Here is a 288,358-nt window from a genome sequence, read left to right on the forward strand (position 1 = left end):
GTTGAAAGGCGATCTATTAATGTTGTTAGAAACCAATCAAAAGCCAAGATCGCATAAAATATATCTTTACCCAAGATGACCGGTTTCAACTATCACTGGTGCCATCTTCAAGTCTTTAACATCTGTCTGCTGTAAAATATGCTCATTTTACGCTCTGCGTAAGGTTTAGCGTAAAATGAACATGTTTTAACACAAAGATGTTAAAGACCTGAAGATGACAGAAATTTTTTATGCGACATTGACTTTCGAATAGATTTTTACGAACAGATTCGATACGAGTTTCAAACCAAAATACGTGGGGCCCGCAACTTACACCCAAAAATGGCCTCGAAAATCATCCATTGGAATGTTGGATCGCTCAGGGCTAACAAAGACAGCCTTCGACATTTTCTGCTCGAAGCTAATGTAGACATTTCTATCTTTACCGAAACATGGTTAAAACCAAACGAGCTGTTCACAACCCCAGGCTACTCTGTCGTTATAGAAAATAGAGATGGTTGCTACGGCAGTGCAGCGTTGTTGGTTAAAACAAGATATCCACTTTTTGTTTTCAGTACTGGCACTTAACGTTAAGCGTTACAAGGATCTCCGTCTGAATTTGTTCTCGGCGTACAAAGCACCTAATGACAGATTTTCTGAGAAACAGGTATTAACAATCATTGTCTCCCTGGGGTAACACCTTCTGCTACTAGGTGACATTAAAGGCCACCTTCACTGCGGCTCTGCAGAAGCGCCAGCACAATGAGGGAAATACTGTTGGCTGTATTAGATCGCAAAACCTCACAATACTAAGTGACGGCTCACCCACACGAATTGGCCAACCAAATAAAGTCCCCACGGCAGTGGACTTGAGCGTAGCTTCCCCTGCACTGTCTAGCGGAACAGCAAGGGAAGCGATATCCGATACTATAGGGTCGCATCACTTGCCAATCCAAATCGTAAAAAACTCACAACCTAGGGAGACTGTCGAAGACGTCGTTAGCCAGGAAACGAACCAAAACAAAGCCAACTGGAACTTATATGATACACTGCTGAAAGAGAAACTGAATCTTATCATCGAACTGTGAATCCAGGAGTCCATGGGGTCTCGGTATTGCTTATCAGTGAAGCGAAAGAAGTCTCAGTACCTCATAACGACATCAGCGAATTACTCATCGGTTGGGATTCAGAATACCATGCAGTCCTCAAGGAAAGAGGAACTGAGAAAACACAAAATTCTCTCTAACGATGCGATCATTCTTCCTCTTAAGAAAGAACAAGATAAAATCAAGAAAATAACAATGTAGAAAAACTGGAAATCAAGGCAAAATTTTTGCTTTGGAGGTTGCAAATAAACACAAATAACTGGGACATGGAATGTGGCAAGGAACATAAAAAACAGTGTATCATCCGACGAACTTTTAGAATCGTTCTTGTGTATAGCCTCACCTGACCTAATGGATAAACAAGACGAGTCGGAATATGAACAGGACAACAGCGACATTAAAAAAACCTTTTCGCTGAAAAATCAGAGACCCACCATATTCCAGTCTTCGCTCTGATGCGATTTCAGACTCTTTCACATCTGGTAATAAGTGAATACACACAGACATTACGCTCCAAAGACTCGGCAAAGAATATTTCTCTGCAAGGAATTCCTCTTGCGCCTCTACTTCGACAAATACGACGAAAAAAGATCGGTAATTAACACCGTACTGTGTGCACGGAAGATACTGGATAAATAAGCAACTTCTACCCGTGTAGGTCATACGAGGCGTCGACTATGTAGACTGATAACAGGACAAGTGTAATGTTTCAAAACCAGTACCTAACTAAAGCAATGGGACTGAAATTTCTGTCTCACTGTCACGATGCGTGATTGACTTACACAGATGTGTCTAGTGGAGGCGCTGGTAGTACTTAGTTGGTACCCCGAAGCAGACAACAAGGCCAATACAAGCTGAATCCAGTCTCCACTATTGTGACAGCCCAGCTATTCGCATGGACGACCACTTTAGATTCAATAATCATTATTCCTGATAGTATGTCCGCGCTGCAAATGATTAGTAACCATCATGGCTCTGAGCACTATGGGACTCAACTGCTGTGGTCATAAGTCCCCTAGAACTTAGAACTACTTAAACCTAACTAACCTAAGGACATCACACACATCCATGCCCGAGGCAGGATTCGAACCTGCGACCGTAGCGGTCGTGCGGTTCCAGACTGTAGCGCCTTTAACCGCTTGGCCACTCCGGCCGGCAGTAACCATCATGACTGTTGTACCAATCCCGTAGCTGAAGCAGTTGTCGACTGCTTGTTCAATTTGAGTTCGGGTTCTGTCTGTCATAACACCGTCGTCGGCGGTGGCGTAAATCCTAATCATCTCTCTATCATTACTTTGTACGTTGTTCGAGAGATTATTGATAAATTCGAGCTGGAAATATTGCTACAGAAGAATGCTGAAGATTAGATGGGTAGATCACATAACTAATGAGAAGGTATTGAATAGAATTGGGGAGAAGAGGAGCTTGTGGCACAACTTGACAAGAAGAAGGGACCGGTTGGTAGGACATGTTCTGAGACATCAAGGGATCACAAATTTAGTATTGGAGGGCAGCGTGGAGGGTAAAAATCGAAAAGGGAGACCAAGAGATGAATACAGCTAGCAGATTCAGAAGGATATAGGCTCCAGTAGGTACTGGGAGATGAAGAAGCTTGCACAGGATAGAGTAGCATGGAGAGCTGCATCAAACCAGTCTCAGGACTGAAGACCACAACAAGAACAACAAGATGTTAATTATGCTACCTATTTATTCTTAACTCTCACCTGATGCACTGACGGAAAAAATCGCAACACCAGAAAGTAATTAATATAGGGTAATGAAATTTCGGTAATAAATTTGTCTGTGTAACATATTCAAGTTTGATTAACATTGTAAGTTCACAGGTTAATGTAAGCGCGAGATAAGGTGCTGCGATTGTGAGTTGCTGGTACAAAAACAACCGATGATACCACCAGAATGTTGAATGCAAGCATGCGAAGGTTCATGAACTGCCGAATGTCAGTCTGTGGGATGGAGTTCCATGCCTGTTGCACTTGGTCGGTCGGTACAGGGACGCTTAATGCTTTTCGTGGATGACGCTGGAGTTATCGACTGATGGTGTCCCATATGTGCTCGACTGGAGACGGATCTGGTGATTGAGCAGGCCAGAGTAACATTACGACGCTCTGTGGTGCATGTTGGACTACAACTGTGGTATATGAGCGAGCGTTATCCTGTTGGAAACCACCCCCTGTAACGCCGCGTATGAATGGCAGCACAACAGGTAGCATCACCAGATTGACGTACAGACTTGCCGCCATGTTGCGTGGGATAACCACGAGAGTGCTCCTGCTGTCATATTAAACAGCACCCAAGTTGTGGGTCCAGCGTGTCTAACACGCAGACGGTTGGTTGCAGGGGCATGACTGGCCTCATTCGAACCAACATCATTGACACCGAAGAAGAACCAGATTTTATCAGTAAATACAACAGACCTCCAACCTGACCTCCAATGAGCTCTCGCTCGACACCACTGGAGTCGGAAATGGCGGTGGATTGGGGTCACTGGAATGCAGGCAACCGGGCATCTGCCTCCGAGTTGTTCTTGGCACTGTGGTGCCAGCTGCTGCTCAAATTTCTGCTGCAGATGCAGTACAATTATAAGTAGGGTGCTTAGGTTTTTATGTTGGTAACGCCACGTAGCGGTCTGTATGAAAATCACTGACTGTGCTGTGTGCAGTCTGTGGCTGGTTTGCATTCTTGGAATATTTGCTATTGTAGTGTTGGGCAGTTGGATGTGAACAGCGCGTAGCGTTGCGCAGTTGGAGGTGAGCCGCCAGCAGTGGTGGATGTCGGAAGAGAGATGGCAGAATTTTGAGAGCGGACGATCTGGACGTGTCTCCATCAGATAGAGTAAATTTGTAATACCGGATATCATGAACTGATATATATGTATGATCAGTTTTGAACATTATTAAGGTAAATACATTGTTTGTTCTCTATCAAAATCTTTCATTTGCTAAGTATGCCTATCAGTAGTTAGTGCCTTCAGTAGTTGGAATCCTTTATTTAGCTGACAGTATTGGCGCTCGCTGTATTGCAGTAGTTCGAGTAACGAAGATTTTTGTGAGGTAAGTGATTCATGAAAGGTATAGATTATTGTTAGTCAGGGCCATTCTTTTGTAGGGGTTATTGAAAGTCAGATTGCGTTGCGTTAAAAAATATTGTGTGTCAGTTTAGTGATGATCACAATAAGTAAAGAGAGAAATGTCTGAGTGCGTTCAGTTTTGGAAAACTGTTTGAAAATCAAATAACGGAAGAGGTTTTCCAGGACTGTCATTTTTAAATTTTTCTATGGGGACATTTCACAATGTGACAGAACCATATGCCAAACACGATAGTCTTCCCTGTCGGCAGTGCCACGTGGCTGTCGGGATCTCGATCCTTTTGGGATTGTACGTTCTCGTGGCCACCGCTGCCAGAAATCATGTGGTGGCTACTTTCATGCCACGTCTTTCTGCAGTATTGCAGAAGGAACATCCAGCTTCTTGCAGTCCTATTACACGACTTTGTTCAAACTCAGTGAGGTGCTGATAATTTTGTCTTTGTCACCTTAAAGGCATTCTTGACTAACATCAATTCACCACATCCAATAGCTCTGAGCACTATGGGACTTAACATTTGTGGTCATTAGTCTCCTAGAACTTAGTACTACTTAAACGTAACTAACCTAAGGACATCACATACATCCATGCCCGAGGCAGGATTCGAACCTGCGACCGGAGCGGTCACGCGGTTCCAGACTGAAGCGCCGAGACCGCACGGCCACACCGGCCGGCACCACATCCAATCCTAAAGGTAACTATCACTCACGACCGTTACAGCGTGTGTTTAAAGCAAGCATGGTTTGCATCCTCATAGTGGGGTTACTTGCGCCGTGTTAACGCGACTGGCGAGAAACTTCTTAGACATCATTTTTCAGAGGTAGATACAAGCCTACAAACTTTCGAGTACGTCGCACAACTCCTTCTTGGTGTTCCAATTTTTTTTCCATCGGTCTATTTGCGTTAGGGCCTGATACCTTTGCGCAGTTTGAAATATTCTTCAGTACCGCTGGCGCTTATTTGAATATCGCTCTAAAGCGAGTTTGTGTGGGAGTCAAACGTTCGCACAGGAGTAGTTGTTTATAGTTTTGAGACAGTTTTAAAGCAAAAATAAGTATCTCGACTTTCTGGTTGTTGTCATCTGTTTGACGCCAGACTGACCAATGGGAGATTAAACTGAATATCAGATTCTTACATAGGCTCTCCATTGGATCCAAGCAACCAAGAGTTTTTGTAACCTTTTTCTCCAAGTCTTATTGTAAAAACTAATGTTGGCCTGTGTAATGGAACAAGGCGTATATTAACATGTCAGAAAAGTACTTCTTAACATGTAGTAAATTTTCCATCATATTTTCTTTACAGTATCGTATAGGATTGTTTTATTCCAGTGACTTACAGCACTGCTTTATTAAAGTGTCCTGCAACACTGTTTTCCATGCAGGTTTATTATATTATATATTTTAATTATACGATAACTGTTTTTGTCACAAGTAATATTGATTGACAATTCTGTACCATCGTAGACTGAAGATTGTTTCTCGTTAAGCAACGCATGGAAGAAAACATTTCCAATGACAGTAGATGTTACGTCCATGTCACTTAGTAAATGGCTAGCTGGCTATTGTTATCCTCGGCAAACTACAGAAAAAACTATGTACATTCTTGTGGAATTTTTGGATTGGTGACCAGTTTTGAACTGTGTCGGAAGTGATATAATGAATCTATAGTGTTCTGTACTCTTCTGTATAAGAGAAGTTTGATTCATACTGCTATACATACTATAACATATTTATCTTCCTGAACAGGCGTCTTTTTCAGGGGATACACAAAAAGGAACTAACTTCATTTCACATTAATTATAGTGTAAAAGTAACTGTGTATACACCTGATGATGGCAGCACCCTGCCGTGATGCGTCGTGCTAATAAAAGTAACATGTGACTGTTGCAGTACACATTACTTCATAAGAATTTCACAAAATTCGCAAAGAAGTCCATACGGCAGGGTGCACGTGAATTAGGTGTAAACAAATCTAGTGTTCACCGCATTTTGAAGCAAGTAATACGAAACCCTGCATTTCCAGGTTGCTTGACGCAATGACTAAGGACGGCAAGGGTTGGCGTCTCGAATTTTCTGAATGGATTTGCGTTGGTGGACAGTTAAATGATGTCATTGTTTCGTCTTATGAGGCGACGTTTAAACTGAATGGAACAATCAATAGTCATAACTGTATGTACAGGCAAGAGATAATCCGCCTGTTACGGAAGAATGTACTGTTAATCTTCTTCGGCTATCAGCGTGGTGTGGTCTATCCGCCAGAGGACTTATTGCGGTATTCGTTTTTGAAGGAAAAGTAACATTCGCAAAGTACCTTATGTTGAAGGAACGAATTGCACCAGCTGTTCACCAAGTTAATCTTCCTGGGTTATCAGTGGTATGGTCTGTCTGTCAGGAGACTTGAAGGGCCATACGTTTCTGAAGGAACAATAATAGGTGTAAAGTACCTTATGATACAGGAACGAGTTGTACCAGTTTTCCAACAACTATATCGAAAGAACATTTTCTTTTCTTCCCAACAAGACGGTCGCTTTTATTCAGCACCTACAACACTCAGCAAAAAGGCTCCGGATGTTTACGAGTTCTTGATAGCTAAAAAATTCGGTAAGAAGAGATTTCACGCGTTGTGCAAGGTTATTTTTCCCTCGCAATAAAGTGACATACCCAAACACATGCTCATAATGAATTAGGTTATCAATCAATTCTGTATTTTGGAGTGAACGGTACATTCTTTTCTTTAAATTCGAATAAGCGAACTGTAGAAGTTAAAAGAGCCATCCTCCCTCATCTCCTGTTCTGGCATTAAAATTAGGTGACGGTATCCCATTACTGCAACACAATGTATCCCTTGTGTCTACCCCTAGGTAGGAATAAAAATGTAGCCCTCTTGTATATGTACAGGGAAATTCATTATTTTAAGGAGTACAAGGATAACCACCTGTTCCGAATGAAAGTAGTGGACAGCTACTTTTATCAAGGATTCGCATCTGGAACGAACTTGTTTCACGATAAATGGGCACATTTTCGAAAATTTTAACGTCTTCGGTATTTCCTACTATTTCGGCCTTTTGGGAGTGTTAAACAGACACCTCATTAGTTACCCAATTAACGTTTAAGTGACACTTGAGAACCTACTCGCTATGTGTTTGTTACAGCTCTTGAGAATGGCGTTGAACTGTATTTCACCCGCAAAACATAAAATTTTAGTGCTCTCAAAATAGCCAATTATCCACAGTTCACTACGTCACCCTCTGTACTACACTGCTGTTCTCAGAACCCTGTTGAGTTTGCTAATACTGCCCAGATTATCTATATACCTTTGCGAAATTTACGGCTCAGAGAACAACAAGAACATTATGAATGTTGTGTTTGGAATGTACTGTTTGCGAATTTCCACAGAAAGTCATCAAGAGAACAATACTCACGTTCAGCAGTGTTGTTAAAATGGTTTATTTTTGCTGACAATCATAATCGTGCAACAAGAGGTTACCGCTTTCGGCCATCACTGGCCATCTAATAATGGGAATAGTTAAAACTGAAGCTGCGCCAATTATGTCAAAAGTTAAACGTGTAGAATACACCGATGTCACATCATAAGATGAAAGCAAGAGTTCGTTCCCATTAAAACCACATTTTAAACGTATATAAGTCAAGAGTGTCATGCGTGTAGAGGCCCTGGTGGGCATGTAAATCTATGCACATGGTCTTCCATATATATTGAGATATGTCAACAAATTTAAAAGCGCATATAAATTGCATTAAAATGTCTGAATTTTTCGTGTTTCATGTCGCAAATGCTCAGTATGTGTGAAAAAAAAAATATTTTACGTAATAATGTTACGATTGTGCGTCTATAAGTTTACAAATTTAAATTAAAGTAGTAGCGGCAATACCATAGCGTATAAGTGGATAATTGTATATGGCATTTAATTTTTGTTGTATTATATCAATAAATATTGCTACAGTAGTATGGAAAAGGAAATGGGACAAAACGATTAACCTGTAACTGTGCACATTCATTACTATGTGTATAATACGGTTAGTAGCTTACTGATTATTAATAACTAATTTGTCCTTTTGTTTCAGAGAGCTTCTGAGTACGTTATAACATAGATTAGACCAGGTTATAGAGTCAACGTTTCGTAATTCGTCATCATGAAACCTCACTTTTACCACGTTACTAACATGCATTCCTCTATTGAACAACGTATTTTACCAACACGAATTTTTACAATAGTCCACAAATTCTCGTTGGGATTTAAGTCTGGTGGATTACTAGGCCAATGAAGCATATTAATGTTGCTTCCTCCTACGAAAGTCTTGACTGCTTGAAGTGTTACACGGGACCAGATCAAGATCATCTGCAAATGTCTGTAAGAGTGGCACAATTCTGCGCCTAAGGATATCCACGTATTTCGTTGAATTCATCACGTCGTCAACTTAAACCAGTGCCCCAGGGCCACTTGGAATGAAGAAACCCCAAAACATCTTTTGGGGAGAGCATTTTACAGTCGGTTCAAGATACTCATGTCTCACTGCCTCACGAGTCCTTCACCTGACAGCACTTGCTCTGCATCCTTGAACACTAAAGTGTAACTCATCACTAAAAATCACACATTTCCAGTCCTTGGAAATTCAAGATTTATTTATCTTGATTCATGCCAACCGTTTTTTCTTCATTGTAGATGTAAATAACGACTAGTGGTGGGTTTTAGTTTCCGTCCTCATCGGCCCCTTCTCTTTGCAGACAATAAATTAGTATCACTATATGCCCTAATAAGTCTTGAAACACAAGATTTTCCTGTACCAACAATGGAGGCAATGTCCCTTATTGAGTAACTATTTTTGCCTACTTCTTATTTCAAATGTACATTTTCACACAAACACAAAGTTTTCCTGTAGAGAAAATGTACGCTGTTCCTACACATTCAAGCACTTAACTGAACTGGATGGAATATACAATTGTTGTTCACAGTCAAGACGACTATAGTCCACAAAAGGTGCAACAACTGGCTACAGTATATAAAATTGGTAATAGCTAACCAATTTAAATTACTTGTAAAATATGAGCTTGTCCCAATTAATTTGCACGCTACTGCATATTTATTGATTTTATGGTAGATTTTGCTTCTACTGATGTCGTGAAGTTCATAGTCACATTACTCAACTAATTTGTAATGGCTGGTCTCAAATACTTCATGACAGGATATATCGAACCTCACAGCCCCATCTTTTCAGTAACACCTATGAAATGATTGTCGAAAGATCTGTAAGACTGCTCACATCTCTTACCAATGTACCGTTGTTGTTGTTGTTGCTGTCTTCAGTCCTGAGACTGGTTTGGTGCAGCTCTCCATGCTACTCTATCCTGTGCAAGCTTCTTCATCTCCCAGTACTTACTGCAACCTAAATCCTTCTGAATCTGCTTAGTGTATTCATCTCTTGGTCTCCCTCTACGATTTTTACCCTCCACGCTGCCCTCCAATACTAAATTTGTGATCCCTTGATGCCTCAGAACATGTCCTACCAACCGGTCCAGTCTTCTTGTCAAGTTGTGCCACAAACTCCTCTTCTCCCCAATTCTATTTAATACCTCCTCATTAGTTGTGTGATCCACCCATCTAATCTTCAGCATTCTTCTGTAGCACCACATTTCGAAAGCTTCTATTCTCTTCTTGTCCAAACTATTTATCGTCCATGTTTCACTTCCATACATGGCTACACTCTATACAAATACTTTCAGAAACGACTTCCTGACACTTATATCTTACTCGATGTTAACAAATTTCTCTTCTTCAGAAACGCTTTCCTTTCTACTTCGATCATCTTCAGTTATTTTGCTCCCCAAATAGCAAAACTCCTTTACTACTTTAAGTGTCTCATTTCCTAATCTAATTCCCTCAGCATCACCCGACTTAATTTGACTACATTCCATTATCCTCTTTTTGCTTTTGTTGATGTTCATCTTATATCCTCCTTTCAAGGCACTGTCCATTCCGTTCAACTGCTCTTCCAAGTCCTTTACTGTCTCTGACAGAATTACAATGTCACCGGCGAACCTCAACGTTTTTATTTCTTCTCCATGGACTTTAATACCTACTCCGAATTTTTCTTTTGTTTCCTTTACTGCTTGCTCAATATACAGATTGAATAACATCGGGGAGAGGCTACAACCCTGTCTCACTCCCTTCCCAACCGCTGCTTCCCTTTCATGCCCCTCGACTCTTATAACTGCCATCTGGTTTCTGTACAAATTGTAAATAGCCTTTCACTCCCTGTATTTTACGCCTGCCACCTTTAGAATTTGAAAGATAGTGTTCCAGTCAACATTGTCAAAAGCTTTCTCTAAGTCTACAAATGCTAGAAACGTATGTTTGCCTTTCCTTAATCTATTTTCTACGATAAGTCGTAGGGTCAGTATTGCCTCACGTGTTCCAGCATTTCTTCGGAATCCAAACTGATCTTCGCTGAGGTCGGCTTCAACCAGTTTTTCCATTCGTCTCTAAAGAATTCGCGTTAGTATTTTGCAGCCGTGGCTTATTAAACTGATAGTTCGGTAATTTTTACATCTGTCAACACCTGCTTTCTTTGGGATTGGAATTATTATATTCTTCTTGAAGTCTGAGGGTATTTCGCCTGTCTAATACATCTTGCTCACCAGATGGTAGAGTTTTGTCACGACTGGCTCTCCCAAGGCCGTCAGTAGTTCCAATGGAATGCTGACTACTCTCGGGGCCTTGTTTCGACTCAATTCTTTCAGTGTTCTGTCAAACTCTTCACGCAGTATCGAATCTCCCATTTCATCTTCCTCTACATCGTCTTCCATTTCCATAATATTGTCATCAAGTACACCGCCCTTGTATAGACCCTCTATATACTCCTTCCACCTTTCTGCTTTCCCTTGTTTGCTTAGAACTGGCTTTCCATCTGAGCTCTTGATATTCATGCAAGTGGCTCTCTTTTCTACAAACGTCTCTTTAATTTTCCTGAAGGCAGTTTCTATCTTACCCCTAGTGAGATAAGCCTCTATATCCTTACATTTGTCCTCTAGCCATCCCTGCTTAGCCATTTTTCACTTCCTGTCGATCTCATTTTTGAGACGTTTGTATTCCTTTTTGCCTGCTTCAGTTAGTACATTTTTGTATTTTCTCCTTTCATCAATTAAATTCAATATTTCTTCTGTTACCCAAGGATTTCTACTAGCCCTCGTCTTTTTACCTACTTGATCCTCTGCTGCCTTCACTACGTCATCCCTCAGAGCTACCCATTCTTCTTATACTGTATTTCTTCCCCCCATTCCTGTCAATTGTTCCCTTATGGTCTCCCTGAAACTCTGTACAACTCCTGGTTCTTTCAGTTTATCCAGGTCCCATCTCCTTAAATTTCCACCTTTTTGCAGTTTCTTTAGTTTTAATCTACAGTTCATAACCAATAGATTGTGGTCAGAGTCCACATCTGCCCCTGGAAATGTCTTACAATTTAAGACCTGGTTCCTAAATCTCTGTCTTACCATTATATAATCTATCTGATATCTTCTAGTATCTCCAGGATTCTTCCACGTATACAACCTTCTTTTATGATTCTTGAACCAAGTGTTAGCTATGATTAAGTTATGCTCTGTGCAAAATTCAATGTACCAATGTACCACTTACTCTTAAAGCTTGAAACGTCCCCTTTCAAACATTTTGCAAGACTGTGCTTAACCTAACACACAATATTTATAGCGCAACGCAATCTGACTTTCAACACACAATATTTTTGTTAGCGCAACGCAATCTGACTTTCAAAATTCTCTACAAGAGAATGGCCCTGACTAACATTAAACTATACCTTTCACAAATCACTTACCTCACAAAAATCTTCGCTGCTCAAGCTACTGCAATACAGCGAGCGCCACTACTGCCAGCTAAATAAAAGATTCAAACTACTGAAGGCACTAACTACTGATAGGGATAGTTAGCAAATGAAAGATATTAATAGAGAACAAAGAATGTATTTACCTTGATATCATCACATATATATATATATATATATATATATATATATATAGAGCAGTTCATGACAAATTTAAAAACTCCGCCATCTCTCTCCCCACATCCACCACTGCTGGCGGCTCACCTCGAACTGCCCAGCGCTACGCGCTGTTCACAGCCAGCTGCCTAACACTACAATGGTTGAGTATTACAACAATGCAAAGCAGCCACAGACTGCACACGGCACAGCCGGTGATTTTCATACTGAGGTGGCGTTATCAATAAAAAAACCTAAACAGCCTACTTACATAGCCCCCATGCTCCCCACAAAAAATTTGACAAATTTTGTTGGGCACTGGCCAATACATATTTGTTAAAATTTTTCATAATCGTAATTACAATAACAAAGAAATCAAATGCACACACTTATTGATACAATGTTGGTCAAAAGCTAAAATTCTCTCACAGTCCATAAAGACAGTCCTGATCATTCATCACATTGCAGTGTTTTTCTCAAAGTCTGAGCAGTAAAAGAAAATGCACACGGAAGTAATGGATTTCCATGCAGTCTTGAAGTATCGTTGTCCTTCCAACGGAAAGACAGTGCTGACTCTTGACATGCAGACAGGTATTGGTTCACAACAGAGCAAACCCACAGCGGAGTCAGTCGAAGTTTTGAAGAGTATTGGTGGGTAGGTCATCACAGAGCAGACCCACTGTAGTCCTGGTAGAGATTACGGTATTGGTGGGCCACCAGAGGCGCAGACCCACTGCAGTCCTTGTGGAAATAATGGTATTTATGGATCATCAAAGATGCAGACCCACTGTACTTGTAGAGATGGCCAGCAGCCATCCGTTGTGACTGTGCAGGTGCACAATCACCATTGAAGAGTCTTGCGGAGAATATAGCAAGTCCATAAACCACCACTTGTCCATTCACAAAAAATTTGTTTGAAATGTCCTTAGAACCAGCAATGCTGTTATCCAGTCCCTTGCTGAATTATTAACACACGTGCAAACACTATCAGTCCCTACTTCTCACATATTGTCCATATACTATGACCAACAGAAACGTGTGCAGTGAAATGTAACTTACAAGTTAATAATATGATGAACTGGTGATAATTACAATTTTATAACATGAGAATACAATTACAAAGGTACAAAATACACCATTAAAGAACATAATAACACAGATAACATTTGCAGTAATAGGGGCTTTACAAAAGAATAGATATAAACATATACATCAGTGTGACAGGAATTATGACATAAGTAAACACATAAAAGATCAGAATAATTATTGAAACATCAACTTCACACATGAGCATTAAAACAAAACAGAATAAATATCTAAACATCTTTACAAAGCAAATAACATATTATCAATGCAAATTATATTTGAGGATAACAGTATTCCTCATCATAGTGGATGTAGCTGAGTATTAGAAGAAGAAAAAATTCTATGAAACTACACAAAGACAGGAAGAAAAGAAATACACAAGGGTACACAAACACATAGTGGGATAACACAATGGAAAGGACAGGGTTCGTTTTCAGTGTAACTTTTGGTACTGCAGTATTTTGTGAACAAAACCTTTTTTTGTTCTTGGAGATCTCCCTTCGTTCATCATTATTCCCAAATGGTCCTATCTGTACCTCTTTTCTGTATTCCAACCATAATTCTTTCAAAATAAATATGGCTCATTGTACAATACTCATTTAGGCTGTAAGTAGGCTGTTTAGGTTTTTTTATTGATAACGCCACCTCAGTATGAAAATCACCGGCTGTGCCGTGTGCAGTCTGTGGCTGCTTTGCATTGTTGTAATACTCAACCATTGTAGTGTTAGGCAGCTGGCTGTGAACAGCACGTAGCGCTGGGCAGTTCGAGGTGAGCCGCCAGCAGTGGTGGATGTGGGGAGAGAGATGGCGGAGTTTTTAAATTTGTCATGAACTGCTCTATATATATATATATATATATATATATATATATATATATATATATATATATAGAGCAGTTCATGACAAATTTAAAAACTCCGCCATCTCTCTCCCCACATCCACCACTGCTGGCGGCTCACCTCGAACTGCCCAGCGCTACGCGCTGTTCACAGCCAGCTGCCTAACACTACAATGGTTGAGTATTACAACAATGCAAAGCAGCCACAGACTGCACACGGCACAGCCGGTGATTTTCATACTGAGGTGGCGTTATCAATAAAAAAACCTAAACAGCCTACTTACAAGCTATCTGCTTCTCGTCTCAGGTTCCAGTAGCCTGCTCCTTCATTACATTCCATATTCTATGTCTTTTGCAATCTCACAACTCGTCTGCTTTGATGTGTGTGTTATTATTGTCAATACTACAAGCTGTAGTATTAAGAGCAGTGCTGTTACTGACTCGCAGATATAGTTTCCTTTCTGCCATACGAGATTCTATAGTTTCTGAGTATTCTGTGGCGTTAATGTAGACACTGCTGGCCTATGGTTACTTTTGGATAAACAGATTTAATATAAAGTTAGAAATTTATTAATATATGTTTACTAATATATATTTGTATTCTTACTGACCAACTAGGATCACGTAACAGTCTCACTTCCTCTTCTTTCCTTGTTGTTTTCTATTTTTCCATAACTCCTTCATCCTCTCCCCACGTTGTCTTTTTCTTTATTCTGTCCAAGTTGTTCCTAATTTCCTATTTTTTCTGCATTGAAAACCTTCTGAATTTAATATTTTATTCTTGAAAATGTTCCTGTGGGGTGTTTCCGATTCTTTGATATTTTTTCTTTCCGGATATTTCCTTACTTCTGTAATCCATGCTATTGTTAATTTCTTCTTCCACGAATACACAATTATTTGTTTCGTGAGCCTGTTCTCATTCATTCAGCACAGGTGTCCAAAGAAGATTAATCTTCTTTTAGCAATTACTTCTGGTATTTTCTCTGTATTTTTGTAGATCTCATCATTATGTCCCTTTTTCAGCCATTTGTAGTTTGTATTGAACCCACTACTTTTCTAACTATCCGCCTTTCAGGTAGTTCTATTCTGTCCAGCTTATAGTTCATTGTTAGGCATTCACATTCATATAAACATTCTGATCGTATGCCTGTGGTATAGGGTTTTACTTTTGTTTTCCTAGTTTTCTTTGTCAAGCCATATACTCCCTCCATTTTTTTAACTCTTACAACTAAAGCAAATTTTTTACTCCATTCTGTTGTATAGTTTCTCCAATATTTGATATTGCTTACTAGCTCTATTTTACCTTTTTCTGTTCTTATAGATTTTGGTGCATTCTATTTTGTTTGTCATGAATTTTGATTTTTCAGCTGAAATTTTGAGAACTGCTCTATTTGCTATTTCTTCCAGAAGATTTGTTTGAATAACTGCGTCTGTCAGATCTTCTGAAAGTGTTGCAAAATCAGTTGCATCTCCTTGGGGGTCGGCGGGCTGTGCGCCAACGTCAGAATAAAATTAAGAAATTACATCATTCTTAATCAGTATAAAGTACATTATGTTCGTGATTTTGTTTGGTAATGCTTCATCTCAACTGTCTACAGCCTGCCTGACTCCTAGCACCATGCGATGCTCTAAGTATGACACAAGGCGCTGGCACAGCTTCGCCGCGGACTCCCTGGCTGTACGAGTGTCACTTTGCATGCTCCTTCCACTCCTCGGGCAGACCACAGCCAGGACGATGTTGCTTCTACCAACGATTTGGCGCGTTGCTGACTGGCTGACTGCTTTGTTTTGCTTACGTCTTGTGTTTCTTGCGGACGTGAAGATTGCGGAAGTTTTGAATTGGGAAATGAAAGCATTGAGTGAAAACTATTACACAGTCCTTTTCCTCTACTGTTTTACACGGGGATGAAACAAGTTATTGGCTATAGCAGACCATGTACTAAAACAAAAGTTTAAACACGTGTCAAGGCAAAATGCGGTTCTGCTGGAAACGGTTTTTAAGAGGCATTTTTGTAATACGTTGTACGAATTATCAGACTGGCTTTACAGTTATGATGTGATGAACAGATTTTATTGTTAGGGCTGTCATTTATTTGCTATGAAGAAAACAGTTTGGAATTAGGAAGGGTATTGTCATTTAAACCATTTTAATACTGCAGTGAAGAAACGCGGTGAGTCTGATATCCATATTTCTACTTTTTTAAATGCCTTGCTATAGTTAACGTTCTTTAGAGTTCAACTAAGGGTAGAAAAAGAATTGCACAATGATAAACTAAGAAAGAACAGAGATATATTGTCTATTTAGCGAATCAGGAACTATCCTTTCGGGCCCACGAGGAAAATTCAGAACGTATGAACAAAGATTACATGGAGTTTCTCTTGCAAGCGCCAAGTTTGATCCTTCGTTGAAAGACCATGCATTAACGTCTGCAGTGTCCTGCGGCAAATCGGCAAGCATTCAAAATGGTGTGATAAATGCAGTAGCTGATATTTGCAGACACGTAATCTGTAATTAATTGAAGAATACGTATTTTATGTTTGATGAAACATCATATATAAGCAATAGATCATAGTTATCTATCGTATTCCGTTACTTTTGAGTTACACAGGAAAATAATAGTGGAGTGACTTCTTGGGTTGCGCAGTGTGAGTGCTGATAGAACTGCAACAGCTCTTTTTAATCATGTCGATGAAATAATGGAGCAATTCAATCTTCTCACGAAATGTCAATCACCAACTTTCTCCTCCGAATGCGAAAATATTTTGTTGATGTCGACCTACATAGGGAGGAACGATCACCACGAGAAATTAATGGAAATCAGAGCTCGTAGGGAAAGATATAGGTGTTCGTTCTTTCCGCGCGCTATAGGAGATTGGAATAATAGAAAACCCTCTGCCAGGCACTTAAATGTGATTTTCAAAGTATCAGTGTAGATGTAGCTGTAGATGGCTTCATGAATTTCTTGTGTCAGTGGGAAATCTTCCTCCAGATTTTTCTGTTTTGCTAAAAATCCTAATTTAATTGTTGCAAGTGGACAGTTTAAGAGCCTGTCAAAAAATGTTGCAGGTATTTCACAATTTTCTCTGCTATTTAATCCTAATTTGCCATTTTCACTTTTGAAACAAATAATTGGTATTCATAGCCTTTAATAGATGTTTAAAAGCTTGGTAAACATTTCTAGTACTATTTTTGGTAAATTTTTGTTGCATTTTTGGAACGGATTATTTTTTATGTTTCTTTTATTTTTTGTCTAAATTTCCGAAATGTTGTTCTTTTTCTGAATGTCTCCATTTCCTCCATTTTTGAGCTACTTGTTCTAGTGCTTCTTCACACTCTTAATTCCATCATTTTATTTATTTTATTTATTTATGCATTTATTTTACCTGGCAAGATTAGGGCCTTCAGGCCCTCTCTTACACCTAACCAGGCATACTCAGATTCAACAAATTTCAGTTTCTACAGAACATTAAGGACATATAACATGTTATACAGTATTAATGTTAAAGAAAAAATAGAGATTATAAAAGTAGTACAATGATAATTATAACAATCAAAAAATAATTATAACAATCAAGAATAATAATAATAATAATAATAATAATAATAATAATAATAATAATGACTATGTATATGAAAGTAAACAGATTTTTCTTTTATGAATGTCAGTCCTATTGCTAGTTGGGAATTTTCTCGTTATATTCTTGCAGCTTGTGAGTTATTCTCATCAAGCAGAGACATAAGACGATGGAATGGGGTGAAAGAGATATAGAAGAGGTAGATAGGTTAGAGGAAGAGAAATAGAATGGTAAAATTCGAAGCTATGATGGAGAGGAGAAAGAAAAAGATGAGAGGGGCACAACAATGGTGGCTATACCGTCCCTAATATGTAAGTCTTGAGTTCCCTCTTGAATGCTGAGTGGTTTTGGATAAGACACAGATCACAGGGGAGCGCGTTCCATAGTCGTATGGCTGAGATGGAGAATGACACGGAGAAAGATTTTGTGTTATGTAAAGGTACAGCCAAGATGCTAGACGTATCCGATCTGGTATTGCGGTTGTGGAATGATGAGAGGTGTTTAATGTGAGAAGATAAGTATTGGGGGCACCAGTGGCTAAGAAATCGATGAAGAAAGCACATCGTGTGGAGATCGCGTGCCTTATGAGGGCGTATCCAACCTAGCTGGGAGTATGAAGGACTGATATGATCATACAACCGTATATTGCATACGTATCTAACGCATGCATTCATCACTAGCTCGAGGCATCTCGAATTTTCACTACTTGTGCCGTGTTGAACTACATCACAGTAGTAAAGATTAGGCAAGACTATGTTTGGACTAACTTTTGTTTAACATGGGTTGGAAATATTTTTCTAAATTTTTGAATTGCGTGTAGGGAGGAGAGCGATTTCCGGCAAGCTGTGACTGTTTGTTCTTCCCAGTTTAGGTGTTCATCCAAGATTATTCCAAGGTCTTTTACTGTTTTTTGGTATGGAAGTTGGGTACCATTGAGGAGTATTTGAGGGACTGTTTCGCGAAAGTACCGACTGATTAACTTTGGATGAGATATAAGTATGACCTGGGATTTCTTGGGGTTTAGTTTCAGACCTAGGTTCTGTGCCCATCGAGAAACAGAGCAAAGATCTGCGTTCATACTCGCTACTGCGTCAGCAATGTTCTTGGGGCTTGCACTTATGTACAGTTGGATGTCGTCGGCATATAGATGGTAGTTGCAGGAGTGAATCACTGAAGAAATATCATTAATGTACAGTGAGAAGAGTAATGGACCAAGGACGGAGCCTTGGGGAACTCCAGAGCGCACGTTTTTCCATGATGACTTTTCCGACCCACAAATGACTTGTTGACTTCTGTTTCTGAGGTAGCTGTCGAACCAGTGTATTGCGCTGTTTGAGAAATTCAGCTGCTTCATTTTAATTAGTAATATATCGAAGTCAACTGTATCAAAAGCCTTGCTAAAGTCAAGCAGTGTTAGGATGGTAGCTTCACGTCTGTCCATAGCATGTTTAATGTCATCAGTTACTTTGATTAATGCAGTTGCTGTACTATGGTGCTTTCGAAAGCCTGACTGATATTTGTCGTGGATGTTATGAGTTTTGAGGTAATCAGTCAGCTGTTCATGGACGATGTATTCTAGGGCTTTAGATATTGCAGGAAGTATGCTGATCGGCCTGTAGTCACCTGGCGACTTAGGGTTGTCAGTCTTGGGTATAGGTTGAATTAAACTTTGCTTCCACTCAGTAGGATATGTACTACTGACAAGAGACAGGTTGAAGATGTCTGTGATAACTGGAGTAATAGTGTTTACGACGTTCTTAATCATGCCAATGCTCACTCCATCATTTCCTACTGCCTCGGAAGAGATTCTCATAATTGCCTTGTGTACTGTGCCGGTAGTGACATGTTTTAGGAAAAACTTGTCTCTCGAGAGATTGATATCTTGGGGCTGGTAATTTGTCGCTGCGTGGCAGTTTACAGTTGTTGAGAAGAAATCGTTTAATTCTTCTGCAGACGCTTGATAAACAGCGTCAGATCTTCGCTTCCCTATACCGAAACCGCGCAGCTTTTTCCACAGTGCAGCAGGTTTTGATATGCCGCATACGACAGAGCGGGCATGTCTGATTTTGGCATTCCTCACGCTTTGCTTGGTTCTATTTCGGAGTTTCCTATAAGCTTCGTACGCCTCGGGAGTTGGGTTACGCTTGAAGGTCCTATGTGCAGCATCACGTTTATTCATTAACTGGCGTAATGCAGTGGTGAGCCACGGAGCGGGAGCTCTCTTTACCTTGACAGTGCGTTGAGGAGCATGTTTATCATGCAGTGCAATAATTTTGCGACATAATTCCCGAATTTTTCCGTCTAAAGTCTCTTCATTGCTTATATCATGCCAAGGGATGTCTGAGCAATCCTTTTGAAGAGCGTCATGGTTAACATTTTTTAGGTTTCTGTAGGTTACCAGGTGAGATTTTTCTTTGGTAGTATGTACTGAGTAATTTAAGAATATCACGTCATGAGCAGAGTGTCCTGGAGCGGATGTCTGATTGGCGCGAATTATTTTATCTGGTCGCTTTGTTGCTATTATATCTATGAGTGTATGGCTGTGTGGCGTGTGATGAGTTGGGTCCAGCGGTGTTAAACTCATATCATTGGAGTGGAACAGTCTCTTTAGTTTTTCTGCAGAGGGAGATTTTAACTGTAAGTCGATGTTTGTGTCGCCCATAATGATTATGTGTTCATACAGTGTCACGAGCGAGGACAGGGCAGACTGAAAGAAGGACATAGCACCGACGTTTGGAGGTTTATAGATTACTCCAATTAGCAGTTTCTAATTTGATGTATTTATTTCGAAAAACAAGAACTCTGCTTCCCCTTCGCCCTTTGCGTCCGATGTGCATAGTATAGTAGGTCTCAGATCAGAGCGAACATAGGCACCCACACCACCCCCGCGTCGTGTTTCACGATCTGCCCTTAGGAGAGAGTAACCAGTGATTCGGATAGCGTCGGAAGAAATGTTTGGTTTCAACCAAGTTTCAGAGACGAGGATAATATGGAACAGCGATTGGCAGAACAGGTCACAGAACTCGTCGAAGTGAGCCGTTAGCGACTGCGCGTTCGCGTGGGCCACAAAGAGCCCGCCGCCGGAACCGGTCCGTCCCATTGTGGCCGCCTGTAGGACCGAGCGCGCTCCGTCTACCTGCTGGCCGGAAGAGGGACAAAAGCTGGATTTCGCGGGGGAAGACATATTTACAGGTGTGTCCAAGGTCGTGACTGACTCAAGCGTCTGTGGGCTAAAGGTGAAAGACAAGCTGGAGGTATCGGAGAAGGGAGCGAAAAGAAAGATGGAAAGTGGCAGTAGTGGTTTCGAAAAAGATAATAGTAGTAGTAGTGGTAGTGACGAGGATGAAAATAACAGATATAGAAAGGCGGTTTTAAGGAGATTCCTGTTAATGGAGAATGTTAATTCCCGTTTGACTGACAATATGAATATACATGAGCACTTATGATAGACAAATAAATAAGCAATATTTATGTGAAACAATTGACTGATTTTAAATAGAGTACTTATGGTACATATAGAAATAACGAAGCAATATTTACGTAAAAAAATGAAAAGAAAGAATAAAAATTAACTTATATTAGACAGAGTACAATATGAGACTGTGTCTCGCGAGATTTCGCTCAGTCTTTCAGTTCGGACATGTTCGTCACCGTTTTCCTCCCTCCTTCCGTCTTGACTACGATCCTGCCATCCTGGGTCCAAACATTTTGAAGGCCGAACTGTGTGATCGCAGTGTTCAAAACTTTTAGTCTTTCGCGCGTCAGATCTTCCCTCAGGGTAACCCCACTCTTGGCGAGTTTTCTTTTCTGAGCAAACACTTCAGCTCTTTTCCGGTATGACACAAATTTAATTATTATGGGCCTGGGTTTCATCGCACCTGGTATCCTGCGCCCAACACGGTGGCTTCTGTCAATATCGGCCACGTCGATCTGCACGCCAAGTTTCTCACGCACGAGGCTAATGGCCAGGTCGTCGGTGTTTTCACGGTCGTTTTCAGCTACCCCGAACAAGCGCAAGCTGTTCCTTCGCTGATACTGCTCAATTTCATCCTTTCTTCTTGGTCAGTCCTAAATAGTTTTCTCTGTTGCTTGTACCTTGGATTCTAGTGCTTCTTCACACTCTTAATTCCATCATATCTTCCTTTCTTCTTGGTCAGGCCTAAATAGGTTTCTCTGTTGCTTGTGCCTTGAGTTCATGCTAGTAACCTTGTTGTATCAATTTATTCTCTAATTTTTTCTGTATTTTCTATATTAAAATTAGCTGTAGTGGAGTTGTATCTGATTACTTTCTTGGTTATATTTTTTATGTGGGAAAAATCGTACTTTAATCTTAGATAGATAATCATCTGAATCAAATTCCCCTTCTGATTAATTTAACCTTCATAATTTCCGTGGTATTCCTTTTAGATATAGACATATGATCCAGCTGAAATTCTCCTAGGTTTCGATTTGGAGATATACAAGTTTTAGCTTTTCTTGGTAGTTTACGAAAATGTTTGCACATCAGTTTTAACTAGAACATTTTACGCATATTGATCAGTCTTTAGCCATTTCTGTTTGCTCTTAAGTGTTCTAGAACTCGCCTACAATATTCTTAAATTCCTTTTCCTTCCCAAATTCCGCATTGAAGTCGCCAAAAAGTAGTTTAACGTTGGTTTTAAGTGTATTGGAGATTATTTCAGATACTAAAAAATCCCAACACTGATTTACTTTCTGCAGATTTCTTCTGTTTTCGTATAATACATATGTTATATTTTTCATTATTGCTACGAGAACTGTATACATCAGTTCAGTTCATGTTTTTGAGGATTTTCCTAATGTAAACTATTTTTTCTTCCTGATCATAAATTTTGCAGATTTTGTAAGAGTCTTTATCTGTATAGCAGGACTAGTGTGTGCACTGTGTGCAGTGACTGAAAGAGAGGAAATACTATATTTAATATTTTATGTTACATTTAATATTTTATTTATTATTGAGTATTTATATTATTTATTATTTATATTACATTTAACATTTTATATTAATAAATAATTTCTTTGTTAGAGTACACAAAAAATAAACCGAATGAGGTGGTACTTCCTAAACAGGCTGGCCTTGCATTAGGGAGGGAGATTTTCCGTGGTTTCCCTCAGTTACTTCTGGTAAATGCCAGCATAGTCCCTAATATACGGTCATTGCTGACTACCTGTCCCACACTTGCCAACCTAGACCGGTAATTTTGTAAATACTTGTAGGTACGACTAATATAATTTTAACTTTTTTCAATTGTAGTACAATGCCATGTCCAACAGCTTGTAAAAATTATCTTCTTATTAATAATGGCACTTTCTACTACTACTTCTACCTCTACTTCTTCTGATTAGTTTTAAAATTTGCATGTCATGATCTGAGAGACTAGTGACCATGTGTTTTGTAATACGATTTTGTCCATTAGACCTGTATGGGTAGATATTATGAATATCTCTTTCTGAGCAGTTAAATACCCAAAAATTTATAGAAGGAATGAAGTTAAATGCCAGTGTTACACACTGCAATAAATTATTACTGGAAGATATTTTTACGGAAATCTGAATTAAAATCAATAGCTAACACTATTTTTCTACCATTAAATAGGCCAATAAGCCTTCAAGGCGATCATGTAACTGCTCAAAACTACCTGCAGGTTCTCGGTATAAACCGATTATAAAAAAAAAAAAAAACGGTTTATTACGAAGTTCTAATTCAGTCGCACCTGATTCCAGATGCTACTGAAAGCTAAATTTATTAATGTCTACGTTCTTAAAGATATGAAATTTCTTGATGAATTTCTACTTACTCCATTTCCGCTGTCCATAGATCATGGAGATTCAAACGCAGAAAACGTTAAAGCGTTGTACTACACATGTAAACGAACCTCTCGACCTAAACTCGCAGGGTTTCAGATCTACATTCGCAATAGCGTTTCATACCACAGCTCACAAAAGCACACAGTCGACCAGAAATCGTCATAATAAACAACAAGAAGAAAATTTCCTTCCTCATTGATGTATCTGTTCCGTTTACGAGAAAAATTGACAGGTACATGTTGTGAAAAAAAATAGAAAATAAGCAAACTTGTCTTAGAAAACACACGATCAGTGGAATCTAGCTCTAATTCCTCGTGTTGGGCACAGGGATACAGTGAACACCGTCTTTCGAGGTTGAAGCTGAGGCAGAATGTGAAACCTTTGCAAGCGAAACAGATGGTCAGGTCTGTATGTCGAAACAGGTATTCCTATGCCTGTACTTTTCCCCATAGTTGGCAGAGACCTTATCTTTGTAGAGACGGAAGCTCACTAAAGTGCAGTGACTACAGAGGCCATACAGAGCAGGGCACTCAGCCGCCATTGGCCACAGTCCGTATGCTTGCATGTGGAAGAACGACAGCCCTGGGACGATACGGATGCGAATGCTCTTTGCTCTCTGCATGAGCCGCTTTGTAGCCAGTTGTGGTTACTGAGTGCAATACGTCATTAAGTTACTCACTTTCAGGCAACGCCAGTTGTACCTGACATGAGCAACTACGTCACTCCCTGGCCCATAACCGACGACGCCAGCCATGGGGTGAGAAACCACTGATCCAACTCCCTCTCTCACGTCGTTCGTGACCTCATGGGTTCAGCAGGTGATAGTATCTAGTCATGCAGTCTTCCCTAAGCATAGTAGTAGTGGCGGTTTGGTTTAAACAATCCACTTTACTAAAACTGTAAAACCGCCACAATTCGTATGTAACTTTGTATTTTATATGATTCACCCGAACAAAGCGAGCATCTTCAGAAAGTACGTGGCCGAGGACCACTCGCTACGAGTCTCGGGTTGTGCATAGCGCCGCCGCCATGTGTGTGTGGACGAACTCTTCGAATTCGAAACTCCATTACAGTAGGTTGTTCCTCCCACACCGATATAGTGACGTCACCCACCTTCATGTTAGAGACTACATTTCGGAGCCTTGTAGATATGAAGAATAAGGTTGTAGAATGTTAATAACGTCTATTTTGTTTAAAAAGCATTAAAAGTTTTTACATAAAGACTCGGAGGCAATAATTTTCAGCACGCTTTTATAGATGTGCTAGGGCGCACCGTTATCAGGTATTGTCATCCTGTTAGGGTGTTGCTCTGTAACTAATCTCAGTCCTTGAGATATCCCTCGTATGTGTTCTGAACTAATTCGTTATTGTTCATTATTGTGAGGGGAAATTCAAAATATTTTACAACCTGGTACTGTAACATAGTTTATAAGTGCTAAAGAAGAACAGTTCCTTTTAATAACGCTACTGAAATTTCTCAGTGGTAAAGTCGTAAGAAATGTGGTAAGTGCGTCTATCCACTCTGTACAATGTTCGCACACACATAAACATTGTGGGAAGAATCCTGCCATAAATACCGTTTATCTTATTCAGAAATGTATGTAATTGTTTCTTATTGAATATTGTTTGTATGTATTTATGCACGTATCAACTCAAATGTAAAGAAAATATAACACACATGATTCTGCCCACGTTTTGTATCATGTCTATAGAAAAGAGACTGTATTGGTCTGATAGGAGAAATGTAATCCTTATAAATATTGACTAAGAGGGAACTGACAAATGATATGTTAAGCCGGACGGAACGGATGTGCCATTTTATCAGTGAAAAAAAGAGATAATTTTGGAGAAAGAGGCAGTTTCCCTTTTGGTAATAACTGGAATGTGTAATACGGAGAAGCGAATTACAGACTACATCTAGATCTACATTTATACTCCACAAGCCACCCGACGGTGTGTGGCGGGGAGCACTTTACGTCCCACTGTCATTACCTTCCTTTCCTGTTCCACTCTCGTATGGTTTGCGGGAAGAACGACTGCCGGAAAGCCTCCGTGCGAGCTCGAATCTCTCTAATTTTACATTCGTGATCTCCTCGGGAGGTATAAGTAGGGGGGAGCAATATATTCGATACCTCATCCAGAAACGCACCCTCTCGTAACCTGGACAGCAAGCTACACCGCGATGCAGAGTCTGCCACTTGAGTTTGCTAAACATCTCCGTAACGCTATCACGCTTACCAAATAACCCAGTGACGGAACTCGCCGCTCTTCTTTGGATCTTCTCTATCTCCTCCAGCAATCCGACCTGGTACGGATCCCACACTGATGAACAATACTCAAGTATAGGCTGAACGAGTGTTTTGTAAGCCACATCCTTTGTTGACGGACTACACTTTCTAAGGACTCTCCCAATGAATCTCAACCTGCCACCCGCCTTACCAACAATTAATTTTATATGATCATTCCACTTCAAATCGTTCCGTACGCATACTCCCAGATATTTTACAGAACTAACTGCTACCAGTGTTTGTTCCACTATCATATAATCATACAACAAAGGATCCTTCTTTCTATGTATTCGCAATACATTACATTTGTCTATGTTAAGGGTTAGTTGCCACTCCCTGCACCAAGTGCCTATCCACTGCAGATGTTCCTGCATTTCGCTGCAATTTTCTAATGCTGCAACTTCTCTGTATACTACTCCATCATCCGCGAAAAGCCGCATGGACTTCCGACACTATCTACTATGTCATTTATATATATAGTGAAAAGCAATGGTCCCATAACAATCCCCTGTGGTACGCCAGAGGTTACTTTAACGTCTGTAGACGTCTCTCCATTGAGAACAACATGCTGTGTTCTGTTTTCTAAAAACTCTTCAATCCAGCCACACAGCTGGTCTGATATTCCGTAGGCTCTTACTTTGTTTATCAGGCGACAGTGCGGAACTGTATCGAACGCCTTCCGGAAGTCAAGGAAAATGACATCTACGTGGGAGCCTGTATCTAATATTTTCTGGGTCTCATGAACAAATAAAGCGAGTTGGGTCTCACACAATCGCTGTTTCCGGAAACCATTCTGATTCCTAGAGAGTAGATTCTGGGTTTCCAGAAACGACATGATACGCGAGCAGAAAACATGTTCTAAAATTCTACAACAGATCGATGTCAGAGATATAGGCCTATAGTTTTGCGCATCTGCTCGACGACCCTTCTTGAAAACTCGAACCACCTGTGCTCTTTTCAAATCATATGGAACCTTCCGTTGCTCTGGAGACTTGCGGTACACGGCTGTTAGAAGGGGGGCAAGTTCTTTCGCGTACTCTGTGTTGAATCAAACTGGTATTCCGTCAGTTCCAGTGGACTTTCCTCTGTTGAGTGATTTCAGTTGCTTTTCTATTCCTTGGACACTTATTTCATGTCAGCCATTTTTTCGTTCATGCGAGGATTTAGAGAAGGAACTGTAGTGCGGTCTTCCTCTGTGAAACAGCTTAGGAAAAAGGTGTTTAGTATATCAGCTTTACGCGTGTCATCCTCTGTTTCAATGCCATCATCATCTCAGAGTGTCTGGATATGCTGTTTCGACCCACTTACTGATTTAACGTAAGACCACAACTTCCTAGGATTTTCTGTCAAGTCGATACATAGAATTTTACTTTCGAATTCACTGAATGCTTCACGCATAGCCCTCCTTACGCTAACTTTGACATGGTTTAGCTTCTGTTTGTATGAGAGGTTTTGGCTGCGTTTAAACTTGCAGTGAAGCTCTCTTTGCTTTCGCAGTAGTTTCCTAACTTTGTTGTTGAACCACGGTGGTTTTTTCCCGTCCCTTACAGTTTTATTCAGCAAGTACCTATCTAAAATGCATTTTACGAGTCCCTTGAACTTTTTCCATAAACACTCAACATTGTCAGTGTCGGAACAGAAATTTTCGATTGATCTGTTAGGTAGTCGCGCGACTGCTACGGTCGCAGGTTCGAATCCTGCCTCGGGCATGGATGTGTGTGATGTCCTTAGGTTTGTTAGGTTTCAGTAGTTCTAAGTTCTAGGGGACTGATGACCTAAGATGTTAAGTCCCATAGTGCTCAGAGCCATTTGAACCATTTTTTAGGTAGTCTGAAATCTGCCTTGTGTTGCTCTTGCTAAACAGATAAACCTTCCTCCCTTTTTTTATTTTCCTATTTACTTCCATATCCAGGGATGCTGCAACGGCCTTATGATCACTGATTCCCTGTTCTGCGCTTACAGAGTCGAAAAGTTCGGGTCTGTTCGTTATCAGCAGGTCCAAGATGTTATCTCCACGAGTCGGTTCTCTGTTTAGTTGCTCAAGGTAATTTTTAGATAGTGCACTCAGTATAATGTCACTCGATGCTCTGTCCCTACCACCCGTCCTAAACATCTGACTGTCCCAGTCTATATCTGGTAAATTGAAATCTCCACCTAAGACTATAACATGCTGAGGAAATTTATGTGAAATTTTTTCAAGATTTTCTCTCAGTTGTTCTGCCACTAATGCTGCTGAGTCGGTAGGTCGGAAAAAGGAGCCAATTATTAACTTAGCTCAGTTGTTGAGTATAACCTCAACCCATAATAATTCACAGGAAGTATCCACTTCTATTTCACTACAGGATAAACTACTACTAACAGCGACAAACACGCCACCACCGGTTGCATGCAGTCTATCCTTTCTAAACACCGTTTGTGCCTTTGTAAAAATTTCAGCAGAATTTATCTCTCGCTTTAGCCAGTTTTCCATACCTATACCGATTTCAGCTTCGATGTTTTCTATCAGCGCTTGAAGTTCCGGTACTTTACCAACGCAGCGTCGACAGTTTACAATTACAATACCGATTGCTGCTTGGTCCCTGCACGTCCTGACTTTTCCCCGCACCCTTCGAGGCTGTTGCCCTTTCTGTACTTTCCCGAGGCCATCTAACCTAAAAAAAAACGGCCCAGTCCACGCCACACAGCCTCTGCTACCCGTATAGCCGCCTGCTGTGTGTAGTGGATTCCTGACCTATCCAGCGGAACCTGAAACCGCACCACACTATGGCGCAAGTCGAGGAATCTGCAGCCCACACGGTCGCAGAACCGTCTCAGCCTCTGATTCAGACACTCCACTCGGCTCTGTACCAAAGGTCCGCAGTCAGTCCTGTTGGCGATGCTGCAGATGGTGAGCTCTGCTTTCATCCCGCTAGCGAAACTGGCAGTCTTCACCAAATCAGATAGCCGCCGGAAGCCAGAGAGGATTTCCTCCGATCCATAGCGACACACATCATTGGTGCCGACATGAGCGACCACCTGCAGATGGGTGCATCCCGTACCCTTCATGGCATCCGGAAGGACAATTTCCACATCTGGAATGACTCCCCCCCCCCCCCCCCCCCCCGTATGCACACGGAGTGCACATTGGTTTTCTTCCCCTGCCTTGCAGCCCAGGGACAGTGGAAGCATTTTGAATGTGTAGAGATCAGCAGAATGAAGAAATTGGAGGCAGATTTTCATAGAAGCATTGTTTCAATTAATTACTAAATTTTAAGAAGAATCGCTAATTGTGAAATGATCAATAATGGGGCGGATACGACGAGAGATGATTGCGAGAGTCAAGATTCAAGACTGGAAGAGCAGGAGATTACTTTTCTACAGTGATTGCTTTATAGCACAACGAAGCACTTAAAAACAGTCACGCTTTGAATTAATACACTGAAGCACCTAAGAAACTGGTATAGGCATTCGTATTGAAATACAGAGATCTGTAAACTAGCTTCACTGCGATCGGCAACGCCTATACAAGACAAGAAGTGTCTGGCGCAGTTGTTTGATCTGTTACTGCTACTACAATGACGGCATATCATGATTTAAGAGAGTTTGAACGTGGTGTTATAGTCGGCGCACGAGCAATGGGACGCAGCGTCTCTGAGGTAGTGATGAAGTGGGGATTTTCCGTACGACAATTTCACGAGTGCACCGTGAATATCAGGAATCCGATAAAACATAAAATCTCGTACACTGTTGGGGCCGCAAAAAGATTCTGCAAAAATGGGACCAACTTCGACTGAAGAGAATCGTTCAATGTGACAAAAGTGCAACCGCTCCGTAAATTGCTGCAGATTTCAGTGATGGGCCATCAACAAGTGTCAGCGTGCGAACCATTCAACGAAATATCATCGATATGGGCTTTCGGAGCCGGAGGCCCACTCGTGTACCCTTGATGACTGCACGACACAAAGCTTTACGCTTCGCCTGGACACGCCCGTCCTCACGGTAGCGTTCTAGCTTCCCCAAGCACGGGGTCCCGGGTTCGATTCCCGGCAGGGTCAGGGATTTCCACCTGCCCCCCAAGATGACGGGGTGTTGTTGTGTCGTCTTCATCATCACTCATTCCCATTACGGTCGGAGGAAGACAGTGGCAAACTACCTCCACTAGGACCTTGCCTATTACTGTGGTGCGGGTCTCCTGCATCATTCCCCTACGCTCTGTCAAGAAGCATGGGACTTCATTTCCATTTCCACTATTTGATATACAGCTTTATGACAAACAACGCTATTTGCTATTGGCATTGACATTGGACTGTCGATGACTGTAAACATGTTGTCTGGTCGAACATGTCTGGTTTCAAGTTGTATCTAGCGGCTGGACGTGTACGGGTATGGAGACAACCTCATGAATCTATGGACCCTGCATGTCAGCAGGGGATTGTTCAACCTGGTAGAGGCTCTGCAATGATGTGGGGCGTATGCAGTTGGAGTGACAGGGGACCCGTGATTTGTCTAGATAGGGCTCTGACAGGTGACACGTACGTGAGCATCCGGTCTGATCACCTGCATCCATTTGTTGTGCATTCCGACGGACTTGGGCAATTCCAGCAGAACAATGTGACACCCCACACGTCCGGAATTGCTCCAGAAACACTCTTCTGAATTTAAACACGTCCTGTGGCGATTATTGAGCACATCTGGGATGCCTTGCAATATGCTATTCAGAAGAGATCTCCAGCCCGTCGTACTCTTACGGATTTATGGATAGCCCTGCAGGAATCATGGTGTCAGTTCCCTCCAGTACTTCATCAGATATTAGTCGAGTCCATGCCACGTCGTGTTGCGGCACTTCTGCGTGCCCGCGGGGACCCTACACGATATTGGGCAGGTGTACCAGTTTCTTTTACTCTTCAGCGTATAACAACGCCGGTGGCGACACCTACAACGTGCTGACATGAGGAAAGTTTCCAACCGATTTCTCATTCACAAACAGCAGTTGACCGGCGTTGCCTGGTGAAACGTTGTTGTGATGTCTCGTGTAAGGAGGAGAAATGCGTACCATCACGTATCCGACTTTCATAAAGGTCGGATTGTAGCCTATCGCGATTGAGGTTTATCGCATCGCGACATTGCTGCTCGCGTTGGTCGAGGTCCAATGACTGTCAGCAGAATATGGAATCGGTGGGTTCAGGAGGGTAATACGGAACGCCGTGCTGGATCCCAACGGCCTCGAATCACTAGCAGTCGAGATGACAGGCATCTTATCCGCATGTCTGTAACGGATTTTGCAGCCACGTCTCGATCCCCGAGTTAACAGATGGGGACGTTTTCAAGACGACAATCATCTCCACCAACAGTTCGACGACGTTTGCAGCAGCATGGACTATCAGCTCGGAGACCATGGCTACGGTTACGCTTGACGCTGCATCAAAGATAGGAGCGCCTGCGATGGTGTACTCAGCGATGCACCTGGGTGGACGAATGGCAAAACATTTTTTCGGATGAATCCAGGTTCTGTTTAGAGCATCATGATGGTAGCATTCGTGTTTGGCGACATCGCGGTGAATGCACACTGGAAGCGTGTATTCGTCATCGCCATACTGGCGTATCACCCGGCGTGATGGTACGGGGTGCCATTGGTTACACGTCTTGGTCACCTCTTGTTCGCATTGACGGCACTTTGAACAGTGGACGTTACGTTTCACATGTGTTACGACACGTGGCACTACCCTGCATTCGATCGCTGCGAAGCGCTACATTTCAGCAGGATTATGCACGACTACATGTTGCAGGTCCTGTACGTGCCTTTCTGGACACAGAAAATGTTCGACTGCCGCCCAGGCCAGCACATTCTCCAGATCTCTCACCAACTGAAAACGTCTGGTCAATGGTGGCCGAGCAACTGGCTCGTCACAATACGCCAGTCACTACTCCTGATGAACTGTGGTATCGTGTTCAAGCTGCATGGCCAGCTGTACCTGTACACGCCATCCAAGCTTTGTTTGACTCAATGCCCAGGCATATCAAGGGCATTATTACGGCCAGAGGTGGTTGTTCTGGGTAATGATTTCTCAGGATCTATGCACCCAAATAGCGTGAAAATGTAATCACATGTCAGTTCTAGTATAATACATTTGTCCAATGAATACCCGTTTATCATCTGCATTTCTTCCTGGTGTAGCAATTTTAATGGCCAGTAGTGTATTAAACATGAATTAGTATTTATGAAACTTCTCCTCTGCTTTCAGTATCCACCCCGATAGAGAAACATAAGGAGAGAAAATAAAAAAAAACGTTTACAAAAACAATATTATGAGACAGTCATAAAATATTACAACACCATTCAACGAAATTTGATGCTGCTCCGTTGTAGTTATGCTTTGTCAGTCCTGTTTCACCCCCTTCTTAGGAATGACTACAGGTAATTGCAACACTGAAACTTGCGTGATTAACGGATCCCTCTAAGACCTCCCCCTCCGCCATCCCCGTGTTCGGCAACAGCCACGATGCCACCTGCACACTTTTGTTGAGCATTTAAAAAATGTAGCTCTACAAAGACATACATTCATTGATTACTAGGCGTCAGAATGACAGGTTGTTGTTTCGGCTCCTCTGAGCTAAAAGGCACTACGTCACTGAACCAGCGCCTAGTGGCTGCATGTGCAATCTACGGTGTGTCGAAAGGAATGCCTGTCACAATAGCGCCAGTAATCACTGACTGAATGTCTCTAACCTGGTGCATTCTTAAAACGCTCAGCAGAGGTGCTTGGGTGGCGCCGAGAATGCTGCTGAATGACAGTTCTCAGAGGGATCCCTTGTCCTTTTATTCACACATGAGTCAATGCCGCCACCCCCTCCTCACCCTGGACGCGTGATCACACCGCACCAGGGTCATAAAAAGGAGGGTTGATAAAACATGAACAACTTTTCCTCCTTCGGATTACGTTCAAATTTCGGCTAAGGGTTTGAACGGTGCGTAGTGGATCGTCATGGATACCAGAGCAAAAATTGTGGTTACGCTTCTGTCCAAAGGGGTGCGATCAGTTGTATGGTGTTGTAGACACACGATGTTTTTACGGAAAGGTTGAATCGTCCAGTGGTGTCATCAGGGCCAAACACTCTCAAGAACGTCGTCCTGTTTCCAATCGCATTGTGAACTGTCGTGTTCGACCGCGGAATTTGTGGGAATCAACGCCCCAAGGGAAGCGGTGTTCTCTTCGATTCCCTTATATGCCAAATCCAGATGCCGTTTCATTTCGATAAAAAAAAAAAAAAAAGGAAACCTGTCGTGATTTCAATTCTGGGCTTAGCGTTCCTGACTCTGACTTACATCACAGAGGCGTCAAGAAAGGGTTGAAATGCGCTTAAGAGGGTGAGTGAGGACCTTACGACGGTGTGCGACGCCCACTACGGCGTAAGACAAAATTATGATGCTATTTGGTGTCAATGTGACATTGGAATCTCACATTAACTTCTAAGCTCTGGCTTCTTTTCCGCTTTTATCGACACCGTATGGTCTGAAGCGTCACCGAGCCCCAGGGTGACGTCGCAGCACCCATGGTCTAGGGGTAGCGTCTTTGATTAGTAACCAAAATGTCCTCAGTCATAACATAGTGTTATCAAACTGTCGATCGAGAGGAAAATATGTTTTCTTATGACTGACAATTTTACATTTGACAGATTAATGTGCTCTGTGATAAAATTAGCGCAACTATATTCTGATTATTTTTCAAAACTGTCACCAACAGGTGCACACACGTGTGCTTTACAATATGAACAAAACTGATTCAGTGACTTTACTCATACCCACTGCTTCCTCAGTGAATAGGATTTGACATAAACACATTCTATGTGTAGATCTCATAATCAAATTTCCCTCGAGAAATAATCTAATCCTTTATCTACAATAATGATGGAAGCTGAAAAAGAGTGTGTGTTCTGGAAAGGAAGACATGATAGCATATAGATATTTTGTTGCCACTGGTTATAATACATGACATTGTACCCAATATGACACTGAAAATTACTAACGAGGATAAGGAGGAAAAGATAATTGTAACAGCGATATGTTTTCCTTTTGTGATGGGAATAATTTTTATATATTTAAATATATGTCTGGAACTTTTACTAAGCTTTATTAACATGATGTTACAACCTTGAGGAAAGACTTCGATAGTATTACAAAGTGAATCACCATTCATTATTGGAAAACGTTGTTTTACATATTTATGTGTAGCAAAGTAACTGACTGCAAGAAAATGTATCAACATTATTCGATCCGGAGATAAGGGATATTACCTTTAATGTACATAACTGGACTTAATACTGAAGCTTCTTTTTAATTTTATTGTCATATAATTTCATTATCTGCTTTCTACCTATTAAAAAAAAAGTGTTGCTCTATGGAAGTGTTGCGATTTTCAGAAAATGTTATCCGATTTGTGTGCAATTTTTCCAAAACTAAATGGCATATGATATGTTATGTGACACAATTACTTGTTTCAGTGAAAGAGGAGAAACTGAGGAATTTCATTCTGAGAGGATAACTTCTTGATCATTTAAAATACGTCTTTCTTTGCAGGATTCCCGTAATACTAAGATGTCATTCCTAAGTAAATGTAAAATACTTCGTATATCATGTCTTTTGCATACACTTTTCTTGACAAATTTTGCTATCTAAAATTTGTGCTTATTACTATCTCTCTCTTATGTGGATTTCCTGGAAATGTCTTGAAAATGTCAGTGTTATGCAATACTCATTGAGGAGTGCTGAAACGTAACAGACCAGTTTGGAAAGCATAATGAACAGATCAGTACTACGCCTCTTAGTTGACTGAGGGCAAGTCATCACCCCTGTGAATTATGTTTTCTTGTTATTATTTTATGTCCATTTGCAACACATTCCACTACATTATTTGTAATACTACATACATGTATTTTGCGTGTTTGTGTGTGTTTGTGTAATTAATATATAATGAGTATATAATGAAATCATGGTACACCAAATAGCTCATTTTGCATTTGTTGGTCAAAATACTTGAAGATGTTTCCAGAATGAGATTTTCACTCTGCAGCGGAGTGTGCGCTGATATGAAATTTCCTGGCAGATTAAAACTGTGTGCCCGACCGAGACTCGAACTCAGGACCTTTGCCTTTCGCGGGCAAGTGCTCTACCATCTGAGCTACCGAAGCACGACTCACGCCCGGTACGCACAGCTTTACTCCTGCCAGTATCTCGTCTCCTACCTTCCAAACTTTACAGAAGCTCTCCTGCGAAACTTGCAGAACTAGCACTCCTGAAAGAAAGGATGTTACGGAGACATGGCATAGCCACAGCCTGGGGGATGTTTCCAGAATGAGATTTTCACTCTGCAGCGGAGTGTGCGCTGATATGAAACTTCCTGGCAGATTAAAACTGTGTGCCCGACCGAGACTCGAACTCAGGACCTTTGCCTTTCGCGGGCAAGTGCTCTACCATCTGAGCTACCGAAGTACGACTCACGCCCGCTACTCACAGCTTTACTTGCAGATGTATTTGGAATAACATGAGAACTACTATTATCCATCTTTTTAACTAAGAATTTGGTAATTTTAACAGTAATTATAAGCCCTTTGACTATTATGAAACCAAATACAGGTTAACAAATCGTCCAAAGATATTTTCTGTGTAAAAGACAGAATTACTGTTAAATTGGCCAAAAGCGCTAATCAAATTTATATCGAAAACACGGTAGGAACACTTGGCTCAATTTTGTAGTTATTTAATTATTGATACTGTTAATACCATTGTTTATTCCACGTATCTAATGTAAATTCAAGTGATAGTGTCGTTTTTGGCTGATTTGTATATATGAAACGAATAAAGCAATTGTAACATTTCTGGACGTATGTCAAATTAATGTGATGAGATACTTTTTAGTCGTAACATCTAAAAATTGTAATATCAAAAATGAAGTAATTATTTGAATGTGTATATTCAGATGTGAGTTGTGTAGTTAACGGTTCACTGTTGATCCTATATTCGTGACGGATAACGCTGTGTTGCACTGAGTAATAAAATGTCATAAATCGTATGTAAGGATATCTGTTATTACGTTCACCTAGCATGTTGAATGGTATACATCAAACTCCAGTGCTTGTGAATAAACTCCAGGACACTTAATGAGAAGAAATACTTGGAATACAACACCCATGTGAACTGTTGAGCCTTAATTGCAAGACTCTTATATCATTTTAACCATCAGGAAATAAAATTCATCTTAGATGAAGAATATGTTCGACGGAAATCGTGTCTGACAACACATAAATCCCTTCTTCCTCGTGGCAATGTTGCATTCTTTACTTATGCAACCAAATTTCACTCCTAGCTGAAACCTAAGCTGTAAGGTAAGACATTAATAACATAAAAAACATTTCCCACTTCCTTGTGATGATACTGAATTCTTAAAAAATGCAACAATAATATCAAATGTCGCCTCTTGACTTGACTCTCTGCTATGATATTATAACTGTGTTGCATACAATGTATACAATTTGCTACTTCCATTGTCTTGCCTTTCGTTTGTGCGTTTGTAGTCCGGTTCTTGACACCTTTAAGCGTTAGTCATGGCGCGATTTAATTTTATTCTCCGTGAAGCTATAGGCATTGTAGGGAACCGTTCTGTTGACTTGTAGGGTTTTATGTAATATTTTGCTGTTTTAAAGCCTAGCATATTATATTTATAAATTATAAGTGTATATACTCGATAGTAACTGAAATGTGTCGTTTTCAGTATGAAAAGCAGTGTGGTAAAATATGTGAGTAAATCTAGTTCTAGGATTCCAACTACATAAGATGATCCGTGTGGTTGTAAGGAAATTGAAACTGATAACGGCCAGTCAGCGTCATACAAGGTTAGTAACAACGGAACATACGTTGTTGAAGATAAAAGCCAATCATGTGAAGTGATCCGTTGTGATTTGGAATCTCTAAACACATTTAATTACCATGTTTGTTGAAAGGACAGCACGCGGAGAGAATTTATGACAACGCATGGGGCCATGCCGAAAAGTAGTGCGTCAGAATTTTTTATTCTGTTCTCAAACTCGTATGAAGTATTAAATGTCCTGCATATTACATGGTCAACTTTCCCACTTCAACGACACAAGTTGAAATCCTCTGCCGTTTAAAGGGCTCCGAACCGAGCGTGTAACAAGGCTGTGTGTAACTTAACTATGTCGGTACGTGAGAAACAGCGTGCTGTAATTGAGTTTCGGATTTGAAGAGTTTATCCGTACATTTTGCTCACACACGGGTGATGCGATATCCGCAACAATCGGACGTCTTGGGTTCAGTGTGATCGATGATCCTCCATCGAGTCCAATCTTGGCACCATTCAATTTTCATCAGCTTCCAAAATATCAAGAACACCTTGGACTTTACTTTGATAGTGATTAAGCTGTGCAGGCAGAGGTCATGACTCTGTCAACAAGCATACTACAATGGCGGTATTGATGAAATAGCTACTCGTCAGGAGAAATATATTCGTCGCCAGGGAGAATATGTTGAGAAATATATGTGTAGACACGAAGAATAAAAATGTAGAACGTTACCAATGATAGTTTTATTGAAATGCTTGAAGACTTTTCAGATAAAAAATTAGATGGCATTGTTTTCAGCACATCCTCGTTCGAGTGGTAGGTGTGGGGGGGACTCAGTCTGTAAAGATGTGCGAAATATAAGAGTGAGTAAATCACAGAGAGTGTACATTTCTAAACAAAGGACTATTGTTTTGGGGTGTCCAGTTTGTGCAAGTAAAGCTCAGTTGACATCATTGAGAAAAAAAGATTCATAGACACACACATTCTGCAGTTCTTTTAACTGCAGGAGGTTAGGAAAAATAACACAAGAAAGTTTTCCAGATTTTTTTTTACCTGTGTAGCAGAAAAATATTTTTGAGAGAACAAGGTAATTGCTTGCACTGTATATTTTGTAGCAAAAAACAACCCGCCATATTTAGACTTTCGCGAGCTTTTGGATTTGAAAACTCAGAATAGTCTTAACATGGGTGAAATACTGCAATATGAACTCTGTTGTAACAAAATGACAGACTGACATTTGGACACAATGAGGAATAAGCTCTGTTCACCCGTAATATCGAAGAATTGGAGGATCTCTGTATTCATTGATGAGTCTATATCTGGGCGGCACAATCGATTTAATAGCGTATTAGTGATGGCAGTATCTTCTTCTTGTGTACCACTAAACTTCAAGAAACAGATGCAGAAACAAAAGAAGCTGAACTTCCGAAATATGCTAGTGCAATGCTAGGTAGGATTTCAGCTGTGTTAGAAAGACCTAAGATCAAGTATAACAAACTTCACAAATAATATTTTTTGAGCCATCGAACTGAATTAGGGGTTGCTGATGCAGTTGGAGTAGTTCCTGGTGTGAAACAAATAATCTTTTTTGACACGCTTTACACATTTTACACTCAGTCTTCAAATCATCAACATGAACTGTCAGATGTCGCACAAGAGTTGAGTGCGCAACGTAAGAACATATCTAGAGTACTGCAAAAGGCGATAATTGGTAGTGTGTAAGCAGAGTTAGTTCTTAGTCAGGAGGCACTATCTCAGTTCGCTCCTTGCAACTTTTCCGCTCAGCGATGGTAATGATCTGCATTCCCCCTTAGGCGCAGTGAAAGAACTTTCAGAATTAGTTATTTATTTCCATAAAAATGCACGAAGCGGTCTTGACTCGTGGTTGGCATCGTCTGTCAGTGCCCCCTGAGGAGCAGTATTGTAAGTGGCCTTCAGCCGCTTAAGGTAGCTGACACCACACACTTGGTTCCAGCATGCTGCTGCACTGGCGTTTCGCCGTTCCCAGTGGTTCTGGCACCGACTGTACCACGACACCGCGGCAGTGAATGATGGCGGGGCACGTATTGAGTTTACATACGCCGACGTGGGAGGTGCTCTGTCCCCTCCCGCTCGCCATCCTTGTTCGTCATTCGTTGTACCACAATTTCGGTTGCCATGAAGCCGTGAAGTTCGATGATATTCGCCTGTCATCCAGAATGTCGTGAACTCTGAAGTACTGATCCTGATGGCAAGGGAAAACCTCCAGCTCCTGCGATCAGCGAAAAAGGCAGACTATGGTGTTGAACACTGCGACTGGTGAATGTGGCGATGTAACCATCTCTCCCAGTAGTGACTCTTTTTGTCCGTAGCGTGCAGACAATCTACAACAGACTGTGCCAGACGTCCCTTCGCTGCTATCAGCACATAGAGTACGAACGTCATGTATGTCATCGATCGCTCTGTCCGGTTGCCTTGTAAGCTAAACTGCTGTGATATTTGTGGAGCGAAGTGGTCCCTAATTGTTACCTGATGCCATTCGTCATGACCTCATAGGTCTTGCTATTACGGTCAGCGGTTTTCCGTCTGCCGTGCTTGCTTAACGGGTTTGGTATACTATAGAAATGGCTCGTAGAAGCTCATGGTACCATTTCTTGCACTCACTTTACAATCTCATTCGTCACATAACGAAGGTGACGTGACCCTATTTGGCTGCTCTCACCCACTGCATTCTGCTGAAATTTGCTGCCTGGCTCGCCAGAAACGTCGGTGTTGTGTTTTGTCCTGACCCAGTCTCAGTGGCGAAATGTTATCGTTTTGCCCGTTTGATTGTACTATACAAGGCTGACATGCAACGTACCCCTCTTCTCTGAAAAAAAAATAAATAAATAGAAAAAAATCACGTCATCGCGAATTTTTAGGAAAAGCAAACAAAGAGAAAGTTAATCTTTAATATAATAATCTTGGTCCACTTACAAAATTCTTTGTCAACTTAACGTATGTTGCAGTTTCTCTTCTCCTTCCTGGTACAACCCACTGCAGAGGGATGCCGTGTGTGAGCTTTAACCCACTTTCGTTACCTGACTCCTTACGGAAAGATAAACTGCACGAATAACCGCTAGTACGGCAATTATCCTAGTGGTTGCTGCACTGATGGTGACTGTGCTCTCCTTCAGTCAACGGTGACACTCCTGAACATGTCTTAACATTTGATCGGCAGCAATTTGCCCCTCTCTGCATCATCATTTTATTTATGCTCTGTAGTACTGTAGCAACTAATGTGTAATTTCGAAAGGACATATTCCGAATAGATAAAATGCTGAAGGGTTTTTCTGGCCAATAGAATGTCGGTTGTACACTAGTAATTATTGTAGTACCCATGATGGTTGCTGCTGGACGGAAGTCAACTCCCGCTATATCACATCCTGTTCCGTTGATTAATGTACTGCTAAGCTGTAATTCTACTCTTATCATTCCTGTAAAAGTCTTGTTTTATAACAGTTCACTATTACCGTTTGTGGCTTGTATACAGAATAAATACAATGAATGTGTGTCAAGGACTTCATGACAATTTTCTTACATATTTCCCAAGAATAAGTGTACTTCACGCGATCGATTATCCTTTTGAACTACTCCTATACGACAAACAATAAATTATTTCATTAATGTACTTACCAAGACCTTCTCCTGCCAGAACTACGTGCAATTCGCGTTGTTTAGCTACAAATAATACTTCATTAACCGAAAATTTATTCCATCTGTTAATGAGACTCCGTCCAAAGTTAGTTACGGAATTTTTAGGAAAATCAAACAAAGAAAAATCTTAATATGTAGTATTGAAACATGACACACACACACACACACACACACACACACACACAAAGTAGAATGCCTTACTGCTTTCCTTTATGGAAATAACATGCTGCAGACCTGCAGGAAATTCTTTCTCCGCTTGAAATAACCCTTGCAAAATTTTTTTTCGATGTTAGCCTGTAGTCCTTAGTTGTTTACGCATAGCATGGTGGATAGCTTGAATTTTTTCTAATTCTGTTCTAGCAACATTTACACTGTTTATGAATTCCCTCTCTTACCTAGCTGTGCCTGCTTTCCTGTCCAATGTTTCCAGATGATTCTGTATTATACCTAAAACCTTATTTACGGGAATCATTGTATCATTAGTATACTGCTGGAATTCCATTGTTATTTTATGCATTGTTTTAGTTATGTTTAACAGTCCTTACTCCACACTCATAATTTGATCGTATGTCAGTCCACTATTGTTTCTGTATGTCTTGCTACTGCTTGCTTTTGGCCCGTTGTACCATTCAGACTTGACATATAATCGCTACCTGTTGTACTGAACACGGTTTTTAGTAGTTTCCCAGCAGCATTCAGCCATCCCATATTCCTCTGTACAAGAGAATATGGAATTTTACCTGTCACTTGCTGCAAGTTCTCTCTCTGCACCCCATAAGGTTATAAACTGTTCGTGGATGAGTTTTTGAATTATAGGTAGAAATTACAAAATTTAAATATCCTTCCCAGTCTAGATGTTGAGGATTCACATAATTGCATAGCATCGTAGATATAGACCTATGAACTCTTTCTGTGTAACCATTCACCTCTGGGTGGAATGGACTTGTACCTAATTTGCTAACTTTCAGTGGGCGACACAACTGCTAAATGATATCGGACATGAAATTTGTCCCCCAGTCCATAATAATCCTTTGTGACATCCCAAAGTTAAGTATTCAATGATTTACCGTAATGTGAGCTACTGCGCTTGCTTTCTGGTCTGGTATTGGTACCATTACCAGATATCTTGAGAAGCGATCGAGAATTGTTAACACATACTTGTTACCCGATTGACTTCTGTGAAATGGCCCCAAAATATTTGCTCCCATAATTTGGAATGGCTAGTCAAACTCTGGTGGGCTCTGTAATTGTATCTTTTGATGGCATAAATTAGCGCGTTGTGCATGTGAAATACAGTTCTTGATGTACTGTTGAACGTGAGCAGATGTTGTTCTCCACCAGAACCTTTCTGCTACTCTTCTATCTTTTGTTCGCTTACCCCATGACCCGATAACATATGATCATGTGCTTGTCATAGCACTTCTATGCTTGAACTGCACCATGTGGTCCACATTTGGTTGATCTACACAAAACCCCATCCTGTGTGACATGCTGTGGCTATCTGCAATACATCTGACACACTTTACCGTTTGCTTGTGCTTTCCTCAGATCTTTTAGATCTGACCCAGAGATTAGCAATGCCCCATTCTTTCTACTAAGTGTGTCTGCATCTGTGTGTTTAACATCCAGTTTGTGAATGACATCGCATTGAAATACACTAAGTTTCAAACGGCACCTCGTTAGACGAAGGATCTTTTAGCTTTAGGATCCATTTTAAAGCTGCATCACTGTGAAATTACATCCATATAGATAACATCTAAAATAAAGAATCCCATATTTTAACGCTAACATCTCCTTTTCAGTCATACAATAATTTTGTTCAGCTTTATTAAGCTGACGAGAGGCAGATGAAACTGGGCTTTCTTTCCCGTCAATGATTTGCTCTGCAACCGCTCCCAAAGCTGTAGCACTGGCATCACATGACAATATAAATCCTTTTATGAGACCTGGAAAAGTCTAAACTGGATCTGAAGTTAATACATCGTTTAAATTTTGAAGTGCTCTCTCTGACACTCAGGTGTCCAGCTAAACGTAATCCCTTCCATAATAATTTTGTTAGTTGCTGTGGCACTTTAGCAAACCCCTTCACGAATTTTCTATAGTAGTTTGCTAATTCAAGGAAAGATTGTAATGGTTTAACAGGCTGAGGGGCCAGAAAATCTAGTACTGCTGATGTAAATCACAGATCTGACCTTACTTATTCTCGGATAATTATATGCCCTAGATACTTCACCTGTGATTGTGCAAAGCGGCACTTACCTATGTTAAGCATAAGTCGAGCCTTTCCCAATCTGTCACATACCACCTCCAAACGCTCAAACGCTGGACGTGCTCTCCTTGGCTTTTAATGAATATAATTATATCGTCGAGTTGCACCATGCAATTTTTTTTAAACCGCTGAGGTCCACATCTAATAACTGTTGAAATGTAGGTGGTGCGTTTTTTCCCCCAAACGGCATCCTACAATATGGGTACTGACCAAAAGTGGTGCTAATGCTGTTTTATGTCTACCCTTAAAGCATATCTCAATTACATGATGTTCGCTTCTTAAATCTAATGCTGAAAGGAATTTGCACTGATCAAAATTATCTAGTATGTCAGTAATATTAGGGATCAGGTACACATTTGTAACTGTTTTTCATTTATAAATCTGTAGTCGCAACTGATATTTCTTTGTTCCATTTGGTGACTTCTTAACCACAATCACGATATTCGCTGGCCATGGACTATCACTATGTTCAGCCGGCCGCTGTGGCCTAGGGGTTCTAGGCCCTTCAGTCCGGAACCTCGCGACTGTTTCAGTCGCAGGTTCGAATCCTGCCTCGGGCATCGATGTGTGCAATGTCCTAAGGTTGGTTAGGTTTAAGTAGTTCTAAGTTCTAGGGGACTGATGACCTCAGATGTTAAGTCCCATAGTGCTTAGCGCCATTTGAACCATTTGAATCAATATGTTCTATAATCCCATCTGATAACTGCTGACTCACCATTTCTGATACTCTTTTCTAAATGCTGGTGGATGGTCGCCTGTTGTTATTCTACGTTGTGTGACTGTTGTAGCAGGTAACACTCCTTGTGGGTTGATCAAATTCTTATACCGTGTTAACAATATCTTCACTCTGAAGGTGTTTAACTTTTTCTCGCAAAGCATCCATGTCAACGGTTCGCTCTGTTGTACCTTGTACCCTAGAATACTTAATGTATTCCTCTTAGAGGACCTCTCACATGGCTATCAGTAACACTTTTGGAAGACTCACGTCATCTACCCCAAATTATCAAGGTTTATTGGCACGATAACCTGACCGTTATTGTCCCCTTGTACATATTATACAGCTACATACAAAACAATGTTGCGCAGGCAACGTGACATTATTTGCTAGTAGTTCTACCAAACACGCTACACCCTGTGGGATGTTTCTATCTACTGGTAACCAGATTAGTTTTCCTGTATCTTCTGGTACTCTGTTATGCAAAACAACTTTTAATGCACTTATACGTAGTTTATTCGATGCCACTTTTGCCATACGTGATTATTGTCATATAGAAACATTTGCAACTGTTGTACCAACGGAAATAATTTACCATCGAGCTCACTCTTACATTACCAAAGGTTGATTTTAGCTCAATGCCTAATCAGTAACTCTAACCTAAGTATCGCAGCAACACCATCTCCCACAGTTTTCTCATGAAACCTTGTGTTCCTGTTTTAAACACAAGCCAATTGTCCCGATTGTCGCCTACTGCACGCAGCCTATACCTTGATTCTTGTAGTCTGCTCTTATACGCAAGGTCCAGACTGACAACCGATACGTGTGCCCAGGTATCTTCCAAAAACTCATACTGTTTCACTTTCAAATAAGCCGCCAACGAACAATCCGTCTTTGTGTGTGCCTAGAATGAACTGCTATTTAAGCGGAACGCATCTCAAAGGAAGGAAGATACCCGTTGTCATTCAGTAATTTCTTTTGCCCGTTATAGTTACCCTGTTTCTTTGACCTACACTCCAGTGCCTTACGACAATCCGTTGACAGTTAAAACATTGCGGTTTGTGACACTGTGTTTTAAAACGACCCTTTTCTCCGCAGCGATAACATTCTTTGTTAGACACAAACATTTTCTGATCAATTCGAGACTTAGTACCACTACCTATCTCTTGCAAATCATTGGCTAACTGCAGCGCTTCTGCCAAATCTTACGGATCTTCCATTCTCACTCTGCGATAAAGTTCTGGAGAAATCCCCTTTAGTAACACATCCAGCGCTCTATCCAGCCTCTCTCAATAACAGTGCATCAACATCCGGTTTGTTAGTCGACTCATATAAGTTTCGGCGTACAATTTGCGTAACGTGTCAGAAAACGCTTCGGCTATCTCATTTAACAATTGTCCTAAATTACTTAAATTTTCTACAATAAACGAGCACTATATTGTTTCCTGTACCGTTGCTTTAAGCCATTTACCAGCTCTACAACTGTGCTTATTTTACTCAAAAACTCATGGTACGTGATGTACATCTTAGCCTCACCCGACAAGCGCAGTTTGGCAATCTGCAGTGATGTTTGTTAAGATCAGTTGCTCAAGATGGCTGCGGATAAAAATAGTGACATTCTCCGATGATTTGACAGAGAAAAGGAAAATAAGATTAGCAGCTACAGGGTTCGCAGATGTGGAATTTACTGCTAGTATTGCTTTAACTTCATTAGGATCCTACTGTGAGGAATCTCGCGGTTTTCTGCCTGGGGTATATTCAGGTGACACAAGGCGATTCCAGAAACCGATATACTCATGAATGTGATGTTATTGCACTGCTTATCACGATACTGGCATACGAGCTGAAACATTCGGTCAGCGGTAACCCGAAACTTCCGCGAAACTAGAACCTCATAACAAGGGCTGTCTTCAGATTATTATGACTGTTCCAGTGATAGTCATTGGGAAACGGAATGTTGTTCCTGCTATGTGACTGGTAGTATTAATAACATTCCACTGTTTTGTAATTCCAACATCGACATCCCCTTGGGCTGCCCTTGTTCGTAACAGTTCACTATCATCATCTGTGGTGCAAATATGTAATAAACTTGATGCATACTCATCCACTGACAGTATGGGCGTGGCGCCAGAATACCTCTCTAGTGTCCTACCGCTTCCACTTTACCTAGGAATAACCCTTCCTCACACGCACGTGTGCAAGTCTGAATCTTCCTGGTTGGGAACATCGTAATCTTCTCGCTTTGGCGCAAACGCAGCTCATATATTAAGGTCAGTGCGTAGTTACCCCTCTCCTTGAAAAGTAGCAACACCTCCTGAGTTTTCCCCTTTACAAATCTCCCTACAGTTCCCCATTTCACAAGATAGTGGTGGATAATGAAACACTGTAATTCGTGTTCACACTTGCCGCTGGGAAAAGAACCAGTACATAAATGTCTGTGGGTATTAATCTCCGCTCATAGGATAAAACAACGAGAAACAGTATTCCGTTGTTTCTCTAATGCGTCCACTGCTAATCTCCCAAAGAGGAGCAGTATCATCAGTGATACCCTTCAGTTTCCCCTTCTCGCAAGGCACATTGTACATGATTAATTACAACAGAAAGCACGGTGTTACCTTAGCCCGCCCGGCTAGCCGCTCGGTCTAACGCGCTGCTTCCTGAGCAGGAAGGCGTGCCAGCCTGTGGATGGTTTTTAAGGCGATTTTCCATCTGCCTCGGCGAATGCGGGCTGGTTCCCCTTATTCCGCCTCAGTTACACTATGTCGGCGATTGTTGCGCAAACAATGTCTCTACGAACGCGTACACCACAATTACTATACCACGCAAACATTGGGGTCTTGGGTTTACACTCGTCTGGTATGTGCCGTTGCCTGGGGATGGTGTGTGTGTGTGTGTGTGAGGGGGGTGGGGAGTGGGGGGGGGGGGGGGGAGGAAGAGGGTGTCCACTGGGGCCCGAACCGCACAGTAACCCTGGGATCGGTCTGGGGCGGCGGTGAGGTGGGTGGACTACTGTGGCCTATTGTGGGGTTGTGAACCACTGAGGGCTAAGACGGGACGAAGTTTTTCCGTCGTTTCTAGGTCCCCAGTTCAACAATACACATACAATACAGTATTGCCTTAGCATACTCGCATTAACTTAAATACTATTACAATATTTATTAAAAGTGGAACGCAACACTCTAAATTACAACAACCCCACTACAATAAGACAATGACACATTTATCAAGTAACATACCGAGAAACCGTTTATATACTTGCGTATTTCAGTATCTATCCTTGGCCTGACGTTGCACAGTGCTCTGAAAATTCGACCCCTGATGTTCCACCACCCGCCACTCATAGCATGACTGTTGGCGACATTTGTTTCCGAAAGTGGCCCACACACCCACACCAGTAGCAGTTCACTGCTGACCAAGAAACACTCCGTTTATTCTGCACACCAGTTTGTAATTCTACTTCCTCCAGCTGCGTAGCAACCTTAATGGCAGCAGTCTAACCCTTTGGATTCTCCATCCACAGCCTCCTCCACATATCGGCAGGAAGGCTTCTTAAAAACATATTTAGTGCTTTGTACTCATCTTCTTGCAGAATAATTTTGCTCCCTCATCATCCTGTGATGACTCATTTATTTGCATGCTGATTTTCCTAATTACAACTAAATATTCTCCGACTCATTTCGTTTCTGGGACATCCTATTAAGTTGTTCCGTGTAACATCCACGAGATATATTTTATCTACAGTGCGACGAGAGGAAATTATGCCTCTAACAGTTATAAACATTATCTATTCGACATATAAAAATCAGTGAAAACGATGATAAATATTAATTATTTATATAATATTTTATGATGTAATTGGACATACCGATGTGTATCATACAAAGACAATGATAATTGTAAATTCCTTTTATGTGTTGTTGCACTGTCGGCTGCTGCTGGAAGACTGACTCTAACGCGCGAGCAGCGCGGCGTGCCAGTCCTTACCAGCTCTTATCTTGCGCAACCGGAAGTGAATTATAGTGCAACACGAGCTAAGTAAATATATAGGACGTTGTAGCAGAGGCAGCGAAAAATTCTGTCCCAATCAAGTTCACACGCTGCTCGACGCGTAACACATATCTAACACGTAGTTAACGTATGGGGGGGAGGAAGAGGGGTGTCCACTGGGGCCCGAACCGCAGAGTAACCCTGGGATCGGTCTGGGGCGGCGGTGAGGTGGGTGGACTACTTCCTTTGTTTTTACCTTTTGTTGGATGGCTTTTGTAGGTTGCGGACGCATGTCAAACTGAGGTCTGTTAATTATTACTTCAGAAAAGAGTTCATTTTTATTATAAATATGAGTGAATAATTATTTGTAACTTTAATTCCTCACTCAATAAGCATTATCTGTGTTAATTATTTCTTTCCGCCGAAAGGAGCCCAGCCATTGATGATAGCGATTTGTATCGCGTTTTTTTTTGTCTGTGTTTTCCTTAGAAAAAAATCAAATGTTTGCTTGATGAAGTGTAAATAGTGCACAATATGAAAGTAAAGTTTAATAAGCATTTCAAATACTTATCCTATTTGCTCTATCAATTATCTGCCGCCATCTTAACAATTATCTCAGCGGCAAATTCAAATTACGCAACTCTGCAGACATAAATGCCGAAGGTAATAGAAATGTGTAAAAATAAATGTGCACCGGTGGTCCCGAACTCATTTTAATGAAAATAATTCGAATCAGATTGATTCTTTAAAAACAGTGCTCATAGCACGATCGTTATAACAAACTTTTCTAGCTGATGTATGGAGCCGAAATTAATTAAGCACGAGTTGCGAAGAATATTGTTTCAGGTAACATACGTCAGTGTTGTGCGCGGCTGATATTCGGTGGTTTTAATGATCATTTTGCTGAAGATAACTGTTTCCATCATAATCAACAGTTGCATACAATCTATTGTATGAACTGTGATTTAGTGACACACAGCTTACAGACAACACTTTAACACGACGTTAACTTGGAGTTCTTTAGCAACTTGACCAAATCTTTAGCCGGGACAAAAATTATTTAGTAACTACTCAATGTAATAAAATAAGATTATCATTTTCATTTACAAATTAGTTAAATACCAAACCACTGAATAACACAGCGAACGTCACACTGGCGCCCAACGTGGGGCCACCAATGCACATTTATTCATTGTAATAATTGAAATTGTTATCTATTACAGGTACGGGGTACCAAAACAAACTATTAATTATTATTTATTTACTTGTTTCATGAGCATTGACGTCTTCCTACCGAACTGCTGAACGAATCTGTATCTGCGCTGGTGAGAGACACACGAGTAACTTCATATACTCGGTGCAATCCACAACTTACAATCAACTCAGGTAGAAGCAGATGTTCATGATCAATAATGAAACAAAAACACACGGTCATCATTTGAGCCATAAGTAGTAATAATTGAATATTCTGGCTGCGAGAATAATATTTTTAAGTGTGATTTGTGTATATGTGTTAGTTATACGACCATTTTGTGTCAATTGGTGCGTGTCAGTGATTTATATATTTGTTGTGCTATATTGGTGATAGAATGGTTAAACAAAATAAACCGAATGAGCATACTGATGCAGAGACGACATCAGAGTCTCAGGTAGAACAATCTACCAATATTTCTGTCGAATTATTAGAAAATTTAATTATGAATGATAATTTAGTAACTGATGTTCCGAGTGATAGTAAAACGGAGGAGTTGCCAAAACAAACTGACACTCCTGCATTCAACCAGTTAGGAATTAATGACAATATTTCTTCTGGGCAAGGGGCAGAAGTTAGCATTGCTCAAGCTACGTCCATACAGGATATGCTAACAGCATTATTTGTAAAGTTTACTGTTATAGAGCAGGAGCGTGAAAGACAACGTCAGCAGGAAAAGGAAAAACGTAGACAGGAAAAGCTTATAGAAAAACAGCAACAATAGCTCAGGGACCAAGAAAAGGAAAAGAAATTTATGGAAAAAATAAACAATATTTTTCTGGAAAGAGATAAAAAAAATTGTCCGTAGGATAAATCAAGTGTTGGTCGATCGTGATAATGCTATTACTACCCATTTTAAGCAAGAGATCGATGCTTTAAAAAACCACAATTGAACCGTTAACAAACATTCCAGTTCAGGTTAATAGCCTTCAAACTGAAGTAAATAGACTAGATAACCAATTCAAAGCCTTGACTACCGCTGTGGAAACAGTGCAGGAGGACATTCCCTCGGAAATCCGAAAGCAAGTCCGAACAGAAGTAGTCAGGGTGCTGAGCTCTGAAAGTCAAAACTTTGAAAATCTGACAGTATGCAGTAATGACAACACTGGTACTCACAGGAAAAAGATCGCAAATAATCTAACGGCGAATTTTAATGCACCACAAGGAAGACCAAATTTTGGTAATCAACCGTTATTACCAGAGCAATATGTGACACCAAGGAACAATAATAGTGGAATAGAATGTACCTGTAATAAAGTAACCACACCACCTGCGAGTGATTGCAATTCCATGCACTTAACTACTTTGATGCGTGAAGAAAGCCTGATTAAGCATGTACGGTTTAAAATATTTAACGAAGAAAGCAAGGAAAACATACATCCAGTAGTTTTAATTCGAAACTTCAAAAGTGTTCTTCCAAAATCATGGTCGGAAGAACAGAAAATACAGTTTGTGGTTTCACATATTTCTGGTGATGCGTCGCTTTGGGCATTAAATGCAGCAGAAACTTGCAAGAATTTCCACGACTTTGAGAAGGCGTTCCTTGACCAATTCTGGTCAGCATCTACTCAAGAGCGACTCCGTAAAGGTGTTTACAATGCAGAAATGTACAATCCGAAGTCAGGTTCCTTAAGGAAGTACTTTGAAAAATATTAACATGACCCGGTATTGGGATGAGCCAGTAACTACCAGAGACTTAATGCGAGTGTTAAAAGCTGGATTACCTATACATATTAGAGAAAAATTATTTAATGTTACAGTCACCGATCTGAAAGAATTTCTGACTGTAATTGATTCTCTGGATCTAGTGCAAGAAGACGCCAGAAAAAAATTTCGACGTGATCAGCAATAATAATAATCCTAATAGAAAAAGTTCATGGAAATAGGGGCGAAGGTAGTCCAAAGAAAAATAAAAGTAAAGCTTATAGTAACGGAAAATACAACAATAATAATAGTAGCAGGAATCTATACAGCCAAAACTTTGGTTATCCTAATAATAATAACAGTAATTATCAAAAGGCCGAAGAACACCAACAACCGAATGGTAATCAGAGGCAGTACCACAATGAAAACCCAAACAATAACAATAGCAACCGAAAGAAACGAAATGACAACAGGTCAGACAGTCCATATAAAGATAAGCCTAAAAATATGCGGGGTGACAGTGAATATTGGCGACGGCCAGGGCCAAGTCATTGGGAGCCGCAGCAAAATTCTATCAATTCATGTCAGCCAATAAATTATGTACAGGCTATACCTATACCAAGCAATCAATATCCACCTTGGTGGGATCCAAGCAGGCCTCCTCCGACTGAAAAATCACAAAATGTTAGAATAGTGGAGGTACCTTCGGAAGCAAAACAAAAACTCAGAAGCCAACAAATTAATTTCAGTCCCTGTAGGCCTTCGCCAGATGCCCGAGGCCAACAATGAAGGCTATAGGTCGACGGAAAAAAAATAAACATGATACGGTATCAGGATGGCAACAGGATCGAGGATGAGCTGTATCAGTAACCTGCTGTCTCTGATGAGCCACAAAGGGAAAATATCCAAGCAAGTGTCACCGGAGCTGTAAATGGTGTAACAATAAGTATTCTGCTTGACACAGGTGCGAATGTATCAGTTATGAACACGCAGTTTTTCAAGAAGGTATCGGAGATAAGAAGATTGCCGATTTTTCCGGTTGCAAATTGTAAGGTTATAGGGGCATTGGGAAAAAAGGCACAGAGTATAAAAAAACCAGACACAGGTGGAAGTTTCCTTGGGAAATGATCGCTTATTATGCACGTTCCTACTAATGGATAACTTGTCAGTACTGGTGCTTCTGGGTCTTGAGTTCCTTCGTGAAAGGGAAGCTGTAATTGATCTCGCCCATGGGACATGTGCACTTAAGTACCAAAAGCGACCCATAACATTAATGTTGAATCGAGAGTTCGGTGCAAACCTTCCGCTGATGAGAAAAATGAATCTTTCTGTCAGCAAACAGAAATTGTTAGTGTTGTATCATAAGCATCCACAAATGTGTCACAAAAATCGAAATAACGATTCACCCAGCAACGTGAGTGACATCATCACAACAATAGAAGAGAAAGTACAGGAGGCAACTTGCACTGATGCTTCAGAGGCTAGACAATTAACAGAATTATTATCCGGATACCTCGAAGTATTCACTGAACGCCCTGGAATCATAAAAGATTACCAGTATAATATGGAAGTATATCTACACAAGACCTATTGCAGAGCATCTTACTCGGTCCCCTGGACTAAGAAAAACGAAGTGAAGATACAACGGACCAATCAGAAGTGCAAGTGCACTACTCCATAATTGTAAATATAATGTTTATGGTAAAATAATTAGCAGTAATTATGTGATAATATTGTGTATGTGTCAGTTTATAAGCTTTTATGTCAAGTATTACACTGTAATGTTCTTGAATTATTTGAACAAGGAGTAGAGAACCTCCATAATAAATGTGTTTTTACTCTAAAGGGATCAATAACTTGATGAACACTTGAGTGTTATTGCATTAAATGTGAGGAATTTTACCGTTCTATACGTAGCATAGAAATGATTAAAATGCTTAAATAATATATTTGTTCGTGTGTAAGAATGGATATAACAAAAATATTTTCATACACGTAGCGAGTGTTGGTGGTGTGTGAGCTGTGTAACTTAAAAAAAAAAAAAAGAAAAGAAAAGTTAAGCGAAATCTGAATGTGTACTGATTTACGTACACGGTTTCATTACGAAGTTATTTAAAATGCCCTTATGAGCAACATTCCGTTTAGATAAAACGAACATGGACATCTGTCCCAAAAACATGGTAAATAACAATCCCAATAAAAAAAACAAAAATAAAAAATAGAAATATGTAAATATATGTATCTGTAATAAAAATGGAAATGAACTGTTATCTGGACAGTTCAGTAATGATCTCATGGTCAAGATAATGTAGCAGATTCTGAAAGTTTTATATTGTCTCATGTTTATGTGACATGGTAAAATTTTAAATTTTGTTATTCAGTCATGGTAATATGAACTTATGTGCAAGCGTACCAGACCTCTTTACTTGAAAAGTGTCATTTGCATATAGATTGTCTGTTAAGTACTGTGGAAAACTACGGACAGCAATCAGAACGGTGAAACGTGTTTCGCAGGAACTAAGTGGACGCGTGAAGAACTGTGATTTACATTGTGAATAATGATGAACAGTGATAAAAACTGTGATCACGTAACCTTATGAACGATCTTGGAGTGTCAAAGTTAGCAGCTACGCTATGAACGTTGAGTACTGTTGACTGTATTAATAATTAACTTGAACTGATGACCTTTAGTAGTTTGATACGAAGCGCCTTCTTGTGCCAAATTTAATGTGGCAGACTGTACAGCCAGCCGCGCGGCAAAACAATACTGTAACGTTGGCTACGCAGTGCGTCGCGAAAATATTTACATTCCGCTCAAGTAAACGAAGCACACTACGGACACTAGTACGATTAAACGGTGCAGTGTTCAAAATGTGCATATTGTGATAAACTTACGTGTGAATCACTACATTGTGTTGAACAGTGTCAAAATACAGAACATACTCCAAAAACAGTCTAATTCCATCCGTGTGAATGCGAGTGAAATGGACACTAATAGACCTTTCCACAGGATGAGAATAGTAATTATCTTGTCACTGATGCTTATATTTTGACATTTCATGTACCCATCTTAAACTGAGGGACGTGGGAAAGGAGAAGCAAGACATGCTGCAGCGCGACTTGTAGCCAGCAGCAGATCGAAACCACGATGCAGCCGACGCCCCACCGACTCGGCCGGGGGCGGTCCAGCAGCAGCCACTACCTGTCTGCGTTCCAACGGCTAGACACGGGGGCGGTCTTACGACGTCAGCGGCAAATTCTTATGACATTCGATAAATGAGTGACTTTGGAAAATGTTATGATATACCACCATGAAAAAACATTCATTATCTCAGATGCTTACAACAGAGTCATAAATTTGCATTTCCCAGCATATTTTATTACATTCATGTCAAGCCTGACTGTTAAAAGTAGGTGTCTGTATTTTCTAGAAGCCCCTTGGACGGTTTGATTCCCGGTTTTCCGAGACCAGTGAACCCAAATGGGGAGGGGGAGGGGGGATAAGTTAATCCGGGAAGTATCCGCAGCAATTTCCGAGATAATACAGTTACTGAAGTCATTTAAAGTATTTGATTTAACTATAATTTTATCACGTCTAAAACAACTTTGAAACTAAACATTTGCATCTTGAGAGTAGCAAATCTACGTGGATTACGTGGACTGATAAAAAAAATACAATAGATAAACTAATTTTTTTTCTCAGCCCAAGGGGCATTGTAACATCCATGAGATAAATTTTAGCTACAGTGCGACGAGAGGAAATTATGCCTCTAACAGTTATAAACATTATCTATTCGACATATAAAAAACAGTGAAAACGATGATAAATATTAATTATTTACATAATATTTTATGATGTAATTGGACATATCGACGTGTATCATACAAAGACAATGATAATTGTAAATTCCTTTTATGATCTGTGTTTGTCTTCCTTTGTTGTTACCTTTTGTTGGATGGCTTTTGTAGGTTGCGGACGCATATCAAACTGAGGTCGGTTAAGAAATTGTAATTATTTGTTAATTATTACTTGAAAATAGAGTTCATTATTATTATAAATATAAATGAATAATTATTTGTAACTTTAATTCCTCACTCAATAAGCATTATCTGCGTTAATTATTCCTTTCCGCTGCAAGGAGCGCAGCCATTGATGATAGCGATCTGTATCGCGTTTTTTGTCTGTGTTTTTCTTAGAAAAAAATCAAATGTTTGCTTGATGAAGTGTAAATAGTGCAAATTCGAAAGTAAAGTTTAATAAGCATTTCAAATACTTATCCTATTTGCTCTAACAATAGAAGCCGGCCGCGGTGGCCGTGCGGTTCTAGGCGCTGCAGTCCGGAGCCGCGGGACTGCTACGGTCGCAGGTTCGAATCCTGACTCGAGCATGGATGTGTGTGATGTCCTTAGGTTAGTTAGGTTTAAGTAGTTCTAAGTTCTAGGGGACTGATGACCTAAGATGTTAAGTCCCGTAGTGCTCAGAGCCATTTGAACCTAACAATAGAAAGTCTCTACCAATTGTATGCCGCCATCTTAACAATTATCTCAGCGGCAAATTCAAATTACGTAACTCTGCAGACATAAATGCTGAAGGTAATACAAATGTGTAAAAATAAATATGCACCGGTGGTCCCGAACTCATTTTAATGAAAATAATTCGAATCAGATTGGTTCTTTAAAATAATGTCATGTGACTAGGGCCTCCCGTCGGGTAGACCGTTCGCCTGGTGCAAGTCGTTCGATTTGACGCCACTTCGGCGACATGCGCGTCGATGGGGACGAAATGATGATGATTAGGACAATACAACACCCAGTCCCTGAGCGAAGAAAATCTCCGACCCAGCCGGGAATCGAACCCGGACCCTTAGGATTGACATTCTGTCGCGCTGACCACTCAGCTACCGGGGGCGGACAGTTCTTTAAAAACAGTGCTCATAGCACGATCGTTATTAAAACTTTTCTAGCTGATGTATGGAGCCGAAATTAATTAAGCACGAGTTGCGAAGAATATTGTTTGCCGGCCGGAGTGGCCGAGTGGTTAAAGGCGCTACAGTCTGGAACCGCACGACCGCTACGGTCGCAGGTTCGAATCCTGCCTCGGGCATGGATGTGTGTGATGTCCTTAGGTTAGTTAGGTTTAAGTAGTTCTAAGTTCTAGGGGACTGATGACCTAAGATGTTAAGTCCCGTAGTGCTCAGAGCCATTTGAACCTAACAATAGAAAGTCTCTACCAATTGTATGCCGCCATCTTAACAATTATCTCAGCGGCAAATTCAAATTACGTAACTCTGCAGACATAAATGCTGAAGGTAATACAAATGTGTAAAAATAAATATGCACCGGTGGTCCCGAACTCATTTTAATGAAAATAATTCGAATCAGATTGGTTCTTTAAAATAATGTCATGTGACTAGGGCCTCCCGTCGGGTAGACCGTTCGCCTGGTGCAAGTCGTTCGATTTGACGCCACTTCGGCGACATGCGCGTCGATGGGGACGAAATGATGATGATTAGGACAATACAACACCCAGTCCCTGAGCGAAGAAAATCTCCGACCCAGCCGGGAATCGAACCCGGACCCTTAGGATTGACATTCTGTCGCGCTGACCACTCAGCTACCGGGGGCGGACAGTTCTTTAAAAACAGTGCTCATAGCAAGATCGTTATTAAAACTTTTCTAGCTGATGTATGGAGCCGAAATTAATTAAGCACGAGTTGCGAAGAATATTGTTTCAGGTAACATACATTAGTGTTGTACGCGGCTGATATTCAGTGGTTTTAATGATCATTTTGCTGAAGATAACTGTTTCCATCGTAATCAATAGTTGTATACAATCTATTGAATCTATTTAGTGACACTTACACAACTTACAGACAACACTTTAACACGGCGTTAACTTGGAGTTCTTTAGCAACTTGACCAAATCTTTATCCGGGAGAAAAATTATTTAGCAATTACTCAATGTAATAAAATAAATTTATCATTTTCATTTACAAATTATTAAATACCAAACCACCGAATAACGCAGCGAACGTCACATCCGTAAAAAATCTGTCGCCACTCTGTTTGTGGTAGCGCTAATAGTCCTGTCTTGAGTTGTTCAAATGGGTGCCTCTTATTCACCCCCTCGTGATACATGATGTACTTAACATGGTCGTGTATTTCGTCCGACTACCCAGACCAGCAGCAAATTCCAGATTTCCAGTAAGCGCTGGCACGTCCTCAGTCACTAGAATAGCCACACATGTGATCCACAGAAGTAACACGTAGCACACTAAACGAAGCTTTTGCCTCTTCCGTCCCAGTTAGCTCACCCTGGTTACGACCATTACCTGTCGTCCACCTGCCCTTGCAGCTAGACTTACATACTACTAAAACTAACTTAAACTGATGCTAAGAACAATGCACACACCCATGCCCGAGGGAGGACCCGAACCTCCGGCGGGAGGGGCCATGCAATCCGTGACATGGTGCCCTAGACCGCGGCCACTCCGCGCGGCCAGGTGTCAATGACCACTTCTAAAATCACTTATAGGGGCCGGGTTTGCAGGCCTCTGTGATAGGTTGTTGATCTTGGCTCGCAGGAGTCAGGTGGTTAGTAGTTCACCACCACCAGCGGGCTAGCAGTGGAGCCATGAGTGGATGCAAACTTGTAAATTTGTGGTAAGGTGTTATGAGACCAAACTGCTGAGGTCATCGGTCCCAAAGGTTACGCCCGACTTAATCAAACTGAATCTAAGGACAACACACACACACACACACACACACAAACACATACACATACATGCCCGAGGGAGGACTCGAACCTCCGACAGCGGCAGCAGCGCGGACCGTGACAAGACGCCTTAGACCGCGGGTCTACCCCTCGCGGCTCAGTGGATGCCTGGTACTCATTATAGATGCGGTAAACCGACCGGTTTAAACCAATACTGGTATTTTAGTTCTGAATAACCGCTATTTTCGGTATTTGTTTGGTCTCGGTCATAATATGTATTTTAAATTTTTTCTGATAACCAGGTTAAAAGTTAAAAAAAGGCATATAAATTTGTCATAGCAGCAGTGATAAGTTTATTTTTTTAATAATACTTTCTTAAAAAACAAAAAATGTTTATTGTTAAAAATTCCCATTGCTTTCAAATATTTAATTACTGTAGTAATTGGAAAAAGCGGTCAGCACTGTTTTATTAACAACGCATACTGTTATAAACCAGCGACAAACACATGACATAAGATTTGGTACAGCAATGCAGAGAGAGATTAATATGCCTATTGCCGTGTGTCGTGGTCTATTGTACGGTACACGTGGTATATTAGACGGTACGCATGTACCTGGGTTTCTTACTGTCGTCTTTCGACATTGGTTGTGTTGCAGAAGGGTACCATACGTAGTTTCGAAGTCTTTTACGGAATCCAGTAGTAATGAAATACAGTTCCCCACATTCTTGAAAACGTTAAAAACGGGGGGAGGGACAAGAAACGTGCGACGACATACACTCAAGTGCCAGAGAAACTGGTATATGTAAGCATATTCAAATGCAGAGGTATGTAAACGGACAGAACACTAAGCTGCGATCGGCAACCCCTATGTAAGACAAGTGTCTGGCTCACTTGTTAGATCAGTTACTGCTGATACAATGGCAGGTTGTCAAGATTTGAGTGAGTTTGAAAGTGGTGTTCTAGTCGGCGCACGAGCCATGGGACGCAGATTCTCTGAGGTAGGGATGAAGTAGGGACTTCCCCGTACGATCATTTCACGAGTGTACCGTGAATATCAGGAATCCGGTAAAACATCAAATCTCCGACATCACTGCGGCCGGAAAAAGATCCTGCAAGAACGGGACCAACGACGACTTAAGAGAATCGTTCAAAGTGACAGAAGTGCAAGCCTTCCGCAGATTATTGCAGATTTCAATACTGGGCCATAAACAAGTGTGCGAACCATTCAACGAAACATCGTCGATATGGGCTTTCGGAGCCGACGGCCTACTCGTGTACTCTTGATGACTGTCCGACACAACGCTGTACGCCTCGCCTCGGCCCATCAACACCGACATTTAACTGTTGACCAGTGGAAACATGTTGAATGATCGGACGAGTGTCATTACGAATTGTATCGAGCGGATGGACTTGTACGGGTATGGAGACAGCCTCAAAATGGACCCTACACGTCAGCAGGGGACTGTTCGATCTCCTGGAGGCTCTGTAATGGTTTGGGCCGTGTGCAGTTGGACTGGTGTTGGACCCCTGATATGTCTAGATATGACTTTGAAACGTGACACGGACGTAAGCATAATGTCTGATGATCTGCATCCATTCATGTCATTCCGACGGACTTCGACAATTCCAGCAGGACAATGCAATACCCCATACGTCCAAAATTGCCACAGAGTGACTCCAGGAACAGTGTTCTGAGTTTAAACACTTCCGCTGGCCACCAACCTCCCCAGACATGAACATTTTTGGGCATATCTGCGATGCCTTGCAAGTGCTGTTCAGAAGAGATCTCCACCCCCTCGTACTCTTACGGATTTATGGACAGCCTTGCAGTATTCATGATGTAATTTCCCTCCAGCACTACTTCAGACATCAGTCGAGTCCATGCCACGATATGTAGCGGTCCTTCTACTTGGTCGCGGGGGCTCTACACTGGTGTACCAGTTTCTTTGGTTCTTCATCGTATAAGGAGAGAACATCTCTAATGTTCCTAGGAAGAGGAGGTACATTTGATGCATACTTGTGGATGATAATTGAATCTTTAATTTTATGTCTGCCTCTGGGTTAAAAATAGATCTCATTCAAAAGTGATGATGCAGAGAAGTCATCAACTTGCGAAGTTCCATGGTCGCTGTCACCACCCCATCTCTTTCACGTTCGCAATCATTGCTGGAGACAATGCGACCGATTTCGGCCACAGCCTCAGCCCCATATCGTCTATGATTTTATATTCCTCCACCTTTATTAGATGTTTTCGGTGTTTGTTCGACGTCTAAATTTGTGGAAGTAGCAACAGCGAAAAACCGAAAGAGACAGGTTTTTCGAGCTATTTTAACAGTCACGTTTAACTGAAGACGAAAGGAATCTGTGTAACCGAAAACCAGTTACTCCTGTCCGACGTATCGTCTTGATAAGCTTTCACGGCAGTAATTGTCACAATTAATAAAATACGCCGGACTATTATGCCGTGATCGAAGTGATTTCACTTTAAAACCCAACGTTTCGGCCTCATCTGCGGAGGACGTTTTCAAGAGGAATCGTAGGTTAGTTGAACGTCCGATTCACACCTGATTCGCTACTGAGCGACGTTCAACAAAGCTACGATTCCACTTGAAAATATCCTCCACAGATGGGGACGAAACTTCGGGTTTTAAAGTGAAAACTCTTCGACCACGGCATAATATCCCGGAATATTTTATTAATTGTGGTAACATCTTTGTTAAAATATTAATTTATAGTTAATTAACTACGACAACCGTGATGATACACCATGACTCCAACGTTTCATGAAAGTATGTGGTAAGTGGCCTGTGAAGAGATGCGGCCGACAACAGGCGACCCGGCGACATGCAGTGTCGTACGGCTGGTAAAGTGATGACGGAAGCCACTCGGTAAGGCTGGTGACCTCAGCAGTGGGCGATGGCCCACAGTGCAAACAGCCTGTAAGCACAGGAAAGGGCGCACGAAGGTAGTGTGGATGAGGAGAATCGCAGCAGGATCAGTGTGTGTCCACATGAGCTGAGGCAGGCAGCAATAAGTTTCGCCACACGAGCGAAGGCCGCTGAGCGGCAGCACTGCCATAGGTTCTATCTGTGGGCTACGGGAGGCTCACTGGTTGGAGGGCGCTATGCCAACTGCATTAATTTTAGAACAGGTAGGAGGGACGCAGCTACACTATGTGATCAAAAGTATCCGGACACCTGGCTGAAAATGACTTACAAGTCCGTTGCGCCCTCCATCGATAATGGCGGAATTCAATATGGTGTTGATCCACCCTTAGCCTCGATGACAGCTTCCACTCTCGCAGGTATACGTTCAATCAGGTGCTGGAATGTTTCTTTGGGAATGGCAGCCCATTCTTCACGAACTGCTGCACTGAGGAGAGGTATCGATATCGGTCGGTGAGACCTGGCACGAAGTCGGAGTTCCAAAACATCCCAAAGGTGTTCTGTAAGATTCCGGTCAGGACTTTGTGCAGGCCAGTACTTCATAGGGATGTTATGTCGTGTAACCACTCCGCCACCGGCCGTTCATTATGAACAGGTGACCGATCGTATTGAAAGATGCAATAGCCATCCCCGAATTGCTCTTCAACAGTGGGAAGCAAGAAGGCGCTTAAACCATCAATGCTGTGATAGTGCAACGCAAAACAACAGGGGGTGCGTCCTCTCGATGAAAAACACGACTATTCCATAACACCACAGACCCCGCATTTTACTGTTGGCACTGCACGCACTGGCAAATGACGTTCACCGGGCGTTCACCATACGAACACACTGCCATCGGATAGCCACGTTGTGTACTGTGATTCACCACTCCACACAACGTTTTCCCACTGTTGAGTCGTCCAATGTTTACGCTCCTTGTAACAAGCGAGGCGTCGTTAGGCATTCGCCGGCGTGATGTGTGGCTTATGAGCAACCGCTCGACCATGAAATCCAGGTTTCCTCACCTCCCGCCTAGCTGTCATAGTACTTGCAATGGATCTGACTCAGTTTGGAATTTCTGTGTGATTGTCTGGATAGAAGTCTGCCTATTAAACATTACGACCCTCTTCAACTGTCGGCGGTCTCTGTCATTCAACAGCGGAGGTCGGCCTGTACGCTTTTGTGCTGTACGTGTCCCTTCACGTTTCGATTTCACTATCAAATTGGAAAAAGTGGACCTAGGAATGTTTAGGAGTGTGGAAATCTCGCGTACAGACGTGTGACACCAGTGACACCCAACCACTTGACCACGTTCGAGGTCCTTGAGTTCCGCGGAGCGCCCCATTCTGCTCTCTCACGATGTTTAATAACAGAGACAATAGCTGACGTTACACCAACTGATATCGGACGCAACAAACACAAGAGAAAAGTAGAACGTCATTGTACATTTACAAATAACCGCTTTCGTACAAAAAAAGTTATTATCACCAGATATTTTTAAACCATAAATCAGAAAAGCACAATTCACTGTAAATATTTGTAGTAAATGAGAAGTGTAAAGCTCCCTTCCTCGGTGATGGTGTCGTTTTCCCTAAGAGAAAAATACAAAGCACGTATTGGAAAAACCAACAAAAATATACAAACTTGTCATTCCAAATAAAGCTTCAGTAGGATGCACTTAACGTTAAAATGGTTCCACTTAGTATACTGAGCCCAGGAATCATCCAAAAGAGAATCTAGATAACCTTTCAATGTCCATACTTGAGCACGTACAGGATCGTCATACACTATTTGTTACTAATGAATACCTTTGGGCTCATGGTGCCACGTACTTGGATCATATGATCCATATGTAATGTTTCTTAATGTTTCCTTTATAATGTTATTAAAATAGCTCATTACATGATTTTCCCATATGCACTGACGTATCACTTTTTATTGTGTCATTTTATGCAATTTATTATCATAGTTAACACGACACGGCGCCACAATGTTTACCCTACTGAAAACTAGTGGTGATTGAATTTTCCTATCACGGTTTCATGGAAACTCGCTTAACAGTCTGTCTTTCACGTAACGTATGTTACTGATGACGGTCTTGTCCTTGTCCTTCCTTTGCATTTGGACACATAAGAATGGATGGTGTTTGCACTTTAATGTTGTGTAGTTGTTACTGTCTAAAATAGTTATTACCATGAATTATGTATACCAGTTCGTTTGATACATTTTTATTTTATATCTCTGAAGACGAAAAAATTCCGAAACGTGTCACCCGTTCTTTGTGACCAGTAAGTCATTCTTGCGCTGCTGTATCACTTTTTATGTGACCTTGCCCTATTAACAACAGATCTACGTATATTTACTAGAATGGCCTCTAGCCCTCTACGTGATTTTATGCCACACCTTTGTTACTAATTAATTTGTTATTAGTTTTAGTAATCTCTGAGTTTCGTCAGTAATATATTTTTCTGCCATAATGTTGTTTGGTGTCTTCTTTCGATCAATAACTTTATTAATTTTCCTGAATCAACTTTTGTCTTGGTTGTACTGGGCTTGAAATTAAGACTATAATCATTTGAACGTGTTAAACTGTATTTACAGAATAATAATAATAATAATAATAGTAATAACAGTAACAAGGGTAATAATGCACCATGAAAAAAATGAGGTTATTTCATAAATATTATAGTCATGTTTTACTATCTTTAAGCTGGTAGAATCGATTTGTTTGTCTTGTAGGTGTTCGATTTATATATCTGTTTCATTTGTAGATGTAACTGGTCTCCCTCACCACTTTACAATCATACCACTTGAATCATGGTCGTATCATTATTTCAGGAAGGAATTGCTTTCATTTCTGTTAGAATAAAGAACACCGCCTACATATTTTTGTCATCACAGTATTTCGTTTCTCCAGACTTTTGCAGGATCATGTCCACAGCTCCAGTTCTGCTCAGCAATATTTTCTCGATCCCCTTTACTTTCTGGTAGGAAGACTCCAGTACTTCTGATTCTTTCCTAGGAGTGAAATATCGTTTTTAGTCTCCGGGAGCTTCTCGTTAAATGACTCCGGCACAAAAGACATTAAAGCCGACATAATCAGTGTCACAGCTGCAAGCACGCTGAATACGATATGCATTCCAGAAGTCTTCCCCTGTAAACAAAAATATGAATGTCATATACTCACATCTAAATACACTGCCTGACAAAAAGGCAAGTGCGCAGGAGACAGAGAAAAAACTAAATTAAACCTCGCTGGCTCAGAGGGTATGTGATTTTATTTCAGTGATTACACAAGCGCATAAGATCACGAAGAACTTGGCAGTATAAGCCCAATTATCGGTTTGATGTTGCATGTCTTCTGACTTGGACTCGTCCTGCGAAGGCTGCTACAAAGCCGCAGAATCCTCTCCCGGGGCAAGTTGGCCAACAGCCGATGTAACTCGTCCTTCATATCTCGGATATTGACACGGAGTTGAAGTTACGTCCGAGCTGGATCCACAGGTGATCTATTGGGGGCAGATCTTGGGCTCTTCGTAGACACAGGAGTACATCAACACCACGCTGACCGTTTATAGAGACACACTTAATTTGTAGAAGAGCGTTGATATGTAGAAACATGACACCATCATACATTTCCGCGAGAGGTGACACATGACGACTCAGGATATCTGCGGACGTACCGTAGAAATCCCTCAGTCACTACTAGCCTTGACCTGATGTCATCAGGAGTCGGCGACATCTCTGCGCAATTCGCAGAGATAACTCAGCATTTGACGTTTTTACGTCCCTCAGATACTTTGTCAGGCCGGATAACAGCACTAAACACGAACTATACTAATGTGCTCTGGTGGCCATTCTATCTACCACAGAAAATTTTAACTCGGATCTTTCACGTCCCCGCCGATGATGTGCACGTCTACGAAGTAACATAGACATCCAATAATATGATCTGGATGTTTCACGTTGTTTTGTCAGGCAAGTGTACTTGTATTAAATATGTTTTTAAAGAATTTTACTCGGCGATACTACTGGTATAAATGAAAAGGCTCGCAAATGTAGTTCATTAAAATAGAGGTCATAATGATAAATGAAGTCGACGTACGTCAAACGGACCAGTAAATAATATGGTGGCTATCGTTTGTTATCGACAATTACCGAGAGTTTTATCAATGGCATAAAAATACATACAGTTTTTCATTTATAGGATTTTTATAAGCGATAGTCACTCGTCATCATTGTTCACCAGGGATAGTAATTATCTTCAGATAAAGTGGTTTCTTAATATCACTCAGTTTCTAAACAAAGTGCATATAGTATAATGTACAGAAACATTTAGGTCTTCTAGATTGCGTTACAAAGAACGAACAGGACGTAGAATTCCGTATCTCAACAATTTAGCCATCGACTCTAAAAAGTTTTGAAAGAATAAGAATGACTCTCTACTGGTTTGCGGTCCGCTCAAAAATTACCACCATATTCTGCACTGGGTCTAGCACCAATAGATCTACTATTTTTTAATTCAGACACTGTCCGAATCACTTCCTTTATTACCGACTTCCGGTCTGAGTCTGCGCTGCAGATCATCGTCAGGTCTAGTTGGAACAGCAAAAAGGGGCAACGAAAATAAAAATTACAAAAGTGTGACATTACAAATATTAGCATCAGAAGCTGCACAGTTAACAACAAATATTTTGAGAACCCACACATATCTTGAGCAGCAAAATTCAGTTTGTCAGCTAACGTAAGGCACAAAGGTTATGGATGTGGTAAAAAAAAAATTGTATGGTCACATGTGTTCATGTTATAGGCTACAAAATTTAGGTATAGCCATGTGACATGTTCATAAGTCATAAGCTACAACGTAAAACCAGCGTCAAAGAGGTTCTTCCATCATAAAGGGAACTAAAATAAATAATGCAATCAACAGCTAAAAGACATGATTATCAATAGCAGGTTGCGGTATGTACATCACGTCACACAATAAAAAATAAAAACCGATGTAAAAGACAACCTCAAAGCACAGCATGCATAGTACATTTTCGTTCTCAACTCTATAGTTTAAAAAACATTGCAAAATTAACCTACTTATCTGATCAGCATAATTTGAGTCTTCCACCTATTAAAATAAAACTTTTACCTCTTAACGCTGGCGTCGCGAAATCGCGTCATATCATTGTGACCAAGTGTAAGGCTAACTGTATTCTAGCGCTAGGGCCGGTAGATGCAGATTCTACACAGAGCTACCAACGCTTTTGACGTGTGCTGCCATGTCCTGATTGTTTCAGGTACTTCTAGAACGACATAATTGTTTACTCTTTGTTCCAGAAAGAAATTTATTCAGGCATTAAGTGATTAATACTGGACTTCATATTAGTGAATGAGAATTCAGATAAATCGAGGACCATTACCGTACGCTAAAAATTGGAAAAATGGGAAGAGAGTTACAAAAATACTATAGCTTCTTGAAAATACTATAAATTACGAAAACGTTTATCGATAATAGTGTGAGAAATAAGAGTGGCCGCTAGAGTGCAATACCTACCATAGCAGGTTGAATGACGAGCGAGACGGGTACAGTATTAATGGTTACATGCGTATCATCGGCTGCAATCTGTGCCGACTACCTTACACCCCGACCAGACAACAAAATAAACAAATTCATATTTGAGGACTGAAGAGAGACATCAGGCACTAGGAAGTCATAATAAATACTGAACTAAGCTTCATGGGAAAATTCATTCCGCTCATTAAGATTCTTGTCGGGTTGTTTTCTTTTAGCAGTATAAATTTAAAGTTCCACAAGACGTCGTAGATATGTATTGCAGTTTCTGCCCCACCGGCCCCAGATCATAGAATCTATTCAAATCCATATATCGACCATATGAGACCAACTCCACTTAGCTAAAGGAACAAGGGCATGATAATGAATACAAAATAAAATGAAGAAGTAATAGTAATCACAACAGGAAAAGAACTATTTCGTTCAAGAACACCACCAAAGTAGAAGAGTTAAAGGAACAAAGAAGATACAATTCAAACCCATTAAAATCAAAGCACCGCAACTCCAACTGAAACAAAACCAAATCGAAGTAAATAAGTCACTTAAAGAAAAATTAAATCAAATCGCAAGTAAATACTACACACTGTTATGAAGGCAGAAACAGATCTCTCTTTCTAGAACAACTAATCGCACCTCTCTTCAAGCATATAGTCAAAAGGGGGTCAAAATCTGACCTCCCTTACACTACACATCGATGTTAGATATGAAAAAATGAAGAAAATTTTGAAGAAATGAAGAAAATTTTGAAAAAATGAAGAAAATTTTGAAAAAATCTGTGGGGTACCTCCTTTGACCCTCAAAAATGGCCGAAAATGATAAATTTATTTTTGGTGAAGATAAAAATTGAGACAATAAATAAGATTTCTTATATAATAAATACAATGTCAAATACTGTTAATGACGAAAGCAATGAGAGTATGAATGAAAGTGAACTTAGAAATCGTCAAACCAATATGTGTCCTAATTTTAACAACATGTCAGTTCACAGGCTACTACAAATCTGGAGAGCCAACAACATCTGTGGTTATAGTTCTCGAGATAAGAACAAATTAATTTCAAGACTAACTGACTCTATAACACACCACATGATACCAAATACCTACATGATATGACACTCACACAACACAAATCGGTTTGCAAAACGTACAAAAACTGAGGCTATAAAAAAGTTAACAGAGATGCTCTTATTAAACATATAATCAAGTCTGGTATTAAACCATACCCACTTACTCAACTACCTCTTTATAACAAGGACAATGAAAATACTTTAATCAGTCCTGTATCACGAGGCAAGCTTAATGTTGTTAAGAAGGAACAAGCCCTCAAATGTAGGCTCGAAACTTGGTTATTTGAACAACAAGAAATAACACCTTCTGACGATCCTGTTACAGCATTTTTAAAATTAATAAAATTAATAAAAGTGAGAGCGCTCTTCACAGACAAAATGCACTTAAAGTTAATGTTCTACTAACGTGTGATTATAAGAAAGGAAGAGTAATACAAGAGTTTAACTTTAAGACTAAAAATGAAAGAATCTCAGAATCAACAAACCTAACCAGATATATGGCACAAGTTAGAAAACATTTACTTAGAGAGATGAGTGAGTTTCAAAGAAGAGGTTCTGGCTGGTCTCTCCACAAAATTAAAACACTTGAATTAAGACTTAACACATATACGCCTTATGCAGGAAATTCTTACTTTGATCTAATGATAACAAGTATTTCTTATATTGTCTAAAAGCTTATTTACATCCACCACCTCGCAATGATCATAATCCTGATCGAGTTTCTAAGTATATTAATTTAAAGGATGATATTGATGACGCATTTAAAGATATAACATTCCCTTTCACACTTAAAGATATCCCCAAAATTGAAAGACGAACTGGATTACAAATAAATGTGTTTGGCTATGATACAAAAGGAATGATTTATCCTCTCTATCCAAATAAAGCAAGAAAAACTTCTGATAAATCTGTCGATTTTTATTAGCAACTTAAGGACTGCAGAGACACTTCTGCTTGATTTGAAACCTTTCTCATCTAGTTTCTGCTCAATTAAGTAAACACAAAGAAAAGAAGTATATTTGCAGAGGTTATATGCTACACTTTAACAACGAAACAAAATATAACAATCACATCCAAGACTGTTGTGCTAATGATGCTGTGAAAATACTAATACCAGAAGAGGGCTCAAAGATTTGCTTTAAGAACATTCAAAATATAATGTGGCTATCATATGTGATTTATGCTGACTTTGAATGTCTAAACCGTAAAATTTATCCCAACAATCACAATCCTACCAATCAAACAAGAAAGTGTCAAAAACATGAACCATGTAGTTTCGCTTACTGTGTTATTAGGTCCAGAAGCATCAAAGAAGTTTATTCAAGACCTAACAGAAGAGGCCAAGAAGATTCACCAAGTATATAAAAATGTTGTACCTCTAGAAATGACTGAAGAAGATGAAGCCTTATTCGATAGTTCAGAATCATGTTTATACTGTAATTGAGAATATAAACTGAAAATTATAAGACTAGACACCATGATCATCTTACCAGCCAGTTTATAGCACCAGCATGTAATAATTGATACTTTAAACTTAAACTACCTACATTTGTTTGTTTATGCATAATCTTAGTGGCTATAATTCTCATTTGCTTATCAGAGAATTAGTCTGCACAAATGAAGAAATTGATCTTATTCCAAACAACGAAGGAAAATACATATTATTTACTAAGCATGTTAAAGAAGGCATTAACTTAAGGTTTGTTGACTCGTTTTGATTTATGTCCTAATCTCTTGCCTCTTTAGCTAATAGTCTTATAGCAGAGCAAATGCCTCACACAAGAAAATACTTTAACGAAGATTCATTAAAACTTGTAAGTCGAAAGGGAGTATACCCTTACGATTTTATGGATTCATGAGACAAGTTTAAAGAAACACAACTTCCATCTATAGAAGCCTTTTACAACAGCCTTGAACAATCAGATATATCGAGCAAAGATAGTAAAAATGCTAAAAAGATTTGGAAAGATTTTGATATGAATAACATTGGTGACTACCATTATTGTATTTAAAAACATATGTGTTATTACTAGCTGATGTGTTTGAATGCTTTAGAACTACATGCATGAGCACATATGATTTAGATCCCGCATGGTATTACACAAGTCCTGGGTTGGCTTGGGATGCTATGCTAAAAATGAATCGAATAAACTTAGATATGATAACTGATTATGATATGATCCTAATGATTGAAACAGGTGTAAGAGGAGGAATTTCCTAATGCTGTCAAAGATATGCTAAAGCAAACAAAAAATATATGAAAAATTATAATCCAAATAAAGAAAGTAGTTACCTTGCCTATCTTGATGCAAACAACTTACATGGATGGGCTATGAGTCAACATTTACCTTACAAAGACTTTACATGGCTAACTAAACAACAGATAAAAGATCTTGATATTGAAAACATACCAAAGAACAGTAAAACTGGCTACATATTGGAAGTTGATTTAGGATACCCTAAAGAACTCCATCATCAACACAAAGACTTCCCATTAGCTTTAGAAAACATGTGTCCTCCAGATTCTAATCAACCTAAACTCCTAGGAACACTACACAACAAATAAAAGTATGTTATTCACTACAGAAATCTCCGAAATGTCTACAACTAGGATTAAAGCCGAAGAAAGTACATAGAGTAATTCAGTTTAAACAGTCTGCTTGGTTAAAGAAATATATAGATTTAAATACAGAAATGAGAACCAAGGCAACCAACGATTTCGAAAAGGACTTTTATAAATTAATGAACAACAGTGTATTTGGAAAAACTCTGGAAAACATTAGAAAGCGAGTTGACATACGAATTTTGGCTGATGCTAAGAATTGTCTTAAACTCATATTAAAACCTAACTTTTACCATCGAACTATTTTTACTGAATCATTAGTTACAGTTTACATGAATAAGACTAAAGTGCTCTTTAACAGGCCGGTATATGTAGGAATGGGCATTCTAGAACTATCCAAAGAACTTATGTACAATTTCCACTACAACATAATGAAACCCAAATATGGAGAAAACATAAACATTTGCTACAAGGATACTGACAGTTTAGTCTACCACATCAGAACACAAGACTTTTACCAAGATATGAAAGAAATGATTGAACACTTTGTTGCAAGCGATTATCCCCAGAATAACATATACAACTTGCCCCTAGTTAATAAGAAAGTCTTAGGTAAAATGAAAGATAAACTATCTGGTAAAATCATGACAGAGTTTGTTGGATTAAGATCAAAAATGTATGAGATAAAATATTATGACAAAGAAAGGAATTAAAGCAAGAAATGTGAAGAAAGATTTAAACTTTGATGACTATAGGAACCATTTAACACAACAATGCGAGATTTACAAGTCTATGGAACTAATATGAAGCAAACACCATAATGTATCTACAACTGAATTAAACAAACTTGCTCTAAGTTACAAAGATGACAAACGATATATACTGCCAAATGTAATAAACACGTTACCTTGGGGACACTATAAAATTGAACAAGAGTTAAATAAATAATAAATGGCCAGATCTAAGTCTTCCATTTATGTTTATTAGTATTTACGTGTGCTTGTGTGTGTTTTAGTATTAGTGCTTTTATAGGTAGTTCTTATAAAAGAGACCATGTGGTTCCCACTTAGACCCTCAAAAATGGCTGAAAATGATTAATTTATTTTTCATGAAGATAAAAATTGAAAGACTAAAAATAAGTTTTCTTATGTAATAAACGAAATATGATGGAAAATAAATCTATAACTGAGCTTAAACAGTATTGTAGATATAACGGTATTCGTGGTTGCTCTAAGTTAAAGAAAGTAGATCTAATAAGTTTAATTAACTCATATGAAACAAGTTCAACGATAACTAATTCAAAGCCAAGGAAAGCTGATCTTATAATCTAGATTAACTCTTGTCAACAAAAAAACAACCAAAATGAAACAACATAGAATAACCAAGAAGACGAAAAAACGAACGAAGACGAAAAAGCAGAGAACAACCAAGAAGAAATGATATCAATTAAAGTAAACCTTATAAAACAAGTGATCCAACATCTGAACCCTGAACATATTGTATGTTACTTTCAAAACCCTGTGTTTAAAGGTATAGTAATCGATGATCTCCATAACCTATCAAGAAAAAAGTGGGTGCAGATATCCCAACTAAAGAATCTGTCCAAAGATTTTATTTATTTGTTTAGGAAACAATTATGTTGGAGCTACATTACTTCTAATTATGCACAATCACTCTCATTCATCAAACGTTTCAAGAAATACATCGATTGGATCTCCTTATCAAGAATACAAACTTTACCCACTCATGAAGATATTGTTGACAAATATGCTGATAAACTTCATTGGGACATAATGTGTAGAAGAAGAGAATTTTTTAGTAGAGAATATCGTTATCTCAACCAAGATTTCGTTTTAAAACACAAGGAATGTGAAAGACAATATATCAGCTGGTCAACATACACATGAAGACATGTAGGAAAGATGTCTGAAAACTTCCTAAATCAATTTAAAGAAAATATTGATTGGAAAGCCTATAGTTCTGCAAACAATTAAAAAAAGCATTCAATAAAAAGTGCTATTGAATTCTGTCGAAATTTCAGAGAATACTTAGGTTGGAATGTTCTCTCTTGTAAAAGGATTTTACTCATAGAACCTTTTGTAAATAAATTTGAAGATCTTATTAATTGGACAAAAGCCTCACCCTTTTTGAACGGACCATTAGTACGAAAATATCAAGATAGAGTCTGTTGGCGAGATGTACTTTTACATGATAAGAGTGAAAGTTTTATTCTTGAATTTGAAAACAGGGGTTCAAACCTATATGATCTTATATGGAGCTGTGAGGATAGAAAGGTCTCTGAAAAATTCCTAATGGAGATAAGAAACAAAATCGAAATGGTTCTATTCTTAAGACGTAATGAACATGTCAGCCTATCCCTCAAGAACAAACTGTTGTTACTTTAAACTGGTTTATCTGCGATAGAGAACTCAGATGAATATCCAGTATGTAAAGAAACAAAAACTCAAATGCGTAAAACCTCATGCAATCATGTGTTTTGGACTGAGTGTATGCTTACTGCATTAAGAGATAACAACACTTGTCCTTTATGCAGAACTGTTATAAGACAATCCAACAATAACAACAACAATGACATAACTACTGATGACGAATTTGATTTTGACAAGCCAACTATTTCTGATGATCAATATGATACTCAAGAAAAACTGGTTACACCTTGAACATCGCAAAAACAAAAATGAAATTAAAAAATCTTTTCACTCTTATAATAAATAGGATAAAGGAATCCACTATCACTAAATGAAATAGGCAGACCAAATATCCCATTCAAGAGCCTAAATAAACTTCCACTAAACAAAACACTATTAATCAAAAAGACTGAACTACTCAAAACTAAAGTTGGAGCTAAGGTTGTTGTTTACATAGACGACTACTAGGTAATTTCACCTGATCGTTACATTCTAGCATTTGATAAAAAAAACCAGAAACGTAATTAACGATGGTAAATAACAATTATATCAATTTAAATGACAGTAGAAGTTTACACAAGATTGAATTTACAGGAAAATCAAATGAAAAACAATCAGCCCCAGAAATTAGCGATAGTGAGTAACTGCTTTTTAGTTTCAAATCATAGTTTAGTATCTGCTTTTATGGTATTAACCATTAACGCTCAAGCTTAACTGTGTTCATGTAAAACCTAACCTTTCATGACCTTCTTTCAAGTGCAGCCTTGAGCTGTTTTTGTAATAAGATGTTTTTGTGTTTAGCCTTTCAATTTCTGCTTCCGTTTTGAGTTTGCCTATCGCTATGATTTTCAGTTTTGGTTGTGATCTAAGCCAGTCTCGTTCATTCAATAATTTTTGAAGGTCAAAGCCACACTTGACGTTTAATTCTTCATAATATTGTATTGTCTTTTTGAGTTGTTTCTTATTAAGCACAATTAGCTCTTTGAAGTTTCTATAATCAATCATTGCACCTAATGTGTTAAAGTGTTTAGAGATGGAACTTTTTGCGTTTGTTACATACAGTGGATCGGTATAAGAATAACATTCAAGAGTTAATACTGCCTTCTTGATACCGCCATACGTTTTAATATGGTCTTTTGTTCTTTCTTATAAGTCTTTCGTTTTACCATACTTACACACAATGCAGTTATCATCAATGACATCATTAATGTGAAACTCTTTGCGAAGGTCTTTAACAGCACCTAATGAAAACAGAGAATCACAAGAAATAGGAGTAGTTGCTGCCTTTAAAACAGCTGTAATATGCGCTGGGGTAGCATCTTTTGATCTCAGTTATTTGTTCTCTCCTTCTAGTTGTTTAATTCTATTTGTTAGTTGGTAATTACCTGTCTTTCTTATTGGTGGTAAAACTTCCTTGCAAACCCAATCATGAAAATTTTCTGCTTCTTTCATGTTAGACTTCATAACTAAAGAATATAAACCAGGTTCATTGATAAAAACTGTGTGTGGTTGTTCGTTTAAAGGGAGGTCTAATCTTCTCCTCCCTTTTGTTTGTTCATTTAAAGGGGAAGCAAATCGCTCCTCCCTTAGTTGTTTTTTGATATTTAAGTTTGACATAATATCTAATTGCTTCATGTTATTTTTATATTCTAGAATCTCTGCTACATCCTTACCTTTAAACCATATCTTAACATCACTATCTTCAACAGTAGTAATAAAACCAACAGATCTTGTTTTAAATGTAAAAACGTTATTCTGTAAATCAATCAAATTATCCATTTATTATATAATGAATTAAGATAATTTATTTGTGCTTTTATGATATTAGCCACCAAAGCTGTTTAAACAAGAATGCTTGATTTATTAATCCAAGAGTTATGAGAAATATCGAAACCTAACCACTTAACAAACACTTTGTAACCTTTCTTTTTCAACACCTTCTCAACCAAACAAACATCTGGATATTTTATCTTAAGCAATTCAGGATCATAAAACAAACCTTCAACACATTCTCTGCTTAAATCCATTACCCTGTAAGTTGGTGGGTTTAATGGTATGGCTTTGTAAATCTCAGATTACCGCTATTTATCAACGTCCATCTGGTGAAGTTGTTCTCTTTATAAACAACATGGTGTACATGATAACGTTTCCAGACTTATGTCTTGTTAGTGGTTATCCAAAAACCTTGCCTGTTATAGGAATTCAGCCGAATACCAAAATAAGTGGGGTTGTAAATACGTACACAGGGAGAACTTTTGTCTTCTATGATGATGTTTACTATCTTGAACTAATGAATGTAACCATACAGTTAAAAGATACAGTTTTCTTAGAGACTTCCCAGGCATACTCACAAACATTGATTCTGTATTTAGGTATGTTGATAGGCTATTGCATTTCTTTAATAATGGCAAAGTATTCCTTTTTAACGAGTTTACAATCACATTGGTTAAAGTTGAAAATTATAATTTCTCAACATTTGGAATAGAATGCAAAAAACAAACTGAAACAGTCGCACAAGTAGTTAATAATTTTAAAACTGTTCTCTTTCAGCTTGAATCTTTAGTCTAATGCTTCTTTTCTCATTATATGTTAGACCAATTGAAAGATGAGTGCTTTATGGTTATATAACCATCAAGCTTGCAAGAACCTGGTTACACTAATTAATTATGGAACAAGAAACCAGAAGCAGAAGAGTTTCAAGATTGCGTTAAGTTTAAGTTTTTTCGCGTTACGTTTACGTTACGTTTACGTTGTGTTTACGCTTTTTCACGTTGCATTTACGTTACGTTTACGTTGTGTTTACGTTTTATTATTTTGTATAATAAATTGTTTCCAAACTGAAGAATCCTAATGATGTAAATAAAGCACGAGAAGCAATTAAAATGAGAGAATATTTAAGGGATAGGTTTAAAGGATTTACAAACAAAAGAGTTGATGAATATGACAAATACAAAAAACAGGAACAACCTGTGATTGATGCAATTGGTAACCTTGGTGAACGACTTGAAAGCAAACTAGATAAAGCTCTTGAGAATAAAAGTAAAGACCCTATTCCATTTGAATTTAATACAAGTGAAGATCTGGGAAACAATAGAAGATTAAACGAATCGGATGTAGATAATATGCTTTGTGATTATGATGAAGAAACTAAGAAAAGTGAAATGAAATACATAGCAAGTCAAATGGCTTATGATTATCAACAATATGATGAATCAGAAGCACTAGCAACGCCAAAACCGAAACCAAAACCAGCTTTTATAGGATCACATTTACTGGGACACCTGAACAACTGCAATGACAAAATTTTTGGTTTAAAATCAATTGGCACTGAAAAATATGTTGGTGATGAACCTGTAAAATTTGATACATTAACTATGGAGGAAGACACTACGATTATTTAATTGAACAAAGAAAAGAATATCAAGCCACTGATGGATTAATGAATATTCTTACCGAAAAGTATATTACTTTCGATGATCTTGATGATAAATTTGATGAAGATGATTTACAAAATTACGCAGAAATTTTACTTGAATCAAACTCATTTTTGTAATGGGAAGCCTAGATGGAGTAGAGGGGCAAAATACAAATCAATAATTGAGCACATTCTAGGAAAACACTGTAGAAATGATAGTAGCTCAGAATCAAGTTTTGAAACTAGTACTCCAAGATCAAAAAGAGGTAAAGGTTTTGTTAAAGAATGTAATGAGCTGCCAATCGAATACATTTGAATGAACGATGTTAGAGACTTAATTTATCATGCGGCTGTTATTGATGGTGAAGAGAAAGCAGGAAACAATAATTTTCGAAATGAGAAAGTTACAATAATGAAAATGTTAACGTTGACGTTTAACGATTTTGTGATTAATAGCCCTAAAGGTACATCATACATTATAAAATTCTTAAACATGTTACCACCATCACTCTGGGAAAATAAGAAATATGACAAAGGAATAGTTAATTGGGATTTGAATAATCTTAAAATGCCTGAGCTTCACATTCCTGGTTATAACTACTGTGGTCCATTTACAAAGCTGAAAGAACGATTAAACAGTGGAGATGAAGGAATTAATAAGTTAGGTGAAGCTTGTAAAGAACACAATATAGCTTATCACGAAAATAAAGATTTAAGTAAGAGACATGAGGCAGATAAAGTCCTACAAGATAAAGTGTTGGCTAATGGTTTTAGTAAAGATTCTGAATGGAATGAAACGTTAGCATCGGCTGGTATCGCTGGTGTTATGTACACAAAAAGTAAAATGGGCTGGGGATTGTAAATAATTGTTTGTTAAGTTTTGTTTATGATGTTTTTATGAGTGTATCCATAAAAGCCGGTTTTAATTAGAGGCGCTACAACGTTGATGTGTAATCATAGGAGAAAACGATAGCTGTCAGCCTTGGCGTGCTTTTTGCGCTGTGTGTTATGCAACCAGCTAGTGACCTTGTTAGCCTCGCTGTCTCGCACAGAAGCCAGCGCTGATTCATACATTGAAATGGGAAGCTGAGACACATTCTAGCTTCGAGCTTCCGTTAACAGATGGCACTCATGTTTGTTCTGTTTAATTACTAGGGGATCGTGTTTCACTTTAAACACAAATTAGGAATTTTTAAATGCTGTTTTCTTTATTCATACTAACATTTACATGTGCTTTAGATTTAGTCTCTCCAAATGACATACAATAATGTGAAGGAAATAATATATTTACGTCCAGAAGAAGCTGATGAAAGTAGAGCTTTTAGAATGTACTTTATCACTAGAATACCAACTATATATACAAACTGCACAGGACTGCTTGAGTTCCCGGTTGCCCCAGGCTGTGAGATGGGTCCGACCAAGCCAAGCAATGGGGATCATCGTTTATGAAGACACTGCTGTCTGGAGCTCTGCCCCCTGAATTAAAGACGACGGGTGACAGATGCGGAAGGGCAGCTACCATCAAGTCGCTGGAAGACGACCTGGTAATGGAACTTAGACTACGAGAAGACTTTGAAGAAACCCTGGAGGGTAGAGATGAGATAATGAGAAGTTGAAAAAATCCATCTGGGGGTTTTCTTCCGTGGTGCCGAAGGTTTTTGCCGTTTTTGAGAATGATTTTCAGATTTGATTCCTTTTTATTTCATTTTTGCACTGTGAACTTGTTCATTTCTTTTTAACCCCACCGTTTTGGCAAGTTTGAATTGTTTATGGTTGTTCTTTTTAAAGGAGGCCATGTTTCACTGCTCCCTGGTTAGAAAGAGAACCGTGGTTCACCGCATATGGTTTATTTGCTTCTTTCATACTAGCTTTATAACTATAGAATACAAGCTGGGTTCATTGATAAAGATAGTGTGAGGATGTGTTTTTGAAGAGAGTCTACAGTATAGACTCTTTGAGCCAGAAGAGAGTCTACAGTATAGACTCTTTAATTCTTCAAATGTTTTCCGATTTTTTGCCCTTTGTTGTTTGTTTATTTGAAGAGAGTAGCTAATTGCTACCCATTGTTGTTTGTTTACTTGAAGAGAGGAACAATTTGTTCTCCTTTATTTGTGTATATGTTTTTTGGTATTTAGGTTTAACGTGATCTCTAATCTGTACATCGCCGTCTTAAACAACAATAACGAAGCGCGCATTTTTCGATTTTGTTGGTGGGGTTTAATTCGTTCATTAGTTTACAATTAGAGAATATAAACCAACTGGTTAATAAAAATAGTTCTTCTTTCGTTAAAATTATACTTGTCGTTTTTGGCTGGATAGACCCTCAGTTTTGACTGGGCAAACCAGGTGTTTCATTGGGTCTCACTTGTTCGTGTGTTTTATTGTTTTCTATGTCTACATGTTTGCTAATTGCTTGACCCATGTCTGTTTATTCAAGTATATCAGTCACATCTTTACCATGGAGTGTGCTAGTGTCTTCATTTTATTTTGGTTGTATTGTCATTGCTCTGATGTGTGCAGTTATATTGATTCGACTATATTTCAATGTTTCTTTTATTTATTCATCCTGATTGTATTGTATTTATTCAAATTTATTACATTGTTGTGGACTTTAGTAACTGTTAATGTACAAATGTTACTGGTCATGGTTCACTGGGTTCGTTCTTTCTCGTTATAGTTGAGGGTCTTCGTTTTCTGTTTTGTTTGTTAATAAAAACTCATTGAAAGAAGGGTTACGGCCAACTGCTTTGATGTGTTTACTCTTAGTTCCTCATTTTATTTTAGTTTTTGTCTTGATATCGATGTGTTGTATTTACTTGCGATTTGATTTAGATTTTTCTATAAGTGACTTATTTATTTCGATTTGGTTGTGTTTCAATTGGAGTTGCAGTGCTCTAATTTTAATGGGTATGAATTGTATCTTCTTTGTTCCTTTAATCCTTCTACTTTGGTGGTGTTCTTGAACGAAATAGTTCCTCTCCTGTTGTGATTACTATTACTTCTTCATTTTATTTTGTATTCATTAATATGCCCTTGTTCCTTTAGCAAAGAGCTGTTGGTGTCATAGGGTCGATAAATGGATTTGAATAGATTCTATGATCTGGCGCCGGTGGGGCAGAGACCCCAGTACATATCTAGTGATGTCAACGTACAGCTCTTCGCTTGCACTAACCAAAACCTCCAAGTTACTGTCTATATTAGTGATTTCATGTTTGTGCATTAATAAATGAGTACATAGGTCAGTTTTACTTTGAGTAAGCACGTACTCATTAGAGCCGTTTTAAATGTTTGTCCCGCCTGTCCAATGCAGTTCTTTTGACTGTCATCAGACGTGACCTTATAAATATGGCAGTGTAACAATTTATTCTTTCCTTGTGAAATGTTTTGTCTAACTGTTAATCTCAAAGAATTTTCAGTTATGAAGGCAACTTGAATGTAGGGACCTTCCTTTTTTATTAGAAGTTGTGCCATTTTAAGGGAAGCTGACTAAGTAACAGTTCATCCTTATTAATGTTTTAGGTTCATGTTGTGAACGCTTTAATTTATTGAGTGTGCGCATAACCATAGGCCTGCCATACCCATTTGCTACCACAATCTGCTTCAGTACCTCAATCTCCATATCTATCTTGTCAAGATCCAAAAGCAGTCGTATCAACTAACAAAACGTGGAGTGAAAATAGGCTTCCTTTTACCACTTAGAATGACACACTATTCTGGGATTATAGTAGCAGTGCATGTAAGTTTTCTAAGGTGACGAATTTGGTGATCCGATTAGCTTTTGAAATGGTTAAGTAAAGATAGTGACTTCTCCATTTCTAGAGTCAACTGTATATTCGGATGCATGGTACACATTTTGTCAGCCACCTGCTTAAATTCTTCCCCATTCTCGTGGAATAAAATTATAGCATCATTGACTTCCAAATAATGGACGTTTTCGGAATTCTTTTTCTTTCTTTTTTGTTTTTGCTTGAAGTGCTTTGTCAACGACTGGATTGTTCTAGCTACATTCTCAATCAAGTTAAAAAAAATGACTGAGAGTCATGTATACATTCCCCGATACATTTTACATTATAGAAAAGCTACTAAATAGTTGATCAAATTAAAGATATAGATGTATCTCATGATACGGTACTAGCTTACCTTGATGTTAAGAATTTGACACTAATTTACTGATGAAAGAAACTTCTGATAATTAAAAACAACTTATTCAACAGTAATAAAGCCAGTTTAGGTGAAATTTCAGAACTAGTTAAGTTTCTGGATTTCACACTATCTACCAGTTTCTTCATGTTTAACAACAGGGCATTACAGCAGGTTGAGCGAGTGGCTATGGGTAACAGTCTGCCTGGTACTGTTGAAGAAATCTTTCTCAACGACTTGGAAATTAACTTTTTACAAAAATATCCAGTAGTTAAAAGTCGAGTGTTTCACTGCAAGAGGGATTTTAATGACTGTATAATTTTATTCCTTGGGAAGGGGTAAAATCAGACAGGTGGCTGAGAAGATGTGTGCCATGGATCTGAAATGTAGTTTACATTATAAGTGGAAAACGATAATATCCTGAATTATCTTGACTGAACCATTTCAAAAGCTAACTGTAAACACAAATTCGGCATCTTTCGAAAACCCACATGCACCGAGACTATAATCTCTGCAGCATCATGTCATCCTAACTGGTGTAAGAAAGCAATTTTCATTCATTGTTAAGTAGGGTGATACGACTACCTTGGCAAGGAGATCGTGATCTTGAAGTAGATTATGGTAGCAAATGGGTGTGGTAATTCTACAGTTCGCACAAACGCAATAAACTTAAGCGTCAGCGACATGAACCTAAATTAAGGAAGAAGTGCCATTTTATAAGAATGGCTTATCGTGACACAGCTTTAAAAAAAATCTAAAGGTCTCTACGTAAAGCTAACGTGCAATTTGTCTTCGCAACTGAAAATTCGTTGGGATGTGGGGTTCGTCAGCAGATTTGATATTTGAAACGTGCTTCAATGCCATCTCCTCACGCTAAGTAAAACTGCATTAAGTAAGCATTTATCAGCGCACAAACATGAAATCACTAGTACTGACAACGACATGGAGAATTTGCTTAGGGCAAACGAAGGGCTGTACCTTGACGCCTTGGGGAACTTTAAATTTATATTGCCAAAAGAAAAAACTTGACAAGAATCTTAAAGAACAGAATGAATTTTCATGTTGCACAGATCTAGTACGAGAATGACGAGTCTACTTTTACACTGGGAGGTATTCTAATAATTCAAATGGATGTCATTCACATCACTATGTTTGCAATACAGGACACTGTATGAGCCTGGATACGGGCAGCTGTCATTATTTTTAAGTAATAAATCGTGCGGGTACGTACCAAGTGAGCAAGATGAGGTGCAGCAGTCAGAGTGCATTGAACGAAGACGTACTCAATTGCGATTCCTATTTGTCGTATACTTGTTGGATGTAATTCCAAGCTCTGCAGGTTTGAGAGTGAATACGAACACTCGCAGCAAAACAGTAGCATCAGTGAAAATGTAGTTATGATCCACTGGGTTGAATGTCCTGTAAAAGAGTCACTTCATTACAATAACAAAACACTACATCTGTATAAATTAAAGACTACCGAAATCGCTTCTAAAGTACAGTCTAACAATATTGAACGTTTCCTTTCTCCTGAACATATTTCTAAATCAGTTTCTTGAAGGAAACATGCAAGAAAGAATTAAACAAGGAGCTACCTGTGGTTAAGAATACGAGAATGATGCAGAAGAAACCAGTAGACATTAGCACCAGACATTGTGTTACCCGTCTCCCGAACTTGTTTCCGACAACGTGACCCGCATACAATGCAACTAGTTGCAGTGATCCTTTTCCTATGAATGCAACAAATGGATTCACTCCGAAATTACTGTTGCTGAAAAGTAGGGTGAAAACAGTAAACGCAGCAGCTGACCTGTAAAACGAAAATATGAAAACTTGTTACCCTATTTATCTTTTGAAATTATTCTCGTCAAATATAACACTTTTAATATACAAGTCGGTTACAATATTATTGCACCTGGGAGTGAGGCAGCTTCGGTTGCCTTATAGTAGGTAAGTGCGTAATCAGAGTTGATGGTGTAAGCACAACTTACATGAAAACATTGACAATGCGATTCGTTTAGCTTAAACACAACTGAGTTTGCTTACTGTGATGTCACCACGTGTTTCCGGTAACGGCCAAGTGCAATAATATCGTGGTTGAACTACATACGTTTCTCATCACTTGACCATAACACATGTTTGTGTGAACATTTGGTCAACACTAATAAGAACGCCAAACTGCAGGGCCAGACTGCCGATTGGAAATGGAGGAAAATACATTACTGACCATTAAAATTGCTACACCACGAAGATGACGTGCTAAAGACACGAAATTTAACCGACAGGAAGAAGATGCTGTGATATGCAAATGGTTAGCTTTCAGAGCATTCACACAAGGCTGGCGCCGGTGGCGACACCTACAACGTGCTGACATCAGGAAAGTTTCCAACCGATTTCTCATACACAAACAGCAGTTGACCGGCGTTGCCTGGTGTAACGTTGTTGTGATGCCTCGTGTAAGGAGGAGAAATGGGTACCATCACGTTTCCGACTTTGATAAAGGTCGGATTGTAGCCTATCGCGATTGCGGTCTATCGTATCCCGAATGTGGTGCTTGCGTTGGTCGAGATCAAATGACTGTAAGCAGAATATGGAATCGGTGGTTTCAGGAGGGTAATACGAAACGCCGTGCTGGATCCCCACGGCCTCGTATCACTAGCAGTCGAGATGACAGGCATCTCATCCGCATGGCTGTAACGGATCGTGCAGCCACGTCTCGATCCATGAGTCAACAGATGGGGACGCCTGCAAGACATCAATCATCTCCACGAACAGTTCGACGACGTTTGCAGCAGCATGGACTATCAGCTCGGAGACCATGGCTGCGGTTACCCTTGACGCTGCATCACAGACAGGAACGCCTCCGATGGTGTACTCAACGACGAACCTGGGTGCACGAATAGCAAAACGTAATTTTTTCGGATGAATCCAGGTTCTGTTTACAGCATCATGATGGTCGCATCCGTGTTTGGTGACATCGCGGTGAACGCACATTGGAAGCGTGTATTCGTCATCGCCATTCTGGCGTATCACCCGGCGTGATGGTATGGGGAGCCATTGGTCACACGTCTCGGTCACCTCTTGTTCGTATTGATGGCATTTTGAACAGTGGATGTTACATTTCAGACGTCTTACGACTCGTGGCTCTACCCTTCATTCGATACTTGCGAAACCCTACATTTCAGCAGGATAATGCATGGCCGCATGTTGCAGGTCCTATACGGGCCTTTCTGGATACAGAAAATGATTGACTGCTGCCCCGGCCAGCACATTCTCCAGATCTCTCACCAACTGAAAACGTCTGGTCAATGGTGGCCGAGCAACTGGCTCTTCACAATACGCCAGTCACTACTCTTGATGAACTGTGGTATCGTGTTGAAGCTGCATGGGCAGCTGTACCTGTACATACCATCCAAGCTTTGTTTGACTCAGTGCCCAGGCGTATCAAGGCCGTTATTACGGCCAGAGGTGGTTGTTCTCGGTACTGATTTCTCAGGATGTATGTACCCAAATTGCGTGATAATGTAATCACATGTCAGTTCTAGTATAATATATTTGTCCAATGAATACCCGTTTATCATCTGCATTTCTTCTTGGTGTAGCAATTTTAATGGCCAGTAGTGTAATTTTACAAGAAGAGTATAGTTTTGCCATATGTCCGTCACGTTACTTTCCTCTTCTAAAATGCCTTATACTGGAGTTATTACTTATATTTTAGTAAAATTATAAGGAGCCCATCAGTCGCGTGCAGATTCAAGAGCTTTTAACAGTTAACGCAAGGGAGTAACGTTGTATTTGATTGATTGAAGGAGTGTTGTGCTGAGTGTTGGTATGCACCAGCAAAAATTGAATGCGTGTCACAATAATATCAAAAAGCACAATTCATGTGGACGAACTCTTAGAATTCGAATCTCAATTACAGCACTCTATTTCTCAGACACCGCCACAGTTATGTTACACACAGCGGTGTTACATGCTAGTGGGAGAAGGATGCAAATATGTAAACATGAATCTTAAAGATGTAGAATGTTAATAATGTCTGTTTTATTCGGACGTTTTTAAGAATTTACACGTAAATGATTCGCTGGCATTGCTTTTCAGCACACCTTCGTATAAAGAAGCTAATGCTAGACGATTACAACAAGAATTTGAAGGAATAGAAAGTAAAAGGACTTCGGAAAACAACTTCTGCTTGTATAAAAGTAAATATGATTTTAGCAAAATTTGAAAGAAAAGCTGTCAACATTTACAGTAAATAACAAATTCCGCTTTTCAAAATGGTTCAAATGGCTCTGAGCACTATGGGACTTAACGTCTGTGGTCATCAGTCCCCTAGAACTTAGAACTACTTAAACCTAACTAACCTAAGGACATCACACAACACCCAGTCATCACGAGGCAGAGAAAATCCCTGACCCCGCCGGGAATCGAAACCTGGAACCCGGGCGTGGGAAGCGAGAACGCTACCGCACGACCACGAGCTGCGGACTATTCCACATTTAATCCATAGGCGGAAGCGGACGGACGGAAAAAGACAATGAGGGCGTCTATGACTGGAAATAATTGTTCCCTAACGTGATACAAGAAGAAGTGCGTGTCGAATAGGAGGAAGTAAGTATCGACTGAGAGGCAGTGTTTCGCAGAGCTTTGGAAGAACTGGGATCTGTCGAGGCAGAAACGGTAGATTACATTTCTGCTTAATAGCTACAATCGTTGGCAGAAGTGACAATCAAAACGATTGGTGAAGTTAGTTTGCAGCATGTATGATAATGGTTGCATAACACCGAAAATTTCGAAGAATACGAACCAAACAATTGCAAAGACGGTTAGAGCTAGCCACGAGAGAACTATTGTATAAACAGATTCACGGCTCATGCACGTTAAATTCCTGACGAGAATAAAACACAAAAAATGAATAATGAATGAAGATCTGTTAGATGAGGACCGATTTGGATTTAGGTTATTTGAAGGCACAATAGATGGAGATCCGGCTTTTTACATGGTACTGAAGCAACAACTAATAAAAATTAAGGTATTTTTGTAGCGTTTTTCGACGTAGAAAAAGCGTTTGACAATATAAAGTTCTGCAAGACACGTGAAATACTCGTAAAAGTAGGTACACACTACAGAGGAAGACGTAATACAAAGTATATACACTATGCGATCAAAAGTATCCGAACACCCCCAAAAACATACGTTTTTCATATTAGGTGCATTGTGCTGCCACCTACTGCCAGGTACTCCACATCAGCGACCTCAGTAGTCATTAGACATTGTGAGAGAGCAGAATGGGGCGCTCCGCGGAACTCACGGACTTCGAACTTGGTCAGGTGATTGGGTTCACTTGTGTCATACGGCTATACGCGAGATTTCCACACTCCTAAACATCCCTAGGTCCACTGTTTCCGATGTCATAGTGAAGTGGAAACATGAAGAGAGACGTACAGCACAGAAGCGTAGAGGCTGACCTCGCCTGTTAACTGACAGAGACCGCAGACAGTTGAAGAGCCTCGTTATGTTTAATAGGCAGACTTCTATACAGACAATCACACAGGAATTCCAAACTGCATCAGATCGACGGTAAGTACTATGAGAGCTAGGCGGGAGGAGACGAAACTTGGATTTCATGGTCGAGCGGCTGCTCATAAGCCACACATCACGCCGGTAAATGCCAAACGACGCCTTGCTTGGTGCAAGTAGCATAAATATTGGACGACTGAAGTGGAAAAACGTTGTGTGGAGTGACGAGTCTCGGTACACAATGTGGCGATACGATGGCAGGTTGTGGGTATGGCGAACGCCCGGTGAACATCATCTGCCAGCGTGTGGAGGTCTTGCACCCCTCCTTGTTTTGCGTGGCACTGTCACAGCATAGGTTTACATTGATGTTTGAAGCACATTCTTGGTTCCCACTGTTTAACAGCAATTCGAGGATGACGACTGCATCTTTCAACACCGTCGAGCACCTGTTCATAACGCACGGCCTGTAGTGGAATGGTTACACGACAATAACGTCCCTGTAATGGACTGGCCTGCATAGAGTCCTAACCTGAATCCTATAGAAAGCCCTTGGGATGTTTTGGAACGCCGACTTCATGCCAGGCCTCACCGACCGACATCGATACCTCTCTTGAGTCCAGCACTCCGTGAAGGATGAGCTGCATTTCCCCAAGAAACCTTCCAGCGCCAGATTGAACGTATGCCTGCGAGAGTGGAAATTGCCATCAAGGCTAAGGGTGGACCAACACCGTATTGAATTCCGGAAATAAGGATGGAGGGTGCAACAAACTTGTAAGTCATTTTCAGTAGGATGTCCGGATACTTTTGGTCACGTAGTGTACGTGAAACAAGGTGAACCAGTAATTATGGACCACTGACTGAGAAGCGATTATGTTAGAAAGGGCATAATGTAGGGATGTAGTTTATTTGTTCTTTTGTTCAACCTATATATTACAAAAGCAGTCTTCAGAAGTGGGCTTAAAACTCAGAGTGAAAGAATGTCAGCGATAAGGCAGGCAAATATCGTTCCTATTCACGTAGAAGTGTGAATGTATTTCAGGACCTGATAAATGGAGTGAACATTCAATGAGTATAATGGAATGATAGAGAGTAATGGAAAGAAATAGTCTGGAAGCAGTATAAAATAATGACCGGGCCGAAAAGAACGTAAGAAGCCGACGAGCCCAGGCAAAGAGATTATTTTGTTATTTACTTCTCTTCTTTCAACAGCTTCTTGTTTGGTTTCACGTGAACTCGTGGATCCATTTCCAGAAAGTGATACATCATAAATACACTGACGGCATGTATCATTGTGACCACTGCTAGCCAGAGACTGAATGTCACCTAGTAGTGTTGCAGGCATGCTGCTTGGCCCAAGCTTTAGTTTCTTCAGCTTCTCAAAGAAATTTTGCGAGTCCTTTTTACATGAGTCGGTCTTTCGCCGTGCGGCAGAAGCAGAAAGGGCAAGTGTTTAGCGAAATGAAATACTTCGGAAACGTTCTGTAGAGCAATGGGTACTCCAACCAGTTACAATAAGAACAACACTCGGCCAGACGACACATCAGAAGAAGAACCGATAGGAACACCCTTTCTGTCATACATACCCAGAGGACGGACGAATCTGCCGCATACGCCGCAAACACCACTCCAAGAATAAAAGAGTGTCTCAGATTGGCAAAAGACAAAAAACGATCTACTTGAAATGTCGGGAATATGCTGCACACGTTGTACATGTGGAAAAGCCTGTGTGGGAATTACTAGACGATCTATGAACGTCAGGATCTCCGAACATAAAAGGTATTTCAGATAAATACAAGTGGAGAAACCGACGGTGGTGGAGCACCCGCTTTGTGAGACCGACAAAATAATAACATTCGCCGAAACAGATTTTCTCGCTTTGGAGAACAAATCCCATGCCCGCCTCATCGGGGAAGCCGTAGAAATACACCGATATGTCAATAGTATTGTAGATCTGCAGGAATGGAGTAAGAGACGTAGTGGCCATGTTGCACAATAATTGCCTTCGTCACAGTGTTTACTGAATGGCAGCCTTAAGCTTTTCCGATCATACACCATTTTCCAAGGCTAAATGGAAAATGTGCGTCTTATCACTGGTACAACAAATGTTTACACTTAATCCACAATATTATTGAATCATCTATGGAGATCTTACCATGTATAAAAATATACCATATTGAAAACACTGCATACACTAAACATTTGCGTACATAGTAAGTAGAAATCTGTTGTGGGCAACAGACGAGAGAAGGCTAATTCCTAGTACTGCGTGTAATATTAAGTGATGTCGGCAACAAGAAGACGCTAGGGAAGCAGTATGTCTATTATTTACATATAGTAGTTTTACAGATACGCATAATAAATTAGACGGAGTTTAAAAATGAAATAAGAGTAAAACTAGTAGATCATCGTATTACAATTGTTCAGACAACTAATTGCGCTATTAAACTCATACACGCTATAAGTAACAGGTCAACAGATGGCATTACTTATGAAAAAAAATTTCAGCATACATACAATTAACAAATAGTAGTTTATGAATACAGCCTCCATTTACATCATTTTAAAATTATAGTGAAGGGAAAAAAGGGGAGTTTTGTGCCGTAACCGAAAGTTGGTACGCGTGTTTCTACATCTGAAAGGCGAAGACTAATAGATTTCGCGCCATTCGCATAGGAGTGGCGCTAGTAGTGATACTATGAGTATGAAAATACACGCTGTAACGGTCGCGAGCGTTAGTTACCATCGAGACTGGTCATGGCGAGTTGATGTTAACCAAGAATGCTTTTAAGGCGACAAAGACGCCATTAGTAGGGCTCACTGACTGTGGGCGAGATCATGTGACACGGCTCCCAGAAGTTGGATGTCCCTTCTGCAGAAAGACTTGGCAGGTATATGGCCATTCCACTTGATTGCTGGCGGCAGTGGTCACGAGTGTGGTGTCACATATCGATACCACCTTACGGGCGCTCTACAGTCGGTAACGGAATTGCAAGTTTCCGTTAGACGCTGACAGTGGTCGCGCGGGATCAGCGGACGCAATGGTGTGCGACCGCTGAGCCACGCATCCAGCGGCTGTGGACTAAGAGCGCCCTCTGCCACCAGAATACAGGATGGCAGGAGGCAGTGACTCAGCCCACCTGCCCAAGGAGCCACTTCGCCTTGTGACACTGTGCAGACGCCATCTAGTTGCGGATCAAACATCACAGTTCTTCCTTGTTGTCAGTGATGAGCTGGACTCTGCTTCTTGCTGCATTATCTGTACTCAGTCTTCCTTCACTTGGAGAAATATAAGTTAAGTAATTCTTCTGTATATACAAGGTGTAATTGGGAAGTTCAAGGGAGATTGAGGTTGTAATTGTACAATTGTGGTACTTACATGACACTGTAATGCATCTCCTTCAAAATAGTTCCCTTTTGACTCAACACACCGACTCCAACGGTGTTTCCATTTTTGGAAACATTCCTGGAATTTGTTTTTTCCAGAAGTGTGTTAAGAACGCTCTCCATATTTGGCTGGATGTCTTCAGTCGAGTCAAATCGCTTCCCTTTCGGTGAAAATTTCAGTTTAGGAAGAAGTCCGCAGAGGTGAAATCAGGGGAATATCGCGGTTGTGGAAGCACAGGAATTTTGAATCTGGTCAAAAATTCAATGGTGGAGAAGACATTATGAGCTCGAGCATTGTCATGGTGTAGCACCCAACTCCTGTATGTCCACACCTTTTCGCGCAAACGCTCAAGGACACATTTGTAGTATTTCTGGTTAATTGTCTGTCCTCTTGGGTTAAATTCATGATGCAAAATACCGGTAGAATCGAAAAAAAATCACCAACATTTTCTTCACCTTCGACCGACTTTGCTGTGCTTTTTTCGGTCGTGGTGAACCTGCATTCTTCCACTGCGAAGACTGCACATTGGTTTCAGGATCATATCCATATACCGACAATGCGCCACCTGTAATTACCCTATTTAACAAATCTGGGTAATTTTTAGTCCGATTAATCAGTTCTTGGCACACTTCAAGTCGGTATTGTCTCTGGTCACTTGACAACACTTTCGGAATGAATTTTGCGGACACTTAATGCATGTTCAGATCTTCAGTTAAAATTGACTGAACTGCATAGAAATTTAAATTAAGTTCATTAGAAACCTCCCTAATTGTAAGTCTACGATCAGAGACCACTAAGTCGCGAACTTTCACAACATTTTCATTCGTTTTTGAGGTAGGAGGACGGCCCGACCGTGGTTCATCTTCAAATGATTCGAAGCCATTTTAAAATCTGTTCAACCAGACAAAAACATTTTACTGGCTCACACAATTATCTCCAAAAGCTGTTTTTAATAATACGTAACTGTCAGAAGCAGATTTCCCGGTTTAAAAAAAATTCACACAAGCTCGTTGCTCCGTTTTTACGCCCATTTTCGCGCAGACAGAATCCGACAACAAGCTCTAACAGACCCAACTCAACCAGCTGCCACCTCGAACTGAATAGAGGAAATGCAGTTCCCTGTCAGAGGGCGTTCAGAGACAAGGCAATGACTGACTCCCCACCCTCCGTGTACCTGCCCGCCAAACCAGTAAGCAGTATTGGATCCATTCTTAAAACTTTCCAATCATATCTCGTATGTTCACTTGGTTGCTAATCCTTTCTGCCTCTGTCCAGACTCCCTATGACCACAGTTGCTACACCATTCTTTAGCCGACCACTCTGTATCGTTTTAATCACGTCGTACACAACAACGAGAAGGCACAGTTGCAAGAAGGCTGGGCTCCGAACGACCAAGTCGCACTACCAAGACGCGTATGGCTTTGGCGAATCATAACTGTATTTTGCAGCAGCTATTTGAGCGACAGCTGGCACAACAATGACACAGCGAACTGTTAAAAATCGGTGTCGACATCTTGCCTTGGCTTGTTCGGTCACCAGATCAGGACAGTTCCATGCCGGGCCCCTTCTACCATGCATCCGCTAACCCCAAACCACCGCCATTCGCAAGTAGTGGTGTCATGCGAGAGCTGATTGGTTGATAGGATGGACGCCTGCTCATTGGTTGATAGGGTGGACGCCTCTTGTGTTTTCTGATGAAAGCTGGTTCTGCCTCGGTGCCAGTGATGGTAGTGTATTGGTTAGAAGGAGATCTGTTGAGGGCCTGTAACCAGCCTGTATGTGTGCTAGACGCGCTGGACGTACACACTTCAGTTATCGTCTGGGGTGAGTTTTCGTATGGCAGCAGGAGCACTCTCATGGTATCCCACGCACTCTGACTGCGAAACTGTTTGTCAGTCTGGTGATTTGACCTCTTGTGGTGCCACTCATGATCACCATCCAGAGGGGACAGCCAGCAGGACAACACACGCCCACATTTCGCTATTGTAAACCAACAAGTTGTTCAAAGTGTCGACATTTTCCTTTGGCTTGCCCAGTCACCAGTTCAGTCCCCAGCTGAACATACATGGGACATCACCAGAGGACAATTCCAGAGTCTTCCACAAACAGCATTAACCATGAATGTATTGACTGACCAGCTGCAACAGGCATGATACTTCATCCACAAACATACATCCTCTACCTGTACAACACAATGCAAGCATGTTTGCATGCTTGGATTCAGCATTCTAACAGTTACACTGGTTATTAATGTACCAGCATTTCACATATGTAGTAAACATATTTTTAAAAAAATTGTGGGAAATCTTATGGGACTTAACTACTAAGATCATCAGTCCCTAAGCTTACACACTACTAAACCTAAATTATCCTAACACAAACACACACACCCATGCCCGAGGGAGGACTCGAACCTCCGCTTGGACCAGCCGCACAGTCCATGACTGCAGCGCCTCAGACCGCTCGGCTAATCCCGCGCGGCGTAATATACACATCTCTCGCTTAAATTAACCTGTGATTTTGCAGTCTTAATCATTTTTATCTAAGTAGGCAAACCCTAAGTAAACACAAGTTAAAATAATCTTCAGGCCACCAGCGAAGATTAGTGCCCTTCTCGGTTTGGTAAAAGATTATGTGGGTCTGCAGGAGGCCGGGATCTACAAAATTCCTTGCTAGTGTGGCAAAGCTTACATCAGTCAGACGACACTCTCAGTACATGAAGCATTGTATTACCACAGGACACGCTATGGATTTTTCTGCCACAAAGATCTTGGCCCCAGCGAGAATTTTTTGTGATTCAGTAATGAAAGAATCTGTGGAAATACGCCTAGCACAAATTCTTATAAATCGTGACGGCGGTTTTCAACTGGACAAGGCCTGGGACCCAGTGATCTCTCTACTTTCTTCTGAGAGAAGACAGTTTATTCATAATGACACATCTGTCGACATCCGACGTCTGGTTTTTAATGACGCTAGCACGCATTTCGACAGAGGGCGGACCTGTAGTTTTCACCTTTATGCATGCACCTGCGCTCCACAGATGGAACACTATTTCCAGAGGGCGCGCATTTCGATAGAGGACGCTCCTGTGATGGCCGCCAATGCACATGCCTTTCCGCGCCGATTTTTGCTATAAAGCCGACGCCAGAAACTTGCAGTCTCCCAATATGCTGATGACATCGCCTTCCTGGCTCTCTATCATACCCTTCAGTGGTCCTAACACACCCTCCCAACCCACCTTGACCAGCTCACCACTTGGTGTAACCAGTGGTTTCTTCGTATCAACCCCTCCAAAATACAGGTAATCATCATAGGCCACACCACCCACTCCTTCCGTCTCCATGATTTCTACCTTACCATTTATGGTTGTCCCATCCAGCTCACGACCACCCTGAGATAACTTGGTCTCACCCTCAACCATCACCTCACCTGGACCTCTCATCTCCTGACCATAGAGCAGAAAGCCCATTTCCGCCTCTGCCTTCCGAAACTCCTGTCTGGCCAGACATGGGGACTGCATCCTTCCACCATCCTCCACACCTGTAAATCCCGTCCGCAGCTCGTGGTCGTGCGGTATCGTTTTCGCTTCCCACACCCGGGCTCCCGGGTTCGATTCCTGGCGGGGTCAGGGATTTTCTCTGCCTTGTGATGACTGGGTGTTGTGTGATGTCCTTAGGTTAGTTAGGTTTAAGTAGTTCTAGGTTCTAGGGGACTGATGACCATAGCTGTTAAGTCCCATAGTGCTCAGAGCCATTTTGAACCTATAAATCCCTCATCTATCCTATCCTCTGTTGTGCCAGTGTTGCCTGGATCTCCGCCCTCACCTCCCACTTTTACAAGGTCTCCCAAAACCTAGAAGGCCACCCACTCCACCTTGCCTTCCATGTCTGCTTCCTTCCCCCACAAGACTCCTGTATGACCTCATCCCCTTCCCTACCTCCTCCTTTTCCTCCAACATATCTGCGTACTTTACACTGTCTGCAGGCTTGATGCCCCCCCCCCCCCCACCTCCTGGTTTCCTCCTTCCTCTCCACCCCCCGACCCTTCATGCGCCTCTTTCGCTATATCCCTCCCTCTCTCTGCCTCCACACCCTCCACGTCCTTCATCAGGACAATTTCCAGCACCTTCCTCTCCTGGATGTTGAACTTTGCCGTGGCATCTACCCTTCCTACCAAATGTACCCTGACCTTGTTCCACCTCTCCCCAGGGCTCCCCGTATCCTCTCCCCTCCTTCTCCCAGAGCGGATTTTCCTCCTTGCCCCACTGAGTATCTGCACCCCCTCCTCAACTGTTTCCCTCTCATGTTGTTCCCTCCCTGGTCCCCTTCGGCACGCCACCCCTCGTCCATTCCCCCCTCTCACCCTTTAGCACCGCACTTCCTCCCTTCCTTTCCTTCTCCCTCGTTTCCATCCCCCTGGCAGATCCTCTCAGTATGTTCATCATCGTCAGTGTGCTATGTCAGTTGTAAGTAGGCTGTTTATGTTTTCTTATTGGCAACGTTATGTAGCGCTCTGTATGAAAATAACTGGCTGTGCTGTGTGCAGTCTGTGGCTAGTTTGCATTGTTGTCTGCTATTGTAGTGCTGGGCAGCGGCAGCTGGATGTTAACAGCGCGTAGCGTTGCGCAGTTGGAGGTGAGCCGCCAGTAGTGGTGGATGTGGGGAGAGAGATGGCGGAGTTTTGAAATTTGTAAGACTGGATGTCAATTATGACTATTAAGGTAAATACATTGTTTGTTCTCTATTAAAATCTTTCATTTGCTAACTATGCCTATCAGTAGTTAGTGCCTTCCGTAGTTTGAATCTTTTATTTAGCTGGCAGTAGTGGCGCTCGCTGTATTGCAGTAGTTGTAGTAACGAAGATTTTTGTGAGGTAAGTGATTTGTGAAAGGTATAGGTTAATGTTAGTCAGGGCCATTCTTTTGTAGGAATTTTGTAAGTCAGATTGCGTTGCGCTAAAAATATTGTATGTCAGTTTAAGCACAGTCTTGTATAATTTTTCTAAGGGGACGTTTCACAGTGTTGTGTTTGGTGCTGTTCTCCCCTCACGTCAGAAGCTGTGATTTTAATCATGTGCTGGACTTATACACAGTGTTGCTGTCAGTGATTGTTATGCGCTACGTCGCCCATCGCTACTTTTATGCTCCAGCCATAATTCGCCTTGTGTTTCTATTAATCGTCATGGTGTGTGGTTTTTGGTGTGCAGTTTTTAGATTTTTATCACCATTTTTAGTCGCCCCATTTTTTATGCGATCTTCCATTATGTTTCCACTTTTATATGTCTGTTTCGGCATAGTTCCTGTTTTATGCTGTTTTAAATGTCTCAATGTTCTGTACTTACTGTCTGTCTCTCGGCTGAAGAGCAGTGCCTTTGCTGCTGCCAGCCCGCCCCTTAGGGGGCATTGAAATACAATAAAGAGAAAAAAAAATTACTTGCAGTCTCAGGTGACTGACGCTCACCTGCAAATGGCTGGACGATTGCCAGCCGAAATATCGTGGCAAAAAGTGAACATGATCCGGCTGCAATCCCGAAACCTCATCGAACATACAGCACACTGGGAAAACTTCAAGAATCTGATCCCACCTCTCCTGTTCCAGTCGCGAATGGCACGTGGAAACAAAAGTGGTTCAGATGGCTCTGAGCACTATGTGACTTAACTTCTGGGGTCATCAGTCCCCTAGAACTTAGAACTATTTAAACCTAACTAACCTAAGGACATGACACACATCCATGCCCGCGGCAGGATTCGAACCTGCGACCGTAGCCGTCGCGCGGTTCCAGACTGTAGCGCCTAGAACCGCTCGGCCACAACAGCCGGCACGTGAAAACAATAATTGTCAGTAAGTATCTGTATTAGCTGTTCTCTACAACGGACACACTTCGAAGTTGATGAGAGAGGAATTCATGGAGTGAAAACATGGCTTCGAGACAGCGACCAGAGTTTTACCAGCAGGGAATATATGCTCTTACATAACGCTGCACTAACAGGGAATATATGATTTTACAAAATGCTGGTGCAAGGCCATAGAATGTAATGAAGAGTAGGTATAAAATAGTACATGTAAAAGAAACGTTTACTGATATTGTCACCAAATTCTAACTCTTACCTTAAATATATTCCGAGAAAAAAGCTGTGGGACGTTATTTATCAAATAACCGTCGCAGTTATATTATTCAGAGAAACTACATAAGTTTCTAATCCGCAGTTTCGGTATAATCTGAACTAATTATACTTAATCAACTACAAATTAATGAACCTAATATTTTGTTCCACTCACCTATTGAGCACAAGTAAAATCGTATTTTTCAGGAGATTCTTGTTGGTTATGATGATTGTAAAGCCCATTTTCGAAGTTCTTTGTTGACAAAGAAAATCAATTTTTTTCGTGATGTCAGGAGACAAAGTTTTTCCATTTGTGTGGGCTATACGTTCCAGGACCTCGCAAGCGTCTTCTGTGCGTCCTTTATTTATCAGCCATCGTGGTGACTCAGGCAGGTACCTGCAAACAGATGCGTGGGTTTTAAAAATTTCTGTTCGTTTTTATTCGTGGTTTGGATCATACGTCTAAATCTGTCTTCGAGAACAACTGTTAGGAGATGCTCAAAGTATTTCAGTACCTTCTTTAATAAGACAATTGTTTATTTCAGTTCTAAATATTTCTCTTTGGTCCTGTTTGGCAGTATAATACAAATTTGAATAGCTAAGCCTGCTACATACTTTCGCCCGAAAAGGCTATAACATCCCAATACATAACGATCACGAGCGAGCCACAAATGAATGAATTAACAGCAGTAGAACTCCCCTCCCCTCTCTCTTCTCCTTTATGTGAAAAGTGTATGGGCTTACACCGAAAGCTGTTTTACACTCACTGTGCACTACGGTTTGCAGGTATTTCAGAAACTTCAAGGTGACTAAAAGTGGACACCAGTTGCAAGGCATTTATTTTTAATACAGTATGCTGCTGTAGATGAGCATATGGCTAGATACAGGTCCAGTTTAATAGAACATTAAAATTAAATCTTATGCCGCCGATATCTGATATGTTATTTCGGCCACTACTAGCTGTGCCTGACGTGCCTCTTTCTAATGAGGTACAAATGTACAAAACAGACACAATTACATCTACAAAATAAATAAAAGACAATAAGCGCGTTAAAGCAATTTTGAAAAATTTTATTCAAGTGTTTTGGGATGTACCATAGTTTTGCTCTTTCTGTCTTCTGCGAAGTCAAATAACTTTTTCAGCTGCCCCACCTGCCAGAATGCATCATAAAGCTTGGATTTTTCAGGTTTAATACCGAGAGAGGTGGCGCATAACTTTTTCGGCTGTCCCACCTGTCTACATGCAACATGTAATGGACCATGTGGAAACCATGGATTTTCCAGATTTTTAACACCGAGCGACGTGGCGCTGTACTTAGCACACTGGACTCGCGTTCTGGAGGACGATGGTAGAAACCCGTGTCCGGCCATCCTGATTTAGGTTTCCCGAGATTTCGCTAAATCGCTTCTGATAAATGCCGGGATGGTTCCTGTGTAAGGGGACGGTCGACTTACTTCCCCATTCTTGTCTAACCCAATAGGACCGATGACCTCGGTGTTTGATCCCGTCCCCCGAATCAATCAACCAACCAACCAACCATCCAGATTTAATTTACACTCTTGAGGCTTTCTTCCAGCAGCTTCGCCTGCATACGCATATGCCACATATATTTCACACACACATACACACACATTTAACATATTTAACATATACACATATTTCACCCCTGTCTCTTTCGAATTTCACACTGTAGTTTCTTAATTCTAAGGCAAATTGCTATTCTGCTAGCAATGATTATCGTTTGAGAAAAAAAGGACTGTCGCTGCAACTGTATGATTCGTCGTTGCTTTACACGATGGGACTCCACACAGAGGACGTTACAACATATCAATAGAATTGAGCCGTGCGTCTTGATCTTGGGCTCCGAAATAGCCTGGGAAAATTACTGTCTCGATGCAGTGTTCATTCTCGCGACCTGGTTGATACACTGAATAACGTAAATGGGAGACAGATGGCACTTTATACTTTAAAGTATTCTAGTTAAATAACTGGATTAGTTAAATATTACAAATCGTCCTCGAGCGTTTTCACATTTTACCTCTTCTCAACTTCACCCCACCGCTAGGGGCGGTTGGAATATACTACCCCATAAGTATTTTTGTACACATAATGAGCCACGCATATGCAAGATGTGATTGAAATTGGTACATGCGTTCTTGACTTAAACTACTGTGTCACCATCTGTTCATCTTGGTCCTTACCTCCACAGATACCTTCCTGACGTGCGCACTAAGGGCGCCTACACCTGGCAGCAAGGGAGGATCTCCCCCCCCCCCCCCCAATTAGCTCTCAGGGAAAAGAAAAAAATATAATGTAGTCAGGTGTTTCGATTTAAAAGTCGGTATTAGGCAGGTTTTTAACGGGATTGTAACTGGAATTTTTTACGCCTACTCACAAGTCGCCATTCGTCTTCCAGTACTATCGGCTTCAAATTTGTCCCGAATACTATAAATGGTTTCAGATGAATGATGTAGAAGCCGAGCAAACAAATATTCATTTAGACGTGAAAGTATCTATACGCTCGTTGCGGTAAGAGTCAATGGAACTTTCTTATGTTACAGAATACCATCACATTTGAATCCCTAATAACTACTCGTATGAGAAACAAACATTAACAATGGTTGAATCAATAGCGGACAAATCACGTGTATACCTGTTTGTCGCGGAGTATTTGTTGTGCCTGTCACGTCATCGTACCAGCGTAGGTGCATGATCGTGACTATCGTGAATTAGCTTTGTTTAAAGCTGTAAACCAGAGTAGCGTGGAAATTCGTATACCTAGAGCTTGCGGATCCTTAATAGGACACAAAGGAAGACGATGAAAATATTCGCAGGAAATACGTGAAAATCGTTACGAAACTGAAAACTGCAAAATAATGAAAGATGTCGTCTCAGATGAATCGTAAATATGATGGGAACTATATAAAACACCAGTGTAGGGAATGTTAGCGACGAAAGTAGTCTAAAAATCCTAAGAAGTACAGTGCCGAGCGAATGCGAGAACTACGGGAACGCTGAAAAAGAAACGAAGAGAAAGGCGCGAAGCGATTACGTAGCTGATCTATTGGGCACACAATGGCCAGCGGCAGTCCAAACTTCTACGATCATCAGCAGGCGTCGTTGGAAGGCAATACAGGAAACAGTGATGAGACAGACGCAGACGGCAACCAGACAGCGCCAGAAGAGTATCGATAGCGACCACCAAACATCGTCTTGTAGTCAACCGATATTACAACGTTAATGTTGTGATTTATCTATTTTGTAACCATGATACCACTCTGTGTAACCATTTTATTAAGGAGATTGATGATTAAATTAGATATTAACACGAAGTTTTTACGAAAATTCAATTGCTCGTACGGGAACTGCACTCAGGTGTATATACAGGAGTCCAGAAAAATGTAGACACTCTTTGTATTAATGGAACAAACTGACATAGTGTTACAATTTTTGCACGGGGGTGGGGGTTATTTTATATGTTCAAAGTGACCCCCCTTAGCAGCTAAACAACATCGATGCGTTGAATTGTTGACTGAACTGCGTCTGCCAGTGCTGCAGGTGAGATAGCCGCAGAGGACGCCTCGATGATTTCTCGTAGCTCCTTCAGTGTATCTGGCTTCTGTTGATAAAAATCATTTTGAAAGGTCCCCCATAGGTGGAAGTCAATAGGTGTAAGTTCTATAGATCATGATGGGTACTCAACAGCTCCTCTTCGGCCTATCCTACACCCAAATACATTTTCACCCAAGCAAGCTCTGACATATCTGTGAAGTGGAGCGGCATCTTGTAGATAAAATCTTCCATTTCCAAATACCTCTCGGATGGCAGAAAAAAACCAATGTTTGCAGCATGTGAAGATACATTTCACCAGTTATAGTTCCTTCAAAAAGGAATGGGACAATCAAAGCGCACGATGGCAGACCACACTACACATTAACACCTAGTATATTAAGTGTTTGTCCATGTGAATGTGAGGATTTTCAGGAGCCCAGTGCAGGCAGTTGTGGCTGGTTACAGGACCGTTCGGTTTGAATTGCTCCTCGTCAGGCAAGATAATCGTTCCTGTAAACCCTTCGTCATCGAGGAGCAGATCTCCAAACAAGGAGTACTCCCTCCTTCGATCCTGATCGTCGTCCTCTAGAGCATACAGTGATCTTGGAATGTACACTTTCCCCTTTTCAGCCATCAGAATTCGTCGTACACATCATCGGCTTACCCCACTTCCACGTACACCCTACTTAACAGATTCTGAGGTGATCTAGTAAAATGTTGCCACACAGCACCGCTGGAAGCTGGCCTTGTTGATGTTTATGGTCGGCCAGGTTTTTCCTTACGTGTGTCCTGAACAGTACCGTCGGCTTCGACTTTATCGTGAACACGATAAATTGGTGTACGTGTTGGCGACTGAGTTCGGTATAATTACACTACGCCATCACCATTGTACCTCCATCATAATATCGTACTACCAGTACCACTTGAATATGGGGTGGCGTTGCTCAAACTCCAATCTTACTTCATTCATTGCTGCCATGTCATCTGCTGGAAAACGCACGCCAGAATCTGTTGAGAAAGCAATGGATTACCTATAATCAATTATTCAAAATGACAGTCACAATCGCATTATTTATTTTGTCGCCAACCGGTTTCAACCCGCGATGGTGTCATCTTCAGGGCAAGTGTGTAAATTGGCCTGAAGATGATTATATCGCGGGTTGAAACAGGTTCGCGGCAAAATAAATAATGCGATTGTGGCTCTCATTTTGAAGAATTGATTATAAGTAAATCAATCGCTGTTACCTCCACATAACTATGTTATCTGAAAATTAATGGACTCCCTACCGAGCAAAATTGCAACGCTACGCCAGTTTGTTCCAAAGATATGAACTATCAAAACATATATATGTACCTTTGGATTATTAGTATATAGGGTGTTTCCGTAACAGCGCGGAAAAATTTAACAGGACGTAGAGGATGCTCCAATGAACAGTTTGAGGTACGGAATCTGGGGTTGGAGAAGCCAGCTTAAGGAGATAATAGGAATAAAATCACATTACTGTGAATTCTTTTATTTACATTACATGACAGCAAATACCACCACTGTCACAATGAAAGTAAAATTTGTATCTTATCTTAAAAAATGTGCTGAAACTAAAGGCCATCAACCTCAATGCAAGCGTGACATCGGCGAACAAGATTCTGACCCACCCTGACTAATTTCCCAGGTGTATTTCGAATCATATCAGAACCAGCTACATTACCCACAACTAATTTCAACTCCATATCCACTGGCGTCTCACACACAAATAACTTCAGATATACCTATAGGAAATGATCAAGGGGGTTAATATCAGGTGACCTCGCAGGCCATGGAATAGGATCCCCCCTTCCTATCCAGCGACCAGGAAATAATGTGCCGTTACTACTCCATCGTATTGCACTGTACGTGTTTGAATAACACCGAGTAATGAATAGGTCTGCCGTTGATTCATAGCACGTTCTGTCGTGGGACAATGGAAATACGATACAACGGAGCAACCTTCAGGACAAGTAAAGTAAACAAAACCTGCTTCATGACTTCCTGGTAATCAGGCTCGTCCTTCATGTTTCCTTGCAGGAAGTAAAGAACTTACATGTAAGTAGATAACATAAACGTTTAAAAGTAAAAATAATATGACACTGATAAATGAGGAGAAAAATAGTCAAGTAAAGCGGAAAACGCAATTATTTATGAATCACAGCCTAGCAATTATGTCGTGGGGACACATTTTCGTGAATGTTCGTAGAACATGACGTATAATTTCTCTTAAAATTATTAAGGTAGCGAGTCAAGTGTACTTCTATGACGTACACCGAAGAGCCAAAGAAACTGGTACATCTGCCTAATATCGTGTAGGGCCCCCGCGAGCTCGCATAAGTGCCGCAGTACAACGTGACATGGACTCGATTAATCTCTGAAGTAGTGCTGGAGGAAACGGACACCATGAATCCTGCAGGGCACTCCATAAACCCGTAAGAGTTCGAGGGGCAAGAGATCTCTACTGAACAGGACGTTGCAAGGCATCCCAGATATGCTCAATAATGTTGATGTCTGGGGCTCGATACAATTTGAAAGGAGACTCGTCCGATCAGGCAACATGTTTCCAGTCATCAACAGTCCAATGTCGGTGTTGACGGGCCCAGGCGAGGTGTACAGTTTTGTGTCGCGCAGTCATCAAGGGTACGTGAGTGGACCTTCGGCTCTGGAGGCCCAAAAAAAACAAAAAAAAAAAAAACTGTTCAAATGGCTCTGAGCACTATGGGACTTAACTGCTGTGGTCATCAGTCCCCTAGAACTTAGAACTACTTAAACCTAACTAACCTAAGGACATCACACACATCCATGCCCGAGGCAGGAATCGAACCTGCGACCGTAGCAGTCGCGCGGTTCCAGACTGTAGCGCCTAGAACCGCTCGGCCACAATGGCCGGCTGGAAGCCCATATCGATGATGTTTCGTTGAATGGTTCGCACGCTCACACTTGCTGATGGACCAGTGTTGAAATCTGCAGCATCTGCGGAAGGGTTGCACTTCTGTCATGATGAACGATTCTCTTCACTCGTCGTTGGTCCTGTTCTTGCAGGGTCTTTTCCCGGCAGCAGCGATGTCCGGAGATTTGATGTTTCACCGGATTCCTGATATTCACGATACACCTGTGAAATGGTCGTAGGGGAAAATCTCCATTTTTTCGCTGCCTATGAGATGTTGTGCCCCATCGCTCGTACGCCGACTGTAACACCACGATGAAACTCACTGCCTCTGTAGCAGCAGTAACCGATCTAACAACTGTGCCAAGCACTTGTCTTGTACAGGTGTTGCCGACAGCAGCTCCGTATTCTGCCTGTTTACGTATCTCTCTATTTGCATACGCATGCCTGTACGATTGGCGCTTCAGTGTATAAAGACTGTACCGGGCAAAGGGAAGAGTACCGCTGAGTTTCTGTTGTTCAAATGGTTCAAATGGCTCTGAGCACTAAGGGACTTAACATCTGAGGTCATCAGTCCCCTAGAACTTAGAACCACTTAAACCTAACTAACCTAAGGACATCACACACATCCATGCCCGAGGCAGGATTCCAACCTGCGACCGTAGCGGTCACGCGGTTCCAGACTGAAGCACCTAGAACCGCTCGGCCAAAACGGACCGCTATTTCTGTTGCGAGTCATACTTGAAATGAAAGGTAGGTTCGAAAGCAAATTCGGAGATGCCAAATATCAATTTGGTGGTCCAAATATTCTGTGTCTGACAAACACGAAAAAATAAGCTGGCATGTTTAAGGTGCTTATCCGACACACAACCTACTACAAACATAACAAACACTCACTGAACGAGATACCACGCGTAAGCTAGGAGACTATACCACATTATTGGTTCAAAGACTCATGGCCAGAAACTCTACGCCATAATTGATGATATACATGGTGTTACAAAAAGGTACGGCCAAACGTTCAGTAAACATTCCTCACACACAAATAAAGAAAAGATGTCATGTAGACATGTGTCCGGAAACGTTAATTTCCATGTTAGAGTTCATTTTAGTTTCGTCAGTATGTACTGTACTTCCTCAATTCACCGCCAGTTGGCCCAATTGAAGGAAGGTAATGTTGACTTCGGTGCTTGTGTTGACATGCGACTCATTGCTCTACAGTACTAACATTAAGCACATCATTACGTAGCATCAACAGATTAGTGTTCATCACGAACGTGGTTTTGCAGTCAGAGCAATGTTTACAAATGCGGAGTTGGCAGATGCCCATTTGATGTATGGATTAGCACGGGGCAATAGCCGCGGCGCGGTACGTCTGTATCGAGACAGAGTTTCAGAACGAAGGTGTCCCGACAGGAAGATGTTCGAAGCAATTAATCGGCGTCTTAGGGAGCACGGAACATTCCAGCCTATGACTCTCGACTGGGGAAGACCTAGAACGACGAGGAAACCTGCAATGGACGAGGCAATTCTTCGTACAGTTGACGATAACCCTAATGTCAGCGTCAGAGAAGTTGCTGCTGTACAAGGTAACGTTCGCCACGTCACTGTATGGAGAGTGCTAAGGGAGAACCAGTTGTTTCCGTACCATGTACAGCGTGTGCAGGCACCATCAGCAGCTGATTGGCATCCACGGGTACACTTCTGCGCATGGTTCATCCGACAATGTGTCAATCCTCATTTCAGTGCAAATGTTCTCTTTACGGATGAGGCTTCATTCCAACGTGATCAAATTGTAAATTTTCACAATCAACATGTGTGGGCTGACAACAATCCGCACGCAATTGTGCAATCACGTCATCAACACAGATTTTCTGTGAACGTTCGTGCAGGCATTGTTGGTGATGTCTTGATTGGGCCCCATGTTCTTCCACCTACGCTCAATGGAGCACGTTATCATGATTTCATACGGGATACTCTACCTGTGCTGCTAGAACATGTGCCTTTACAAGTACGACACAACATGTGGTTCATGCACGATGGAGCTCCTGCACATTTCAGTCGAAGTGTTCGTACGCTTCTCAACAATAGATTCCGTGACCGATGGATTGGTAGAAGCGGACCAGTTCCATGGCCTCCACGCTCTCCTGACCTCAACCCTCTTGACTTTCATTTATGAGGGCATTTGAAAGCTCTTGTCTACGCAACCCCGGTACCAAATGTAGAGACTCTTCGTGCTCGTATTGTGGACGGCTGTGATACAATACGCCATTCTCCAGGGCTGCATCAGCGCATCAGGGATTCCATGCGACGGAGGGTGGATGCATGTATCCTCGCTAAAGGAGGACGTTTTGAACATTTCCTGTAACAAAGTGTTTGAAGTCACGCTGGTACGTTCTGTTGCTGTGTGTTTCCATTCCATGACTAATGTGATTTAAAGAGAAGTAATAAAATGAGCTCTAACATGGAAAGTAAGCGTTTCCGGACACATGTCCACATAACATATTTTCTTTCTTTGTATGTGAGGAATGTTTCCTGAAAGTTTGGCCGTACCTTTTTGTAACACTCTGTATATATCTTCGCCAGGAATCCGAAGAGCCCCCTTCAGTAGAGATATACTGCGGTGGCGTATATTAATGCTGAAACGCGTCCTATCATAAGGTAAACGTAAAACTCTGAACTTGGATTAACAACTAAGTGGGGTGAGAATGACAGGTACGATCACATGAGTGAAATGTTATGGAAGTAAACTATTGCATCTACCAATATGCAACTTTAAGAATAAGAAAGTAACTGGAAAATATTGCTGGAACTTTAGGTCAATACTTAATTGTTACGCTACCATTTTCTCCAAATTGTCCCATAATTTACGTAAAACACCTTAAGAAAGAATCATATCAAATCAGACTAAATTAATCTCCACTGGATAATGAAATGTGCATTCGTGAGTTTAACTGCAAGCGTTGGTAAATGAGAAGCCACTGTGAAAGCAGGGTGGGCTCCACGGAGAACGAGAGCGCTGTAGGGACACAAATCTGCCATGAAGGTATAATGTTGGGCTGGGCTGTTTTCCGTGGAACGAGAGTTAGGCAGAAATCCACACTTGCGTCGAGCGTCTGAAGTCAGACAGAAATCCACACTTGCGTCGAGCGTCTGAAGTCAGAACGTGCTGGACAACAGTCTGTCTTTCACGAGCTGTGTGGCCGTGGGATGCATGCCTATTAATTCTTAATGGCAGATTCCTGTAAGAGCTGCATTTGTAGAGAGAAATAGCACGCTGTGAAATTTCGTCGAAAAACGAGGGTTGTTAGGATAACATCTTTGAAAGTGGAGAGGGGAACAGAAAGATTCGTGGGACACCGACACCTCGGGCACGTGCCTCCACACCGAATGTTTAAGGAAATGTAGAACCAGCTATCACTGATCAATGTAAATAATTTAACAGTGGGGCGTAACGACTGCGCATGTGCGTACGAACGTTTTTTCTTATTGGCTAGTACAAGTTAATACAAGTTTGCTTAATACTCTGCAAGCCACCTAAAGGGGTGTGGCGTAGGGTATTTGTGGTATCACTAACTGATGCCCCCTTCTCTGTTCCACTCGCGACTGGTGTGTGAGAGGAATGATTGTTGGCACGGCTCTGTATTAACTTTGATTACTCGAATTTTCTCGTCATGATAGTTTGACAAAATGTATGTGGAAGGAAGCAATATGTAGTCTGAATCTTATCGGAAAGTACTCTCGCGAAACTGCAATAATAAACCTCTCCAAGGTGCACAACGCCTTTCTTATAACGTCTGCCGCTGGAGTTTGTTGAGAAGCTCGGTAACGTTGCTCCGACTGAACAATCACGTGACGAAAAGCGCCGCTCTTCGTTGGATCTTCTGTATCTGTTTTATCAGTTCTACCTCGGAAGGATCCCAGATAGGTGAACAATACTCAAGAATCGGTTGAAAAAGCGCCTTGTGTGCCTCTTAATTCGTGGATGAGCTAAATGTCCTTAAGATTCTTCCCATGAATCTCAGTCTGGCATCTGCTTTCCCTACTATTAGCTCTATGTGGTCATTCCGCTTAAGAGAGCTCTGAATAACTGCTCCTAGATATCTTGCGGCAGATGCTGTTTCCAGCAATTTGTCATCAATAGTGTAGTAGTGCAGAAGTAGATTTCATTTCCTATGCATGCGCTGCATGTTACATTCATTTACGTTCAGTGTCAACTGCGCCGCGCGGGATTAGCCGAGCGTCTGAGGCGCTGCAGTCATGGACTGAGCGGCTGGTCCCGGCGGAGGTTCGAGTCTTCCCTCAGGCATGGGTGTGTGTGTTTGTCCTTAGGATAATTTAGGTTAAGTAGTCTGTAAGCTTAGGGACTGATGACCTTAGCAGTTAAGTCCCATAAGATTTCACACACATTTCAGTGTCAACTGCCAGAGCCTCCACCATTCATCAGTCCAGCACAGGTCGTAGTGCAAATCGATTCTGTCTTGTGGTGCTGCTGTTTTCTTATAGACAACCGAGTCATCTCCGAAGAGTCTCAAAAAGCTTCCGGTGCTTTCTACTAGATTTTGTTATGTAAACAATTTAGATGTCCTATCAAATTTGCTTGAGGTACTCCGGAAATAAACTTTACATTTGTCCATTTTATTTAGTTAAGGCTGACGTGTTCAGTTCTATCTGCAAGGAACTCTTGAATCCAGTCGCAAATCTGGTCCGATAGTAGGTATTTTTTTTCACTAATCGACAATGTGGGACGGTGTCAAATGCGTTTCTCATGTCATGGATCACGGCATCAAGCAGAGCGCTATTGTCTACGGCGTTATGGATCTCATGTAGTAACAGAGCGAGATGAGCTTTGCAGGATCTCTATTTTTGGAGTCCATACTGTTTGTATAGAGTAGATTTTTGTTCCCAAAAAACGTTCTAATTCTTGAACATGATACATGATCCATAATTCTACAATAGACTCACATCTTGAAAACGGGAATAACCTGTGGCTTTTTCCAGTCCTTAGATATCGTTCGTTGCTCCAGCGATCCATGATAAACTACTGGTAGAACGGGAGCAAGTTCTTTCGCATAATATTTGTTGAAGCTTATAGATATATCACCTGATCATTATGCCTTTACCGGCCGGTGTGGCCGTGCGGTTATAGGCGCTTCAGTCTGGAACCGCGTGACCGCTACGGTCGCTGGTTCGGATCCTGCCTCGGGCATGGATGTGTGTGATGTCCTTAGGTTAGTTAGCTTTAAGTAGTTCTAAGTTCTAGGGGACTGATGACCACAGATGTTAAGTCCCATAGTACTCAGAGCCATTTGAACCTGATGCCTTTCCACTGCTAATGACTGAAGTTGCTTTTCTGTTCCTCGATCGGTTACCTCAGTATCTGCCATTTCTGCATTCGTTGGATGATTGAAAGGGGGGACCTTGCTTTTTACGATCTTCCGCGATGAAACAATTTCTGAAGACCGAATTCAATATTTCAGCCATCTCTCTGTTATCTACCTTATTGGTGCCAGTGTGGTCACTGACTGAACGAGTAGAGGATTTCGATCCGCTTAATGATTTTGCTTAATACCAAAGCCTGTTGGGGTTCTTACTAAGATCGGTTGACATAATTTTATTTTCATAGATATTGCTCTCCTTCCGCTGAGTGTCGATTCGTTGAGCTCTTCCTTCTTTTATAGGTTTATATTTCTCTTGAATCTGTAATGAAGCTCTCTTTTCTTACATAGCAGTTTTCTAACGTCACTTTTAAACCACATTGGTTCTTTCTCAGAACATACGTGTCTAACGCGTATTGAACGATGCTTTCGAGTTTTATCCGTTTGTGTTCTACTTCATCGTCCTCAGCACTGAATATTTTTGTGCTGATGCAGATACAATTTGTATACCTAAGCAAAAATAGCTTCCTACGTTTCTTAACATTCCTTGTAAATCACGTATAGTTGTCTTATCACCACAGACACCTTCCTCTACGGTAACTATTCGGTAAGTTCAGTGCTGTGTCCATTTCAGTGTTAAGTTTATTGCTAATCTCAATGCTACTATTCCGCACAGCTTTCATCCTTCTTTGGTTTAACCTCTGTCCGTAGGGATATGAGCTAATTAAACTATACATTCTAGCGAACAAGTCCAGCAATCACTTGCACTGAAGGCAGCAATGTCATCATCAAATCTGATCGATCATATCTCTTCACTCTGAATTTTCATCACGTTCCTCCACCCTCATCTTATTTCCTTCATAGCTTTTTCGGTGAACGGATTGCACAGTAGAGATCAAAGGCTGCATCCCTGTCTCATACAGCTTCTGATCCTACCCTTTCGTTTTGGTCTCCTATTCGTATTTTTCCCTTTGTTTCTTGTAAAAAGCATATATTACACGTCCTTTGCTATAGCTTATATTTACTTCCGTGAGAATTGTGAACATTTTGCGCTATTTTACATTGTCGAACACGTTTTTGTAGGTCGACAAATCCTATGAACCTTCCTGGCAGAGTAAAACTTTGTGCCGGACCGAGACTCGAACTCGGGACCTTTGCCTTTCGCGAGCAAGTGCTCTACCAACTGAGTTACCCAAGCACGACTCACGACCCATCCTCACAATTCTGCCAGTATCTCGTCTCCTACCTTCCAAACTTCGCAGAAGCTCTACTCCGAACCTGCAGAACAAGCACACCTGGATGAAAGGATATTGGGGAGACATGGCTTAGCCACAACCTGGGGGATGTTTCCAGAATGAGATTTTCACTCTGCAGCGGAATGTGCGCCGATATGAAACTTCCTGGCAGATTAAAACTGTGTGGCGGACGGAGACTCGAATTCGGGACCTTTGCCTTTCGCTGGCAAGTGCTCTAGTGTAAGGATGGGTCCTGAATCGTGCTTGGGTAGTTCAGTTGGCAGAACACTTTCCCACGAAAAGCAAAGGTACCGAGTTCGAGTCTCGGTTCGGCGCACAGTTTTAATCTGCCAGGAAGTTTCACATCGGCGCACACTCCGCTTCAGAGTGAAAGTCTCATTCTGAATCCTATGAACTTTTCTTGATTTCTCTTGTCTCCTATATCAACTGCGATGTCAGAATTACTTCTCTGATGCCTTGAGCTTTGCTAAAGCGATGTTAATCGTCGCATCGTCAAACAGATACTCAATTTTCTTTTCCTGTCATCTGTATGTCATTCTTGTCAGCAACTTGGATGTGTGAGCTGTTCATTGTGGGATAGTTATCGCGAATATTTGCCTTTTCTGTCTTCGGGATTATTTAGATATGATTTTTATGATCGTCTAATGGTATGCCTCCAGACTCGTAGATTCTACAGTCTATTTTCTATAGTCGTTTGATTGCCCGTTCCGCCAACGACATTAGAAACTCCAAAGGAGTATTATCTGTGCCTCCTGTCTCATTCGATCGCAAGTCTTCCAAAGCTCCACTATTCAACATTGATTCTATTATTGTATCGCCTATGTAGTTCACGTTGACTCCCATTTCTTATCCTGTCACACCGTCAGATAGTTCCTCCCTCTCCTACAAATAATCAACACATTATTTTTGCCTATCTGCTTTCTCGTCTGGGTTTAACAGTGAAATTCCGCTTACAATCTTAATGTTGACACCTTGCCTTTAATTTTGTAATAGCTGGCAACCATCTAACCGTAAAGAATGACGAAAGACGTAATGAAAGACTTGCAATTCAACCCAGTCGCAACGATATTTTGTGCGAGGTCATTCGGGAAAGCTTTGTCACACAGTCATTTGGAATTCCCACGTAGATGTAGATACAGATGTAGAAGCAGGCGGAGCAGGAATCTGTGTTGCTTGAAGTGTCTTAAAAACACTAATTAGTGTCAATGCTTATGCTTACTGTCCGTAGTGTTTGGTATTAGGTACATCGTGAATATGATGAGGAATATACATGGTAAAATCTGGATTACTCACATGCCTCTCAGGGTCTGTGTTAACGTGGTTGCACATTTAGGCTACATATTATACGTTTTTGTTACGAAGAAATAAAGTAAAATTGAAGATCGGTAAGATATGAATGTAGCAGCTAGCAATAACAAATATGTGTTGCAGAAGAAAACGTTAACATTAAGGTCACAGTATGATTCGGGACGTCGAACGAAGGTAACATTTGCCGGGAACAATTGGTCGTATATGCGTTATTATGAGAAGCAGTCAGTGACAAATGTTGGATATAGTTCTTAATGTTAACTTATTACCCCTAATAATGCTTTACGTCGTTTTAATAAAATAATTGCATCATTCTGGAAACATAGTAGCATAGCTAGACACATCTCTGACAGACGAAAAGATGTCAGCAACTATACACATACAGACTAAGAGTGGTTTAACGAACAGGAGCAACGTTCGCCACAAAAGTTCAGAGACTAAATTTATTCCTGGCGTACAAGCCACGTCGGCACACATGGGCTGCTTGAACTAACAACTGAAAACAACAGATGTGCATTCGACCAGTCAGTTCTGAGGAGATGATGTTAAGTAGTGGCGTGCGGCAGTAGTGTCAGAGTTGTTGTGTCCCAAATCGCGATGGAGCAACATCTCTGAATCGTTTGTTCCGCACTCCTTGACACCTGAACAAAAACAATGTGCCGTGGACTCTTGCCAAGACTTAATTTAAATGCAAAACGAGGGCAGTTCCTTTCTGGAAGAAAATTATCATCGGTGACTAGTCTGGGTATCATCAGTAAGAATCTACCAAAATATGAAATATGTGCGTAAACTCACATGAACGGCCACCCTTCGACGACATGACCGACATTCAAGCCAAAGTGATGCGAGAGATTAAATTAGATTAGATTAGAACTTGTTCCATAGATCATGAATACGACACTTACAAGGGAACCTCCCCATCGCACCCCCATCAGATGTAGTTATAAGTTGGCACAGTGGATAGGCCTTGAAAAACTGAACACAGATCAATTGAGAAAACAGGAAGAAGTTGTGTGGAACTGTGAAAAAATAAGCAAAATATACAAACTGAGTAGTTCATGGGAAGATATGCAACGTCAAGGACACTGGGAACGAAGGAGCGCTGTGGTCTCGTGGTAACGTGAGCAGCTGCGGAACGAAAGGTCCTTGGTTCACATCTTCCATCGAATGAAAAAGTTTAATTTTTTATTTTCAGTTTATGTGACAAACTCTTATGTTTTTATCACTTTTTTGGGAGTGATTATCACATCCACAAGAAAACCTAAATCGGGCAAGGTAGAACAATCTTTTTACCCATTCACCAAGTGTACAAGTTAGGTGGGTCGACAACATATCCCTGTCATGTGACGCACATGCCGTCACCGGTGTCGTATAGAATATATCAGACATGTTTTCCTGTGGAGGAATCGGTTGACCTATGATCTTGCGATCAAATGTTTTCGGTTCCCATTGGAGAGGCACGTCCTTTCGTCTACTAATTGCACGGTTTTGCGATGCGGTCGCAAAACAAAGACACTAAACTTATTACAGTGAACAGAGACGCCAGTGAACGAACGGACAGATAATAACTATGCAAAAATAAAGAAAGTAAAATTTTCACTCGAGGGAAGACTTCAACCAAGGACCTCTCGTTCCGCAGCTGCTCACGCTACCACGGGACCACGGCGCTCCTGAGCTCACGGTCTCATGATGTTACCTATATGGCCCATGGACTACTCAGTTTGTATATTTTGCTTATTTTTTCACAGTTCCACGCAACTTCTTCCTGTTTTCTCAATTGATCTGTGTTCAGTTTATCAAGGCCTATCCACTGTGCCTACTTATAACTAAATCTGAGGGGGGTGCGATGGGGAGGTTCCCTTGTTAGTAACGATGTGGAACGAGTCAGGTTAATAAAAGGTGTCTATATAAGATATTACATTACACAAAATATTACATGACACTCAATATTAAAAAGAAAATGGCTCTGAGCACTATGGGACTCAACTGCTGAGGTCATAAGTCCCCTAGAACTTAGAACTACTTAAACCTAACCAACCTAAGGACAACACACACATCCATGCCCGAGGCAGGATTCGAACCTGCGACCGTAGCGGTCGCGCGGTTCCAGACTGTAGCGCCTAGAAACGCTCGGCGACCAGCGGCCGGCTCAATATTTTTAATTTTTTTTTTTTGTTGGAGGTTGGGAAATTACCCACTTACTATATCCAAAAATTCATCTAATGAGTTGAAGGAGTTGCCATTAAGAAATTCTTTCAATTTCCTTTTAAATGCTATGTGGCTATCTGTCAGACTTTTTATGCTTTAGGTAAGTAACCGAAGACTTTTGTGGCAGCATACTTTACCCCCTTCTGAGATAAAGTTAGATTTAACCTTGAGTAGTGATGATCATCTTTTCTCCTAGTGTTGTAGCCATGTACACTGCTATTACTTTTGAATTCGTTCGGATTGTTACAACAAATTTCATAAGTGAATATATATATTGTGAGGCTACAGTGAAGATTTCTAGCTCTTTAAATAAGTGTCTGCAGGATGATCTTGGATGAGCTCCATCAATTATTCTGATTACACGCTTTTGTGCAATGTACACTCTTTTACTCAATGATGAGTTACCCCAGAATATGATGCCATACGAAAGAAGAGAATGAAAATAGGCATGGTAAGCTAATTTACTCAGATGTATATCGCCAAAATTTGCAATGACCCTAATAGCATAAGTAGCTGAACTCAAACGTTTCAACAGATCCTCAGTGTATTTTTTCCAGTTCAACCCCTCATCAATGCATACACCTAGAAATTTTGAATATCCTACCTTAGCTACCGATTTCTGATCGAAGTCTATATTAATAATGGTGTCATTCCATTTACTGTGTGGAAATGTATATACTGTGTTTTTTCAAAGTTTAATGAGAGCCTATTTGCAGAGAACCACTTAATGATTTTCTGAAAAACATCATTTACAATTTCACCAGTTAATTCTTGACTCTTGGGTGTGATAGCTATTCTTGTATCATCGGTAAAAAGTACCAGCTTTGCATCTTCGTGAATATAGAATGGCAAGTCATTAATATATATTAAGAACAGCAGGGGACCCAAGACCGAACCTTGTGGCACCCCATTCTTGATTGTTCCCCAGTTTCAGAAATCACAAGTTTTTTTTGCATATTATGTGAACTGTTCATTTCAACTTTCTGCACTCTTCCAGTTAGATATGATTTAAACAATTTGAGCACTGTCCCATTCATACCACAATACTTGAGCTTATCTAGAAGTATTCCATGATTTACACAATCAAAAGCCTTTGATAGATCACAAAAAATCCCAACAGGTGACTTCCGGTTACTCAGAGCATTTAATATTTCATTAGTGAAAGTATATATAGCATTTTCCGTTGAAAAACCTTTCTGGAAACCAAACTGACATTTCGTTAAAACTTTATTTTTACAAAGTTGTGAAGCTACTCTACAATACATTACTTTTACAAGAATTTTGGATAAGTCAGTCAGAAGAGATATAGGGCGGTAGTTGTTGACATCAGACGTATCCCCTTTTTTATGCAGTGGTTTAACAATGGCATACTTCAGTATATCTGGGAAAATACCCTGCTTCAGAGAGCTATTACATATGTGGCTAAGAATCCCACTTATTTCTTGGGAACAAGCTTTTATTATCCTGCTGGAAATGCCATCAATTCCATATGAGCTTTTATTTTTGAGAGAGGTTATTATCTTCGAAGGAGAGGTGGGTAGAATTTCAATTGTATTAAATGGTGTGGGTAAGGCATCTTCCATTAACTGCCTTGCTTCTTCTAATGAACATTTAGATCCTATTTTGTCTACAACATTTAAAAAATGATTATTCAAAATATTTTAGACTTCCGACTTGTTGTTTATCAAGTTTCCATTCTCTTTGGTGGTGATGCTGTCACCCTGTACTCTTGGTTGCCCTGTCTCCCTTGTAATAATATTCCAAATTGTTTTGATTTTGTTATTAGGGGTATTAATCTCAGACATGATGCACATGCTTCTGGACTTTTAAATAACCTTTCTTAATGTAGCACAGTAGTTTTTATAATATGTGGCTGTTTCTGGGTCATTACTCTTTCTTGTTGTTTTATACAGTTCCCTTTTGTGGTTAGAAGATATTTTTATTCCTATAGTAAGCCAAGGTGTTTTGCATGGTTTGTTATAATTAGATTTAACTACTTTCTTGGGGAAACAGTTTTCAAATTCTCTTACAAGTGTATCACGAAATAAGTTATATTTTAAATTAGCATCTGGTTCCTTGCACGCCTCATCCCAGTCTAAATGCTGAAGATTTTCTCTGAAAATTTCTAATTGTTGAGTCATTAATGGAACAAACAACTTTGGAGGGTAGTTTTGAATTACTGAATGGAGCTATGTCATATACTGTAACTAGATGAGCATCACAATCAGAAAGGCCATTCTAAACACGACAAGAATTTATGTTTTTAAACCTATCTTGATCTATAAAGTGTTATCTATCAATGTGCTGCTGTCCTTTACTACCCAAGTAGGAAAATTAATGACAGATGTCAAATTGAAAGAACCAAGCAAGACTTCCAGGTCATTCTTCCTATTACACACTTTCAGTGAATAAACATTGAAGTCCCCACAAATAATAATTTGCTTTCCCCTGTCTGACGGATAGCACAACAAGGCATCCAAGTTTTCCAGGAATAAATGGTAGTTTCCTGAAGCGGACCTATATACTATTACAATTATAAAAGAGCCCTCCTTCAGTTTAAGTTGACAGGCACATGCTTCTATATGTTGCTCTAGACAAAACTTTTTTGTATCTAAGCTTTCTACACGGTGATAACTTTTGACATACATGGCAACTCCTCCTCCCACCTTATTCTCTCTACTCATATGTGCAGCTAGTTTATAACCACTGATATTTACCTTTTCCATATCAGACACAATGTGGTGCTCAGAGAGGCATAGTACATCTATTACATTATCTGATTCAATGTCATCTAAACAAACCATGACCTCATCTACTTTATTCTTCAATGCCGGAATATTTTGGTGAAAAATGGTAACATTGTTTTTTACTTTACTTTTGTGAGAATGTGCTTTTTCCTCTAATCCACCAATATTTTGGTTAAATATGGTAACATTATTATTTACTTTCCTTTTGTGAGAATTTTGTGAGTTTTGGACCTCTTTAGCACCTGCCTGCCTGAACTTCTCATTGGACATTGATATTAGTCTAAAATAGAGGTACATCAATGAGTACTAGTGTCCCCCCTTATGGATTTCGCTAACAACCCTGCCAGTTAACCCTTCCCTTTCCTATTGAGATGTAGGCCATGCCTTGTGAAATCCCCCCTATCAATAGCCTCGACATGAACCAATCCAATGTCTGACAGAGTGGCCGCCCTACGCAACTGATCCAACTCCATATTTACCCTCCTGACAGAGCGGTTCAACTGGGGCTGATCATGCCACACAAAAGCAGGCACCAGCCCAACACTGGTATGGGTTGTTGCCAAGGCTATTTTCACCACGTCACACTCAATACTGTAGCCCTGATCCCTATCAATACTGTTTCCCATTCCACCCACTATCATCACATGACCCTGCTTTGTGAATCCCTTGCACAAGGAACCTATATCCTCTACCACCTGGCTAAGACTTGCACCTGGCTTGAAAAAGTTTGTGACCTGGTACCTGTCACCTAATTTTTCCTGCAAAATCTGGCCCACACTTCTTTCATGGCAGCTACCTAGCAACAGAACTTTCCTCTTACTTTCTACTTTTTTTGAAACAGTTGGTTTCCTAGTGAGATTTTGTTGCATCTACTTCTACTGGAGCCTCTTCCTTACTTAACTGTGGTAACAAGGCAAATCTATTGGTGGTGCCAATTGGGAAACTGTCAGACACTGTCCTCTTTCTATGGCCCCTGTTCCCAGCTACCACTTCCCACCGCTGTTTGACCTCCTCCCCCCTTAACCTCTTCAGTTCCTCCCTCGCTCTGTCCAAATCAGCCAGAAGGGCTCTAATTTTCTCCTCCTGTTCAGCTATAATCCTATCTCTTGAGCAAACCCTGCAAAAGAATGGAAGAGTCTCGTTTGCTTCCCCAATTCCCACGCCGCTACAATTTCCCCAATGAAACCACCTGTCACAACAGCTGCACAAAACCCCTTAACTAACTTTCCTACTGCAGCTCACACACTTAGTGTCCATGGTAGTTTGGAAATTAGTTAAGAGATTTGCTAAGTGATAACGATAATTTATTAAATACTGATGCAAAAGGACACTAAATATGTTTTGGAAACAAATATGTAAGTAAGCTATTACCAAATGCACTTAAATTTGTGGTATAACGCTAAATATGCACGATCCCAAATTAGGCCTAAACAGCCGAATGTAGCCAAAACGTACGTTTTGCCATAAGTGGAAGAATACGTAAATAAAAGAAAAATCTTTAATGGCAAGCTTGAAGAGCATACTAATGAATGTATTTAATTAGTTAATCTACACCAAATGCACTTAAGATTGCGGTATAACGCTAAGTATGCACATTCGGAAAGTAAGGCAAAGCCGCGAAATATAAACAAAACGAACTTTTCGCGATTAGTGAAACAATACGCAAATAAAATAAAAACCTTCAATGGTGAGCTTGAAAAGCAGCCTAATGAACGTATTTAATCAGTTAAACTACAGCAAATGCACTTCCAATAGCAGTATAACGCTAAATATGCACACTCGAAAAATTAGGCCTACGCAGCAGTAAGTAAACAAACGAACTTTTCGCGATTACTAGAACACTACGCAAGTAAGAGAAAAACTTTTAATGGTGAGCTTGAAGAGTACACTAAAGAACGTATCTAATTAGTTAAAAGTGTTCAACTACAATTAATTACAAGCTAAATTACTTATTTTTCACGAGAGCTCCGTCTCGTAGAGTTGTACAATATTCCAGAGATGGAGTTTCACATGATTTTATGGACTTTCTGTGCGTTGTATTCACATGTGGAGAGACTATGTAGAAAACTGAAGCATTAGAACCACCGTCTTAACCTATTTCTGGTTTTTATTAATTCAGCCTAAAAACGTGGACTGAAGAGGTGCAGTAGGTTCCCGGTTGATGTTCCTCTTTATCGAACGATACTTCAGTTATTCAGAAATTACTCTTTGTTACACACTGTATGCACATTGTCACAAGTTTCTAAATATTAAGACTCAGTGGAGATGCCATTATGGTAAACACATAATTTACATTTTCGTTATGTTTGAAAAGCTGTGGCATCATCAAACGATAGTACAATTTGAAGTTAAAATACTGCGATAGCAATATACACGTATACACTTATTTTATTTTCAATAAACGTTTTTCGATCAGTATGATCGGAAATAAATTACTGCATGCTCTATAATTTTGCAAAAATGTTGTGAATTTACAGTTGGTAAAATAGATTGATTTACTTTGCATATAGCTTGACGTTGTTCCACATTGTATATTATTGCGTAAGACTGCTACTACCCGTTAGTACACTGTAGTGTTGCGCAGTTCTTTTGACAACTTTCCAGCAGTGCCGAGCCGGTTATCACCATGCACACATCTGACAGCAGTGCATGTGGTCTGTCTGATGTATTTGACACCTCTGTGTCTTGCTGATGCAACTACGGCTTTTATTTCAGTATACTTAGTGTTACACGGGAGTGTCTTTTCTGTGAAGTATACGTTACTATAGTCTAAGACGACGGAGTCTCCTTAAACTGTTTTTAGCGCTTATATTTACGTAATATCTTTATTTTCACAGTTTATGTCCATGTTTGCAGTGGCCAGATGCCACTGTGCCACAAGTAGGGGCTTTATAATTCACGTATCCGACGATATGTAAAGCTGCGTTAACCTTTACTCTAGATTACGTATAACAATCACAAAACCTGTAACATATTTAAAACACTTACAGATCTGAAGATGGCAGTATAAATTTGTAGCAGTCCGTAATCAGGAAATGTACCAACTGCAATAAAACTACTATTTTGCTTTTATACAGAGATCGCTCTCCTTCTGAAATTCCAGGTAATTACAGACCTCTTTATCTAAAATACAGCCAGATATTAACGTTTTTTTTTTTTTGAAGGGAAATATTGAGAATTATGTGCTATTACATTCCAGGTTCTGAAATGAAGAATATGGAGTCTATTGGTTTGCTGTCTACCAAAATATAGTGAAGTATCAATAGCTAACTTCAACGGACTTTGAAATAAGATGAGAATGTTACGAAAGATGAAAATTACTGTGGACTCTGTGAACATTCATTTCTCGATTATCGGAAACTGAAACGAAATAAAATATTTGGTTGTTAAATGACTAAGTATATTTTTTTACAGTACCTAGAAGATAAGGTACAGTTTTCGGATTATATTCTGCCTCATTCATAGCAACAAATCTATTTGGAAACAATTTATAACTAGAAAACAATTGTTCATTTGTACTTTTCTGGTGAACAGTCAGTGAAACAGTATCGCAAGGTATATTTTTCGTTAGTCACTGTATGTACTCTCAGCTGTTTGGATACGTGATATACTTACTTTTGAAGCAGTAGTGGAATAAAACATGGTACGGCGGCAATCAGTGTAAAATGCACCCAGTTTTTGACAAACCAAGCTATCAAAGCCATGGCAATTACACCAAGGCAGTAAGAAAAGAAGCCCAAAAAGTTGACAGCTGAACGGTGTTTGATACTGGCCAATTCGACTCCTGGAAATAAAATTTAAGTATGAAATTTTAAGCGTAATATATACGCTTGGTCACATTTCTAATTCTTCCGTCCATCATGCAAAAAATATTCTTACACGAAACGCAGGTGGCATATGAAGTAAAATAAAATTCCTGAAAGTAATGTTACCTTATTGTAGATTTTTCTCTCATAACCTCACTCTCACATTAACATTAAACTATTTTCGATGGCTGCATTTTCTCTTGCGTCATAAACACAAACAGACTACAGATCAGAAAAGAAGACAATTATGAAGCTATTATAAGCTTGCGTTGTTTTTATAAGTTTGTATTTAAAATATGTTTTTCAGATTAATGCTGCGATAGAGCAAGTGGTTTTTCTTTCAGGTTTCTTCGACTGGTCGCCACGACTTCTTCTTGTGTCCAACGTCTTCATCAGAGTGCCACTTACACGCCATGTCATTTATTTTTGGCTATATTTCAGTCTCTGTTTTGCCGTATAAGCTTCACCCTCTACAGCTACCTTCAGTACAATGGAAGTTATTCGACGCTGTAAAGCATGTCCTATCATCCTGTCCCTCTTTCTAGTCAGTGTTGCCTAGAGGTCTGCAAACAGCCAGTTTTGTACGCTAATAATCGCTAGAGCCCACCGCGCTCGGGCATGGCTTGTACGAATACGAACACTTGAAGCGGGCAGGCTGTCTGCGAACGACCTGAGCGCTGCTGTCACTCTTTCGACGACCCTAAATAAATGTCTACACATATCACAAAAACTAAGATATTACTGCCATGTTACAATATTACTCTAGCTCATCAGAAACCGAAATTTCATCACAAATCTGACTTGTGTATTTAACGTCTCATCTCTGTCAGATACAGAATATAATGTAACTTACTGGATAGAAATGAAGAGATCAGTAAGTGTTCTATTACGATATTGATATAGCAGCAAAACCTGATGTGTCATTGATCTCTCCATATATTCTCAGCATTAAAAAAGAACAATTTACAAAAGGTATATCCTTTGAGAGGAGGGGTAAATAGGTTTGCTGTAATGAAATTATTGATCTCCGTTTCTCTGTATTTAGAAGAATAAAGACGTTAAACAATATCGATGTTGATTCATACATGGTATTACGCCACAATACCCCGAAAAAAGAAAGAAAATAACTGAAACACTCGCACACATCTATAGCTTGTTCATCATGACTTTTTCCATCGTTTTAAATGTGGCATTCCATTTCACCAGTAGACAGACATCATATTATTGTATTAATGTCCACTGGTAGGTTGTAAGGTGGCGTGGTCTCCTGACCTTCATTTCTTACATATTCCGTTCTCACAATCGTATTCTGCACATCAAGATGCTTCATTCGAACCCAGACTCGATAAGATTGAGTCAATTTTGTATGAATTCATGTAAGCGATATGCAAATCTAATAAGTAAATCGCAAGTGCATACCGAGGTTGAAAAAGTCGAGGCTGGCGTACACAATATGACGGCCATAGGGATTTTCCTTCTAAAGAGCAATCCAGCCCGCTGGGAAGACTATCCCTTCAGAGGGCTACGTCAACAACATACCTACTTCAGCTGAAGCGACCGCCAGAGAGAAGTGAAGGGATAACGATCCCCGTGTTCGACTTAAAGGGAAATTCCGCTACATTGTGTGGGAGCACCCAGAAGACGCATTTTTTTTATGGACCGACTGCTTAGTTACGGAGTTCTCACAGGAGGACAGTATACGCCTAACGGAGATGCTACAGATTTCCGCATGGTCGACTTAAACGAAACGTCATTCTCCCATTTAAAAGAGCAACGCTGATTGGCGGAATATGTCTGATGCAAAGAGTCAATGGAGTGAGGGAAGACGGCGAATGATAAACCCTTGCAACTTTTCCAAAAAAAGGAGCCATTCTGCTGTCACTCTTGGAGCGGGAACACATAACAAGAGCGAGTGTACTCGTACGTGTACGCAAAGAGCGAGGAATAAAGTCTCTCCTCAGTACTTGAATGGGAGAGCATCTCTGTCTTTAGCAAATCGGAGTGACACTCTATACTGAGTCGCTCACGATTAAGCGTTGTTCACTGTGTTGGCCAGCACACTTATTGTGTGGTGTGAACACAGACAAAGTACTAGTTATGCGGCTGCGAGCGAGGTTTGAGTGGCATCGCGGTGGACTGGTTATCTGACCAGTGTACCACGCCAATAGCTAGACTAGGGGCGGATAGGAGTCCTTGACTTCATCAAGGCATAGGGAGAGTCTGATTGTAGGAGGTCAATCCAGATAGAAAGAGATAGTTATGTTATTTTTCAGCAGCGAGTGACACAGGCAGCAGTCGTCGCAGCTCACGGTACTGTGTGCTACAGCGTATGCGAGCCCCATCTGTCCTCCATAGCAGTACACTCCATTACATTTCTCACGCGACAGCCTTGACCATACCTAGAAAAGTTATTCAAATTGTGTAGGCGCGGCTCTCAGCCATTCTGCCGAGTAAATAACATTCTTAAAGAAAAGGGAGAAAAGAACCTTTCCATACTTTGCAAAATAATAGCATTCCTATCCATAAGAGGCAATCTACTGTTCCGAAAAGAACCTGGAATTTTATTATTATTTTATAAGAAAAAGTTTCACTTGATTTCTCAGAATTTTTTGTAATAAATAATATTTTTCGTTCGTTTAATGTTTTTCTTATACTAACTAGCAATACTCCTGTACTTAAGTATCCCACTAGTTACGTAAGAATATATAGAATATTTTTGTGCCTGTTCCATACAGCGGACGACTCCAGAAGATATTTGTTGCTGAATGTTTTTCAAGCAGTTCGTGTTGGTACATTAGGAGCGTCTGTCTGACTTCTGTAGTAATGTGAGGTGGAAATTGTTTCTTGCTGGAGCCAAAGGGTACTTGTTGGATCAATCCACTGCGCAACTTGACAGAATAAAACCCACACACTCACAAGGTATCCAGATATTTTAGATCAGATTGCACCTCGCTAAACTGGGAGGAATGTGCCGAGTAAATTTTGCTAAGCATTCTCTCTGAGTGTTTGTCGTCCCTCGCGCAGCATCTGCCTACGTCTTCGGCGGCGGCAGGTTCCAGCGGGTTAGTCAGTGACCCTCTGTCTGTACGCTGTGTTTTCAGGGAGGTGGGAAAGTATAGTTTACGTTATGTCATGTGGAGCTGCAGTTGGCTGTTCTTGGTAGAGACTCCATCGTACTCAGAAGCGAAGAGGCAGCTGTCGCAGTATCAAACACAGAAGCGCCATAGAGCGACCGGTTCAGCAGAGACAGGCGCGACTGCTGTTACACTAGTGTTCTGCTGTACAACAGGAATACACTGCACTTGGTACGAAAGTTATATTTTCTTCAGGTTACCTTCCATTAGGAACGTTGGTGCACTCATCGACTGTGATGTGTACTAGAACATGCGTTGATACTATGAAATGGTGCACTGATAATAGCTAGCTACTAGCCGAAATCTAGATTTGCCGAATAAAAACCTCCAAGAAAAGGACGACTCATTTCTGTGCTCTATCATTTGAAGGCTGCATTTTCTGTTTGTTATTAAGTGCATACCGTGACTATTCTTATCCTAGTGTTAGTGGCATCTTAGGTGATATGCAGAAGTGGCACAAGTAGATGATTAGCAATGTAAGTCCAATCAAATGTGCATTTTGGCGGCACGGTGCGATAGGCGATGTGATACTCTTTGGTGCTCCAGAAGGGGGGGGGAGGAAGGGGGATTCTACAGGGTGAAATGTTTGTTTAAAAATGGATGTTGCAATTATTCATGTACTATCCCAACAGTGGCGGCAAAATGCTACCCCAAAATGTTGAGCATTATGAGGAGCGCAGCGGCGTCTGCGGCCGTGGTGTGCTGGAAGTGTGGGCTATGTGATAGGCTTGTACGATGCAGCGTGTGGGCGTCACAAGTGTGATATATTAGTGATGTATACACTCTTCTCAGTAGAGGTGTTCCCTCGTTATTTTTACAAGCCCAGTACGTTCTCATAGTGTTAATGGACTTGATAGCGATGACACACACACTATTAGTGTGGAGGAATAAGCACGTTTATGTGATACGTAGAGCTGGCGTGTATTTGTTCTTAAATAGAAACTGTTTAGTGATGAAGATCAATGTGATTGATCCATATTTCTACGTGTGTGTCCTCGAACTAAATGGCAATATGTGAAGCACTCGGAAAAATCGGTAAAATCGTAAATATCAATGGTGTGCTTACAAAAGGTAAATAGCAGGAATTTACTTATTACTAAAGAATGCATTGCGAAAATTTTCAGTGTTCACAGTTCAGTATTTATGTGTGTACTGTTGAAAAACCTGTAAAATCACCACCAAGCCCGTATTTACGCGCGTCTTCTTAAAAACCCAGTTCACGTGTATCTTCTTAAAAAGTGTCGAAAAATTTGTAGTATAGCAGTGATACTCGTATTTGTGTATGTATTCTTAAGAAAATCGGTAAAATAACAACGACACTGTAAACAGCATCATATGTTGCAGAAAATAACTTCGGACGCAATACTCTCCCAGAAATTGCGTAAATGAAGCCGACACCATTGGGTGCAATATTATGTTGAATATATGCTAATATTACGTGAATTTACTTCTGCTGCTACTGCTGTTGCTCGACCGAGATACAGACTACGAATGCCAAGTCCTCTCTCAGGATGCTGAGGACTTTGAGGGGGGCGGTAGTTTGGTGCCGGTAGCGTATACGAGCGTACTGCATCACTGGGGTGGAGAAGATGCCATTTTGAGTCACAAACAACCTTCTTAATGACGACAGTTTTCACTTTAGGCTGCAAGCATTTGACCATTAAGTAATACCTGAGTCAACATGAGCTTGCGTTACTCGGCCACCATCTCGTCCTTTTCTTTTTCTTATTTTTTCTTTCTTTTTTTATGGACCGTCAGTGAAACTATAAAGACATTTACAGCCCACTACCAACGGTGTAAATGTACAAAACGAAGGCCCAAGTGAGAGCTTAGTTTAGCTACGTACACTAAGGCAATGGCCGATTTATTTACGTTAGAAGAACAATGGAACTTCACCACTGTACCCGCCTTGTCCCACGACCCATACGAATGATAATAGCGACATTGCGATGTCTGACAACAGGAATACGTTATGAAGATTTAGAATTTTCGACATCAGTGTCTAAACAAGCACTGAGCGAAATATTTCCGTACACATGCGAATCGTTTTAAGTTATCCTGATGAAGAATATCATGAAAACAAATGAAGAATCTCAGCTGTGTAACACATTAATTGTACAAGTTACAGACAATATTTTCTTAGTTTTCAGTATGATTTGACCTTCATACAGCCTAATAAATTATAGGTGTGGTCAGTGAGGTCTCTTATACTTCATTTCTGAGAATATGGGGATTTACAATTCCGTTCTTGAGGCTAACCAGCAAACTTTTATAAACTTTTGCACCGGAATATAGAACTCCATGCCGAACTCCAGATGGGATTCGCAGTGTTCGTGAAAAGTTTTAATATTGTGGTAATGACGTGAATAGTGTACGCCTGCACTCAGTCTTGTTATGGACCACATATTCCTTTAGGCAGTACACACAGGCTGTACCAGAATTAATGGCGAACACGCACTCAGCTGAAAGTACACTGTACCAGAAGCCACGAAGTATCAGTAAACTTACGTCCACAGACGAACCATTTGCGAGATAACGTCGACTTTGTGATTTCATCCAGCACCAACTTGATTCTGTGTAAACGTCATCCCAGTTACCAAAAGGTAACAATACTGTACAATATTTTAAAAAGTTGTTACAGATACTTTGGTAGAAGTGCAGGTGCTTTGAATGGACACAATAAAAGCGACGTGTCTGCTCATAGTTAAAGGAGAGAATATTTGTACCCGGATCCAGGCGTGTGTTCGTCGCCGCAATTCAACCGAGTTTCGAATCCTGACTGCATCATTTTGAAATTCTTGACAGGCACTAAGTTTCTGCTCCAATTCTTCAACCATGTTAAACGGAGTAGCGTATGCTATGCCTTTAGGTTGGCCCCAAAACACAGACTGTCATGGATGATGATGATGATGATTATGATGATGATGTTTCGTTTGTGGGGCACTCAACTGCGCGGTTATCAGCGGCCGTACAGATTCCCAACCTCTGCTCAGTCCAATCTCGCCACTTTCATGAATGGTGATGAAATGATAAGGACAGCACAAACCCCAGACTGTCATGGAGTTCAAATGAGGTGAGCTGAGGGCCACGATACAGGTCCTACTCACCAAATCCATCTTTGACCATATCGGCGCGCTATATCGGCGCGCTAGATGTCGTGTCACCATAGAACCGTACTATGCCGGTGCTCCATCACGCATGAACCACACCCTCTGCTGTTGTTCTAAGGGAATAACCTCAGGCAATCAAATGGCTCTGAGCACTATGCGACTTAACTTCTGAGGTCATCAGTCGCCTAGAACTTAGAACTAATTAAACCTAACTAACCTAAGGACATCACACACATCCATGCCCGAGGCAGGATTCGAACCTGCGACCGTAGCGGTCGTTCGGTTCCAGACTGTAGCGCCTAGAAAAGCACGCCCACTCCGGCTGGCTTAGCTCAGGCAATCCCGCAAGATGATATCGCAGAAAGTGAAGGTAATTCCGTCCATTGAGTTTATCTGGTAACAGTGAGAAAATTGCGTAGTGCCCCTAAACACAAATTCAATGACAAATGCTGCTGATGCGAAGATTCCTGCTCAGCATGTGCGTTAGGATCTGGATGACTTCAAAGGTGAGGACTGTGATAATTAAAGACAATATCAAGAGTGAACCCAGCTTCATCTGTAAATAAAATGTTATTGTCAAACATAGGGGGTTGCCCGCAGTTTGTCGCTGCATCCACTGACAGACTGTTAGTCTAGGACCAACATCCGCGTCATAAAGACACTGAAGTCAATGGAGGTGGTGTGGGTACGCTGCATTTTGATGTATTATGCTCCAAATGCTTCTGTGACTCATTCTAGGAATTTGTGTGGCATGTCGAGATTCCTGGAGAATATTTGGCTGCTTCCAGCACCGCATCTTCAAGCACAAGTGTAATTCGTGCAGCCCTACTTGCTCTCACACTATGGGCAAAGCTGCCAGTTTCTCGGTGGCGTTGATGCATCCGACTCTCGGGGTTCCTTCTCGCATGGTATACTTCATGATACAAGCGTGCAGCCTCCCGTACATTGCCGTTAGCCGCACAATACATGAAATGCATATCCACATATTCGTCGATACTGTAATGTTTCATGTTACGACCAACACTCGTGCAATACAGTTGACGCTCCACAAAAAACTGACAGGAGTGGCACCCTGACTGAGTACTACACTCCTGGAAATGGAAAAAAGAACACATTGACACCGGTGTGTCAGACCCACCATACTTGCTCCGGACACTGCGAGAGGGCTGTACAAGCAATGATCACACGCACGGCACAGCGGACACACCAGGAACCGCGGTGTTGGCCGTCGAATGGCGCTAGCTGCGCAGCATTTGTGCAAAGCCGCCGTCAGTGTCAGCCAGTTTGCCGTGGCATACGGAGCTCCATCGCAGTCTTTAACACTGGTAGCATGCCGCGACAGCGTGGACGTGAACCGTATGTGCAGTTGACGGACTTTGAGCGAGGGCGTATAGTGGGCATGCGGGAGGCCGGGTGGACGTACCGCCGAATTGCTCAACACGTGGGGCGTGAGGTCTCCACAGTACATCTATGTTGTCGCCAGTGGTCGGCGGAAGGTGCACGTGCCCGTCGACCTGGGACCGGACCGCAGCGACGCACGGATGCACGCCAAGACCGTAGGATCCTACGCAGTGCCGTAGGGGACCGCACCGCCACTTCCCAGCAAATTAGGGACACTGTTGCTCCTGGGGTATCGGCGAGGACCATTCGCAACCGTCTCCATGAAGCTGGGCTACGGTCCCGCACACCGTTAGGCCGTCTTCCGCTCACGCCCCAACATCGTGCAGCCCGCCTCCAGTGGTGTCGCGACAGGCGTGAATGGAGGGACGAATGGAGACGTGTCGTCTTCAGCGATGAGAGTCGCTTCTGCCTTGGTGCCAATGGTGGTCGTATGCGTGTTTGGCGCCGTGCAGGTGAGCGCCACAATCAGGACTGCATACGACCGAGGCACACAGGGCCAACACCCGGCATCATGGTGTGGGGAGCGATCTCCTACACTGGCCGTACACCACTGGTGATCGTCGAGGGGACACTGAATAGTGCACGGTACATCCAAACCGTCATCGAACCCATCGTTCTACAATTCCTAGACCGGCAAGGGAACTTGCTGTTCCAACAGGACAATGCACGTCCGCATGTATCCCGTGCCACCCAACGTGCTCTAGAAGGTGTAAGTCAACTACCCTGGCCAGCAAGATCTCCGGATCTGTCCCCCATTGAGCATGTTTGGGACTGGATGAAGCGTCGTCTCACGCGGTCTGCACGTCCAGCACGAACGCTGGTCCAACTGAGGCGCCAGGTGGAAATGGCATGGCAAGCCGTTCCACAGGACTACATCCAGCATCTCTACGATCGTCTCCATGGGAGAATAGCAGCCTGCATTGCTGCGAAAGGTGGATATACACTGTACTAGTGCCGACATTGTGCATGCTCTGTTGCCTGTGTCTATGTGCCTGTGGTTCTGTCAGTGTGATCATGTGATGTATCTGACCCCAGGAATGTGTCAATAAAGTTTCCCCTTCCTGGGACAATGAATTCACGGTGTTCTTATTTCAATTTCCAGGAGTGTACAATGTCGCATCCGTATTGTTTACAGCACCATTGGCTGGGTCAAATGGCTCTGTGCACTATCCGACTTAACTTCTGAGGTCATCAGTCGCCTAGAACTTAGAACAAATTAAACCTAACTAACCTAAGGACATCACACACATCCATGCCCGAGGCAGGATTCGAACCTGCGAACGTAGCGGTCGCTCGGTTCCAGAGTATAGCGCCCAGAACCGCAGGGCCACTCCGACCGTCCAACACTATTGGTCGAAACCGTAAACAAAGACCACGCGAAGTTCACACAGAAATGCGTCAGCAGTGACTAGTAACCAAAATGTCGCCATTATCTCGTAAACATTTCAATTGCGAATGTGTCTGCTCGGAAATTTTTACTTCTACTGATGTGCGCATTCCGTTCAAGCCATTAATTATGATACGTCCTGTATACCGACATAAATTTGTAAGATACCCCATGACTCTGAAGGCGCTGATGGAAGAAGTTTCTGTTTCACATTCACACAATACTCTGACTTCACTCTAAATACACAAAAGATTGTGGCGTAGAATATCAATGAGTTGAAGTATGCTAGCAATCCCGTATGTAGGGGAATGTAATGAGAGAGATTTCGCGGCACAAATCGGGTAGGATTAATACACTGACGAAAAAAAAAATCGCAAAATCAATAAGGAGTTGTGCGATAAAAACGAAAGTTGGTAAGCGTGTTTCGACATCTTAAAGATGATGTCCATTCCAGTTTCTATCCATAAGAGGATGCAAATCAGGTTTGCTGTAAATCCACGCTGTAACGGCCGTGAATGTTTGTACCTTTCATAAGGGATGTGCTGAGTTGATGTTACTCAAGATTGCCCTTAAGGTGGGTAGCACGTCAAACGGGACGACTTGGAGCAGGAGAGACACCACAGGAATGTTTAATTTCCAGTGTCTCTACTTTTAAAAATAAATTCATAAAACTTTGTCAGAATGACCAGAAAGGATTCAGGATTTCACTTATAGTGGTGGAAGTTCAAAAATATAAGAAAATAATTTATTTTTTTACATTTGTTAAAAAATGATTCAAATGGTTCTGAGGTCATCAGTCCCCTAGAACTTAGAACTACTTAAACCCAACTAACCTAAGAACATCACACACATCCATGCCCGAAGCAGGATTCGAAGATGCGACCGTAGCGGTCGCGCGGTTCCAGACTGTAGCGCCTAGAGCCGCTCGGCCACACCGACCGGCTTTACGTTTGTATTTCACGTTTTCTTCACTTACTATTGGCTGCGTTTGTTGCTATACGTACACTTTTCTTCATAAGTAAGGGAGATTCTTCGATGAATTTTGCACAGCATACAAACCATACTTACAGGTGTATGAAACGCTAGAATTTTCGAAATCCATTAAAAACTGATAAAAACTGAGATAATTAACTATATTATTTGAGTTTTATCTAAACATGAAGTTTAAAATGTAACAGCACATTCACTTTTCCATAAATTAAATAATTTCTAGAGTTTCACACACCTGTAAGTATGGTTTGTATGCTGTACAAAATTCATCGAAGAATCTCTCTTACTTATGAAGAAACGGGTATCTATAGCAACAAACGCATCCAATATAAGTGAAAAAATGATGAACTTCCACATATAAAAAAAAATTTTTCGTTATTTTTTTGAACTTCCACTGCTATGATTGTGAATCCTGAATCCGTCCTGGTCATGCTGACAAAGGTTTATGTATTTATTCGTAAAAGTATAGACAGTGCAAATTAAAATGTCCTGTGGTGTCTTTTCTGCTCCAAGAGGGCCCGTTTGACGTCCTACCCCCCTTAAGGCAACAAAGACGCCGTTATCAGCATCTCACGGAGTTTAAATGGGGTCTTCTAATAGTGCTGCGAGAAGCTGGAAGTTCTTTCTCCAATAACACAGGAAGACTTTGCAGAAATGTAGTCACCGAACATGACTACTGGCAGCAGTGGTGATGAAAATGTACGGGTGCAAGAAAACCGGACTCCAGGTGGCCAGAGAGGGAAGGCCATCGTGTTTGGCTTATGGATCTGGCGCATCGTTCTGCCTCTGCAGTAGCAATTTGAGGAGCATTCTCGTGGTTACCCCACACACCCTGACGGCAAATTTGTACGTCGATCTACTGGTTCGACCTATTTGTGTTCGGCTTGTTGTGCTGCCATTCATAAACAGTATTCCAGAGGGTGTTTTCCCACAGGATAACTCACACTCACATACCGCTTTTGTAGCACAACAGCTCTACAGAGTGTCGACATGTTGCTTTGGCCAGCTCGATCACCACGTCTGTCTCCAATCGAGCACATATGGGACTAATTGAAGGCCTTCAGTCAGTTGCATGGACGGAACATACTTCCCTGAATTTTGAAGCAACTAAGGAACGAGTTCCAGGTAGAGCACAAGGGAACAATTGACAGGAATGTGGGAAAGAAATACATTAGAAGAAGAATGGGTAGCTTTGAGGAATGAAATAGTGAAGGCACCAGAGGATCAAGTAGGTAAAAAGACGAGAGCTACTAGAAATCCTTGGATAACAGAAGAGATACTGAATTTAATTGATAAAAGGAGAAAATATAAAAATGCAGTAAATGAAGCAGGCAAAAAGGAATACTAACGTCTCATAAATGAGATCGACAGGAAGCGCAAAATGGCTAAGCAGGGATGGCTAGAGCACAAATGTAAGGATGTAGAGGCTAATCCCACGAGGGATAAGATAGATACTGCCTACAGGAAAATTAAAGAGACCTTTGGAGAAAAGAGAACCACTTGCATGAATATCAAGAGCTCAGATGGAAACCCAGTTCTAAGCAAAGAAGGGAAAGCAGAAATGTGGAAGGAGTATATAGAGGGTCTATACAGGGGCGATGTTCTTGAGGACAATATTATGGAAATGGAAGAGGATGTAGATGAAGACGAAATGCGAGATATGATACTGAGTGAAGAGTTTGACAGAGCACTGAAAGACCTAAGTCGAAACAAGACCCCGGCAGTAGCCAACATTCCATTAGAACTACTGATGGCCTTGGGAGAGCCAGTCCTGACAAAACTCTACCATCTGGTGAGCAAGATGTATGAGACAGGCGAAATTCCCTCAGACTTCAAGAAGAATATAATAATTCAAATCTTAAAGAAAACAGGTGTCGACAGATGTGAAAATTACCGAACTATCAGTTTAATAAATCACAGCTGCAAAATATTAACGCAAATTCTTTACAGACGAATGAAAAAACTGGTAGAAGCCGACCTCGGGGAAGATCAGTTTGGATTCCGTAGAAATGTTGGAACACGTGAGGCAATATTCACCCTACGACTTATCTTAGAAGAAAGATTAAGGAAAGGGAAACCTACGTTTCTAGCATTTGTAGACTTAGAGAAAGCTTTTGACAATGTTGACTGGAATACTCTCTTTCAAATTCTGAAGGTGGCAGGGGTAAAATACAGGGAGCGAAAGGCTATTTACAATTTGTACAGAAACCAGATGGCAGTTGTAAGAGTCGAGGGCCATGAAAGGGAAGCAGTGGTTGGGAAGGGAGTGAGAAAGGGTTGTAGCCTCTCCCCGATGCTATTCAGTCTGTATATTGAGCAAGCAGTAAAGGAAACAAAAGAAAAGTTCGGAGTAGGTATTAAAATCCATGGAGAAGAAATAAAAACTTCGAGGTTCTCTGATGACATTGTAATTCTGTCAGAGACAGCTAAGGACTTGGAAGTGCAGTTGAACGTAATGGACAGTGTCGTGAAAAAAGGGTATAAGATGAACATCAACAAAAGCAAAACGAGGATAATGGAATGTAGTAAAATTAAGTCGGGTGATGCTGAGGGAATTAGATTAGGAAATGAGACACCTAAAGTAGTAAACGTGTTTTGCTATTTGGGGAGCAAAATAACTGATGTTGATCGAAGTAGAGAGGATATAAAATGTAGACTGGCAACGGCAAGGAAATTTTTTCTGAAGAAGAGAAATTTGTTAACATCGAGTATTGATTTAAGTGTCAGGAAGTCGTTTGTGAAAGTATTTGTATGGAGTGTAGCCATGTATGGAAGTGAAACATGGACGATAAATAGTTTAGACAAGAAGAGTATAGAAGCTTTCGAAATGTGGTGCTACAGAAGAGTGCTGAAGATAAGATGGGTAGATCACATAACTAATGAGGAGGTATTGAATATAATTGGGGAGAAGAGGAGTTTGTGGCGCAACTTGACTAGAGCAAGGGTCGGTTGGTAGGGCATATTCTGAGGCATCAAGGGATCACCAATTTAGTATTGGAGTGCCGCGTGGATGGTAAAACTCGTAGAGGGAGACCAAGACATGAATACACTAAGCAGATTCAGAAGGATGTAGGCTGCAGTAGGTACTGGGAGATGAAGATGCTTGCACAGGATAGAGTAGCACGGAGAGCTGCATCAAACCAGTCTCAGGACTGAAGACCAAAACAACAACAAGAAGGAACGACGGAAAACAGAAAATATGACGAGCATTAACTGTCCCCGTATTAACCAACCAAGTGCAACACGCTGTGCGTCCCACAGGGTGACACCAGCACCTGTACAACACAATGCATTCAACATTTGGCGATTACGCCGGTTATTAATTTACCAGCATTTCAAATTTTCAATGGCTTCTCTCACGCTTACATTAACCTGTCATCTTGCAATTTTAATCACTTAAATATGTTACCTGGGCAAATGTATTACCGAAACTTCACTACTCTACTTTAATTATTTATTGATGTTGCGACTTTCTTTCCGACAGTTTAACTTTGTTAAGTCCTCAGGCGTTTCTTTTACTACTGTTTGCCATGGGATAATTGTTATCATCTTCTCTGTTACCAAAATATAAGCATCCGGTGTTTGATTTCAATCTCTACAATTATTGAACCTCCTGAAGACATGAGTGATTTTTATAAACAAGAGAGTGCTGAAAAGCAATGCCTCCAAAATTTTTATTCTGTTTTCAATATTGATTGAGACACTACATGTCATGCATATTACTCGGTCGACTCGCTGAAGCTAGTTGTAGCCATCTGCCCAATTGTAGCAAGTGACATGGCGACCTGTAATATAACTGCTGTATGTAGGACAATGAGAGCCGACCGGGGCGGCCGAGCGGTTCTAGGCGCTACAGTCTGGAACCGCGCGACCGCTACAGTCGTAGATTCGAATCCTGCCTCGGGCATGGATGTGTGTGATGTCCTTAGGTTAGTTAGGTTTAATTAGTTCTAAGTTCTAGGGGACTGATGACCTCAGAGGTTAAGTCCCATAATGCTCAGAGCGATTTGAACCATTTTTATAGGACAATGACAAACAACGTGCTGTAATCGAGTTTCTAACCGCAGAATATGTACCTCGAATTGAAAATCAGAGAAGAATGGAAACCGTGTAGAATGATGATCGTATCGACATTAGTAACTTGAGACTTTGTGTTGTTCGTGCTCGTAGTGAAGGAAGCGGTGGTGCTATCGTCAACATGTGTGATAGAACTCTGGATAGACGGCCGCCTATGACAACCGAGAAGACTCGTCGGAATTGGGAAGCTGCATTCATCAGAGAAAATCGTCGGATAACACAGACATAGCTCTCATGTGAGTGGCCGCGCGGGGTAGCCTGGCGGTCTGGGGCGCCTTGTCACGGCCCGCGCGGCTCCCCCCGTCGGAGGTTCGAGTCTTCCCTCGGGTACGGGTGTGTGTGTTGTCCTCAGCGTAAGTTAGTTTAAGGAAGGTTAAGTAGTGCGCAAGCTTAAGGACTGATGACATCAGCCGTTTGGTCCCATAAGACCATACCACAAATTTCCAATTTTTTTTCCCTCATGTGAGTGTGCCACAGCACGAGAACGTGTACAAGCCATCATTGCAGTAAAGCGATACAGAAAACTATGCACTGCAGCTGCCTCAGACGCTCACACCTGGAATGCAATAGAGGAGATTCGACATCTAACAATTGCTGTTATGTTTTGAGAGCGATGGTGATGCCTCCTTAACAACACTGTGACAGGTGGTTACAGCTAGGTTAACCATTTTGACACAGAATGGAAGAGAGCGTGACTGGAGTTCCGCCATAAAGGATCACCGACGCCAAAACGCTGAAACCATGCCATTGCCAGACAAATTCATACCCACTTTGTTCTGGGGTGTTCGAAGTAAGATGCATTTGGAATTCATACGTATAGCCATCACCGTGAATTCTGCAAGATATTGGGAGGCCCACGGAAAGCACGAATGCGAAGAGTTCGCCCACACGTGGAGCTCCCGCTCCTTCAGCATGATAATGCGAGGCCACACATGAGCGCTGTGCCATCTGCAACAGTCTGACACCTTCATCGATCATCCTCCTTGCGGTTCCGACTTGGCCTCATTCGGTTTCTACCTGTTTCCAAAATGTGAGAAACACTTTCGAGGACCAGTTTGTTAGTGATGAAGCGGTGCAAGCAGATGTGATGTTGTCGCTCCATCAACAACATCGAACATTCTACTGTGAAGGTATCAACAAACTGGTCTTTAGTTGGGAGAAATATGTTCGTCACCAAGTTGACTATATTCAGAATTAAATACACAGACGTGAAGAATAAAGGCGTAAAAGGTTAATAAAGTTTGCGTCATTTCAGAAACTTTGAGAGTTTTCACATAAAAAAATTCGGAGGCGTTACTTTTCAGCACACCCTCAAATGGTTCAAATGGCTCTGAGCACTATGGGACTTAACTACCCTGGTCATCAGTCTCCTAGAACTTAGAACTACTTAAACCTAACTAACCTAAGGAATCACACATATCCATGTCCGAGGCAGGATTCGAATCTGCGACCGTAGCGGTCGCGCGGTTCCAGACTGTAGCGCCTAGAACCGCTCGGTCACTCCGGCCGGCAGCACACCCTCGCATGTCAATAAATTCAGCAATGAATTCACCGAAGCACTGACGCCTTTCAACCATTATGGAATTCACTGAGTTGGAAATGACCAGAAATACTAGACTGAACAAATAACTGACTCAAACACGTACCGTGCTTCAGTCACCGGCGATCTCCTCTCCGCACGCTACGATTTCTCTGAGCAGATGTCATTTCCGTTCACAGATATGAGCAGTTTTGCTTAAACCTCCAACTTCAACCTCCTGGTTTGCGCACATCTGACATCTTCGCAAATCCGCATGCTACAATGTGTCTGCGCTGATGTGATACGTGCAGCAATGACAAATACACTATCTCAACTCAAAAATCACCACTGAATGTACAAATGCATTCAACGAAATGCTATGGCACAATTCAAGCGAAACTGAAAACAATTCGCTTATCTACCGAATCAATGGGCAGCCGGAACTGTGACAACACATTTTCTTAAAATACGTAAATTTAATCAGTATTTTTTCATTACGGTATATTAATAATTTTTACTTATGGACCGTCTGACAGCAACAAAGAACTCACAAGCTGAAAACTTACAAACACACTCAACAAACACACACAATGACAACACCACACAGAAAAGAACCAGATGGTACACCATGACCTACACACATAAACTAACACACAGAGTTGCAAACATCCTAAAGAGACAGGGCTTCAAAATAACATATAAGCCTGGGCAAACCCTTCAATCACACCTAAGCCAGCCAGCTACCAAGAGAGACAAATTCCAACAATCAGGAATATATAAACTTGAATGTCAAAGTTGTGCTGCAGTATACATAGGCATGACATGCAGGAATTTTCAAACAAGATACAAAGAACATATCAGATGTTGGAAGTATGAAACATTCCACATTTGCAGAGCATTTAAAACACTACAACCATCATCCTACAAACATGGAACAAGAAATGAAAATAATGAGGATAAGCAACCATGACAAACATCTTATACAAATGCAAGAAGACTTCCACATCCAGAAAGCCATAGCAGAAAACAAACATGTGATAAATGAACAAACACACATCAGCACAGGCTCCCTACTACACTTAGTAAAGGAAATGATAACATAAAACAAAAAATAATAAAAAAAAAGAAAACTCTTCCACACATCTGGAACCACACACACACACACACACACACACACACACACACACACACAGCAATATATAAACACCAAAATACACACACGCACACACACACAGCACAAAAAAATATATATCACACCAAAACACACACACACACACACACACACACACACACACACACACACACACACACACACACACACATACACAAACGCACACACAAATGCATACACGAACAGACCACAGATACTTCAATAGTTACACTCATAAGTTTGGCAATAACATTCGATCTTTGGCAAAAACATTTGACAGTCGGCAACAGAAACCAAAACATTGCTTTAAAACAAGCGTTCAGTGCATAGTGTTGTGGAATGGAAAAAAAAAACCGCAAATTGGCGTTCATAAGAAGAAGAAGAACAACACCAAAAATGCAACAGGAGCGTAATATGTAGGAAATTGTCCACGCAACCTGTTAGTACAGTTCAAAACATTACTACTTAATAGGAAATACCAACCACCAGAACTGTTTATAACCTATAGGCACAATGACAAAAATGTAAATAAAATAGCTAACATATGTACATATTCCAGGCCACTGATGATGCCTCGCAGAAAATAAAGGCGAAACGCGTATGGCACTAAAATTGTGTTTTATTCAGTTGCTGTCAGACGGTCCACAAGTAAAAATTATTAATATACCGTAATATTACACGCAACTGAGGAAGATAGGACTATAAAAGTTGAAAATTTTTTTCAGTTTAGTATGAAAATTGTTTTTTTTAGTATTGTAAGTATTTTATTTGTTTAACAATTAGTAATCGAAAAGTTTGAGAATTGTTCTAAGCGTAGTATCAAACGTCAGCTGAAAAACAATACACGAGTTCTGAAAAATTTTCCAACACCAAATGCTGACTGGAAGTATCCTGAATGACAAGGAGAACATAGACATTGTCAAAGAAACATGCAACACCCTCAAGAACTCGGTTCAGTGGCACCAGGGTATAGCATGTGGATAATGACGGGTTGTAACGTTATCGATTTATTTGTCACGGTCATCGGCAATCGGACGGTCTCTGGATGACAGTCTGTGCGACCTTTTAGCTCTGCAAACAGTTGTAAGTAGGCTGTTTAGGTTTTTATGTTGGTAACGCCACGTAGCGCTCTGTATGAAAATCACTGACTGTGCTGTTTGCAGTGTTTGGCTGCTTTGAATCGTTGGGATATTCGCCATTGTAGTGTTGGGCAGTTGGATGTGAACAGCGCGTAGAGTTGCGCAGTTGGAGGTGAGCCACCAGCAGTGGTGGCTGTGGGGAGAGAAATGGCAGAATTTGGACGTGTGTCCATCAGAAAGAGTAACTCTATATATATATATGTATGATGAGTTTGGAACATTATTAAGGTAAATACATTGTTTGTTCTCTATCAAAATCTTTCATTTGCTGACTATGCCTATCAGTAGTTAGTGCCTTCAGTAGTTAGAATCTTTTATTTAGCTGGCAGTATTGGCGCTCGCTGTATTGCAGCAGTTCGAGTAACAAAGATTTTTGTGAGGTAAGTGATTCATGAAAGTTATAGGTTATTGTTAGTCACGACCATTCTTTTGTAGGAATTTTTGAATGTCAGATTGCGTTGTGCTAAAAAAGAACAAGTAAAGAGAGTAATGTCTGGGTACGTTCAGTTTTTCTCAGCTGTTTGAAAATCAAATAACGTAGAGGTTTATCAGCACAGTAATTCATAAATTTTGCTAAGGGGACGTTTCACAGTAACTGTGCTGAGATTAGACGAGAGCAGTGTGTGCAACAGTCATTCTAAGGGAGAACCGTCCCCGTCGACGAGTACGAACTCTCGTTGAACAACGTCAACCATATGAACAGAGTTGCATTGTTGGTCTGCAGGAAGCTGGCTGGACATATCGACGGGCTGCTGCACATGTTGGGCATAATGTACCGGTGGCGTGTCGCCGATTTCAAGAGCTGTTAATGGAACATTCTCGCACCCACAGACCAGGTTCTGGACGGCAGACAGTAACTGTGTTGCGATTAGAAATCGACTCATCGTGAGGGCAGCAGTGGTCGACCGAATATCTTCAAGGGACGAAATTCGGGCACGTGATGCACTTGGCGTGCCACAAAGAGCCATTTGGAACTTTGTCTTGCAGCAAGACTAAGATAATGTGTGTCTAGCCAGGCAACCTCAGGCACCACGACACCGCCAGCACGGTTAGCTGGAGCCGTGAAAGAGTCGACTGATGAGTAGAAAGCCACTCTGTACTCTTTAGTGATGAGAATAAATAGGTTTTGTCTGTACGTGAGAGATGGACTATCCAGCATAGACCTGGTGAGCTGCCTATTCCAGAGTGCATTCGTCCAGGGCAAACAGCTCCCATCCCGGATTCAAGGGATGGGCGTCCATTAGTTACAACTCGCAATCACATTAGTTGCTTCACCATGATAAAGTAATCAGTGCCCGCTAAACTGCACAGATTGTTATCCCCATGTTTCTAAGAATACTTCGTCAGGCGACGTGATTCTTCAGCAGGACAAAGCACGACCTCTTAAGGCTGATGCGAAGCAACGTGCTCTTCGAGGTGCACGACTGCGCTGGTCAGAAAGATCACTGGATCTCCGAAAATTTAACATGTATTGGGTATGGTGAAGCGGGAATTTACTCTTCTCAAGAGCCCGCTAGAACCACAGCCGAATTGTAACAAAAGGTGCTAGATGCTTGAGACAGTCTATCGCTGAATACGTTTCGTTTCGGGATCTTCACGATAGTTTTCTTCGAGAACTGTCGCCAGAATGTGTGTGTGTGTGTGTGCGGTGGCGGGGGGGGGGGAGGGGGGTGCGGGGCGGGGATAAAATGTGTACTGATGTGACTGCTTAGACACCAATTAATGTATGATTCATTTGCTCTGAATTTGTTACCATATAGTCACACAGTCATGAGCCGCCTGTCGCATTATCAATAAAATGGCTTTGTCGTTGAGGGTGTCCCGTTTTTTCCCGGAGCGTAAGATAACCTGCAAGTAACAGCAAATGTTCCGTCAGTGGTGGTGAGCCTATTTCCTGAAACATCACACCCTGCCTCCAAACGGTACTCCGCCAGTCACAGTCGGGTCTCGTACCTCTCCTAGAGAGTGGTGACGTGTCTCAGCCCAAATTAATGGAGAGATTTGTTAATTCACAAATGGTCTCTGTGAGGGCGCTGACTTAGGATAAGGAACTAGGATCAGGAACTAGCTGGGGATCAAGATTACTGGACCGGTAGTTTTCCACATGAACGACGACTACGTCGGTAGGATTTTTAAGCGCTACAGCTAGGCCTTGCAGGTATTAATGAGTTGGAGAAGCCAAAGCACTGTACACGGAAATTGTTTCTCACAGTTTCAACAGAATTTTGAGACTAAAATTGAGGTAAGGAAGTTTACAATGGCGCTATTTTCTCTTTATTTCATCTACATTGCTAAAATTCATTCAAGTTGAAGGTAAATATATGTTCAAACAAAAAAAAATTCAAGACATGTATCGATGCTTCCCATTGTGTTTGCGTGAATGTTGTTGACAACCATACAGCAGAACTATTCGTCGCCTGGAAAGCGCGCAAAATCTAAATGCATTTCAGTGTAATTGTCTTCCTACGTATAAATTGCCCATTCAGAGTGTATAAAATGTCGTCAAATGTTTTGAATATCATGTGGGAAGATATTCTAATTATTAATGCAATGTTTGAAACCATTGTTATTTATAACAATTATATTCAAAAGATTCACTTTTTTAAATAATCGAGCTAAGTTAACAGTTGCAAACGTCAAAGAAATTTTAAAACTAAGCTATGAGACTTGTATAATAATAATAAATTATTAATCTCATTCTGAGTCTTGTTTTCTTTTATTTTAATTGAAATAAATTTTTTATTTATTTATTCATTTATCTTCTACTTGCAGAATCATAGAAATTATACTGAAGAAGATTTGGAGAGGGTAGGTACTGCTGTAAAGAACGAAGGGCTATCGATAAGACAGGCTGAGAGGACATATGGAATCAGTGCCATTCAATACTATTCGGAGGAGAGTGAATAGAGCTGTTCATTTAGGAAACAAGAGACCTGGACCAAAACCTCTCCTCGGGGAAGAAGTTGAGCAACAAATTTCCGAAACTGTCGTAGAGCTGCAAAAAATGTGGCATAGTTTGAGCAGAAATGCTCAAAACTGCAGGAGAAGTGAATGCTAAGGGAGCGGTCAAACTTTTCGAAAATGACTTCCTGTCCAAACGATGGTACAACCGAGTTTCATGATGCGGCAGAATTTAACACTTCGGCAATCCGAAAATCTTTCTTCCGCCTGCTCCGCCATGGAAACAGAAAATACGAATGAGGAGATCTCAGAAAAGCTGACGGGTATAATTCAGGAACTCCGTGTAACAGGTTGCGAAGTGGGAAAATTGTTGCTCGAAAAGGCTGCAAAACAATTGTAATAAGAGAAAGTGGTGGAAGAAGTGAAAACATAACGCTTGTGGTCGCTACATATGCTACGGGAACTGTAGTTCTATCACCAATGGTCATTTACACAGGATGCAGGTTAAACTACGAACCTCTTGAACGGAGCTCCAGAAGATATCATTTTTGCCACTTCACCAAATAAATACACAGATTCCAAAAATTTTACAGATCGTTCGTGAAATTCACTGTGAAAGTACCTCCCGAATGACCAATACCTCTGCTTCTAGACGGTCACGCTTCGAGTTTATCCTCATGTGTGACGTCACTCGAGTTCCTAAAGGAGTTCGAAGAAAAGGAAAAAGAAATAGAGAAGAAGAAAAGAGAAGGAACATCTCGAAAGAGGAGACATGAAACGTCATCTGAAAGTTCAGAGAGCGACGAAGACGATCACACTGCCTGTGAAATACGTGGTGGGACATACAGAGATGACTGCAATGGAGGAAGCTGAATCCTGTGCAATAAGTGAGAAGTGTGGTCTCACCAAACATGTCAGAATTCAGCAAACAATGTTTGATCAAAATACTTCACATGTGAAAACTGCAAATAGGTGTAGGTCTAACTTACAAAAGGCAACTTCATAAGATTGAGAACTATTGCATCTATAATATTGTTTGCGCATTGTAATTTCCTTTTCTGCATCCTTTGTCTATCGAGTTTCATTTTCATTTTTATTTGTAGTTTTTATCCTCAATTAGTGCCGAGCACCAGATGTGGATCACACCGGACAGTTTCTCCAGAGAATATTTTAGCCATATACGCCGTCCACTGGCTTACGTCTTATGACATTTTTACTAGCGTAAAGAAAAACAATTTTCAATAACTGGTCTAACTAAGGACCACTGCCAACGGCCTCGCCGCAGTGATGACACCGGTTCCCGTCAGATCACCGAACTTAATCTCCGTCGGGCTGGTCTAGCACTTGGATGGGTGACCGTCCGGTCTGCCGAGCGCTGTTGGCAAGCGAGGTGCACTCAGCCCTTGTGAGGCAAACTGAGGAGCTACTTTGACTGAGAAGTAGCGGCTCCGGTCACGAAAACTGACAACGGCTGTGAGAGCGGTGTGTTGACCACGTGCCCCTACGTATCCACATCCACTGACGCCCCTGGGCTGAGAGGACGACACGGCAGCCGGTCGGTACCGTTGGGCCTTCCAAGGCCTGTTCTGACAGTTTAGTTTAGGTTAATTACGGACCAATGCGAGTACTTAAGTTTTTTTTAAGAAAAACCTGTACTCAGCCCCCGTTAATATAAATTTATATTTTCCTTGATTACGGTGAATCAACTAATTAATACGTTGTACACAAAGCTTATTATGCCCCTTTACTTCCATTCGAGAAATATGAGTCGATACTTTGGTAGGTCCAGAACTAGTTACTTTACCCTACTGCATGACAGGAAGCCCACAAAACCGTAGGCGTTGGCTGAGGATGCTTACACTTTTCAGGCGAATTAAGACATTGCCGCCACAATGATCGAATTTTGTAAACATGTTGGTACTCCTGCAAGCATTTGTTACACTTTTGGCTTTTTTACAGATTTTTTTGTGAAACGGCACACCACCAAGTGCTTCTGCAAAACATTCTCTGTGACACGGTGGCCTTTGAAAGTTCATTCCTAAACCGACAAACGGCGGGCGAACAATAGATCAAAACTGCACAAACAGATCGTTGCAAATGGAGCGGAAATTAAGTTGCGTGGCGGAGTCTTGTGTTGGGTGTTTCATTTCATAAATAACTGCTGCAACAAGCGTGTTTGGAAGGGAAAGTCTCTATGACGTGCTTTCACCAGACCTCGTTGTTTCTGTCGTAATTGTTACTATAGCTGCTGATCGGAAGGAGAGGCACGAACCCAAAAAATGTTGGTGCTTGTAAGTACATTTCCTACTGTATTTGTGATAAAAAGAACGACGTTAATTAACTTTACTAATAAATGCTAAATAGGAATACATTTCTACCAAAACTGAAAAGTGGTAGTTATGTACGAATAACATTTTCTCAACAAACCGCATCACTTGGAAGTGACGCGGCTTGTTGAGAAGATTTTATTGATTCAGCAGCTTTTAACTCCTTTTACTAGGTTTAGCATGTTCTTAGTTATGGCAAAGTACCTTATACGCCAAGTTAAATAAATTGATTCATTAGTGGCTAGAGCAATCCATCTTGATCCTCTCTTGTATAATGGACAAAGTACTGTTGTCTTACAGCTGTCGGGTAACGCCTCAGTGTTCCAGATGACCTGAATGTGTGTGCACAGCTCGGTCTGTAGCACACGTCTTCTATATTTCAACACTTCGGCGTGGACCATGTCATCTCATGGCGCTTTATTGCTCTTCAACTTCCATATGGCTTTCACTATGTCCTCCACCGTGATATCAATTTGTGTTATTTGTTTCTTTTTGGTTTTCACTGAAACATAGCTCTCGTTTAGGGCAGTAAAGTAGCTCACTGCAATATTCTCTCCATCGCTCTGAGACTGATTCATCATCCATGATCATTTTCCATTTTTGTCACTGATGTACTGACTTCTTGCTTTGAACCCTTTTCCTGCCGTTTTTACAGGTTCAAAGAATCTCTTACTGTCCGGATTTCGGCAACTCACTTCTAAATTTTCAAGAATTTCTCTTAGGTATTTTCTTCTTTCATTTCTCAGTACTCTTGAGGTCGTTCTGCGCGCTTCTAGATATGTTTGCTTCAGTGTTTCATTATCTGTATCCTATAGCCATAACTCACGTGCTTTCTTCCTTCTCTTAACTAAATCTTCGCATTCCTCATTACCGAGCGAGGTGGCGCAGTGGTTAGACACTGGACTCGCATTCGGGAGGACGACGGTTCAATCCCGCGTCCGGCCATCCTGGTTTAGGTTTTCCGTGATTTCCCTGAATCGCTCCAGGCAAATGCCGGGATGGTTCCTTTGAAAGGGCACGGCCGACTTCCTTCCCCACCCTTCCTAATCCGATGAGACCGATGACCTCGCTGTCTGGTCTGCTTCCCCAAACAACCCAAACCAACCCATTCCTCATTAAACGATCTACTTTATTGCTGTTTCTTCTTTCTGCACAACGCGTGTGCCTTCACAGCGTGACATTCCTTCTCCACGTATTCTTCATTTTCTGAATTTTTTGGTACATCGAATTGGTTATTTATTTTTAACGCAGAATCTTTACGTTTTTCCTCACTTTTTCGTTTTGGCACGTCAGACCCTGGGTTTCCATTTTTTGTTTTCGCACCCAACCGGAACTTTTCCGAATCATGAAATGGTCAGTCCCACCGTGACGTGCTGGACTATATTTCACTATGTTTCTAGATGAATTTCCTGTTGGGAATGTTGTCGAGCTGATAACCATGTTCCTTTTAGCGGCAAATGTTACCATCCTGAAGCCGTTATCATTGGTTTCTCCGTGCAAGCTGTACTTTCCTGCGGTCGGAGAACAGATATTTTCATTGTCTACTTTGCCGGTGAAATCACCTAGAAGTACGTATGTGTCTCTTTTAGAGATTTCTTCGTAAACTCGATCTATCCCTTCATATATTTTTTCGTCGTGTGCCTTCAGTAGGGGCATGTACGTTTGTGAAGGTTGCGTCATAGCTTTTCTGATTAACTGTATGACAAACACTTGCTCACAGTTTTTAACTGCTTTACTAGATTTACCATGTACTTACTTATACAAAACGCATCACAATTTGTCTTTTGGATCCTCCTCCATAAAAAATTGTAGTGTTCCTGCTTCGCATACCTGTTTGCCTACACATCCGATTTTCTGTAATGCTGCTACGTCAATCTTATAATGCATTCTCTTGTGCTACTACCGAAGAGGGCCCTGTACGGTTGGGGCTTTGGACATTCCAAGCAGGTATTCTTCTTCTTCGCTACGTTTGTATTCAATTAATCTATCTGGTATCCGAGACTGATTAACTTGATTAAACTTTCCTGGTTTAGGGTTTTTAGGTCAACGGCAAACCCCAAACCTGGAGGGCAAGGAGCGCTTCTGTTGGTGTTGTCATAACCTAGCCGAAAGGATCAGTTTTAAGGAGCCAGTCGATCGCCCTCAACCTTCCTAGCAAGGGACAGGATTCACTGCCTTGACCCTCACATATCAAGTCTGCCTGAAACTTTACTAGAGTGAAGTGGATACTTTCCAGTGGATATATCTGTTCGACTTCAGTATACATCTCAACACTAATCATCGAGTCATTTATCCTAATGCTTCCTCGAACGTGTTTCGGACTACTGCCCTACCCCATCGATAGAGAAGCCGTTAGCCTTTGTCCATCGGCGTTGCCCGCCGCCTACGCCGCTGAAGTATGCGGTGGAAGAGAAATCAGGAGGTGATAAGGAATAGGAAGGGAGAGGAAAGTAAAGGAAGATGGATCGTTGTGAGGCACACTGCTGAGACCTGTCTAGCTAGCTCAGACCTGCCAGTAGCTACGTTACCGATCTCAGCTTCTCCAGAACACTCAAACTCTCCTGCACTCATAGTCGGTGCTACGATAAGGCAGTGCCTCCAGGAAGAGGGAATATTTTATAGATCTAAAAACAAAGTCGTGAAACAACAATTAATGGAATAATCGATTACTGTGATACAATTACCCAACGGCCTTGCCACAGTGGTAACAACGGTTCCCGTCAGATCACCGAAGTTAAGCGGTGTCGGGCTGGGCTAGCACTTGGATGGGCGATCAACCGGTCTGCCAAGCGCTGCTGGCAAGCGTGGTGCACTCAGCCCTTGTGAGGCAAACTGAGGAGCTACTTGATTGAGAAGGAGCGGCTCTGGTCTCGCAAACTGACCTACGGCCGGAAGAGCGGTGTGCTGACCACATGCCCCTCCAAATCCGCATCCAGTGTCGCCTGTGGGTTGAGGATGACACGGCGGTCGGTCGGTGCCGTTGGGTCTTCCAAGGCCTGTTCGGACGGAGTATGATACAACTGAACGATGTGATTCTTAGGTACATTTAAATAAGCGGAAAGGCCAGTTAATCGGTTCTTAATCATAACTGCCCATCCCTACCACATCTGTAAACCACTTTAACAATTGTCCCATTAGAAACAAAACAAACAACGGCAGCACTCATTTTTGAGCCCAGAAATGGTTACCTGCACGTTGTTGCCCGTCAAAGAAGTTGTATTTGTTCTCATATCGACTGAAGTACAAAAAAATGTTCAAATGTGTGTGAAATCTCATGGGACTTAACTGCTAAGTTCATCAGTCCCTAAGCTTACACACTACTTAACCTAAATTATCCTAAGGACAACACACACACACATACACACCCATGCCCGAGGGACGACTCGAACCTCCGCCGGGACCAGCCGCACAGTCCATGGTTGCAGCACCCAAGACCGCTCGGCTAATCTCGCGCGGCGACTGAAGTACAGCAACGTTGACATCACACAGTTTAACCCACAGGGCATAGTCAACGAGGTGCTGCTGGTATTCATCAATCACTTCCCGACCGACTCGTCTCACAATAAATACAGAAAGTGGGTCACCTATACCGTACCGTGGCCAACTCGTACACCTATCTTCGCCATGGTAGAACTCTTATTACCATGCTCTGCTCCTTGCTGCAACAAGCGACTCACCTCTTCTGGCACTTCCCCAATTATTTTAGCGCGACTGTCTTCTCCAAGTGAGCACAAACGAACTAAAATCTTGCTACAGGCTAACTGAGCATAGTGAATGAGAATGGAACATAAGAGCCGATAAACTGAAACGGATGTGTAGGAAATATTTCTGTTTTTCTATTGCGACTCCAGCTTAACTCACCGGTCGCCATGATTGCTTCCCCCATAGGCAAGTGTGCACCCTCAGAGACTGCGGAAAGTACAATGTAGAGCGGAAACACAGAAGCTGATAAGGGGAGCAGTATCTGGGACAACGACGTCGCACTCAGGCCTACCAGATACTGTATCCTTCGTCCAAATCTGAAACAGAAAAAAAGATTTAGAGAAAACAGAGAACAGGGTCGGTTTAAAGCAAAAACGAAACAAGCAACAGCTTGCGGCTCCAAGCTAAAGGCGGCGCTGAAGTGCATGATTCGTATGCAGGGTATATCGCTGTTGGTGATTAGTGGAAGTGCCCGAGGGGAATGGAGGAGGGGGAAGGGTATCAAATGATGAATCGGTTCTGTGGAAAAATGTTCTCGAACCCGCTCTGATCATCTTGATAAAAAAATTTCTTATCAATTCATTGACCATGATAATACGTACTAATTACAGCACCATGAAACCAAGATACCTTATTATTAATTACTTTTTCTACTTAAATCATATGTAATCCTGTTCACTTTATGTGTGGAATAATAATTTCATTGGCTGATAAAATAAAATTATTGTTTTCTGATAGTTTTTAGTATACCTTTTCAAGGTTCAGAGCTCTGTCTCGTAAATTTATCATTACTGTATCGTCTAGTGTGTTGGCCTCCTACTCATGTAAAATGAATTTTCTGTGGAGAAGTTTCCAGCAAGAAAGCTGATCGTCATTATTGATGGCTGATGACAGCTTCTTCTGTGACGCAGTGTCTGGTGATTGTCAAACGTTGTATTCAATAAAACGTATCGGTTAATAGGAAATAGTAATATTGTGGTTCATCGGTATGCTGAGATACCTGCAAGTAACCGTTTATTCTTACTGACTACAGCATGCAAAAATACAGAAAGAAACGTGTCTCTAGCTTAAGACTAAAATTTGAACTCATGTAACCAGTCACCTATTTCCACATTACAGTTTCATTCTCTACCAATGCTGTTTTGTCTGGAATATGTCTTGAGCCAAAGGAACGCAGTTCGAAGGTAAAAATTTAGAACTGCCCACATCAACAACATTAAGATTTTTCTGTACGATATGGCACACATACGTTATTTCGTTTTGTAAAATTTTTAAGCTGTTTATTTTTTAATGTAGAAATGTGTAATCTCTTTAATCACGCATTCAAAGTTACCTTGCTCAACAGCATGTCCTTTCCATAAAGAGGAGACTGATATAAAGGAAATGTGTGTTTCCTTGTAACGAACTTAAATTTCACGTTGCAGGATGCACAAATACCTACTTAACAAGGTTTCTCAAATGAAAAAGTGTTATCAGTATCCTCCACCTCCATTATGAGTAGTCGGTTCGTTAGGTGACCTGCCATGCAAACTGGCTCAACCTCACTGGTATGGCTAAAGGGCAGATACGGCAATAATAACAGCAGGAACGTATGGTGTATAACAAGTGCAGATATTGTTACAAATAGAAAAGCGAATGAGAAAGTACTCTATTTCTGACAACATAGTGATGTAGTTATTCTCAGGTGTTGGATGATGCCAGTGTCAACTGAAATTGTACAAGTTCACAACACCTGGCCATGAGTTATTATTACAGCTGGGAGAAAAAATGAGCCGGTTGATGAAGTGATTACATATATATAAACATACAAACATCTTGTGATATACAATTTTATCGCTAAGCTTTCGTGTTAGGCGGTATCTCAGCTGGTCCGTTTTCTTAAAAATCATAAGAAAAAAGGGTCTTATGAAATGCATTCGCAAACTGCGAATACGACTGTAAAAGGGCTATACGGTTCACTAATAACATATGAAAGTTTGTACCGGACCGCTTTACGCAGGTGGTCGCATTACCCACCTCGGCCATCCGATCACGTTTCCAGGCCCCACCCGAAATTCCATATTTCCGAGTGTCTACGTCCCATAGCGTTCGCATAAAAACTCGTATGATTCCAGTACCGGGATGAATATTGTTTTGCTCGTCATACTGCCTTGATTTGGTATGAAATACTGTAAGGAATTGTCTACATTTTACTGTGTGTATATAGTTCGATGCAATATTCCTTCGGACATGCATGTACGAATCGTATTGCAAAATACTGCCCTAGTGTATTTCATGCCAGTGCAAGTTAATCTGACTAGGAAAACAAAGTCTCTCCCTGCAAGGGAATCACATCATTTGAATGCGAGCACTATGGGACGCAGACAATAGGACAAATGAAATTTGGCTGGCCGGGGTGGTTAAGGAGACAGCCGGCCGGAGTGGCCGAGCGGTTCTAGGCGCTACAGTCTGGAACCACGCTACAGCTCCGGTCGCAGGTTCGAATCCTGCCGCGGGCATGGATGTTCGTGATGTCTTTAGGTTAGTTTGGTTTAAGTAGTTCTACGTTCTAGGGGACTGATGACCTCAGAAGTTAAGTCCCATAGTGCTCAGAGCCATTTGAACCGTTTGAACCATCCGGGGTCGAGTCTCAGTCTGGCACAACTTACCATATGTTACTAGTAAATCACATAGCCGTTTTACAATCGTATTCGCAGCTTACCAATGCATTTCGTAATTCAAGACGCCAACCACCGTCGGCAGTGTCCGTTCCTTCTGACATGTATGCCTGTTCGAAGGAACATAGCATAACAGTATACAGCCACTGTTAAATACAGACACTCCCTTACTGTAAAAAAAGCCTGTATTTCAAAATGTTTGACAGATATGATCAGATCGCAGCTTGACTACTCCATTGTTAGACAAAGGTTGGTGACCAAATATTGGACTTCAAGTATTTAAGACACGGAAGAATACATGTAGCCTTGTGGAAATGTCGCTATCTGACAATAAACTATACCCACTTCTACTCCGGCCGGCAGAAGTGGCCCTGCGGTTCTAGGCGCTGCAGTCTGGAGCCGCGAGACCGCTACGGTCGCAGGTTCGAATCCTGCCTCGGGCATGCATGTGTTTGATGTCCTTAGGTTAGTTAGGTTTAGCTAGTTCTGAGTTCTAGGGGACTAATTACCTCAGACGTTGAGTCCCATAGTGCTCAGAGCCATTTGAACCATTTTTTTAACCACTCCTACTCCCCATTTACCAGGTAATAACTGCTGAAGATACTGATGATTCTAACATTACACTAGCAAAGGTGTCTGAAGAATATGACAAGGGGGGTTTAAAATTGTGGAATTATGGCCAATATATTTCTGTCATCAATAAATGTTTTCAGCAAAACACAAAAATGACTGGCAAATACAAAGTGAGTTTTGTAGGGCAGGTGAATCCGAAATTCGGGGCGTAAGGATTGAAAAGAAAGGGGAAAAAAATCAGATACCGTACCAACATAGTATGACAGTGAGAAAACTGAAACATTAGAATTCCGTATTCTAGGGAACTTCCACCCTACTCACGGGATGTGACTTTCGCCGACTCCCACATTTCTACAACCATGTAGTGGAAATCGTTTTGAATAAAGTGAAGAGAGTCTAGCAATAATTATTGTTGATGGGTACTCTGTTTTCCCTCAAAACTGGCACTGCAGGTACGGTACCTACTCAGGAAATATGTTACACACATTACACTCATTTAAAATAACTCCAAATGATATCATTTTTGACACGAAAATAACTATCGACGAATCACTGAGAAATTTTCAGTGCTTCCTAAAAGACACTGAATACAGATGAGCAACCAAGAATTTCATATTGCTTCGATTCCTGCGTTTATATTGTTATATAAATGTGAGAATTAGTTAGGGTACTATGAAATAAAGATATGAAAACATGATACTGACTGCGCTCTTCTAATTGTCCGCTATATATCTAAATTAATAACGGGATACCTGAGCTTGAAGGACATCAGACGAAAACCGCGACGAGTAACACCTGATAGGAATCATTCTGCCCCTCATTTATTTTCTGTAGAGGGTTTGTCATTTGTCTGACATCAATAGAGCAATAGAAAAAACAAAACTAAGTAACTGACTGCAGGTTACTTGAAAAACATTTCGGACTTATATATAAGGTCATTGATGGCTCAAAATGGTTCAAATGGCTCTGAGCACTATGGGACTTAACATCTGAGGTCATCAGTCCCCTAGAACTTAGAAGTACTTAAATCTAACTAACCTAAGGACATCACACACATCCATGCCCGAGGCAGGAGTCGAACCTGTGACCGTAGCAGTCGTGCCGTACTGGACTGAAGCGCCTAGAACCGCTCGGCCACCGCGGCCGGCTAAGGTCATAGATGAATTACTGGTTGTAGTGACTTTAGTGATGGTAAAGTCTTCAGGGTTCTTGGGCCGTGTCGTACTACTTCCAGACGATCGACGATTCGACCCTTCCTTTGGGGTCTTTTTTAGGATCTTGTGCTATCTGTGGTCATCTGAACACTGTCAAAGACCAGCGTCCCGTCCTGTTATAGAGCGGGGCTTCCCCGTGTTTAAGCTTGAACAGTGGGATTACCGTGTGAAATTGCAGTGGCTACCATAGGTAGGCCTTCTTCCTTGCACAGTAAGTGAAGTTTCCCACGCTAATGCGAAAGAAGTGGATTTATTTGCTGAGATTCTTATGGCTAGCATTGTTGGGCCACCGTCACAGTTTAGGGAACGATCTTTCCAACAATTATGCTCTAGAAGGGTTACTGCTAAGTATTCTTTCTATTGCTATTGGTGAATCACCGTCAGCGGACGGAAGCGAAACGCGCAGAGTAAACGAGGCAGAATGTGAATCAACAATATTATTGTCCACGGAGGTGGCTTCCTGGACGACGATTACATTCCTCACATACAGCGACCACCTATTCACTTTCTTGATCTCGGGGAATCACGAAGCCAAAAGACTAAAGCCACCGTCTCTATAGAAGCTACGTTCGTTCTTAGAATCTTGAATTGCTTCTCTGAATTTTCGTTTATAAATGTTTCTTTAGCCAGCCCGCTTACGTTATTGAAATCAATGACAAGGGCACAGTTATCGTGATGTTCCGCCACAGCAGCTTTCCCACATATTTTCTGCCTCGTGTGATGTCCGTTTTCCTTAATACGTTCCTCAGTCCTTCCTGTTTCGTTGGTATACACTTTGAAGCAGCCACACGCCATTTTCTAGACGCCAGCAGTGTGGAAGTAATCAGTTGCAACCGTTTTGTGTTGGAAATGGTCTTCTACTTCGTTCTTGCTGAAGAAATGGGTGTGTATAATATTCTTGCATATAATTTTGTTCATGCGGTCAGTGACACGAGAAACAAACGGTAGCTAAACTGAATGAGAAGACGGTTCCTCGTCATTCCTATTAGCATAATTAATATTTTGTTCAAAAGCTCTCTCTATGTAAAAACTATGTATGGCCTATCCATGATAGATGACGAATCGTTTCCTTTGACACTAATAGTGAATACGACCAACAAGCCAACTTACTTTTTAGCAAGCCATTTATCTGGAAAACTAACACCTCTATCAGGAAAAAAAGATACTTCAAAATTTTTTTTTAGAAGTTGTACGAATAGTGAAGATATCCGCAAGTATCGTTCTTGTAAGCTTCGATGTGAAATCTTTACTTACTAACACTCCAGAATTAGATATAATGGATACCATAAGCTCGAAAGTTGCACCACATGTTTATGAAATGATTAAATTTAGCATTCAATTGAGCTATTTTAAAAATAGAGGAAAATTTTACGAATAATCTGACGGTGTTCCTATGAGCTCACACTTATCGCCGGTAGCAGCTGACAATTTCATGAAATATTTCGATCAACAGGCATTAAGTAATGCTCCTTTAAAGTCTTCCTGTTTGCTCCACTTCGCAGATGACACGTTCGTTATACAATTCACACCAAAGAAGACCTTGGAGAGTTCTTCAGTTTCGGAACTGAGTTTCACTCCTTTATCAACTTTATCTTGTAGGTTGAGAGCGAGGTCGGCCACCTGTCACTAGATCTGTTGGTGTACCTAACAATACTCTAGGATACAGAGCAAACAGAAAAGCTACTAACACAAATAATAGGTATTTAGATGCCACTTCGCACCATCAACCAACCCAGAAGCAAAGGTGCTGAAAAATTTGTCTTCTCGTGCCTCCGATATCAACAACGACAATAGCCTGGGATAAGAGTTGGATTTTTTAAAGAAGGCAGTTCAGGCCAATGGCTACGATGGACTGTCCGTAAACTGGGCTTTGAAATATTTCACTACTGACCATTAAAATTGCTACACCAAGAATAAATGAAGATGATAAACGAGTATTCATTGGACAAATATATTACACTAGAACTGACATGTGATTACATTTTCACGCAATTTGGGTGCATACATCCTGAGAAATCAGTACCCAGAACAACCACCTCTGGCCATAATAACGGCCTTGATACGCCTGGGCATTGAGTCAAACAGAGCTTGGATGGGGTGTACAGGTACAGCTGCCCATGCAGCTTCAACACGATACCACAGTTCATCAAGAGTAGTGACTGGCGTATTGTGACGATCCAGTTGCTCGGCCAACATTGACCAGACGTTTTCAGTTGGTGAGATATCTGGAGAATGTGCTGGCCAGGGCAGCAGTCGAACATTTTCTGTATCCAGAAAGGCCCGTACAGGACCTGCAACATGCGGTCGTGTATTATCCTGCTGAAATGTAGGGTTTCGCAGGGATCGAATGAAGGGTAGAGCCACGGGTCGTAACACATCTGAAATGTAACGTCCACTGTTCAATGTGCCGTCAATGCGAACAAGAGGTGACCGAGACGTGTAACCAATGGCTCCCCACACCATCACGCCGAGTGATACACCAGTATGGCGATAACGAATACACGCTTCCAATGTGCGTTCACCGCTATGTCGCCAAACACGGATGCGACCATCATGATGCTGTAAACAGAACCTGCATTCATCCGAAAAAATGACGTTTTGCCATTCGTGCACCCAGGTTCGTCGTTGAGTACACCATCGCAGGCCCTCCCGTCTGTGATGCAGCTAGTAATAGCGAATACCCTGTTCAAGAATCACAAGAGGAGGGGGTATACTTGGAAAAGGCCAGGAGATACGGGAAGATTTCAATTAGATTACATCATGTAACTCTGGGATGGACAGGCTCAATGAGTTTCTTGAACATCTTAACTCTTGCCACCCTAATATCAAGTTCACCATGGAACTGGAGAAGAATGGCCAGCTGCCATTTCTGGATGTACTAGTCCAGAGGAAAGCAGATGGATCAATTGGCCACAGTGTGTACCGAAAACCAACACACACTGATTTATATCTGCAGGCCAGCAGCTGTCACCACCCTGCACAGAAGAATGGGATTCTGAAGACTTTGGTCCACAGAGCACATGCCCTGTCAGACCAAGAGAATCTACCTATAGAGATAGAACGTCTCAAAACAGTTTTCTCCAAGAATGGATACACGGACAGACAAATTGAGAGAGCACTCCAACCAGCCACCATACCACAGGTTCCTGAAGAAGACCAAGATGAAACAAAAAAGGTGGCATATCTGCCCTGTGCTGGCTCTATTTCTGCCAGAATCAGTAGGATCCTCCGTAAACACAATATCAAGTGTGTTTTCTGTCCATCCAACAAGATTGGGGGACTGCTGGGGAGTGTCAAAGACGGCCTGGGGTTACGAAAACCAGGGATTTACAATATACCTTGTCAATGTGGCAGTTCCTACATTGGCCAGACGACCAGAACTGTGGAGATCAGATGCAAAGAACATCAGAGGCACACTAGATTAAGACAGGTGACTAAGTCAGCCATTGCGGAACACTGCCTAGAACTAGATCATGCCATGAAGTATGAGGATACCAGGATTCTAGCACAAACACCCAGATTCTGGGACAGTGTTATAAGAGAATCGATAGAAATTAAAATGGCTGACGATCTTATGAACCGTGACACAGGGTACCAGCTAAGTAGAGCCTGGGATCCGGCTCTGGAATTGTTAAAGGAGCAACGGGGCCAGCTGCAACACTGCACAAACAGAAGAACCAGAGACATGGAGATGGAAAACGAGCCCCTGACGGACTGCCAGGAGCACCAGACCGAAGATGGAACACCCAGAAGTGGGACTGGTAGGCGCGGACCGCAGAGGGAACATCCAGAGCCGCAGTGGACGAAAAACGGAGCGGCAACGCTCCATCAGGTCGTGGTGAGCGGGCGCGGACCGCAGGGGGAACGCTTGGTACCCCAGAACGTAGATGAAACCCCCAGGAGCGGGGTTGGTGGGCGCGGACCGCAGAGGGAACACCTAGAACCGCAGCGGACGGAAAACGGAGCAGCAACGCTCCAGCAGGTCGCAGGGAATGGGCACGGTCCACAGAGGAAGCGCCTGCAGCCGTTGGTGGAGGGGGAAGGCCATAGGCATAAATACTGGACCAGGTCCACTCGAGGAGCAGTCTCAGGTCGCACCTGATGAAGGTTACGAGCTACGTGACCGAAATATCGTGCAAGTACGACGCTGATATCCGGCAGAACACCCGACAACCCAAGATGTCATTAGATTACATCATGGTCAGACAGAGATTCCGAAATCAGATACTGGATTGTAAGGCGTACCCAGGAGCAGATATAGACTCAGATCACAATATAGTAGTGATGAAGAGTAGGCTGAAGTTCAAGACATTAGTCAGGAAGAATCAATACGCAAAGAAGTGGGATACGGAAGTACTAAGGAATGACGAGATACGTTTGAAGTTCTCTAACGCTATGGATACAGCAGTAAGAAATAGCGCAGTAAGCAGTACAGTTGAAGAGGAATGGACATCTCTAAAAAGGGCCATCACAGAAGTTGGAAAGGAAAACATAGGTACAAAGAAGGTAGCTGCGAAGAAACCATGGGTAACAGAAGAAATACTTCAGTTGATTGATGAAAGGAGGAAGTACAAATATGTTCCGGGAAAATCAGGAATACAGAAATACAAGTCGCTGAGGAATGAAATAAATAGGAAGTGCAGGGAAGCTAAGACGAAATGGCTGCAGGAACAATGTGAAGACATCGAAAAAGATATGATTGTCGGAAGGACAGACTCAGCATACAGGAAAGTCAAAACAACCTTTGGTGACATTAAAAGCAACGGTGGTAACATTAAGAGTGCAACGGGAATTCCACTGTTAAATGCAGAGGAGAGAGCAGATAGGTGGAAAGAATACATTGAAAGCCTCTATGAGGGTGAAGATTTGTCTGATGTGATAGAAGAAGAAACAGGAGTCGATTTAGAAGAGATAGGGGATCCAGTATTAGAATCGGAATTTAAAAGAGCTTTGGAGGACTTACGGTCAAATAAGACAGAAGGGATAGATAACATTCCATCGGAATTTCTAAAATCATTGGGGGAAGTGGCAACAAAACGACTATTCACGTTGGTGTGTAGAATATATGAGTCTGGCGATATACCATCTGACTTTCGGGAAAGCATCATCCACACAATTCCGAAGACGGCAAGAGCTGACAAGTGCGAGAATTATCGCACAATCAGCTTAACAGCTCATGCATCGAAGCTGCTTACAAGAATAATATACAGAAGAATGGAAAAGAAAATTGAGAATGCGCTAGGTGACGATCAGTTTGGCTTTAGGAAAAGTAAAGGGACGAGAGAGGCAATTCTGACGTTACGGCTAATAATGGAAGCAAGGCTAAAGAAAAATCAAGACACTTTCATAGGATTTGTCGACCTGGAAAAAGCGTTCGACAATATAAAATGGTGCAAGCTGTTCGATATTCTGAAAAAAGTAGGGGTAAGCTATAGGGAGAGACGGGTCACATACAATATGTACAACAACCAAAAGGGAATAATAAGAGTGGACGATCAAGAACGAAGTGCTCGTATTAAGAAGGGTGTAAAACAAGGCTGTAGCCTTTCGCCCCTACTCTTCAATCTGTACATCGAGGAAGCAATGATGGAAATAAAAGAAAGGTTCAGGAGTGGAATTAAAATACAAGGTGAAAGGATATCAGTGATACGATTCGCTGATGACATTGCTATCCTGAGTGAAAGTGAAGAAGAATTAAATGATCTGCTGAACGAAATGAACAGTCTAATGAGTACACAGTATGGTTTGAGAGTAAATCGGAGAAAGACGAAGGTAATGAGAAGTAGTAGAAATGAGAACAGCGAGAAACTTAACATCAGGATTGATGGTCACGAAGTCAATGAAGTTAAGGAATTCTGCTACCTACGCAGTAAAATAACCAATGACGGACGGAGCAAGGAGGACATCAAAAGCAGACTCGCTATGGCAAAAAAGGCATTTCTGGCCAAGAGAAGTCTACTAATATCAAATACCGGCCTTAATTTGAGGAAGAAATTTCTGAGAATGTACGTCTGGAGTGAAACATGGACTGTGGGAAAACCGGAACAGAAGAGAATCGAAGCATTTGAGATTTGGTGCTATAGACGAATGTTGAAAATTAGGTGGACTGATAAGGTAAGGAATGAGGAGGTTCCACGCAGAATCGGTGAGGAAAGGAATATGTGGAAAACACTGATAAGGAGAAGGGACAAAATGGTTCAAATGGCTCTGAGCACTATGGGACTCAACTGCTGTCATTAGTCCCCTAGAACTTAGAACTAGTTAAACCTAACTAACCTAACGACATCACACACATCCATGCCCGAGGCAGGATTCGAACCTGCGACCGTAGCGGTCTCGCGGCTCCAGACTGCAGCGCCAGAACCGCGCGGCCACTTCGGCCGGCGAGAAGGGACAGGATGATAGGACATCTGCTAAGACATGAGGGAATGACTTCCATGGTACTATAAGGAGCTGTAGAGGGCAAAAACTGTAGAGGAAGACAGAGATTGGAATACGTCAAACAAATAATTGAGGACGTAGGTTGCAAGTGCTATTCTGAGATGAAGAGGTTAGCACAGGAAAGGAATTCGTGGCGGGTCGTATCAAACCAGTCAGTAGACTGGTGACCAAAAAAAGAGAAAAAAAAGTGTAATAGGCTGCCGGAAAACAATTTAGTACCCTTGGAAAGACGACATAGATTTCGATCCGATGATGGCCTATGCCATCTTGAGATAGTAGATGTACTGATAATGATTTCCACATCATCCGACACCACATAGTGTAGAGGCATACCCACAAGAGCGCCATCTGTGTCTAAACTTTAACGGGTAATACTCACAGCCAGAAGGCTCCGTGTGGTTCAGACTAGTGAAGCAAGCAGGCAACCACTCCACAGGGACGAACTTGTGCTTCCTACTGTGGTGTCACCGCTAGACACCACACTTGCTAGGTGGTAACTTAAATCGGCCGCGGTCCTGTAGTACATGTCGGACCCGCGTGTCGCCACTGTGTACTCGCAATCCTAGCGCCACCACATGGCAGGTCACAAGACACGGACTTGACCTCGCCCAGTTGTACGGACGACATAGCTTGCGACTAGACCTACCAAGTATTCCTCTCATTTGCCGAGAGACAGATTAAATAGCCTTCAGCTAGTCCATCGCTACTACCTAGCAAGGCGCCATGTGTATCATTGCTAATCGCTTACTACTATGCAAGAGATGTATTTCAACAAGAACAAGACTACATTAAAGTTAAGTATATTAAAATCTCTCTTCTTTTCTTTATAGTTTTCATCCAGTCTCCTGTTTCAGAATTTACGCCCGTCTGCGTTAGTTTCGCGTGCACCTAGCCACTCATTGTGTCGAGACCTTAGGGAATCGACACAACACCTACAGCCAGCTGAACGAGTTTGAAAGGGGTCAAACTGAGGCCTTCAGAGTGGCGGGATGGATCCTTCGGAGAAGTGCCACACAGTTTGGACGTTCTGCGTCAGTGGCGTAACGATGCTGGTATCAGTGGTCACCTGAACATTCTCACACCCGTAGACGAGGTTCTGGATGACCGCATAGCACAAACGCCCGCCGGGATCGTCGTATTGCAAGGGCAGCAGTGGCAGATTGTACAGCTACCACAGCACAGATAAGAGGGCTTGTGAGTCTAGACGTGTCAACACGAGCTGTGTGAACCGGTTATTAGCAGTGGGAATACGGTCACGCACACCTCTAGCCCGTCTACCACTTACGCAACAGCATCGATGTTTATGGCTCGACTGCTGCCGTTAGAGGATCACTTGTAAGATGGAGTGGCACACTTTGATCTTCAGCGAAGAAAGCAGATTCTGCCTGCTCGCATGTGATGGTGTTTGCGTGTACGATGTAGACCAGAGGAACGCTATCTAGTGGAATGCGTTCATCCAAGACACACTGTCCCCACCGCAGGCCTTATGGTCTGGGATGCGATAAGCTAGAACACTCGTTCACCAATGGTGTTACTGGAGGGGACACGAACCAGCTCTCGGTGCGTGCAGAATGCTGTTAGACCTGTTCTTTTGCCGTTCTTGCAACAGGGTAGTTATGTGTTGTTCCAGCAGAATAATGCCTGCCCACACACTTCCTGTGAAAGTCAATGTACTCTGCATGACGTGCACCAACTTCCCTGGCCAGTACCATCTCTGGAGTTGTCTTCAATCGAGCACGTGTAGGATGTGATGGCACTGCAGGTGACTCATGCGATTCGTCAGTTAACAACTTTTACAGAACTACGTGAACTGGTTGTAAGGTGTCAGGCAAATCCAACACCTTCCATGAAAACCCTGACATGCTAGCAAATCCCGCAATATGCCACATAGCTCCGAATAAATCCTGACATTATATTAACCAAAGTAATACGATCAATGAGTGTCAAATGGAATACCACAGACTAACACAAAAACACCTAAATTCATGTCATACCTTCCCACCGTGAAACAGATGCAGTTCCGAGGGGAGAAACGAGAACAGAAGCCGACAGCAGAGCCGTCTAGGCTAGAAGGCCCTGCGATAAGAGTGGGACAATGGGACACCCACATCGCCGGCCGACTGCTGGGAGGTCCATCCACCAGCCCATGTTAAAAGATAGAGCCCTCCAGAAGAACAGTATAGATCTTGCGATAACACTAAAAGGGCCACACCAGCTGAAAGTTTTAGTGTGAGACTATACACGTCTCTGTTACATAGCAAACATTAAAAACATTGCCCCACCATGAAAAGTATAACGTTTCTTATTGGATAGACATAATTTTTGCAGGCGGAGCTTAAGGTTAACATTGAGACACTGATTGGTCAATTGAAAACACAACCAGATACCTTTTTCTTAATCCAACTTCCGTAAACGGTAGTAAGCATAAGTTCATAAGAGTTGCTACCAAGACAGCGAGGTGTGTGGAGCTGTGCCAACCACCGCCCCTGACGCTGCCTAACCACCGACAAGGTAATGAACACACACGATGCCGCATAAGAGTGCATAAGGCTTCACTCAGAAATGCAGAAGTCTCATCTGTTACATCCCTTTTTTATGTAATACTAGTGTTGATCGTCAATTAAACTTTGTGGTATTCACATTTGATACTTGAAGTTAATATCTGAAACGCGATGATTTTTCTGTTATATAATTATTGAGAAGCCACATCAGCCACTGTTATTTATGACAAGTTAAATAAGTAATTAAAGATAATTGAAGGTCACTGTAGACCATTTTAATAGTTTTCTCTTTTATGAAACTTAATTTAAACCTAGATAGGTCATCCTTCTATCCATTACAGAACTTGTAAACCCATTCAGGGAATATTCGTTCGCATTTTTGTTGAACGCAGTTGGTTTTTATCATCCTGTATTAAAATTTTTCCTTTTATCAATAGTACAATTTATAAACAATGTTTTGTGAGTAGAATAAAAATTCCAATGGTAAACTTAACTGCTTTTTCGACGTTATTTTTCCAGCTAACTAAAAATAGGAAAGCCTTGAACCCCTCCCACTAAATTTAATTAGTATTAACATTCTTTTATAGGGAGTGCAGTGGAGTTGATGCTGAAATCATTAAGTATTTGATTATATCATTACTAGTCTCACTGAACTCTTCTGAACTCTACATGTCATGTGTGGTTTGGCGTCTCATTACCAGCAACAGGTCCCAGGTTCAAACTAGTCAATTCCATAAAAAACATGCTCAGAGCGTCGTTGCGCGCAGGTGGTAGGGAGACACGACTTAGAACAAACAGACACCACACAGAATGTTAGAAGGTTGGACTGGCGTGGCGTAACGTATCCCAGGACAGTATTCGCCCTCTGTAGGATCGAGTGGATGCCAGACTCAGTACCTGCATTGCCGCTCGTGAAGGCTACACCATATACTAGTATGGGTGTTTCAGCATGGCTTGATATCTGATACCTCTCACCCGTTTGAGATAGTGATCTGTAAATGCAATCATATCATGTACTCCATATTCACTATTGAAACAATAAAGTTTGAGTGAATTGGAAACCTCTAAATGGGTGCACTAAAATTTTTTCGGCGGTCCATGATGCTAAACGGAAAAAGTTCTTTATCTGTTGAGTTACAGTTTGTTTCTCAGGTCACTGATCGCATAAGCAGAATTCTTATAGAGACCCCTTTCTTCAGTAAAAACAAAACTGAAGACTTTTTCCAGTCATTAAACTGATGCACCAGATTACCTCCACATTGCGGGCGTCTATAAAATTATGTGTGCCTGCTGCAAGTTGTGTACAGGCGGAAGGTAAAGGACTCTTAAAGAATATGTTAAGGAACACGAAAGTCATACGTTGCTGTAATAAACGTGAAACCTGCAGCAGCGGAAATCAAGAGAACTGTGGCGTTGACACCGATTTTAATAACGTACAAGTGGTGGCGGAGGAAACCAGAGGTTATAGAGGAAAATACCGAGAAAGCGTATTAAATTTCTACATGCTTCAAGCGGCTTGTAGGAGAGCAGCATACTCACGCCTTATAAAATTCACATCAGTCTTTCCATTGTGTGCCAGCCTAGTCCGCTGTAACTAGCTCTGACGTCATAAATATTGCGCAATATTTTAAAATGAATTAAATAACCTGAAACGTTTCTAGCATGTCAGGAGTAATACAAAATCAATATGTGTTGGATATCAGTTCAATAGCTTTAATATCAGTTCAACAACTTTAACCATTTTCGAAATTTGGATGTTTTCTGTAAAAATCATTGGCGCAACAGAAAAGAGCTAGAAACTTAAAAATTTATATTTAGATTCCTTTTGCATAATAATTTAGTAGAAACAGTTTTCTGGATCTCACAAATAAAAATTTTAGTTGAAATTCATGATTTTCTGGTTTTTGTCTTAGAAATTAAGGAAGCAAGATAGATTAAGTAGACGAATAAATAAAGCTAGGATGTTTAAATTTAAGTAGAAGGGAGATCCGCTATAATCATAAAAATGTGAGAAGTTTCAATAGAATAACTATAAAACTATAGCTATAGCGTATCTCCAAAGAGCAAGTTCAGAGCTCGTCTACTGCGTGTAGTGTAATTAAATTAATTCTCTCGTCCAAAATATTTGACTTAGCCATGTCAGACTTTTATTATGATTACTTACTTGTGTGCTGATTCCACAATTAAATTGAAAGCTTCATCGGCCATCAGTAAAGGAAGCAATGATTTATTCGATAACTTAAAGTGGTGCATTACTAGCCCAGCGGCTAGTCGGGAGAGCAGATTTGATCAGGCGTTCCCTTAGCTGTCCGCACCGCGGCTTTATATGTAAGAACGCTGCGCGAGAAAAAGGAAGGCCCCAGTTCTCTCCAGACGCTGATTAGCGCACCACCTGCGCCGGGAGTCGCGTCACGTCGGTATCGTTGATATAAACAGCCTCGGATGCAGTAATAAGTTACTCAGGATACATGTAACCATGAAATGGTTTTCGAGTGAAGTGTTAATTTTGGGATGACGTTAATGATCTATCTTTAGTTTGCGTATGTCGTATTTTCATGTGCCGCCGCAGGACAGACATTCTACCATTATTAGTGTGGCGTTTGATGAACATTATCATCAAAATATGGCGAGCATTCACTTAAACATTTAATTTGAACAGTTATAGTTGCATCAGTGCATTAGAGTCTGATTTGCTCTGGTAGTTGGATTGTGTGGATACTTTTTGGTTTGTGACTTTCAGAATATATTAACATTTTAGAGAGAATGGTTTTTGATTATGAATCCCAGACAATCTCCTAATTCCTCAGAGCTATAAGCTGTAGCTATAAATGTATTTCTCAGATGAAGTGGGCACTAGGAATTCTAATTACAGGCTTCACGTTTTGCTAATCACTTTCTGGTTGCCAATATTGTAGTTAGAGAGCCAGTGTTGAGAACGGCAAACAACAGCATTAAATAAATAATAGGAACATTTAACAATTATTCCACGCACCGCCCCACATATGGTGCATCGGCCGGGAAAGAAACTGAGTAAAAGTGAAAGTGATTTTTAAATATTCGGATTCGGGAGTGAAATGCGACACTCAACTGAGTAATAGAACAGTGATAGTGTTACGTGTGCATGTGGACGACGCAATTGGATTAACAACGCATCTGGATTGACGGAGTTGGCACTGAGTCTAGCGGCGCTGCCGGCATCGCAAGATGCCAGTTTCGCCTCACCGCAGTTGTCCGCCAGAGCAACCGGAGCTGCGCCTGCAGTTGCGGGCCACGCAAACACACAGCAGCCATAGAAGTGCCGTCTGCAGTTCAACGCGCTGCGTCGCATCAGTAATCCTGGTACGCCGCGCCGGCAACGCCATACGTCGTGCAGAAGGAACTAAGTTAAGTGAAAAGCTGTTAAAATTTTTACTAACCTGCACTAAAAGACTGTCGGCGATGGAACCGCCAGAAGAAACTGAGGTTAAACTCAAATCAGAACCTATGTCTGTTGAGGGAACTGTAAATCGAGACAACGGTTCAAGTGTAAATATGCCTGAAAATAGTAATGTTAAAGCGAAATATGAAGTATTGTCTCCTGAGAGTAGTGTGAAAAGGGGGCAATGATTCAATAATAGAGACCCCTGTAGTAAAGGAGAAATCAGAAATTGTTAATATATTGGATGATAGTTTAAACGAAACAGTCATCAGAGGTGGTAGAGTTTAAAAAGGATAAGTTAAATATGACTGATCAATCAGATGTTTCATTTCGTTTTGATGATTCTGGTATTGGAGCTAGTTTTTCGTCACCTGAGTGTGATAAAAAAACCAGCTAGTGAGCAACCCAAAGATACTGGGGCTATTGATTTAAATGTTATATTACAAGCAATAGCTACCAGTAATGCTAAAATGACAGCTGAATTATAGTCAGCAATAACTGAGGTCAAAAGCAGTAATGCTGAATTAAAGTATGAGATTGTGGCCAGCCAAACTAATTTTAATAAACGATTGGAGGTAATGGACAATACCTTCAAGGCTGGTTGCAATAAGTTGAAAGAGGATCTGGACAGTTTGAATTATAAAATTGATTACAATCATGAGGATATTAAGAAAAAGGTTGCTCAACAATTTTCTGAAATGTATAAAACAGTAAAATCCGAAGTTGCTGAGGTTTGCAAAGACTTCCAAATGGAAGATGCGAAGCTGGAGCACAAGTTAACAGAAAAGATCGAGGCGGAATCTGAACTGTGCTCACATAGGTTTAAGGATGTTAATATTAAAGTAAACATATGTCAAGCAGAAGTAGATGCAATCAAAACTGATACTACTCATATTGTGCAAAGAGTAGATAATGTTGAAATGAGAGTAGAAAATATTAGTACTAACATTGCTAACATTGAGAGTAAAGTAGCTTCAGTAACTTCTGGTAATGGTAGTATAAAACAAGTTGTGGCTGCAAACGCCGCATTTATCGGATGTCGGCAGTTCTTGTGGTTCGATCCAGATACAAATATCCACCCGCTAGATTTCTGGAACGATTTTGAAGATGTGATTCCACCAACTTGGTCTGAACGAGAGAAAATCTCATTTATTAGAAGCCATTTAGCAGGTGACGCCATGCGTTGGTCAGCTGATGTTATGATGAAGTGTAAAACATTAGCGGAATTTAAAACAGCTTTCATTAATGAATATTGGTCTAGCAATAAGCAAAATGAAGTGCTGAGGGAATTTTGGAGTGGAAAATGCTTCAATGCAGGCAATTAATCAAATAAAGAGTTTGCTAGGTCATGGATTTCACGTTTGTCACATTTGGCGGAAAAGCTGAAACCTGAAATGATAATACTAGGTCTTGAAGCCAAACTGCCGTGGTATTGGCAAATAGAATTATATCTGCCCCTAGAGACAATCTTGATCGTTTCATTGAGTATTTGGAACGTGTAGAGCGTGTTGCTGCCAATGAGGAGCAAGCACGTAATAACAGAAATGGTAATAACACTGGTAGTAATTTTAAGAACGAGCAGAATGGCAATGTAAACATCAGAACAGTAGGTGTTCGCCATCCTAAGAGAGGTAGGAATTGGAGAAATAATTATCAGAACAAACAACGGCATTCAAATGATAGTAATTTTGTTCCGAACAAAATTATGCAGGTAAACAACTGTGCGGAAAGCAATGCTGTGTCAGTTAACTACAATGGAAATAAAGGAAACAGTAGTAGGCCGAGGCAGGAAAACTAGTTCCCGTCTATGAGGACACTGGCGCTCACCAGGCGGTTACTTTTCCTAAGCCAGTAATTACAGTAATTTGTAAGACAGATCAGAATACTCAGACTGAACATGTGGATGAGGGGTCGGTAGCATCTAAGGATACAGAAGAAATATTAGATCACTCGTAGTATTTAATAGATAATAGAGACGCTTTCTAAGTGGGAAGAGAAAGAGAAGGCGCAGCAGTGTAACGGTAGGGAAGAGCTATAAAATACTGAATTGTCAGGTGAAGAAGCAGAAGAAATTCATGCTTATATTTACGATAAGGATGATGTGCTATTATCTAAAGTGCCTGTGCAGGATGTCGATACTGTACTAATAGATTTAGGACAGGAGGTAAGTGAGAATGTAGAGGATAGCCTGTTGTGGGTCGATGAACCCAGTAGCTGTGACCAGTTGTCACTTGAGAAGGAACCCGATGATAATAGTGAAAGTGGTTTAGCTGTAACTAGTGTTATGCCCGGTCTGGAGGCGCAGAATCGCTCAGACTACAGTAATTTGGGTCATGTTCAGCAAACTAAATGTAATGAAGTCGTGCGGTGTTTCGATTTAAAATTAATAGACCGACTGGAAAAGGCAGCTGAAAATGTAATTCAGGAAACCCCTACACACTTTGACCTAAATGTAATGAAGACAGGTGTCACTTTAGTTGGAGACAAATCCAAAAGGAACTATTGGATGAGTTTGAGGAACCACCTGTACAACCTAGAATAAGCAACCCTATAATAACAGTGAATATATTTGGTATCAATGTACGTTGTCTCTTAGACAGTGGAAGTGAGGTGAGTGCGATATCTCAGTCCTTCTTTGATGCATTACCTAGTAAAGACATGCTTACCGTAATGAGGGTAACAGGACTAAGAATAATTGGTGCTACTGGCAAGGTGTCAAAAACGGTAAAACAAGAAGCTTTACTGCCCTTTAACATTAATGGTAATTTAATTGATCATCCATGCTTAATTGTAAATAATCTCAGTATTGAGGTTTTAATTGGTATAGATTTCTTGTCAAAATATCAGAGTGTTTTTGACTTTGAAAGAAGCCGGTTAAAAATGGTCTTGCCGATAACCGGAGTAATTACGGAACCTTTTATTGATAAACATGTAGTAACTAATGATGAAACTTGGAGCTGCCTATACGAGTTCTGAAAAATAGTAGATATTGGGACGAAGGTGTTAATCTTAGTAAAATTAAGCTAAACACAGAAGAAGAAGCAATTATTTCGGATAGAAGCTAAATTGCAGGAAATCGATAAAATTTCAGCTAATCGGAAGGAAGAACTGAGACAGGTTTTAAAAAGGCATCATAAGGTATTTTCAATTCGACTTGGTGCGGTCAAAGGTTATGAATGTCAATTAAAGGTGAAACCTGGCCAAGTGTTTTTCAGGAAGCCATACCAAATACATGTAGCTAGGAAGGAGGCGGTTCGAAAGGAGATACAGAGAATGCTAGAGTGGGGTGTGATTGAAAAAGCGGTCAGTGAGTACAATAATCCTCTTGCTGTTGTACCAAAAAGAGACGGGAGTGTCAGATTGGTCTTGGACTCTCGTTGGTTGAATGAAATAGTGGTTAGGGAAAGTGATAGACCGCAGAACATGGACGAGTTATTGCAAAAGTTCCGGGGAGTAAAATTCTTAACTTCTATGGACATCACGTGTGGATATTGGAATTTGCCACTGGCGGAAAGTTCAAGGAAGTACACAGCTTTCTTGTACGAAGGAGTTTGTTACCAATACCGTGTGGTACCTTTCTGACTTAGTATCTCTGTTTGTGCCTTCGTACGTGTGATGTGCCATGTTTTAGGACCAGCCTTAATTAATAAAATCACAGTCTACGAAGATGATCTGTTAATAGCAACTCCTACCTGGGAAGAACACATAGTTTTATTAGAGGAAGTGTTAGAGGCTATTGAGAGAGGTGGCATGAAACTAGAGATTGAAAAGACAGAGTGCGTTAAAGAGGAAATAGGTTTCTTGGGATATATGATAAGTGGAAAAGGTATTCTGCCTGACCCAGGCAAGCTAGCAGTCATTGAAATATTTGAGGCTCCCAGAAACAAGAAGCAGTTGAGATCGATGTTCGGTGTTTTCGACTTCTATAGGCGTTTTGTTAGTGGTCAGGCTTTTAATGCTCCCTGTCTTCACCTCCTGCTGAAAAAGAATACCCCTTGTGTTTGGACAGCAGAATGCCAATAGGCGTTCGAGCTGCTTAAACAATCTTTAATTAATAGTCCTATTTTACATCATCCTGATTTTGAAAAACCATTCTGTATGTCTGTTGATGCTAGTGGCTATGGTATAGCTGTGGAGATATTCCAAGTAGAAATAGAAAACGATTAACAAGTGCACAAGACTATAGCTTTCGCAAGTCGATCTTTACAGGCAGCAGAGAGAAATTATGGCATCTCAGAACTGGAAGCATTGGCAATTGTATTTGGGGTACAGAAATTTGAGCAGTATCTATTAGGTCACAAGATAATTGTTTACAGTGACCATAAGGCGTTGACCTTTTTAAAGACCTGTAAGTTGAGAAATGCTCGTTTGGTAAGATGGTCATTGTATCTCCAGCAGTTTGACCTTGAGGTTAGATATATTCAAGGGAAAGATAATTTGGTAGCTGATGGGATATCTATAAGTGCGGAGCTCTGTGATGACGCGCGAATTACAGTAACAGACCTAAGTGAAGTACGAATGTTTGCGTTGCACGAAGTAAAGGAAGAAAGTGCATTAAAGAGGATGATTAAGAACTTGAGATGTGAGCAGAATGCAGATGACCAGCTGAAATTAATAAAGAGCTATTTGAGAGATGGGAACTATCCTAAGGTTTCGCAATACTATTGTCTGCATAAAGGTATTCTGTTTAGGGGGAAAAAGGTAGGTGTTTCTGAGTGGAAGCTGTGCTTTCCCTCACAATATGTAGACTTACTAATCGACTATGTACACCTGAGGTATGGGCACTATGGTGCAAAGAAGTGCGTTGCAAAATTAAAAGAGAAATTTGTGTTTGACAACATGTACCGCCGTGTTGCCAAGCGTCTAGCATCTTGTGTAGTGTGCCAGAAAGTTCGTGCTGCTAACACCAGAATACAAGAGGATATGCATTCAGTAGAGCCAACTGAAACCCTAGAATTACTGGATTGTGATTAGTTTGGCCCTCTTCCTGCTTCGAGAGGTGGGTGCATCCATGTTTTTGTTGTTGTTGATGGATTTAGTAAATATGTTAAGCTATACCCAATTAAAAGAGCAAATGCAAAAATGTTGGTATAAAAGTTGGAAAAAGATTTCTTCATGAACGTTGGCGTTCCGAAGAGTTTACTGTCAGACAATGGGCCTCAATTTACTTCTGATACATTTAAAGAATGTCTGGATAAGGCCAGAGTGAAACATCTGAAGATATCTGAGTATTTTCCCCAAGGAAATATGAGAGAATTGAATAGGCTCTGTAGTTCTTATTGTGCTCGGAAACACTCAAGTTGGTTAGAGCACATGAAGTATTTTGAGAATGTAATTAACAACTTAAGGCATGATGCAACTGGTTTTGCGCCTTGCGAATTGATGTTTGACCAAGAACCGCACAATGTGGTTGCAGATATGGTATAATTCCCTATTCTAACTCAAATATCCACAGACGAAAAGAAGTTAAGGGCTACGGCAAATATAAGGAAAAGAACATTAGAAAGAAAGAAGCGTCATGACGCAAAAGCTGTACCCACCAGTTTTGAAATAGGTCAGTTAGTCCTTGTCAAAACCAAGGAAAAATCAAAGAAAATAAATGCAGAAACAAAGAAATTCATGTTCGTATACCAAGGACCTTTCAGGATCATAGGAAAACCACATGCCAATGCATATAGGCTAGAGTACCCTAAGAGTAAAAAGCTATTCGGTCGCAGGAACGTGATCGACCTAAAAAAGTTCATAGGTAGTGAATGAATTCTGTGGGGAGGAGGTTGTTCTGTAACCTCTACACAGTGTGGCAGCTGTGCAGTCCCAGCTGTGTGAGATCTTCTTTCCCATTTCAGATTTCACTCTCTCTTTTCTATCCACCTAAAATTTCGACCTCTCCTTTTCAACACATTAAATTTTCCGTTATGGTTATCAAGCCAATAATAAACTAATGAATTCTGTAGGGAGGAGATTGTTCTGTAACCTCTACACAGTGTGGCAGCTGTGCAGTCCCAGCTGTGTGAGATCTTCTTTCCTTTTCAGGTCTCACTCATTCTTCATCTTACCTATCTACCAAATTTTTGACTTCTTCTTTGCAATACAAAAACTTTCCGTCATGGTTATCAAGCCATGAGTTCTGTAACCATTCTATCCACCGATTAGTGAAGAGAATACCTAATGTGACAAACCTAACAGTGACATAAACAATAGAGAAGTATGATGTAATTAAGATACAAAGGTATTTGAGTAACAAGTATGTATAGAACCATGGTAATATTATAAGTACAAAGTTGTTGTTTTCTTGGAAATGGTCCCACAATAGTAATTTAAAAAGATATACGAATTCGTGTACAAGCAGGATCTGAAGTGGCAGTGAAACCTATTGTATACTGTAGAGCTAACTAATTAATAGTAAAAGAGATTGCTTAGTGTTATGAAAAATATGCAGATAAGTTGTAAGAATGAACTCACCTTGTGTAGCAAGGAATGGCAGTGTAATAGAATTAAGCAGTGTTTGTGGTTCAGACGTGAAGGACACGTCCTTGAAATATTTATAAGGTTGGAGCTGGCCGTTATTTGGTGTAGTGTGTGACAGGACACACCTACACGTATTGAGGTTATGAGTTGGAGGCGTGAATGCGACCGTAGGTACCCTTACGTTAGATGAGACAGAGCAGCTCATGACCTCCTATAGGTTTAAGGAATTTAGCATTACGCTCGGCCATAATTACTTAACGCACTTTAGTGGTAGTTCGAGAGAGACTACCTGTGGTTTCAACATCCAATCAAGTGGAAATGGATTGCAACGTGAGCAAACCGATCAGCTGCAATACACTATAGATATGAAATAAATGTGCTATCCTATGCGTTAAATGTTAACAGAGTGAGTGTTAAATAAGCACATACACTAGCAACATAACTGAGTAACATAATGGCAGACGTGAAACATTATTTATAGCTCAGCATAAATACACTTCGATGAAGTAAGTACATAACTGCAGATGTGGAACTGACACAGCAGCAGAGGACCAATAAGTCGATTTAGTAGTCAACTAAACGTAGTGTGTTTTGAACACTCAGAACTGTACTATTACCACAAGTTACTCACATGTACAAAGAGGCTGCGAAGACAACTGCTAATCAAATATATCTCTAAGAATAAGGTAATCGAAGATGAGTCAGTTAAGTAAATAAAATACAGATTTGTCAGGAATGTACCGAGCATTAGTTCAGTGTTCCAGCCCAGAAATAATAAATTGATATTAAATAGGATTTATGATTGTATGCCTTGAGCATAAATTTTCTCTAGTACGTGACTAACGGCGTTTTGAGCCATTTGTTTACCGATTTTATGACAGTTAAGTAACCGCGAGAGTAAAATTGAAAAAGTTCTGTTAACTTTGTTCCAGTAACATATTGAAAGATAAAAAGTATATATCCCCATTTCATTGTGACCCACCCATAGATATTAAGTGAACAGAGTCTGAGGCACTCTTTTTGTTTGTTCTACAGGACAAACCAGATAATGGCAGCCCGGTAGCTGCGTGAAAGCGTGGAGTGACTTGGACACAACTCACAGTGACCCCTCCCTTTCCCCATGTAATTTAGAGTGAACGTGAAGGATGCACACCATAGCAACTTCCCCTCCTCTGCCCTTGTGAATGGAAGTGTAGAACGCCAGCCAAAGCGGCTACAACCACGTGTGTAAAAATGACATTGTTATGATTTGTGAAATTTTCTTTCAGGTTTAGAAAAGACTGCTAAGATATAATTATCCGTTTATGTATCATGAATAACTGTGTTATTTTCTTTGAATTTGTGTATATAAAAATATTTACAGACAATTTAATGGATTTAAGATTTTCATGATTTTACATATTTTATGTGTTTGTCTGTCTAAGGCAATATGTATGCCAAAGTGTTTAATTGATTTTTCTTAAATTTTGAGTGATAATGTTGCTCAAGAGGCAGTAAACATGTCAGCAATTTAAATAATTGAAGTAGGTAATAAGTTTTCTTTTAATATTTCTATATGTTTACATTTCAATTTTAATTTTCATACTGAGTTAAGCTGTACTCTAGCTTCCCTTTCTGTAATTAATTTTTTTCCATTTACATTCAAAAAAATTAAGTAGAGGGTGATGTAGGAAAGCAGCATACTCACTCCTTATAAAATTCACATCAGTCTTTCCATTGTGTGCCAGCCTAGTCCGCTGTAACTAGCTCTGACGTCATAAATATTGCACAATACTTTAAAACGAATTAAATAACCTGAAACGTTTCTAGCATGTCAGGAGTAATATAGAATCAATATGTTCTAAACCTTCTGTGTGGTGTCTGTTTGTTCTATATCGTGTCTCCCTACCACTTTCGCGCAACGACCCTCTGAGCGTGTTTTTTAGGGAATTGACTAGTTTGAACCTGGGACCTGTTGCTGGTAAGGAGACGTGAGACCACACATGACATGTAGAATTCAGAAGAGTTCAGTGAGACTAGCGATGATATAACCAAATGCTTAATGATTTCAGCATCAGCTCCACTGCACTCCCTGTAAAGGAATCTTAATACTAACTAAATTTAGTGGAAGGGGTTCAAGGCTTTCCTATTTTTATTTAGCTGGTAAAATAACGACGAAAAAGCAGTTCAGTTTACCATTGGAAATTTTATTCTACTCACAAAACATCGTTTATAAATTGCACTATTGATAAAAGGAAATGTTTTAATACAGGATGGTAAAAACCAACTGCGTTCAACAACAATGTGAACGAATATTCCCTGAGTGGGTTTCCAAGTTCTACAATGGATCGAAGGATGACCTATGCCATTGTTGTTGTTGTGGTCTTCAGTCCTGAGATTGGCTTGATGCAGCTCTCCATGCTACTCTATCCTGTGCAAGCTTCTTCATCTCCCAGTACCTACTGCAACCTACATCCTTCTGAATCCGCTTAGTGTATTGATCTGTTGGTCTCCCTCTACGATTTTTACCCTCCACGCTGCCCTCCAATGCTAAATTTGTGATCCCTTGATGCCTCAAAACATGTCCTACCAACCGATCCCTTCTTCTAGTCACGTTGTGCCACAAACTTCTCTTCTCCCCAATCCTATTCAATACCTCCTCATTAGTTACGTGATCTACCCACCTTATCTTCAGCATTCTTCTGTAGCACCACATTTCGAAAGCTTCTATTCTCTTCTTGTCCAAACTGGTTATCGTCCATGTTTCACTTCCATACATGGCTACACTACATACAAATACTTTCAGAAACGACTTCCTGACACTTAAATCTATACTCGATGTTAACAAATTTCTCTTGTTCAGAAACGATTTCCTTGCCATTGCCAGTCTACATTTTATATCCTCTCTACTTCGACCATCATCAGTTATTTTACCCCCTAAATAGCAAAACTCCTTTACTACTTTAAGTGTCTCATTTCCTAATCTAATCCCCTCAGCATCACCCGATTTAATTTGACTACATTCCATTATCCTCGTTTTGCTTTTGTTGATGTTCATCTTATATCCTCCTTTCAAGACACTGTCCATTCCGTTCAACTGCTCTTCCAAGTCCTTTGCTGTCTCTGACAGAATTAGAATGTCATTGGCGAACCTCAAAGTTTTTACTTCTTCTCCATGACTTTTAATACCTACTCCGAATTTTTCTTTTGTTTCATTTACTGCTTGCTCAATATACAGATTGAATAACATCGTGGATAGGCTACAACCCTGTCTCACTCCTTTCCCAACCACTGCTTCCCTTTCGTGCCCCTCGACTCTTATAACTGCCATCTGGTTTCTGTACAAATTGTAAATAGCCTTTCGCTCCCTGTATTTTACCCCTGCCACCTTCAGAATTTGAAAGAGAGTATTCCAGTTAACGTTGTCAAAAGGTTTCTCTAAGTCTACAAATGCTAGAAACGTAGGTTTGCGTTTTCTTAATCTTTCTTCTAAGATAAGTCGTAAGGTTAGTATTGCCTCATGTGTTCCAACATTTCTACGGAATCCAAACTGATCTTCGCCGAGGTCGGCTTCTACCAGTTTTTCCATTCGTCTGTAAATCAGTAGTTCTAATGGAATGTTGTCTACTCCCGGGGCCTTGTTTCGACTCAGGTCTTTCAGTGTTCTGTCAAACTCTTCACGCAGTATCTTATCTCCCATTTCATCTTCATCTACATCCTCTTCCATTTCCATAATACTGTCCTCAAGTACATCGCCCTTGTATAAACCCTCTGTATACTCCTTCCACCTTTCTGCCTTCCCTTCTTTGCTTAGAACTGGGTTGCCATCTGAGCTCTTGATATTCATACAAGTGGTTCTCTTCTCTCCAAAGGTCTCTTTACTTTTCCTGTAGGCAGTATCTATCTTACCCCTATGCCATATCACATCATAATATAGGATTAAATTAAGTTTTACAAAAGAGAAAACTATCAAAATGGTCTACAGTGACCCTCAATTATCTTTAATTACGTATGTAACTTGTCGTAAATTACAGTGGCTGATGTGGCTTCTCAATAACTATATAACAGAAAAATTATCGCGTTTCAGATTTTTACTTCAAGTGGCAAATGTGAACACCATGAGCTTTAATTGACGATCAACACTAGTATTACGTAAAGGGCATGTAACAGATGAGACTTCTGCAGTTCTGAGTGAAGCCATATGTGCTCAAAAATGCGGCACCGAGTGCGTTCATTACCTTGTCAGTGTTCGTCAGGGGGTGGCGGCCAGCGCAGCTCCGTCCATCTCGCCCTCTCGGAAGCAACTCCCTTCTAACTTCTCCTTACTACAATTTACCAAAATCGGTTTAAAATAAAACTATCTGGCTGTGTTTTCATCTGACCAATCAGGGTCTCAATGTTAACTTTAAGCTCCGCCTACAAAAATTCTGTCTATCCAATGAGAAACGTTATACTTTTCGTGGTGGGGCAATGTTTTTCAAAGTTTGCAACGTAACAGAGATGTGAAAAAGTCTCACGGTAAAACTTGCAGCTGGTGTGGTCCTTTTAGCGTTATCGTAAGATCTATACTGTTCTTCTGGAGGGCTCTAGCTTTTAACATTGGCTCGGGGGTGGTCTTGACGTAACAGAGACGCGAAAAAGTCTCACGCTAAAAGTTGCGGGTGGTGTGGTCCTAGCAGTTAGCTGGCGACATGAGTGTCCATCCGTCCCTTATCGTAGGGCCTTCCAGCTTAACCTGGTTCTGCTCTCGGCTTCTGTTCTCATTTCTCCCCTCGGAACTGCGTCTGTCTCATGGTGGAAAGGTATGACATGCATTTAGGCATTCTTGTGTTAGTCTGTGGTATTCCATTTGCTCACTCGTTACTCGTATTACTTTGGTTAATTTAATGTCACGATTTATTCGGAGCTATGTGACATACTACTGGATTTGCTTATCATGTCAGGGTTTTCATGGAAGGTGTTGGATTTGCCTGACACCTTACATATCACCAGCCTTCGAACTTAATTTTTGCACTGAAGTTAGGCAATGATTGAATCGTTGTCTAAGTCAGTCAAAAATTATCTAAATTTTGTTGCCTACTGCTCAGCCACTTTATTCTGTTCTATGCTAGTTTGTATTACTAATTAATATTTTTATATTCTTCCACATTATAATTAAAAATGACAAGAGAAGAATATTTTTATGCTATTATTAATTTTTAATTATTTTCTTTCTTTAATTAAGCGTGAAGTTTGTTTTTTAAGAAATTCGTTATCGAAAGTGAGGAGTCTTTCACATCGATTTTCTTAGAAATATTTTTTTTAAATGTAGTAATTAAGTAAAATCTATTCCTAACACATTTTCTAAATATCATGTACAAGTAAAATGTTTTTGTTTCTAGACATTCATTCCAACATTGTTACACTAACAAATAAGAATTATTTCCAAGAATTGCTTTGACAAAGAAATATACATACACAAGTATTGAGATATTATCCTAACAAATGGTACAAATGTTAAAAAAAGGGAAAACGTCCAACAAGATAATTTTTTTATTCTTTGTTTTTATAAGGAGAAAATAAGTAAAATATAGTTATTCTTTTATTTTTATGAGGAGAAAATAAGTGGCATATAGTTTTAATGTTTATTATGCCTTACTTATGTTCTTTATATACTGTCCATTTCAGAACTAATTACTTATTTTTATCAATAGTCTATTTTTTATTTAAGTCCATAGTCAATGACTGTTATTTTGTAGTTTATTAGCTGTCTGGTGCGCTTTACTTATTTAGTTTTTCACACATTTCTTTTGCACAATTCCTACATCACATAATTTGATTTCACACATTCACACAATCCTATGAATGTTTAAGCATGAGGTTGGCGAATGTTTTTGCACGAAGGTGATGGACTTGAGCCAGATGGATGTGGACAAGTATTTGATGTACAGCTTTGTTCGTCGTTCCTTGTTGGCTTTGCAAGTGTGTGTTGTTGTTGTGGAGGTCTCATAATGGAATGGAGCTGTGAGTGCAGAATCTCGTGGTTTACTGGCTTTGTATGCGTGAAAGTCATCGTTATGTGTTTCTGAAAGCGGTCGTTTTTCGTTGTAATACTTCGCAGACGACTAGTTTACAATAGGATAGGGATTTTGGAAGGTATGTCGTCTATTCTTCACCCATCTTCTTTCTTGGTCTCAATCTTGCGAATCTTTAACTTCTGTTCTTCCTGCTTTTTCTCTGCTTCCTACTTGATTCTTGGTTCTTCTCTGGGCAGGATATGGAAATATTTATTGATAACTAGTCGCTTTGAAGTTCTCCTCTTAGTAACAGTTTAATAAATTGTATGGGCATGTCATTTTTACTTTGTGGACGTTTTCTTCAGTTTCGTGCATCAGCGTGCTGTTTAATAGCGGTAGTGTGACTCTTATACATATTTTTTGCCAGTGGTGGCTTGCCCAAGCGGTCTTTTCGTCGGGCCGTTTTTTTTGCTTGCACCGCTGAGTGGGGGCACTCGGAGACCTTTCCGGCGTTTGGCGTTCGGCGTCCCGTCTATGCAGGGCTCCGTCACTGTGCGGCTCTGTGTTCGTTTCGGTAGGATTCCGCCTAGCGGTCAAATTTATTGCCCACTTCAGTTACAAGGGCCTTCTGTTGGTCTCGCTGTCCTTTCCCTTCTCTCGACACTTTTGCCTTGTAGGAATCGTGTCTTGCTAGTTATGTCCTTTTCTTTCTTGATACTTCTCGCATTGCAACTTGTGGGTCGTTGCATCTGGTCCTTGCTGGAGTTTTTACAATGGTTCTTACAAAAAGTTTTACTTATAGTCAACTAACATATGTCTAGTACCTACATTATTTTGCGCCTTTTTAAAAGCTTTACAAATTTCGGTGCCCTTTCCACGTTACAATTCTAAGGTATTTTGAATCTTAACTTCTACAAAAATCCTCAAATTCGTTTTTTATTTTTGTGTAGTGTCGTGGTGTATAACATTTTAGTATTTCATGCTGTTAGACTATCTACGCTTTATCCGTTCACCTTAATTTATGGTACTATTGGCGTCATTATTGAAACTACTTTCTTTTTCCCACCTTCCTCTCTCTTCATTCTTCTTTCTCCTGACGATCTTTTCTGCAACATAATCTTGAAATATTGTGCTTATTATTTACCAGTAATAAAATTAATCTTCAAACTTATACTGAAAGTGTTTAATACTGCCAGTCTTAGGTAGAAATACCTCTGCTTTATCTCGTAAAATACCCTCTAATTCTCTTTTACTGTGTTCCGAAATACCTTGAACTTGTTGCAATTTTTTGTCGATTTCTTTATGGACTTCTAATATGAGTTGAGGCGATTCCCCCTTTTGTGCATACCGTTCTAATTCTTCATCCTCTTTATCTCGCGTCATTCTTAATTGTTTGTTTATAACCGGTATTTCTTCTAATTTTAGCTTTTGCTCAAAGAGAAGTGTGACATTCCCGAATGTTACGCTACCTTTCCCCACATCTATTACCACTCGTCTCTCATTTAAAAAATCTGCACCTATAATCAAATATACAGTTAGTTTAGGTATAATCACGAAGTTGGCTTCGATCTTTTGACCTTGGCACGAAAGAGTTAACCTTGGTTGTCTCGTAACTTCCGCAGCATTGTTTGTAATAGGATCTCTTACGTGTTTTCAGAACTGGCAATTCCTCATTGGCATTACACTGCATGAATAAATTTCTGAGATCGCAGTCAGTTCACTTCCGCTATCAATTACAATATTGACTGGGATATGCTTTACCATGGCCTTCACAATTGGTTGAATTTGAAAGGGTTGGTTCTGTTCTTCTTCTTCTTGCATCAACGAATCCTGCAGTGAATCATACATTAGTCTTTTTAGGAATTTCCCTTGTGAATTCTAACTTTCTGTAGGATAAGCTTCGACTGCTACTTCCCTCTCTTTTATTTCCTCTTCTCTATTTCTTCCTTCATTTACGCTTTCTTCAACATCCTCTACTTTTTCCTCATCCTCGTCTATCTTCTACTTCTTCATCGCTACTACCTCATAATCGCATCTAAATGCTCTAATTATCGCTTCATAACTTCCTCCATTATATATGTTGGGTTGTGTGCCCACTCGTAACTTATTTTCAACTTCTGTCGATTGCGCATTATCCTCATTGAATTCGCTTTCCCTGGTTTCCATCTCAAATAGCTCTGCAATACTCATTACTTCGTCCTTTCCTCATACATTCGTTGTGCATGCCTCTGGTAATTCATCTTCCTCATCAGTATTCTCCCAATTAATTTAGTCCCAACACGATATTGTTATTTTCTTGTCTTCGTTTTCATCTGGTCCCGGCGGATTTGTTTCTTCCTTCTTCTCTTCTCGTGATAAGGTATTTACTTCTCTGTTCAAGGTGCTGCAATTGTCCCGGGTCGGTGCGTCATTCTCTTTGGCATGGGCGCTTAGCTGTCAATTCGAACGTTTATCGGGGTTTGGTGGTCTTACCTCCACCTCTTCTATGTGTATTCTCTTTTCTTATTCAGCTTGTTGATAGTGGTTTCTTTGTTGATAATTTGTCGGTCTATTGGTTCTCCAGAACCCGTTCCGGTTGTCGTTATTCCCTCTGTAATAATTGTTGCCGTTCCTGGGTGAATTATAGTTATTGCCATTTCTCTTCTAAACCAATAACCGGTTCTTTGTTGAAATCTATTGTCGTTTCTTGGTGCGAAGTCATCACATGGTTCGTAATTATAGTTTCTTCGTACTGTGTCTTGTGGATTCCACTGCTTTTTGCTTTCGTTTTCACGTGCGCTTCGTCTTTTTCTTGCGTTATCTTCCAAAAATATGAACTCTAGTTCCCTTAGAATACCTTTAAATGGTTCGACGTCATTGCCTCCGCGACCTACTAATGTTTGCTGGTATTTCAATGGTAGCTTCATCGCGCATAATTTAATCAACTCTCCGTCACTGTATGGTACATCTAAGCATTGATTTTTCTTTGCCATTAATTCGAAAAATTTCACGGGACTCTTCTCTCCTGAATTTTCAAAATATGGGTTCTGTAATAATTCGTACTTCACTCTGTTCTGTGCTTCGCTGGACCAATATCGTGAGAGAAACTTCTCTCTGAAATCTTCGTACGATCGGCATGTCGCTTCAACATTCTACATGGTTTCTGCGACTGTTCCTGACATGTGTGCACGTATAAAGTCTAATTCGTTTGCTAGCGTCCAGTGGTCTGGTAATCCTACTCGGAATTGATCAATAAAAGTTCGTGGATGTAATGAGTTTCCTTCTCTAAAGTGTTGAAATTTTCTGACTGTGAAGATATGATCGTTGTCGTACTTCGTCATAGTTCCATACGAAATTCACGATTCTTCGCCACTTTTGTTTCTGATCATTTCTCCCGTCGTTCTTTCCGGTTGTGGTAGATCCCTTGGATATTGTCCACTGTAACTTTCGCCTACCCTTGCGTAGTATCGTTGGAGTGGTACGCAATAATTTTCTTCCATCGGTTGCGAACGTGTAGCTGAATGCATTGCGCTGTACTCTTCGCGACCTGGCTTCCCATTGTCACGTATTGGTTGGGTATCTTGTCTGGCTAACCTTGCTGCTTCATTGCACGATCCAAACTGTCTTGAAACATACATTTGTAGTTCCGCATGTGTTTGTGATGACGTTTGTTCATCAAGAATTTCGAAACGTGTTTGTTGCTGTGCAGGCTGTCTGATTTCACGTATGTTACTTTCCGCCTGTGATTGGAATCGCAAATGTGTAATATCTTCGTTAATTGCTTGTTTTTCCGGTGCTGTTACAGATACGGATGTGGTTGCAGCGTCTGTGCTTGTTCGATCCTGTTCACTACGCTCTTAGTGGTTTGCAACAACTCTGTTCGCAATTTCTGAAATTGTTGCTTCGTTTGCGCCTCTATTTTGACTATGCGGTTAGCATATCTTTTCAGCGCTGCTTTTGTGATACGTTTGTGTAACACACTGTTTTCAACAACATCACGCGCTGTACCTGCTGCTTGTCTAGTAATTTCGTTTATCTGTTTCTCTAGTTTCTTGACTTCTCCCTGGGTGTTTTTACGTAATATTTTGATCTCGTCCTGAATGTCATTACGCAATGTTTGTACGTCCGCTTGTACCTTGTCAATGTCTGTTCTCAATTGATTGTGACTTGTTATTAAGTTTCCTATCACTTCTCGAGATTCTTTTGCCCTGTCTTCGATATGACTTAGGTGTAACTGAATTTTTTTTGTTTTGTTCTTTAATCTCACGCATTTGTCTCGTGGTTTCTGCATTCTGAATTTGAACTTGGTTCGCTATGTCTTTATTTTCCTTGTCATGGTTTCCGTAATTTGTTGTAATAATTCTGCCAGATTGGTGGGTCCTATTGCATTTTTTTTCCGACGTCCTACGCTCTGTGTTTTCGCCCAAGTGTTGGTTCGCAACCGATTGCATTGAACTGTGCTGTGACACGTTTCTGCTCGCATTCCTTGTACTCTGTGGTGAGGGAGCTCTGATTACTTGTACTATGGGTTCTACCTATTCAAGACGCAATTTAGAATCCTCATCGACTGTCTCTCTACTTTCCTGCTCCTCTGTCGTATGCTGACTTACGTTTTCTATGCCTTGACGTACATTATCCTCGTTATGATGCGTTATATGTCCTATTTCTCGCGATACTGCATCGTCTGTTGTACTGTCCTCTATTCTCTGTCCATTTTCATGCTGGGTCTCTACCTCAATTCGGTCAAGGTCTCGATCTGCCATTGCTAATCCTTACGAATCCCTTATTTTCTGTTTTAAAAGCAATTCACGCGCCCTGCTTCGAGTCAACATGCGCTCATACGATCTCACGCGTTTCATAAACTTTTTGCACACACGACTTGACACTACCAAGACTGACAATCCATTCACTTACTTGTTGGGTCAGAACCAACTTGTCAACGATGTATCCGCCACCTGTGCGCTTGCATTGAGGAGAAAACTTAATTCTAACAATTTTTAAAATTCATAACTTAATTATGCTATTTTCTCTGCTAGAATGTCTATCTGTTGAATACTTTCTTACTATCTATCGCTGCAGCTACTGTTTTCGGGTCTTTAAAACTTTAGGAAAAAAAAATTTTTTTACTACGAAAATTTTTCAACAGGATATTTTTCTGACCTAGTTAGGCATGTGGTCGACCTTTAATCATGGTATTTTACCATCCTGGCAGGGTCGGCATTTTCTAGACATTCTGTGTGGTGTCTGTTTGTTCTATATCGTGTCTCCCTACCACTATCGCGCAACGACGCTCTGAGCGTGTTTTTTTAGGGAATTGATTAGTTTGATCCTGGGACCTGTTGCTGGTAAGGAGACGTCAGACCACACATGACATGTAGAATTCAGAAGAGTTCAGTGAGACTAGCGATGATATAACCAAATGCTCAATGATACCAGCGTCAGCTCCACTGCACTTCCTGTAAAGGAATCTTAATACTAACTAAATTTAGTGGAAGGGGTTCACAGCTTTCCTATTTTTAGTTAGCTGGTAAAATAACGTCGAAAAAGCAGTTCAGTTTACCATTGGAAATTTTATTCTACTCACAAAACATCGTTTATAAATTGCACTATTGATAAAAGGAAATCTTTTAATACAGGATGGTAAAACCAACTGCGTTCAACAAAAATGTGAACGAATATTCCCTGAGTGGGTTTCCAAGTTCTACAATGGATCGAAGGATGACCTATGCCATATCACATCTATAATCTAGGTTTAAATTAAGTGTCACAAAAGAGAAAACTATCAAAATCGTCTACAGTGACCCTCAATTATCTTTAATTACTTATCTAACTTGTCGTAAATTACAGTGGCTGATGTGGCTTCTCAATAACTATATAACAGAAAAATCATCGCGGCCGGCCGAAGTGGCCGTGCGGTTAAAGGCGCTGCAGCCTGGAACCGCAAGACCGCTACGGTCGCAGGTTCGAATCCTGCCTCGGGCATGGATGTTTGTGATGTCCTTAGGTTAGTTAGGTTTAAGTAGTTCTAAGTTCTAGGGGACTAATGACCTCAGCAGTTGAGTCCCACAGTGCTCAGAGCCATTTGAACCATAGCCAAAATCATCGCGTTTCAGATTTTTACTTCATGTGGCAAATGTGAACACCATGAGCTTTAATTTATTACGTAAAGGGGATGTAACAGATGAGACTTCTGCAGTTCTAAGTGAAGCCTCATGCGCTCAAAAATGCGGCATCGAGTGCGTTCGTTACCTTGTCGGTGTTCGTCAGGGGGCGGCGACCGGCGCAGCTCCTTCCAGCTCGCCCTCTCGGAAGCAACTCCCTTCTAACTTCTCCTTACTACAATTTACCGAAGTTGGTTTAATAAAAAACTATCTGGCTGTGTTTTCATCTGACCAATCGGGGTCTCAATGTTAACCTTAAGCTCCGCCTACAAAAATTCTGTCTATCCAATGAGAAACGTTATACTTTTCGAGGTGGGGTAATGTTTTTTAAAGTGTGCAACGTAACAGAGACACGAAAAAGTCTCACGGTAAAACTTGCAGCTGGTGTGATCCTTTTAGCGTTATCGTAAGATCTATACTGTTCTTCTGGAGGGCTCTATCTTTTAACATGGGCTGGGGGGTGGTCCTAACGTAACAGAGACGCGAAAAAGTCTCACGCTAAAACTTGCGGTTGGTGTAGCCCTCTTTGTGTTATAGTAAGATCTATACTGTTCTTCTGGAGGGCTCTAGCTTTTAACATTGGCTCGGGGGTGGTCTTGACGTAACAGAGACGCGAAAAAGTCTCACGCTAAAACTTGCGGGTGGTGTGGTCCTAGCAGTTAGCTGGCGACGTGGATGTCCATCCGTCCCTTATCGTAGGGCCTTTCAGCTTAACACGGTTCTGCTCTCGGCTTCTGTTCTCGTTTCTCCCCTTGGAACGGCATCTGTCTCACGGTGGGAAGGTATGACATGCATTTAGGCATTCTTGTGTTAGTCTGTGGTATTCCATTTGCTCACTCGTTACTCGTATTACTTTAGTTAATCTAATGTAACGATTTATTCGGAGCTATGTGACATACTACTGGATTTGCTTATCATGTCAGGGTTTTCATGGAAGGTGTTGGATTTGCCTGACACTTATAATGTGTTGGATATCAGTTCAATAACTTTAATATCAGTTCAATAACTTTAACCATTTTCGAAATTTGGATGTTTTCTGTAAAAATCATTGGCGCAACAGAAAAGAGCTAGAAACTTAAAAAATTTATATTTAGATTCCTTTTGCATAATAATTTAGTAGAAAGAGTATTCTGGATTTCACAAATTAAAATTTTAGTTGAAATTCATGATTTTCTGGTTTTTGTCTTAGAAATTAAGGAAGCAAGATAGATTAAGTAGACGAATAAATAAAGCTAGGATTTTTAAATTTAAGTAGAAGGGAGATCCGCTATAATCATAAAAATGTGAGAAGTTTCAATAGAATAACTATAAAACTATAGCTATAGCGTATCTCCAAAGAGCAAGTTCAGAGCTCGTCTACTGCGTGTAGTGTAATTAAATTAATTCTCTCGTCCAAAATATTTGACTTAGCCATGTCAGACTTTTATTATGATTACTTACTTGTGTGCTGATTCCACAATTAAATTGAAAGCTTCATCGGCCATCAGTAAAGGAAGCAATGATTTATTCGATAACTTAAAGTGGTGCATTACTAGCCCAGCGGCTAGTCGGGAGAGCAGATTTGATCAGGCGTTCCCCTAGCCGTCCGCACCGCGGCTTTATATAAAAGAACACTGCGCGAGAAAAAGGAAGGCCCCAGTTCTCTCCAGACGCTGATTAACGCACCACCTGCGCCGGGAGTCGCGTCCCATCAGTATCGTTGATATAAACAGCCTCAGATGCAGTAAAAGTTACTCAGGATACATGTAACCATGAAATCGTTTTCGAGTGAAGTGTTAATTTTGGGATGACGTTAATGATCTATCTTTAGTTTGCGTATGTCGTATTTTCATGTGCCGCCGCAGGACAGACATTCTACCATTATTAGTGTGGCGTTTGATGAACATTATCATCAAATTATGGCGAGCATTCACTTAAACATTTAATTTGAACTGTTATAGTTGCATCAGCGCATTAGACTCTGAACTGCTCTGGTAGTTGGATTGTGTGGATACTTTTTGGTCTGTGACTTTCAGAATATAGTGAACATTTTAGAGAGAATGGTTTCTGATTATGAATCCCAGACAATCTCCTAATTCCTCAGAGCTATAAGCTGTAGCTTTAAATGTATTTCTCAGGTGAAGTGGGCACTAGGAATTCTAATTACAGGCTTCACGTTTTGCTAATCACTTTCTGGTTGCCAATATTGTAGTTAGAGAGCCAGTGTTGAGAACGGCAAACAACAGCATTAAATAAATAATAGGAACATTTAACAATTATCCCACACGCCGCCCCACAGGCTCTAAGCACTTAGGGACTTAACATCTGAGGTCATCAGTCCCCTAGACTTAGAAGTACTTAAACCTAACTAACCTAAGGACATCACACAAATCTGTGACCGAGGCAGGTTTTCAACCTGCGACTGTAGCAGCAGCGCGGTTCCTGACCAAGCGCCTAGAACCGCTCGGTCACAGCAGCCGGATAAATTTCTAAGAACTAATGTAACTTCAATAGATAGGACAGCTACAGGTTGCAGGCTCCGTGGATACTGTAATGGTACTTGACTTACATAACCATTACGGCAACTCACCTGAACCTCTCGATACCAGCAATATTCTACTGTGTTTCTGTAAAGTAGTTAACATGTTTCTGAGACAACATTCAGATTTGATTTCGTTAATGTAGAGGTACTTTGATACATCGATATGTTTATGTTGCAGTGATATTATTCTTATGTGTATTCTTTCTTTTGTCACAATGATCATTGACATTCTTGTAACTCTGATTTTTGGGCGCGTAAGCGATTATTAGTTGTTAGAACGTCGGACCTTGAGAAAGTCAAGTCTTGGATGTCATGTTGAAAAGACACATATTGTAGTCAGCTTATAAAATGTGAACTTTAATAGTGAGGAAGATATTTTCAAGTATGTTTTGTATTGTGAAGTGATGTTTTGTGTGCAACGTGATATTGCAACAACAGCAATAAGAAGGAAGTGTAACTTAAATTCGGAGTGCTGATTGTTTTTTTACATCACCATTGTGCTAATTTTCAAAGGTTTAATCTTCAAGAATGGTTTGTGAAACACATCTATAAAACTTTTGAATATAGCAGAATAAAACCTAGACCTCTTTGCATCCGAGCTTGGAATCATCACCACCTAGATTTTCAACGATTGAGCCATGATTTTACAACGAGACCAGCGTGGGAAACACGAAAAGATGAGTGCCTAGTTTATTTATTATTACATGAAATGACTTTATTATCTGTGCTCTAATGACACCTGCCACATAATAACTTTGTTGTTGCCCGAAAATGCAGTGTTTAGCAGCGTGAGCAACACCACAATCATTGTTAAATTTTGATCTTTGTTGTGGTAGGGATGTTAGACTACCCATGATCAAGAAACTGAATACGCCGCTGCGGTGTGCGGGAAATACAAACAACGTCCACGAAGCCATCTCTGAGGACAATAATATTGTTTGGTAAACAGTATCCCTCTCTTGCTCTGTCCGTTCCACTTCTGTCCAATAACGGTGGCCCCCCGGTAGCGGCAGGAAGAATTTTAACCAATAATTTTCGTCTGGCATAAGTGTGGGAAAAATCCATTTACATCCGATGACAATGGTTGTTGTTGTTGTTGTGGTCTTCAGTCCTGAGACTGGTTTGATGCAGCTCTCCATGCTACTCTATCCTGTGCAAGCGTCTTCATCTCCCAGTACCTACTGCAACCTACATCCTTCTGAATCTGCTTAGTGTATTCATCTCTTGGTCTCCCTCTACGATTTTTGCCCTCCACGCTGCCCTCCAATGCTAAATTCGTGATCCCTTGATGCCTCAAAACATGTCCTACCAACCGATCCCTTCTTCTAGTCACGTTGTGCCACAAACTTCTCTTCTCCCCAATCCTATTCAATACCTCCTCATTAGTTACGTGATCTACCCACCTTATCTTCAGCATTCTTCTGTAGCACCACATTTCGAAAGCTTCTATTCTCTTCTTATCCACACTAGTTATCGTCCATGTTTCACTTCCATACATGGCTACACTCCATACAAATACTTTCAGAAACGACTTCCTGACACTTAAATCTATACTCGATGTTAACAAATTTCTCTTGTTCAGAAACGATTTCCTTGCCATTGCCAGTCTACATTTTATATCCTCTCTACTTCGTCCATCATCAGTTATTTTACTCCCTAAATAGCAAAACTCCTTTACTACTTTAAGTGTCTCATTTCCTAATCTAATTCCCTCAGCATCACCCGATTTAATTTGACTACATTCCATTATCCTCGTTTTGCTTTTGTGGATGTTCATCTTATATCCTCCTTTCAATACACTGTCCATTCCGTTCAACTGATCTTCCAAGTCTTTTGCTGTCTCTGACAGAATTACAATGTCATCGGCGAACCTCAAAGTTTTTACTTCTTCTCCATGAATTTTAATGCCTACTCCGAATTTTCCTTTTGTTTCCTTTACTGCTTGCTCAATATACAGATTGAATAACATCGGGGAGAGGCTACAACCCTGTCTCACTCCTTTCCCAACCACTGCTTCCATTTCATGGCCCTCGACTCTTACAACTGCCATCTGGTTTCTGTACAAATTGTAAATAGCCTTTCGCTCCCTGTATTTTACCCCTGCCACCTTCAGAATTTGAAAGAGAGTATTCCAGTTAACATTGTCAAAAGCTTTCTCTAAGTCTACAAATGCTAGAAACGTAGGTTTGCGTTTTCTTAATCTTTCTTCTAAGATAAGTCGTAAGGTTAGTATTGCCTCACGTGTTCCAACATTTCTACGGAATCCAAACTGATCTTCCCCGAGGTCCGCTTCTACCAGTTTTTCCATTCGTCTGTAAAGATTTCGCGTTAGTATTTTGCAGCTGTGACTTATTAAGCTGATAGTTCGGTAATTTTCACATCTGTCAACACCTGCTTTCTTTGGGATTGGAATTATTATATTCTTCTTGAAGTCTGAGGGTATTTCGCCTGTCTCATACATCTTGCTCAACAGATGGTAGAGTTTTGTCATGACTGGTTCTCCCAAGGCCATCAGTAGTTCTAATGGAATGTTGTCTACTCCCGGCGCCTTGTTTCGACTCAGGTCTTTCAGTGCTCTGTCAAACTCTTCACGCAGTATCTTATCTCCCATTTCGTCTTCATCTACATCCTCTTCCATTTCCATAATATTGTCCTCAAGTACTTTGCCCTTGTATAAACCCTCTATATACTCCGTCCACCTTCCTGCCTTCCCTTCTTTGCTTAGAACTGGATTGCCAACTGAGCTCTTGATATTCATGCAAGTGGTTCTCTTCTCTCCAAAGGTCTCTTTAATTTTCCTGTAGTCAGTATCTATCTTACCCCTAGTGAGACAAGCCTCTACATCCTTACATTTGTCCTCTAGCCATCCCTGCTTAGCCATTTTGCGCTTCCTGTCGATTTCATTTTTGAGACGTTTGTATTCCTTTTTGCCTGCTTCATTTACTGCATTTTTATATTTTCTCCTTTCATCAATTAAATTCAATATTTCTTCTGTTACTCAAGCATTTCTATGACATTGGTATAACAAAATAAGTCACAATAATTTCAGTCAGTAACCCTACTTCTTAAGTATTAGCTCTTGAATACTTCGCTTACTAGCCAATGAAGATGGCCCACCAACAACAGCAACAGGTATTTTAAAATATAATCCAATTTTTCCGGCATAAGCGAGGGAAAACTCCTGCTGTGTAAGAGATCGCGACACTGGTCTCTGACAGTCTTCAATCAACCGCGAATACCACAAGGTCCTGAATCAGAGAGGTCGAAACGTCGACTGTGTAGAAGATATACGATGGAACCTAACAACCCAGAAGTTTCTACCTTCAGTGACGACGACCACCAAAGTCTGCATACTTACAATGACTTAACTGTTTCATCTTCCATAAACGGAGAACAGTTACCATTATTATTGAAATTTGTTAGCAAATTTTAATCTTACTATGAGGTACTCACCTGTCACCAATGTAAAAGAGAATAACTCCAATGGCGGTGGAAACGAAGAGGCTCACGGAATACACAGTATTTGGGTACAGTTCCTTATCGCACACCCAGTCCTCCTGGGAAGCGGCAGTAAGGGACAGCCACGTGGTGTCGTAGTCCCAGCCATACAAGCAGGGTGTAGTTTCGTTCTCTTCCCCTTGGGACTTCATCAGGCATCGACTGTACTCTCCATCTTGTCTGTGGAAGTCAATATATTTTAAAAGGACCTCTGATATGAGGGTATGCTTATTTGTTGATAACACATGTTGAGTAGCCTATTGTCCAGTGTGGCAACCGACTCCAAACGATCAACCATTGTTCTATTTATAATGCCAGGAAAGACACTAGACTATGAAAAAAACCGACTGATAACAGATCAGAGAAATAAAACTGTCCAAAAATAGTTCTTCCCAATGTGTGACAAATAAAAGTATATCAGTTTTTATACCGATCTCAGGGAAAATGCAAAATGATGAATGCAGTTTCAAACACGAAATGTCAATTCTCTTATTACTTACCTCTCGAAAATATTTTTAAGTTACTAAGAACGACAGCACTGTGTCCCATAAAATATCTTTACGTAATAATGTGAAGCTACAATTAAATTAATAAATTGCTTTAATTAACCTCATGAAAAGCGATATAATTATAGAGTTAGCGTAATTCATAGCTCTACCCCCAGAAAGACCAAAATCTCGCCCTTAGTGTTCCGTCGTGTAAGTGATTCGTACCACACACTGTTGACCACAATCGGACTTTATCTACATTTTGTGTGATACACAACTAGAATATGAGGAATACCACAGAAATGTGGAGATACAATGGATAGTAGACTAAATCAACGACTCCACAGAGTGATAAATCACTTTGTGGATTCACAAGAAAAAACTGATTGTATGACTATTGCAGGCCGGCCGCTGCGGCCGAGCGGTTCTATGCCCTTCAATCCGGAACCGTGCTGCTGCTACGGTCGCAGGTTCGAATCCTGCCTTGGGCATGGATGTGTGTGATGTCCTTAGGTTAGTTAGGTTTAAGTAGTTCTAAGTCGAGGGGACTGATGACCTCAGATGTTAAGTCCCATAGTGCTTAGAGCCATTTGAACCATTTGACTATTTCAGCAGGAGCGAAACAGAACAAATTAGCATATATGCAGTTGTGCACTTCCACACATTTTTCATATTAACAAGTTTGTTCATTGCTTCCATTTTTTTTTCGTTCTTGGTTGATACTGAGACAATGAACAAAATATAAAGTCATGGAACTGACAGTTGCCGACTCTGTTTAGAGACTTTCACTTGCTCTGCCGGTGATGTAAACCGAGATTCATGGAGCAGATGACTATGGCTACTCCTCCGAGGTTGCCAATAGACATTTGACAAGGAGGGTTAAGATTCGTCATTTACTTGTCATATGTAAAACCTCAATTAAAATCCTAGCGAAAGGAAGTGATAAAATACTACTTTTGTAGAAAAACTGGAAATGATTTCGAGAGCAGCTACAGTTATGGAACGTGAGCACATTACAACTACGCAAACAAAGCGCATTGCTGCAGTAAACACTTTCTCCCTGAGACAATCGTAGCTGAGGTAGACAGCTTGCAACGTGGAACGTGGAAGTAAGAGTAGCCTATGCATGAAACGACTTTCTTGCAATCAAAAAATTTACCTTACTGCTTTAGAGTATTGCATCAAGATGACTAGGGAAATCCAAGCGAATTCAGCAGGGTAAACCAGTATCACGCTCACAAGCCATTCTTATCACAACTGAGTCGTCAAACCATACCTAGAAGTCTCCAAGACTTGACTACGCTAGCGGCAAGAAGAATGCGTTTTCGTAGTTGGTATCAAGACTTGTCTGTTCCGGACGGTCATTCTAGCACGACACTCTGTGTCCTCCAAATTTCTCATAGTCTTTATTTTCGAATGTCCGTGCGGAGCATCTTGTAGCTGAAACTATTTGATTCTATACAGCAATGAAAAGCTTCTACGTGTCTGCAGTAATGTCTGACTGCCACACGAAGGAACGCTTTACAAAATCAGTGAGGCAGGAAACAGTGAAAGAAGTTCGGAATCCATAAAGCAAGCCATCAAGAAAAGGGCTAACACTGAATGCCACTTGAAGTAGCATATTATTTTCACTATTACACCTCGATAGTAGTTCCTACGAACCAAGGACCTTGCCGTTGGTGGGGAGGCTTGCGTGCCTCAGCGATACAGATAGCCGTACCGCAGGTGCAACCACAACGGAGGGGTATCTGTTGAGAGGTCAGACAAACTTGAGGTTCCTGAAGAGGGGCAGCAGCCTTTTCAGTAGTTGCAGCAGCAACAGTCTGGATGATTGACTGACCTGGCCTTGTAACACTAACCAAAACGGCCTTGCTGTCCTGGTACTGCGAACGCTGAAAGCAAGGGGAAACTACAGCCGTAAGTTTTCCCGAGGGCATGCAGCTTTACTGTATGGTTAAATCATGATGGCGTCCTGGGGTACAATAATACGGAGGTAAAACAGTCCCCCTTCGGATCTCCGGGCGAGGACTCCTCAGGAGGACGTCGTTGTCAGGAGAAACAAATATGGCGTCCAACGGTTCGGAGCGAGGAATGTCAGATCCGTTAATCTGGCAGGTAGGTTAGAAAATTTAAAAAGGGAAAAGTTTAGGTTACAGCTAGATATAGTGGGAATTAGTGAAGTTCGGTGACACGGTTACAAATGGAAAATGAGATAGGGGTAATGGTGGAGTATGCTCAATAATTAATAAAAAAAATAGGAGCGTGGGCAAGGTACTACGAACTGCGTAGTGAACACATTATTGTAGCAAAGATAGACACGAAGCCCACGCCTACCACAGTAGTACAAATTTATATGCCAACTAGCTCCGCAGATGACGAAGAGATTGAAGAAATGTATGATGAGATAAAAAAAATTATTCAGATAGTGAAAGGAGACGAAAATGTAATAGTCATGGAGGACTGGAATGCGATAGTAGGAAAAGGAAGAGAAGGCAAAGTAGTAGGTGATATGGAATGGGGGTAAGGAATGAAAGAGGAAGCCGTATGGTAGAATTTTGCACAGAGCATAACTTAATCATAGCTAACACTTGGTTTAAGAATCATGAAAGAAGGTTGTATATGTGGAAGAGGCCTGGAGACGCTGGGTTTCAGATAGATTGTATAATGGTAAGACAGAGATTTAGGAACCAAGTTTTACACTGTAAGACATTTCCAGGGGTAGATGTGGAATCCGACCACAATCTAATGGTTATCAACTGTAGCTTAAAACTGAAGAAACTGTAAAAAGGATGGAATTTAAAGAGATGGGGCCTGGATAAACTGACTAAACCAGAGGTTGTACAGAGTTTCAGAAGGAGCATTAGCGAACGATTGACAAGAACGGGGAAAAGAAATACGGTAGAAGCAGAATGAGTAGCTTTGAGAGATGAAATATTAAAGGCAGCAGAGGATCAAGTACGTAAAAAGACGAGGGATAGTAGAAATCCTTGGGTAACAGTAGAGATATTGAATTTACTTGTTGAAAGAAGAAAATATAAAAATGCAGTAAATGAAGCATGCAGAAAGGAATACAAACGTCTGAAAAATGAGATCGACAGGAAGTGCAAAATGGCTAAGCAGGAATGGCTAGAGGACAAATGTAAGGATGTAGAGGCTTATCTCACTAGGGGTAAGATAGATACTGCCTCAGGAAAATTAAAGAGAGCTTTGGAGAGAAGAGAAATAATTGTATGAATATCAAGAGCTCAGATGTCCCACGTGAAGTGGACGCGCGTTTGAGGCGCTATGCCACGGACTGCGAGGCCCCTCCCATCGGAGGTTCGATTCCTCCCTCAGGCATGGCTGTGTGTGTTGTTCTTAGCATAAGTCAGTTTAAGTAGCGTGTAAGTCTAGGTACTGATGACCTCAGCAGTTTGGTCCCTTAGGAATTCACACACATTTGAACATTTGAACAGCTCAGATGGGAAACCAATCCTAAGCAAAGAAGGGACGGCTGAAAGCTGGAGGGACTCTACAAGGGCGATGTAGTTGAGAACAATATTTTGGAAATGGAAGAGGACGTAGTTGAAGATCGAATGGGAGATATGATACCGCTCGAAGAGTTGACAGAGCACACAGAGACCTGTATCACGAGTTCGGATGTAAACCCAGTACTAAGCAAAGAAAGGAGAGCAGAAAGGTGGAAGGAGTATATAGAGGGTCTATACAAGGGCGATGTTCTTGAGGACAGTATTATAGAAATGGAAGGGAATGTAGATGAAGATGAAATAGGAAATATGATACTACGTGAAGAGTTTGACAGAGTACTGAAAGATTTCCTTCAGGATAACGACTTCGCTTGTCTAGAGTGGTCAGCATATTCTCCAGACATGAACCCAATCGAACATGCCTGGCATTGATTGAAAAGGGCTATTTGTGGACGACGTGACCACTAATCTCTCTGACGGACCTACGCCGAATGGCCGTTGAGGAGTGGGACAATCTGGACCACCAGTGCCTTGATGAACTTGTGGATAGCCTGCCGCTGGTGGCCGAGCGGTTCTGGCGCTACAGTGTGGAACCGCGCGACCGCTACGGTCGCAGGTTCGAATCCTGCCTCGGGCATGGCTGTGTGTGTTGTCCTTAGGTTAGTTAGGTTTAAGTAGTTCTAAGTTCTAGGGGACTTATGACCTCAGCAGTTGAGTCCCATAGTGCTCAGAGCCATTTGAACCATTTTTTTGAACTTGTGGATAGACGAATACAGACATGCATCAATGCAAGAGGACGTGCTGCTAGATATTAGAGGTACCTCTAAAAGTCTCGCTATATGATGGTAGAACATGCAATGTGCGGTTTTCATGAGAACAGGGCGGAAATGATGTTTATGTTGATCTCTATTCCAATTTCCTGTAGAGGTTCCCGACCTCTAGGAACCAAGGTGATGGCAAACTTTTTTTGACATGTGTATTAAAGTGTGGACTGAACTGACATTCCATGTCGATAGTACTCATTATCTCGTGAGAATAATAAGCTGGTTGTGCTTCACAAAAACGATGTTTTCTAAATTCATGTAGGCTATTTGTCAATAAATCGTTTTCTTCGAGGTAAATCATAACGTTCGAACACAGTACAAGTTCAAAAATCGTACTGCAAATCGATGTTAGTGACATGGGTCAATAACACAGCCAATTACCTCTATCTCCATTCTTGAGTACTGGTGTGAGCTATGAACCTTTCCAGCCTTTAGGCACGCCTCTATCGACGGACGAGCTGTTGAATTTTATATCATTGCTAAATATGGAGCTATAATGTCAGTATACTGTGAAGAGAATATAAATGGTATCGAATATGGACCGGAGTCTTATCTTTATTAAGTGATTTAAACAGCTTCGCTGCATGGAGGATATATGTATCAAAGTTACTCATGTTGGCATTTGTTCTTGATTCGAATTCTGGAATATTTACTTATCTTCTGTGGATTGCCTTTGTTGAATATAGCAGTTTCTTCTATTGGCTTGCCGCTACAATCGGAGACTGTTGGGCCCAAGCTGCCCAAACCAGTTCCTTTTCAAAGAACTCCACGAAATTACCTGTGAGTCTGTGATCATGCTCAGACGTTTAAAAATAACTAAATGCTTTGTTTTCACGCTTTTTGTTATCTAAAGTGCCATAGTTTTTAGCCTCTATCGGTAGACGTAATGGCAAGTTCAAACGAGTTCCGCGACTGAGATTAACGAGACCGTCGTGAAAGCGCCGCTGGACGTTATCGCGACTGGGACATATTTGCGCAGCTCGTCTTAGAAGTGAAGTTGGTGCTTTGTTGTATACAATGTTATTAAACAAGAAAGAACGTCACCGGGATCAAGTAAATTTGCGTTCATTCGCAAGGACTGGTAGGTAGCCGCTGAACTTACACATTCTAGATACACCGCAAAAACACTCACCAACTGTTATCTCTACATATTCATGAGGGATAATGACTTGGTGCTGACTATGTGTTCATACAAGATCGAAAACAATCGATTGTGCACACAGTTACGCCCTTAGACGGTAGAATGTCTTAGTTTTGACACAATGCTTCATTGTTGTTGTTATCAGTGCAGCGGCAGCTGCTGCTTGGTAACAAGTTTACTATTAGTGTAAAACATTACCGACATCCAGTAAAGAGAGGAACAAGCTCCAACGTTTGTAATGTCAGAGAATCTTTTCTAGAAAGAGCACACTAAGTGAAGATATCCCAAACTGTGCAAGAATTCAAACAGAGTTTCAGAGTGGAATATATGAAAGATTCAAAAATATTACTCATATACAACGAATATGGGAAAAGAAGGGCTTGTTAGATACATAAAGATGTTACAAAACTGCGAATACGTTGAAACAAGTGAATATTGTAGTGACCAGCCCATAGAAGTTTTTGCTTGTGAATTGACTGTGAAAAATCGTTGACTTTTATGTAAATTCGTACTGGGAAACACTGGACTTTTTATGTGGTATAAGGATTCTTTACAATGAGATATGTCAGAAAATGAGCAGTTAATACTCGGTGGCGCTATCAGATTAGATTTTTTGAAAGGATTCTGACAGAAAAAATATGATCTGGTAACTTTTTTTTTCCTGTAAGTAGATCTCAGTAATTTTTCAAACGCGGGCGGGTAAGGACAGTCGAAATGTTACTAATAATGTTTCCTTTTATTACGTTCAAAGCAAGAAAATAATTGTAGACCCAGTAACAAATGGTCTCACTGCTTATGTTTACAAGTTAGGATAAATAAGAGAGTACATTATGAAATCGAGTCTCCTGAATGAAAATCAGCCTTAATAATTAATGACAAAAGGACTGGCATTTTTAAAAATCAGAAGAGATGACATGGGATAAAATTTATAGTGAAACAAATGCTCATATGAAGTTTAATAAGTTGTGTGATATGCTCATATCATTATTTCTACCCAGCTTTTCTCACAAACTAATCAGAAAGGCCATTAAACTGGCACATAATTGAAAGTGAATCACTATTCAAATTACTAAGAAAAGGTATTAATAACATCCACATTTTGTGAGAAATTAGTAAATCTGACAACAGATATATGCAGTATAGTGATAGAGAGCACAAATGCTCACATAACATCTTTACATCACTATTGAATTAAGTAGAAGATCTGTAAATTGTCAGTCGCAGGTAATAGATATGTTTAATAATCATTTCTTAAATGTACTAAGAAATATATCGACAAGCAGTTAGTGAGAAGAATAGCAGAATGCTGAAAATGCAGCACAAGTCAATTTCAATCATAGGGATGTCTCACACATTCCCCCTCCTAAAAGTAAGAAAATTACATGTTCTTTGAAAAATAAACGTTTATCTAGAATCCACGGTGTTTTCAACAGAGTACTAAAGACGAAGCTCATAAAATAAGTGCCGTCTACTGCGAAATATGTCATGCATCACTAACTCAGGGCAGATAGCAATATACCATTGATAACAACCACACCCTCACCCCGCGATATGAAAGGTGATACGAGAAATTGCAATAAGAACCGGCCCATTTCACTACTGACATCATTTTTCAAAATATTTGCGATTGTGATGAACTCCAGATCTTAACTGATCAACAACAATTTCCTTAGTAAATCACAAATGTGCACATCAGAGGAGTTGCACAACTGAGAATGCTATTCGCACGACCGCTCACCAAAATTTACTACCATAAAACAATAATGAAACAGCTGCTAACATTTTCTGTTGATTATCTCAGAAATCTGGCTGTATGAATCAGGAGGTTTTATAGAATTGGTGGTACTGCCAACCAATGGATGATATATCTAACAAACCTAATGCATAATGTTATACTTACTAATTCTTCCTTTGTAAGGATGGGAGACTCTTCTGAATAGGGGAAATAACTTATTGGGTTTCATAAGGCTCTTTTGCAGGTCCTCTGTTGTTACTCATATATGTTCAAATGGTTCAAATGGCTCTGAGCACTATGCGACTTTACTTCTGGGGTCATCAGTCGCCTGTAACTTAGAACTAATTAAACTTAACTAACCCAAGGACATTACACACATCCATGCCCGAGGCAGGATTCTAACCTGCGACCAGAGCGGTCGCTCGGCTCCAGACTGTAGCGCCTAGAACCGCACGGCCACTCCGGCCGGCACTCATATACGTACACGACCTTTCTTGTAATACACGATAAACATAGTTAATTCTTTTGTTGATAATACCGGTATTGTAATCAGTACTGACATACATGCAACAACATAAGAAAAGATGAGTAATGTTCTTATAGTAAAGTGTACTTTTCTACAAATTCTCTCACTCTAAATTTAGAAGCCACAATTAATTGAACTCCCTACATCTGCAGGTACTTCACCAATGATGAAGGTAACACACAGTGAGGACAGTTTAACTGGAATGGATACTTCAAAACTTTTAGGTTTGCAGTTTGGTGAGGATTTAAACTGGAGGAAACACAGTTTTTAGCTCCTAAAACATTTCAGTTCATTCACATTTGCACTTTGAATCATTATAAATCTTGGGGAGAGAGAATTCATTAAGTAATATGATCTGCGTATTTTCATTGAATAATGTCGTACGAAATAATACTCTGGGGAAACCCATCTTCATGGAAGAAAATTTTTATTGCTCAAATATATTTTTTTGTGAATAATAAATATTTTATTATTTGTGATCCGCAGTGTATCTATTCTTTTATGGAGTTTCTTGTAAGTAGCCCACTACTATTCAGAAGGAACAATGAAGGGCATCATGAAAAAATCAGAAGAGGAATGACATTCGCTATTCCACATTAATCTTTAGCTGAAAAAAATTGCTGAAGAATGCTGCCAACAGACTTTTGGTCACTTGCCAAACGATGCACAGTAGCTTACGTACAGAAAAGTTAAATATGAAAACAAACTGGAAAGGTTTCTCCTTGAAAATGCCTTCTATACCATAGATGCTGTATGCAAATGTTGGTGTGTAGGATTAACTAATTCCCATCTGTATTAAAACAAACACCAGTAACTGGTTACGTCGTAAAGATCGTTTCACGTGAACTGCTAACATGAATGTAAAATGATTGGTTCCACATCATTATGATTGATCGTGCAAATGTTCCATGGAATAATAAAGGAACTATCTACCTCACTAACTAAATGTTAAAAGCAGCGTGTTGTAGAGTCCAAGAGTTAGTAGGTAATTACAGCAAAGACTTAGAGGGACTGTAACTTCGGCCACACGCACACATCTTAAGTCTCAGCGAAAAAACCTTGACTGTTCTCTCACTAGTAAACAAGACGCATTCTTCCAGAATTTGATGTAATGACCGACGTACAAGTCAAGCCACTGATGCCTCCGAAAGAAGTTGGGAACCGGGAGCCAATTGCTCTATTCAGATCCTCCTGAAGAGTTCCTAGCGTAAGCCGTAAACTAACGTTTGTAGATGAAAACATAATAGAAGATCAGAATGCTATATGGTTTCATTGACTACGATTTTTAGACATTGGTTCAGAGTGAAGCCTACAAGGTATTCAGGTGCGTACATCGTATTTTTGGCAGTGCCTTATAGTACGAATATTTCAGGAAGCCATGTAAACATTGAATTTAGTTTGCGTTGTGCCTTCCCCTCTCCAGTCCAATTCGCTGGATGTTTACTGAATGTATGGCATGAACGAAATATTGTTCACCAACATATTCACTTTATGTGGTATTTGAAACAAAATGAATACAGCGTTTCTTTTCCTTTGCATGCTTGGGTTTCTCGGTCTTGGCACAACTTTCGCAGACAATGAATCTCATTGTTCATTTTACTGTGTTCAGTGACGTTTATGTGCTTGTAAATTCGAGACCCTCTTTTTCTCATCCAACTCAACAAACCTTTGCCTACCGCTCTGCTATTTTAATGTGTTATTGTGTCCCTGAATACTTCATTTACCCCCAAAAATTATAAAACATTGTAAAATATTATACTATTCAGCCGTCGTTTTGCTATATACTAGATACAAACGTTTAGCTAAATATAACAGGTTATTTACTTGCCTTGGTATTGTAACATTCTTCCACATTTCCGCAGTTAAATTTGTACCTTCCCTTCCTGGGACATGGCACCAGTGTTCAGGTACCGTCAGAGCAATTATCCTGGCGTATGAAGACATTGTTGAAAATATTACTGCGATCCCATTGAAGATAATGTTCATTCGTATTTGGAACTTTCCAAAACTTCCAAGTTCTTCTATTATATCTTCAAATTTAATATTTTGGTTAATCAAGTTGTGTTTAACTCCATCCTGAAACTAAACATATTCAGAAGCATAGAATTTTAGTACTGCTTTTCTCGCTCCGTTGTAATATTGATTTAAAAATTGTTAGGAGAATTAGATCGACGTTGGTACTTGTAAATTTTGTATGAGGTACTTGAGAACAAACCAAGTCTTACAAAAAGTAAAAATGAGGTGTTCCCTGTTCCAGATCTTTGCAGGAAAGAGTCGCTTAGAAATACAACTCTGGCTGAGACAAACATTTGTTTGAATCAGTTCGTCTTAGTATAACAGATTTTGATATTTATATAACAAGAGCGGAGCATTATCTGAAAAACTACCTTCAAGATGTAACTCACAGTTGTTTTCGCAGAGGAAAAACCAAAGGAAACATAGTAGCAGTACAGGTAATGACAGTAAACTGAGTTCCCCTTCTCTATCTTACACCTCTGTTTATAATATGAAGAACGTTATCGTCTGTATCGGGTGCCGGCACTGACGACAGTTAGATCATCACAACACGGAACCACAATGCCTGATTACCTTGCAGTCTGCCATAGCGCGTTGTTTTTTGTGGTGTTTTGCCCCCAGCCTCTTGTACACAGGACGACTGTATGACTTCTGCACGGCCCTACGTTTTGTACACCTTGGTAATCGCTGTTAACTGCTCAGCGTGCTTAGCAATCGCGCCGCCTGCAGTGAAAAGAGGGCACCATAATTACGCAAAAACGGACATCGACGAGTTAGATATGCGTATTTTTAAGATAAAGATAGTGGCGACTCCAGTTACACGTTGCATCACAGAAATTTCTTCTACAAATTTGCAGCTATGTTTCCCACCAGTAGACTCCCCTTCGTCACAAAAGCTCCCTTTGGCTGTGCTAGTCTGTTTTTTATGTTCTCCTTGTTTCGTCCATCATGGGTTATTCTGACTGCAAGGTAACAGAATTCCCTAACTTTGTTCATCTCGTGATCACCAGTTTTAATGTCGATTTTCTCGCTATTCTCATTTTTGCTTCGTCTCGTGACTTTTGTCACTTTCCGATTTATTCACAACCCATTTTCTATACTCATTAGACTATTCCATTCAACTCATCCTGTAATTCTTTTTCACTTTTACTCAGAATATCAAATTTGTGGTGTCACTGCCAGACACCACACTTGATAGGTGGTAGCTTAAATCGGCCGCGGTCCATTAGTACATGTCGGACCCGCGTGTCGCCACTGTGTGGTCGCAGACCGAGCGCCACCACACGGCAGGTCTCGAGAGACGTACGAGAACTCGCCCCAGTTGTACGACGACGTTGCTAGCGACTATACGGACGAAGCCATTTCTCTCATTTGCCGAGAGACAGTTAGAATAGCCTTCAGCTAAGTTAATGGCTACGACTTAGCAAGGTGCCATTAGCCTTAAATAGCTTGTATATAAAGAGTCACTTGTATCGCCACAATCTCCAGATGTCTCATCAAGAACGATGTATACAAGGATGTATTAAAAGTTAAGTATATTTCAAAGATACGTATTTTCCTTATCACATTCATTAAGTCTCCTGTTTCAGACCTCACTCCATCCTTCGTGAGTTAGCCCGTGCATCTTGGCCGCCTCTTTCAATTAGTGTGCGTAGTGTTGGCAAGTCTGCCGACACTACAAAATTCATCAGCGAATCTTAACTTTGGTATCTGTTCACCTTCAACTTTAATCCTACTCTTGAACCTTTCTTTTATTTTCGTCATTGCTTCTTTGCTGGCTGAGTAAACAGGAGGAGCAAAAGACTACGTCCCTGTGTTACAACCTTTTTAATCCGAGCATTTCTTTTTGTTCTTCCACTCTTATTTTTTTCCTATTGGTTATTCTACGTATTCCACAGGTTGATCAAAATGTCAGTATAAATTTGAAAACTGAATAAATCACGGAATAATGTAGATAGAGAGGTACAAATTGACACACATGCTTGGAATGACATGCGGTTTTATTAGAACCAAAAAAATACAAACGTTCAAAACATGTCCGACAGATGGCGCTTCATCTGATCAGAATAGCAATAATTAGCATAACAAAGTAAGACAAAGCAAAGATGATGTTCTTTACAGGAAATGTTCAATATGTCCACCATCATTCCTCAACAATAGCTGTAGTCGAGGAATAATGTTGTGAACAGCACTGTAAAGCATGTCCAGAGTTATGGTGAGGCATTGGCGTCAGATGTTGTCTTTTAGCATCCCTAGAGATGTCGGTCGATCACGTTACATTTGCGACTTCAGGTAACCCCAAAGCCAATAATCGCACAGACTGAGGTCTGGGGACCTGGGAGGCCAAGCATGACCAAAGCGGCGGCTGAGCACACGATCATCACCAAACGACGCGCGCAAGATATCTTTCACGCGTCTAGCAATACTTTGTTTTTTTTTTTTTGGTTCTAATAAAACCCCATGCCATTCCAAGCATGTGTGTCAATTTTTACCTCTCTATCCACATTTTCCATGGTTTATTAAGTTTTCAAATTTATACTGACTTTTTGGTCACCCGGTATATCATCCGTCTTTCCCTATAGCTTACCCCTATTTTTGTCAGGATTTTGAACATCTTCTTCCATCTTCCACTGTCGAACGCTTTTTCCAGGTCGACGAATCCTGTGCACGTGTCTTGATTTTTCTCTAGTCTTGTTTCCATCAAGGAACTGCCTCTTTGGTGCCTCTATCGTTCCTAAGGTCAAACAGATCCTAATCCTGGATGCATGAGCTGTTAATCCGACTGTGCAATAATTCTCTCGCAGTCTTGGGAATTGTGTGGATGGTATTTCTCCGAATGTCTGGTGGTACATCGCCAGTCTCATACATTCTACGAATCAACCTGAACAATTGTTAGGTTTCCACTTCCCGCAATGACCTTAGCAATTCCGACTTTTTTATCAGTGACGTGTGATAACAGAACATACCAAAAGGAAAGCAGAAGTACTCAATTTCGTATTTAAGGAATCATTCACGCTGGGGAATCGTACAAAAAAACTGTCGTTTGATCATCACACAGACTCCCGTACAGAAGACATACTCGTGGTAATAGATACCCCTGGCATAGAGAAGCAGCTAAAAGAGTTAACAACAAGTAAGTCGCTATATCCGTATGGAATCCCAATTCGGATTTACAAAGAGTAGTTTACTGCACAGGTCACTTACTTAGCTTGTATTTATCGCAAATCTGTCGTCCAGAGAATAGTCCCAAACAAATGCACACAAGTTGAGGTGTTTCATGTACACTCATGCCCATAAATTAAGGATAAATGCAGAATGTGGTGCCACAGAACGTGGTACTACACAAAACCGGCGCTAATAGCATAGGCACATTGGGAACACACATGACACAGATCTGTAAGTCCACGGCATTGGTGATAAGTTGAGAAAACCGTCCCGAAACACATGTGATACAAAGCGCCACTGTTTCCTGCGCATGTACCCCGACATCAATATGGGATATGATCACCAAGCACACGTACACAGGTCACACAACGGGTTGGCATACTCTGGATCAGGTGGTCGAGGAGCTGATGGGGTACAGCCTCCCATTTTTGCACCAGTGGCTGTCGGAGCTCCTGATGTGTCATAGGGGTTTGAAGACGTGCAACGATACGTCGACCGAGAGCATCCCAGACGTGCTCGATAGGGTTAGGTCTGGAGAACAGGCAGGCAACTCCATTCTGTTTCAAGGTAGTCATCCTCGATGGCAGCTCGGTGGGGCCATGAGTTATCATCCATCAGGAGGAATGTGGGACCCACTGCACGCCTGAAAAACCGGTCATACTGGTGCAAAATGACATTCCTATACACCTGACCTGTTACAGTTCCTCTGTCAAAGACATGCAGGTGTGTACGTGCACCAATCATAATTCCGCCCCACACCATCAAACCACGACCTCCATACAGGTCCCTTTCAAAGACATTAAGGGGTTGGTATCTGGCTCCTGGTTCACGCCAGATGAAAATTCGGCGAGAATCACTGTTTCAGACTATACCTGGACTCGTGCTTGAACATAACCTGGGACCACTGTTCCAGTGACCATGTTCTGTGTTCTTGACACCAGGCTTTACGGGCTCTTCTGTGACCAGGGGTCAGTGGAATGGACCTTGCAGGTCTCAGGGCGAATAAACCATGTCTGCTCAGTCGTCTGTAGATTGTGTGTCTGGAGACAACTGTTCCAGTGGCTGCGGTAAGGTCCCGAGCAAGGCTACCTGCAGTACTACGTGACCATCTGCGGGCACTGATGGTGATATATCGGATTTCGGGTGGTGTTGTACACTGTGGGCGTCCGGTACTGTAGCACCTGGACACGTTTCCTGTCTGCTGGAATCGTTACCATAATCTTGAGATCACACTTTGTGGCACACGGAAGGCCCGTGCTACCACAAGCCGTATTTGACCAGCCTCCAGTTGCCCTAGTATTCTATCCCTCACAACGTCATCAATATGTGTTCTTTGACCCATTTTCAACACAAAGGCACAATTAGTACGTCTGAAAACATCTGCACACTTACTCGCTGCACCATACTCTGACATGCACCAACACACCTCTGCGTATGTGGACTGCAGCCAGCGCCACCGTGCGACGACGGCACGTCAAATGCACCGCATGGTCATACCCCGAGATGATTTAAACCCGCAAACCGCCCACCAGACCGTTGTTTCGCCATGTATCAGCATTGTCCTTAATTTATATGCATGAGTGTATATAAGGGTAAAAGAACCGACCTACAATATGGCAGACCAAGTTTCTTAACGTCAGTTTGCTGCAGAGATCTTGAACATGTTTCCAGTGGTAATATAACAAATTTCCTTCAGACAGAAAATCTTTCCTCCACAAATCAGCATGGATTTAGAAAGCGTCATTCGTGCTTGCATGAGCATGCCCTTTTGTCATGGTATTCTGTGAACTATTGATGAACGGCAAAAGGCAGATACCATATTCCTAGATTTCTGAAAATCTTTTGATAAGGTATCCCACTGTGAACTGTTGACGATGGTCGAGGTATACGGAGTAGATTTCCAGATTCGCGAGTCGCTCGAAGACTTCTCAAATAACGGAGCCCAGTTCGTGGTCCTCGACTGCGTCTGTTCGTGAGAGACAAGAAGATCTTCAGAAATGCCCCAGGTAAGTGTGACTGGACCGCTTTTATTCTCTATATGGTTCAATGACCTGACCGACAGGTTAGGGAGCAGTTTGCTGATGATGCTGTGTTGTACGCGAATGTGTCGTCGTTCAGTGACTGTAGAAGTATACAATACATCATAGGCAAAATTTCTAGTTGGTGTAATGAATGGCCGGCCGGGGTGGCCGAGCGGTGCTATGCGCTTCAGTCTGGAGCCGCGCGACCGCTACGGTCGCAGGTTCGAATCCTGCCTCGGGCATTGATGTGTGTGATGTCTTTAGGTTAGTTAGGTTTAAGTGGTTCTAAGTTCTAGGGGACTGGTGACCTAAGAAGTTAAGTCCCATAGTGCTCAGAACTATTGGAACCATTTTTTTGTAATGAATGGCAGCCAGCTCCAAATGTAGAAAAATGTAAGTAAATGCAGATGAGTAGGAAAAACTACCACTCAGTGTTCGAATACAGTATTAGTAACGTGCTACCTCATTTCGCTTCGGGACACAGAAGTGTTGACATCGACACGCTCTGGCAGTGTGAACACTTATATCTCGTCCAGGTCTCGTGAAGTGTAAACAGTGATGATTCGTTCCGGTCTTCGATAAATACCGCGGAATCGTTAAAACATTTGTTGCGCTGCGATCACCACCATGGACAATGGCAGTGACAGGCCTCCTGCAACACAAACTTTGCAAAAACTGCGGCACAGCGTTACAATGGATACTAATGTACTTCATCCATGCAGTAGTGAAGTGATTAGCTACGCAATCACGTTGTTGCAACAAGAAGATGCGCACCGACGTGTTGCACTTGTCGAAGCAACTACACAGAGAGACCTGCAGCCCTCACAAAAAGGCCAACGGAACCGCACGGAGGAGGAAGGAGACGATTACCAGCGAAACAAAGTGGAGAAAGTGCTACGTTTCAACGCCACCTAAGAAGGTAAGTGGGACAGCTAACTAACAAGCAACTATCGACAAAGGTCCTTTCATGTTATTTGTTGAAAATAGAGACAGGCTCCACCCAACTGCACTAGGCAAAATTATTAGAAAGAACGTGCGACGTTATTCAAGCCCATAATCAATATTTGAAATTGAGACTGTGTCAGGATTAACTGCCAATGCCTTAGTTCAACATTCTTCCTTAGACAAAACAAATTTGGAGGCCCGTATTGTGAAGTTCTTCACTACTAACGAAGGTATCGTCAATAATGCTCAAATCTCCCTTGCGGAAGACGAATTACTAACGGAAATGACGTGTTGCTGCGAAGTTATTGCCACCAGAAAGTTTAGTAAAATTATAATACTAAATAAGCAAGACATAACAATACTTTGTGGTGACATTTAGATCACAGCGGTTCTCACAGTTTGTTTATATTCACTGAGTTCGCCGTCCAAGGGGTGTGTATATACCCTCCGTCTTACAATGCTATAATTGCTTGCGATTTGGACAGTGCAGCAAAGAGTGTAGAAGTAACACAATATGTGAGTCGTGCACAGGCCCACACAGCAGGGATGCCTGTGGGACGGCCGATCAACCACCTGTATTCACTGTAACGGTGGGCACAGTGTCCTATCAGGAACCAGCCACAAGGAAATTAATAAAACTATGTCTGCCAATAATATTGCCTCCCGTGAAGCAGCAGCTTTGTTTGAATACAAGCTTTATGCAAGTGCAGTTACCACACTACCAAACATTACGAGTCAGGGTATAGCCATGCCTAACTACACCATCCGCAACAAATAACTTCTATGGAACACAGAGTACCTCATCAAAACATTATTCCCCAGGACCAATTGTACCAAGCAGAACTCAGCGTCCCTCTCGCTCCAGTGGGTCCCAACCCGTACCCCCCACAATTTCACAGATTCATTCTATAGAGTGACGCTATCATCTATCAAGTTAACAACATTTTAAGTATAATTACGGCTATGATAAAAGATAAGCCTATATCATACCAGCAGGCTACTAATGGACCCATTCCAGTACCGCAAAAAGATTCGATTGAATTTTCTCATTTTCAGAATACTGATGGACGATCTGTTTTAACTGTTAAAAACCATTCAAAAGCCAAGGTCGCATAAAGTATTTCTTTACTTAAGACGACCTGTTTCATTAATCATCGCTCTCATCTTCAGTTCTTTAACATCTGTCTGTTGGAAAACATGTCCATTTTACGTTGTGCGTAAGGTTCAGCGCAAAATTAACATGTTTTACAACAAAAAGATGTTAAAGACCTGAAGATGACACCAATGATTGTTGAAACAGGTCGTCTTAAATAAAGAAATTTTTTATGCGACCTTCGTTTTTGAGTGGTTTTTTACAAACAGATTCGATAAGAATGTCAACCCAAAATATTTTTAGCCCACAAATTACACCCAAAAATGACCTATAAAATCATCCAATGGAACGTACGATCGCTCAAGGCAAAGAAAGACCGCTTAGACATTTTGTGCTCGAAGCTAATGTAGACATTTCTGTCGTCACCGAAAAGAGGTGATGACTACGTCGGTGCATCATTGTTGATAAAACAAGATACCCTCCTTTTCGTTCTCAGTACTGGTACTCAGCATGATACATTAAAAATAGTAGGTATCCACTTGAGGATCAAGGATCTCCATCTGAATTTGTTCTCGGCATACAAATCACCTAATGACAGATTTTCTCAAAAACAGTTATCAACAATCATTGCCTCCAAGGGGGGACCCCTTCTGCTACTAGATGACGTTAAACGCTACCTTCACTGTGGGTCTGCAGAAGTGCCAGTGCAATGAGGAAAATGCTGATATATATAGGGCGTTACAAAAAGGTACGGCCAAACTTTCAGGAAACATTCCTCACACACAAAGAAAGAAAATATGATATATGGACATGTGTCTGGAAACGCTTACTTTCCATGTTAGAGCTCATTTTATTACTTCTCTTCAAATCACAATAATCATGGAATGGAAACACACAGCAACTGAACGTACCCGCGTGTCTTCAAACACTTTGTTACAGGAAATGTTCAAAATGTCCTCCGTTAGCGAGGATACATGCATCCACCCTCCGTCGCATGGAATCCCTGATGCGCTGATGCAGCCCTGGAGAATGGCGTATTGTATCACAGACGTCCACAATACGAGCACGAAGAGTCTCTACATTTGGTACCGGGGTTGCGTAGACAAGAGCTTTCAAATGCCCCCATAAATGAAAGTCAAGAGGGTTGAGGTCAGGAGAGCGTGGAGGCCATGGAATTGGTCCGCCTCTACCAATCCATCGGTCACCGAATCTGTTGTTGAGAAGCGTACGAACACTTCGACTGAAATGTGCAGGAGCTCCATCGTACATGAACCACATGTTGTGTCGTACTTCTAAAGACACATGTTCTAGCATCACAGGTAGAGTATCCCTATGAAATCATGGCGGTGAATCGAGGAAGTACAGTACATACTGACGAAACTAAAATGAGCTCTAACATGGAAATTAAGCGATTCCGGACACATGTCCACATTACATCTTTTCTTTATTTGTGTGTGAGGAACGTTTCCTGAAAGTTTGATCGTACCTTTTTGTAGCACCCTGTATACTAGAGTATGAAATGAAAGACAAATAATATAATAATTTCATTATGTTTTATTTTGAAATAACATCAATTTTTCTAAAAACAATTCGTTATAATCTGTTGTGGCGTAACAAGACAGCTACGCCACACTGAAGTAGCCGAAAGGCACGCGTTAATCTCACGTAGGCTAGAGAGAGGTCTGAAACAGGATACGTAATGAATGCTATAAAGAAAAGTACGTAGCTGCTATAATACTTAACTTTAATGCATCATTTGTATACAGCATTCTTGATGATACAAGTGAGACTCTATCTTGAAATGGTTAATGGCGCCTTGCTAGGTCGTAGCCATGGACTTAGCTGAAGGCTATTCTAACTGTCTCTCGGCAACTGAGAGAAAAGCTCCGTCAGTGTAGTCGCTAGCAAAGTCGTCGTACAACTGGGGCGAGTGCTAGTCCGTCTCTCGAGACCTGCCGTGTGGTGGCGCTCGGTCTGCGATCACTGCCAGTGGCGACACGCGGGTCCGACATGTACTAATGGACCGCGGCCGATTTAAAGCTACCACCTAGCAAGCGTGGTGTCTGGCGGTGACACCACATAATCAATAATGTTTGTCTAATTTTATCTTAATGCTAGTTGATGAACAATATTTTTAGTCAACTCCTGAGGAGTATAAATGAATAAACTTGACGGTTTTCCAACGCGAGAACACGCCACATATAATGGACATGTGAAAAGACCGGATTTTCTAGATCCAACCCACAAATCGACATTGTTTGACCTTGTGACTTATTAATAGACATGGCAAATGCCAAGCGAATTGGAAACTGCAGACGTCTGAATGGAATGGGTGAGTCTGAAGGGATCATTGGGATTCGTGGCAGGAGAACAACTTCATCTTCAAATTTGCCGTTCAAAGTGTAGCTTCAAGAACATTACCCATATTTTTTTTATGACTAATCTTGTACCGTTGGATTGCTTAGGTGGATTTCAATTTCGAATCAAAATGTTAGGTGTGCCAATTTTTAACCGCAAGTTATGTGGTGGCATTCCTGGTAAATCTGGCGAATTCAAAAATTCAACAGGATAGTTGACTGCTTCGTCAGGATCGGTAACAGTGTCGATCGATTTGAACAATATCTCATTGCCGGGAAATGACTGTTGTATTTCGAAGTTAATAGCGTCCACATCGATATTTTTTGCGACTAAAATATCTCGTTCACGAAGCCACGTAAATCTGGAAATTTGCTTTCAATCAATGCATCTTTCGTATTTACAATGTTGCAGAAATTGTCTGGCAATTTGATGCATTGTGTGTCTCCATGCAATGGTATTGTTCCATTTCCAATGTTGAGCAATTGCTCGGAGAATGATAGTGCCAATGGATCGTTTTGCAGTTGAACACGTATATTTGTGTTAAGACGTAATGTACTGACACTTCCCCATAGACAAGATTGTTTTATACCTGCGTTAATTTCATCCGCATATGTAGCGCGTGGAATGACCGGCAATGTCTGTCTAAAATCACCGGACAGCAGCAGTAAGGCACCACCGAAAAGCCTGGTGTTATTATCTAGATCTTTCATCGTTCTATCGAGAGCGTAAAGTGAATGCTTGTGGGCCATAGTGCATTCATCCCAGATAATAATTTTGCATTTTTGCAAAACTTTAGCCACACCGGAATGAATTTTTATATTGCACACTGCATCTGGATTTGCGTGAATGTTCAACTGCAACTTGAGTGCTGAATGTGCAGTCCGTCCGCCATCAAGCAAAGTGGCTGCAATACCTGATGAAGCAATTGCTGACGCAGTATGATTTTGTGATCGAAAGCGCGCAAGTATTAGTGAGATGAGAAACGTTTTTCCAGTGTCACCGGGTGCGTCCAAAAAAAAAAAAAAAAAAAAAAAAAAAAAAAAAAAAAAATCCACCTTCTTCTGCTGCAATTGACAAATTGATTCGATCGTATACATTCTTTTGTTCATCAGCGAGTAGTTGCTCATTATTTTCAACGAAAGACCGTATTGGACTGTTGCTCGTGCTGAATCTCGCTGTTTATGGTGTCTGTTGCTGGGCGGTTAGTTGAGACCATACAAAAATAAATGAGTGTCATATTCGTAATCAAAATGCAAATATCTTCAATCTTTATTAGCGAAAAATGGCGAAAAATCGATATTGGGATCTTGATCAGCGATCCGAATACGATGCAGAACGTCATCGCTCATGGAATCTTCATATTTGCCCCAGAGGACAGAAGCTTGAGATGGAAAACATGTCGTCAATAATATGGCGAATAATTGGCGAATTTGATGAGGAGAGGAACTCAATGCTGCATCTGCAAGTGTAATATTGCAATGGTTGTCATCTTCCAGCAAATGTAATTCACGACACGCATCATGATATGTGTCGTACAAAATGCCATTGACTGTTCGCAAGTAGTGGAGGGACGTCGGTCCAGGAACATTAACCAACATCAGCGCAAGAAGAAACATTCGCGTTGCTTTGGATGGACCGTGTATAATCGGCCTAATGTATTTCCCATAAATATGCCGTTGTATCCTTCAACCGAAAGACCTCGGTTTCGTGGTTTCCACTTTTTTGACTGTTTGCTCCATGTGAAATATCGTGGCCAATAGGTATCCATAACTGTCTTTGCGAATTTACCGGGAATACCTGGTCGGTTGCATAGTTCGAAAAACTCAGTTAATGTGGTTTTTGGGGCAATTGATGCACGTTGTAGAGCAGTCTCTTCCGTGAAATAAACACGCTGTCCATTTTCAAGGTGCACGGCCAAATGCATAACAGCAGGGTCTCTTTCGTGTATCGGAAAACCCAAAATACGCCAAACTGCTTCATTGCTGCTGATGTTTCGGCCAATTTGATACCGTGTTATTTCATCGTTTTCGTTAACACTGTGAATAGCAAATACTGCCATATCACTGCTCTTATGGACATATTTGCATATATATCTTATGGACTTCACCGAACTGCAGAGCTCAATGTTTATGTGTGCTTTGTAGATTTTACACAGCAATGGTGAATACGGAACCACCCAGTGATTGTCAATGTCAACTGTTGTACCGTTTGACATGCGTAATTGATGTGATTGACCACCATGGTCAGTGTCTCTACGACGATACAATGGATGACCACCGATATTATACAATTTTTTGGAAAACTTTTGTTACATTTTCCATTGTCTATGCACAGCGCCGTTATGTTTATAGCACCGCATGGACCATGTTAGCGGTAACAATCTCATACAACTCTTGATCGATATTCCGATCAGGAATTTCTGCTTAGATAATTTTATCAATTTATCCAGACTGTATTTTGTCGACCAACCAAATCAAAATATGCGGGTGTGGCAAACTTCGTTGTCATTCAACAGAATATAGCCAGCAACGTGTTTTGCCGAATACAGAGAAATGTTTAATCAAGTTCATCAACAGTTTAATATTTTGTCTGAAGACACGTGCAGTGATTTCGTGCCGATCTATTGCAGTTTGACCTGGCAATAACGCAAATTTTATTTCATCCCATTCTGGACTACACGTAAATGTAATGAACTAATCTGGTCGTCCGCACGCGCGCACAAAGTCATGGCGTCTTGGACATATTCTTGCATATGACGTGGGCTACCAATATAGTATGATGGTGGAAGAATATATGAAGTACCGATGTCGTTGATATTAGTTATTCCATCTACGTTACCAAGAACAGAATCACGCAAATGAATGTATTCCTCAGCTCGAAGTTTCACCTGATTATAGCTAATGTATCGTAATCGCTCGCTTTCAGTTTTCGCATACATATCAACGATATATTGATGAAACAGCTGGAGGCATCGGAGAATATTATTGTCTTCATTGGCACGAACCATCAACCGATATGCGTTGAAGCTCATCGCGCTAACTTTCTTGCTGGTTTCTGCACCTGCTAAGTAAAAATTTATTTAATCAAAAAGAAATTAGTCGTGCATAAAAATAAAATACTAAGCAATGACATGTGTACATTTTAACTGTTGCTGGATTTCTTTGCTTGATATTTAAATGATATCAGTCTTCTCCTTACCAAAATATCAATACGTGTGTACTGCCGGTCAACAGTGTATAAACGGGCACAATATTTCGGCGATCATACATGTCGCCATCATCAGGTGAACTGACGGACTGAGCTCCTGTGAACGTGCTGGCACGGAGATCCGTACGCTATGGCTGCTCAAAGGGTACTGGTTTCGGTCGCGACGGCGGCCGATTTAAATACCCTCCGCCCCCAGCGCGCTCCTTCCGCCGTCCGCGCCCCGCGCCAGGGTCGCGCGGCAGAACAGATTGCGACGTCGTCTGAGATGACGTCAGCGTGAGGACTCTGTCCGCCGTGGTCGTCACAACTATACGTTTGCTCGATTTACTCTTGATTAAACGCCGGCCGAGGTGGCCGTGCGGTTCTAGGCGCTACAGTCTGGAGCCGAGCGACCGCTACGGTCGCAGGTTCGAATCCTGCCTCGGGCATGGATGTGTATGATGTTAGTTAGGTTTATTAGTTCTAATTCCTAGGCGACTGATGACCTCACAAGTTAAGTCGCATAGTGCTCGGAGCCATATGAACCATTTTTTTCTTGATTAACCCAATCGCTGGTTCCCAAGCCTTGCTAGGATTATAGCCACAGTCACGGTTTATGAGGTCGTCATTGGTGAGAATTTCGATGGCCTCTCTAACAACGCTGTCCCCATTTTTTCGAAATACAGTTCTCAGATGTTCCAGTTCCTGGGGTAGACTATCTGTGTCAGAGATAATGCGCGCCCTATGTACTAGAGTTTTAAGTACCCCATTCCTCTGTGAAGGGTGGTGGCAGCTGTCTGCGTCCAAATACAGATCAGTGTGCGTTGTCTTCCGGTACACCCCATGACCTAGGGTGCCGTCAGACTTTCTCTTGACCAAGACGTCAAGGAAAGGTAATTTACCCTCCGTTTCAGTCTCCATAGTGAATTTGATGTTGGGGTGTATGGAGTTTAGATGTGTAATGAAGTCAAGCAGTTTATCCATACCATGTGGCCAGATGACGAACGTGTCGTTCACGTAACGGAAAAAGCAAGTAGGTTTCCTTTGGGATGACGACAGGGCTTCCTCCTCGAAGTTCTCCATGTACAAATTCGCTACCACCGGTGAGAGTGGGCTACCCATGGTGACTCCCTCCGTTTGTTCGTAGTATTCTCCATTAAAAAGAAAATACGTGGAAGTCAAGACATGCCTAAAATGTTCAATGGTCTTCTCGTCAATCTTCTGACTAATCAATTCTAGTGACCCTCGCACGGGTACCCTCGTAAGCAAGTAAACGACATCAAAACTCACCATGATATCTGACTCATCCAACCTGAAGCTATCTAGGCGTTTAACAAAATCCACGGAATTACGGATGTGATGAGGGCATTTACCCACATAAGGACTTAATATTCCCGTCAGGTATTTGGCCAATAAATATGTAGGTGCCCTGATGTTGCTGGCAATGGGGCGTAATGGTACCCCCTCTTTGTGAACCTTCGGGAGTCCATATAATCTAGGCGGTACCGGACCTTGGGGTAACAATTTCTTAGCGTCACCCTCCGGTAAATCTGCGTCCTTGAGAAGCTACCTCGTCTTGTTCTCCACCTTCTTTGTAGGGTCAACGCTGATCTTCCAGTAGAAATCGTCATTTAGCAGGCTCTGCATCTTATCGGTGTACTCCTTATGGGAGACATCAACTGTAGCACTCTCTTTGTCAGCCGGTAAGACAACAATTTCAGAGCGCTCCCTCAGATCACAAATGGCCGCCCTCTCTTTACTGGTGATATTTGACTTCATCGGCTTGGATTTCGTCAACGCACGACAAGTTTCACGACATATTTCCTCAGCTGATTCAGGCGGAAGTCGAGCTGTAACATGTTTAACAGCACTAACAATTTCTGCGACCGGAGTGAACTTGGGGGTGGGAGCGAAGTTGAGACCTTTCTGCAAAACCGAGACCGCATCATCACTCAACACCATGCCACTCAAATTGATGACAGTCTTCCACGAAACCTGCAGAGATGGTTTGTCAAGGAGACGTGAGAACTTAGCTGTTTGACGTCCCGTTGCCTTCTTATGGGCGGAATCAGCTGCAACCCAGGTGACACCATCAATCCAATACCAGGAAAAACAAGTGAAATTACTAACCAGTTGCAAATGTAGTTTGAGAAATTCCTGTGAGATAAACTCAAGGCTCCGGCGGGTGAATTGCACTCTCTCACGTACCATTGCGAGGCTGGCTCGTTTCTTGATTCTCTTAGCTGCTGCAGAATCGATGTAATGTATAACCGTAGCAAAATTTGGAACAACATTCTCGGAACGACATCTCTTCAGAAAGGCAAGAGTACTTAGCATACGACATCTACGGTAGCGCAACTTTTCAAATTTCTTCATGCTGCGGTACATCTCCTCCCCGTAAAAGTGTATGTAGTGGTTCTTGAGTTTCTCCCGGCGTATTTGATAGTCAACATATCCAAGGGTGTACTGCCGGTCTACAGTGTCCAACGGGCACAATATTTCGGCGATCATACATGTCGCCATCATCAGGTGAACTGACGGACTCAGCTCCTGTGAACGTGCCGGCACGGAGATACGTACGCTATTGCTGCTATTGCTAGGTTCGGTCGCGGCGGCGGCCGATCTAAATACCGTCCGCCCGCATTTTGAAGAAACACCGGATCGGAACTGTGTTTTGTCCTCCGAATAAAACTCGTGCACTAGTGGGGAGCGCCAAAGATGACCTCGGTTTGAGGAAGGCCGGCGTCTACCACATTCCGTGTCAATGTGGCAAGTCGTATATTGGTCAGACGATGCGTACCGTCGAGGATCGATGTCGTGAACATCAGAGGTACACTCGACTGATGTGTCCGAGCAAGTCGGCGGTCGCTGAACATTGTTTGTCGGAAAATCACGCTATGGAGTATGAGCGCACAAGGATTCTGGTAAACACGTCGAGATACTGGGACAGCGTTGTTAGAGAGGCCATCGAAATTCGCACCAATGACGACCTCATAAACCGTGACTGTGGCTACAATCTTAGCAAGGCTTGGGACCAGTGATTGGGTTAATCAAGAAAAAAATGGTTCAAATGGCTCTGAGCACTATGCGACTTAACTTGTGAGGTCATCAGTCGCCTAGATTTTAGAACTAATTAAACCTAACATCACACACATCCATGCCCGAGCCAGGATTCGAACCTGCGACCGTAGCGATCGCTCGGCTCCAGACTGTAGCGCCTAGAACCGCACGGCCACTCCGGCCGGCTTTTAATCAAGAGTAAATCGAGCAAACGTGTAGTTGTGACGACCACGGCGGACAGAGTCCTCACGCTGACGTCATCTCAGACGACGTCGCAATCTGCTCTACTGCGCGACCCTGGCGCGGGGCGCGGACAGCGGAAGGAGCGCGCTGGGGGCGGAGGGTATTTAAATCGGCCGTCGTCGCGACCGAACCCAGTACCCTTTGAGCAGCCGTAGCGTACGGATCTACGTGCCAGCACGTTCACAGGAGCTAAGTCCGTCAGTTCACCTGATGATGGCGACATGTATGATCGCCGAAATATTATGCCCGTTGGACACTGTAGACCGGCAGTACACACGTGGATATTTTTATTATCTTCATTAATGTTCGGTGCATTATATCGGCCCGCGTGCTGCCCAGATGGTACTTTGTCTGCTTCGATGACGATCGTATAGTTGTCGTTTTGCGATCTGTTTGAAACGGTTCTGAATAACTGGATCCACTGGTTGTTATTCTGTAAAAACGGTTCTAAAATACCCACAATTTCTCGCTTTTCCATCTGCTCGATAAGTTTGCACTGGCAGCGTGCGTTTATTTGCTGCTCCTCATGACCCATGAAGTAGATTTGCAGAAATTTTGAATCGGTATCGGGCACTGGCATTAGAGAACCAATTTGATGATACACTTGGCCCTGAATCTTAAACGATGATTGAAAATTGCGACCATCCACATACTGAACGATTTTTGTTGCTCCAAATGATGTCATTTGAAAGCACGAATTGAATTTGCGAATTTTATGCAAAAACAATTTAGATTGAGATGTAACTCCAGCCAATAGTGTTTTCAATGGTTCTGGCGGCTGATTCAACGGTGGCAATACAACTTTTCCAGACGCGGAGCAGAAACTGGCCGATTCACCTTTGTATTTGAGTGCATGACAGTGTTGGCATTGTTTGTTCATAGCACCGATTACAATTTGTGAATGTGATGAATAGTCGATGTCTGACTCATACTCAAACGCAAGGCGTGCGACGTTGTTCAAGCAAATAATCAATGTTTAAAATTGAGACTGTGTCAGGATTAACTGCCAATGCCTTAGTTCAACATTCTTCCTTAGACAAAACAATTCTGGAGGCCCATATTCTGCAGCTCTTCATTACTAAAGAAGGCATCGTGTCAATGTGCGATACACTTGCAAACGCTGTTGTTCACGTGTTCTGAATGTGTCAGTGACCCGTTGACAGGCCAGTCTTTGTCTCAATGCATTAGCTCGAAGGCGTTCGTTGCGTTGCTCTTGACTTTCATTAGCACGTCTGATTGCTGCCTGGTTTCTTAAATTTTCATTGTCCGTCAATTGATCTTCTGCCGACCTATTTAACCGTCGGTTCTGGACTAACTGTGAATTCCGAGTCCGTCGACCAATATTTCCTCCCATGAAGACGTGGCACTGTTTTATGTACGTAATTTATATGTGAATATAATACACTTAATGTTCACTGAAATGCAACACAAGAAATATCCAAAGACACCGTACAAAAAAATTAAAATGTCAAAATAACGAAACACACATAACATAACATACACAAATTAAAATGTAGAAAAATAAACGAAATCCTATGCACGTAACTTATATCTGAATATAATATGCTCAATATTGCATACAAAAATGCAACGCCACCTACCGTGCTGATTTAAGAATGTCAATTTTCCAGATCCCCACTTGAATGCATACACAAAAAATCATTCAAGTTGATCCAGCCATTTAGTTGCAGTATAGATAAATAACCTAGATACCGACTGCAGGCGCCATCTGCCGGGCTGATTTGCGAATCTAAACCATCCCGGGCGCCACCTAAACGCATACAAAAAAATTCGTTCACATCGGTCCAGCCGTTTAGGAGTTCAGTGACATACACACATACAGTAGAATTATCCAGGTTAAAAAAATTTCTTTCTCTGACGGACACACGTTCAGATCGTCTGCTCATATTAACATCTCAAACTCTGGCATCTCTCTCCCCATATCCACCACTGCTGGCGGCGCACCTACAACCGCCCAACGCTATGGGCTGTTCACATCCAACTGCCCAACACTACACAGGCGAAAAACTTCCAACAATGAGTCCAACCAGCCACAGACTGCACACATCGCAGTCAGTGATTTTAATACAGAGCGCTACTTGGGGTGACCAACATAAAAACCTAAACAGCCTACTTACATAGCCCCCATGCTCGCCACAAAAAAATCTTTTAAATTGTTTTGGGCAGTGGCCAATAATGATTTGATAAAATTTTTCATATTAACAATAACAAATAGATCAAATGCACACACTTATTGATACACTGTTGGTCAAAAGCAAAAATAGTACTCACAATCCATAAAGACAGTCCTGATCATTCATCACAGTAGTAATTACAGTTTTATGCACAAAGTTTGAGCAGTAAAAGAGAATCCACAAGGAAGTAGTGGATTTCCATGCAGTCTTGAAGAAGTAGCGTTGTCCTGCAAAAAATGGTTCAAATGGCTCTGAGCACTATGGAACTCAACTGCTGTGGTCATCAGTCCCCTAGAACTTAGAACTACTTAAACCTAACTAACCTAAGGACATCACACACATCCATGCCCGAGGCAGGATTCGAACCTGCGACCGTAGCAGTCGCACGGTTCCGGACTGCGCGCCTAGAACCGCGAGACCACCGCGGCCGGCGTTGTCCCTCCAAAGGGAAGACAGTGCTGACTCTTGACATGCAGACAGGTAATGGGTCGCAACAGAGCAAACCCACAGCGGTCAGTCGACGTTTTGAGGAATATTGGTAGGTAGGTTATCACAGAGAAGACCCACAGTATTTCTTGTAGAGATAATGGTATTAATGGGCCACCACAGGTGCAGCCCCACTGTAGTCCTTGTAGAGATTATGGTACTGGTGGGCCACCAAAGGTGCAGACCCACTGTAGTCCTTGTAGAGATGGCGAGCAGCCATCCGTTGCGACTGTGTGGGGGCACAATCACCATCGAAGAGTCTTGCAGATAATATAGCAAGTCCATCAAACACCACTTGTGCACTCATTAAAAAAATTTGAAATGTTCTTAGAACCAACAATGCTGTTAACCAGTCCCTTGCTGAATTATGAACACATGTGCGAGCACTAACAATCCTTTTTTTAACTTCTCACATATTGTGCACATACTATGACCAACAGAAATGGGTGCAGCGAAATGAATCCCTACTATTTACTTAATTTGATGAATTGGTGTCAATTTCAATTTTATAACATGAGAATACAATTACAAAGGCACAAAAAATCATTAAAAACATACTGATAACATTAGTAATAATCCAGGCTTTACGAAAGAATAGAAATAAGCATATACATGAGTATTATAGGAATTGAAAAAAATTGAGAATATTAATTAGAACATCAAATTGATACATGAGCATAAAAAAGAGAACATAGCAGAATAAGTAACATCTAAACATTTTTCCAAAGTAAAGAACAGGTTGTATTTGAGGATAACAGTAGTCCTCATCATATTAAGTGCAGCTTAGTATTAGAAAAATTCTACAACACAACTCTTATCAGATAAACACAAAAAGACACGAAGAACATCGCCACACAAGGGTACCCATAAACACATAGCGGAATCACAGAAAAAGAAAGGACAGGATTTTTTTTTTCAGCATAAAATTTGGTACAGCAGTATAACAAAACTTTCTTTACTTCTCGGAGATCTCCGTTAGTTCATCATTATTCCCAAGAAGTCCTATCTATGCAAGCTTTCTGTATTAGTATTTTCACATATTCTTTACCTCCTTCTTTGTTTTCAAGAAAATTCTACCTATCCCTGTTGTACTTAAACGCTACTGATCTGTTTATTTCCGCTTTCAAAATAATTGTTCCTCTTTGTACAATAATCATATTGGCCCAATTCTTTTCCATATAACTTCTCAATACATTCTTTCCATATTCTTCATAGTTGGTCTTAAGCGAACTTAAATCTACTGAGCTCAGATACAGAAACTAAGAGATGAGGCAATGCTGCAGCACAAACATGAATGAGAAAAAAAATCCAAAGTGTCAAAGCAAGCAGCAATAAATATTGTCATGTAGAGGAAGGTGTAAGTAGATGAATGATGAACACTAACTTCACTTAACGAAGGTTTATTCAGCACCTGCACATTCAAGAGCAGCTCCGTACAGAACACCTATGGTATATATACAGCTACAGAACATTCCAGTACAATGATCCTTGCCATTTGTGGATACTTCTATAATGTACTCAAACCGAATATAGAAATTAAAATTTTTCAGTTCAGGGGAGTTTTGAACTCACAACCCTCTATGCAACAATCTAGTATCCTAATCACTACACTATGGTGACTGCACTACTTGGCTTCTTCTGTGACAATATAAATTAGCAAAGCAAATACAACATTATAACTAATATGAGCCAATGTGCAGCAACAAGAAAAATAAATCAATAGTAAAACTGGCTTAGCAGAGTAATGCAAAGGGAAATTCAGTAGGACAATACCTGACAAGCAGTAGCAGCAAAAGCAATAAACTATACTTAAACACGATAAAGCTCAAGTGGAAAAAATATTAGAGTAAAGACAGTAACACAGATAATGAATATGTCTATTTACACCTTAATGTCTATTTACACCTTAATGTCTATTTATACCTTAATACCTATGCTCCTTAATTTAGCATTGGAGGGCAGCGTGGAGGGTAAAAATCGTAGAGGGAGACCAAGAGATCAATACACTAAGCAGATTCAGAAGGATGTAGGTAGCAGTAGGTACTGGGAGATGAAGAAGCTTGCACAGGATAGAGTAGCATTGAGAGCTGCATCAAACCAGTCTCAGGACTGAAGACCACAACAACAACAACAACAACCTATGTCACATCTTAACACTAGAGTAATGTATCGCAATAACTTATGTCTATTTACATCCTAATGTCTATATCAGTTCTCCTTCCTGTACTTCTTTTGTTTCCTAGTGCTACCTCTCTTTTTTAAGAAAGTAGATCATAAAATTATCATTTAATGGATCTGTAGACAGAAAATATTTACATTAGTACATCTATTAAATTTTATTTTAACCAACGCTACAGTGCAGCTAGAGATTAGATATCAAACAAAATAGGCAAATATATATACAAAACAAGGCATGAAACATCATTCACTAGCCATATGGCATTTCATAAGGCAGGAAAAAATCTCTCAACTAGAAAGACAGTAGTCATAATCAGGTGTGTAGACATAAAATATTTCTCAACATATCATAGGCATTTCAGTAAATATCAGAAAGTACGAGCTCCAAAGTGTAATCATATGTTTTCAAGTATGAGTGTGTCATGTTTATGATGCTTTCTACAAAGAAATTCAATAGCGAGATTAATGGCATCTTTTTTCTACACCTGTGCCTCTGAAAGGCACACACTAATGTTGTTTTTTTTTTTTTTCCCCCAGGCGACTGTCGCGCAGCTGGGCGACCAGTGTGCACCAAGTCAAGGTCACCTACCTTCCTTACTGAAACATTTACGACAGCAGTTTACTCTACAGTGACAGTCTCATATGAATAAAAAAATTTCACAGGTTGAAAATTTACGTTAGAAATAATAGAAACAAAATCTCATAACTAACAGTGTCCAAAAAATTTTCCAGCGGCATTGTGGTACTCACATTCACACACACATTCACCTTTCATAATGATCACAACCACACCTCGATGACACAATACACATTGTCGTCACAAAAATAACATCATAACACCTTCATCATATCTCAAAAGCGTTGTACCTTTCTTCAGTAATTTCAAAGTCTCTAAAAAAATGCTCTCGTAGTATTACAGTGGTTTCTCAAGTGAATATGAACAGTTCCCAAAATGCAGACAAAAATACAATTTCATAAGTGTGAAGTTATCCAACTGTGTAATTATGTAAACATGTGTCACTGACATAGTAAAAAAAATGTTTATCTCTATCAGTTAAATGATCAGATAACTGTGCAATTCTGTGTTAGAGAAATATGGTACTGTTGTGTAAAACTGAATAAGCAAATACCATATTAGCTAGAGCTCCTAGCACTTGCCACATGCTTAGTACACAAAGTAAGCATACTCCCCTGAGGGTTAATCGAATTATTCCCTCAGATGATGAAATATGTCACTAGAATCCTTCACTGTATCGTTGTAATTCAAGAATCTTTCTAAAAATGTTCCAAGTACAAAATTTAGTCACTCAAATGACTCCTGTAGTCCTGTAACGCTAAACTGTGCGTTTTGCTGTAAGATAATTTCTGTCATTACGTAACGATAAAAATGTGCCAAGTGTCGTAGTTATCGTCGTCCATAAGCAAAGTTCTGTACAAGTACTTATCTTATCATTTACGAAAGTAAAGAGCTACGCAGATAGATGTCGTTGTTTTTACGTTCATTACCGTAACCAAGAAAGTACTGTACTGTAACATATTATTGTGTTACGAAAAAGGCTATCTCATTGTAGCTATACTACAAAAGTTAATGCTAAAACATGTCTAAATTTTGATGATTGTGTCACTCATTAGTAGCGTCGTAATACAGTCATGTAGCTGTCAAACAAACCAAATACTATGTCCTCTGTAATCTCTCAGAAAGTACTTTAAATACAAAATATCTTTTTAAGTAAACCAAAATGTTGCATTAAAATCTGATTAGCAGTATAGGTTCGAAGTATGTAAGCATTATAGTCGTTACATATGCCTGCAACCAACAAACAAAATGTATACACACTGAGACAGTGTCGTCTGTTCCTTTTAAAAATGCACTCGTAATTACTGTCTAAATAAGTGCCCTAGGTTCTTGACTGGATAGTTAACTTCAAAGCATTGTTACATGTTAACAGTTTCTAAGGGTGACAAAGTGTACTGATAACATAAAGTAGAAATTTTATATCAATGGCTAAGTCAGGAAGCAAATTATCTCTCAATAAATAGTTTTACATGACAAATGTGGTGTTGACCTTTACACCGAGTTTCAACTTCAACGCAATTATCATGTGGTATACATCGGATCCCGTAACGTCCATTGTAAATCAGAAAGAACTTGTGACACAGGTGTTCCTTCTTATGTGACAATGAATGAGCTTTAATGAGAACTCTCTGACGAGAATATAGTTTCTTTGCATTTGCTTTTCCGTGTAATTTTCTCCTTTTGCCTACAGCAGAATTAATACTTTTAATAGCCAAATCAATTATATCTTTGTGTGGAAGTTTATATGTATTCGGAAAAGGTATAAGCTCTCTGATTCTGTTCGGTAGTTCTTCATTCTTCAGTACAGGAATAGGTGGTAAAGCAGTGGAGTCATGAGGCATTTCATTCAGCACGTTTTGAAATAAGTGTAAATATCTGTCCCAATACTGATGCTTTCTGTGACAATAAAGTCTGCAAAGCTTATTGATTTCTTTCATAATCCGTTCAGGCGGGTTACAATGTAGTGAGTACAATGAAACAAAAACAGGTTTGACTTTACGATTCAGAAGTATGCGTGTCCAAACAACAGATTTGAAATGTGGTCCGTTATCTGAAATGACTTTAGCAACGTGTCCAACTTCAGATAAGAAATTTTTAACGAAGGCGTTGGGTACAGACCATCCAGTGGCTTTACGTAACGGTGTGAAAGAAATTTTGACGTAAGTTGAACAGTGACTAGAACGTATGAAAATCCATTCGATGTTTTGACAAGGGGTCCCAAGAGATCAACAGCAGCAAATTCTTTTAATTTAGTAGGAATTATAGGAAACAACGGAGCACGATGTGAAATGGTAGATGGTTTTGCTTTTTGACAAAGTTTACAAACAGACAAGACTCTCCGAATTCTCTTTTCCATATTGTTAAGGTAACAAGTCGTTCGAAGAATATGATAACATTTTCGTGGACCTAAGTGTGCGTAGCTGAAATGAATGTACCAGATAAGCTTATTAACAAAATCGACAGGAATGCAAAGTACCCATAGCTTGTCATCAACAGTGCAACGTTTGAAGAGCATGTTGTTTCTAACCAGATAATAATGCCGAATCTGCGTGTGTGTCTTTTCATGCCATTTACTTTTGATGTCTTTCCAAATCGGATCTTTATCCTGTTCATGAGCAATGTCTTTTAAAGATGTGGTGGTGAAGTTTTCAAAGGCGACTTTCTAAATGTAAAGAATACTGAGATTTATCTCGAGGTTAGCTTCTGTGTTACTTTTCTCAAGCCCAGACGGTGCAAGTGACAGTGCAACCGGAATAATGTTTTCCTTGCCGGGAATGTAGACTATTGTGAAGTGGAATTCTTGCAGAAACAATGCCCAACGTTTTCACCTGTCATGATTTAATTTTTTAGACATAAGAAATTGTAATGCACGATGATCACTGTATACTTTTACGTGTTTATCAGAAAGAAAGCTAAAGCTTCTAATTCAGTACCGGAATAATTTTTTTCGGATTTTGTTAGCACGGGGCTAGCAAAGGCCATGGTTTTCTGAACAGTAGTGTGATTTTCTAACGCTTCTTGAAATAAATGGGCACCAAGACCGACTTTATAAGAATGCGTGCTGAGGCAGAAAGCTTGCGACAGATCTGGGTGAACTAAAATTGGCGCGTTAAATAACGCTTCTTTCAAAGAATTGAATTCCAACTGTGCCTGTTCGTCCCAGTTCCAAATTGTATTTTTTCCAGTAAGAGAACGAAGTTTCGGTGTTACTAGAATTTGCATATTCAGAAAACGACGGTAAACGTTCACGAGACCCAAAAAACTGCGGACTTCTTTTTTTTTATTTTTTTTTATTTATTTTTTATTTTTTTAAGGATGGGTCTGGAATGGCTCTGATTGCTTCTAACTTTTCAGGATCCGGCTGATGGCCTTCAGAAGAAATAATGTCTACCAAAAACTTCACCTTTGTCCAGCCCAATTCAGACTTTTCCAAGTTAACTGTGATTCCAGATTCTGCAAAAATACGTAAAACACTGTTGAGGATGCGATTATGTTGTTCCCATGACGCTTCTGCTATTAGCATATCGTCCATGATGTTTTAAGACCTCAGGTAATATGGAATTTAGCCCACGAATGAATGCCGCCGAAGAAATGTTCAAACCAAAAGGAAGTTTCCGAAATTGAGAACAAACGCCGAAACAAAGAAGAGCTGTGCATTTTCTACATTCTGGATGAAATTCGATGTGATAAGAGCTGGATCTCAGATCAACAGAAGACAACACTTTTACACCATTAAAATTTTGAAGAAGTTCTTCCAATGTTGGCGGCCTGTCTGTTTCCGGAATGACGATAGTATTTATTTGTTTCGAATCTAACACTAGTCTGATCGATCCATTTTTCTTCTCAACAGCATGTAAAGGATTGTTGTATGAGCCTACAGTATGTTCAATAATGCCCTCGTCAAACATAGATTGTATTTCTGTTCTGACACGGTCCCTATAATGTGCCGGAATTACATATGGTCTGACACAAAATTTAGTATGCTCACGAACACGAAACTGGTATTGAAATCCTTTGATTGTTCCTGTTTTGTGAGTAAAAACTGTGGAACGTGCTTTTACAATGTCAAAAAGGTCCTATCTATCAGTGTCATTACAGTTCTCAATTATTTGAATTTTGTTCTGAATTAGGTCATTAGTATCAAATACGTCGTCGATATCATCCCTGTCAATACTTGCGAAGTGATCATTAGTGTCAAGTTCCGTCGAAAGTTCCGAACTGTTGTCTAACAAGAGGTAAAGCCGATTAATTTCCTCATCATGGTTTGAGAGCCTATCTTCAAATTTCGAAGCTATTGACTTACCTTCTTTCTCTAAACTTATTTCAACGTCGTGAAAATTTAAAACTGCTTTTTATTCATTCAAAAAGTCTACATCCAATACAATTTCCGTCGATAATAATTGAACAATAACAGAGTTCATAGTGAATCTGTGGCTTTGACAAAAGAATTCTAAGTTAGTTTGTTGGTGTACTTCTACTCCTTTTCCAAAAATTGCACCTTGTAATTTCATCTTGCGTAAAGAAAGTGTGGGGCAATCGTTCGATTTGTTGCATTTGCTAAAAGCTGTTTCACTAGTTACTGAAATGGGACTGCCAGAGTCAAGTATTGCCGTAAATTTTACAACATTTACTGTAATATGAATTACAGGGTATGCAATGTTGTTCTGTTTTACGTCGTGTTCCTGGAGTAAGATGTCCCTAATGTCTTCCATTTTTACGAAATTAATAGCCACGGCAGCTATGTCGTCAGCTTCATTAGTACGTTTTGTGGCTGGCAGCAGTGTGAGTCATTGTCTACTGTCTCTTTGTTGTCGCTCGTCGTTATTAGGATTTGGAGATCTAACCTCTACAATTTCAACTTGTCGATAGGGCCCTGCCTTATTTGAATCACGCCAATTTTGGTTAAATTCTGCTCTGTTGTTAAGATTATATCGTCTGTCGTCTTGTCGATACTTTCCATAGTTCCTTTCTTGTCGGTCACTTGGTGGAGAATTTGTCCCGGAAGCGTATTTGTGCAGTGGACCGTTGCGTCTGAAGTTATTCTGTCTCCCTTGATAATAATTATTTTGGTTCCGATATTGTCTGTTTCTCTGACTGTCTCTGCCGTAGTCATTACCACAGAGAGGTGATCTTTCCCTGTAATTACTATTATTCTGCCAACGGTTCTCATACGATTGGTGTCTGTTTTGATCACGATTTGCGTTATGAAAGTAGTCTTGTCGTGTCCAGTTATTATTTCTGTTGTCATGAAATTGTGATGGATATGACCTGTAATTGTTGAGTTCCAGTTTTCGCACTCTGCGACTGTCAGTGTCTATTTCCATTTCTTGCAACAGTCCCTGAATAGCTCCGATGTCGTCTTTGCAACGTTCTGCCAAAATAAAATGTGTTAAATGTTCCGCCAACTTAATTAAACAAATGCGAGTAAGTTCTAAGGGGCTTTGTGGTATGACAGATACTGATTCTTACGCAAAAGTCTTCAAAATATTTGACAAGACTGGAAAATTCAGATTGTTCAAAGTGTTTCATTATTATGATTCTATGTTTTACTCGATCTTGAGTAGCTTGAGACAAATATGCTGAGAAGAAGGCATGATAAAATTCTCCTTCACTGTGACATTCGCGAATGACCGACTGTTTCTCTAAGTAGCCACACATAAATTCTAATCTGTGCTCTAATGACTAGTTGGAAGGAAAACGGTGAGACAATTGATGAAGCCACGCTTGTGGATGACTATCGTTGCCAGAATTCTTAAATGTTTTTAATTTATGTGTAGTAATGAAGAGCTTACAGTCAAAGTCCTCGTGTCGCGGGTCGCAAGTCGGTCACTGTTACGTCGTGTCGGCGGTTCCATCTCAAAATTCGGCACACCTTGCCAATTTCTTTCAAAATTTTCGAAATGCCCTGTGTTATTACTCTGTGACTTTTCCGTATTTCTGAGTCCCTCTTCCCGTGTCGGAGCGCGAGTCTCCTCTGAAATATGTAATTCTTGCATTACGTGTGTCAACTGATCTTGTACCTTCCGAATTTCTCTTTTGTACTGTGTATTAATTTGATTCTGATTTTGTTCAAATTTCTTAATTTGTTCATACTCTTCCGTGTCAGTGAAATCTATGGGTCTTGTGTCATTCAGATCATCATACCTTTGTAGATAAGTTAATGATCTGATCCGAAAGTTCGGCTGCTTTCTCCGATAATGAACTGATTTCCTCCGTATGTTTTTTTTTTAACCAAGTCATAGAGTATCTACTGTGTCATTAAGTTTTCCTGAGTTTGTACAAGTTGCGTAACCGTATCGTTAGACGCAACTGAGTCAATTTTAGCCTGCAAGGTGTCGTGATTTTCATGAACAGTAGTTTGCAGTTCTTTTATGGCTGCTTCGTGATTCTGTAATGCATTTTCATAACGCGAAAAAATTGGTAGAAAATGCTCACAAATTTATGTTTCTACGACGTTACAGACTTACTGACATTTAGATTCGATGTTATGAAATGCAGTAGTTAAATCTTCACGTGTTTATTCAAGCGTTTGTTCCACTGAGCCCAACTTTTGAAGCTTTTGCTGTGTTTGTCTCTTATTTTGTTCCATTGTGTCTAACTTTTGAAGCTGTTGCATTATTTGCAATAATAATGCTTATCGGCAATGCATTTGCACCGGCAGCATTCGCATTTTGAAAAACAGTAAATGTATCTTGACTTGATTGAGAAACGGGTAATGACGCAAAACCTGAATCTACAGTATTTGTATAATTTTGTCCTGTCATTTCGGATTCCTGAGGTGAGCTATTGCGAACCCATCGATCGACAATACTTCCCTGTTCACTAATTATTTCACTGTCCACACCATTATTTATCGCCTGGTCCATTTCCCTATACACAATTACCAACTTATTGCTTTGAATATCTGTTAATTCATTACACGGTGGTGCTGATAAGCTACGCTCATCGTCACTATCATTTCTCAATTTACTTTGGAGCCTAGTGTTACGTTTTTCATAAGCCATAATTTCACGTATTTCACACGATAACACATAAAAGCACAATTTGAAAAGAGAAAATAAGAAAACACATTAAAATAGCACCGAAAATAATATCTAATTGTAAGCATGGTTGCGAAATATTTGGTGCAAATCTACATCTATGCCACAACTGTTTGCTGTACAACAATGAAAAACTACAACTACAAAGGAAATTCTCTCTACAATTACGCGCTAGCAATAAACGTTAACTACACTAAGTATTCAAACTACCAGAAAAAGATCAGAAGATTCCAGTGAGGTATCCTCGGCTAAGGGTTGACGTATGAAACTTCCCCTTTGAATGTAAAGAATGACTGTGCTGGTAAAGCTAATACGTTACTTGATTTTCATACTCCAGACTGAAACTGAACGTACTGAGACGGTTTGCTCTTTACTTATTCTCAATATTTGTAAACAGACACACGATATTTTGGATCAATGCAGTCTGACATTCAGTAATCCCTACAAAAGAATAGCCCTGACTAACAATAACCTATACCCTTCATGAATCACTTACCTTACAAAAATCTTCGTTACTCGAACTATTGCAATACAGCGAGCGCCAATACTGCCAGCTAAATAAAAGATACTAACTACTGAAGGCACTAACTACTGATAGGCATATAGTTGGCAAATGAAAATTTTGATAGAGAACAATGTATTTACCTTAATAGTGTTCAGCCTACTTAGAGGCTGTATTAGATCGCAATACCTCATAATACTAAGTGACATCCAGTTTAAAAAAATTCTTTTTCTGACGGACACACATTCAGATCGTCCGCTCATATTTATATCTCAAAACTCTGGCATCTCTCTCCCCACACCCACCACTGCTGGCGACTCACCTCCAACTGTCCAACGCTACGGACTGTTCACATCCAACTACCCAACCCTACACAGCGAAAAACTTCCAACAATCGGTCCAACCAGCCACAGACTGCACACAGCGCAGTCAGTGATTTTTAATACAGAGCGCTTCTTGGCGTTACCAACATGAAAACCTAAACAGCCTACTTGCAGGCTATATTAGGTCGCAAAATCTCATAATACTACTGACGGCTCACCCACACGAATTGGCCAACCAAATGAAGTTCCGGCGGTAGCGAACTTGAGCATAGCATCCCCTGTACTGTCTACCGGAACAACAGGGGAAGTGATACCGGATACTCTAGGTTCGGATCACTTGCCACTCCAAGTCATAATAAACACACAACCTAGGAAGACTCTCGAGACTCAGTTAGTCAGAAATAAAAAGAAAACAAAAGAAAACCAAATGGAACTTACATGAAACACTAGTGGAAGAGAAACTTAAAACGATAATCGAAACTATGGATCCAGAAGGAGACAATGGGGTCTCGGAATCACTCATGAGTGAAGCAAAAGTAGTCTAAATACCTGATCGGACTGCTCATAGGTCGTCAACCTGTTGGTGGGATTCAGAATACCACGAACGAGTCATTGAGAAAACACAAAAATGTCTATAATGATTAGAACTTCCTTGCTCTAAAGAAATCATAAACTAAAGCCAAAAGAGTATTAATGTACAAATACAGAAAATCGCGACACAATTTCTGCTTCACAGATTCCAGATACACACAAATAATTGGGATTTGGAATATGATAAGGAACATAAAAAAACCGTGTGGCAATGGACGTGCAGACACATCCACCATTCGACGAACTCTTAGAATCGTTCTTGTCTACAGCCGCACCTGACGTAATGAGCAAGGAAGATGAGGCGGAATATGAACAGGGCAACAGCGCCATTGGAAAAACGTTTTCGCTGGAAGATCAGAGTCTCACCATATTCCAGTCTTAGCTCTAATGGGACTTCAGACTTTTTCACGTCCGGTAATGATATGTCGAATACGCACAGACATCAGGCTCCAAAGACTCGGCACTGTGCATTACAAAGCCTTGTATTCAGTTACTGAGGCGTTCATGTCAATCCCAACCAATACATTATTGGCTGAAGCGAATAAACCACCACTGAAGTTGCGGCGAATATTTCTCTGCAAGAAATTCCTCCTGCGACTCTATTTCGACAAATATGAACCCCTTGACGAAAAAATCCGGTAATCAACATCGTTATGTGCACGCGGAAGATACTGTATAAATAAGCAACTTCCAGCCGTCGCGGCTGAATATATGGAGATGCAGGCATTATCGCACCAGGCGTGGAAAACTCATGCAGCACTAGAGCAGGCCATACGAAACGTCGACTGTGTAGACTGATGCCAGGTCAGGTTTAACGTATCAAAACCAATACCCAACTAACGTAATGGAACTGGAATTCCTGGCTGATTGCCCTGATGTGTGCGTGACCTATACAGATGTGTCTAGTGGAGGCTCTGAAACTTCCCCTTTTAACAATTTATACACGACTGTCCTTAACCTGACGCACAATATTTTTTTTTTTTAGCGCAACGCAATCTGACTTTCAACACACAATATTTTGTTAGCGCAACGCAATCTGACTTTCAAAATTCTCTACAAGAGAATGGCCCTGACTAACATTAAACTATACGTCTCACAAATCACTTACCTCACCAAAAATCTTCGCTGCTCAAGCTACTGCAATACAGCGAGCGCCACTACTGCCAGCTAAATAAAAGATTCAAACTATGGAAGGCACTAACTACTGATAGGGATAGTTAGCAAATGAAAGATATTAATAGAGAACAAACAATGTATTTACCTTGATATCATGACAAATTACAAAACTCCGCCATCTCTCTCCCCACATCCACCACTGCTGGCGGCTCACCTCCAACTGCCCAGCGCTACGCGCTGTTCACAGCCAGCTGCCTAACACTACAATGGTTGAGTATTACAACAATACAAAGCAGCCACAGACTGCACACGGCACAGCCGGTGATTTTCATACTGAGGTGGCGTTATCAATAAAAAAAACCTAAACAGCCTACTTACATAGCCCCCATGCTCCCCACAAAAAATTTTACAAATTTTGTTGGGCACTGGCCAATACATATTTGTTAAAATTTTTTTTCACAATTACAATAACAAAGAAATCAAATGCACACACTTATTGATACAATGATGGTCAAAAGCTAATATTTTCTCACAGTCCATAAAGACAGTTCTGATCATTCATCACATTGCAATGTTTTTCTCAAAGTCTGAGCAGTAAAAGAAAATGCACACAGAAGTAGTGGATTTCCATGCAGTCTTGAAGAAGTATCGTTGTCCTTCCAACGGAAAGACAGTGCTGACTCTCGACATGCTGACAGGTAATGGGCCACAAGAGAGCAAACCCACAGCGGAGTCAGTCGAAGTTTAGAGCAGACCCACTGTAGTCCTGGTAGAGATTACGGTATTGGTGGGCCACCAGAGGTGCAGACCCACTGCAGTCCTTGTAGAAATAATGGTATTGGTGAGTCATCAAAGGTGCAGACCCACTGCAGTCCTTGTAGAGATAATGGTACTGGTGGGCCACCAGAGGCGCAGACCCACTGTAGTCCTTGTAGAGATGGCCAGCAGCCATCTGTTGTGACTGTGCAGGTACACAATCACCATTGAAGAGTCTTGCGGATAATATAACAAGTCCATAACCACCACTTGTGCACTCACAAAGTTTTTGGAATTGTCCTTAGAACAAGCAATGCTGTTATCCAGTCCCTTGCTGAATTATTAACACACGTGCAAACACTAACAGTCCCTACTTCTCACATATTGTCCATATACTATGACCAATAGAAACGTGTGCAGTGAAATGTAACTTACAAGTTACTTAATTTGATGACCTGGTGTCAATTACAATTTAATAACATAAGAATACAATTACAAAGGTACAAAATACATTAATAAAGAACATAACAATACAGATAACATTTGTAGTAAAACAGGCTTTACAAAAGAATAGAAATAAACATATACATCAGTGTTACAAAAATAATGACATAAGTACATACATAAAAGATCAGAATAGCTTTTGAAACATTAACTTTACACATGAGCATTAAAATAGAACAGAATTACTAATGTCTAACATCTTCACAAAGTAAATAACATATTATCAATGCAAATTATATTTGAGGATAACAGTATTCCTCATCATAGTGAATGTAGCTTAGTATTAGAAAAATTCTACAACATAAGTATTATCAGATATACATATAAATACAGGAAAAACATAAATACACAAGGGAACACAAACACATAGTGGGATAACACAAGGAAAGGACAGGGTTTCTTTTACTGCAGTATGTTGCAAACAAAAACTTTCTTTACTTCTCGGAGATCTCCCTTCATTCCTCATTAATTCCAAAAGTCCTATCTATACCTGCTTTCTGTACTTTACTCGTATAGCTTCTCAATGCATTTTTTCCAATCCATCATAGTTAGTTTCTTATATAGTCTACCCCCTCTTAAGCTAACTTAAATCTACTGAGCTCAGATATATATATACCAAGGGACGAGGCAATGCAGCATCACATAAAACAATTAATATAAACAGCAATGAAAAAAAAACGCAGATTTGCGAAGCAAGCAGCATTTTAGAAATTAGCAAAGCAATTGTAATATTACAACTAATCTAAGGCAATGTGCAACAAATAATAACAAGAAATCATTAGTAAAACTGGCTTAACAGAATAATACAAAGTCAAATTCAATAACACTATGCCTGGCAAACAGCAGCAACTTATACCTAAACATGACATAGCTCAAGCAGAAAAATATTACAGTAAAGACAACAATGCAGATAAGGGAAATGTATATTCACGTCTTAATGACTATGTAATTAAAGTGGTGCACCACAAAAACTAATTCTACAAAAATTACTAAGTACTAGAAAAGAAAATTATGTATGCAGTTCCTGTTATTAGTCCCTTCTTATTGTTCTTTCCATTCCAAGAGCTCCTTTTTCGAAGAATGTGGACTACAAAATTATTATTTAATAGATCTGCAGACAGAAAGTATTTATATTAGTACATCTATAAAATTTTATTTTAACCAGTGCTGCAGTGCAGCTAGAAACTAGATATTAAACAAAATGGGCAAAGCAAGGCGTGAAACGTCATTCACTAGCCATATGGCATTTCTCTCAATTAGCACGACAATAGCCGTGAAATGTTTCTCATCGTTTTCAAGTTCGACTGTGTCGTTTTTGCGATGCTTTCTACAAAGGAACGTCAATAGCGATTATAATGGCTTCCCCTAATGGCTTTTTCTTCTACCTGTGCCGCTGGAAGGCTGATGGCTTTTTTTTTGTTCGGGCGGCTGTCGCCCAGGTGGGTGCCCGCGACGCATTACGTGCAGGTGGTCACTTAACTTTCGTACGGAAATATTTACGACAGCAGTTTGCTACAATGGCAGTCTTATATAAAAATGTTTCACAGGTCAAGAATTAGCGTTGCAAATCTGTAGAAACAAAATCCTATAAATGTAAGTGTCCAAAAAAAAATATTCGTCAGCATTGTGATACATTCACGCATTTACACACATTTCATAACTCTTAAAGTACTATTCTCGGTTTCCAACATACGTCTTCACAAGGCAGAGTTCCTAACCGCTACTCATTACTCCTTACCTTATTACACATATACAAATTCGTCGACGCTTCTTCAATACTTCATCATAAGATACATAGCATAATCAAATTCTTCATATAACATCAGCTTCTTTATCATAAACATATCTCAACAGCATAATACACATCGTCGTCGTAAAAATAACATCATAACACTTCAGTCAAATCTCAAAATCGTCGTAGCTTCCTCCAATAATTTCAAAACCTAGAAAAATTCTCTGCTCATTTCAGTAGTGTCATCTACCTCAAACGTACTTTAAAATCATGCTCCCTTACCAAATATATCATTCAAAGCTCTTATAGTATCACAATGGGTCCAAAAAAATATGAACAGTTCACAAAGTATAGACAAAATACAATTTCGTAAGTGTGAAGGTATCCAACTGTGTAATTACGTAAAAATCTGTCACTGATGTAGTAAAAAGAATGTTTGTTTCAGTGTCAAATAATCAGATAGCTGTGTAATTTATGTGTTAGAGAAATATGGTACCGATGTGTAAAGTTGTATAAGCAAATACCATATTAGCTAGGGTTCCTTGTGGTTGCCACACACATGGTACACAAAGTAAGCGTGTACCCCCCTGAGGATTAATGTAATTATACCCTCAGGTGTTACAGATTACAGCAATGGAATGAAATATATCTCGGGAAACTTTCTTTGCAATTTAAAAATCTTTAAAAAGAAATGTTTTAAGTACAAAATTAATCACTCAAATATGTGTCCTGTAGCGCTAAACTGTGCGTCATGTTGTAAGATAATCTCTGTGGAAGTCTCGTAGTTATCGTCCTCCGAAAGCTAAGTTCTGCAGAAGTCAATGTACTTACCTGATGATACACAAAAGTGAAATGCTTTGCGTATAGATATCGTAGTTATTACGCTTATTGTTGTGATGAAGAAAGTACTGTACTGTAACGTATTGTTGTGCTACGAAAAAGGCTGTCTCATTGTAGCTATACCACAAAAGTTACTACTAAAACATGTTTTACTTTCCAGAAGAAGTCAGAAAAACTGTGCAGATATAAAACAGATACACCGCAAAAGCAACAAGGTAAATTGTGTCACACATTTGTAGCGTCGTGATATAGTCGTGTAGCTGTCAAATAAACTAACCACTGTGTCACCTGGTATCTCTCAGAAAGCACCTTGAATCCATAATGTATTTGCAAGTAAACCAAAATGTTGCATTAAAATCTCAAGTTAAAAAAGCACATTATCTCTCAATAAACAGTTTTACGTGTGAAATGTGGTGTAAACCTTTACTCTTCCTAGTACTCAGAGTGTGAACTTGAATGCAATTATCGTGCGGTATACGTCGGTAAAGAATACTGGAATTTTTCTCAAGGTTAGCGTCTATGTTATTTTTCCCTGAGCCAGCTGGCGCACGCGGCTACCTGCGGTGCGGGTCATTGTCCGTCCCTCTGCTGGCGCGCGTCGTTAAGGGATTCGGAGACCGAACTGCCACAAATTCGCCTTGCCGAGAGGGCCCTGCCGTGTCTAAATCCCGCCAGTTCTGATGCAATTCAGGTCTGTCGTTACGATCACATCGTCTGTCGTCATGTCGGTAGTTTCTGTGGTTTCTTTCTTGTCGGTTAATTGGTGGAGAATTTCTCCCTGAATCGTAACTGTGCGCCGAACTGTTCCGTCTGAAGTTATTCTGTCTCCCTTGATAATAATTGTTTTGGTTTCCATATTGTCTGTTTCTACGGTTATCTCTGTCATATTCATAATTACGGAAGCGCGATCTTTCTCTGTAATTATTATTACTCTGCCAGTGGTTGTCATATGGGTGGTGTCTGTTTTGTTCACGCTTTGCGTTGTAAGAATAGCCTTGTCGTGTCCATTTATTATTTCTGTCATCACGGAAATGTGGCGGATGTGACCTGTAATTGTTGTTTTCATGTTTTCGCGTTCCGCGATTGTCAGTGTCAATTTCTAATTCTTGTAAGAGTCCCTGAAAAGCCTCAATGTCGTCTTTGCAACGTCCTGCTAAAATAATATGTCGCAAATGTTCAGGCAGTTTGATTAAGCAAATGCGGATGAGTTCTGAGGGGCTGTATGGGTTTGACAGGTACTGATTTTTGTGCAACATGTCTTCAAAATATTTCACAAGACTGGAGAATTCAGATTGTTCGAAATGTTTCATCATTATGATGCCATGTTTTACTCGGTCTTGTGTGGCTTGAGACCAATATGCGGAGAGGAAGGCATGGTAAAATTCTCCTTCACTGTGGCAATCGTGAATGACCGATCGCATTCTCACAGCTGGTTCATTCTCTAAGTAGCCACACATAAATTCTAATCTGTGTTCTAACGACCAGTTGTGAGGAAAACAATGAGAGAATTGATGGAGCCATGCTTGTGGATGAATGTCATTGGCAGAATTTTTAAACGTTTTGAATTTACGTGTAGTAATGAACAGCTTATAGTCAAAGTCATCATGTCGGCGAGTCGCATATCGGTCATTGTTAGGTCGTGTCGGCCGTTCCATCTCAAAAGTCGGTGCGCATTGCCAGTTTCTTTCATAACTACCGAAATGCCCTGTGTTATTATTTTGTGGCTGTTCCTTATTTCTATGTCCCTCTTCCTGTATTGGAGCGCGAGTGTCCTCTGAAATATGTAATTCTTGTATTACCTGCGTCAACTGATCTTGTACTTCCCGGATTTCTCTTTTGTACTGTGTATTGATTTGATTTTGTTTTTGTTTGAATTTTCTAATTTGTTCATACTCTTCTGTGTCAGTGAAGGCTACAGGTCTTGTGTCATTCAGATCATCATCTACCTTTGTAGATAAGTTAGTGACCTGATCCGAAAGTTCGCCTACTTTCTCCGATAGTGAACACATTTCCTCAGTGTGTTTTTGTGAACCAAGTTTCAGAGTGTCCATTTGTGTTGAAATCGAATCTACTGTGTCCTTCAAGTTTTCCTGAGTTTTTGCAAGTTGCGTAACCGAATCGGTAGATGCAACAGAGTCAAATTTAGCCGACAAGGTCTCATGATTTTCATGAACAATGGTTTGCAGTTCTTTTATAGCTGCTTCGTGATTCTGCAATGCATTTTCATGCCGCGAAAAAATAGGTTGAAAATGCTCACAAAATTGTGTTTTTACGTCATTACAGACTTTTTGACATTTCGATTCAATGTGATGTAACTCAGTAGTTAAATCTTCACGTGTTTGTTCAACCGTGGAGTCTAACTTTTGAAGCTGTTGTTCCATTGCGTCTAACTTTTGAAGCTTTTGCTGTGTTTCTCTCTGATTTTGCTCCATTGTGTCTAATTTTTCAAGCTTTTGTCCCATTTGTCTCTGATTTTGTTCCATTTGTCTCTGATTTTGTTCCATTTGTTGCATTAATTGCAATAATAATGTATTAGTGTCTGGAATCTGTTCCTCTACGCTTTTCGGCAGTGCATTTGCACCGGGAACATTCACATTTTGACAAGCAGAAAATGTGTCTTGACTTATTTGAGAAAACGGTGAGGATCCAAAACCTGAATCTACAGTATTTGTGAGATCGTCTCGTGTCATTTCGGATTCCTGTGGCGAGCTATTGCCGACCGATCGATCGATAATGCTTCCCTCTTCACTAATTGTTTCACTGTCCACGCCATTGTTTGAAACCCGCTCCATTTCCCTATGCGCAATTACCAAATTACTACTATTAACATTAGTTAATTCATTATTCTGCGGCGCTAACATACTGCTTTCGTCTTCGCTGTCATTTCTCAATTTACTTTGGAGCCTAGTGTTACGTTTTTCACACGCCATTATTGTCACAGTGTTTCACACGACAACACAGAAAAACACAATTTCAAGAGCAAAAATAAGAGAACACATTAACATAACACTGAAAATAATATCTAGTTAATTGCAGCTGCGAAATACTTGGTGCAAATCTACATGCATGCCACAACTGTTTTACTGTACAACAATGAAAAACTACAACTACAATGGAAATTCTCTCTACAATTATGCGCTGGCAATAAACAAAAGCTACTCTAACTACACAAACTACCAGAAAAAATAAGAAGATTCCAGTGAGGTATCCTAGGCTAAGGGTCGACATATGAAACTTCCCCTTTTAACAATTTATACACGACTGTCCTTAACCTGACGCACAATATTTTTTTTTTTTAGCGCAACGCAATCTGACTTTCAACACACAATATTTTGTTAGCGCAACGCAGTCTGACTTTCAAAATTCTCTACAAGAGAATGGCCCTGACTAACATTAAACTATACGTCTCACAAATCACTTACCTCACCAAAAATCTTCGCTGCTCAAGCTACTGCAATACAGCGAGCGCCACTACTGCCAGCTAAATAAAAGATTCAAACTATGGAAGGCACTAACTACTGATAGGGATAGTTAGCAAATGAAAGATATTAATAGAGAACAAACAATGTATTTACCTTGATATCATGACAAATTACAAAACTCCGCCATCTCTCTCCCCACATCCACCACTGCTGGCGGCTCACCTCCAACTGCCCAGCGCTACGCGCTGTTCACAGCCAGCTGCCTAACACTACAATGGTTGAGTATTACAACAATACAAAGCAGCCACAGACTGCACACGGCACAGCCGGTGATTTTCATACTGAGGTGGCGTTATCAATAAAAAAAACCTAAACAGCCTACTTACAGCTCTAGTATTACTCATTGGATACTCAAAGCCAACAACAAGCCCAATACAAGCTGGACCCATTTCCACCATTATGACAGTCCAGCTGATTGCCATTTTGAAATCCCTGCTATTCGCACCGACGACCACATCAGATTAAATATCATCTTTGATCCGCCCTACAAACCGTTAGAAACCATTATAGCAACAGTACCAACCCCATAGTTGCAGCAGTTATCGACGTTGTGTTTCGAGTGCAGAGGAGGTGTCGCAACATCGTGATTGTATGCATGAAAGGAAACTGAGGAATCCGGGAAATAGATAACAGAATATGGAACGCTCCGCCTCCAAAATTTATGTCACAATATACCTCCTTTATGTACCTGTCTGAACACTAATGTATTGCTGGTGTATGGCTGGTTAACACGCCTACAGCCATTAAATATCTAGGCGGACACTACAAAGCGATATGAAATAGCATGAACCTCTAAGCATGGAAGGCGAATGGTCCACTGCGGTTTATTGGGAGAATTTTAGGAATGGTCATCTGCAAAAGAGACTGCGTATAGAACACTAGTGCGACCCACTCGTGAGTACTGCTCGAGTGTCTGTGATTCCCACCAGGTCTACTTAATAGAAGACATCGAAGCAGATCAGAGGCGGGCTGGTAAATTTGTTACGGAAGGTTCGACCAACAGGCTAGGGTTACGGAGATGCTTTGGGAACTCAAATGGGAATCTATAGAAGGAACACTGTAGAGAAAATTTAGAGAACCAGAATGATTCTTCTGCCGCCAACCAATATTTAACTTGAGAAACAAAAAGATAATATATGAGAAACAGAGTTCGTACGGAGGCATATAGATAGTCGTTTTTCATTAGCTCTTTTTCCGAGTGGAGCAGGAAAGGAAGTAACTAGGAGTGGTACAAGGTACCCTCCGCCACGCCCCGTACGGTGGCTTGCGCAATATGTATGTAGATGCAGATGTAGTGTAGATTGGCTAAATACCCACAAACTTCAAGAAGAATTTAATAATATTACAGAACAATCAATTTAATAAGTCATCGTTGTAAAATACCTACACGAAGTATTTACAGAAGAGTGGAAAACTGGTAGAAGATAACTTTGGAGAAGATCATTTAGTTTCTGGAGAAATTTGGGAATACACGAGAAAATAGTGACCTCACGACTGAAATGAGGCCAAGGTGGTTGAGGCTCCGTATTACGCGGGAAATCTGTGTTCGAGCCCCGGTCCGGCACAAATTTTCATTTGACACTAATCATTAGTACTGCTGGTGTGCAATCGTCTTCTCAAATGCGAATACATTTCCTTAATTTAATACGGCAATAAATCTCCAGCAGTGTCAGTTCCTTTGGATATGAATGCATTCTTCAATAACGCTGCTTCAGACCAAACAAAAACTGAACAATACAGAGATTTCCAACCTGTATGTCATACCACAGCAGGGCAAAACGAAGAGAACAACAATGTCTCTCTGGCTGCGGGAATGACAGGAAGTTGTGCGAGCATGGGACGTGAACACTGTGACTGTGTATAGAGGTTTAAGCCGGTCCGGGAGGCGTGCACGGATACGTAATATGAAAGAAAACGAACGTGGCCCAGCACTCTTAACAAAGATGCGTCTAGAAATGAGTCAACGCGAATTTCATCCAGAGGGCCGTGTTGTAAAATTGCTGATATTAAACTTGCAAAAGTGTGTGCTCCGTGCGTATCGAACAAGAAGGAGGCTCGATGGAATTTTTTTCGGGAAACTCTCACATATAATTTAAGAAGTTCCCATAATAGACTTGGGGGTGACTTTTTTGTACTACGATACGTGGATATCAAGAGTAACACTCTAGTCTGTGAGCCCCTACGAGATGTAAAAACTGCTGTCAGTGCAATATAAGCTCAAACATAGCGTCCCGAATGGACACGTTTTGTGTTTCGGAAATTATCGACGTAGACGGATATGCCCATGAGTGATCAGCACGCAGTTATAATTTAAGGGAAGGGATTCCCGAGACGACTCTCGTATGCCAGCAGCTACTGGAAACTAAACACTAGCGTCCTTGATGACAACCGTGTTGAAGAAAACTTCAGCGTTGAATTCTCCAGTTGGAAAAGAAAGAAATGGTTTTATGGAAATCACAGCGAAAGGGAGGAGACGATAGTTAAGCCAAGTATTATCAGATTCTTTTTAAATGATTCATATCAAATATAAAGGGAAAGGCCAGGTACCATACAATTTCATTACAGTAACATACGGAATAAAAGTAAATGATGGCGATGATAAAATAGGGAACTGAGGACGCTCAAACAGAATATTCGAAATACAGGCAAAAGAGTGAAAGGGTATAATGTTTGAGCCAAAGACCAGCATGTCACTCAGATGAAAAGTGGAGTCTCTGCCATTTAGGAAGATAACTAAGGAAGATAAGGGGTAGAATTGTAGGAAACATGACAGACAGAGGGCTATCAACGACACGCAAGTCACCACACCTTCTGGCAATAAGAAAAGACTTCAAGACCCCCTGCAGTTACTACCAAACTTACCATACGAAAATCGCCACATTCGTAAACAGTTGTGAACAGTATTGAAGAGACATCATCATATCCAAACTTGAATTAGGCGTTTTTTTCGGTTGCAATTTCAATCAGAATGCAGCTGATCTTCCCATCTCTTCTTAGAACGCCCAACATTCATTTTCCTTTGAGGTGTATATTCGTATATTACACTACAGGCCATTAAAATTTCTACACCAAGAAGAAATGCAGATGATAAACGGGTATTCATTGGACAAATATATTATACTAGAACTGACATGTGATTACGTTTTCACCCAATTTGGATGCATAGATCCTGAGAAATCAGTACCCAGAACAACAACCTCTTGCCGTAATAACGGCCGTGATACGCCTGGGCATTGAGTCAAACACAGCTTGGATGGCGTGTACAGGTACAGCTGCCCATGTATCTTCAACACGATACCACAATTCATCAAGAGTAGTGATTGGCGTATTGTGACGAGAAAGTTGCTCGGCCGCCATTGACCAGACGTTTTCAATTGGTGAGAGATCTGGAGAATGTGCTGGCCAGGGCAGCAGTCGAAAGGCCCGTACAGGACCTGCAACATGCGGTCGTGCAATATCCTGCTGAAATGTAGGGTTTCGCAGGGATCGAATGAAGGGTAGAGCCACGGGTTGTAACACATCTGAAATGTAACGTCCACTGTTCAAAGTCCCGTCAATGCGAACAAGACCTGACCGACATGTGTAACCAGTGGCACCCCATACCATCCCGCCGGGTGAAACGCCAGTATGGCAATGACGAATACACGCTTCCAATGTGCGTTCACCGCGATGTCGCCAAACAGGAATGCGGCCATCATGATGCTGTAAACAGAATCTGGATTCATCCGAAAAAATAACGTTTTGCCATTCGTGCACCCAGATTCGTCGTTGAGTACACCATCGCAGGCGCTCCTGTCCGTGATGCAGAGTCAAGGGTAACCGCTGTCATGGTCTCCGAGCTGATAGTCCATGCTGCTGCAAACGTCGTAGAACTGTCCCTGCAGATTGTTGTTGTGTTCCTAACGTCCCCACCTGTTGACAGGGATCGAGACGTGGCTGCACTATACATTACAACCATGGGGATAAGATGTCTGTCATCTCGACTGGTAGTGACACGAGGCCGTTGGGATCCAGCACGGCGTTCTGTATTACGCTCCTGAACCCACCGATTCCATATTCTGTTAACAGTCATTGGATCTCGACCAAAGCGAACAGAACGTCGCGATACGATAAACCGCAATCGCGATAGGCTACATTCCGACCTTTATCAACTCGGAAACGTGATGGCACGCAATTCTCCTCCTTACACGAGGCACCACAACAACGTTTCACCAGGCAACGCCGGTCAACTGGTGTTTGTACATGACAGCGCGTTGTAGGTGTTGCCACCGGCGCCAGCCTTGTGTGAATGCTCTGAAAAGCCATTCATTTGCATATCACAGCATCTTCTTCCTGTCGGTTAAATTTCGCGTCTGTAGCATGTCATCTTCGTGGTGCAGCAATTTTAATGACCAGTAGTGTAATTTTGGTATTCGTTCTTCTGACATCCTTTGAATGTGTCTTGCCATTTCTTTCTGTAATCCTCTACTTTATGAAGGATACTTTTGACCACCAGTTCACTTCTTATTTCATTATTTTTTTATCCGATCTATGAGTATTAACCAGCTGCAGCTCTTAGGAGTCTCATCTCAGCTGCCTCAGTCCTCTTCCTTTGACTAGCATTTAGAGCCCAAGTCTCTGACCCATGTATTGCATGTGGTACTGTCGTCACATTATAAGATTTCATTTCCATCTCTTTTTTAACTTTTTTGATGAGAAAGCGATTTACAGTACCTAGCAACTGGTGGAATCTATGCAATTTATATTATTGATCATTGTGTGTGAGTATGAGACCCCACATCTCAGGTATTTAAAATTGTGCTAGTGGTTTAATATCAATTAATATTTTTGCTCATAATGGTCCATAATGTGGAATACTATTATCTTAGTTTTACGTATTGAAATTGTCATATTATAATCATTTACTACTTTGTGCAAGGACCAAAGGGCTCTCTGTAATTTATCTTCTGAGTTCGGAAAGCTTATTTGATCATCTGCAAAGAGGAGTGTATTTATTACTTCAGTATTAATCTTATTATGCTGAAATCTCTTTATGACGACGCCTGTGTATATATTAAATTATGTGGGTGGTAAAGGACACTCTTCTCTCACTCCATGACAACTGTTTCTCCCAAACGGACTTCGTTTTTGTACTTTGATTTTATTGTACCGGGTGATCAAAAAGTCAGTATAAATTTGAAAACTTAACAAACCACGGAATAATGTAGATAGAGAGGTAAAAATTGACACATATGCTTGGAATGACACGGGGTTTAATTATCCTTCAGTAGTGCTAGTACTGCAAGGTTCGCAGGAGAGCTTCTGTAAAGTTTGGAAGGTAGGAGACGAGGTACTGGCAGAAGTAAAGCTGTGAGGAGCGGGCGTGAGTCCTGCTTGGGTAGCTCAGTTGGTAGAGCACTTCCCCGCGAAAGGCAAAGGTCCCGAGTTCGAGTCGCGGTCCAGCACACAGTTTTAATCCGCCAGGAAGTTTGATATCAGTGCACACTCCGCTGCAGAGTGAAAATCTCATACTGGAAACATTCTAAAGATGTTTGTGGTCTGGTGCGTTTCTGTACTTCGAAAAAGTATTTACATATTTCAATAGCTTTTTAAGTAATGATTCCGAAGCATATGTAAATAACTCCACATTGAGGATGTCTTCCCCCAGGGGATTTTCTGTTTTAGATGTTTTTGGCACAACGTCTAGTTTTCCCATTGATGTAAGATCAACATACGCATCTCAAACTGCAATTTTCACATTTTCCTCATCATCTGTACATAGATTTTGGAGATATTCCAACCATTTTACTTCTGAAACGAGGTTAATTTGAACCATAATTTGAACCATATAGACTTTATTATTTTCAGTATCCTATAAGCTTTTGCTTGTTTCCCAAATACATCTTGCTCCATTTCACTCAGAAAATGTTCCCGGTTTATTTGGTTTATTTTTCTTCTCACCCTTTTGACCATTGCTGTGTGCTCTCTTATACTCGGTATAGTCTTCTTGTTACATTGATTGGAGATATTTCAATTAGGTATGTTTCTTACATTTTATGGTGTCTGCTACTTCTTGGCCGGCCGCGGTGGTCTCGCGGTTCTAGGCGCGCAGTCCGGAACCGCGCGACTGCTACGGTCGCAGGTTCGAATCCTGCCTCGGGCATGGATGTGTGTGATGTCCTTAGGTTAGTTAGGTTTAAGTAGTTCTAAGTTCTAGGGCACTGATGACCACAGCTGTTAAGTCCCATAGTGCTCAGAGCCATTTGCTACTTCTTGGTTCCAGATAGGGAGTTTCCTTTGGATTTTATACTTCATCCTGATGTGTCGGCAGCTGGGCCAACACCTTGTAGATCGAAGTGGCTGAAAGTGCACGCTAAACTAACGCAGACGGGCGTGAAGTACTGGAACATGAGACTTATTAATGAATAAGAAGAAAAGTACGTAGCTGGAATAAGATACTTAACTTTATTCTCTTGTTGGAATACATCTCTTGAATAGTAGTAAGCTATAAGCACTGATACAAATGGCGCCTTGCTAGGTAGTAGCTATGGAATAAGCTGAAGGCTATTCTATCAGTCTCTCGGCAAATGAGAGGAAGACTTGGTAGGTCTGGTCGCAAGCTATGTCGTCCGTACAACTGGGGCGAGGTCATGCCCGTGTCTTCTGACCTGCCATGTGGTGGCGCTAGGTTTGCGATTACACAGTGGCGACACGCGGGTCCGACATGTACTACAGGACCGCGGCCGATTTAAGTTACCACCTAGCAAGTGTGGTGTCTAGCGGTGACACCACACATCCTTTTCCCTAAAATTTCACCAGCAGTTGTGTGTAATATTGTATTTCTTTCACTCTACATTAATGCTCGGTTTACCTTGCAAATTTCATAGTGGTACGCACTACAGACGTATGGTTCTCTGGCAGCGGGAAGACCGGTCAGAGTAAGGACTGAACAGTATTCATATCAAGATTTTTATTACCACTCCTCAGGGAAACTAATTTTAGCAGTTAGGTCAACATTTCCTTGATATAGTAAGACAAAACTATACAATTACGTAAAATTATTTAAGAACAATTATTGATAATCGAGCAACAATGTAATCAAATATTTCAGTGATACCAAATACCAAAGGTTATAGTGCTAATTCAAATACTTGCTCTCAACTCTCCAAACGTTGTTATTGGTATACGAGTATTAAGTATGAAAGTTTACTCTTACAACAAATGTTATTCTCTTACCAAAAGTACACACATTTAGTGCGTCGCTGGTTACTATTGCTGAAACAAATTTCAATAAGAAGAGCAAGATAATATTTCACACGAATTGAATTTAATTAAAAATCTCTTCAAAGGTTCTAAGAAAACAGTCTTCAAAACAGGCAAGTCACAGACATCTTTAGAATGTGTTTGAGTAAATACAACAAATAATTCAGGTTTATCTAAAACGGAGTTCATTAAAAGGAAACCAAAACAATTAACGCTGCTTCGTAAGAAACCACCACGCGTTGGGCAATGTGGTCCAGACTGTCGGCTCCGAAATTACTTAGGGCCAGCCCGATACTTTGCTCACCGCACTCTTCCTATTCTAAGCTGCCAGTGGGGACACCACCAAAGGCACAAACAAACAATGATAGCTCGATTAACAGAGAGTAATTTGCAAGTAAAATGAGTAAAAACTTAAGTTATCGGATTACACGCTGGAAACGTAGACAAAACAGTTGGGAAAAGTCGCTAAAGATAATACGGTAATTGGCCAAGGCAACCACTCCCACTCACACTTGACAGTAAAGAATTTCACTGGCCACACAACATTCAGTATCACGCCAAGAGGCGGAAACAGTAAATACTTAACTGTCACTCGGAACAGAAAACATACATGGATGGTGGTGATTAGTGTTTAACGTCCCGTCGACAACGAGGTCATTAGAGACGGAGCGCAAGCTCGGGTTAGGGAAGGATTGGGAAGGAAATCGGCCGTGCCCTTTCAAAGGAACCATCCCAGCATTTTCCTGAAACGATTTAGGGAAATCACGGAAAACCTAAATCAGGATGGCTGGAGACGGGATTCAACCGTCGTCCTCCCGAATGCGAGTCCATTGTGCTAACCACTGCGCCACCTCGCTGGGTACATACATGGAAGGATGACGCAAACGGTTGGCTGGTGAACCTCACCTACGCAAACGCAGGCTTGGCTTGGAATCATAACCCACCAATATACATGCAACAAGATATCATCCGGTAAGGATTTGATCCGGTAAGATAGTAGCGTAACGACGTAAGTTTTGTATAAATGACTTTCTTTTGACATATGACCATGTGCAGACTTCGTCATCTACGTCAGTTACAACACAGTTCAAAATTATTTAAATTCTTTTTAAATTGTCTCTGAATGGTTCTTGAACGAAACTGTAAAACATTATCATTTGATTCGTTTGAGCAGAATCACGTCACTCAGTCCAATTGGTTTGCGTAAACTTTTTCAATTTAGATGTCGTTTGTTTCTTCTCAGAAATTATATTAAGGCAAGTGATCTGCTTTAATAAATATTAGAACCACATTGAATAAACTTTCAAGAATCACACTCGCGATGAACGCTGTCAAAAATTAATAATCTTGTCAAATAAATTAAGTTACATTATTCTTCATAAATAAATTCTCAGAACACGTAATTAAACTTTTGTAGTATACACTAGTTTATTATCTTCCTACATATAGACGTGAACCTGAGCCTTGACAAGATAGAACTGGACATTTACAACATGATTAAACTTTCTATGATGTCATTGTTGTAGAAACATTACAAATTCTTAATTTTCAGTTTTCAGGATCTTCTGTTGCTCTTTGGCTGTCGACCCGCGACGTGTAGTGGCCAGAAATTTTCTCTCTGGTCCCGGCAGTGAAGATGCTGTCTCCGTTCGTTGCGCCGCCCTCTCCGTACATGAAACATAAAAAATAAATACAAACTTTAGACAATTCACAACCATTGCAAATATTACGAAAAATACATAAACAAAACTAAATTAAACTTATATTCACCTGCAAACTGGGCTGACACTGGTGGATGGGCGACGCTTCAACTTCGCGTCCCACTACAAGATGCATACGCAAGCGAACTCCAGATAACTAAAGGAAGCGATTTGCACAACGTACCAGACAAAAAAAAAGAGGAGGTCTTGACTAACGACAAATTGAATATAAAAGAAATTTGCAAAACCCCGATGATTAAAACGCAACTCTATGACAATCCTCAAATGGAAGCTACAAAGTTTTGATAAGAGCGACACGCTCCTCAAATTGCCTGGCCAGACGTAGGAACAAGGAACAACAACAATGGGAGGCTGGATCGAGTCCGCTATAGAAGCAGCAGTGCACAAAGAGAGGCAGGTTGCGAACCAGTCACAATTACCACGCTCACAGCGGGAAAGACATCTGTTTTTACTAATGCCGCGTGGTCTCGGCACCGAAGCAACGAACTAGAAGTATCTCACCGAGCATTCAAAGCCGCTGTGGTATGACAAACAGTGGAGAGACTTTGCGCCCCCAGGAGATGTGTAGATGAGGACGACACACCGCCCCCCTCCTGACCTGGGTGGCCAAAGGAATAATGTGACCAGTCCCGTTTCCTGTGCACGTCCCTCGTGTTCGGAAGATGCTCAGCCAGATCAGCTGGAAAGCCACACGGGCGACAGAACAAACAGCCGGCTACCGGCAGGCAGACCTGTGCTGTCTGTGCGGTTTCACTCCCTGTCTCTCCCGGAAAACGGCCTCGATTGCCAAAGATTGTGTTCCAGTAGACGTAGTGCGAGCTGTCGATCGCGTATCGGTTCACTTAGTACTTCATCTAAGCGTTTTCTGTATAACCTTCTAATGCTTGGATCTTGCAGCAAATGTATCGTGTAGACTTCTTCTCGTCTCTCTTTTTTTTATTGTGCTTTTATTGCTACAAAGTGCGATTCTTAGCTTTGATATCACTAGAAAATAATCAGTTCTAACATCATATCCCCCGTAGCCTCTGGCTCTTCTATTAATGGGATTGTTTTCTGACTTTCAATAACAAAATCTATTATATAGCTAGCACCCTTAGCACACCATGTAAACTTAAGGATATTTTTATGGGGATTAAACAGTCTGTTATCCTTAAATGGTTCAGAGCAGAAAACTCTCTTAATTCATCTTCATTATAGTTTTTAGTATGTTCTCGATGTAACCTCACAATTTCTTTAATCTTAGATTTACCTAACATTGCATTGAAATCTCCAGCAATTATCAAATATTCTGCTCTAGGTATTTCATTAATCGTCATCTGCATGCATTCGTAGCTTGCATGCGTTTCTTCACTCTTTCCCTCCTCATCAATTATAATCGCCAGGTTCCCCAATCTTTTATATAATTGCATCCATTTTATATGGGTACTTTGGATCATAACTGCAACGCCACCTCTTGCCCGTTCATTTCTACTTGCTCTACTGTATATCGTAATATAACCATTAATTTCTTTAGAGGCCTGTAGTTTCTTCTTTGATTCTGATATTAGAGCTGTATAAATTTTTGGAGGTTTAGTTGTTCTTCTTTTTTGCTCATTCCTCTAACAATACATGTGGCTATTTTCTACATTTTTCCACTACTTTCATTCTTAACCTTTTACCTCTCTTTGCTCATCATCAAAAGATCAGTCCGTTGTCCTACATGACTTTTGTGAGTAATGTTGTATTCCTGCTGTTACGAGATATCGACCTGTGTGTAGCTAGATGGTGGGGAGTTTTTCTTTAGTGGTTACCTCCCTTTAGATGATTGCTTTCACTATGGCTATGGGTTCATCTCTACAAGCTCTGTAGGATTTTTAATCAAGTTTATCTCCAGTTAGACAGTCGGTTAGATTAGATTAGATTAATTATTCATTCCATAGGCCCATAAAAGAGGGAATCCTTCTGGGTGTGGAACATGTCAGATAAACACATTACAAAAATGTAATTAGAAAAACTTGAGTTGCATTAATTTTAATGATCCTCAGTCAATAAACAGCAAAATTATGTACATGAATTAAATTTAAACTTCTAATATTTACAGGTTTAATACTTACATCTCCTTTCATTAAATCCACCATTTAGACATTTGCTACTTTCTTGGCTATTACAACCAAGTAGTGTCAAAAATTAAAGTATAATAAATTTTCATTAAAATGGTCTACTGCATCTGTTGAGAAACTCGTGGATGGAATAGAAGGAGTTGGCACCAAAATTTCTTTAAAATTATGTTTAAATTGTGCCTCGTCTGAAACTAAACTTAATGGTTGCTGGTAACTTATTGAAAATTTGCATTGCTGAATACTGGACTCCTTTCTGGGCAAGAGTAAGTGATTTTAAATCTTTATGTATATTGTTCTTATTCCTAGTACTGGTACTGTGTACTAAGCAGTTAGTTGGAAAAAGAGGTATTTTGTTTACAACAAACTTCATTAAGGAATAAATATACTGAGAAGCTGTGGTTAATATGCCCAATTCTTTGAATAGGTCTCGACATGATGTTCTTGGATTTACACTACTCATTACTCTTATTATACACTTCTGTACTCTAAAACGTTTTTGTCTATTTGTGGAGTTACCCCAAAATATGATACCATATGACATAATGGAGTGAAAATAAGCAAAATGTGCTAATTTTTTTATATTTATATCTCCTATGTCTGACATCATTCGCATTGCAAACACCGACTTGTTTAGGCCCTTTAACAGTTCGTTCGAATGTTGCTCCCAAATGAATTTATTATCAAGTTGTAATCCCAAGAATACATTTTATACACACACCAGAAAGAAATCTCTTGGAAGTTCTGAACTGCATATAGTGGGTCTTTTCGAAGTTTAATGACAGTGAATTGGCTATGTACCACTTATTAATGTCAGTAAAAATTTGATTAGCTGCCCTTTATAAATTTATATTTGTGTACCATTTATTGGAATGTTTGTATCATCTGCAAATAAGACAAACTTGGTAATGTAACAGATGACAGATCATTAATATACACAAGAAACAGTAGTGGACCTAGTATGGATCCCTGGGGAACACCACATGTAATTTCTTCCCAGCCAGATGATGTCTGATTGCCTACTGCTGAAGTGTTACGTAATGACACCCTTTGTTTTCTGTTAGTGAGATATGACTGAAACCACTTTGCAGCACTACCAGCAACGCCATAATATTTTAATTTACTGGAAAGAATGCTGTGATTCACACAGTCAAACGCCTTTGACAATTGCCTCTAATTTGTTGTCCAATGAATTAAGGACATTTTCGTTGTAAGTGTAAATAACTTTCTCAATATCAGAACCCTTAAGAAACCCAAACTGTGACTCTGACAGTATGTTATTTTCACTAAGGTGCTTAAGTACACGCTTGAATATAACCTTTTCAAAGATTTTTGAAAAAGCTGGCAAAAGTGAGATTGGTCAGTAATTTGACGGCATTTCTTTGTCCCCTTTCTTGTGGAGAGGTATAATTTCAGCATATTTAAGCCAGTCCGGGAATGTTCCTGTGACAAGTTCTTGATTACACAAATAACTTAAGATATGACTAATCTCATATGAATACTCTTTTATTATCTTTGTTGATATGTTATCATAACCATTAGAATGCTTTGATTTCTAGGACTTGATGATGGATTCTGTTTCTTTGGGTGAACTAAGTGTCAATTCCATTTTACTGAGATTGCTTGTGTGCACTGGTCTCAGACATTCTGTTGCATTATTTACTGAACCTGACAACCCCATGCAATCAGTAACAGAAACAAAATATTTGTTTAAATGGTTTGCAACACAACATGCGTTTGTTCCCAGGGTTTCATTTATTTTTAGAGCTATTTGTTCCTCCTCATTTCTGGTCCTACCTGTCTCTGACTTAACTATATCCCATATTGTTTTTATTTTATTGCTGGATGTATTTATCTTCTTCTCATAATGCATCCGGTGTTTAGATTTCTGGATAACTTTCTTCAATATTTTGCAGTAATTTTTGTAATGAGCTATAATGCTAGTATCAAAGGTGTATCTACGTATCAGATAGAGTTCCCTTTTTGGCTCACTTGATACGTTTATCCCTTGTGTGATCCATGGGTTTTTATTAGACTTCTGCTTAATTTGAGTTACCTTCTTGGGAAAATAATTTTCATTCCCTACGGCACCTTGCCCCACCCCCCTCTCCACCCCTCCCCTAAGTTATGGACTGCTCTTCGTCTGACTCCTGCCCAAAAGACCTGTGTGGCCATGTTGGCCCTCCAAGGAGCTTGCGCTGCTTCAAGCATTGCTCTCTGGGTCATAGCTGAGTGCACGTTCCTCCTCGCCGCAGTAAGGCGGCAGTCATTGAAGAGGTGGTTAAGCGACGCGAAACGATATTCGTTTATGATACCTGTGCTGGAAGACAAAATGAAATTCTTGATCGAAAACATGCCAAGAAACTGAAGTGCCGCCATTAATGGGATCCTAAAGAATTTCTCACAAAATATTGGCGTATTTTAGGTACCGAATTTTTCGAGATCAACAAAAGATGAAACCAAAACAGGAAGCTATACATGGCTTCAGATCCAGGAATAATAGTATTTCTGCCGAAACACCCAACTGGGAGCACAATATCCAAATACTGCCCAGTTACATTACTTTGCGCAAACTACACGATAACAACAAAAATGCTTGCGATGAGAATATAGAGGATACTGAAACACGTTACTGGATCACGCCAGACATGTGGCGTGCCTGGCACAAACAGCCCCAAAGGAATCAAGACCCTGCGAGACACCGTTTTACACGCCCACAGAAAACAAGAACAATGTTTTGGCTCCCTCAGTATTGACTTCGACCCATGAATTCTTGAGAGCAGTGGTGGTTCACGTTCGTTTTCCGGAGTCAATAATTCACACAATCTTACCAGTACCCGCAAACATGATTTCGAAGGTACAAGTGAACCGGACACACAATGGAAGGACTTCCAGTGCACAGATGTGTAGACAAGGGCGCACGTTGTCCAAGGTTTTATTTGTAATATCCTTAGAGCAAATAATACGTTCACTACACAGCAATACATTAGAGTAAAGAGGTTGCAAATAGCAGCTTTACAGTCAATACCTATGCAGATGACTTCACGATAATAGTGAAAAATAACACTGAAGTAGTATTCATTAACCGTATTTTGGAAACTTTTGGGTTGTCATGTGGAGCAGCTGTTAACGTCCCGCGAGCAGTATTCCCCAATTCTAGGGGCCCTCTGATACTGGCTAACTCCATGGCTTCGAAGACGCGAGATTGGAACGGTGAGCCGTCCTCACACGCTGATGGTACATCCGACCGCACGAGAGACAGCGCTGTTGGCACACGGGACGAGTTAATTAATGTTATTTGCTCTCTCAGCACTCTCCAGTGACAGTAGTTGGCTTTCTTTGGCTCGTAAACCACACATTTTTTCAGAACTCAGATGGCAGAGCACTTGTCCGAAAGGCCAAGGTCCCGAGTTCGAGTCTCGGTCCGATACACAGCTTTAATCTGCCAGGAAGTTCACAACAGCGCACACTCAGCTGCAGAGTGAAAATTTCGTTCTGGAAACATCCCCCAGGCTGTGGCTAAGCCATGTCTCTGTAATATTCTTTCTTTCAGGAGTGCTAGTCATGCAAGGTTCGCAGGAGATCTTGTGTGAAGTTTGGAAAGTAGGAGACGAGGCACTGGCACTGTTAGGAGGGGTCGTGAGTCGTGCTTGTGTTGCTCAGATGGTAGAGCACTTGCCCGCGATGGGCAAAGGTTCGGGTTCGGGTCTCGGTCCAGCGCAACAGGAAGCTTTTCTTTTTTTCTTTTTCAAACATGGAAGCTCGTAATATGGCTGCTTTAACTGTGTTAGCGAATTGGCGAGGAAGAGCCGAGAAAATCGAAGAAGAAGTTTCTGGACTCCTCGATAGATGGGACAGCGAACTGCTAGTAAGGAAACACTATACAATGCCGTACAGTGATACATAATAGCAGAAGTTATTCATCAACATAACTGAACTTTTATCCTATTTTCTGTTATAAATTGAGTAAAGTTAAGGTACAGTGTCTAATGTCAAAAATGATTCAAATTGCTCTGAGCACTATGGGACTTAACATCTGAGGTCATCAGTCCCCTAGACTTAGAACTACTTACACCTAACTATCGTAAGGACATCACACACATCCATGCCCGAAGCGGGATTCGAACCTTGGACCGTAGCAGCAGAGCAGTTCCGGACTGAGGTGCCTAGAACCGCTCGGCCACAGCGGCTGGCGTCTAATGTGAGTTTGTGCATGCATACCATTGAAAAAGATATTTATTGGCCAGATACAAACATGAGCCAGTCCATAAACCCTGAGTCATGTACGTGTATTTTACACAAAGTATTACGCTGACAAAAACTTCTCGTGTGTAACTTTTATTTGCTTTCAGGCGTGTACTAGGAGTGACATTAAGATTTCTGGGCACTCGGTAAACATTCCAGTCTAGTCGTTGGCTTTTGAAACAAGAATTGCAGGAATTGCGTTATTTATAATAAATAATATCAACCCTTGAGATCATTCTTCTATTAAATAAATAAGATAGCCCCAGAATTTTTTAGAAAACGAAAGTTTAAAAGCACATGGAAGAGTAGGGACTGAATCTGCTAACCTTCCCTTCATACGTGAATAGCTCACAACACTGTCAACTGCGCTATAGCTTCGACATACAAGCTTTTGATGACTCATCATTGTGCGGTACCATTGAAACCATATACTTTCGTAGTACACAAGTAATAGCACTAGAAACATCAACTACAGGAAGCCTTTACATACCGATATGAACTTTCTGTTTTCGAGAGATCCTCAATTTACTGATGATTTGAAGCAGCTTATGTTCATACCACGGGCTTTATGCGAAAGAAAAACCACCAGATACTATGTTTAACACATTTTCGAGAGATCATCAACTTGCTGATGATTTGAAACAGCTTAGAAAAGAAACCACATTCAATGTTTAACGCCATTGAGTATCGCAGCTCCTCTGTTCTGCTTATGACTTCAAAAATGATGTCCCATCTCATTGGCCACTTTCCTCTCAACGAGGCAAAAACCTGACATGCCAGGTTCTTTATTTCACGCTCCGCAGTGTAGAGTAATTCCACGCTGTGTGACGTCACCAGCTCCTCATCCACGAGCGTTTTCATGTCGCATGACGTTACGACTTCAGAGTGTGACGTCACGAGCACAGAGCTGGTGCGGACGTTTTTCGGCATGAGGGGAGACTTTTGCGATATCATTAGCATCTGAAGCTAACGTGCTGTTTTAGCGGGACACTCTATGTTGAACCTCGCTACTGAGTCGCAGTGTTTTTTATTTTTGAGATTTTCAACGGAAACGGTTCGGCGGAAACGAAGAGTGCAGAGCGTAAAGAAAAGCCAAAATTTTAATTCACGGTTGGGGATTGACGGCCTGACTTTGGTCGATGGCGATCTGCAGAGTTTCACGGGCGAAATGAAGAGGAGCGCTTGTTAGCAGGCAACCGGGGAACGACGGTCTTGCAGATATAGTGACGCGTGCTCATCTACTCTGGAGAACCACCTTCAAGCCAGCGGCAGTTATCTCGGAGTACGAGAATTTTACGGTTAGCATTAAAGGTGGCACCGCCGATAGGGGTCCCCGTCCGGCTGATAGCAGGGACGTAGCGGGAGCGTGTGGCTTTCCCCCTCCCAGCACCCAACCCCTCCTCCAATACTGCCTGAGTAGCGATTTCTTAGCAGGCAACCGGGGAACGAGGGTCTTGCAGATATCGTGACGTGTGCTCATCTTCTCTGGAGAACCACCTTCAAGCCAGCGGCAGTTATCTCGGAGTACGAGAATTTTACGGTTAGCATTAAAGGTGGCACCGCCCATAGGGGTCCCCGTCCGGCTGACAGTGGGGACGCAGCGGGGGCGTCTGTCTTCCCTCCCTCTCCGCACCCAACCCCTCCTCCAATACTGCTTGAGGAGCGATTTCTTAGCAGGCAACCAGGGAACGAGGGTCTTGCAGATATCGTGACGTGTGCTCATCTACTCTGGAGAACCACCTTCAAGCCAGCGGCAGTTATCTCGGAGTACGAGAATTTTACGGTTAGCATTAAAGGTGGCACCGCCCATAGGGGTCCCCGTCCGGCTGACAGTGGGGACGCAGCGGGGGCGTCTGTCTTCCCTCCCTCTCCGCACCCAACCCCTCCTCCAATACTGCTTGAGGAGCGATTTCTTAGCAGGCAACCAGGGAACGAGGGTCTTGCAGATATCGTGACGTGTGCTCATCTACTCTGGAGAACCACCTTCAAGCCAGCGGCAGTTATCTCGGAGTACGAGAATTTTACGGTTAGCATTAAAGGTGGCACCGCCGATAGGGGTCCCCGTCCGGCTGATAGCAGGGACGTAGCGGGAGCGTGTGGCTTTCCCCCTCCCAGCACCCAACCCCTCCTCCAATACTGCCTGAGTAGCGATTTCTTAGCAGGCAACCGGGGAACAAAGGTCTTGCAGATATCGTGACGTGTGCTCATCTTCTCTGGAGAACCACCTTCAAGCCAGCGGCAGTTATCTCGGAGTACGAGAATTTTACAGTTAGCATTAAAGGTGGCGCCGTCCATACTTGTCCCCGTCCGGCTGACAGCGGGGACGCAGCGGGGGCGTGTCCCTTCCCCCCTCCCCGCACCCAGCCACACCTCCTATACTGCTTGAGTACCGATTTCTTAGCAGGCAACCGGGGAACGACGGTCTTGCAGATATCGTGATGTGTGCTCATCTACTCTGGAGAACCACCTTCAAGCCAGCGGCAGTTATCTCGGAGTACGAGAATTTTACGGTTAGCATTAAAGGTGGCACCGCCGATAGGGGTCCCCGTCCGGCTGATAGCAGGGACGTAGCGGGAGCGTGTGGCTTTCCCCCTCCCAGCACCCAACCCCTCCTCCAATACTGCTTGAGTAGCGATTTCTTAGCAGGCAACCGGGGAACGACGGTCTTGCAGATATCGTGACGTGTGCTCATTTTCTCTGGAGAACCACCTTCAAGCCAGCGGCAGTTATCTCGGAGTACGAGAATTTTACGGTTAGCATTAAAGGTGGCACCGCCGATAGGGGTCCCCGTCCGGCTGATAGCAGGGACGTAGCGGGAGCGGGTGGCTTTCCCCCTCCCAGCACCCAACCCCTCCTCCAATACTGCTTGAGTAGCGATTTCTTAGCAGGCAACCGGGGAACGACGGTCTTGCAGATATCGTGACGTGTGCTCATCTTCTCTGGAGAACCACCTTCAAGCCAGCGGCAGTTATCTCGGAGTACGAGAATTTTACGGTTAGCATTAAAGGTGGCACCGCCCATAGGGGTCCCCGTCCGGCTGATAGCTGGGACGTAGCGGGAGCGTGTGGCTTTCCCCCTCCCAGCACCCAACCCCTCCTCCAATACTGCTTGAGTAGCGATTTCTTAGCAGGCAACCGGGGAACGACGGTCTTGCAGATATCGTGACGTGTGCTCATCTTCTCTGGAGAACCACCTTCAAGCCAGCGGCAGTTATCTCGGAGTACGAGAATTTTACGGTTAGCATTAAAGGTGGCACCGCCCATAGGGGTCCCCGTCCGGCTGACAGTGGGGACGCAGCGGGGGCGTCTGTCTTCCCTCCCTCTCCGCACCCAACCCCTCCTCCAATACTGCTTGAGGAGCGATTTCTTAGCAGGCAACCGGGGAACGAGGGTCTTGCAGATATCGTGACGTGTGCTCATCTACTCTGGAGAACCACCTTCAAGCCAGCGGCAGTTATCTCGGAGTACGAGAATTTTACGGTTAGCATTAAAGGTGGCACCGCCCATAGGGGTCCCCGTCCGGCTGACAGTGGGGACGCAGCGGGGGCGTCTGTCTTCCCTCCCTCTCCGCACCCAACCCCTCCTCCAATACTGCTTGAGGAGCGATTTCTTAGCAGGCAACCGGGGAACGAGGGTCTTGCAGATATCGTGACGTGTGCTCATCTACTCTGGAGAACCACCTTCAAGCCAGCGGCAGTTATCTCGGAGTACGAGAATTTTACGGTTAGCATTAAAGGTGGCACCGCCGATAGGGGTCCCCGTCCGGCTGATAGCAGGGACGTAGCGGGAGCGTGTGGCTTTCCCCCTCCCAGCACCCAACCCCTCCTCCAATACTGCTTGATTAGCGATTTCTTAGCAGGCAACCGGGGAACAAAGGTCTTGCAGATATCGTGACGTGTGCTCATCTTCTCTGGAGAACCACCTTCAAGCCAGCGGCAGTTATCGCGGAGTACGAGAATTTTACAGTTAGCATTAAAGGTGGCGCCGTCCATACTTGTCCCCGTCCGGCTGACAGCGGGGACGCAGCGGGGGCGTGTCCCTTCCCCCCTCCCCGCACCCAGCCACACCTCCTATACTGCTTGAGTAGCGATTTCTTAGCAGGCAACCGGGGAACGAGGGTCTTGCAGATATCGTGATGTGTGCTCATCTACTCTGGAGAACCACCTTCAAGCCAGCGGCAGTTATCTCGGAGTACGAGAATTTTATGGTTAGCATTAAAGGTGGCACCACCCATAGGGGTCCCCGTCCGGCTGACAGCGGGGACGCAGCGGGAGCGTGTGTCTTCCCTCCCTCTCCGCACCCAACCCCTCCTCCAATACTGCATGAGTAGCGATTTCTTTGCAGGCAACCGGGGAACGAGGGTCTTGCAGATATCGTGACGTGTGCTCATCTACTCTGGAGAACCACCTTCAAGCCAGCGGCAGTTATCTCGGAGTACGAGAATTTTACGGTTAGCATTGAAGGTGACACCGCCCATAGGGGTCCCCGTCCGGATGACAGCGGGGACGCAGCGGGGGCGTGTGTCTTCCCTCCCTCTCCGCACCCAACCCCTCCTCCAATACTGCTTGAGTAGCGATTTCTTAGCAGGCAACCGGGGAACGAGGGTCGTGCAGATATCATGACGTGTGCTCATCTACTCTGGAGAACCACCTTCAAGCCAGCGGCAGTTATCTCGGAGTACGAGAATTTTACGGTTAGCATTAAAGGTGGCGCCGTCCATACTTGTCCCCGTCCGGCTGACAGCGGGGACGCAGCGGGGGCGTGTCCCTTCCCCCCTCCCCGCACCCAGCCACACCTCCTATACTGCTTGAGTAGCGATTTCTTAGCAGGCAACCGGGGAACGACGGTCTTGCAGATATCGTGACGTGTGCTCATCTACTCTGGAGAACCACCTTCAAGCCAGCGGCAGTTATCTCGGAGTACGAGAATTTTACGGTTAGCATTAAAGGTGGCACCGCCGTTAGGGGTCCCCGTCCGGCTGACAGCAGGGACGCAGTGGGAGCGTGTGTCTTCCCTCCCTCTCCGCACCCAACCCCTCCTCCAATACTGCATGAGTAGCGATTTCTTTGCAGGCAACCGGGGAACGAGGGTCTTGCAGATATCGTGATGTGTGCTCATCTACTCTGGAGAACCACCTTCAAGCCAGCGGCAGTTATCTCGGAGTACGAGAATTTTACGGTTAGCATTGAAGGTGACACCGCCCATAGGGGTCCCCGTCCGGATGACAGCGGGGACGCAGCGGGGGCGTGTGTCTTCCCTCCCTCTCCGCACCCAACCCCTCCTCCAATACTGCATGAGTAGCGATTTCTTTGCAGGCAACCGGGGAACGAGGGTCTTGCAGATATCGTGATGTGTGCTCATCTACTCTGGAGAACCACCTTCAAGCCAGCGGCAGTTATCTCGGAGTACGAGAATTTTACGGTTAGCATTAAAGGTGGCGCCGTCCATACTTGTCCCCGTCCGGCTGACAGCGGGGACGCAGCGGGAGCGTGTGTCTTCCCTCCCTCTCCGCACCCAACCCCTCCTCCAATACTGCATGAGTAGCGATTTCTTTGCAGGGAACCGGGGAACGAGGGTCTTGCAGATATCGTGATGTGTGCTCATCTACTCTGGAGAACCACCTTCAAGCCAGCGGCAGTTACCTCGGAGTACGAGAATTTTACGGTTAGCATTGAAGGTGACACCGCCCATAGGGGTCCCCGTCCGGATGAGAGCGGGGACGCAGCGGGGGCGTGTGTCTTCCCTCCCTCTCCGCACCCAACCCCTCCTCCAATACTGCATTAGTAGCGATTTCTTTGCAGGCAACAGGGGAACGAGGGTCTTGCAGATATCGTGATGTGTGCTCATCTACTCTGGAGAACCACCTTCAAGCCAGCGGCAGTTATCTCGGAGTACGAGAATTTTACGGTTAGCATTAAAGGTGGCGCCGTCCATACTTGTCCCCGTCCGGCTGACAGCGGGGACGCAGCGGGGGCGTGTCCCTTCCCCCCTCCCCGCACCCAGCCACACCTCCTATACTGCTTGAGTAGCGATTTCTTAGCAGGCAACCGGGGAACGACGGTCTTGCAGATATCGTGACGTGTGCTCATCTACTCTGGAGAACCATCTTCAAGCCAGCGGCAGTTATCTCGGAGTACGAGAATTTTACCGTTAGCATTAAAGGTGGCGCCGTCCATACTTGTCCCCGTCCGGCTGACAGCGGGGACGCAGCGGGGGCGTGTCCCTTCCCCCCTCCCGGCACCCAGCCACACCTCCAATACTGCTTGAGGAGCGATTTCTTAGCAGGCAACCGGGGAACGAGGGTCTTGCAGATATCGTGATGTGTGCTCATCTACTCTGGAGAACCACCTTCAAGCCAGCGGCAGTTATCTCGGAGTACGAGAATTTTACGGTTAGCATTAAAGGTGGCGCCGTCCATACTTGTCCCCGTCCGGCTGACAGCGGGGACACAGCGGGGGCGTGTCCCTTCCCCCCTCCCCGCACCCAGCCACACCTCCTATACTGCTTGAGTAGCGATTTCTTAGCAGGCAACCGGGGAACGACGGTCTTGCAGATATCGTGACGTGTGCTCATCTACTCTGGAGAACCACCTTCAAGCCAGCGGCAGTTATCTTGGAGTACGAGAATTTTACGGTTAGCATTAAAGGTGGCACCGCCGATAGGGGTCCCCGTCCGGCTGACAGTGGGGACGCAGCGGGAGCGTGTGTCTTCCCTCCCTCTCCGCACCCAACCCCTCCTCCAATACTGCATGAGTAGCGATTTCTTTGCAGGCAACCGGGGAACGAGGGTCTTGCAGATATCGTGATGTGTGCTCGTCTACTCTGGAGAACCACCTACAAGCCAGCGGCAGTTATCTCGGAGTACGAGAATTTTACGGTTAGCATTAAAGGTGGCGCCGTCCATACTTGTCCCCGTTCGGCTGACAGCGGGGACGCAGCGGGGGCGTGTCCCTTCCCCCCTCCCCGCACCCAGCCACACCTCCTATACTGATTGAGTAGCGATTTCTTAGCAGGCAACCGGGGAACGACGGTCTTGCAGATATCGTGATGTGTGCTCATCTACTCTGGAGAACCACCTTCAAGCCAGCGGCAGTTATCTCGGAGTACGAGAATTTTATGGTTAGCATTAAAGGTGGCACCACCCATAGGGGTCCCCGTCCGGCTGACAGCGGGGACGCAGCGGGAGCGTGTGTCTTCCCTCCCTCTCCGCACCCAACCCCTCCTCCAATACTGCATGAGTAGCGATTTCTTTTCAGGCAACCGGGGAACGAGGGTCTTGCAGATATCGTGACGTGTGCTCATCTACTCTGGAGAACCACCTTCAAGCCAGCGGCAGCTATCTCGGAGTACGAGAATTTTATGGTTAGCATTGAAGGTGACACCGCCCATAGGGGTCCCCGTCCGGATGAGAGCGGGGACGCAGCGGGGGCGTGTGTCTTCCCTCCCTCTCCGCACCCAACCCCTCCTCCAATACTGCTTGAGTAGCGATTTCTTAGCAGGCAACCGGGGAACGAGGGTCATGCAGATATCATGACGTGTGCTCATCTACTCTGGAGAACCACCTTCAAGCCAGCGGCAGTTATCTCGGAGTACGAGAATTTTACGGTTAGCATTAAAGGTGGCGCCGTCCATACTTGTCCCCGTCCGGCTGACAGCGGGGACGCAGCGGGGGCGTGTCCCTTCCCCCCTCCCCGCACCCAGCCACACCTCCTATACTGCTTGAGTAGCGATTTCTTAGCAGGCAACCGGGGAACGACGGTCTTGCAGATATCGTGGCGTGAGCTCATCTACTCTGGAGAACCACCTTCAAGCCAGCGGCAGTTATCTCGGAGTACGAGAATTTTACGGTTAGCATTAAAGGTGGCACCGCCGTTAGGGGTCCCCGTCCGGCTGACAGCGGGGACGCAGCGGGAGCGTGTGTCTTCCCTCCCTCTCCGCACCCAACCCCTCCTCCAATACTGCATGAGTAGCGATTTCTTTGCAGGCAACCGGGGAACGAGGGTCTTGCAGATATCGTGATGTGTGCTCATCTACTCTGGAGAACCACCTTCAAGCCAGCGGCAGTTATCTCGGAGTACGAGAATTTTACGGTTAGCATTGAAGGTGACACCGCCCATAAGGGTCCCCGTCCGGATGACAGCGGGGACGCAGCGGGGGCGTGTGTCTTCCCTCCCTCTCCGCACCCAACCCCTCCTCCAATACTGCATGAGTAGCGATTTCTTTGCAGGCAACCGGGGAACGAGGGTCTTGCAGATATCGTGATGTGTGCTCATCTACTCTGGAGAACCACCTTCAAGCCAGCGGCAGTTATCTCGGAGTACGAGAATTTTACGGTTAGCATTAAAGGTGGCGCCGTCCATACTTGTCCCCGTCCGGCTGACAGCGGGGATGCAGCGGGGGCGTGTCCCTTCCCCCCTCCCCGCACCCAGCCACACCTCCTATACTGCTTGAGTAGCGATTTCTTAGCAGGCAACCGGGGAACGACGGTCTTGCAGATATCGTGACGTGTGCTCATCTACTCTGGAGAACCACCTTCAAGCCAGCGGCAGTTATCTCGGAGTACGAGAATTTTACGGTTAGCATTAAAGGTGGCACCGCCGATAGGGGTCCCCGTCCGGCTGACAGCGGGGACGCAGCGGGAGCGTGTGTCTTCCCTCCCTCTCCGCACCCAACCCCTCCTCCAATACTGCATGAGTAGCGATTTCTTTGCAGGCAACCGGGGAACGAGGGTCTTGCAGATATCGTGATGTGTGCTCATCTACTCTGGAGAACCACCTTCAAGCCAGCGGCAGTTATCTCGGAGTACGAGAATTTTACGGTTAGCATTGAAGGTGACACCGCCGATAGGGGTCCCCGTCCGGATGACAGCGGGGACGCAGCGGGGGCGTGTGTCTTCCCTCCCTCTCCGCACCCAACCCCTCCTCCAATACTGCATGAGTAGCGATTTCTTTGCAGGCAACCGGGGAACGAGGGTCTTGCAGATATCGTGATGTGTGCTCATCTACTCTGGAGAACCACCTTCAAGCCAGCGGCAGTTATCTCGGAGTACGAGAATTTTACGGTTAGCATTAAAGGTGGCGCCGTCCATACTTGTCCCCGTCCGGCTGACAGCGGGGACGCAGCGGGGGCGTGTCCCTTCCCCCCTCCCCGCACCCAGCCACACCTCCTATACTGCTTGAGTAGCGATTTCTTAGCAGGCAACCGGGGAACGACGGTCTTGCAGATATCGTGACGTGTGCTCATCTACTCTGGAGAACCACCTTCAAGCCAGCGGCAGTTATCTCGGAGTACGAGAATTTTACGGTTAGCATTAAAGGTGGCGCCGTCCATACTTGTCCCCGTCCGGCTGACAGCGGGGACGCAGCGGGGGCGTGTCCCTTCCCCCCTCCCCGCACCCAGCCACACCTCCAATACTGCTTGAGGAGCGATTTCTTAGCAGGCAACCGGGGAACGAGGGTCTTGCAGATATCGTGATGTGTGCTCATCTACTCTGGAGAACCACCTTCAAGCCAGCGGCAGTTATCTCGGAGTACGAGAATTTTACGGTTAGCATTAAAGGTGGCGCCGTCCATACTTGTCCCCGTCCGGCTGACAGCGGGGACGCAGCGGGGGCGTGTCCCTTCCCCCCTCCCCGCACCCAGCCACACCTCCTATACTGCTTGAGTAGCGATTTCTTAGCAGGCAACCGGGGAACGACGGTCTTGCAGATATCGTGACGTGTGCTCATCTACTCTGGAGAACCACCTTGAAGCCAGCGGCAGTTATCTCGGAGTACGAGAATTTAACGGTTAGCATTAAAGGTGGCACCGCCGATAGGGGTCCCCGTCCGGCTGACAGCGGGGACGCAGCGGGAGCGTGTGTCTTCCCTCCCTCTCCGCACCCAACCCCTCCTCCAATACTGCATGAGTAGCGATTTCTTTGCAGGCAACCGGGGAACGAGGGTCTTGCAGATATCGTGATGTGTGCTCATCTACTCTGGAGAACCACCTTCAAGCCAGCGGCAGTTATCTCGGAGTACGAGAATTTTACGGTTAGCATTAAAGGTGGCGCCGTCCATACTTGTCCCCGTCCGGCTGACAGCGGGGACGCAGCGGGGGCGTGTCCCTTCCACCCTCCCCGCACCCAGCCACACCTCCTATACTGCTTGAGTAGCGATTTCTTAGCAGGCAACCGGGGAACGACGGTCTTGCAGATATCGTGATGTGTGCTCATCTACTCTGGAGAACCACCTTCAAGCCAGCGGCAGTTATCTCGGAGTACGAGAATTTTACGGTTAGCATTAAAGGTGGCGCCGTCCATACTTGTCCCCGTCCGGCTGACAGCGGGGACGCAGCGGGGGCGTGTCCCTTCCCCCCTCCCCGCACCCAGCCACACCTCCTATACTGCTTGAGTAGCGATTTCTTTGCAGGCAACCGGGGAACGAGGGTCTTGCAGATATCGTGACGTGTGCTCATCTACTCTGGAGAACCACCTTCAAGCCAGCGGCAGTTATCTCGGAGTACGAGAATTTTACGGTTAGCATTGAAGGTGACACCGCCCATAGGGGTCCCCATTCGGATGACAGCGGGGACGCAGCGGGGGCGTGTGTCTTCCCTCCCTCTCCGCAAACAACCCCTCCTCCAATACTGCTTGAGTAGCGATTTCTTAGCAGGCAACCGGGGAACGAGGGTCGTGCAGATATCATGACGTGTGCTCATCTACTCTGGAGAACCACCTTCAAGCCAGCGGCAGTTATCTCGGAGTACGAGAATTTTACAGTTAGCATTAAAGGTGGCGCCGTCCATACTTGTCCCCGTCCGGCTGACAGCGGGGACGCAGCGGGGGCGTGTCCCTTCCCCCCTCCCCGCACCCAGCCACACCTCCTATACTGCTTGAGTAGCGATTTCTTAGCAGGCAACCGGGGAACGACGGTCTTGCAGATATCGTGACGTGTGCTCATCTACTCTGGAGAACCACCTTCAAGCCTGCGGCAGTTATCTCGGAGTACGAGAATTTTACGGTTAGCATTAAAGGTGGCACCGCCGATAGGGGTCCCCGTCCGGCTGATAGCAGGGACGTAGCGGGAGCGTGTGGCTTTCCCCCTCCCAGCACCCAACCCCTCCTCCAATACTGCTTGAGTAGCGATTTCTTAGTAGGCAACCGGGGAACAAAGGTCTTGCAGATATCGTGACGTGTGCTCATCTTCTCTGGAGAACCACTTTCAAGCCAGCGGCAGTTATCTCGGAGTACGAGAATTTTACGGTTAGCATTAAAGGTGGCACCGCCCATAGGGGTCCCCGTCCGGCTGACAGTGTGGACGCAGCGGGGGCGTCTGTCTTCCCTCCCTCTCCGCACCCAACCCCTCCTCCAATACTGCTTGAGGAGCGATTTCTTAGCAGGCAACCGGGGAACGAGGGTCTTGCAGATATCGTGACGTGTGCTCATCTACTCTGGAGAACCACCTTCAAGCCAGCGGCAGTTATCTCGGAGTACGAGAATTTTACGGTTAGCATTAAAGGTGGCACCGCCCATAGGGGTCCCCGTCCGGCTGACAGTGGGGACGCAGTGGGGGCGTCTGTCTTCCCTCCCTCTCCGCACCCAACCCCTCCTCCAATACTGCTTGAGGAGCGATTTCTTAGCAGGCAACCGGGGAACGAGGGTCTTGCAGATATCGTGACGTGTGCTCATCTACTCTGGAGAACCACCTTCAAGCCAGCGGCAGTTATCTCGGAGTACGAGAATTTTACGGTTAGCATTAAAGGTGGCACCGCCGATAGGGGTCCCCGTCCGGCTGATAGCAGGGACGTAGCGGGAGCGTGTGGCTTTCCCCCTCCCAGCACCCAACCCCTCCTCCAATACTGCTTGAGTAGCGATTTCTTAGCAGTCAACCGGGGAACAAAGGTCTTGCAGATATCGTGACGTGTGCTCATCTTCTCTGGAGAACCACCTTCAAGCCAGCGGCAGTTATCTCGGAGTACGAGAATTTTACAGTTAGCATTAAAGGTGGCGCCGTCCATACTTGTCCCCGTTCGGCTGACAGCGGGGACGCAGCGGGGGCGTGTCCCTTCCCCCCTCCCCGCACCCAGCCACACCTCCTATACTGCTTGAGTAGCGATTTCTTAGCAGGCAACCGGGAAACGACGGTCTTGCAGATATCGTGATGTGTGCTCATCTACTCTGGAGAACCACCTTCAAGCCAGCGGCAGTTATCTCGGAGTACGAGAATTTTATGGTTAGCATTAAAGGTGGCACCACCCATAGGGGTCCCCGTCCGGCTGACAGCGGGGACGCAGCGGGAGCGTGTGTCTTCCCTCCCTCTCCGCACCCAACCCCTCCTCCAATACTGCATGAGTAGCGATTTCTTTGCAGGCAACCGGGGAACGAGGGTCTTGCAGATATCGTGATGTGTGCTCATCTACTCTGGAGAACCACCTTCAAGCCAGCGGCAGTTATCTCGGAGTACGAGAATTTTACGGTTAGCATTGAAGGTGACACCGCCCATAGGGGTCCCCGTCCGGATGACAGTGGGGACGTAGCGGGTGCGTGTGTCTTCCCTCCCTCTCCGCACCCAACCCCTCCTCCAATACTGCTTGAGTAGCGATTTCTTAGCAGGCAACCGGTGAACGAGGGTCGTGCAGATATCATGACGTGTGCTCATCTACTCTGGAGAACCACCTTCAAGCCAGCGGCAGTTATCTCGGAGTACGAGAATTTTTCGGTTAGCATTAAAGGTGGCACCGCCCATAGGGGTCCCCGTCCGGCTGATAGCAGGGACGTAGCGGGAGCGTGTGGCTTTCCCCCTCCCAGCACCCAACCCCTCCTCCAATACTGCTTGAGTAGCGATTTCTTAGCAGGCAACCGGGGAACAAAGGTCTTGCAGATATCGTGACGTGTGCTCATCTTCTCTGGAGAACCACCTTCAAGCCAGCGGCAGTTATCTCGGAGTACGAGAATTTTACAGTTAGCATTAAAGGTGGCGCCGCCCATACTTGTCCCCGTCCGGCTGACAGCGGGGACGCAGCAGAAGCGTGTCCCTTTCCCCCTCCCCGCACCCAGCCCCACCTCCTATACTGCTTGAGTAGCGATTTCTTAGCAGGCAACCGGGGAACGACGGTCTTGCAGATATCATGACATGTGCTCATCTTCTCTGGAGAACCACGTTCAATCCAGCGGCAGTTATCTCGGAGTACGGTAATTTTACGGGTAGCATTAAAGGTGGCACCGCCCATAGGGGTCCCCGTCCGGCTGATAGCAGGGACGTAGCGGGAGCGTGTGGCTTTCCCCCTCCCAGCACCCAACCCCTCCTCCAATACTGCTTGAGTAGCGATTTCTTAGCAGGCAACCGGGGAACAAAGGTCTTGCAGATATCGTGACGTGTGCTCATCTTCTCTGGAGAACCACCTTCAAGCCAGCGGCAGTTATCTCGGAGTACGAGAATTTTACAGTTAGCATTAAAGGTGGCGCCGCCCATACTTGTCCCCGTCCGGCTGACAGCGGGGACGCAGCAGAAGCGTGTCCCTTTCCCCCTCCCCGCACCCAGCCCCACCTCCTATACTGCTTGAGTAGCGATTTCTTAGCAGGCAACCGGGGAACGACGGTCTTGCAGATATCATGACATGTGCTCATCTTCTCTGGAGAACCACGTTCAATCCAGCGGCAGTTATCTCGGAGTACGGTAATTTTACGGTTAGCATTAAAGGTGGCACCGCCCATAGGGGTCCCCATCTGGCTGACAGCGGTGACGCAACGGGGGCGTGTGTCTTCCCCCCCTCCCCGCAACCAACCCCTCCTCAAATACTGCATGAGTAGCGATTTCTTAGCAGGCAACCGGGGAACGACGGTCTTGCAGATATCGTGATGTGTGCTCGTCTTCTCTGGAGAACCACCTTCAAGCCAGCGGCAGTTATCTCGGAGTACGAGAATTTTACGGTTAGCATTAAAGGCCGCACCGCCCATAGGGGTCCCCGTCCGGCTGACAGCGGGGACGCAGCGGGGGCGTGTGTCTTCCCCCCCTCCCCGCACCCAACCCCTCCTCCAATACTGCTTGAGTAGCGATTTCTTAGCAGGCAACCGGGGAACGACGGTCTTGCAGAAATCGTGACGTGTGCTCGTCTTCTCTGGAGAACCAACTTCACGCCAGCAGCAGTTATCTCGGAGTATGAGAATTTTACGGTTAGCATTAAAGGTGGCATCGCACATAAGGGTCCTCTTCCGGCTGACAGCGGGGGTTTGTGTCTTCCCCCCCTCCTCACACCCAACCCCTCCTCCAATACTGCTTTTGTAGCGATTTCAATTTTTTGAGTTTTAGTTGGCAAAAAATGACACTGTTAAACCAAGCTTAAGTAATTGCATGTATTAAAAGCTCTTGCGCAGTAAAAATTAATAGTTTGCAGGATTTACTGAGATGCCAGTAAATCAAATACACTTATATTATTCATTAAAAAGACGATATTTCAGGTTTTAATGAACTGTGTTTGTGCGGCTACGAGTGATGAAGGTGCGGGATAGATAGATAACCACGAATCTGATTTAAGCTTGTAGGAGAGGTTGTCAGGATGCTGACGACTAACAATCGAACTCAATGAAATAATCACTTACAATACAGGGCTGGTAAATAATTACTTTTTAGTCAGCGCATGTACCAAAAGGAACTGCTATGAAGATAGTTCAAGGCAATGCATCAGTGTTTCCTTTTTTTAAAAGGCAAAGGAATGACGTTAAGTAAATACTTATTACAACAAGAATTCCAGTTTTGACATTTAGGGTAAAAGTATTTGGATCACTAGAACAGGAACTTGGTAATATTATTTTATCTTATGCTCTTTACAACGAGCTTAACTATCGTTTCTGACTTATTTTGATCGTAATAGCGTGGGGACGTAACCACAAAGTATTAAATGTCTAGAACCCTTTGACAGCCTTGGGTATGTTGTTCTAATCCCGTGAGTGTTCATATTAGAGACAGAACAGGGGATGTGAAATTGCAAACAACACAGAGTGCATTTAATCCCAGCTACGAAGATCTATTTCTATTTAAAGGCTGTTTATCAATTAGACAGAAGTAGACTGAGACACCTGCGTTACGTAGTATTTGAATACTTTAAGAGACTTCGCAGATAACCTTCACGAGCAAAAAATGAGTTTAATATTCTAGTCTCGTGATGCAGGACCGCCTTGTGAGGCCGAGCGGTTCTAGGCGCTACAGTCTGGAACCGCGCGACCTCTACGGTCGCAGGTTCGAATCCTGCCTCGGGAATGGATGTGTGTGGTGTCCTTAGGTTAGCTAGGTTTAAGTAGTTCTAAGTTCTAGGGGACTGATGACCTCAGCAGTTGAGTCCCATAGTGCTCAGAGCCATTTGAACCTTTTTATCCTTATCACAGGCTAACACTTATCTAATACGTAATACTAAATCTGACGAATGGCAATACGAGAAGGAGAGCGTATCTCAGTGATAAAAAATTTCGACAGGTATAGGTATGAGGGAGGAATAAAGGTATCAGCAGTGAGAAGCATCAAAGAGTAGGTTTGAGCAGCCTAATGATTTTCCTACCTGAGCCTAATTTTACTTAGATGAGGACCACATTCAGACAGTGTTGGCACTTCCCGAACGTTACAAAACACGCTGCCATCGACCGTGCAGTTCTTCATCTGTGAGGATTAGTCAGTTATTTCGCTATTGTTCCAGGGGGTCCAGTTTCACCGAGAAATACGCTTAACGTCTTGCATGAAGTGTACTGTACTTGAGTCTTTTGTCCTTGTGTGACTCATTTCTGCAAACCGGAAACTGAAACGTCTTTTTTGACATTGCGGAAGTGTGATCAGTGCCCTCTCATATCTTTCTCGGGCTATAGTGAGGAAAGTCGTCACGATTCTCTCTGTCTTTGCTTGTCGTTCGACTGTGAGATATATGCCATTCTACAAATTTACCGTTTCTATTTGGTTAACAGAACATCGATAGTTATGTTGTGATTGCATCGGAATAGTGAAATACCAGTTGAAGAGATATTTGCTGGTTCTGCACACATGAGATAAACATATGATTATGAGTATTATAACCTTAGTTCCTTTGTAAAGTATAAGCCATTTATGATAATTTTTATTTGTGTTTTAGATCACTGAAGAGTGTGGTCCTCTCTGTGTACAATTAACTATTGTTATTATTAGTGTCTTTACTATTATTGATCTTATTGTTATTGTTTTTGATGCATTTGCAATATCAGTGTTCAATAATGTTCATTTTATGGTACAACTTAGGTAAACATTGTCGTTTGATTCTTTGCTGTCTGATTCGTTTCACTGTATGACTCCATGTACATATAGTCTTTGGGAGAAATGACACATGTACAAATTCTTTACCTTTTATTATATCAGCTTTCATACAATTGAAATTGTGATTGATCATACTGATGGTCATTATGACTGAGAATGTTAAACACTTTGCCAAGGAAATATTACGCAAAAACTGGAATTTCAAAATATAAGTTTCACAAACTATTTTTTTTTGAGCACACAGGTATTTATCTCAGAACCTACATCTTTGATGTATTACAGAACAGCTGTATGTTTACAGCATTACAAGATTTAAAAATTGTATACTTCCTAGGAAATCCAAAAGTACGTAAACACTAAAGTCCAGACAGAGACGTTCAACGTATATCAAACAGTGATGGTGGAAGCATTAACATGTGTGTCAGAGTTAAAGGCCGACTCCTCTCTCCTGCTGTCTACACATTGTACACTTTACCAGTGAACACAAATGTTTTTTTTTAAGCAACGATTCATGTTGTATGATTCATACACATGAATAAGAATCGAATACTTTTTGTTGTGTACTGATATTTCACCCTACTAACCATGAGCCATATATCTGTCAAGTGTACAAATAGGTTTCATTTTATGGTAAAACTATTCGATAATCTTCAAGAGCGTCATGTTATTTCACTTGAAGGAACTTATTATTCTGTATGTGTAACTCTGAATAGTGATAAATGAGAGTGCATTGACAGTAATTATAATGATACTTGTAAGAGATTGTTGATGACTTTAATGAAAATTCTTAATGATTAAATAATGCCACAGTAATGAAAAATACTGTAATGAGCTTGTAAACAGAATACTGCTTCATTGGAGAGTATTACACAAATAAAATAAATTTAGAGTATAGTATATAAAAGGTAAAGCAGGCCTAGCGAAGTTAATAACTTTTTTCGTCTTTAAGAAATTTGTAGTTAACTCCTTGTAAAACAGTATAAAACATATGTGATTTGTATTTGCGTTATTATGTTAGTATAAAAAAAATATTCCCACGAAAGGAAGGATATAGGATACCTGTATTTTTATCTCAACAGAAAGTACGGTTACTGTACAGTTAGTGTTTTCATGTATCCATGGTCCAACATGCCAAGTACAAAATAAGTTCTTTGATAATCGAAGCCGTCACCAGATACTACTACCTCGACCACAAAACTCGGACAGGGAAACCAATCAGACCGGAGAATTTCAAGGACGAATGTACATCCACGTGCGTGCACATCAAGCCACTTTAAATGGCGGGGTGAAGGATACATCCTAGGGCTACCATCGACGTTCTGCCCTAGTTTATTTGCGTATCGAGCGACGGAAAAATAAGTCTGTATGGTTGTGAATGTGACCTAATCCCTCTTACCTTATTCTGACGATTCCTACGCGGGAGACATGGTGGTGACAACATAATGGTCGCGCAGTCTTCTTCAGATACAGGTATTCTAGATCTACCCGAGACGGTTTCCCGTGGACTGCGTTCTCTTTTTGCAAAGAATTGTTATTTAAGCTTCCAAAACATCTGCTGCACGATCTTCCGTGTGGGTTGTACCAAAGTCTGATGGATATAGCCCAGCAAATTTTTAGTTATGCACAGTGACAGTAGAGCGCCTACTGCCCACTACGCAACACTACTGAATTTGATATCTGATTAATACGAAAGTATCGCTTTTATTGATTTGTATAATAGTTTTTACAAAAGGGAGATTATGAAGCACAGTCAATTACAGCAATGACAAAAAGGAGACAACACACTTGTCTTTCCTAAGAACCTGAAACGTCCCCTTAGAACAATTATCCATGATTGTGCTTAACCTGACACACAATATTTTTAGCGCAACGCAATCTGACTTTCAAAAAATCCCTACAAAAGAATGGCCCTGACTAACATTAACCTATACCTTTCACAAATCACTTACCTCACAAAAATCTTCGTTACTGGAACTACTGCAATACAGCAAGCGCCACTACTGCCAGCTAAATAAAAGATTCAAACTACGGAAGGCACTAACTACTGACAGGCATAGTTACCAAATGAAAGATTTTAATAGAGAACAAACAATGTATTTACCTTGATAGTCATAATATATATAGCAGTTCATGACAAATTTCAAAACTCCGCCATCTCTCTCCCCACATCCACCTCTGCTGGCGGCTCACCTCCAACTGCGCAACGCTACGCGCTGTTCACAGCCAGCTGCCTAACACTACAATGGCGAGTATTACAACAATGCAAAGCAGTCACAGACTGCACACAGCACAGCCAGTGATTTTCATACAGAGGTGGCGTTACCAATTAAAAAACCTAAAGAGCCTACTTACATAGCCCCCATGCTCCCCACAAAAAATTTTACAAATTGTTTTGGGCACTGGGCAATACATATTTGTTAAACTCTTTCATAATCGTAATTACAATAACAAAGAAATCAAAGGCACACACTTATTGATACAATGTTGGTCAAAAGCTAAAATTTTCTCACAGTCCATAAAGATAGTTCTGATCATTCATCATAATAGTAATTACAGTTTTTTTTCACAAAGTCTCATTAGTAAAAGAAATTGCACACAGAAGTAGTGGATTTCCATGCAGTCTTGAAGAAGTAGTGTTGTCCTTCCAACGGAAAGACAGTTCTGACTCTCGACATGCAGACAGGTCATGGGCCACAACAGAGCAAACCCACAGCGGCGTCAGTCGAAGTTTTGAAGAGTATTGGTGGGTAGGTCATCACAGAGCAGACCCACTGTAGTCCTGGTAGAGAGTATGGTATTGGTGTGCCACTAGAGGTGCAGACCCACTGTATTCCTGGTAGAAATTGTGGTATTGGTGGGCCACCAGAGGTGGAGACCCACTGCAGTCCTTGTAGAAATAATGGTATTGATGGGTCATCAAAGATGCAGACCCACTGTAGTCCTTGTAGAGATGGCCAGCAGCCATCTGTTGTGACTATGCAGGTGCACAATCACCATTGAAGAGTCTTGCGGATAATATAGCAAGTCCATAACCACCACTTGTGCACTCACAAAGTTTTTGGAATTGGCCTTAGAACCAGCAATGCTGTTATCCAGTCCCTTGCTGAATTATTAACACACGTGCAAACGCTATGAGTCCCTACTTCTCACATATTGTCCATATACTATGACCAACAGAAACGTGTGCAGTGAAATGTAACTTACAAGTTACTTAATTTGATGAACTGGTGTCAATTACAATTTTATAACATAAGAATAAAATTACAAATGGAAAAAACATTAAATAACATAACAATACAGATAACATTTGTAGTACAGGCTTTACAAAAGAATCGAAATAACATATACATCAGTGTTACAGGAATTATGACATAAGTAAATACATAAAAGATCAGAATAACTTTTGAAACATCAACTTTACACATGCGCATTAAAACAAAACAGAATAAATAATGTCTAAACACCTTTATGAAGAAAATAACATAGTATTTGAAAAATTCTACAACATAAATCTTATTAGCTAAACACATAAAGACAGGAAAACCACAAATACTAAAGGGAACACAAACACATAGTGGGATAACACAAGGAAAGGACAGGGTTTCTTTTACTGCAGTATTTTGCAAACTTCTCGGAGATCTCCCTTCATTCGTCATTATTCCCAAAAAGTCCTATCTATACCTGCTTTCTGTATTCTATTCATATTTCTTTCAAAATAATTATTTCTCAGTGTACAATACTCATTTTGGCCCAAATCTTTTTCACATAACTTCTCAATGCATTTTTCCCTATTGTCCATAGTCAGCATTATAGAAATTAGCAAAGCAATTGCAATATTACAACTAATATAAGGCAATGTGCAGCAAACAAGAAAAATAAATCAGTAGTAAACTGGCTTAGAAGAGTAACACAAATTAAAATTCAGTAGCACTATGCCTGGCAAACAGCAACAGCAAATGCTATAACTAATACCTAAGCATGGCAAAGATCAAGCAGAAAAAATATTACACTAAAGGCAACAATCCAGATAAGGGAAATGTCTATTCACATCTTAATGTCTATGTCATTAAAGTGGTGCACCATAAAAACTTATTCTATGAAATGAATTACCAAGTATTGTAAAGAAAATTATGTATGCAGTTCCTGTGAAGGGAAATGTCTTTTTGTGCTCCCTCATTTTTTTGGAAATATATCACAAAACTATTATTTACTGGATCTGTAGACAGAAAATATTTATACTAGTACATCTATAAAATTTTATTTTAACCAATGCTGCAGTGCAGCTAGAAACTAGATATTAAACAAAATAGGCAAAGCAAGGCGTGAAACGTCATTCATTAGCCATATGGCATTTCATAAGTTAGTAGAAATTCTCTCAATTCTCGTAGAAAGACACTTGTCCTAATCAGGTGTGCAGATGTAAGAATGTTTCCAAGTTTGAGCGTGTCGTATTTGCGATGCTTTCTACAAAGGCATGTCAATAGCGAGGTTAATGGTCTCTTTTTTTTCTCCGCCTAATGGCTTTTTCTCAAGGCGGCTGGCACACCTGGCCGCTCACAACGCATTACGTCAAGGTCACTTGGCTTTCTTACCGAAATATTTATGACAGCAGTTTGCACTACAGTGACAGTCTCATATAAAAGTTTCACAGGTTGAGAATTTGCGTTGCAAATCTGTAGAAACAAAATCCTATTGATATAACACAGTCCAAAAAATTTTCGTCGGCATTGTAATACACTCACGCATTTACACACATTTCATAACTCTTAAAGTACGATTCTTGGTTTCCAGAAACCTTTTTCACAAACCAGAGTCCCTAAGCACTACTCATTATTCCTTACCTTATTTGTCGACACTTCTTCAATACTTCATCATAACAGATATGTAGCATAATCAAATAACTCATATAGCATCAGCTTATTGATCATAAAAATACCGCAACAGCATAATACACATAGTCATCGTAATAATAGCATCATAACACCTCAGTCAACTCTCAAAACCGTCGTAGCTTCCTCCAATAATTTCAAAACCTAAAAAAAATTCTCTGCTCATGTCAAAAGTCATCTGCCTCAAACGTACTTTAAAGATCATGCTCCCTTACCAAATACATCATTCAAAGCTCTCATAGTATCACAATGGTTCCGAAAAAATATGAGCATTTCACAAAGTACACACATAATACAATTTCATAAGTGTGAAGTTATCCAACTGTGTAATTACGTAAACATCTGTCACTGATGTAGTAAAAAAAATGTTTATCTCTTAGTTACATGATCAGATAGCTGTGTAATTTGTGTGTTAGAGAAATATGGTACCGATGTGTAAAGTTGTATAAGCAAATACCATATGAGCTAGGGCTCCTTGTGCTTGCCAAACATATGGTACACAAAGTAAGCGTGTACCCCCCTGAGGATTAATGTAATTATACCCTCAGGTGTTACAGATTACAGCAATGGAATGAAATATATCACGGAAAACCCTTGTATCATTGTACTTCAAGTATCTTAAAAAATAAATGTTTTAAGTGCGAAATTAATCACTCAAATACGTGTACTGTAGCGCTAAACTGTGCGTCATGTTGTAAGATAATCTCTGTGGAAGTCTCGTAGTTATCGTCCTCCGAAAGCTAAGTTCTGCAGAAGTCAATGTACGTACCTCATGATAAACAAAAGTGAAATGCTTTGCATATAGATATCGTAGTTACTATGCTTATTGGCGTGATGAAGAAAGTACTGTACAGTAACGTATTGTTGTGCCACGAAAAAGGCTGTCTCATTGTTGCTATACCACAAAAGTTACTACTAAAACATGTTTTACTTTCCAGAAGAATTCAGAAAACTGTGCAGATATAAAACAGATATACCGCAAAAGCAACATTGTAAATTGTCACTCATTAGTAGTGTCGTGATAAAGTCGTGTAGCTGTCACATAAACTAACCTCTGTGTCATCTGGTATCTCTCAGAAAGCACTTTAAATTCAGAATGTATTTTCAAATAAACCAAAATGTCGCATTAAAATCTCATTAGCAGTACTGGTAAATGTTCTAAGTATGTGAGCCTTATAGTCGTTACGTAATCGTGCAACTAACAAGCAAGAATGTACAAATACAACACTGTGTAGTCTGTTCACTATAACAATGCATTCGTAATTTCTGTTTAAAAATGTTCCCTAGGTTCTAGGCTGGATATTTAACTTCAAACATTGTTGCATGTTAACAGTTTCTTAAGTCTGAGAAAGCATACTAGAAATGTGAAGTGAAAAGTTTTATGGCAAAGACAAAGTTAAAAAACAGATTATCTCTCAATGAACGGTTTTACATGTGAAATGTGGTGTAAACCTTTACTCCTCCTAGTACGCAGAGCCTCAACCCCAACGCAATTATCATGTGGTATACGTCGGTAAAGAATACTGGAATTTTTCTCAAGGTTAGCGTGTATGCTATTTTTCCCTGAGCCAGCCGGCGCATGCGGCTGCCTGCGGTGCGAGTCATGGTCTGTCCCTTTGTTGGCGCGCATCGTTATTGGGATTTGGAGACCTAACGTCTACAAATTCGCCTTGTCGAGAGGGCCCTGCTGTGTTTGAATCCTGCCAGTTCTGATGCAGTTCAGGTCTGTCGTTACGACCAAATCGTGTGTCGTCATGACGGTAGATTCCATAGTTTCTTTCTTGTCGGTCACGTGGTGGACAATTTCTCCCTGAATCGTAACTGCGCGCTGAACTGTTGCGTCTGAAATTATTCTGTCTCCCTTGATAATAATAGTTCTGGTTACCATAGTGTCTGTTTCTATGGTTATCTCTGTCATATTGATTACTACGGAAATGCGATCTTTCTCTGTAACTATTATTCTGCCAGCGGTTGTCATAAGGGTGGTGTCTGTTTTGGTCACGATTTGTGTTGTGAGAATAGCCTTGTCGTGTCCATTTATTATTTCTGTCATCATGGAAAAGTGGCGGATGTGACCTGTAATTGTTGTTTTCATGTTTTCGCGTTCCGCGATTGTCAGTGTCAATTTCCAGTTCTTGTAACAGTCCCTGAAAAGCTTCAACGTCGTCTTTGCAACGTCCTGCCAAAATAATATGTCGTAAATGTTCAGGTAATTTGATTAAGCAAATGCGGATGAGTTCTGAGGGGCTGTATGTGTTTGACAGGTACTGATTCTTGTGCAACATGTCTTCAAAATATTTGACAAGACTGGAAAATTCTGATTGTTCGAAACGTTTCATCATTATGATGCTATGTTTTACTCGGTCTTGTGTGACTTGAGACCAATATGCTGAGAGGAAGGCATGGTAAAATTCTCCTTCACTGTGACAATCGTGAATGACCGATCGCATTCTTACAGCTGGTTCATTCTCTAAGTAGCCACACATAAATTCTAATCTGTGTTCTAACGACCAGTTGGGAGGAAAACAATGAGAGAATTGATGGAGCCATGCTTGTGGACGAATGTCGTTGTCAGAATTCTTAAATATTTTGACTTTACGTGTAGTAATGAACAGCTTATAGTCAAAGTCATCACGTCGGCGAGTCGCATATCGGTCATTGTTAGGTCGTGTCGGCGGTTCCATCTCAAAATTCGGTGCACATTGCCAATTTCTTTCATAACTTCCGAAATGCCCTGTGTTATTATTTTGCGTCCTTTCCGTATTTCTAAGTCCCTCTTCCCGTGTTGGAGCGCGAGTGTCCTCTGAAATTTGTAATTTTTGTATTACTTGTGCCAACTGATCTTGTACTTCCCGGATTTCTCTTTTGTACTGTATATTGATTTGATTTTGAGTGAATTTCCTAATTTGTTCGCACTCTTCTGTGTCATTAAAGACTACCGGTTTTGTGTCATTCAGATTATCAACTACCTTCGTAGTTAAATTAGTGAACTGATCCGAAAGTTCGGCTACTTTCTCCGATAGTGTACTTATTTCCTCAGTGTGTTTTTCTGAACCAAGTTTCAGAGTATCTACTGTGTCCTTTAAGTTTTCCTGAGTTTTTGCAAGTTGCGTAACCGAATCGGTAGATGCAACTGAGTCAAATTTAGCTTGCAAGGTCTCATGATTTTCATGAACAATAGTCTGCAGTTCTTTTATGGCTGCTTCGTGATTCTGTAATGCATTTTCATGCCGCGAAAAAATAGGTTGGAAATGCTCACAAATTTGTGTTTTTACGTCATTACAGACTTTTTGACATTTCGATTCGATGTTATGTAACTCAGTAGTTAAATCTTCACGTGTTTGTTCAAGCGTCGTGTCTAACTTTTGAAGATTTTGTTCCATTGTGTCTAACTTTTGAAGCTTTTGCTGTGTTTGTCTCTGATTTTGTTCCATTGTGTCTAACTGTTGCTGTGTTTGTCTCTGATTTTGTTCCATTGTGTCTAACTTTTGAAGATTTTGTTCCATTGTGTCTAACTTTTGAAGATTTTGTCCCATTTGTTTCTGATTTTGTTCGAGCGTTGTGTCTAACTTTTGTAGCCTTTGTCCCATTTGTTGCATTAACTGTAATAACAATGCATTAGTGTCTGGAATCTGTTCCTCTACGCTTTTCGGCAGTGCATTTGCACCGGCAACATTCACATTTTGACAAGCAGAAAATGTGTCTTGACTTATTTGAGAAAACGGTGAGGACCCAAAACCTGAGTCTACAGTATTTGCAATATTGTGTTCTGACATTCCCGATTCCTGAGGCGAGCTGTTGCCGACCGATCGATCGATAATGCTTCCCTGTTCACTACCTGTTTCACTGTCTACATCATTATTTGACGCCCGCTCCATTTCCCTATGCACAGTTACCAAATGACTACTTTGAATGTCTGTTACTGCATACTGTAATGAGCTTGTAAACAGAATACTGCTTCATTGGACAGTATTACACAAATAAAATAAATTTAGAGTATAGTATATAAAAGGTAAAGCAGGCCTAGCGAAGTTAATAACTTTTTTCGTCTTTAAGAAATTTGTAGTTAACTCCTTGTAAAACAGTATAAAACATATGTGATTTGTATTTGCGTTATTATGTTAGTATAAAAAAAATATTCCCACGAAAGGAAGGATATAGGATACCTGTATTTTTATCTCAACAGAAAGTACGGTTACTGTACAGTTAGTGTTTTCATGTATCCATGGTCCAACATGCCAAGTACAAAATAAGTTCTTTGATAATCGAAGCCGTCACCAGATACTACTACCTCGACCACAAAACTCGGACAGGGAAACCAATCAGACCGGAGAATTTCAAGGACGAATGTACATCCACGTGCGTGCACATCAAGCCACTTTAAATGGCGGGGTGAAGGATACATCCTAGGGCTACCATCGACGTTCTGCCCTAGTTTATTTGCGTATCGAGCGACGGAAAAATAAGTCTGTATGGTTGTGAATGTGACCTAATCCCTCTTACCTTATTCTGACGATTCCTACGCGGGAGACATGGTGGTGACAACATAATGGTCGCGCAGTCTTCTTCAGATACAGGTATTCTAGATCTACCCGAGACGGTTTCCCGTGGACTGCGTTCTCTTTTTGCAAAGAATTGTTATTTAAGCTTCCAAAACATCTGCTGCACGATCTTCCGTGTGGGTTGTACCAAAGTCTGATGGATATAGCCCAGCAAATTTTTAGTTATGCACAGTGACAGTAGAGCGCCTACTGCCCACTACGCAACACTACTGAATTTGATATCTGATTAATACGAAAGTATCGCTTTTATTGATTTGTATAATAGTTTTTACAAAAGGGAGATTATGAAGCACAGTCAATTACAGCAATGACAAAAAGGAGACAACACACTTGTCTTTCCTAAGAACCTGAAACGTCCCCTTAGAACAATTATCCATGATTGTGCTTAACCTGACACACAATATTTTTAGCGCAACGCAATCTGACTTTCAAAAAATCCCTACAAAAGAATGGCCCTGACTAACATTAACCTATACCTTTCACAAATCACTTACCTCACAAAAATCTTCGTTACTGGAACTACTGCAATACAGCGAGCGCCACTACTGCCAGCTAAATAAAAGATTCAAACTACGGAAGGCACTAACTACTGACAGGCATAGTTACCAAATGAAAGATTTTAATAGAGAACAAACAATGTATTTACCTTGATAGTCATAATATATATAGCAGTTCATGACAAATTTCAAAACTCCGCCATCTCTCTCCCCACATCCACCTCTGCTGGCGGCTCACCTCCAACTGCGCAACGCTACGCGCTGTTCACAGCCAGCTGCCTAACACTACAATGGCGAGTATTACAACAATGCAAAGCAGTCACAGACTGCACACAGCACAGCCAGTGATTTTCATACAGAGGTGGCGTTACCAATAAAAAAACCTCAACAGCCTACTTACAAACCCTCAGGGAATTGAAACATCGCACTACAAGGCTACGTAGCACATTAAAAGAAGATTAATATTTCTGTTTGGAGCAAGACGTAGTTACTAAATAGCAGGAGAAAATACCTTTGAAGAAAGATGTACATGTGCACAATAGTTGTGTTTTCCACACTTTGAGCCAGAACGGTTTATCAACGTGGAAAATAAAACCTGTCATGGAGTACAGTATGTAAATTATTTACCGTATCAAATGAGCCACGCGAACTATCGTTGGCATCAAAACTTCCACGCAGGTACGGTAACTTAACATCAAAAGAGGTAAAACTGTTTCCCGACACAGAAGAAACCATTTTCAAAGGAACCAGTTCCACTGCTTTGTTTACATTAAGATCAAAAACAGCTCCAGAAACCTCTGAATCCACAATATAGGCATTTTTTGGGTATAAATGACAGAGAACAATTAATATTATCTCAAGAGAATGCACTAAGTGCAGTAGTGGAACGTAGCAAGCACACATATCCATAAATAAACATGTACAGTCCTTCACTATTTTATATTATCAAGTAATTCCAAGGGCAACGACCAACTTAGAAATATGGGGTTTAACCGTAAAGGTAACCAATAATGAACGACAGTATTTCATTAAAACATTTATAGTTTAAACGTTAAACTAAATAAAAATTTCATTTTTTTGGTGCAACATTTTCCGAAATCTTTTACAGACTAACCACCGTTCCCGACATTCAAAACATGTTCCCATCTCAAACAGATATCAATTTGTACACAGAGAGCATTACACTCTTCAGTGATCTAAAACACAAATAAAAATTATCATAAATGCCTTGACTCCCAATTTTCGAGTATTAGCTGCTTGTTCGAAGACACCGTCAGAGCGAAAAAAACTTTTACACACCTACAGGTATTGTGGTGTTCATTACCTTTATGAAGCACTGAATGGGATGTTTATATTTTCATGAGATATTTTGAAACCACAAAGGATGTCCTGAGGCACTCTGACGTCATAGAATTTCCTGTGAAGAGAGCATCCTGATTCGTTAAGCATCCTGATTGGTTGTTACTCAATTTAGCCTCCAAAAGGCTGATGCTGGTGTGAGACCACTGTCCACCACTTTTTTCAGTTGATAAAATTGAAATCACGAGAATTTCAGCGGAAAACTATTGTTGTGCAGATCGAATAAGGAACAACACACAAACACACACGCGCGCGCGCGCATGCGCGCACACACACACACACACACACACACACACACACACACACATACACACACACACAAGCTATATTGCATTGACAGTAAAATCATGCAAAAGTGGTCTACATATCATGAAATATGGGAACTATTGCCAAATACACTTAGTCAGTTACATTATTCTACTATTGTCGAGGTCAGACTGAATTTTATGGCGTGAAACCGATCTCCAAGCTGGCTATATCACCATAAACGATTGTACCACCATGCTATAGCGCTATGTGGCTGTACTGAGCACAATTCATATCCTGCACCATACAAAATCATCACTCTCACATCATGTATTTAGCTGTCGACCGCCAGACACACCTACGTATACTGTGCGTATACTGTGAAGACACGCAGATCCGAAAAACAGAAGCACATGGGGCATATACAGTCGCAGTACTAGATACTCCCGTGAGGTCGGTTGGTCATCCATCGTGGCAACTGCTCGCCACATGCACAGGTCTGATGCGTGATTTCTCCGCGGACAGCGGTCATTCTCCGATCTGGTGTACAAAAGCTGGACTGGTTCCTCTGGCACAAAGATGCCTGCTAACGCTATACTTTCCGGCTGAGCGTGTTTGCTGCTATGATTACTCCAACGAGCTGCGACCATCTCCACACTCAGAAATTACATGAATACTTACTTTTCTGAGCTCTGTGGATTAGAAATACTTCGTCAATCGTGAATTAATTTACAGATCTCGAAAGCGATGTCAACTGCAATATCCAATTCTACATGCCATAAAAAAGACGATAATTGTGACATTTTTATCCCCACAAGCATCGATCAGCACATGAAAATTTACAAAAAAAATGTTCAAGTGTGTGTGAAATCTTATGGGATTTAACTGCTAAGGTCATCAGTCCCTAAGCTTACTCACTACTTAACCTAAATTATCCTAAGGACAAACACACATACCCATGCCCGAGGGAGGACCCGAACCTCCGCCGGGATCAGCCGCACTGTCCACTATTGCAGCGCCCTAGACGGCTCGGCTAATCCCACGCAGCGAAAATTTACAGAATTTCAATTATTTTCACGTGGTTTGCCGGAATATGATACCGTTAACGAGACTGTTCTCTCATAACAGTATTCTACCGATCGCCTGCACAGTATAATTCTGATGATAAAGAGTGGAAATTACGCATTTGAAGAGCCATTTTTTTTAATGAGGTCATTGAAGGGACCTGCTGCAAAACACTAAGTAACTAGAAACATATCTCGTCCGTGAAAATTTTCACATGAAAACTCTAAAACAGAGGAGAAATTTAGTTCCAGTGGTATTTTTTTAACGAATACCGATGTCAATGATGTAACAGATTCCAGATCATCCTTATACTTTACAAAGGAACTAAGGTTATAACACTCATAATCATATGTTTATCTCATGTGTGCAGAACCAGCAAATATCTCTTCAACTGGTATTTCACTATTCCGATGCAATCACAACATAACCATCGATGTTCTGTTAACCAAATAGAAACGGTAAATTTGTAGAATGGCATATATCTCACAGTCGAACGACACGCAAAGACAGAGAGAATCGTGACGACTTTCCTCACTATAGCCCGAGAAAGATATGAGAGGGCACTGATCACACTTCCGCAATGTCAAAAAAGACGTTTCAGTTTCCGGTTTGCAGAAATGAGTCACACAAGGACAAAAGACTCAAGTACAGTACACTTCATGCAAGACGTTAAGCGTATTTCTCGGTGAAACTGGACCCCCTGGAACAATAGCGAAATAACTGACTAATCCTCACAGATGAAGAACTGCACGGTCGATGGCAGCGTGTTTTGCAACGTTCGGGAAGTGCCAACACTGTCTGAATGTGGTCCTCATCTAAGTAAAATTAGGCTCAGGTAGGAAAATCATTAGGCTGCTCAAACCTACTCTTTGATGCGTCTCACTGCTGATACCTTTATTCCTCCCTCATACCTATACCTGTCGAAATTTTTTATCACTGAGATATGCTCTCCTTCTCGTATTGCCATTCGTCAGATTTAGTATTACGTATTAGACAAGTGTTATCCTGTGATAAGGATAAAAAGGTTCAAATGGCTCTGAGCACTATGGGACTCAACTGCTGAGGTCATCAGTCCCCTAGAACTTAGAACTACTTAAACCTAGCTAACCTAAGGACACCACACACATCCATACCCGAGGCAGGATTCGAACCTGCGACCGTAGAGGTCGCACGGTTCCAGACTGGAGCGCCTAGAACCGCTCGGGCACACCGGCCGGCGGTCCTGCATCACGAGACTAGAATATTAAACTCATTTTTTGCTCGTGAAGGTTATCTGCGAAGTCTCTTAAAGTCTTCAAATACTACGTAACGCAGGTGTCTCAGTCTACTTCTGTCTAATTGATAAACAGCCTTTAAACAGAAAGAGATCTTCGTAGCTGGGATTAAATGCACTCTGTATTGTTTGCAATTTCACATCCCCTGTCCTGTCTCTAATATGAACACTCACGGGATTAGAACAACATACCCAAGGCTGTCAAAGGGTTCTAGACATTTAATACTTTGTGGTTATTCCTCGCTTGTGCAGCATGTTACGTCCCCACGCTATTACGATCAAAATAAGTCAGAAACGATAGTTAAACTCGTTGTAAAGAGCATAAGATAAAGTAATATTACCAAGTTCCTGTTCTAGTGATCCAAATACTTTTACCCTAAATGTCAAAACTGGAATTCTTGTTGTAATAAGTATTTACTTAACGTCATTCCCTTGCCTTTTAAAAAAAGAAAACATTGATAAATTGCCTTGAACTATCTTCATAGAAGTTCCTTTTGGTACATGCGCTGACTAAAAAGTAATTATTTACCAGCCCTGTATTGTAAGTGATTATTTCATTGAGTTCGATTGTTAGTCGTCAGCCTCCTGACAACCTCTCCTACAAGCTTAAAGCAGATTCGTGGTTATCTATCCCGCTCCTTCATCACTCGTAGCCGCACCAACACAGTTCATTAAAACCTGAAATATCGTCTTCTTAATGAATAATATAAGTGTATTTGATTTACTGGCATCTCAGTAAATCCTGCAAACTATTAATTTTTACTGCGCAAGAGCTTTTAATACGTGTAATTACTTAAACTTGGGTATATTGGTTTAACAGTGTCATTTTTTGTCAACTAAAACTCAAAAAATTGAAATCGCTACTCAAGCAGGAGGAGGGGTTGGGGGAGGGGGGGGGGGGGAGGGAAGACACACGCCCCCGCTGCGTCCACGCTGTCAGCCGGACGGGGACCCCTATGGGCGGTGCCACCTTTAATGCTAACCGTAAAATTCTCGTACTCCGAGATAACTGCCGCTTGCTTGAAGGTGGTTCTCCAGAGAAGATAAGCACGCGTCACTATATCTGCAAGACCGTCGTTCCCCGGTTGCCTGCTAACAAGCGCTCCTCTTCACTTCGAAATCCTCCATAAAATATCGTCGACGACCTTATGTCGCCCGTGAAACTCTACAGATCGCCATCGACCAAAGTCAGGCCGTCAATCCCCAACCGTGAATTAAAATTTTGGCTTTTCTTTACGGTGTGCACTCTTCGTTTCCGCCGAACCGCTTCCGTTGCAAATCTCAAAATTAAAAAACACTGCGACCCAGTAGCGAGGTTCAACATAGAGTGTCCCGCTAAAACAGCACGTTAGCTTCAGATGCTAATGATATCGCAAAAGTCTCCCCTCATGCCGAAAAACGTCCGCACCAGCTCTGTGCTCGTGACGTCACACTCTGAAGTCGTAACGTCATGCGACATGAAAACGCTCGTGGATGAGAAGCTGGTGACGTCACACAGCGTGGAATTACTCTACACTGCGGAGCGTGAAATAAAGAACCTGGCATGTCAGGTTTTTGCCTCGTTGAGAGGAAAGTGGCCAATGAGATGGGACATCATTTTTGAAATCATAAGCAGAACAGAGGAGCTGCGATACTCAATGGCGTTAAACATTGTATGTGGTTTCTTTTCTAAGCTGTTTCAAATCATCAGCAAGTTGATGATCTCTCGAAAATGTGTTAAACATAGTATCTGGTGGTTTTTCTTTCGCATAGAGCCCGTGGTATGAACATAAGCTGCTTCAAATCATCAGTAAATTGAGGATCTCTCGAAAACAGAAAGTTCATATCGGTATGTAAAGGCTTCCTGTAGTTGATGTTTCTAGTGCTATTACTTGTGTACTACGAAAGTATATGGTTTCAATGGTACCGCACAATGATGAGTCATCAAAAGCTTGTATGTCGAAGCTATAGCGCAGTTGACAGTGTTGTGAGCTATTCACGTATGAAGGGAAGGGTAGCAGATTCAGTCCCTACTCTTCCATGTGCTTTTAAACTTTCGTTTTCTAAAAAATTCTGGGGCTATCTTATTTATTTAATAGAAGAATGATCTCAAGGGTTGATTTTATTTATTATAAATAACGCAATTTCTGCAATTCTTGTTTCAAAAGCCAACGACTAGACTGGAATGTTTACCGAGTGCCCAGTAATCTTAATGTCACTCCTAGTATACGCCTGAAAGCAAATAAAAGTTACACACGAGAAGTTTTTGTCAGCGTAAAACTTAGTGTAAAGTACACGTACATGACTCAGGGTTTATGGACTGGCTCATGTTTGTATCTGGCCAATAAATATCTTTTTCAATGGTATGCATGCACAGACTCACATTAGACGCTAGCCGCTGTGGCCGAGCGGTTCTAGGCACCTCAGTCCGGAACTGCTCTGCTGCTACGGTCCAAGGTTCGAATCCCGCTTCAGGCATGGATGTGTGTGATGTCCTTACGATAGTTAGGTGTAAGTAGTTCTAAGTCTAGGGGACTGATGACCTCAGATGTTAAGTCCCATAGTGCTCAGAGCAATTTGAATCATTTTTGACATTAGACACTGTACCTTAACTTTACTCAATTTATAACAGAAAATAGGATAAAAGTTCAGTTATGTTGACGAATAACTTCTGCTATTATGTATCACTGTACGGCATTGTATAGTGTTTCCTTACTAGCAATTCGCTGTCCAATCTATCGAGGAGTCCAGAAACTTCTTCTTCGATTTTCTCGGCTCTTTCTCGCCAATTCGCTAACAGAGTTAAAGCAGCCATATTACGAGCTTCCATGTTTGAAAAAAAAAAAAAAAAAAAAAAAAAAGAAAAGCTTCCTGGCAGATTGAAAGTGTTGCGCTGGACCGAGACCCGAACCCGAATCTTTGCCCATCGCGGGCAAGTGCTCTACCATCTGAGCAACACAAGCACGACTCACGACCCCTCCTCACAGTGCCAGTGCCTCGTCTCCTAATTTCCAAACTTCACACAAGATCTCCTGCGAACCTTGCATGACTAGCACTCCTGAAAGAAAGAATATTACAGAGACATGGCTTAGCCACAGCCTGGTTGATGTTTCCAGAACGAAATTTTCACTCTTCAGCTGAGTGTGCGCTGTTATGAACTTCCTGGCAGATTAAAGCTGTGTATCGGACCGAGACTCGAACTCGGGACTTTGGCCTTTCGGACAAGTGCTCTACCATCTGAGTTCTGAAAAAAATGTGTGGTTTACGAGCCAAAGAAAGCCAACTACTGTCACTGGAGAGTGCTGAGAGAGCAAATAACATCAATTAACTCGTCCCGTGTGCCAACAGCGCTGTCTCTCGTGCGGTCGGATGTACCATCAGCATGTGAGGACGGCACACCGTTCCAATCTCGCGTCTTCGAAGCCATGGAGTTAGCCTGTATCAGAGGGCCCCTAGAATTAGGGAATACTGCTCGCGGGACATGCCCCATTTTTTGTGCACCTCGTATTTACGAAAGCTGATATGTGTATCTGTAAAGCTGGTCTGGAAAACCACTGAGAAAGCAGCCGTCGCCAGCAGCTCGTGACGCCCATTCTGCCCCCTGCTGATCCACTCGGCTGCCCGAAGTTGTAAAGTGGACAGTGTTTAGTGCCCCTAGCACGCCGTGGCAGCCCCAGTTCCACGAAGTCATGCCCATTTCTCCGGTCGCCCCGCAGAAAAATTAATGGGAAAGTCATTCAATTTTACCTGCCGCGTTTCAGTATGTCGTTTGACTTGGAGAACACGTAATTTTGTTTTCAGTTGGTTTTGATGAAAACGTATCAAGGCTCCATTTATTTTCTGTACACTTTCTTTTGCGTTCTCTTTAAGGAACTCATCTACTCTTTTCCTAAAACGAATGCCCAGTATTTTTATTTCTTCGCATTTCTAAAATGGATGAGTGCCAAGAGGTATGTGATACGTTAATGAGAGGATGTTAACAGCTGCTCCATATGACAACCCAAAAGTTTCCAAAATACGGTTAATGAATACTACTTCAGTGTTATTTTTCACTATTATCGTGAAGTCATCTGCATAGGTATTGACTGTAAAGATGCTATTTCCAACCTCTTTACTCTAATGTATTGCTGTGTAGTGAACGTATTATTTGCTCTAAGGATATTACAAATAAAACCTTGGACAACGTGCACCCTTGTCTACACATCTGTGCACTGGAAGTCCTTCCATTGTGTGTCCGGTTCACTTGTACCCTCGAAATCATGTTTGCGGGTACTGGTAAGATTGTGTGAATTATTGATTCCGGAAAACGAACGTGAACCACCACTGCTCTCAAGAATTCATGGGTCGAAGTCAATACTGAGGGAGCCAAAACATTGTTCTTGTTTTCTGTGGGCGTGTAAAACGGTGTCTCGCAGGGTCTTGATTCCTTTGGGGCTGTTTGTGCCAGGCACGCCACATGTCTGGCGTGATCCAGTAACGTGTTTCAGTATCCTCTATATTCTCATCGCAAGCATTTTTGTTGTTATCGTGTAGTTTGCGCAAAGTAATGTAACTGGGCAGTATTTGGATATTGTGCTCCCAGTTGGGTGTTTCGGCAGAAATACTATTATTCCTGGATCTGAAGCCATGTATAGCTTCCTGTTTTGGTTTCATCTTTTGTTGATCTCGAAAAATTCGGTACCTAAAATACGCCAATATTTTGTGAGAAATTCTTTAGGATCCCATTAATGGCGGCACTTCAGTTTCTTGGCATGTTTTCGATCAAGAATTTCATTTTGTCTTCCAGCACAGGTATCATAAACGAATATCGTTTCGCGTCGCTTAACCACCTCTTCAATGACTGCCGCCTTACTGCGAAGAGGAGGAACGTGCACTCAGCTATGACCCAGAGAGCAATGCTTGAAGCAGCGCAAGCTCCTTGGAGGGCCACCGTGGCCACACAGGTCTTTTGGGCAGGAGTCAGACGAAGAGCAGTCCATAACTTAGGGGGGGGGGGTGGAAAGGGGGGGGGGGCAAGGTGCCGTAGGGAATGAAAATTGTTTTCCCCTGAAGGTAACTCAAGTTAAGCAGAAGTATAATAAAAACCCATGGATCACACAAGGGATAAACGTATCATGTGACCCAAAAAGGAAACTCTATCTGATACGTAGGGACACCTTTGATACTAGCATTATAGCTCATTACAAAAATTACAGCAAAATATTGAAGAAAGTTATCCAGAAATCTAAACACCGGGTGCATTATGAGAAGAAGATAAATACATCCAGCAATAAAATAAAAACAATATGGGATATAGTTAAGTCAGAGACAGGTAGGACCAGAAATAAGGAGGAACAAATAGCTCTAAAAATAAATGAAACCCTGGGAACAAACGCATGTTGTGTTGCAATCGATTTAAACAAGTATTTTGTCTCTGTTACTGATTGCATGGGGTTGTCAGGTTCAGTAAATAATGCAACAAAATGTCTGAGACCAGTTCACACAAGCAATCTCAGTAAAATGGAATTGACACTTAGTTCACCCAAAGAAATACAATCCATCATCAAGTCCTAGAAATCAAAGCATTCTAATGGTTATGATAACATATCAACAAAGATAATAAAAGGGTGTTCATATGAGCTTAGTCATATCTTAAGTTATTTGTGTAATCAAGAACTTGTCACAGGAACATTCCCGGACTGGCTTAAATATGCTGAAATTATACCTCTCCACAAGAAAGGGGACAAAGAAATGCCGCCAAATTACTGACCAATCTCACTTTTGCCAGCTTTTTCAAAAATCTTTGACAAGGTTATATTCAAGCGTGTACTTAAGCACCTTAGTGAAAATAACATACTGTCAGAGTCACAGTTTGGGTTTCTTAAGGGTTCTGATATTGAGAAAGTTATTTACACTTACAGTGAAAATGTCCTTAATTCATTGGACAACAAATTAGAGGCAATTGTCAAAGGCGTTTGACTGTGTGAATCACAGCATTCTCTTCAGTAAATTAAAATATTATGACGTTGCTGGTAGTGCTGCAAAGTGGTTTCAGTCATATCTCACTAACAGAAAACAAAGGGTGTCATTACGTAACACTTCAGCAGTAGGCAATCAGACATCATCTGGCTGGGAAGAAATTACATGTGGTGTTCCCCAGGGATTCATACTAGGTCCACTACTGTTTCTTGTGTATATTAATGACCTGTCATCTGTTACATTACCAAGTTTGTCTTATTTGCAGATGATACAAACATTGCAATAAACGGTACATAAATATAAATTTATAAAGGGCAGCTAATCAAATTTTACTGACATTAATAAGTGGTACATAGCCAATTCACTGTCATTAAACTTCGAAAAGACCCACTATATGCAGTTCAGAACTTCCAAGAGATTTCCTTCTGGTGTGTGTATAAAATATGATGACATGCAAATAGGAGAAGTTGAGAGTGTAAAATTCTTGGGATTACAACTTGATAATAAATTCATTTGGGAGCAACATTCGAACGAACTTTTAAAGGGCCTAAACAAGTCGGTGTTTGCAATGCGAATCATGACAGACATAGGAGAGATAAATATAAAAAAAACTGGCACATTTTGCTAATTTCCACTCCATTATGTCATATGGTATCATATTTTGGGTTAACTCCACAAATAGAGAAAAACTTTTTAGAGTACAGAAGTGTATAATAAGAGTAATGAGTAGTGTAAATCCAAGAACATCATGTCGAGACCTATTCAAAGAATTGGGCATATTAACCACAGCTTCTCAGTATATTTATTCCTTAATAAAACACCTCTTTTTCCAACTAACTGCTTAGTACACAGTACCAGTACTAGGAATAAGAACAATATACATAAAGATTTAAAATCACTTACTCTTGCCCAGAAAGGAGTCCAGTATTCAGCAATGCAAATTTTCAATAAGTTACCAGCAACCATTAAGTTTAGTTTCAGACGAGGCACAATTTAAACATAATTTTAAAGAAATTTTGGTGCCAACTCCTTCTATTCCATCCACGAGTTTCTCAACACATGCAGTAGACCATTTTAATGAAAATTTATTATACTTTAATTTTTGACAATACTTGGTTGTAACAGCCAAGTAACTATCTACTGTGTGAATGGTGGATGTATGGAAATCAGACGTAAGTTTTAAGTCTGTAAATAGTGGAAGTTTAATTTCAAATCTTGTACATAATGTGACTGTTCTTAACTGAGGATCACTGAAATGAATAATTTACTTTAATTTTTGACAATACTTGGTTGTAATAGCCAAGAAAGTAGCAAATGTCTAAATGATGGATTTAATGAAAGGAGATGTAAGTATTAAACCTGTAAATATTAGAAGTTTAAATTTAATTCATGTACATAATTTTACTGTTTATTGACTGAGGATCATTAAAATTAATGAAACTCAAGTTTTTCTAATTACATTTTTGTAATGTGTTTATCTGACATGTTCCACACCCAGAAGGATTCCCTCTTTTATGGGGAATGAATAATTAATCTAATCTAATCTAACCGACTGTCAAACTTGAGATAAACTTGATTAAAAATCCTACAGAGCTTGTAGAGATGAACCCATAGCCATAGTGAAAGCAATCATCTAAAGGGAGGTAACCACTAAAGCAAAACTCCCCATCTTCAAGCTACACACAGGTCGATATCTCGTAACAGCAGGAATACAACATTACTCACAAAAGTCAAGTAGGACAACGGACTGATCTTTTGATGATGAGCAAAGAGAGGTAAAAGGTTAAGAATGAAAGTAGTGGGAAAATGTAGAAAATAGCCACATGTATTGTTAGAGGAATGAGCAAAAAAGAAGAACAACTAAACCTCCAAAAATTTATACAGCTCTAATATCAGAATCAAAGAAGAAACTACAGGCCTCTAAAGAAATTAATGGTTATATTACGATATACAGTAGAGCAAGTAGAAATGAACGGGCAAGAGGTGGCGTTGCAGTTATGATCCAAAGTACCCATATAAAATGGATGCAATTATATAAAAGATTGGGGAACCTGGCGATTATAATTGATGAGGAGGGAAAGAGTGAAGAAACGCATGCAAGCTACGAATGCATGCAGATGACGATTAATGAAATACCTAGAGCAGAATATTTGATAATTGCTGGAGATTTCAATGCAATGTTAGGTAAATCTAAGATTAAAGAAATTGTGAGGTTACATCGAGAACCCCCCCCCCCCCCCCCCCCATGAACCATGGACCTTGCCGTTGGTGGGGAGGCTTGCGTGCCTCATCGATACAGATAGCCGTACCGTAGGTACAACCACAACGGAGGGGTATCTGTTGAGAGGCCAGACAAACGTGTGGTTCCTGAAGAGGGGCAGCAGCCTTTTCAGTAGTTGCAAGGGCAACAGTCTGGATGATTGACTGATCTGGCCTTGTAACAATAACCAAAACGGCCTTGCTGTGCTGGTACTGCGAACGGCTGATAGCAAGGGGAAACTACGGCCGTAATTTTTCCCGAGGGCATGCAGCTTTACTGTATGATTAAATGATGATGGCGTCCTCTTGGGTAAAATATTCCGGAGGTAAAATAGTCCCCCATTCGGATCTCCGGGCGGGGACTACTCGAGAGGATGTCGTTATCAGGAGAAAGAAAACTGGCGTTCTACGGATCGGAGCGTGGAATGTCAGGTCCCTTAATCGGGCAGGTAGGTTAGAAAATTTGAAAAGGGAAATGGATAGGTTAAAGTTAGATATAGTGGGAATTAGTGAAGTTCGGTGGCAGGAGGAACAAGACTTCTGGTCAGGTGACTACAGGGTTATAAACACAAAGTCAAATAGGGGTAATGCAGGAGTAGGTTTAATAATGAATAGGAAAATAGGAACGCGGGTAAGCTACTACAAACAGCTTAGTGAACGCATTATTGTGGCCAAGATAGATACGAAGCCCACACCTACTACAGTAGTAC

General features: G+C 41.5%; 1 protein-coding gene across 1 annotated transcript; it reads right to left on the reverse strand.

The window, feature by feature from the left end:
* Positions 1-62,521: 62,521 nt before the first annotated feature.
* LOC126252850 (carcinine transporter-like) lies at positions 62,522-185,596 on the reverse strand. Its single transcript, XM_049953801.1, has 7 exons — positions 185,376-185,596; positions 144,174-144,331; positions 116,987-117,155; positions 94,185-94,406; positions 80,597-80,811; positions 80,233-80,420; positions 62,522-62,979 (listed from the first exon to the last, which is right to left on the reverse strand). The coding sequence occupies exons 1-7, from the start codon at positions 185,570-185,572 to the stop codon at positions 62,803-62,805; spliced, it is 1,326 nt and encodes a 441-aa protein (XP_049809758.1). The 5' UTR covers positions 185,573-185,596; the 3' UTR covers positions 62,522-62,802.
* Between the last annotated feature and the right edge of the window lie 102,762 nt (positions 185,597-288,358).

The sequence above is a fragment of the Schistocerca nitens genome, chromosome 4 (assembly GCF_023898315.1).
Source record: "Schistocerca nitens isolate TAMUIC-IGC-003100 chromosome 4, iqSchNite1.1, whole genome shotgun sequence".
Lineage (NCBI taxonomy): Eukaryota > Metazoa > Arthropoda > Insecta > Orthoptera > Acrididae > Schistocerca > Schistocerca nitens.

Excerpts from the sequence above, each read along its gene's own strand:
- LOC126252850 (XM_049953801.1), bottom strand. The coding sequence starts at position 185,572 with ATGAAGTCCCAAGGGGAAGAGAACGAAACTACACCCTGCTTGTATGGC. Across the intron at positions 117,156-144,173 it reads GGAAGCAATCATGGCGACCG|GAGTCGAATTGGCCAGTATC; the intron begins GTGAGTTAAGCT and ends TTTTATTTCCAG. Across the intron at positions 80,812-94,184 it reads ATTTTACTTGTGCTCAATAG|GTCAGCTGCTGCGTTTACTG; the intron begins GTGAGTGGAACA and ends TTCGTTTTACAG.